This window comes from Camelus bactrianus, chromosome 27 (assembly GCF_048773025.1).
Source record: "Camelus bactrianus isolate YW-2024 breed Bactrian camel chromosome 27, ASM4877302v1, whole genome shotgun sequence".
NCBI lineage: Eukaryota > Metazoa > Chordata > Mammalia > Artiodactyla > Camelidae > Camelus > Camelus bactrianus.
This window is the reverse complement of record NC_133565.1, coordinates 30,091,270-30,345,955: the sequence shown is the minus strand read 5'-3', so window position 1 is coordinate 30,345,955 and position 254,686 is coordinate 30,091,270. Positions and strand designations below refer to the sequence as shown.

The 254,686-nt window shown below is 49.5% G+C and overlaps 2 protein-coding genes, 5 long non-coding RNA genes and 1 other non-coding gene across 14 annotated transcripts; 3 read left to right on the top strand and 5 right to left on the bottom strand.

Annotated features, from left to right (window-relative positions):
* Positions 1-13,288: 13,288 nt before the first annotated feature.
* CTSH (cathepsin H) lies at positions 13,289-31,916 on the bottom strand. 2 transcript variants are annotated; one of them, XM_010955177.3, is made up of 12 exons: positions 31,742-31,916; positions 28,327-28,358; positions 27,555-27,660; positions 26,183-26,253; positions 25,494-25,598; positions 22,986-23,072; positions 22,143-22,198; positions 20,407-20,488; positions 18,910-18,978; positions 16,282-16,388; positions 14,496-14,621; positions 13,289-13,701 (listed from the first exon to the last, which is right to left on the bottom strand). In XM_010955177.3, exons 1-12 carry the CDS (start codon positions 31,830-31,832, stop codon positions 13,626-13,628), a joined length of 1,008 nt encoding a protein of 335 aa, XP_010953479.2. In that variant the 5' UTR covers positions 31,833-31,916; the 3' UTR covers positions 13,289-13,625. The 2 variants fall into 2 exon arrangements, with proteins under 2 accessions (XP_010953479.2, XP_074210332.1); XM_074354231.1 differs by lacking the exons at positions 27,555-27,660; positions 28,327-28,358; positions 31,742-31,916 and adding an exon at positions 26,407-26,412.
* A 13,246-nt stretch (positions 31,917-45,162) lies between these two features.
* Positions 45,163-140,184, bottom strand: RASGRF1 (Ras protein specific guanine nucleotide releasing factor 1). 5 transcript variants are annotated; one of them, XM_010955176.3, is made up of 27 exons: positions 139,428-140,180; positions 121,224-121,330; positions 113,914-114,061; positions 106,134-106,226; positions 103,388-103,641; positions 95,495-95,574; positions 93,035-93,228; positions 92,527-92,636; positions 89,969-90,087; positions 88,449-88,609; positions 85,213-85,276; positions 83,102-83,238; positions 80,852-80,934; positions 76,565-76,813; positions 75,207-75,580; positions 73,108-73,233; positions 71,306-71,476; positions 70,649-70,755; positions 70,136-70,248; positions 67,980-68,040; positions 65,111-65,214; positions 63,603-63,687; positions 60,122-60,319; positions 56,147-56,226; positions 50,098-50,215; positions 48,382-48,450; positions 45,163-45,647 (listed from the first exon to the last, which is right to left on the bottom strand). In XM_010955176.3, exons 1-27 carry the CDS (start codon positions 139,701-139,703, stop codon positions 45,555-45,557), a joined length of 3,774 nt encoding a protein of 1,257 aa, XP_010953478.1. In that variant the 5' UTR covers positions 139,704-140,180; the 3' UTR covers positions 45,163-45,554. The 5 variants fall into 5 exon arrangements, 2 of the variants coding, with proteins under 2 accessions (XP_010953478.1, XP_074210044.1); XR_012502605.1 differs by lacking the exon at positions 45,163-45,647 and having other exon boundaries at positions 48,420-48,450; positions 50,098-54,730; positions 139,428-140,184; XR_012502606.1 differs by lacking the exon at positions 45,163-45,647 and having other exon boundaries at positions 48,420-48,450; positions 50,098-54,734; positions 139,428-140,183.
* On the top strand, positions 63,185-67,846 carry LOC105069137 (uncharacterized). Its single transcript, XR_012502608.1, has 4 exons — positions 63,185-63,342; positions 64,068-64,168; positions 65,663-65,743; positions 67,601-67,846. It is a non-coding gene; the product is annotated as an uncharacterized LOC105069137 (long non-coding RNA).
* On the bottom strand, positions 118,037-118,109 carry TRNAA-AGC (transfer RNA alanine (anticodon AGC)). Its single transcript has one exon. It is a non-coding gene; the product is annotated as a tRNA-Ala (tRNA).
* LOC141575211 (uncharacterized) lies at positions 138,601-189,664 on the top strand. Its single transcript, XR_012502609.1, has 3 exons — positions 138,601-138,954; positions 162,445-162,558; positions 183,922-189,664. It is a non-coding gene; the product is annotated as an uncharacterized LOC141575211 (long non-coding RNA).
* A 103-nt stretch (positions 189,665-189,767) lies between these two features.
* Positions 189,768-203,654, top strand: LOC123616889 (uncharacterized). The gene is made up of 2 exons (XR_006724908.2): positions 189,768-194,490; positions 196,105-203,654. It is a non-coding gene; the product is annotated as an uncharacterized LOC123616889 (long non-coding RNA).
* Positions 203,655-218,190: 14,536 nt separating this feature from the next.
* LOC123616900 (uncharacterized) lies at positions 218,191-222,748 on the bottom strand. Of its 2 annotated transcripts, none has more exons than XR_012502724.1 (6): positions 222,626-222,748; positions 222,392-222,489; positions 222,010-222,045; positions 221,652-221,749; positions 220,832-220,893; positions 218,191-218,372 (listed from the first exon to the last, which is right to left on the bottom strand). It is a non-coding gene; the product is annotated as an uncharacterized LOC123616900 (long non-coding RNA). The 2 variants fall into 2 exon arrangements; XR_012502723.1 differs by having other exon boundaries at positions 221,652-221,746.
* Positions 222,749-225,562: 2,814 nt separating this feature from the next.
* LOC105069135 (uncharacterized) lies at positions 225,563-248,446 on the bottom strand. The gene is made up of 3 exons (XR_006724948.2): positions 248,283-248,446; positions 243,210-243,273; positions 225,563-228,320 (listed from the first exon to the last, which is right to left on the bottom strand). It is a non-coding gene; the product is annotated as an uncharacterized LOC105069135 (long non-coding RNA).
* Positions 248,447-254,686: the final 6,240 nt, after the last annotated feature.

The following is a 254,686-nucleotide window of genomic DNA, read 5'->3' as shown; positions in this document are numbered from 1 at the left end:
AGATCTTCAATAAATTTTTTCTTTAAATTTCAAAGAGTAGCGTGCTTGTGTGGATACATTACACAATCTTTGTATATTGTGTATTCTTTCTTTTATTTAGACAGTGATTTTTCAGGTGAGTGTTTGTTTTCTTGTTTGACCTTTATGGAATGAGAAGCTTGGCTTCATTGTCTACTTTTAAATCCACAGCAGCTTTGGTAATTTGCTCTTGAGTTCTGGCTGAAAAAGTTAGAGGTTAACACTCTACTTTTCCTAGACTATTGTTATTTTTGAGCATTTAGGGAATTTTTACCTGTGTGACAGCTATCTTTCTGCCAGTAATTTTTTATTTTGAGCTATTTACCAGCATTACAATGCATAAAATTTGAGATTTTAATTCATTAAGCCCCTCCTTCCAATTTAAACATGCCTTGAGAATAGCATATTGGTAGGTTTGTCTGATGATACTAAAGAAAATAGTAATCTTCTTGGACATTAAGTCTATAAAGTATTTTTGAGTATTTTTTCACTTACTAGTAATTTTTGATGTGGCTTCAAAACGTCTTGTGCAGTAATAGAAGTAGCTGGAATTAAATATGATCAAGATAATCCTGAATTGATAATTGCAGGTAATCATTGTTTACCCCAAAATGAAATTGGGTTAGTATTTAAACCTTTTTAAAACTGAGGTACAACTGACATGACATTATATTAGTTTCAGGTAAAAAGGATTTAATATTTGTGTATACTGTGAAATGATTACAATAAGTGTAGTTAATACCCATTACCATTCATTGTTGAATTAAAAAAAAGTTTGTAAAACCTAGGTCTTTATTTCCAGATATTTGGAATTCCCAGTATTTATTAAACCACAGCCATGCTTGAGATGCTTGGACTAGTTAGTTAGCTACCTCAGGTGCTATGATGTAGAACTTTTAGTCTTAGTTTATTCTTTGAACTGAATCCATCTAAATTGAAGGAATGGACTCAAAGGACAGGAAGATGCGTTGCTGGTGATAAGGGTACATTTAAACTAATATTCTCTGGGGTTTTTGCATCCACCTCCTTTCCTTGTTACAATTACAGTTTAAATGTTCAGGACTATTTACATAGGTTGAAAGTTAGCTATTTTCAAATCGTTGGCAAAATGGCAAACTGTCATGCTGAAGTACTGTCTTAGCAGAACTTGATACACCTGTTTATGGAGAAATAGAGATTTGTGAAGTTGTAAGCCCTAATTGTGCTATTAGAGGTAGGATATACTTCTGAAATAGTTGGTTATTTAGCTTTAATGTGTCTATGGTATTTGTATCAGTGTACTGGCATGTTGTTTACATACTAGTCACTTTCATTTTTATTTTGTCTTAGTTGTGATAGTTTTAAGGTCTTGAAATGATTTCTCAAAATTAAGGTGCTTTTCTCCTGGTTTTCCACCTTGGCCCACCTTGTTTGGCCTTTGCTGAGCATGATTTTGTGCAGTCCTATAACTACTGTCTTATGGGCATTTGTTATTAATAGCTGCTACTATTTTTGTAGTGTATATTACAAAAAGGAAGTCGAGGTTACATAGGCTAAGTAACTTGTCCATGGTCACTTAGCTAAACACATCACACCACCCACCCCCATCTCCCATTCTCCAGCTGTGCAGACATGCATTCGATGACTGAGTCTTAGCAGTTACCAAGTATTTCCTGCCTTTTCTATCTGCCTCTTTTCCTCTGTCGTGGAGTCTGTATTTTAATAGCATTGTAGTCTTAATACCTGCTGGTGTTCCCTGCCCCCTACACATTTATTCTGCTGCTGCCACCAGTGTTTATTTAAAGCAGTCATGCTGCTCTTCTCCTTAAAACTAATAATTTCCTGTTTGATAATCTTTGAATTATGGAGGTGGTTAGATTAGGGTCCAAATTAGTAGTACCACTTCTGTCTTCACTTTTCCATGCTGTATTTCAGCCAGTTTTTTACCCTCTAGGCTTGTTTTCCATGCTGTTGACTGGGAAAAGTGGAGAAACTATCACAGTGTAGTTTTTAAAATGCTGTATTTTCAGGGATGTACATATTTTTTTTTAAATCTCTGGAGACTTGTTTCGGGGCAGTATAGTAGACTATATTTATGGATTATTCATCCCATTGAACCAACAGGTAAAGAAGAAAAGTGTACTGACTGGAATGATTGGTTCCAATTACCAAGAACAAATGTGGGTGCTGCTGTACAGTGGGGACAGGGAGGACCATGTCTGGAACCCAGGGGATTCCAACACCTCTTATTACTTCCATGTACCTAGGTAAAATGTAATAGAAAACTGCATTCAGAAGATCCTTCAAGTATGATTTTTGGGGCCACTTCATTTTGTAAATAAAAAAAAACAAGACAAACAACTGAGGTGCTGGCTGAAAGCAATGAAACATGTAATAGGAGGGAGAATTTTTAAAATACCAGCTATGGCCTTGTGAGCATTTTAGAAATAAGAGCTATAGCAACTATGTACATTTTCTTGTAGAATATTCATGTGGGACTGTTTGAATTAGAGGAGCAATTTAACACACTGTGCAGTGATCGGTATGATCATGCACTTTCTGTCTTACCTTTTGATTTGGAGAGCATGAGTGTCTTCTTTTGTATGAAAGGTAGTTGCATCTTGATCGGTAAAAGCATGCAGCGTTACTATTACGTGGTGGTTAAATATGTGTGGATGCTGGGCTTCCTAAGAGGAGGACCAGATTTGGTTTGAAACTTGGGTCTAAGCTCTTTATCAGGCTTTGAGACGCTGGAGTTGGGGCTCCCCCCCCCCCCCACGTTGGCTTATTTCTTGTTAGGTTCTGCCAGTAGTGGGCATTAGAAGACTGGAAAGCAAGAGTTGGGGGGAAAGGGTCTTTATCCATCCTGGTGACTTGGTGTTCTGTCCACTACCGGACAGCGTGTTGATTCCAGTCTCTTTAGGGGGTGGGGGGGAGTACTTTCAGATGTAGTCTCATTCTGCTGCCTCACAGGCACCTGCACCAGCCAGAAACAACATTTGATGCTTTCATTTTACCTCATTGCCCCTTATAACTTGCATAAATCATGTCTTTGGAATGAAACTGCCCAAGTTGAAAAGTACTTTCCTAGTTAATAGTTAAATCTATATTTTTCTCAGATGGACAAAGGGTTATCAAAAGGCAAGTAGCCATGGCTCATTCCCACCATGGAATGTTACTCAGCCATTAAAAGTTCTCTTACAAAGTTGGTAGAAGTTAACTTAATAAGAACTGAATAATGTATTTGAGTAAAAAACAGAATGAAGGAAAGTGCATAATATGATTCAGTGTCTTGCCGTTAGACTTTACCACCCACTCCCTCCTTGTTGACTCCTGACTTCTCCGTTACTGATGACTCTCGCACTTGGCCCACTGCATTCCTTTTCACTCATGCTTCTACCAGATTTCTTAGAGACTTCAGCATCCTCATGGAAGATCTGTTCAAAATCTTGGTCTTAGCTACGTACCTGCCAGTGGTCTTACATTAAAGCCTGTCCTCAGGCCCACTGCAGTGCACAACTTTGTGGCCACTGGTCACATGGACTACGTGTATGTGACTGGTGTCCCTGCTTGTGTGACAACACTACCCTTCCTAGTGTTACCTGCGCTTGACTTCAGCATGGGAACACATTGAGATTTTGCCTTCCTGTCAGGTAGCTCTGGAAATGGCAGCCCTCACCCCAGAAATGGTGGATTTCCTTCAAGTTCCAACTCCAGCAGTTCTGCTGGGCAGCTGGAGAGCGTGTCAGATGTGAGAGTGTAGGGTGTGGGAAGCAGAAGTCTGACACTTACAAGATACTTGGCGTTGGTTGTTAGTTATCCTCTGGACTGTTTATGCTGAGGCTAATCTATTTAGGTAACATTTCTATCCAAATGTAAAGGGTGAATTGCTAAAAAGGGAAGCAAAGTGATTGCAAAGAAGTCTTCAGGTCTATCTACAGTGGGGGTTGATTTATTCCAGGGTTTTTGGGCTAATTTGAGAAATTAGTTTGCTTATTCAGTTATTTCACAGATGTGTATTACACGTATACCATGTGCTGGGTGCTAGGCTAGGCACTGAATACAAAAACAGACGTGGTCCCTACCTAATGAAATCGGAGTAGAGTGGTGGAGACATTATTTAAAGACCACTCTGCAATCCCATGCCACCTCCCCTGCCAATAATCAGATTACAACTGTGAAGTTCTGGGAGAGCCTATAAGAAGGAATTTGTATTCCTTGGAGTTCAGGCAAGGCTTACTTGAGGTGATGTTCAAGTTGAGATCTGACACATGGAGAAGAGTTAGTCTGTCAGTGGTAACAGCCTATGCAAAGGCTCTGGGGCAGGAAGGAGCATGGGACATAAGGATTTGGAAGTCTAGTATGTGTGGAACCGAGAGGGTCAGGCTGGAGGCGGGAGAGGGCCTGGAACATGGTGGGGTGCCTTGGGAAACAATTGGAGAGTTCTCCACGAGAGGAGGGAGAGGAGTGGTGCTTGAGGAGAATTGGGTTTTGAGAAATGACTTCCTGTTGCAGGGTGGAGGGGTGGATGTGGAGGCCAGGCAGGTGGTTGTGCTCATCTATGCCTTAAGGAATGAAGGTCATTTGGCCCAAATTGTTGGCAGTGGAGATGGAGAGGAGAGGAGCATCCCATAAATGTTTAGGCAGTAATATCTGTCGGGGCTTGGAGATGTGGATATGGGGATGAAGGAGAGAGATGTCAGGACCACTTAAGGTCTGGAAATGGGATACAGAAAGGAGATCTGTCCTTTGAACCATGGTCCCATAGAGGGTTTAATGTGTGCCTCCCCGACCTCCCTCACCTTTGTTCTGTGCAAATTCTTGGAAGTTAAAAGGAATCTCACCTCTGCTTCTAGGAGCCCCCTGTGATACTCCTTTTTGTTACCCCCTGCAATCCATACTGTTTCAGTGATGAGATACCCAGGTAGTATTGGGAGTGGTTGTAAACCATGAAATCTACTGGCCAAAACCTGGGCTTTGAAGCTAGGGAGTTGAGCTCAGACCTGGCTCTGCCCTTCCCTGGCCGTGTGACTGTCACTTCACCTTCTGAGCCATAATCTCTTCCTCTGAAGATGAAATGAAGGCTGTCGGGAGGTTGGCACAACACATCAGACAGTTGTTACGTGCTGTTGGCAGATGATATTGTGATGAAATAGAACAGCCCTCCTTTTACACTGGTCGTTGACGGAATCAGCTCTGGAAGCTGCTTTCCTTCCTTTCAAGATATGGCAAGAAGCTGGCTCAGCAGGAGTGACTTAGCTCAAAGGAAGGACAGGCTAGGACTGGAGGCTGAATTCCGGAGGTTCCCGTTTGCTAACAAGGCCACCTTGTTGACGTGGAAGCACCATTGCCACACAGATGCCTCAGTGTTCCCAGCTCTACCCCAGATACATAGAGCATTATGGGGGCGGGTCCTCAGCACTCCTTGTGGTGGGTCAGGAGAGATTAGTGGGTTGGCACCTCTGCTAGTTCTAGGTTTTCTCCAAGTAGCTTGAGTAGGTTAGTGGTGTGTGTGAGTCCGGGACCCCTCTGCGTTATGCGAGCCTTCTAACTATTGTTTGCCCTGTAACCGCGTTTTCTTTTAACCATTGGAGACTTCATTCCAGGGCAATTGGGAGATTCTCACCTCTGCCCCCAGATTTCTCTGAATCATTTGAAAGTAAATAAAAATGTAACTGCATTTTTAAGTTTCAGTGCAATATCTTGTTTGAGAAAAATTAGACTAGAGGTTTCACTATATAATAGTTTATTGGAGGAGAGAGATGAAGAGGAGTTAACGGTATTTTCTGTCTGGAAATTTAAGGCACTGTTGCCTTTGAGAAAGATAGGCCAGGTTCAAACTGATGTAGGAGCCAAATGTTAAGCTAATTGGTTGAACTCAAGAAGGAAGGTTTTGAATGGCTTATGTGTAGTTAAGAGTAATGAGATCCTCCCTTCCTCATTTATTCCTCTGGCAAACCCTAAGAATATGTCACAGGGGATAAGAATACCTTTGTCCCTTTAGGGAGCTCACAGCTGAGGGACAGATAAATACACAGATAATTATATAGACTTAGAGCTTTTTTTTTTTTTCCAAACAGTAAAAAAAATAATGACTTTGAGAGGCTGCTTTCTCCAGGTTGCTGTCTTTATCCACAGAATAGTAATAGATGTTGCCAACTGATCAACACTCTTGGGCAGTTTTGGGAAGGAAAGTTGTGCCTCCCTTAGCCCCACTCCTATATGATGCAAGGTAACTTCTTTCTGATTTGTCTCATTTTCTTAAAATGGCAAGAAGGTCATTACTGGAGCTGGCTTTGGCCCTCTCTCAAACCCACGTGTCAAGCCTTAGCAGATCCTGAGTCCATTGTGTCCCCTGCCCCTGACTCCTGCTCTCCTGCATTTGCAGGGCAGGCTGAAATGCCCAGGGGTATAGTGGGGCAGGCAGGTGAACGTGGTGGGAAGCCCCCCTTGGCTGTGAGATCTAGCAATAAAGCAGGTAATGGATCTTTGTCCCCACAGCTCCTGTGCTTGCTTATTAGCTCAGCTCTTACAAAGGAGGGGGGTACAATTAACAGCCCCCAAACTCTAGTTACAAAAGGTGTGTGTGCTTTCTTGAACGCAAATCAAGTAACCCAGAAGTCTGTTGATTCTTCCTCATGCCCATTCTGAGTTAATTAGTGTTAGCCTCATGGTACAGGTCCTTCCAGACCTTTCCCTGTGGACAGATGGAAATGGCTGTTTCACGGGGGTCAAGGTAGAGGGGACAGAAATTCAACCCTACAGGGACCCAGAGGAGAAGGGGTCAGCAATTGCTGTACATTATGCAAACCTTCAACTGTCTTACTGTGTTGATAAGCCAATTGTGAGATTGCCACACAGTGGGGTGGAAAACTCAGCCCTGGTGTTGCCAGCCTGGGCTGGTCCCTGTACCTTTTGTGGGGAGGATCTGGTTGGGGAAAGCTGCAAAGAAAGTAAAATTGTCTTTATAAATACTGCTTATTTATATTGCGACATTTAGATAATTGAGAATAATTGAAAAACTAGGAATTGAAAATGAGGAAGAAGAAGTGAGATAAAAGTGGATGGTTTCAGAAGAACAAGTGGTTGTGCTTTGTGATGCAACCTTGAGAGAGACAGGAGGGCAGCTGAACCTGGGAGGATGACTCCTGCCCCCAGGGAAGGGCTGGTTGGGTGGGACACACGGGTGTTGAGTCTGAGAGTGATCAAGGTTAGACAAACCTCTCAGGTTGTGTGTGTAAGAAGGGGGCGGTTTGATGTGTCCTTGATCTGATGATGTTCTGTGGCATGAAGTTACCATGGGCAGAGCTGGATCTCTGATCTGAACTCATCGTCCTGTGGGCCTAGAAGCGGTGCTAGGTGCCCCCCCCCCCAATCCCACCTTGGTGAGCTTGTGCAGTAAAGGCAGCATGCTTTCCACCATGCTCATGGCATGGGTGATGGCTCTGTGCTTTTTATTCTGGGGCTAGATCATCCTGCCCTTCCTGGTCTCAGAGCTGAAGATACAAAGATGCCCCTATAGGCAGGTTGGTCTGGGACCTTGGAGGTTCCCGGTATGACCTCTGTCACCAATTTGGGACACTTTTATAGATAATGGCTCTGTGCTTTACATCCATAAGCAGAGAGCCTCATACCGTCCTTTTGATCACCCCTCCCCTGGTTGTCCAAGAATTCCCAGGGGTCAGGCTTCCTTCCCAAACCGGACTGGGACACCAGAAAATTAGATGTGGTGGCCGCAGGCATTGCTGGTATGAGTGAAGGTCTTCCCACAGACCATGGGCCTGCCCACTCTCTGGGGATGCCTGCACAGGGCTGTGGGGGCCACCCAGTCTGGTGCCCTAGATCTACTCTTGGCTGCCACATGTTCAGCCTTCCTTTCTCAGAGCAGGACATTTGCCTGGGCTCCTAAGTCCTCAGGGGCTTCCTTCAGCTGTCCCCATGAACCTTTAGATTCTGAATTTGGGTCTCCTCTGGGGTCTTGCCCTTCTTGCAGAGGAGGGTGTTTCCTTAAGGGTCTTTTCTGCCATGTGCCTGCTTCAGGACCATCCTAGACTACACCAATGACTGGCCCCAACTTCATCCTCTGTGTTCCTGTGCAAACTGGTCCACCCTGCTCTCTGGAGTCCAGAGAGAGGCAAGGCAGTCTTTGCTGAACCAAACACAGCAAACCAGGGGCCTTGTTTATCCCCTTTCTTCAGAACAACTTGCTGCTTTTATGTTCACATAACCATGGGAGGCTAGTCAAAGGATTTTCCCGTAATAATGAACATCTGTTCTCTGTCTCTAACTTAGACTCAAATTCTCTATCTCTCCATATTAGAATACTTACTTTAAAAAATATACCAAGGACTATAAAAAGAAAATAGTTACCCTTTAGATACCCCTTTGTATCAGCCAGGATCCCGGCAAGAGAAAGGGCCACTCAGTTGGGTAGTTTGAGGAGAGCGTAAGAAGGGACTTGTCTGCCGAGAAGGAGGGAGTCCCCAGTCGTGGACAGCACCCACCTAGCGCCATGGCCCACAGGGCAAGGCCAGGCCTACTAGGAGCATATTCTACTAGGAGTGAATTACTTTCAAAGGTTTTAAGAATCCCAAGGATTCAAAATCCTCTTTGGAGTGGCAGTAGAATTATCTGTGCCTCAGTTCCCTCATGTGTAAATGGGGGTCTTAATAGTATCAACCCTCAGGGATGCTGTGAGGAGTGAATGCTGTGTGTTAACCAGGTAAGTGCTTGCCACATAGAAAGTGCCTGTGGGGGAAAAAAAACTAAGAAAATGTCAGTGTGTGCCACTCCCTGATTTAACCAGTTGAGTCCCAAGAAGGAGGGGATTGCCTTCCCCTCTGTTGCAGGCCACAGACTAGCAAGTCCTTGGGCTCTCAAAGCTTCACAGGGCTGGAAGGAAAGGATTCCTTCAGTCTTACCACCTCGGCTCCCTTGGTGAGGGGCACAGGTGCGTCGGAGTGGGTGTGGGCATCCCTGCAGGGGCCTTGCCTGCAGCTCTGACTCCTCAGGAAGCAGCCCTGGTGGCTGTTTGAGAGTCAGTCCCTGACACAGCCTCCAGCTAAACTCAGGTGTTTACGTCATTTGCCTTTGAATGCTGTTTGGATGTTAAAAACAATTACTAAATGTTTATTCTGGGTGAAAAAACTTGACTGAATTAAGTGACTGCTGGTGGGAATCAGGTAAACCTTCCATTCAGCTTCACTTTTATACCAGCTTGGCATTTCTTGATGTTAGGAGAAAAACCTCAGGAGTTTTTGTTGTGGTGAAAAGTTAAGAAGTAAGCTGGCTTATTTGATTCGTTCACTCAATGAGTTTCTGTAATAAGATATTTATGTACTCATGAGAGTCAGTGTACTTACACACATTAACTTGTCAGTTGTAGAGAGAGAAAGGATTTGATTAAAAAAACAACTAATTTGGCCTCTTGGGGTTTTTTTGTGGAATTAACTGTAACTGTGATTGAAAGGTTTCCTGTGGAGGTTATGTTCTCCCTGGGTTGCTGCTGCGGTGCTTCCCAGCTGGGTTTTTATCCTGATGTCATTCTGCAGTTGGAAACACAATGGTCTGTGCTGTGGTTTAAATGTTTGTGATGCTCCAGAATTCTTATGTTGAGCCCTAATCCCTGATGTGCAGGTTAGGAGGCGGGAACTTTGGGAGTCCATAGGCTCCATTGTCCCATCAAAACATGCAAATTTGAAGAGAATGTTATTAAGAATTTAAGATGGTGACTGCAGAGGATTAAGCCCAAGCCTGGGGCCGTTCTGAGCGTGGGTCCCTGTATGATTGCCCCTGTTCACATACCCAAGGAGCCTGTTTCCCTGGGAATGTCCCAATTTTAGCACAAAAATGTCCCAAGTCCCAGGAATACCCTCAGTGCCAGGCCAGCGGGGATCGGGGGGTCACCCTACATTCAAACCAAGGCTGTTTCAACCTAGATTATCCTTCAGTCACCTTAGCTAGAATTTGACAAACCAGAAGGGAACTATTTTAAATTTTGCATGCATGTACATTTGTGACACTTAAAAACAATCTATTCTAAATCCTAATTCACATACACATATCTGAGTAGGGGAGAGGATTAACCTTTTCACGTTTTAGGGCTGTGAAAGTCTCTAGCCCTGCCCCAGCAGGATGCTCCTCTCCAGAGGTGGCCGGATTCAGAGGAGAGGGGATCACCTCCCACCCGGTCCTGTGGGAGTGGGTGCCCTGGATTATGTTTGCAGGTGACAAGCAGTTGTGCTAAAGAGAAGGCTCCTATGCTGATAAATCCAGCCCTTCTTGCAGGTGCCTGACGGGGTGAAGTAGGTGCTGCCCGGGACTCAGACAGATCCGGGTTCCTCTCCCAGGACCAGAACTTGTAACCATGGGCACGCCACGCTGTAGGCTTCCTCTGGAAATGGACTTACCTTGCCTCGTAGAAGCTTAGGGGAGGACTGAATGGGGTCATGTGACTGAAGCACCAGCCCAGAGCCTGGCCTACATACAGTAGTAGTAGGTGCTTAATAAGTACAAGCTGCTAATGTGCAGGTGGAACCTTCAAACAACAGCCACACAGGAGACCTGGCTGGGAGGTGGCTCCGGGCTGACTCCAGAAAAGGTGGGTAACAAGCTTGTGAGTGTGAATGCAGCTCCTAGACCTGACTTGCCCTTGCTGTGTGTCTTCCCTGCCTTGGGGGCAGGGCTGGGCAAGTGTTGGGGGCTTAATACACAATTGATTCTTGGACAAATGCGTGGAAGGTGACCCCCTCTTTTACTGAGTACTTTTCTAAGAGCCAGAAGTGGCACAGTCACATGAATTCCATATAAAACATCTCACCTTCATGGACACATTAGTCTTGGGAGGAGATGCCTAGTTCATTTAAAATAATGCTGATGGTGGCAGGAATGGGCCCTGATCTTCCAAAATTAATACGTCTTGACATTTTTAGGTCTTGAGCACACAGGCTTCTAAACATAGCCTGTGTCTATGTGTCTATGTCTAAACATTGCCTACTGCATTCAGGATGGTGTCAGTTGCAAATGATAGTTGCAGCTCAAACTGACTCAAATAAAAAAAGGGAATTCTTTGGCTCATGTAACTGAAAACTATGTGGAAAAGCATTGGACATGAAGGTGCTTCATGGTGCTTCAAAGCTTCAGGCATTGACCCAGCTGCTCAGTGTCCTCTGGAATATCCCATCTCTTGCCCCTGCTTTCCTCTCTTTTGCCTTCATTTTCATTTTTGGCATTTTCACATTTCAGCGCAGTGGCCAAACAGGAGGCCCCGGTAGCTCCAGGTTATGTCTCACTAACTTCCTCCAGGGCGAGGAGCTGTGTGTGTGTGTGTTGTTGTTTATTTGTTTTTTGTTTTTTTTTTGTTTGTTTGTTTTTTTTTGAGGTAAAAGCACCACACATCTGTTAACAGTTTTGGAGGTCAGAAGTGTCTCACTGAACTAAAATCAGTTGTCATCAGGCTGCATTCATTCTGGAGGCTCTAGGGGAGAATCTACTTCCATGCCCTTTTTAAAAATTGAAGTGTAATTGACCTGTAACACTTTGTTAGTTCCAGGTGCACAGCATATTGATTTGATATTTCTATACATTATAAAATGGTGACCAGAAGAGTCCTCTTTGATGGTTCCCACAAAATTCCACATTCATTACCATCTGACTGGCCCATCTTGGGCCATGTGCTCACCCCTGGACCAATCACTGGCTGGAGGGATCAAGCATTGTCATTGACAAAGCCTAGGTCACATGGCCTGGGGGAGCAGGGAGGGGTAGACCCTCTAGTAAAACCGTAAGTACTAACGGGAGAGGCATGGCTTCCCAAAGGAGAACAATGATGCTGTTACCCAAATAAGAGGAAACGGATGGTGGAGAGAGCTTACTAGACTGAAATTTTCTTTTTGGAATTTCTACAGATGTTTCCATCTGATTTAGGCAAACTTACAGGAGCCTGTCACTCTGGGTTTCCCAGATTCACTGGTGTGGCATTTGAAGTTGCCCCCTTCCTACCTCCCAGCCCCAACTCCCTGTCACATAGAGGCAGAGCTGTCCTGCACGGCTCTTTGCCCCTCCTGAGCTTTTGAACATGCTTTGCCCTTTACATGGAATGCCTTCGTTGTCCTTCCTTAAGCCTATTCCTCCCTCAAAACTCGGCTCAAAAATCTCATTTGTGAAGCTCCTTGGTTTCCTAGGGGCAGAGCCAGTGCCTAACTATATGGGTAGCATCCCATATAAATCCCTCAAAACATGCACTCCTGGACATTCTTTAAAAGATACAATTAACATACCATAAAATTCACCCGCTAAGAGTATACGACTCAGTGAACATCAGTATATTCACCCGGTTGTTCAAACATCACTATCTAATTCCAGAACGTTTTCAAGACCCCCAAAAGAAAGCCCAGACCCATAAGCAGTCATCCCCCATTCTCCCCTCCCCCAGCCGCTGGCTAACACCAGTCTGCTTTCTGTTTCTATGGATTTACCTGTTCTGCGCATTTTACAGAGATGGAATTAGACAGTATGTGGTCTTTTGTGTCTGGCTTGTGCAGATAATGTTTCCAAGGTTTATCCACATGGTAGCATGTCTCAGTACCTCGTTCCTGTTTATGTCTTAATAATAATCCTTTGTATGGACAGACCACATTTTATTCATCTGCTTGTCCAATCATGAATATGTGGCTATTTCCCCATTTTGGCAATTACGAACAATGCTGCTGTTAACAGTCATGTATGCGTTTCTGTGTGGACATATGTTTTCAACTCTCCTATGTGTGGAATTGCTGGGACATATGGTAATTCTATTTTTAACTTTTTGAGGAACTGCCAAACTTTTCCAAAGCAACTGCAACATTTTACATTCTCATCAGTAGTGGATGAGGGCTCTGATTTCTCTGCATCCTCACCAACACTTACTATCGTCCGTCTTTTTTTATCAGAGCCATTCTAGTGGCTCTGAAGTGGCATCTCAGTGTGATTTTGATTTGCAGTTCCCTAATGACTAATGATGCTGAGCATCTTTTCATGTGCTTATTGGCCATTTGTGTATCTTCTTTGGAGAAATGTTTATTCTCCATGTGGAGAACAGGCTTGCCCACCAATGTGGGTTTGAATTCTGGTGCCGTCAGAGCCTGGAACACTTCCTCCTCCCTACCCACTCAGGGACAGATAATCAAGATATCAAATTAAACCTGCTCTTCCTCCTGGGTCCCCCATCTGGTGGACAAGAACACCACCCAGGCCATCTTGAGCCCGGAGGCTGACTCAGGCCCTAGCACGCAGCACAGGCCTGACTCAGGGAGGTGCTCACAGATGTTTATTGAATAAAAACGGTCAATGGAGTGTCTTCCAGATGTGAAAAGCAGCCCTTTTGGGAAGAAAGAATATTCTCGGTCCACATGGGGTTGAGTCAAACACCATGCCTAAGGCACACGGCTGGGGCCACCTCTGCATCAGCAGGCGTGGGTGAGCTTGCTACTGGGTGGAACTCTTCTTCCTGGTTTTCTTCCGGTTTCCAGGCTCCACAGGGGTGAGGGGGCCCTGGGTGGGTCTCCCTCCACTTCCTCTAGGGCAGGGTTTTAGGGCCCAGGCTGCCCTTCCTCCCTTCCTCTGCCAACCAGTCGCCGTGACATCCTGGCTCACACCAGGGGGATGGGGTAGGAGGCGCAGGCGGCCAGGCCGCACATGTTCTTTCCGCGCTCAATGAGGAAGTACCTGGGCAGAGGGAGGGAGGTGAGGCCCAGCTGGTGGCTTCCTCACCCCTGTCTTTTCCCTCTGGATTTATTCATAAACAGCGTTGGGCTTATCTGAGACCCAGGAGATCTCTGACCTGACTTCGTGAATAACTTCTTCCCTCTCCTTGGCCACCAAATGACTTCTCTTCCTTATTCTGTCCGCACCTCACTGCTCCCAGAATTCTCCGAGGGCCCCTTCTTAGCCCTGCCTAGCCCTCATGTAGTTACAATCATCCCTGGGACCCCTGAGCTAACGGGTGAGGACACGGAGTCCGAGAGGGGAGACACAGACAAAGTCACATCAAGATATGTACCCGGGAGGGGGGGTAGCTCGGTGGCAGAGTGCACGCTTAGCATGCAGGGGGTCCTGGGTTCACTGCGGGGGTGGGAGGGAAGGCATGTACCCAGGCCTTCTAGAAGGAGGGGCTGTCAACCATCAGGGGTAAACTCATTGCCTTGATTTCTCAAAAATGGGCCCTTCCAGGTGCTGGCTTAGTCCCAGGGGGCTCTGCGCTGTGAGCTGTTTCCTTGCAGTGGTCACAGACCCTACTGAGCCAAAGGCACTCCTGTTCCCGACAGAATCGCTAAGATCTGGGGTCCAGGATGGGAGAGGGGTTACTAGAGGGGTCTTGGGGGTGGGAAGGTGGCATTCTCACGCTCCTCTCCCTCTGGCCTGGGGCGAGGGCTTGGCTGACCAGCTTCTCGAAACCATGTATTTGAGGTGTAGGGGACCTCCCCGAGGGCCCCCAGACCTGGGACGTGGAAGCTGCTTACCCATTCATTCCCCACCGGGTACCCCAAGAGTTTTTCACGATCCAATAGGGTGTCCCATTTTCTTCTCCGTACCCAACAGCCAGCACTGCATGGTTTACTTTATCTGGAGTTTTATGACAGAAAGGACTGGAAAACGAAAATAAAAAAGGCTTGAAAATATGGAAAGGGTAAAAGCGAAGACTCAATCACAGCCAACAAGTGATTTAGAGCAATGTTTCCCAAAGGGGGAACTCGGAGGCATTTAAGGTGGTGAATTAACTCTCATATAAGTCCCAGGGCAAGAGAAGTATTCCCTTCAGCCCCTTTGGTTCTGCTCACTCAAAGGAGAGGGTCTGAGCATGGTGCTGGCCCGGCTCCAGCAAGCAGAGCGGCCCTCCTGCCGCTCCCCCTGCGGGCAGCAGTGTCCAGTTAAGAGTTTCACAGAGCATCGCTTTGTTGCCGTCTTTCTATGATTAAGTTGTAAGGGGGTAGGGGTATGGTTCAGTGGCAGAGCGCATGCTTAGCATGCCCGAGGTCCTGGGTTCAGTCCCCAGTACCTCCATTTACCTTGTATTTAGAGCAAATATACAGGTTTCCCATTTAAGACCATGAACTAGTTCCCATGAGGAAATTCTGGGGAATTTCTGGAGGACAAACTGTAGTGGTCACATATTCATTCATCTGATGTGTAGCTGAGTTGTTGGGATGTGCCAGGCCTGAGGCAAGGTAGAAAATTCCGCTCCTGAATTTAGGAAGCTTCCTTTGGCAGACGACTTCTATACAGTGGACTGAGGGCTGTGACAGCCGGGAGGAGCCCAGCGGATGGGATGCAGTCCAGCGGGGCAGGGGTGGGGTGGGGTCAGGAAAGGCTTCCCTGAGAAGGCAGCAGACATGCCTAAAACTACAAACTCTTCAGTGGGGCTGGAGCGGGCACAGGAAAGAACAGGGCGGATGCAAGTGGTTCTGATGGAGATGAGCCTGGAGAAAGGAGGACCAGATTAGGAGGGTCTCCCCAGCCAGGCTAAGACACGGAGAATGTAGAAGGTGGTGTGGCAGGAAGGGTGTTCCAGGATGACTGGCTCGGAGCGGAGGATGGACCAGTGGTGGGGGCACAAGGGCAAGCCAGTATGGAGGCAACGGTGGGCAGAGACATGGGGAGGGAGTGAGAGCACATTTCTGAGCAGCGTTAGTGGGGCAGCGTCTGATGACAGGGAGGAAACACATAGGATCTGAGCTTTCCCTGGGCCGTGCAGCCGGACGTGGCAGGGAGGCCCTTGGCTCTACGGGTCTAACGCTTGGCAGAGACCAGGCTGCCAGACGGAGACTTGGAGATTCTTGGCAAACTGTTGTCCGTGGAGTTCAAGGAGTGTCTGAGGAGAAAGCCCTGGAGAACACCAGCATTTAGGAATGGGCAGACAAAGAGGAGGCCGCGACATAGACGCTGGGCAGCTGCCAGAAGCGGCTGAACTCACATTGCAAAATAGGCAAGAGGCGTGCGTGAGATGAACCCCGTGTTAGACGTGTCAGCAACTCGGGTTTTCTGGGAAACCCTGCGGTGAAGCCTTCAGCACAGGATCCTGGCATCTGACAGCAGCTACTTTCCCTTCCCTATTTCACATCTTCAAATTTTTGAACACAGATTTTCATAACCAGAGGCAGCTCCTCTGTTGAGGAAGAGTGAGCTCTGGGCTCCATGTGGCCTGGCTCTGACCTCCCGCTCCTCCTTGCCACACCGGAGGCCATGGGTCCTGAGCCTCATGGCTGAGGCCCCCGGCCCCTCCTGTGCAGACTGTCGGGCCCGGCTTACCTGGAGTAGATGCCCTTTCTGTACAACAGAAAGTCGTTAGTCACCTCAAAGGCAAAGCTCACGGGGTTGTGCAGGCCGACCGCCTCCACCATCGACGCCTCGTCATTCTGTGGACAGACGGAGGGGCTGACAGCTGGACACACAGGCTCTGCCACCTCCTGACCCTACTTACGAAGCGTGACCCTCTGCCCCAAGGTAGGGGACAGAGGCGCAGAGCAACGTTGATGTCCAGGAGGAAGCAGAGGGAAGAGAAGGCTGTTTTAGGCCAAAAAGCCGCCACCAAGGGGGAGCTGCCCCTCCTCACAGCAGAGCTGGGCCATAGATACTGGGGGCTGGTATGGGGACCCCGCCCTTTTGGCTCTGAATGGCCAGGAGCCTTTGGGATTCCAGGTCCTTTTGGCTAACAGGTCCCTCCTCCCAAGCCATGGCTGCCCTGTGACCTCCGTCGGTTTCACTGGGCTGGTCGTGGGCTCGTCTCTGTCCCCCTCCCTGCTCTGCTCCTAGAGAACCCCCACTCTGTGGGGTCAGGCCCAGGGTGCAGCATGGACCCATTCATTTGCACACTCACAACCATTCAGCGAGGTCCTTCCATGAGCCAGGGGCTCCAGAGGGTGCAGAGGTGATGTGACTCCAGCCCCCAGGATCCCCTGCACCCACAAAGCCAGTCTAAGGAGTTTTTGTGGCAGAACACAGGGTTTAGGAGGCTATGCGCATATGAGGCCCAGATGGTGGTGGAAACGAGAAGACCCAGCAAAGGGCTGTATGCATGACAAGGACGCATCCCCATCGGCTGGGGAAGGCAGGCAGGAGGAAGCCAGAGGCTTCCTGGAGGCTCCAGCTTGGAAGGGAGCTGCGGAGGCCAGGTGAGAGCAGCAGCTGGAATCACCTGGGGAGTTTTAAAAAAGCCCAGTGTCCAGGCTGCACCCCAGACAATGAGATCCGCGTCTCTGGGGTGGGTCCCAGGCAGCAGGAGTTTTTCAAGCATCTCTGCTGAGAACCCCTGGGTTAGCATGAGTGAGGAGGCCATTCCCCTGGCTGGCACCCTTTGGGAGTTGAAATGAGTGTGAGCTGAGGCCAGGACCCTGCTGATGGGAAGGACATGCTGGAGGGATCGAGGCACCCAGCCTTCCCTCAGTCCTCCCTCCCTGGAGGGGTGGGCAGAGATCCAGCTGCAAAAAGCGAACAGCTGGTAAGTAAATGGCTTCCTTCCTTGTGCTCAGAAAAGGCCTTGTGAGCGCAGACAGGTCAATGTAGAGGAGACAGGAAGGCCTGCCCACCAAGAGGGGAGCGTGTTGTCGGCCCGGCCACGGAGGGCTGGACCCAGTGCCAGCTGGCCCTTCAGGCCCTGCAGGTGTCTCAGACAAGGCTCGCCTGGGCACCGGGCAAAAGGCATACCTCTGAGCCCCTCTTTCATCTCTTAGTGGGATACAAATGGGCCAGAGTCGGTCAGCCCTCGGTGGGTGTGTCTAAGAGAAACTGGCTATTTTCTGCAGATAAATATATCACAGAAACATTCCAGTTATAGGTTGTAGGTTCTGGAATGACAGGATCTCGGTTCAAATCCAGGTTCCACTTATTAGCTCTGTGGCCTGGGGCAAGTTGCTTAACCACTCCAAACATGTCTCCTCATCTATAAAGGGAAGAGGATAATGACACTAATCTAGGCTTGTCTGCTGTCTAAAGGTGATAATCCGCGTTAAGTGGTTGGTACGGCACCTGGAACGCAGCATGCCAGAAACTTCCGCTGTTACTACCACTGCCGACTGCCTGGCACGTGCTTCAGTTAAATGGTAGCTACTGTCACACAGACATCACGTTGTGACTTACACATACACGTGGGGGCACGCAGCCTCAGCCTCACAATCTCAGCTACACACATCACACCTAACAGAGCCACAGACAGATTCTTTCACTCTTTAAACATATTCTCCCACACTCACAAACAGGCACACACTCGAGTCACAAGGGCTGTTCACACATCCAGCTCTCTCTTGGACAAACAGGATATGAGCATACTTCTCCATCCACTTGTGGTGAGGTGTGGCTGTGTAACTTGTTTTGGCTTTAAGAGCCAGTGCATCATTTACCACTGTCTCTCCCTCTGCCTGGGTACTGGAATGAAGCCAATGACACAGAGAATAGCCCTGCTTAAGCTGACGGACATGTCACAAGAGTGAGAGACAGACTCTGTTTTAGGCCATTCAGATTTTGGAGTTGTTACTGCGGCATAACCTGGCTTATCCTGACGGGGATGCACATTCGTACTCAGTGCATTCACAGTCAACATCACACAGACGTATGCTGACGTCACACGCATGCTCACATCCTCTCTGGCAGGATGGGGATTACTGCTTGCATTTTATAGGCAAGAAAACTGAAACACAAGAATGAAGACTTGTGAGGACTCAGGGCAGAACCACAGCATCTGACTGCCAGTATCCTGCTCTTTCCCTCCCATCCCCCACCTTGCTGCCATCATGGAGACTGAGATTCAATGGTAAAGTGATACACTGCCATGAAAGGCTGCCCTGCCATGCCCTGTCACCAACACTTGGTCATCTAACAGCAGTGGAGACCGGGCTTCCTTATCAGAACACACTCTCCATCCAGGAGAAGGACTGTACTCACCATTGTGATGTTGACTACATCCTTGACAAAAGCAATGGCCTTACTGGGCTGGAACTTGCAGTCATCATCCTGTTCAGGGCAGCAAAGGGCATGGAATGCAGGTTAGGGATGCTCGGCCCTGGGCTGAGACTTCAGGCCTCCCCTATGCAATTTGATAACATTTATAAATCAAAAGCTACAGTGCCAGGGGTGGTGGGTGGGGTCACTTAAGAGGGAATTAGAGGCATCCTTGTGCTCAAGGACCATAGTCTAGTGGGAGGAGATGGTCCTGTCTGGCTTTGGCAGAGGTGGGCTCGCGTGGCACTTGGTGGGAGCATGAGGAAGGGCCTAACCCAGTCCATGGAAGCTTGCTGAGAAATAGAGGCAAGTAAGAGCCTGCATGGAAGGCGAAGGGAGGGCTAGTCTCAGCCCAGGGAATTGCAGACAAGAGGCAGGCGCAGAGGTAGGTCACATGGAGGGAAGAGCAAGGCCTTCTGAGACAAGAGAGATGGTCAGGATGACGAGGGGCAGGACCTGACATTAGGAACCAGTGGGTGGTTTGGTGGGAGCACAAGTTTAATGATGGGGAGAGTAAAGTAACAGATTAGACTGGAAAGACAGATCCAGGTGGGGTGGGGGTGGGACGGGACTCAAAGGACAGGCCAAAGAGTCTGGACTTCCTCTTGCAGGCCCCGAGGAGCCTTTGAAGAGTTCTGAACAAGGCAGAGTGTGGTCAGAGCTGGGTCTGAGAGGCTACTCTGGTAGCCCCCAGGTGGAGGTGGCCCAAGGAGAGGCCACCTTCAGTGACCTAGGATGAAGGGACACCAAGGTCCGAGTAGGGGCAGGGACACAGGCTGAACCAAAGGATACGACATGAGAAAGTCTATGATGATGTCAGAAGGCTGACTGAAGCGAGGGTCTGGCAGGAGACCACCCCTAGAACAGACCACTGGTGACCAAGAGGTTTTAGGGAAGGTTGGTGCCTCTCATCGCTGAGTGGGGAAATATAGGAGAAGTCCCAGGTTTGGGGGAAAGATGAGGTGCTTAGCCGTGGACAGGCTGGGTTGAGGTGATGACAGGAGGGGCCCGTGCACGTTGGGGAAGCGCTGGGTGAAGTGGGTGTGGGTCCAGGAGTGTTGTCAGCACGAGGCTGACTGTGGACGAGCTACTGACGGATGGGAGGGAAGAAGCCAACAGATGGTGCTCTGGTGCACGCACAGCAGCAGGACGGGAGCCGGGGGAGCCAGAGCCATGCCCGCAAGGCGCGGGAGAGGTGGTGAGGAGAGTGACTGTGCGGCCACAGGGAGGGCGGTAAGAGGCCCCCGGGTTGGTGAGCGCCAGGCTCAGGTGAGCAGAGGAGGTGAAGGAGTGAGCCTGAAGAGACAGCTCTGAGAATTCAGGTGGGAGCCGGGAGCCCTCAAGAGGTGCGGGGAGAAGGGATGTTTTCCGAGGCCGGGATAAGAAGGAGACGGGGAGCATTGCAGACCAGGAAGCCGAGCCCAGGCTGCCCGGAGTTACCTTGCCCTTGTAGGGGTAGGTGTCTTCACCCATGATGCCCCTGTTGTACCGGATGTACTCGAAGGCCTGGCTGGGGAGACCCCTGCAAGAAGGACACGCAGCTGTGCCCACCTGGGACTGGCCACGACAGAGGTGGGGCCTGCCCGGCTCGGTGACAGGGAAGTCTCCGAGGGGCTAGCAATGCCACCGCATTTGCTTGGCCTCAGGACATAGCTCAGAAGAGGCTATTAAGGAGGGCCCAAGGTCCAGCCGCCCGAGCTTCTGCAGGACAGACCCCTTTAAGCCAGGCCCCTACTCTGTCAGGAGCGGGCACTCCCACAGGACAGCCGACAGTGTCTGCCCGGCTCACCGATATCGCCACCGCCGTGCCTGCGGGGCCCCGCCTGGGCAGGCGCCTGACAAACACCACTGTCTGACCCCTCATAACCCAGAGAGGTAGATGCTGTTCTTTCTTGAGTCTCAAAAAGGCTAAGCAGCTTGCCCAGGGCCACATCACTGTAGCCAGCATCTGGCTCCAAATGTGGATCTTTCCTACATCGCGTTGCCTGTAAACAGAACTCAACAGCTCCCTGCCACAGCTCCCCAGCAATGCCCTGTCCCGTCTCTGTTTCTCCTCCATAGCCTCTGTCACCATCCCATCCCTGGCACACCTGTTTATGGCCTGTCTGGCCCAGCTAGAACGTCAGCTGCCGGATCCCCTGTACCAAGATACATAGCAGGTGCTTGGTCAGATTTGCTGAATGGATGAAAAAAATGACCCCTTTGAAAATGGTGGGGCCCCAGAGCACCCTTTCAGACTCTTGCGATGGGTGGTGTTTGTAAATTGCAGAGAGGAAAGTGACCAAAAATGAGGTGAACGGTGAGGCTGAACATGACATGATGTGGGTCAGTAACTAGGCTGTGACTTCACCCAAGGTCTCGGCCCCGGGCCTGGAGCATGCTGTCTGCAGGAGGCCCCCGTGTTGGCTGCTGCCACAGCAGCAGGTGGAGCACGAGGCCTTCCCAGGACTCGGCCACAGGAGGAGCAAGGGCCCTGGGGCTGGGGGGATGGGCACAGGTAGGTGAGGGGAGGCAAGGCTGGGAGCGTGCCCTGGGGAGCACCAGGGGCCTGGCTTTATGGGTGTATGTGCTGGGAAAGCCGCCAATCCTGAGGAACGGTCTGAGAGCGTTGCATGTGGGGAGGAGACGAGGGCTACAGACATGCGGAAACTTGAGCAAATCCCTAACAGCCTGTTCTGAAAACGTGCCAGGAAAACAGGCCCAGCGAAGACGCAGCCTTTCTGCCTGAACACCGAACCACATCTACAAAGGTCCTTCGTGCAGCCGGCTGAGCTGGGGCGGCCAGAGCTTCAGAGAACTTGTAGAAAGGCCAAGCAGACATCTGTGTGTGGGTCCTGGTTTTGGAGGATGATGTGTTTTTCACTCTATTAATTCTTTTGGCTGCTCGCCCAGAGGCCCTGGTGTTTGATGAGGTCAACCATGCTGTAAGGTGAAATCCGGGTGACACCAGGGAAAGAGGACAGATTTTGGAACCAGGCAGGCCTGGGCTCAGATTACAACTCTGCCTGTTCTGGCTGAGAGGCCTTGGGCGTGTGAGGTGCCCTTCCCTCCCTAAGTGAGGCCGATTTTGCTAGCACTGAGGGCAGGGTCTGCGGCAGCGCCCAGCACATCCTGGAAGTGATCAGCGGGAGATGAGAAGGGGCTTCAGGCCCCACCCCCCCGGGTCGGGGACGTACCCTTGGCAGCCGTGATTGTTGAAGTTCTGGGCGCAGTCCACCAGCTGCTGTTCTGCCTGGAGGGAGGAACACACCCAGTGAGCTGAGAGCGGAGAGCATTCTTGGACGGGCGTGGGCGCCGGGCCTCCCCTGCTGACCCACGCCTGTGGTCCCGTTGGCTCTGGGTCAGGAGGACCAGGTCATAAGCTCCCCAAGGGCAGGGAGGGTCTCTGTGTGTGTGAGGTGCTAGCCCAGCTGGCGGCACACATCACAGAAAAGCGCACTGATGACCTGGCAGCCAAGAGGGCAGGTGAGGGCGTGGGGACCCGCGTGTCCGAGTGCTGCCCTGAAGGGCGCACATGCCTGTGGCTCAGGGGTCCCTGGTGGCGTGGGGGGGAGGGGACAGGCCTCCCCTCAACCAAGGCCCTCGTAGCCCTCGCCAGCCCTGCCCTCTCTCCTCTCCCTCTTCCCCACACAGGAGGCAGGGGCTGGGCAGTCACCCCTCACTCTGGCGGTCAGCAGTTGAACACATGTCCCGGCTCTTCCCTCCGTGAAGATGTCCAGCTTCGGAGAGGGCACAGGTCCCAGAGGGCTGCCTCCCAGGCAGGCTCTGCTCTCTGAAGGCCCCAGGTTGCCAAACTGAGGAGCACCCAGACCCAGCCAGGAAGGAGCCCTTGGGCCATTTACTCAGTAAGCCTCATTTCTTTCTAAGAAAAGTGTTCACTGAGATTTGCATACCAAACGTCCATGGGGCTGGGATACCTGAAGTCCAACTGAAGGCCAAAGCCAAAAAGAAGCCTGAAGGCCCAGGCTGTGACCCCTGCAGGAGGTGCTCCCCAACCCCGCCAGTGGCTGGTCGCTCACCAGAGAGAGCAGCTTCCCGGTGGCGATGGCGACGGCTGACTCCAGGGCGCCGGTGGTGGAGAAGGTCCAGCAGCTGCCGCAGCCGCCCTGCAGGTGGGGGTGGGGCGGGGGCGGGGCGTCAGAAAGCCACGCCCCACGGACCGGTCCCCTGAGAACCCGGGCGCCCCGTGACTTCAGTCTACAAAGCCCTGGTGCACGTGTGTCCGCTCTGGCCCTCGCAAGCCCTGTGAGCCGCAACCCTGCCCCCGTGCCACATACGAGGAGACCGAGGCTTGTCAAGGAGCCAAGAAGCAGCGCCCGCGCACTCCTAGGCCTGGCCCCGCCTCACGCGTCCCATCCTGTGGTCTCCTGGCGCTCCTTATGCTGGCTCCTCTTCCTCCCACGGTTTCCCAGCAGACGGACTCACCAAAGTCCTGTTCCTAGAACCTTCTCTCTCACCTTTCCACCTCCAATCTCATTCCACCCACAGTCCTGTTACACTAACAACTCCCCAAACCCTGCCTCGGCCCTGACCTCCACCCAGACCCACACATCCCGGCCCCCAGATGATCCCACCCGGACGCCCCAGACTCTGCCCGTCCTGCCCCCTCCATCCACCTAACCATCTTCGGCCACCGTCACTGCCGTCCCCGGCCTCCTGACTCGGGGCCTGGAGCCTGCCTGCCGGGGCACATCACAGCTCTGTCCCACACCGCCCATGTGACCTGGGCAAGGCGCTGCCCCTCGAGCCCTCAGTTTCTTCACTTGTAAAACAGGAACAGCCGTGCTTGCCTCACAGGGCTGCTGGGGGTAGATAAGGCCGCGCCTGTCAGGCAGTTACCCCACGGGCTCAGTAATGTCACCTGCTGCTGTCTATGCTTTTCTCTCAGCCTCCTCTGTCCTTGTCCACCCCTCACTGGCTCAGTGCTCCACATTCTACTTCTGCAACGGCTCCTAAGATTCCCTTCCCCACTGAGCCCTCGTCGCTTGTCTCCATGGAAGGAACCTTCACGCTGGGCTCCCCCCCGGAGTCTCTTCCTCTCGGATCCTCCCCTCAGCAGGGAGGGGAGGGCCTGGTCAGAGGTCTCCAGCTGGTCAAGGAGGTGGGTTGGCCACGGCTGAAGGAGGCAGAGCAGGGCCGAGCCACCAGCACTGGTGTTGAGTAGACACCTGGCTGGAAGTGCCCTCTGTCACCTGCTAGCCTTGTATCTTGAGCAAACCACCTTCCCTCAGAGTTTCCTCCTCTGTAAAGTGAGAAACCCTCAAGGCTGCTGAGCTAACGTTGGATCCCGCTGCTGGATCTGTAACCACACAGTGGCCACGGCGAGAGACCACACACACCTACGAGAGTAACCACCTTGTTCTGGCCGCTTCGCCCAGGGGGCTCCGTCCTGCCCGACCACCAGGAACAGTTCACATGAAGACCTGGAACATTCTTGGCAGGCCTCCCCTTCTCACTTGCCCAAAGCATTCAGGCTTCCACACATAATACTTGTTGCTCTGAACTGTCATCGGATTCTCAGATGGTCTAGAAACTGCCTTTGGGTCTTGGGGGAGAGGGCTGACTTCATTCTACCCCTCTGATCCCTGGGAAAGGAGACTAGTTTTGGCTTCTGGGTGCTGGTCTGTACATTGAGATCACTAGGCAGGCTCTGGGAACCCAGTGTGCCTGTCTAGACAGATCTTCAGCTGTGCCACATGGCTTTAAGGGGAAGGAGAAATTGTTTCTTGTGGAGATTGCAGTGGAAAGCCAAGTGCTTCCAGGAGGGAAACCTTCACCTCGTATTTCCTGGGATCGAGAGGTCACACTTTCTGAAGAAGGTCACTGCACTGTCACTTTCAGGGGACAGCAGAGGGTAGGTCCAGAGTCTCCAGAACAGAACTTGTACTGGGACCCCCGCCCCAGCCAGAGGCCCAGTCCTCAGCCCTGAGTGCTGGGAAGGCACCACCGCTGCTGTCCTAGGACACTATGCCCTGCAGGGGGCGCTATTCCCAAAGAGCGCTATTCCCAAGAGCCTGCAGGGGACGCTATTCCTTGAAAGGCCAGTCTCCTGCTCTCGGCCACAGCATGTCTGAAATGCTGGGTTTCATTGTGATCACTGACTACCGGCAGCTACCTTAAGGGAAGCAGCCGGCCAGGGAGGGGCTGGACCCTGGTGCCTTGCGGAGGGGATGAGTGGGCAGTAGGAATGGGGTCCTAGTGCCCAGTTTCTGAAGGGCTCAGAGAATGTCATGTTTTGGGTGATTCTACCGGAGAGACCGGGGGAACTTAGGACTGTGGGGTCAGGGATGAGAGTGAACAAGTAAACTTCAGCCTAGTAAAGAAGTACTTTTCCATCCTTCAGAGCAGTCCATAAAAACAATGACGACTTGGCCTTTCAGAGGAAGGCAGCTCGAGAGAGGATGAGTTAAAACCAGAGCTGGGGATATACTTGCTGTGGTTTTGGGATTCTTTGGGGTTTTCTTCCTGGTAAACTGTCTGAGAAAGTGGTTACTTTTTGGGAAAAGGATGGGGATTGTCATGAATACCTGATTTTTCACCGGTGAGACAAAATTTCCTTTTTTCCGCCAGTCCATAGAGGGTGGGTAGGGACCAGTACCTCGAAGGTAGTTCCCTTTGGTGGCTGAGCAATTCTGAAACAACAAATTAAAATTTTTTTCAGGGGAAAAAAAGAAAACCTTTTCTGATAGAAAAGTGCATAATTAAAATGGTATCACCAAGAGAGAATGAGAAAGAGTGTGCCTGTCAGAACCATCCCACCCCCATCTATTGGGGCCCAACGCTAAATGACAGGTGCCTTTTGGAGCTCGGCATGGAGGGGTTAGGACAAGGTAGCCAGAGTTAGCGAACGGAAATACAGTTCACCAGTTAAATTTGAGTTCCACATAAAAGATAAATAACTGTTGTGTATATCCTGTGCAATATTTAAGATATACTTATGGTAAAATATTGTTTGTTGTTTATCTGAAATTCACTTTTAACTGGGCATCTGTATTTTATCCAGCAACCCTAGGTTTGGGGTCTGCATTGTTGAGGCCATGAGCAGGGACTGAGGAACTGCTGGGAGCTGACCTCTCTGGATCCCCCCGAGAACCCGGGGCACCCCAGCTGCAGCCAGGGGTGGGGCTGAATCTGGCTGGAAGCAGAGCAAGTTATGAGCTTATTCCAAAGGTTTGAGCGAAAACATGCAGATTTGGTCACAATGAATAACACCCACCTGAGGCTCTGACCAAAGATACTTGCGTTTAAATTCAGCAAAGCTCATGTCTGAAAATTCGTTCAGCCCCACTGAAACAGAGAAGGGAGAACAATCAACAACAAGAACAACAACAAGAACAACAAAAAAACAGCAGAGGAGCAGAAAAAATATAAACAGAAAAAATAATGAAACCCTACGTTCACTGTCCCAGTTATAGTCCTGGCAACTTGGCTCCATTCAATTTTTAAATGTGATATACAGTTGAGCCTTGAACAACATGGGTTTGAACTGCGCAGGCCTACCTATATATGGATTTTTTTCAGTAGTGAATCCTACAGTGCTACCCTATCCCGGGTTGACTGGATCCTCGCCTGTGGAGCTCTGGATACGGAGGAGCCTTGGATGTGGAGGAACAGTGTCCACAAAGGAACCGTGTACATGAAGGGCTAACTATAGTTTATACTCGGATTTTCAACTGTGTAGAGGGTCACTGCCCCAACCCCCACGTTGTTCAAGGGTCAACTGTAATTCAGTATGCTAAGGTCAACCCTCACTGTGCTTTAGCATTCCCTGGGGGGCTTTTCAACAGTACATACATCTGGGCTGTACCCCACAGATGCAGTGGGTCTGGGATGGGGCCTGGGCACCCACTTTTTTGGAAACTCCATTTGTGAGTCTGATGGATGTCTGGGTAAAGAACCACCGCACCAGCACCAGGTGCCTTCCCACCTGCTACCTCCTTCAGTCTTCATAACGCCCCAGCGAGGGAAGCATTATCCTCTCCACTTTACAGCCAAGTACAACTTGAGAGATGTCAACTTCCCCATAATTCACACAGCTAACACTGGGCAGAAATGAGATTCGAACTCAGATTTCCTCCCACCTCATGCCTGTTGATCAGATTTCTATCTTAGCTGACACTGCCATCATTTCCAAGCCCTCAGTGTATGTGCGGTGTGTGTGTATTTCTACTGAAACTAACCGGAGCGAAGGCAGATGCCCTGAGAGGCTGCTCAGGAATCCAGAGTATGTCTCTAAAGAGGCAGGGCCCCCCACAGCAATCCAAGGGCTGAGCATCTGGGCTGGACCCTCAGATGGCAGGATCAGGGCAGCGGCTTCTGTACAGCCTCCTGTAAACTTCACAACCACCCAGAGGGGTACCAGCTCCATCCTAAAATTACAACCCCTTGAATCTCACAGAGAATAACAGCAAAGCCAGAACCTGAGGTCAGCCAGCCACAGCCTCAGAGCCTGGGTTTCTGCTCCTTCCACCCCAAGCCCCTAGTGGGCCCTTTAATCAGCGGATGCTACTAATTGATTTCTTTCCTGATCTGAGACTCTCCCTTCCCCCGCGGATGAGACATCTGCAGGAAAGGCAGCCCCACCGTACTTTTAAATGTGTGGTTCCCAGCATTGTGGGCATTTATCTTCCTCCAGTTGCTGACAAACACTTGCAGCCTGTGGTGGTACTCCTCTGAGCTGTATTCCTTTTGGTGCTGAAACAAAACACATCAGCGATAAGTCATGGAAACAGGGTGCAGCTCATCAGCGGGAGATGGCATTGTTTTCTAAGAGGAGGACTGGAGGTTTCCTTTCTGCCATGATCTTCTGGCCAAATCTGTGTTAGTAGGTGGGACACTGTCCTGGGTCTCTCTGATGAGAGTCAGGAAGTTACAAAGCAGACCGCCTGCCTCTGGGGACCTGTGGCCAGAATGAAGCCCATGCAGCTGTGGGAGAGTCAGCCAGCAGAACAAGAGGCCCCAGAGAAAGACCTGCCAAGTGCAGGTCGCACCTGGACAGCACAGCTGGTACTGGGTCAAGTTGATGGCAGATATCACCATTTCTCAAACACATGTGCACCACTGTCTTCCAACTGATTCTGCAGCCAGCACGCAACGTGATCTGAACATAAAATATGGAAGTAAATCTCAAGGCTTGAAAGGCTGTCAGCTGACTGACTTCATCACTGGAGACCACTGTTTGGAAGGGGTTCCTTCAGTTAACTGACTCTTCCCCAGCGCTTGACCAATTTCTCAGTCTGGAAAGACCCAGCAGAGTGAGGTTGGAAAATCCCTCTTCATTATCCAAACCTAGCAGTTTGGTCTGATAACAGAAAATTTACCGAAGTGAAAAACTTCAGAAAGAAGAAGTTGAACACTAACCTGCACCATCCATGACTTAAAATGAAACTTCTCTGCAAAAAGAAAAAAAAAAAAATTAGGCCTGGGTGTCTTGCAATAACCTCTGTAGTCAAGTAGGGCACATCAGAACTGATCTGCATTTTAGGAATCTAGGCTAAATTTAAATCACCAAAAATGGTGTTATCTAATGCAGAATGTAAGAAGTAACACAAACTCGTACTGCTTTTGTAGTCCAATTAATTTGGAAGAGCGATACGTCATTAATCTATGATATTAATGATCAGGATGGTGGTTATCCTTAGTGGGGATACAGAGGGGGCTTCTGGGGTGCTGGTAATGTTCTATGCCCTCATCTGGGTGCTGGTTTCATGAATGTGTTTAGATTCTGAAAATTCACTGAAATGCATAATTTAATTTGTCCACTTTTCTGTATTATGTGATAATTCAATAAGAAGTTAATTAAAAAACCCATATACCCCAAGGATCAGCAAAAATTTTTTTAAAGGGACAGATGGTAAATATCTTGGACTTCGCAGTCTCTACAGCCTGTCACAACTACTCAACTCTGTCCTCGTGTGTGAAAACGAATAGGTGTGACTGTTCCAATAAAACTTTATTTACAAAAACAGGCTGGCTAGTCACTTGTGGACTCCTGCTATATCTACCCGTATACATTCTTAAGTTATGTAAAAATTTAATTTCAAATTTAATAGCTGCAAAGGATGTATTCCAGCTTACTGTAAATAATAGCATTTTAAAATAAGATTGTTACATCATTCTTTTCAAGCTGGCCAACGAAATCCATATACCATCAAGATCTGATACCCACCATCAATAATCATGAACGAAGCTCTTCTATAAGAACTGGGTATTTTACATATTTTCTTCTTCTCCTTGAAACCCCATCTCCATCCCAGCCTCACAGAGTTTTATCCTAAGGGAGCATCTGTTTACACTTGATCGCTCTAACATCTTTTTATGCAACAACAAGAACAGAAAGTATAAATGTGAATTACTTTTACTTTCTGTAACCCATACACCTCTGAATATTAAAAAAAATTATTCGGGATTGAGTTATCATCATCAATTATTAACACTCCACCTGATTAAAACATTTCATATATATTACACCTTATGAACAGTAACTGTTAAAGTAAACCTCTGTAGGAGAAGCTTCTCTTAATGAGGTAAATTAAACCATACTAACAACCCCCTCCCTATGGATGGATATTACCTATTTTTTTGAATGGGTTAGCATTAATTCTGGTCTTTGTTTTCATAATAGGTCAAAGGGCTGAGAAATTCTGCTCCAATAAGCAGGATTGCTCATTGCTACTTGCTTCTGGGAACAGAAGGCAATTTTTAGAGTAATGTCACTCAATTCTTTGATCTCCTTCCTACACCCCAAATCACATGGTGCTCTATTACTCAACATTATTTCTAGAACCCCATCAACTGATACGTAGAAGTCCTTTCTCCTCTTGGAAGTAAAGGGTTTGGAAATTGATTCCCTGTCTGTGCCGATATCACTTGGAATTTTTTGTGTTCTCCCAAGGATCCATACCCTGAAATCTGAAGATCACTGCTGTACAGAATTTAGATCTCCCCTTGTGGGTCACAGATCTGCTCCAGAAACCAAGCAGTAGTCCTTTTCCCTGGGAAAGAAATGCACATCTCCCTAATACATGCCCTTTGTGGGGCTTCAGAGGATTGCAAATCCTGGTTAAGGCCCTGCTACAGCTGATGGCTTCAGAGGAAGACAGACCTCAACCTAGGACCAAAGTTTGAGGCAGATGGAGTTTAGGACAACTGACTAGTGTTTGCCTCTAGAGGTTTCAAAAGCAATAAGCAGGTGTGCAAACCCAGATTACTTTTCATTCGCTGAAGGTCAGCGGAGGAAAAAGCAAGAGATGATCTTGGGGCCGGGCCAGAAGGTGACCCCTGTGCCCCAACCTCAGAAAGACCCATTTCAATCCACTGTGACTTTTGAAAGAAAGCATACAGACCTTATGTAATACCCTGTCTGGGGGGTCATGTGAGAGTGAGCATCTAGAACATGGGTTAGCAAACTCTGGCCTGCTGCCTGTTTAGGAATGGCCCACCAGCTAAGAAAGTTCACACTTTTAAATGGTTGGGGGAAAAAATTATTTTGTAGCACCTGAAAATCATTTGAATTCAAATTTCAGTGTCTATAAATAAAGGTTTCCGGGAACACAACCCACTCACTCATTTACATGCTGCCTAAGGCTGCCTTCAATGCAGAACTAAGCAGCTGTTATAGACTGTGTGGCCCACAAAGCCTAAAATGCTCACTACCTGGTCCTTTATAGGCAAAGTTGGCCAAGCCCGGCTCTGGAGTTGAGACAGTTTCCAGCGCCAGCCCTCCTCCATGCAGGCCATGCAGCCGGGGTAAAGCACGGCCCCGGCTGGGGGGCAGCTGGGTTTAGGCTGGGACTGAGCTGGAGCTTGGCGCCCTCCCAGGGCAGTCTTGCAGACTGGGGGGCTTTCTTGCATAAATGGGTGGGGAGGGATAAGGCAAGATTCTGGCTGTAAAGATTTAGCCTCAGTGATCTTTGTCTAGCGCCCAGGCTGCTCTTTGGTTGCTCTTCTGGAGCCTCAGGGTGAGGTGGGGGCAGGTGGTTTTGTGAGGTCAGAGCCTGTGAGGGGTGGGCTGAGGGTGGGCAGCAGCAGCGAAGGAAGGAGGCTGCAAAGGAGAGCCTTCAGCCCGCGGAGGCGCCTGGGGCCCCAGCAGTTGAAGGCGGGGTTTAAAAGCAGCATGAAGTTGGACTACTCTCAGCTCACCTGGCCATAAAGAGCAGTCCTGGAACTTGACCTTACACCATGGGCCCTTTGAACATTATAGCCCCTGAAACAGCCATTGCTCTAAGCGCAGTCACTCCTCCAAACAGTCCGTCCAGCCCGTTCTTCAGACAGACTCTCAGGGCACCTCTGGGGATCCCTTAGGTGCCAAGTCTCTGGGATGCTGCTAGAAAAGGCTGAAAAGTCCCTGCTCTCTCTGGCAGGAGCAGATCAAAGTCCTTTAAGTCTCCAGATGAGGAGCGGAGGGCAGAAGGGGCCGCGGGCTCCTTTGGCATTCTAGGGTCTTCAGCTCCCTCCACCTCCTTGCCCCCGGGCAAGGGGGACCCTTGGCACCTAGACATTGGCTTTTCTGGTTACGAAAGACGTCTGCCCTCCAGACCTCCCCCTCCTCCCGGCCCCCTCCTTTCCTACAACGCAGGTCTCTCCTCCCAGATCCCGGATTCCAACACGCAGATCCCCTGAGCCTCGAGCCTGAGAAATGCCCTGCCCGGCTCCTCTGGAGCCCATGGTCCCCCCCACCCCCAGCCTAAGTACTCCCAAGCCTCCGACCTGCCAGGCCCCTTTCCAGGGGCGCCTCCCGCGGAGGCCAGTCGGTCTCCGAGCGCTCTCCCCTTACCTAAGGAGCTCACGGCCAGGTCGGCGGCGTCGCAGGCGCGGGGGCCCACGAGCCAGGCCCCGGCGCAGAGCAGCGGCAGGACAGCCCACATCGTGGCGATGGCAGCGACTTGGCCGGCGCACTGGCTCCGAGCGCCCGCGGGGGTGGCGGCCAAAAGCTGCCTCGGGAGGGCCGGGCGGGGCGGGGCGGGGCCGGGCCAGGCGGCAGGGGCGGAGCCAGGCGGTAGGGGCGGAGCCACGCGGCAGTAGGGGCGGGGCCAGGCGGCAGACATCCTTAGGCTCCGGCTCGCGGGAGAAGTCGCGCCTCCGACTATCCTTTTCTTTATCGCCTCATACCTCACCCCCTTCTCACCTCCCACCTCCCTCCCTCGCCACATCACTCCCCTTTCTCCTCCTCTGCAAGAACCGGCAAGCTGGATCGCCTGGTCTGTCGGGGTCCTCCATCTGTAGGAACTGGCAGGCACCATGGGCAGGGGTGCTGCCTGTCCCCACCATTAAAGCCCCCATCTCCCTGCCTGTTTACACCCCCAGAGCTCTCATCTCTCTACCTGTCGCCACTCCCAGAGTCTTTATCTCCCACTCTCATAAACCACATTCCCCTGGTTGTCACTTGTGCCTTGGAGTGAATTTAAACTGGACGAGGGAGACAGCTGTCTTTGTGAGTTTGGTTTTTTTTCTTCTCACAACAGGAATTTTAGTATTTCTGCTGAGAAAGTCATATTAGCAGCTCTAGGGCCACTTTCTCTATTTTACAAATCTGAAAAAAAAAAAAGAAGATGATGATTTATTAGAGTCTGGGTGTCAGATAAACAAGTAGAGCAATGAACATTTCAACTAAGGAAATGTGTACAGAGATTGCTTCAGGGGAGAGGAGACAGCGGCTGAGACCTGCTTGTTATTTATTTAAGTTTTTAAAAATTATTATTTTGGGGGAGAGGTAATTAGGTTTATTTACTCATTTGTTTTAGTGGAGGTACTGGGGATTGAACTCAGGACCTGTGCATGCATGCTAAGCACACACTCTACCACTGAGCTCTATCAACCCCTACTCCTGACTGACACCCACCTTTAACAACCTTTCAAGCACCCAGTGGGACCAAGTTCTTCACTTAAGCATCGTCCTGCCAAGTGGAAGTTTGTTGACCCCCCATTTTATAGATGGGGAAACTGAGGCTCCAAGAGTTGATGGTAACATTCCCAGAAAGCGTGCAGAGGGAGTCTGAATTCAGCTTTGACCTACTGCCGTTGCTCCTTCTGTTCTTTTGCAGCCCAAGGCGTTTTGGTGTAGTCAGAGCCTGTCAGGTCTGAGCTCTCTCATATCTCCCTCCCTCAGACAGGAGGAAACCTGATTCTCAGCCCAGGCTCTGCCTGTGAGGCCCCTGGGGGAGCAGATTCTTGCAGTTCTTTCCTGGAGTTGAGTAGTGGGTCTGGGTACAGCTCTGGAATCTGCATTTAAAGGGCCTCAGGGTGATTGCTCAGGACTGCAGTGTGGACACCGTGTCTGTGGGAAGATTAGCAGTGCCAGTAGACACTGTCTTTTCCAATAAAGCTGATCTTCATTTATGAATGGCCCTGTCTGGATGCCTGTTGGGTGTACTTTGAGACAAATGTCTCAGGAAAGACCCTGCATGGTTGCTATTTGGGAAGTGAAGTCCCTGGCTTTGGAATAAATGTGTCCAGCTTCTGCGATGTCCTATCCTTCAGGTATGCAGGGACCATGTCATTTTTCTGCCCATCCCTGCCACCTGGAGCGTGGCAGGACTTAAGGCCCTAATATTAGACCTCAAACCCCAAACTTGTTCTGATGCTGGGTCCCCAGTGACCCTTCTTTTTGGATCATTCCAAAGGGCCTGAGATGGGGTGATGCGATGTGAAGGTACTGACCTGGTCGGTTTCAAACTAATGTTTGGTTCTAGTCCTACCGTAGATGCACTGTGGGACCTAAGCCAGTGGTTTGCCCCCAGTGTGCCTCAGTTTTCTCATCTGTAAAATGGGAATAGGTGCCTTGCTTTCCAGGGTGATTCAATACAGTTACATAGTTTAGTTATAGGTAAAACACCTGGCCCCAAGCATGGCACTGTAATAGTGACTCACCCCAAGTAGGAGCTCTGTCTTGGGCTCTCTGTCCTTAGTTGCCTGCACTCACTTTCACGGTGAGTCCATCTGCCCCTCTAGCTCCAGTTGTGCATCACCTCTGTGAGGGTTTCTCTGTATTCCTGGACCTCTGTATTTCGAGAGAGGGGATGCTGAGGATTGGTGCTGGTAACAGAGCCTTACTGGACCAGGGGCTTTGGGCAGAATTCTAAAGGTTCCATCCCTGGTTATTCAAACATAATCTAGGTGCTGCTGGGAAGGGACTTTGCAGATGGAATTAAGGTTTCGAATCAGGTGAGTTTAAAGACTATCCTGGAATGTCTGAGGTGCCCTGATGTCATCATGGGCGTTCTTCAAAGCAGAAGAGGAAGTCAGGAGAGTCAGAGTGTAAAGGGAAAGCCCAGCTGGGCTAACAAGCTAGGTCACAAATCTAAGTGTAACAAGTGTCGGATTACTGATCTGAGTTCTGCTGGGCTAACTCGTAAATCTGAAGTTTAGTGTCAGTTTATTGGGCTAACGAGCTAAGTCACAAATCTAAGTGTGTTAAGTGTCGGTTTACTGATATAAGTTCTGCCGGGCTAACTCGTAAATCCAAGCTCAACGAGTGTCAGTAACGTGATCTGTTCCAAATTGATAAGCTCCAGTGTACTGATTCCTTGCTTTTTGTTGTTTGAACCTTATTGGCTAATAGCCCCATACTTGTAATTAACCCTATAAAACCTCATGTGCACGTCTTGGAGGTGCTCAGAGCTTCAGAGCAGAAGCCCCTCTGAGCCCGCCGGCGTAATAAATCTGAGTACTCCAACCCTCCGAGTGGTGCTTGTTTCTTGGCTGGCCTGTCGTTTCCGTAACAAGAGAGAGGAGGAAGCAGAGGGAGGTCAGAGAGCTTTGAACCATGAAAAGGACTCCACCCACCACTGCTGGCTTTGATGGGGGCCTTGAGCCAAGGAACATGAGTGGCCACTAGAAGCTGAGAACAACCTTAGCCCAGGGCCAGCAAGGAAACGGAGACCTCAGTCCCACAACTGCGTGGAGCCGAATTCTGCCAACCATCTGAATAAGCTTGGAAGCACGTTCACCCCCAGAGGCTCCTGAAAGGAAGGCAGCCTGGCTGAGCCCTTGCTTTCAGCAGCGTGAGACCTGGAGCAGAGGAACCAGCCAAGTCCACGTGGGCTTCTGACTTCCAGACCTGTGAGATAATAAATTTGTGTTATTTTAAGCTTCTAAGTTTGTGGTAATCTCATACCCAGCAACAGGAAACTAGTACATTGGGTGAAATGCCTAGGCTGATGGGTGCCTCTGGTGACAGAGGGCCAGGTGTGGTCTCAGGCTCTGGTGCCCAGTTTTTGCACGTCTGGAATCTGGGAGGCTAAGAGAGGAGAGCAGGTCTTATCCTCCACATTTGGCAGTCCACACCTCCTCCAGGGATGTGTTAGACTCAGTGCCATGCACTTTACATGAATAAACTTTCTTAATTCTATTCCCTCCACCCCTGCCCATGATATAAATGAGGTGACTGAGGGACTTAAGTAACTTGTCTAAGGCCACTCAACTAATAAATAAGAGAGCTGGGGTTTGAACCCCTGGCCAGCTGAGTCCAGAGTTTCCCACAAGTGGAGGCATCTGCTCTATGGGAGCAGGTGGATGAAAGTGAACATTGAGGCCAGCACACTTTTCTAACTCTCCCTGAGGCATCGGGGGGAGGGGGGTCAGGCATCCAACCAGCCACAGATCCTGGACCTCCCAGTCCATGCCTGGATACAGAATGCCTCCTGCTTACCGTTCTAGGAGTCTACTCTGCCTTCATTTATCCTTTTTCTTTAGGCCAAATCTGCTGGTCATCACTCCCTTCCTGCCAGAACTTTATCCCCTCCCCAGCTGTTACCTACAGGTTTAACTGGTTTTCCAGATCACCCGTCAGAGTCAACATCCTGGCAGGAAACCTGGGCCCCTCACCAGATTTATTTCTGCCCTCTACCTCTAGCATCTTATAATAATAATAAAAAAAAAAAAATAATAATAATTGCCATAACAATATAATAACTACCATTTACATAGATTTTGTTCTTTAATGCTCATGACAACCCTGTGAAGTTTCTTTGAAAATACCCACACCCACTTCCTAGATGAAGAAATTAGATTTGGAGAAGTTAAGGAGGTCTGTTTGTAAGTGATGGAGCTCTTCTCACATTCACATGCTCATTTTACAACGTAGGTAAGCAGAGGACTAGTTAAGTAGTTTGGGTGGATGATGGTCTGTAGGGACGCCTGTATGGATGAATGGATGGAAGGAGGGATGGATGGATATATGGGAAAATGGCTTTATGGCTGAATGACTAAACAGATGGTTGGTTGGAAAGAAGGAAGGATGAATGGATGGATGGATGGATGGATGGATGGATGGATGGATGGACGGATGGATGGATGGATGGATGGATGGATGGATGGATGGACGGATGGATGGATGGATGGATGCACGGGTAGTTGGATGGGTGGATGGGTAGAATGATGGATCGATGAATGTAGAGATGAGTGACCAGAGATCTTGAAGAGTGGGAAAGGTAATGAATGCAGGAGGTGTATAACTCTGCCTCAAAGGGCAACTTTGGTTGGATTGTAACATGAACTTGGACCTTTTGCTAGTTTCATTGTTGACGAGTAGACATCCTGCTTAGCCATCTCGGTTATTTCCCTTCTGTGGGTCAGAGAAGTCGGCCTGAATATGTCCTCCCAACTGCGTAAGAAGGCGTTGTTTGTCCTCAAGAAGTCAGGAACGTGGAAACCACCACCTCTTTGGTTAAGCTCTGAAGATGCTGGGCTCACAGCCAAGGAAGTGTGAAAGCTTGCAGAAAAGCCCAGAAGCTGTGTTTCATCATAGCCATGATTGGGGTGAATGCAACAGGGTTATATATGTGAATATGGGGTTAGTGCAATTGCTTTATTTATTAAAATGTGATATTTTTCATCACAGATTTTTTGCATTAATTTTTTATATTTTAAAATATTGCATTAAAATATTATTTATCTTGATTACTGGGTTTTTTGGCACTCCCTTAAATTTTGCACCTGAGGGGTATGTCCCACTTCTTTCACCATTGTCCTGACCCTGTGAAGGAGCACCAGTTTCTAGACTTTTCTGTACTCCCGTGCAGGGGGACCTTATCCCTGTTCAGTTGGCATCACTCTTGGGGAAGGCAGGAGCTCAGGGGCTGGAGTGTGTCTGCCCCTAGGGACGCATTCACTGACTTGTTGTTCACAAATTCTCACTGTCTGCACTTCTTTGTTGTCACTTAAGGCTTTCTATGATGTATCCCTCTTCTGCCTGCAGTCCTCACCACCACTGCACTCCTCATCAGTCCACAGGTGAGCTCCAGGTCCTGGGCGCAGCCCCACCTCCATTCCTTTCCTCCCACCTTGTTCTCTCTCCTCCACAGAAACTTCCTTTTCCTAAACTCTTGAATTAATAACCTGTACCACACACTGTTATACGTTATCCTGTACTATTTTGGAGAGCGTCCTGTAGAGCTGCTTGGTTTTCAGCCAGTTTGCACCCTGTGTGAGCAGGACATTCTTGACTTCCCTTCCTGGCAATGAGAAATGGGCCTGGACTGTTTCTGGGTCATGAGTCACTTGATCTGATTATGGGTAATAATTGCATGGTAAACAGACATTATTGCATGTAAGCACTGATAAGGGGCTGATGGAACAAAAATAGAATCAGGTTGGGCCAGAAGGGATTTCACCATCAGCACGATTTCACCAACCAGCCCTGTCATAGTACCTCTGGATGACTCCCTGGCCAGCCACTCAGGGACCCGGCAGATCCTCCCACCTGCCACCGGCCCCTCACTCCCTGGACTCACCAGGCCCCTGCTCGGCCATCACTCAGACTCTCCCTCAGCTGACACACCCCTGCCCCTTCTCTTCTTTCCACCAGAAACCTTGGGTTTCTATTCTTTCAAGGCCCAGTGTGGGACATTTCCTCTGAGAAGCATTCTCTGATCAGCCCCCTGCCACTCTTTCTCTTTTACTGTTTTTCTTTTCAATTGAAGTGAAATCTACATAGTATACGATTAATCATTTTAAAGCATACAATTCAGAGTTATCTCACTAATTGATTCAAATAATTTCTGATCATATCTGGAGTACTTTTTAATGAGAAGACTGTTATACTCAGTTTTCTCTTTTTTTTTTGAGGTGAAATTCACATAACATGAAATTACCATTTTAAAATGTACAATGATAACTTCAGCAGCATTTAGTGAATTCAGTGCTGTGCAACCACTACCTCTCTCTGTTCCAAAAAAAAAAAAGTTTATCATCTGGGAAAGAACACCCCACCCCCCATTAAGTAACCACCCCTCATTCTCTCCATCCCCAGTCCCCTGGCAACCATTAACCTGATGTCTGTGTCTACGAATTTGCCTGTTCTGAACACTTTATTATGAAAAGAATCATTTTGTGTCTGGCTTCTTTCACTTCGCATGATGTTTTCCAGAGTCACCCAAATTGTAGCATGTGTCAGTATTTCACATCTTTTAAAGGCTGAGTAGTATTCTGCTGTGTGTATATTACATTTTGTTTATCCATTTATCTGTTGACGGATGGTTGGGTGGCTTTCACCTTTTGGCTATTTTGAATAAGGCTGCTGTAAACATTCATGTGCAAGTTTCTGTGTAGACATATGTTTTTTTTCCTCTTGGGTAGATCACAGGAGTGGAATTAGTGGATTATATGGTGATTTTTTGTTTAACTTTTTGGGGAACTGCTGGACTGTTTTCCACGGTGGCTGCCCCATTTTACCATCCCTCCAGCAATGTGTGAAGATTCCTATTTCTCTTGCAGAGACTTGTTATTTTCCGTCTTGTTTTTGTCATTTTTTTTTTTAATTACCATCTTAGTGGGTGTGAAGTAGCAACTCATTGTGGTTTTGATTTGCATTTCCTTAATGACCAATATTGTTTAATATCTTTTCTTGTGCTTATTGGCCATTTGTATATCGTCTTTGGGGAAATATCTATTCAAGTTCTTTGCCCATTTTTAAATTGATTTGTTGTCCTTTTGCTGCTGAGTTGAATTCTTTATACAGTCTGGATACTATTATCAGACATATTATTTGCAAAAAGATTCTCTCCCGTTCTGTAGATTGTCTTTAACTTAAAAAAAAAAAATTATTTATTTATTTATTTATTTATTTTTAATTTTTTATTTATTTTTTATTGAAGTACTGATTTACAATGTTGTGTTAGTTTCTAGTGTACAAAGATTCAGTTATATATATATAAACTGAATGTATAAATATTCTTTTCCATTATGGCTCTTTAAGTCTTTTAACTTTCTTGAGGATGTTCTTTGATGCACACAAGTTTTTAATTTCGATGAAGTCCACTTTATTTTTACTTTTCACGTCCCTCCTCTGGCAGCCCCACTCTGAATCAGACCTGACAAGAGCATCTCTCATGGATCAGGTGTTCTGTGCTGGGAGCCACAGGAGACACCGGCTGAGTCAGACCACCCTGGCCCAGGTGGAATCTCAGTCTCATGGGAGGGAAGTGACGCAGGACTTTGACATGAGGTGGTGGGTGCACCGAGATGGAGACAGGTGAAGCCCTTGACTGGAGGAAATCAGGAAAGGCTTCTGGAGGGAAGGACATTTGAAGAAGGATGGTGTCAACTGAAATAAAAATTAAAATTAAAAATTGATGATGAGACCAACCGATGGTGTGGTCTCAGTGGTGTATGCAGTATTAGAGGGTGAAGTTGGAAAGGTGGGATGCGAACATATCCAGGGGCTGGAATGACATTTGCTTGGTCAAATCTAGTGCTTCTAAAATGGTCATGTGCACACAAATCACTTGGGGATGTTGTTAAAACACAGATTCTGATTGAGGAATTCTGGTCTGGGACCTGAGATCCCGAATTACTAACAGATTCCCAGGCAATGCCCATGTTGCTGATTCGGGATTCCCATTTTGAATAACAGAAATGTGGTCCATTTATTTAACGAACATTCACTGTAGAATGTCTCCATGTGCCAGGCTCTGTGCTAGGCGGTGATGGATGAGTGAGCCATGTTTTTGCCCTCTGCAGTTTACACTTTATTGGGGAAGACAGGAGTTAAGTAACAAATTATGCAACGAAGAGAAATAAGAGGCATGAGAATGTATGACAGGGATGTTGTCTTCAACTATTTCTCTGGGGAGGTGGTTGGTGTCTGAGTTGAGATCTGAAAGATGGGTAAGGAAGAAAGAGGAAATAGCATGTGCAAAGGCCCTGAGATGGAAAGAAATTTTGTTGGAAACAGTGTGGCTGGAGCCCAGGAGGTAGGCTGGGGAGAGATGGTGTGGGGCTTTGGGGGTCCTGTTGAAGGGTTTGAAATTTATCCTGAGAGCTATGGGTGCTCCTAGAGAACTGCAAGAAGAATGGTATGTATGATTAGATCTGTGTTTGAAAATGTCACTTTGGCTGTAACTGGAAAATGGGCCAGAGGAAGGATAAATGCCTAAGAGAGGATATAGGTAGCCTAGGTGTTTGAGATGGCACAAGTCCAGGCAAGGCACACTGGTGGCTTGGTCTCAAGTGGTTTTCAAAAGGACTTTGTGGGGTTGGAGCTACTTTCACAGCACTACTAAGACAGTATTTGCCTTTTTCACAGTAGAGTTTTCAAAGGCTACATGACAGTGGGCTACAGCAGAGGATTGGCTGCAGCAGCAAATAGAGGGATTTGATTGCTTCTATTCAGCCAGACATTAAAGAGACTGGCAAAAACATAAGGTGGTGCCACTTTTCTCATTAAATTATTTTTGTTTTTGAAAATTTAGTAATTTTTCATTAAAAATAGATCATTCATGTCAATACACAACACATTTGCTCTTGTTATTAAAAAAATTTTTCAACTGTGGTAAAATACACACAACATGAAATTCACCATCTTAACCATTTTGAAGTTTACGATTTAGGACTGTTAAGTAAATTACCATTGCTTTGCAACCATCACCACCATCTATCTCCAGAACTTTTGTTCTTGCCAAACTGAAACGCTGCACCCAGTAAGTAACAGCGCCTCATACACCCCTCCCTCCAGGCCCTGGCAGCCACCATTCTACTTTCTGTCTCTGTAAATTTGACTCCTCTAGGTGCCTCATATAACTGGAATCTCATAATATTTTGTTCCTCAAACTTCATCCATGTTGTAGTCTTTATCATAATTTCTTTCCCTTTTAAGGCTGATTAACATTCCATTGTAAGTATATGCCACGGCACTCAGACCGATTACAGCTTTTGATTATTGTGAATAATGCTGCTGTGAAAAATGAGTGTACACACTGCTGTATATAAAATAGATAAACAACAAGTACTTACTATATAGCGCAGGGAACTATATTCAATAACGTAATAACCTATAGTGGAAAAGAATCTGAAAAGAATTTTAAAACATGGGTGTACAATTACGTCTCTCAGACCCTGCTTTCAGTTCTTTTGGGCATATTCCCGGAAGTGAAATTGCTGGTGGTGGTATTTTTAAATGAATTAATACATAATTATTTTAAAACCTTCTTGAAGTTTCAGTTTCAAATAAAATAATCAGTAATGCAATTATGTCTACTGATATAAGCAACTTATTTTGGGGGGGGAGGGCCCTCACCTCAATAGTTTAGAGTGTGGAGGGGTCCTTTAGTTAAAAAAGTTGAGAACTGCTCCTCCAGGGTGGTGACAGAGGCAATGAAGATCTGTGGCCAGGCTGGAAGGGTAATTAGGAGGTTAACATTGACTGGTCATGTGACCCTTTGAAGTGGGAGGCAGGGGTGACCTCTGGGTTTCTGGCTGGCGCAGGTGGGAGGCCCAGGTGTGGCGGGGACGTTGATGAGGCCAGTTTGGTCCAGCTGAGTGAGGTGGCAGTAAGGCAGGTGGAGGCAGCTTCTAGACAGTTAGTTATGAGGAACCTGGAGGGAGGTGTGAAGCTGGAGTTAGAAACAGGAAGGTTATTGTTTCATGTTTCCTCTCTTCAGCTAGGTCACGAGCTCTTGGAGGTCAGGACGAGGCGGGGTGCTGAGGCATGCACGCCCGGGCGCTCGATAAACGCTTGGAGGGTGGGTGGGTCTGGGTGACACCTCCGTCCTCCTGAGACAACAATTCACACTTCTGCCCAGGCAGCCTGAGAGGTCCTGGCAAGACCATTGCTGGGAGGGAGACCATGATCATTAGATGTGAGGTGAGAGCAAAAAGCCGGTGAGGGGGCAGCCAGATGCCTAAGGGTGACACCATCTGCCACTGTGAAACCCACTTATGCCAAAGGACCTTCATGGACCAGGTGCAATCTTTCTCACATACTGACCTTTAAAAACCTCTTTCATGGAGTTGGGGCCAAGAGACACCCTCCAAAACCAACCACAGACAAGCAGAGGGCGTGACCAAGCTCCCCACCCCTCCCCACAAACCAGCCCATAGCCTGAGCCGTGCTACTTCCTTTCTCAAACTAGAGCCATCCTTCATCTCACTTGCAGAAGGGTCACCGAGCCTCGCCAAGCCACACTGGAGGGAGCCCGAAGCAAGAGGAAAAATCTGCCATACCGTCCTGTTGTTATCGAAAAATTTTGTTCATCATGGATTTTTTACATTATTTTTGACTTTTAAAATATTAAAAAAATTATTGCACTAGACTGTTATCTTTATTACTGAGTTTTTTGGCAGCCCCTTTTGTTTTACCCCTGAGGTGGGTATTCCTTTTGCTTCACCCTAATCCTGGCCCTGAAGAAAGCCTCAGAGAATCGCCCAGTGCCTCACACCAGCCCAGGCCAGGCGCGCCTGCACTCAGGTGTGTGCTGACCTCACGGCTTCTTTAACGATGACATCATGGTTTTGCATCATTCAAATTTCAGGTCAGATGTCCCAGCCGCGGGTGGCCTCAACACTGCCCTGCTTGACTGTGCCTGTGGTACTTGTCCCCCTGCCCTGGGTATTTAAAAAAATGTCCCTGCCTACCGCCCACCAGCACGTAAGCCTCGTGAGGGCAGGGACTTTGATCACACCACCCATTATTAAGTCCATGGTGTCTGAGACAACCTGAAACCAGGTGAGGGCTCTACTAAGAGTTCATGAAGGAACAACAGCTAATGGCCAGCAAGCCCCTGCCACACACTCATGACCTCACGTGCGGCAGCTGGGGGCAGCTCACTGAATCCCCCCGGCTGCCTGGACTGCCGTTCTGTGTCTGAAGGAAACAGAAAAGTGGTTACGGAGCCAGCCGGCTGCGGGTCCCAGGGACGTTCTGGAAACGGGCCTTGCCTCTCAGCAGGCCTTGTGCCCGTGACCCACCCTTCATGTGCGTGATTGTGAGGAAGGGTCCGGGGTGGACCCAGGGTCCCTTCTCCGGGGGAGGTGCTCAGACTCTTCGTCCACAGCACGTTTCTCTGTTCTCTTCTGGAGGCTCGAGGAGGTGGCCACGGCCGCGGCCCCATGCATGCTTCCAGCCTCACTGGCGCCGGCCCCGGGCTGCCCTCCTCTTTGGGAATCCTTTTCTCTGCGCTCCCTGTGGCTTGCTATTGCCATCCTACCTCCATCTCTTAACCCAGCAACTTGCACGCTCACACTAACGCTTCCCTGAGCGAGCGTGTGCTTTCATGCTTCTGGCTTTTTCTGGTCCTCTTGCCTGGCATGCCCTTGCCCACTTTTTCTTCTGGCAAATCGTCCTGACCTTTCCTGCAACCTCCTCACATCTTTGTGGAGTTTGTTCCAGTTCCCGCCCTACCACATGGCCCTGTCCTCCTTGGTGTCCCCGAGGCACTTCCTACACCATCCTGTGACAGTGTGGCTCAAATGGTCTGTCTCTCTAGCAACTTACAGATGGCTGCAAACTCTGCTCCTGTTCTCATTGAGAGGAGGAGCTTGATTCCCTTCCTCTTGTGACAGGCTGGCCTTGGTGATGCGCTAGACCAGTAGGCCACCGTGGCTGTGATGTGCTGGGACTTCGGAGGTCAGGTCAGAAGGAGTCTTGCAGCTTCTGCCTGAGTCTTTTGGAAGGCTGCTCTTCAGACCCAGCTGCCACACTGTGAGGAGCCCAAGCCACGTGGAGCGGCCACATGTGGGTGCTCCAGCGTACAGCGCCAGCGCAGCCCCCAGCTGACATCAACTTCCAGCCACGTGAGAGCGCCATCTTGGACACCCAGCCCAGTCGAGCCTTCAGATGACTCCAGACTCAACCGCTGTGTGACTAACTTCACAAGGGACCCCAAGCAAGAAGTGGGCCCGGTCAACTCACAGAATTGTGAGAAATTGTTTTCTGGCCATTAAGTTTTGGAGTGATTTGTCTGCAATAGAAAACTGCAACAATCTCCTTCATCAGACTATGAGGCCCCCAAGGCAGGGGCTGTGCCCCTTAACATTCCAGACCCCTGGTCTGAGCCCAGGGCCTGATAAGGACCAAGTGCTCACCAAACATTCCTCGAGTGAATGAATGAAACCCATCAAAACTCCAGCGTTCACCCTGAGATAGAATAGATTTATTAGCAAGAGGTAATCAGGAAACATATATTTTTACAAAAATGGAAATTTTTTTTCCCAAACAAGCTGTAAGTTGAAATATTGTAGGACTTGAAATAGAATTCTCATACCACTAGGTATTGCTTACAGCAAAAGTTGTCTGTTTGTTGGAGTGGAGCATGCCTGCCACTTCAGAGTTAACCTGTGTTCTCTATACTGTACAATGTAAAAAATAGATGGTAATATTCACAGAATAAGCACTACAGTACTATATTCCTGCTAGAAGGCGTTTAGACAGGACTACAGTATATGCAATAAAAACACTTGGTTATTGATTTCCTAAATCTACAATGTGGTACTATTGTCACAAGGCATACAGACTTGGAGCATCTCAATGTAAGCTTGTAGTGACCGTTAGGCGGCTCAAAGAGGAAAAGTGACATTTTTTGGTGTTCCCGACTTGCAGTGAGTGCTGGGCAGCGGTCGGCCGAAGTCGGCGCGACTTTGTGTTGTGATTCCGTTTTCCTCGGGAAGTTCCAGGGCCTCGTCCAGTGTGATGGAGACGGCTATTCATGCTACCTGGTGTTATTCCTAGAGCGAGGAGCGACGTGGGGCCTGAACGAGGTGGTGGCGTTGGTGTCGTGGGGCGTGGTTCTCAGCGGACAGGACTCCCTTCCCCCCAGGTCGCTGGGAGACGGGGGAGCTTTGAGACCTGTGGAGTTTGGCTGAAAAAGCTGCTTTGGAAATTGGCATCACCATCAGCGGGAAGATTTGTCGATGACTGGACTTCAGGGTAGAGTTCCCCCTCCCGCCTCCCCCCACCCCCCACCCAGTTAGAACAACTACATGGAACATGCCAGGAGGATGTTGGGTGGCCAACTCAACCCAGGGATCTGGGCTGGGGATGGACAGAAGCAGGACTGGTGCCTAAGATTCGTGTATGCGCGGGTTCTGTTTTCCCTTCTGAGAAGAGGGAGAGGCTGGGAAGGACAGACTAAGAGGACAGGTGTTGAAAAGAAACAGGCACTGCAGGAGACGAGGGGGGAGCGGGGTGGATGGGCCAAGTCTTAAACGGTGCAGAAATTCATATTCTGGTTCTACAGGAATCTAAGAACAAGAACGGATCTGTATTCTTGGAGAAGCACATACTAAAGAAGAAAATCCAGAGAAACCAAACGAGTATGTACAATATCGTGTAGCACGTGTCCACGGGGGCGGCTGGGTCTGGGCCGGCTGCAGCTTCAGGTGGGGAGTTTTGGTTCTATTCGGAGAGAAGACTCGTAGAGGCTTTCTTCATCCATTACAAAAGATTGGTCCAGTAAATATTGGGTTACCTGAGAAAAGGAAAAGAGAACAAGGAGTGCAGGGTTATGGGACCTCCGTGATACTCTGTGGATGCTGGGTGTCTCCTGGGAACCAGGCACTGTCATGGGGGTGGTGGTGGGGTTCAGGCTTGCACATGAGGCAAAAAATGCATTAAGCAGCATTTTGTCTTAGTATTATTTTTCTTAGTATTATTTTTTTTTAGTACTGTTTAATAGTAATTTAAAATCACATATGGTCAAAATGACTCTTGGCCACTTTTTCTTTGGTTGAATGCTAGATGAAGTTATCTGGGGCTCGTATTAAAAAATCCTCCATATCTATACACCTAAAACGTCAATTGTAGAATCTAGGTGATGGAGATGTGAGTGTTCACAATTCTTGCAACATTTCTGTATGTTGGAAAATGTACTTAAACACCAGGATTACATAGAACTGAGAGATGTTCACCCAGGAGAGAGTGGAAACTGAGGCCATGTGAGGAAAGAGCCTTCCCACCCTCCGACCTTTCTTTTTTTCCCTTTTTTTAATGAGGCTCACCCCAGGGCAAAGTCTTAGAGTGGAAAATCAGGAAGATTCCCCACATGGATTAAATCATTCTCCTTCCTTCTCCTTGCACACTTCACACTGCTCCCAAGTGTTTTGCTGGACTCCCAGGTGTTAAATGTGATGCAGTCAGAGCCCAAACCTCACCGGCAGCTTCCCCCTCCCCCCTTCAAAAAGACTCTTTCCAGTGTTCACTGATTTCTCAGTGGTTTGAAACTGAAGGTCTGTTTTTGTTTTCCCCCACAGAAACCCAGAGCAGAAGAAAGAAAAAAAATTGTATTTCTTATTACGTATTTGGGAATCTTCTGATAGATGCTTGAGAAAAATCAAGTCCTTGTTGCGTGTGTCTTTGCTAATTGACCCTCTGCTACAGTGCAGGACAGAACCAGCTGTCCGGGATGCTGACCATTAGTCACAGATGAAACGATGATTACATCTGGTTAATGGCTCCCACCCAGCACCTCCAGGAAGATGACTCAGATGCCACAGTCTAGATTAGCCCATACCCACTGACAAATGCGTGGCGATTTTACAGCCATGTGAAATAAATTCGTCTTTTATATCTAGCTAGTAGCTTCAAGTGAACAGCCCTTTCCAGAGCACAAAATCTCTACCCTCCCAAACTCTCTGGGGATCACCAGACTGGTTAGTTTCCTCCGTAATGAGCAACTTTTCCCCCCTAAAAAGTTTTGCTTTAGTGGGAGACTGGATGCAGATACCACCACTGCAAAGCTGTCAAGGAAAGGCGTCTGAAAGGCAGTAACACTTGTTTGTAGCAATACAGGGAGCAATACACATGGCAGCTCGAGGGAGAATTTAAGAAAAGGGCCAAGGCCTGATGCAGTGCCTGGCACACAGTAAGTGCTCAGTGAATACTTGCTGGGAACGTAAAGGAAGAGCAAGGAAAAGTGGCACAGTTGGCCAGCCCGCTGATTCTTCTTCTCTGCTGTGGTTATCGGCTACTAGACAGACTGTGAGTCCACAGAACATGGCAGGGAGCAGGGCAAATCTCTCACAAAGGAGCGCAGAAGGGAGACATAATACGAGCTTGATTTTTGGGTGAGCCTGAGGGTGTGTCTGGAGCTGGATATTTCTGTGAACAGAAAACGAGGAGGTTAAGAGGCTGAGTGGAAAGCAAATACATCTCTGGGCAGAGAAGAGTCACATAGGATTCAGAGCTGGAGTCTGGATTAGTGAATTTCAGTTATTTTTATCTGTAAATGGATCAAAATTTTTTAGGGAAATTGATCTTGAGGATCTTTTAAAAATGCAAGTTAATCTAGTTCTGGAGGCTCCTTTCAGGGCTTCCCATCATCCTGAGGACAAGGCTCCAGATCCTTCTAGATGCCCCCAGTCCTATCTGGTTCAGGCCAATCTGATGCTACATTGCAGCCACCGGGGGTGTCTGCCCTTCTCAGGCGGGCCCTCCCACCTCACGAAAGCCTGTGCCCTCACCCCAGCCAGGATAACTCCTGGGTCTTTGCCCCAGGCAAGCCCCTCTAGACTCCAGCAGGCGCAGGCCCCTGGATTCACAGTCTCACAGCACTCTCCCATTCCTGGGTGTACAAAGTGTTTTTGCCCCAGTCTTGCCTGTGGCAGCAAAAGACTGAAACAACCTAACTGTCCATCAGTATAGAGGACTGGCTAAATAAACGGATTTCTCTGCAGCTGTAAGGAAGAATGAGGATGCTTCTGCCTCAATACGAGAGGATCTCCGAGATACGTTATTAAGGGGAAAAGAATGATGCTGAGCAATGTGCTATATCATAGTAAAAAGAAGTTTGGTTGTGTTTCCATACACACTCAAAAATGGGTGTAACAGTTGGCTTTGGGAGGGGAACTTGGTGACCAGGGACTTTTCCGGGTGTGCCCTTTCTATCTGTGAATTTTGAAACTAGTGAGCCATTTCAAAAAGATGTGATTAACATTGTTTGTCCGGCCCCAGGGGAGATCAGACATGATTAGAAACCATCGCGTGGCAGGTAAAACTCAGGGGCTGTAAGGTCATCACAAGTCCAGTCCAAAGGAGGGGGACTCACTGCGGGTCAGGGGGCCGGGACCGGGCTTCCTGAAAGAGTGGGCCCAGGGAATTCAGGGAGGGAGAGTGGTTGGGTGCAGGGTTGGGGAGGGAGGGAGAAGGGTGGGGCAGCCAGGGCACTTGCGAAAAAGCAGAAGCGACTGAAAATGCTATCTGCTTACCTTTGCTTGGTGCTCTATTTTGTAGGCAGTTTGTTGGAACTGGCGAATCTCTCGGATAATATGGGATATCTGCGGGCAGGAAGGAGAGTTGAGAAGACAGTCTGCTCTCTTCGTACCAACCCCCAACTCTACAGAACAGAAGGGGCCTCAAACTGCCACATCTGTAGTTGGTCTCTTAAGAGCAGTTTTCTTTAAACGAGCAGTCTGCCTGCATGGCTGATACTTGTCAAGAGTCTATAAATCTATAGGTTATAAGTGATGACATAGAGTATTTGGCTTTCTCTGACTTATTTCACTAAGCATAATACCCTCTAGGTCCATCTACATTGCTGCAAATGGTAGAATTTCACTCTTTATTTATTGAAGTATAGTTGGTGTACAATATTATATGTTACAGTTGTATAACAGAGTGACTCTGTTGTACAATTTTTAAAGTTTATACTCCACTTACAGTTATTATAAAATATTGACTATATTCACCACGTTGTACAACGTATCTTTGTAGCTTACTTTATACATAATAGTTTGTACCTCTTAAAATTTCATTCTTTTTTATGGCTGAATAATATTCCATTGTGTGTATATGTGTGTGTGTGTGTGTGTGTGTATGTACATACATACACACCACAATCTTTTTATTCATTTGTATAATCTGTAAAAATATAGAATCACTATGTTGTACACCTGAAACTATTACAATATTGTAAATCAACTAGGCTTCAATAAAAAAAGATGCATAGTATGAACTGTAAAATGTATATTCAGTAAGATCAGAATTATAGATGATGAAGAAAGACTTGTTTTAAAGACTTGGGGATAATACAATAAAAGAAAATTACCAATCATTTTCTCTGAGTAATGAAAAGAAATGAGTGATTTTGTTGCTAAAAAAAAAATCTATAGGTTAATTACACTATGTGATTGAGAGAAAAATAAATAATTTGATCCATGATGCCTCATGGTGCCTCAAACAGTCCCCCTCGACTCCAGCAACAGCTAGAGGCCTGTGCCCCTTTCTCCGTGCCCACTGTGTGCAAGGCCTCATGAAGGGGCCCCCGTCCTGTCACCAGGAAAGTGCTGCCAACTCGCCTGTGACAGAGACCCTGCCAATTAAATAAAACCTTAGGAGGAAGTCTTTGACCCAGAACAAATCCAAGTGGAGGCTCTGATTGGAGGGAGGGTGGCTAGAAACCAGGCTCCCAGCTGGAGTGGGACCTCCCCTCCCAGGTCCTAGATTTCTCTGGGGAAACTGGAAACCTACTTGCTCAGGAGATGCTGCAGAAGTGCTATCGCTTCGCCTGCATAAAGCACGTGCTCATAGGAACTATAAGGGATGCGGTATGGATAAAGGCACAGGGGGCAGAGTCAGGCAGATGCGGGCCCCAGACTCGGCTCTGCCCTTTACTTAGGGGTGACCTTGGGCTGGTCACTGATTACTCCAAGCCTCAGCCTGCTCACCTGTAAGGCGGAGAACAGTAAGGGCACGTGTGGGCATCAAAGGAGGAAATGCAGGCAGACCTGGCTGGGGGCCTGCCAGATGCTAACTGCTCACTAGAGGGAGTGACTCCTCTTGCTGGAGAAGCCTGGCTCAGGCTCCCCGATGTGTGTGCCCTATGGGGGGCAGCAGGGAGCCTGGCGGGCAGAGCTCGGGTGGGCCTGGGGCTGGCGCCTGGGTTTTGCTGCCCTCCCCGCCTTCCCCCGCTGTGGGAAACGTACCATTCTCATCTTGGAGAAGTTGACCAGGCCGTCTTCCGTGTAGTTGGGCGTCCCCTCTTCGATGAAGGCCAGGTCAGTGAGGTACATCCCCAAGTAAGGGACACAGGGTGGGTCACAACTTTGAAGCAAATGGCATTAACAGAAGTTTTTCACTTAAAAACACGAGTCTCTACCAAGAACAGAACACCCTGCATGCACCTCTTGCTTTGCTGGAGAAAAGGGATTTCTATTCGCCAAGAATAACAGTAGCTCTCGGGCCTCCAGCTGAGTATGAGGGTCAGTCCTCTGGTGTTTGGGGGACATGGTGACTGCTGGGGCCTGGGGCTTCTCAATCAGTTGTCTCCTCCCACCCTGAGCCAGAAGGCCCACCTCTACCTCCTTGTTCTCCCTCCCAGATGGTGTCCTGGGCTCCGCCCCCCGCCCCCTCCCAGCCCGTCTTTCCTGTCTCACCACTGAAACTCTCCATCCCAGTCCCACCCTAGAATCACCTCCTTGGGCGGGCTTTGCAGCCCCCACCCCCATTCTTGCCAGTCACCACCAGCCACCCTACCCAGCCCCCTAGTCTCTTCCTCTCCCTGAGGCTTCTCCTCTGCCTCACTAGGATCTCTGCCCACCCGGGCACTGGACCGCCGGTGCGGGAAACCCTTGCCCACGGGATCACCATCCTGGAAGTGGCTTCTGGGCATGGGGTTGGATGATGGCTCCCATGATTGGTGACTCTTGGGAGATGGGACCCAGGAGTGATGGGCCAGGCCCCTCTGATGTGTAGCTCTGAAGCCGAGGCTTCTGTTACTATGCCATCACAATTTGTTTTGGTGCCTCTGGCTGGGGTGCGAGGTGACTCTGTGATGGGCCCAGGGTCACTACACTCTGGCAGAACTCCATATAGCTCCCTCAGGGGACTCCTCACACAGTGCTCTGCAGCCTCCACTCAGCTCAGCACACAGGTGCGGGTGAGCTTGTGCACGCATTACAGGTGACCCTCATTTCTAGCCCATCTCACCTTCGTCTCCTTGTGGCACTCCTGCCACTCCAGAGTGGGGTGAGCCAGGGAGGACGGCAGAGCAAGGACAGGAACCTGGCCTCTGCCTGCTTGCTGTGTGACTCTGAGTCAGTTCTTGCCCTGTCTGGTCCTCAGGTTCCGCTCATACAACAGAACTGATGCTGGCTAAGACAATTTTAAGTGACCTGAGACTTAATTTTAGGTGATGCCCAGACACTATTTAAATAATTGACTCATATGAGAAGAAGCATCCGCTTTTCACTTTCCCCCCTAGCGCTCAAGGAGAGGGCTCATTTGGTGACAGTGTGGCTTTGATACTTTCTAACACCTGCCATTCTCCTCCCCTATTTTTTCCTTTTTGAACAAATAGTAACAGGTTTCACTCAGGATCAGAATGCAGGCAAAAATCAAGAGTAGGACAGAATTTAATAACATTGTTTTGTCTTTGGGGTATTTATGGCGCGTACACTGGTTTCCCATTTGCTGTCCTGAAAGTTTTCCTTATTTAAGTTTATCTTGAGGAATTAGTGAGTTAATTTAAAGGATACCATTGCATAAATGCAAATACAGCTGACACATGGGTGTGGCAGTCTTGAAGGAGGCAGATCCTTAAAACTTGGGGAACAGTGGACAGGAAAAATGGTTTTTGAACTGTAGGGCTTGACTCTTTCACGAGTGTTGAAATCAATTTAGTGGGTGCTGACCAGATTTTTTTAAAAATTAAAAAAAAAAAGAATAGAAAATATCTGAGTTCATCGAATGGACTAAAGGTCTATGTTGCTTTGTGAAGTTTTTGTTCCTTTTACGCATGTGTGCATTTGTACACCTGGTCACATCATCAAATGTTTTTTCACTGTGAGTTGTGAAAAAAAGCAAGAATCGTACTGGTCACAGGCAGACCTCCTTAGGTCCTTCCGACCATTATAGTCCATGATTGTTCCATGCCTGGCTTTTCATTTCCTTTCCGTCAAACTCCAAGTCTGAAGCACAGGCTCGTGAATCTGATGGGGAAAGAGTTCAAGGGTCTGAGAAGCCACCCTGGACCTGGACGGCTCAGGCCGCCGCTGGGTTCTGGCCGGCAGGTTCTGGGAGGTGCCCCGCTACCCCTGCCTGTGATGGTAACCAGGTAGCCTGGAGCTCCCAGAGGACCTCTGATCTCAGATGGAGAAGGGGAGGCCAAGTGACTGCTTGCTGACTGTGAATGACTGAAGGGTGCAGGGTGTTTCTGAAGGCCTCACAGGGTCTCTGACCACCGAGACCAGTGGAAAAAATCGGGGTCCTTGGGTCACTGAGGTGGATTTCCCTGAGGTATTGATTGGGGTGCATGATCCGTTTATAGAAAGACGATGGCAGCTAATTTGGTCACTTGCAAGTGGCACCACCCGTCCCAGCACCAAACTCTGTCCCTGTTTACTACCTCCACAGTGAGGGCCCCTGAAGGAGGGGCCCGGGAACAGCACACTTAATTCAGTCATGCACACACACAACCAACCAAATCCAGTGTAGGTACATATACGGGGCTGTCTGAGTGGCCAGTGGGGGGCTGGTGGAGACAGGTGTGGGGTAGAGAGGGCTGGTGGACGGCCCAAAAAGGGCAGCACTGCGTGGGGACAGACTCAAACTGAGCATCTGAGTGAAAAGGGAAGCTAAGGGCTTTGTGTGGGTGAGACACCCAGCATCTGGCTAGCTCTCAACTTTCCACGTGGGCATTGGCCCCTCTCGGGTGGGATCCAGCCCTGTCCTGGATCAGGGTCTGGCCAACAAAGCTGATATGGGGGAGGCTTCCTCTTTTGGCAGAGCCCTCACCTGGCTGTACCTAATGCTTCAGGGAGCAGAGAGAAAAGTGCCCCACCCCCAATCTAAAAGCCACTGTTGGTTTCCTGGGCAGTGTCTAAGGTGGCACACCAATGTCTGGTGACACCTGGCATCTGGATCTTGTCTGTGGTTGTTTGGGACCCCCAGACTTCATGTTTCTCTCTACCAAGAAATTCCTCATGACGTCAAGGGGGGTAACAGGAATCAAATGGTACCAGTGACTGAATGCAAGATGCAGTGGCCTGACTGGCTCTCTACCCAACCCCAGGAAAAGGGCGGTGATAAGCTAGGGGTCACCTCTTCCCTCTCTCCCCTCACCAGCTGAGCTGTGTGGCTTAGAATCCCTGGGGTCAGGACCCACAGTTCTGGCATGTGGTGCAGGAAAATCAAGCACTTAGATTTTGAAAAAAAAAAAAAAAAAAAAAAAAAAAAAAGTAGGTCTGGAGTTGGGTGGGGCTCAGATCCAATCTTGCTTTTTGCCACCTGGACATTAACTGCTCTGCTGCCTCATTAGCAGGAGTCTGGGCTTTGCTCTGTGGCCACAGGCCTAAAATAAAGATGGAGACAGAGAGCCCCTGGCACTCTAGAACTGCGGGACTCTGGATCCATCATATCCATGTAGATAGATGGACGGTCACCCTGTCTGGAGGGCGTATGGGGATGGCCTGCTGGTCAGCCAGCAGACGTGTTCCTCCATCCTCAACTCAGGGGGACAGAGGGGAAGGAATGTAAAGCAGCCAACAATGAAAGCCCATCCCCTGTGGTCCTTCCACCGGCTTCCTATTCAGGATAAAGACAGAGGTGCAGGTGAGCAAGTGTGCCGCGTTAAGACTGGACGAGTTGGCAAAACTGGAGATGGCCCCCAAAGAGCCAGTGACCAAATTTTACTGCTAAATTTAGTTCTCAGCCAAATGTTGTCACCTGGAGCTGTGGGAAGCTTCTGGTCACTGGGCGGCTAAAGGAAGAGGACAGTCTCATGGGTTTCAGGAGGGTAAGGTCTGGGGAATGAAGGGAGAGCTGTCCCTCTAGGGGCACCCGGGCAGGGGACTGAAGGGGCGCACACAGCAAGCATTGTGGGTGGACTGGGGATATTTAAGAGAGCGGCTGGGGTTTGGGATGTAGGATTTGGGGGGTCAGTCTTGGCTGTAAAGATAATAAGACCATTTGCTAGCACAGGTGCTGGCACAAGGCTGAATGTTTTAAAGACAGGATGCTGGGGACAATGGAATGGGTGTGAGGACCCATGCGGTGGGGCCCATCATGGGCTCCCTGTCTGCGTGGGTCACCAGCTGTGCCCCCAGGCAGCCACCTCACTCCCTCTGATCCTGTCCCCTGCCTGGTTAGACGGCCATCCAATCTTCCAACAACAGAGCTCTATGTGTAAACCTTAGTGCTTCCTGAGAAAGGGCGCAGAAGCGTTTGCCCCAGTCTGCCCCTCCTCTGCCTGGCTTCTCCATAAGGCAAGAACTTGGTCTGCATAAAGGTCTTAGCACCCAGAATGCCCGAAGGCCACCTCTGCCCCGTGTGGCAGGGAGCAGAGGCGTCTGGAAGAGGCACTTACATAGGCCACGGGTAACCTGAAAGAGGGAAGACAGTCAGGATGGGGACTCAGACAGAATGGGGGACCACGGAGGCGGCGGCGGCGGCGGTGGACGAGGAAGCCATGTGAAGGAGGCAGATGGAGCGGCGCCCCGGGGGTGGACGGACAGGCTGGTGAATGCACGGAGGGGCAGCTCCCCACAAGCACAGTCCACAGGGGCTCCTGGGAGCCCAGGCGGAGGAGAGACGGCCGGACAGCACAGATGGGTGGGACATCTGTCTGAGGACACAAATAAAGTGGAGATGGTCAAGGCAATGGCACACGGAGCTGGCAAGGGACAGACCAAGTACGGCAGGGAGAAAACGAGAAAGGCAGACGAGGCTGGTGGGGCGGGTGTGTGGTGTGGCAGAGTCACCATCAAGGCTGCAGGTGCTGACTGGCCCCATCCCCGGGCTGTGGGGGGTCGTGGGCTCTGGGGGGCCTTGTTTTGGCAGTGAGCACCTGAGCCCTTGGAGACGGGGGCGGGGGGGAGGTGTTCCTGGGCTCTGTAGGGACCCCCCGAGGGGGTCTCCCAGGGTCTCTCTGAGGTCCAGCGAGCAGCCACTCAGAGAGAGAGAGAGGGCGAGGGCCAGCCCCAGGGGGCATGTGTTCAGGGGAACACAGTGGCAGAGACCAGGGTGGACACCTTAAGTGCACACCTAACGAGAGTGACAGCAAACCCACGTTGAGTGTGTGGCCACGGTGTGTGCCGACGGCCCAGTCGCTGCTGCCCTGGGACAGCTGGCCTGGACCCTCACGGGAGGCAGCCTCGGGCAGACCATAGAGCCCTGGCCTTGGAGGCCAGCCTGGGCTGAGGCCAGGCTCTGTGACCATGGCCACAAGTCCGTGGACCAGCCACTTGCTCCTCAGTTTCCTTGTCTGGAGAAACATTATGGGAGACTCTGTCTTACAATGGTGGTTCTCAGAGGGGGCGAATTTGCCTCCCAGAGAATATTTGGCAGTGGCTGGAGATATTCCTGATTGTAGTAATTTGGGGCGGGGACACTGGCATCTGGTGCGTAGAGGCCAGGGACGTTGCTAAACATCCTTCAATGCACAGGACAGCCCCCAACAACAAAGAATTACCCCAGTCTAAATGACAAGAGGGCAGAGGTCGAGAAGCCCACCTCACAGGCAATGTTGGTGGGCTGGCACGCACTGCCACAAACTTTGCAAACTGTAAGGTGTAAACTATCAGTAAAACTATTTCCTTGATTCCAAGATGCCATTGTCTGTAAAAATGCACTCTTGTTCTGATGAGTAATTAACCAGTACAAAAAGGAAACACCATTCCATGACATAAACACATTGACTTTAAGATATATCTTGATGTCAGAAATGTTAAAATAGAAAAAAACAATGTGCATTTTAGAATCAAGGAATCTGGCACCACTATGAATATCATCACAGCTTCTCATGACTGTTTTGGTTCCTCTCCTGGGAAATGCCCACACCCTGGAATTTCTTTGGTAAATGGTGGAAGACAAAGCTGACCCGCCCTGGGGGTCTGGGGCTTGTAGGGGTAGGTCTTAGGGGTAGACAGATGGACAGACAGACAGACCTCCTGCTCCAGCCAGGTGTGGCACGTGAATGCCTCTGCAATGCAGTTCTATAATTTAAAAAATAACGGTGACAAAACGACACACACTTACTTTTTCAGAGCTTCTCTCAGATTCTTAAATCTGCCCTCTGATGACACAAGCTTTTGGAGCTTATCAATCAAAGCTTTTGTCTAGAAGGAATTAGAAGCATTTACTAGCACGCAGTACAGGTCGTGGCCCACAGCTCTGGCCCACATTCTAGGTCTTTGCTTTGCCTTGAGATGGGGCAGGTGGATTCGGGGACTTCCTGGGTCTGGGGACTTGGCCCTGAACTCCTGAGAAGTTAGACATGGGTCTCTGTTTTGCGTGCCCATGCTCATGCACGCATCTTTCAGAAACATGGGAGTGGGGCCAAGAGGGTCCAAGTGTCGAGATCCTGAGACCTGGGTGTTTGGGAAGGACCTGGTGGGTAACTCCAAGGAGCTGGACTCGGAACAGGGCACGGTCGGTATTTCATTATCGTCATCTTTCTCATGACCTGTACCCAAAGGATGTGACCATCTTCTCACACTTCCACTTTTATATATCATGAACACCACCGAAATTGAAGAATAATCAAGAAAAAAAGTTGGCAAATCATCAAAGGAAAGACCTTGATGGAGAAGAGAAAACCCCATGGCAAAGGGCCCCCATCTGCTGAATGACCAAGCCAGGCCCTGCCCACACATTAGGCTGGAGCAACCCCGGCGGCTGGAGTTTGTCTTAAGGGACCAGGTGTGTGCGCGGAGTGTGCCCTGGGGCGAGCCTGGCTCTGCATGGCCTGGGGAAACCCCTTCCCCTCTGAGGTCCTCGGCGCCCTCGTGTATAAAACGGTGAGATGACTAGTGACCTCCTTTCCAGCTCCAGTCCTCAAAATCCAGAGTGTGGTAGAGAAACTGGGCTGGAGACCAAGCTGTACACTGTGTGGCAAGAGGGGCCAGCCAGTCTGGAGGGGACACTGGCCACAGAGGCCAAGCACACCTCTAATCTTTGGGTCTGGTTTTTATCTGAGAAATCTGGCCACAGAAATGACAATCTAAGTCTTCGTTCTGATGGGAGAAGGGATCAGTATGTGCTCTTCAAGGGGAGAGAGAGGCAGGGCCTACTGTTCAGTTTGGTCCCGACCAATGAGGAGAAGTGTTGTCGCCTGGTCTGGACTGACCCTGCTCGAAGAAAAAGCTATTCTGGATCTGGTGAAAGAGACACATGCCAGGATGGGACAAGCCACACCGAGGCAGTGATTCTGCTGTCACCTGAGATGACTGCTCTCAGACTCCCAGCAAAGCCCAGTTTTCACGTCTGGAAAATGGGAGGGTAGGTCCAGGTGTTCCTTAAAGGCAACACTCGTTCAGATACTCCTGACCTGTGGGTGACAGAGGGGCTAGACGGCCACATGGCTGCAGGTGAAGTATCACCAGGCTTAGAAGCCACAAAAATGTACAGAGGATGTTCTGATGTGTGGGGTTTTTTGGATAAACTTGGGACCAATCTGTGGCTCCGAGCTGGGCACACTTTGCTTCCTTCCATACCTGTGTGCTTACCTAAGGTATGTGCCTGCTCCGTCTCAGAAGAAGCTCTGTGCCTTACGAGGCCACTGGATTTTCCCAGCTGCTGCTTAGAAAGTGCATTCTGACCTGGAGCAGCTCAAGTATCTTCTGGCCAAGCCAGGAGTGTCCAGCCTTTGAGGCTCACTGGGATACCAGGCCCCTGGGGTCTTGGGCATCTTTGCTGGAGTATGGACACCAGTGGGCAGAAATACGGGGGGCACTTAGAATATGTCACTGAAACCAGAGGCTAAGCAAGGAGCCTACAAAGTAGTGTCACGAAGAAAGATGATTATATGTGGCCCCTTAAACACCATCCCTTCCTGTTCATCAAACAGAAGACTTCTGGATGGCCACGGCTGTTCCCTCCAAGACCAGAAAGTACTGTAGTCAAAGAGAGGCTTATGTCGCCACTAAAATCCAACCATCCCAGGGAGAGGAAACACATAAAAGTACGTTAGTCATCTACATCACCCTATGAAGGAGCATCATCTGATTCTTCCTTGATGGAAAGTTTTATCTTCAGAGAGGGTGGGAAGAGAGGCTGGAAGAAGAAAGGGAAGAGATCAGAAGCCCCAGACTAATTCTGACTGCTTGACTCTTGCCAAGGGCCAGACTGCACTTGGACACAGGCTTTTCTGCTTTGGGCCCACACATTTAAGAGAATGATTAAAAAAAGAGCTGTGGATGCTACATTTCAGATCCTTTAAGAAATGTGGCCATTTTGGCCCTGGCATACCTGCCCAGGGAGAGTAAACCATCCCTGGGTGGTGTTGGCCAGGCCCCAGCCATGGCCACCCAGCGGCTCTTGGAGCCAGGCGCTACACAGACATACAGCTACGGCACAAGCTGAAGGGCTGGGAGAAGCCAGCAGGGTCCAGTCTGCCACAGACGGTGCAGGCCTGGATGTGTCTGCAGAGGTATCTGCAGTTCTTGAACCAGGCTGGCTGGCCCGAGGTCTTGAATGACATCCCAGAAGGCATGCCAGATCATAACCTTGACCTCTAACTACCCTCGATTTGCAGTCTCCTAAGAGAATGGAAGGAAGAGTTCAGAGTGGTCAAGGCGGCTCCCTCCCACCTCCACGATAACGGTGATGCTGGAGAATGAGGCCAAGAAACTCCCAGACTCCCAAAGCGGTGGAAAAATGGAGTCTGGTCTGAAGGCCTCTGGAAAAGATGACATCATTCTGATGGAACAGGGCAGGAGAAGAAACATGTTGACTTGGAACGGGTCCCTCAGACTCTGCCAATAGCCCTGTCTGAACCTCGACAGGCCAATCAGCCTACGTGACTTGGAGGTTCTGCCTCAGCCTTGCACAAACCCTGACTTTAGGAATTCACGACTTCTGGCCACGCGTGTGCTTCCAGCCTCTGTTCTTTCCAGGAGCCCACTAGCGAGAGTGGCATCTTCCAGTTTTTGTCCTGACCCTGGTATCGCTGTGTGCTAAGAAGCCAGAGGCCCAGTCTCACTGGCTGGCAGGGGTATCTCTGTGGCACTCTGCAGTCCTGGGGGAATCTGGAGCTGGACTGACTGGATGGAGGTGGAAGGGCAGCACAGATGCCCCACGGCTATCCTGGGTTTGGCTGCTTATCTAAGTAGGAGGGTTTTATAGACCTGCCTGCCTAGGGGTAGAATCATGACATGCCATTGGCATGACGAGAGTGGTGAGGAGCAGGTCACAAAGAGAACTACAAGAGGACACAGTATCCAAATTCAGAGTGGTCCAGATGAGACAGGCCCCTTGGAGACACTGGGCCCCACACAGCCCACCCAGCTGTAGGACCACAGACACTATAACCAAGTGATTGGTGCCTCTGGAGGCTTACCCTGTTGCCTGGTGGTGCCTGTCTAGCTTCCTGCACACAGGCAGGCTGGTGTTTGGCATCCATCAAGTGCACCCAGGAAGTGGCCCAAGTGTCCCATTGTGCCCTCCTTTCAAAAGAGCTGCTGCCTCGTGACCCCAGTGCAAGGAGCTTTACTCCTGAGGAAGAATCCACCTTATGGTTTTTCAGACTCATGTTCTGAGTGAATAAAGATCAAGCCCACATTTAGGAGCGCCAGCTCTCTGATGGGTAAGAGGGACACATTAACTCTCTGGTGGCCAGAAGGGCGGGTGCAATCAGAGTCCTGGCGTGGGAGGGACCTGCAAGATTATCTGTCTCAGCAACCTGCAGACCTGGACTGGGATCCCCAAGAAGCCACCACTCTTTAGTCCCAACTCAAGAAGAAGAGTGTTGGGACTAATTATCACTGTCTCACATTTCCCACCTTGGGGTATTGATTATTCAAGTGGGAATTAAAGTCCCATGGGTCCCAGTGCCACATCTGTGGGTCTGATATCTGGTTCCAGGTGAAATAGAAGAAGAGGTTCTCTGTTTCACCTGGCGGTCTTGGCCCTCACCCTGTCCTTCATCCACCCATGCGTGGTGGCCCTCTGGTCTCCCTGCCCCAACCCCAGCCCAGCCCCAGGCAGGCCATGGGGCCAGCTTCTTGCCCACACCTGCTTAGAGACTTTGAGCCACGTCTTTTTCAGTCGGAAGATTGCACTCCGATTCATGGATGAGGTGATCTCCAGAACAGCATTGTAGTTGTGTAAGCAGCGGCATATGTCAGCCACAGCCACCCACTTCTCAATGGCGCTCACCCTTGCATTGATGTCTTCATTGCGAATGATTTCGGAAGCAATCAAGTTACTGATCTTTAAGCCCATGCAATAAGACAAGAAAAAAGTAAGAGGAATAAGTATTGTAAAGATGATAAATCACCATTATTTTCAGATGAGATGATTGCCTATTCGAAAATCTCCAAAAGAATAAATTGGAAAGCTACTAGAACAACCAACAGAACTCATTAGGGAAGATGGTTAAAGACTCAACATAAAAAAATAAAAAGTCTTTTTATATATTAGCAATACCAATTAAAAAAATACAACAAAAAAGGTATTTTCAAAGTACCAGTGGGAATCTGTAAATTATGTGGGAACTTTAATAAGAACTATGTAGGCTGCTACATGAAAAATCAAATTGCCAAAGGTTATAAAAGGTTTGATTAATAAAGAAAAAGATTAGATTCCCAAATGGGAATGTAAATATATCATTTTCCAAAACTAACACACAAGTTTAATACAATCCAATAAAACATGTAATGGGAGTTGAGAACTTGACAAAGTGATTCTAGTTTATCTGGAAGAAGAAATAGTTAAGAAGAGCCAAGCTCTGAGGGACTCTCCCACCACACAACTAGAGCTTGGACAGGACACACATCTGGGGGCATCCCTGATCTCACATATAAAGTAGGAGAGATCTCCAAGGTCCCCTCTTCCCCTGCCTGTACAGCAAACAATCACATACACACCAACAAACTAAATGTGCGCTGGACTTGGAGCAGCCAGGGGATGAAAACTGGGGTCCAAACATCAGGGAGCTAGAACTGCAAGGAATTGAGGCAGCAGGAAATACTGGACCTCCCTGTACATTCCTTTGCAATTTCCTGTGAATCTATAATTATTTAAAAATAAAAAGTACAAAAAAAGACTACTTGTTATTGAAAAATAAAGGTGATAAAAGGACATTCACAGATGAATATAAATTGTAGGGCTTTACCACCAAGAAATATTCTTCTTTAGAAAAATTTCTTAAGGATGTACATAAAGAAGAATGAATTGTGAAAGTATTCAAGAATGGAAAGCTACTGAAGAGAATCAGGAAGATGTGATGACACAACATATTACACATATTATAACCCTTAATTAAACTGAAGTACTACTTTTTTTCCATAAAGAAAACACTGAATTCCAGACAGTTTTACATAAAAGTTATACAAATTTTAAAAAGGAATTTAAAAAAAGGACACAAATTAACTTATCTACAAAACAGAAACAGACTCACAGAGAAGAAACTCATGGTTACCAGGGTGTAAGGGGGGTGGGGAGGGGTAAATTGGGAATTTGAAAATTGCACCTCTTGGAGAGTGATGGAAATGTTAGCTATCTTGATTGTGGTGGTGGTTTAATTGGTGTATGTATCTATCAAAATTCATCAAATTGTACATTTGAAATATGTGTAGTTTACTGTACAGGAACCACACAACAATATAGTTGTTTTAAAGAAGGAATAGATTAGTCAAACCTTCCAGAGAATAAAGAAAAAAGGAACACCTGTCAATTTATTCTATGAAGACAGCTAAATCTTGATACCAAAACCAGATAGAGACAATACAAGAAGGGAAAATTACACACCCATTTGTTTAATATAACATGACTATTTTAGATTTGTCCCTGGAATGCAAGGATGGTTGCATATTAGAGAAAAATCTATAACTGCCCTTCATCACATCAACATTAAGGGAGAAAAACCATATGACCATCTCAATGGATGCAGAAAAAAATTTGACAAAATGCAATATTCATTTATGGTAAAAACACATTATTAGCAAGCAAGGAATAAGAAAAAGAATTTCTTTAACTTGATAAAGAAACTGACATTATCCCAGATGGGGAATATTAGAAGCATTCTCTTTAAAACCAAGAACAAGATTCACTATCACCATTTCCTCTCAACACTGTCCTAGAGGGCGGGGTCTAGAGGCTCCCAGGGTGCATGGGTAGGCATCCAAAGGTGAGAAGTTCCTTAAATTTTGCCCACTGAGCACCTTGCTCACCCCCCTAGTTCTAGCCTTGATACTGGAGGTCCTACCCAGTACCATCCAGTAAGACAAAAAATTTAAAGGCAGCAAGATTGGGAAAGAGCAAAAACAAAAACAAAAACAAGCAAAACTGTATCAGGGAGATATTAAGAAACAATTTCAGGCCATGATTATCACCATCACAGAGGCACACATTTTGTGTATCTGAAAAAAAAAAGTTGGATTTTAACAGAGATGGCCAAATGCCAGGTAGTGACGAGGGCAGCCCTCTGGAGGTGGATGGCATGGGTTCAAAGCAGGCTCTCCTGCTGATTATTGGGGATGAAATCTAACCTCTTTGAGCCTCAGTTTCTTCATCCGTAACAGAGAATAAAATAAAAATGACAGTAACAAGATTAAACAAGACGATGCTTATGAAACCCTTGGCATGGTGCCTGGCATGTGGTCAATATTCAATAATTGCCCACTTCATTTTCTCGCCTTTTACTTACTTGAATCCTGGCACACAGTGGGGCGGGGCGTGCGGGGGGAGGGGGGAAGGCTTTTTGCTGCCTGGTGCTGTGGCTGGGGTTGTGGGTAAGGTGTGGTCAGACACAGGCCTGGTGCATGTTTCCTGGGGCCTCACCTGCCCCCATCACTTACTCTCTCCTGCTACACATGCGGCTCTCCATCCTGTGGCTGTGTTCACTCCGGGGCTCCTCCCCTGAGCGTCAATACCTGGCCCCTTCTTGTTTCCTCCGGGCTGCCGAGGACCCTCCCAGGATGAGGGATGTTTGCCAGGGGGCCAGTCCCTTGCTGTGGTTGGTATGTTGTGGCCTTAACCTGGCAGTCAGGACAAATGGAGTCATGTGCTCCCACTTCCAGCCATCAAAGGCTCTTGGGTTGAAGATTAAATACAGAGGAATGAAAATACTGAGTGGAATTGACCTCAGGGCCATCACGAGGCTGGGAGTGGACTTGCCCGGTGGCTGCAGGGGATGGAGCTTGGGCAAGTGTGGGGAAGTTGCTGGGAGAGATTTTTTTTTCCCTCACAGCTGGGCTGTGCGGCAGAGACAGGCCATGAGCCAGCAGACACTGGTAAGGAGACCTCCGGCATCTGTCCTTCAGAGTCTTGGTTTCTTTATATCTAAAACGTGGTAACAGCCCCCGTCTTTTAGGGTTAGTGTGAGCTTTAAATGAGATTTTTATGCATATAACTCACGGGGCTGGAGAGGACCCAGGTGGCCTGGTTCTGGCCAGGTGTACAGCCTGTTCTCCACCCAGCCTCTTGAGGGTCCCGCCAAAGAGAAACCTGCAGGAAAGGGCCCTGCCTTCCCCTCCCCAACCCCTGTACTCACATCATTGAAATGCTTAGTGGTTTTCATGATATAAGGGGTCCTTTCATTCTTCTCCAGTTTCATCCAGCCTTGTCCGAAGAACTCCCTGTAAGGGAGAAACCCAGGGTGAGTGAGGTTAGGTTTGCTGTGCTGATTTCTTTGCTTTCTTTCCTTTCTCAAGTTGTCTTTTCTAGGGGAGTAACTTTCTGCAGAGCCCTTGAGAAGGAGGGGCCCTGGGGTCAAGTCCAGCTTGGTCTTGTACCAGCCAGGTGGCTTTGGGGAAGCCCTCGATATCTCAGGGCCTCAGTTTCCTCATCTGTGAAGTGGGAATGACAACAATACTTTCCTCACAGCTTATTGCAAAGCTGAACTGAGAGAGGGTATGGGGAGTCACATCCTATACTGTGAAGTGCGGTGGGCTCATCGGGTCTGGTTTGGGATCCTGTTCCTGATAGGGAGAACTCACATTTTAAAGTCACTTTGCAGATGCTGGTCTGTAGAATGGGGAGGACAAAAGGCCACAAAAAGGGGCCAGAGCGATGGATAAAGCAGCCTGCAAGCCAAGCCAGTGGCGGCTTCTGGTCATGGTGAGCTCACGGGAAGCCACAGACTGTCCAGGCCTCCGGGGACTGTACAAGTGACCTGGAAAGAGTTCCCTGGGCTGGAGGGAGCAGATCACGAATAACTACTGTCTCGACATCCAGGAGATGTGGTAGCTTCCTAAAATGCTGCAGCTCTCCACCTGGGGGGGCAGCACCTGGGTCGGTGGGGCCTCTGTGCGTACTGGGGGGGCCACCTTTCTGGAAAGCACAGATGCGAAGTCCTACAGTGATTCATAGCCTCAGATTCGGTGATTCAAACTTTGGGAAACTATTCTAGGACAGTTGTCAGAAATTCAGAGACATATTTAGTTACGAGGAGGTTTATCCCAGCTTTAAATATAAAAGTGAAAACTGGAAAGAACCCCAGGACTTAGGGCGCTGTCAGGGAACGCTGTGCACTTATTAAAAATGGGGTTTACAGATACTATTTTGGTATATTGTTAGATGCAGAAGGAGCAGTACAGAATTATGTTGGTAGTACAGTTACAAGCGACATCTGGAGGGGGACTGACTGCAGGTCAGAGCAGGTAGCAGCCAGGCCTGTGGGCTTCTTCAAATTCGAGAGCTGCCCCGAGCCCTGCTCCTGCACGAGCCCTCACAGACACACACTCACGCATGTGTGCACATTTGTTCACATGTACATGTGTGCACATCCGTGAGCGCATACTCCTTTTCTAGACCTCCAGAAAAGGACTGCTGAGCTAGAGAGGCTTGTGTAGCTGCTGGGCAAGGAGGAAAGGGGACAGGGATCCTCTGCATCCCTGCTGGCATGCGCGTTTTTGTTTCAGGCTGTGGGGAATCACTCCATGCAGCTTCTCTGGAAGCATGTGCTTCAGGGGTGGGGAGGCAGCCAAAGGCGGCACCTGAGGAGGGAGGAGGGAGGAGGGAGGAGGGAGGAGGATCCATCTGGCACCCACAGCCACTCACTCATAAGGGATCTTCTTGAAGACGAGGTGGTCCAGCAGGGTCAGCTGCTCGGCAATCTCCAGGGCGGAGTGGTTTTCAAAGGGCTCAGCCTTCACGCCTTCAGCCTGAGGGGAGCAAGGTCCCGTTGAGGCCCATGAGGACGCCTCCTGGCTCTCTGGCCACTTCTCGAGGGAAACTCCCCCTGGATTCTGGTGAATGTTTGGGTGGGACCTGCCTCCCCGGGGAGGCCCTCCTGGCAGATGGACGAGTGAGATGAGGACAGGGAACAGAGGGGGCCGGGAGCCGCTGCAGCTGTGCCCCGTGTGTGCAGGCCTGTGCTGTGCTCCGGGATCGCCGTCTGGTCATCACTGCCCCTGGTGCAGGGACGAGACAACAGAGGCTTCCAGAGGCTTCCAGAGGTTACTGACTAGCCCAAGGCACTCAGCCGGAAACAGGCCAGCTGGGACCGGAGCCCAGGCCGCCTGACTCCAGGCTGTGGTTTGTCACTCCCTTCGGGGTTTGTCTGGGTCCACAACTGGCTCCCTAAAATTTCCTTTTAAACTTCATTCACAGATGCGGACCCACAGATGTGATTACCTCCTGGGACAGTCCTCCTGTTCTGTGCCTGGAAGACAGCTGCCTGCCTTCGTCCAGGTACTGTGTCCCTGTCCCCCAGGGCCACCATGGGCACCACCTTTAAAGGTGACCACCACCTGAGCCCTGTGACCGGGGGAATCTTCAGGAAGCACTGACGAGGGGACCGAAGTCCCCATGGCAGAGATAAGAGGAGGCCTGTGTCCTTGGACACAAAGGCCTCATGGAAAGTCCGCTGGATCTGGGAGGGCATGGAGAAAAGGGGGGAGGGGGACAATGTGCTCTCTTGAGAGGAGAGTCAGGAACAGGAATCCCCCGGCTCTCCGCCTAGGGGCCCCCTGGGCTGCAGGGAGAGGGGGCCGCTACCCTGCCCTGGTGTCCTGGCGAGCTGGCTCAGCCCCTGAAAGCCGCACTGATTGGAAGGAAAGTGGGGGCCACCCCACACCCAGGGAACAAGCCATCCCTCCTGGAGGGTGTCTCTCCTGCCTGCTTTCTCAGCAAAAATCACTGAGGTCTGCACTGCCAGGTCCCTGCTAGACAGCGGGGACAGAAAGACCAGAAAATACAGTCCTGGCTTCAGGGAGCTCCTGTCATGGGACAGGAGCAGGGTAGAGCACAGACAGGCAGAGGAAAGAGCTCCTAGTCCCGTGTGTGTGTGTGTGTGTGTGTGTGTGTGTGTGTGTGTGTGTGTATGTGTGTGCCTGTGTGGTGTGTGTGCCTGTGATGTCTGTATATGTGGTGTGTGTGTGGTGGGGGTCCATGTGCTCCCCAAGCAGAGTCACCCCGGGCCAAGAAGGGTCTGTGCAGAGGCTCAGATGCAGAAGCCCAGGGGTGGGGAACACGGTGCTACTGGGGAGCCCTCAGGAAGGCAACTGGGACATGGGGACGAGAGCTGGGATGCCGTGTTATAGGGTAAGGACCCTCATGGGAAGGAGCCCCCAGCCTCTGAGGCAGGTAGGGCATGTGGGCAGCTCAGCCTACTCCTGAAGACCCAGGATGGCCAAGCTGTCAGGACCAAGGGCCCTGGCCCGGTCTGGGGAGAGGTCTGGGAGCTGAGGGAGGGGTGAGGACCGCCCAGGGCCCTGAGGGGCCAAGAGACCTGGCCAGGAGAAGGTGCGCTGGGCAAGGACGAGCAGGCAGCTCCCCTGCCCCTGGGTGTGGCCTGGGACAGGGGCTGACCCTGGAAGCAGAGGCCAAAACAGACCATCCTGTCACAGGGCGTGGGAAAGCCCTCACAGCTAGAAGCCCTCTGCTCTTGCGTGAGGGCCCTGGGGCCTCCTCCAAACTGGGTGTGCCCTGCGCAGGCTTTCCGGGCTCCGGAACCCAGGTCAGGGCCCAGGGGCAGCTCAGTGGTGCTTTGTTCTGGAAGAGCCACAGGCTACTCATGAAGGAACAAGGGGCCCTCGTGTTCTTGAGGGGCAAACATTCTGGGGCCCTGTTGGGAAACAAGAGCACGAGCAGCCGCGCCCCTGACCGTCCCGGCCTGGGGGCACCGCCCTGCAGTGCTGCGCCCGGGGGCAGGGGCCAGCTGCTCCCTGGGAGGCCCCGCCCACCCCCAGGGAGAACCAGCGCCAGGGGCCCAGAGGGGAAAGCGGAGGGGAGCAGTGGGCTCAGGGCCCAGAGTCCTAAGTCCTCACGCTGGCTGCTTGGAACAGACTGGGGGTCACTCAGTCAGTCTAAGTGAGCCCGCCTGGGGCCGAGGGGCCCGCTCAGTCTCCATCTGTGCGGAGGTCAAAGAGGAAGAAAATGGACGTGGCAGGGTTATGGGCTGAATCTGCCCACCAAAACATGCCGAAGTCCTCAGTCCTGGTACCTGTGACTGGGAACTTATTTGGAAATAGGGTCTTTGTGGACATACTCAGGTAAGATGAGGTCATTGAAGTGGGCCCAAATCCAAACGACTGGTGTCTTTACAAGAAGGGGACGCTCGCTTGGACATGGGGAAGAGGATGCAGAGACACACAAGGAGAAGACGACCATGTGACAGCGGAGGCAGAGACTGGAGATTCACTGCCACCGACTGAGAAATGCCCGGGGCTGCCAGACACTGGAAGAGGCACGGACTGAGCCTCTCCTAAGGCTTTCGGACGGAGCGTGGCCCCACTGACACCTAAATTCCAGACTCCTGGCCTCCAGGACTAGAACAAAACTCTGTTGTTTTAATTTGTCTCGGGTACTTTGTTACAACAGCCCAGCAAACCACCACGGGGGTCACTGTGCTCCCCTGGGGGTCATGGGGTGGGGAGGCCGGGGGAGACAGGCTTGGCCGGTGAGCAAGAGGGCAGGCCCGCCTCACCATCTGCGTGATCTCCTCCAGCGTGATCTGGTTGTCACCCGGGTCGTCCTGGGTCAGAGTCCTAGGGGATGAGAAGGCGCAATGAGCCCCACGCAGCCCATCCCCACACCTCACCTCAGGGGCAGCCCCCTCTCCATCCCCTCATGCCAGCCCCCCTGCCCTTCTGTCTTTGCTCTGCCATTTCCTTTGCCAGGAGCCTCCTCTCCCCTTTCTGGTCACTGATTCTTCTTGATGGGCTGCCCTCGGGATTCAGCTCCCTGACCCTCTTGGCTGGGTGAGGTCCCCTTCTAGGGGTCCCTCAGCCCCCAGGCTTCTAGTGGCCTCAGCCCCAGTCTCCCCATGTTGGAATGGCTGCGTATGCGCCCGACCCCTGCTAGACTGGCCGGGGGCCCCTGAGGGCAGGGTGATGTCTGATTTGTCCCTGTTGTTCTGGTACCCATCCCAGGGCTGCGCATACGGCCGGTGATCCTCCACGCCTGTGGGATGATGGGATGTAGCTCCAGGCCTGGAGGACCAGAGAGGGTGGAGATACTGGGAAGCTTTCTAGACGGGAGGGACAGAGGACAGTGAGGGGCAGCAGCATCGTGGCCCAAGGCCCAGAGGTGGGATTGTGTTGAGAGGTGGCTGAGTAGAGTGGTCCTGAGCAGTGGTGGGGAATGAGGGTGGATCCTCAGAGTCAGGCCAAGGAGCTTCACCCTGGCTGTGACAGCAACCGTGAAATCTGGGGATGGGCCTGGGAGCCAAGCTGAAGGTAGGGGCACAGTCAGGAGCCCGCTGGACCTGGGTTGAGCCACTGGGACTCTCCCTCCGAGGAAGCGATGGCTCAGAGAAATCGCACCGGCATTTCCACAGCTGAGCTTGGCGGGTGGTGGCGGTGTCCACCATCCAAACCGGGGCGGCCCAACTCCACAGCCTGCTTTTTCCCCTGCACCCAGCAGCACCCAGAACAAGTCCCCTGACTGAGGGTGGCTTTGATCAATAAAGTCTTGGGGACCCAGCACAGCCCTGCAGGCCTCCCAGGGAGATGAGGGGATGGGAGGAGCCAGTGGCTGACTGTGCGTGCGTGCGTGCTTGCATCTCAGGCTTGGGTACTGAAGTAAGGGAGGCCTTGAGGAGCTCCTAGGATGCTGAGCCCGAGGGAATGATGGGGCCTGCAGCATGGGCCTTGGGAAAGCAAAGCGGATCATCTGGCTGGAGGAAGGCTGGAGACTTTGGGTTGTAGGCAGGAAAGTCTGGGTCAGAGGCCATGGCTGGGGCACACAGAGGGGCAGCTGGAGTTGGCCAAGAAATGAGGAGGAGAGGCCTGAGCCTGAGCTCTTGCGCCTGGGCAGGGCTGGGAGGGCAGCCTGAGCCAGCAGAATGAGAGCAGCGGGTAGACGGCAGGCCTGTGCCCGACGCCCCCGAGAGCTGCAGAAACACCAGCGTGATCTCACTGTGGCCTCATCACAGTCCTTGATGTGGGTGTTGTTCACCCATTTTACAGAGGAGAAAAATGAGGTTCAGAGACGGGGCTTGCCCAAGGTCACAGTGAGTCGCTGGCTGAGCCAGCAGGGCTTGGACACGAGGCTGCCTGACCCCTGACTCCAGCAGGAGAGGCAGTCTGGGCAGGAGGAAAAAGTACAGGTTTGGGGATGACTGAACTCAGTGCAACAGACATTCCCTGAACACTTAGACACAGGCGCTAGTCCGTGCTGTCCAGCAGAACCCTCTACAGCGACAGGAATGTTCTTTATCTATGCTGCCCGACATGGGGCCACCAGCCACCTATAGCTAGTGTGACTGAGGAACTGAATTTTAAATTTTCTTTAATTTTAATTAAGGTTTAACAGCCACATGTCGCTAGTGGCTACCACACAGGCCGGCATGGGCTGGACAGGTGTGAGCAGCTGTGGGCACAGATGGAGAAGCAGGCAGCCTTCTTGTCTCAAAGGAGCTCAAGGACTGATGGGGGCAGGAGAAGGGAGGACACCTGGACCACCCACTCCAGAGCCTGGCTGCAGAGGGGGTGCCCGGCCCCCAGGAAGCCCAGGGCTATGAGGTCCTCCAGGCCCACGTGCCTGAGGCAGTGCTTTGGCCTAGGAGGGCCCTCCCCACCTCCTTGCCTCTGGAGGCAGAAGGCAGGGTCCCTATCCCAGCAGGCCGTCCTCGGCCCTCACCTGATGATGTTGGCTGCTGCCTTCCGTTCCTGGGTCAGGAGCTCTGGGTCGTGCATGACCTCCTCCAGGAAGCTGATCACCTTGCATTTGAGCTCATTGTTGGTCTCGAAGTCCTGCGGGGAAGATGGGAGGGTGGTTCTGGCTACTGTATTCCAGCTGCCCTGCAGTGGTCCTGGCCCGGCCAGAGGAGGCGGTGGCAGGTTGTGCCTCTGCCCACGGCGGGCCGCCTGCCTCATTTCCCTCTTCACTGGCTGCGTGGCAGGCCGCCAGGGAGCCTACAGACCCGGAGGTAAAAGGCACTGGGCAAGGACCATCCTTTGACAGCTGCACCCCTGGCCCAGGCTCTGGGAGGAACCCCTGCTGTAGACAGAGGCCCCTTGTTCCTGCCTTGAATGTTCTTGATCCCCTCCTAGGGGATCTGAGCAGGTTCTCTGAGAATATCAGGGCGGCAGTTTCCTGGGGTCCGTGGTCCCCTCAGGTCCGCAGAAGCCCGCCCGGGGGGCTCCCACCCACCTGAGAGTGCTTGGAGACCCAGTGGCGGAGCACGTTCAGGACGCGGTTGGTGGCTGCTCTGCGAATCACAAACTCCTTGTCTCCGTTCCTCTGGTCGGGGGGAAACCCTGGCGGCACACGCAGCAGATGGGAGAGAGGGAATGTGAGGATAAGACACAGAGCCTGGCTCTAAACTGGATTCAAACCCCAGTGCTGGGTAAGCGGGGCTGCTCCGCATGGCTGCTGGTGGGAGGGCCGTGGGCAGGGGATGAGAAAAGATTCGATAGCCAGTCCAGGTCCTGACCAGTAAGCCTGGATGTCACAACTTCCCAGTGGACACAGTCCACACATGCCCACTTCTACTGGACCTCTGGATCTTTCAAAGGGTGCTGGAGGATTCTGGCAGCCTCTCCAGACAGGGCCATGCGGGATCAGAGCTCTCTGGGGCCCCCGCTGCAGGACCAATGCCGTGGAAGTGGGTGGTGGCGTGGGGGCCGAGGCTCCTGTGGGCCGTGGGCTTTACTCTGAACAGAGGTCTGCCAAGCAGCAGAGGTGGGGTGGGGAGGAAGGGGGCTCAGCGCTGGCCAAGCCTGGAGCAGGAAGCACTCAGCACTCGAAGGGCGACAGGTCCCCGGGGCCACGGCTGTCATCACTGGCCGTGAGCGGAGCCCACCGTACCTGTGCTGGCCAGGGACATCCTCCGGTACTTCTCCTTGTTTGGGGTGCCCTCGTTGGCGCCCGCGGTTGCTATGGCAAAGGCGGAGGCCGCTGACAGGGCACTGCGGTTGCTGTCCAGCTCACGGCAGGAGGTCATGACGACTCCATTATTGTAGGAAAAGAGCGGGAACTCTGGGGGGAGCATGGACCACCCCTCAGCCTTTCCTGGTCCAGCCCTCGGCTGTCAGGAACCCTGGGGTCCTGACAGGCTGTGCTCACTGCACTCAGGGCCTGTCAGGTGGCGGTGGTGGGGTCTGTTCCCCTGCTGAAGTCCCCGGGAAGGGGCAGGCCCATGCCACCTGACCCCACCGACTGGGGGTGTCTTCGGTAGGGAAAGCCCCTGCCTCCCCCTGCTTCTCCCACTGAGATGAGACGGTCCCGCCACCCTCTGCTTTTGGGGAACCACCACTTCCTTCCCTCTGTAGTTTCAAATCCTTCACCTCTTCAGCCCAGCTTGGCACAGGCCTGCTTGAGGACAGTGTCATAAGTTTTCTTACCCTTTCAGTCTGTTTGGAAATGAACACATGACCTGTATAGTGTGTGACATCGATGACTCATACGGAAGGGCTCCCTGGCACAGCGGGGTGGAGAGAGCCCTGCACTCCAAGCCCTCACCCCTTACTAGCTGCGTGGACTTGGGTGAATTACTTATCCTCTCTGAGCCTGAGTCATCTCTGGATAATAGGGATGTTAACACCTACTTCAAAAGGTGAACATAAAGATTAAAAGAGGTAACATGGATGGAAGTACGTAGTAGAGAGTGAAAAGCTATATATATACAACGGAATATTGATGCTATTAACAATAATAATTGTTATTTTTCAGCAGTCATGGTAGTAGAATCTGATTCCAAAAACCTTTAGCTTCATCTTGTAAGTCTCTGCAGAGCAATCCATACTCAGGACAAAATAACAGTGCTTTTGCTGTGAGCAGCAAATGATTTATTTTAAAACCTCAAAGCTTATTTCTGGAATTTGGCTCTGTCTCCATGAATCTGCTTTAGGGTATCTGAGAAGCTGTGGCAGGCCTGCGGTGTCCGAGCAGTTTCTCTCTGCAGGTGGGTGACCCTGTGACTTATTGGGTCTCCTGGGAGGGCCTGGGTAGTCAGGGAGCTCGGGGTTCAGGCTGTACCTCGTATGTGGGAGCAGGGGCGGGAGGGGCTCCCGTGAGCTCGCGCCTCACCCCTGGTATCTCAGAGCCCCGCGGTGTGCTTTGTGGGAACCAGGGACCCAGATGGCTCCTTGAGGACCTTCCAGAATCATGAGTCTGAGACTAGGGTGGGCATCGCCACAACCTCTCGGGGAGACTTCTCCCTTGTATGAAAATCAGGAATGACCCGGCCCCTCTGTGCGGTGTCAGATGGCTCAAGGGCGGGGCACAGAGCTTGACACGCAGCAGCAGCTCAGGAAACACCTTCTGAGTCTGATCTTCCATGCATGAGCCCACATGCTGGGCCCTCCTGCCTGTATGGGGTGGGCTATGCAGTCTTGCCTGAAGTTGGGGGTTGGGGTGGGGTGGGGTGGGGTGGGGTGGGGAAGTGGCTCTGCTGAGCTGAAGAGCAGGACCAGCCAGGGTAGCGGCCCCAGAATCACCCCCAGGGTTACGAAGGGCAGTTAAGTTCCTGCATGTAGGAAGGAGTCACTCGTAACACAGAAGGGCTGACACACACTCGACCTTCCTCGGGCTGACCCGCTGCCCTCTCCCCGCCTGGATCTCACACATCCTCTGGACTCTATCTGTAGTTTCGGACTGGCGAATTGTACCTGAGGAATTTTTGCTTTTGACAGATTTTGGTGTCGTCGGAGACTTGGTGGGGGATGTCTCGGCATCACCCTCGTCACTCTGGTTTTGATCATTATCTGACTCTTCCCTCATGGAGACTTCTGAGCCTGGGAGAAAAAGAGGAAATAATTTTGCATGTCTCAAACAGTCATTGATTTTTAAATTCAGGCCTATAATTTAACGAAGCCAAACAGAGTAAGTTTGGGAAATACCGGCTGAAGAAAGTTTAACAGCTGTATTTGCCATGGGCCGCATCAGACCTTCCACGTGCTAACGGGCCTTGTGCACCTCCAAGGGGCCTTTTGCTCTCCCAGGGCTCCTCAGACTTCATGGGCACAGCTGGGGATCTTGTTAGGATGCAGATTCTGATTCAATAGTCTGGAGCCTGCATTTCTAACAAGCTTCCAAGTGATGTCCACGTGGCTGGTCCATGAACCACACTTTGAGTAGCAGGGTACCACCTGACTCCCTGCTTTTTTGGTGTGTGTGTGAAACATCTTAGGGTGACCATCTACCCCGGCCTGCCCAGGGAAGTCCTGCTTTATCCCTGTTGTCCCTGCGCCTGGTCACTATGAAAAGCATCCTGGTTTGGGCAGTCCCCCTAATCTTGGGAGACTCATGGTTTACACACTTTGGGGAAAGCTGATGAATTACATTAAAAGTCCAGCTCTGGCGTGGTGAGATCTTGGTCAAAAACTCTTCACCTCTCTGGTCCTCAGTTTCCCCAATTAGAAAGTAAGTGGAGTGACACTTGACCTCTTTGAGAACCCAAAGAAAGCTACAGGTCTTCTGTTTAGAAGCGAATGCACACACACAAGCACAATGCGGTGCACAGGCAGGCAGGCTCAGGGTCCGCTGGACCGCAGGTCGAGAAGCCCAGTATGAGATGACCTCTCAGGACCGTCTTGCACTACGTGTCAGGACGTGACAGGCCTGGGTTCACTGCAGCTTCATGTCAGATGGAATTCTGTGCCCTTGTCTGCTGCCCTGCCGGGGTGTCTGCGCTGCTGCGGGATGGCATGTGGGTCTCTGGTAGGCTGTTACCTTGGTTCCTGACTTGGAGCTGTGCACGTGACCTGCTTACTGTATGTGCCACAGTCAGTGTCACTTGGTATTAGAGCCTCCTGGGGGCTTTACCCCTCCTCGGCTGTGCCTTCTGCTGGGGTGGGTCCCTCTGTCTTCCCTCTTCCCAACTCAGAGGAGAGAAATCCCGACTATCTTCATTGTTTTTACAAAGGCTGCCTCCTCCTCAAAGCCCAGGGCTTCCGACCAGCCCAGGGCTGTGCACATGTTTGTGTGTGTGCGTGGGCACACATGAACACGTGTGCTAACCGAGACAATGCTGGTGGTACCCAGGATGTAGGTTGACCTAATGTAAGACGTAGCCAGACAATCCTCCAAATAAACGTCATTCCAGAATGGTCAGGGCTCTGAGAGCATCATCTCCAGCTGCCAACCCACGCTCAGGGCTCCAGGGATGCTGAGCTCCACGCTGTTCCCTGAACACGCAACACTTTTCCTTGCTCCTCAGTCTTGCCCACTCCTTTCCCTCTGTCTATGAGGTTTTCCCATCCTCCTGGTGAGAATCTAGATCTAATCGGTCCTCCAGGAAGTCTTCTGACTCTCCTGACGGCTTCCCCACACCATCCTCGGTGCCCCTGGAGCACCCCTGAACACACATATCAGGTGCCCATGTTTCCATGTCTGGTCCTGCTCCTCAGCCACCCTGTGAATTCTGGGGGCAGGACTTAAGCCTAATGACCTCTTCTTTCCTCGGCCTTGACTGGGGCCTGGCCCAGGACATGTCACTACAGAGATGGACAAATACATGGCTGCAGCAGGAAGCTGTCGTCAGGCCAGCGGGAAGCTGGTGACGGGAGTGACACTCATCCTTCCCAGCGATTTGTTGGCCCCTTTGCAGCTGGGCTCCCACGTACGGCTGCTTGGCCCCCTGCCCAGGCTCTGCACATCTGGCCGGGACCCCCAGCCTCCCCTCCTGCCCCGTGGGAGCCTGACGGGGCTGGGCTGGCCTCAGTGGGCCGGTGAGTGGGGGTGCGGCTGGGCCCTCAGATCCACTCACTCTGCTTGCTGAGAGCTGAGGGCTCTTCAGGTTTCTCAGGGGCCGTATCGGCCTCATCCGGAATCTTGCTGGCAAAGGTGCTGGACACATAGAGCTTGCTGGTGTCCAGTGTGGCCTTGCTGAAGGGCGACATGGCCGAGTACATGCTGGTGTAGCCGTTGGAGTTGCAGCTGAGGGCGGCCAGGTCCAGGGCCTTGCCACCCGTGATGATGGGGATGTTCAGGGAGAGCTTCCGCCGGCGGCTGGGCGACGACGTCTTGGTGATGGACAGGGGAGGTGGTGAGGAGAACTTGCGGGTGGCGCGGGGGGACTTGGGGGGGTCGCCGTACAGGAGCTTGTTGTTCTGGCCACTGGCGAACAAGAGCTCCAGTGACCTGCGGGGAGGACAGGGGACGAAAACAAATGGTCAGCGTAGGCCTGACTGCCTGCCCAGGGGCACCCCCGTCTCTGGTGGGTGGGTTTGAGAGGCGGCCAGGCCAAAAGGATCACGTGGCTAAATGGCCTGAGGCCAGGAGTCCATAGACCCGAGTGTCCTGCTTTGGGAGGAGGGCACGGGCTTTGGTGGCACGGTGCATCTGCCTGATGCTTCCTCCTCTGCTTCCCTCTGGTCCAAAGCAGCCGCTGACCTGAGACACTGTGGGTCCTCCTGACCTGCAGGGTTCTGAGAAACGCCTCTCTGAACCCCCCACGGGCCCGTGTCACCCAGACGCAGCAGGGGTGGCCGCCAGTGGTCTCCATGAGCCCAGGGCCCTGGGTTCAAGTCCTCACTGCCAGGGGCCCGGGAGCAAGGGTCTTGGCCTTTCTGGGTCCCAGCTGGCCCATCACAGGGCTGAACTGCCACGATATAGATGGAAAAGATGGCCTTGACGCCAAGGCTAAGGTGGCCTGCCCTCCGTGTGCTGAACCACCCCAAGTGTGTCAGAAGGATGTGGTCTAAACAGAGAAGGGACAGGATTCTCTCTCTCTCCTTCCACCCTCCCTCCCTTTATTCCTCCTTTTCTTTCTCATTCTTTCTTAAATGGGGAAGGTGGGGAGGGGTGGGAGGCTTCCAGGAGGGGGCTAATAGGTGAGAACAGGGAGGACAGAGCAATATAATGCACCCCTACCCCCAACTCTACGCCACCCCAGGAGCCCGGGGGAGGTGGAGAAGGCTGGGACTGAGCAGGGGCATCAGATCAGGCAGGTCAGACCTCCCCACCTCTTTGCAGGAGGCGGGCTTGGTTCCTCTGTAGGGTGCCCCACATCCCCCCACCCAGTGCAGGGCACAGCCTCTCCCCAGCCACTCCCAATGTCGAGCTCAGTTTCCCTCCCAGGCCTGGAAGGTCTGTGGGTCCGCCTGGGAGGGGGAGGCCATCCACCTGGCGGGGATGGCGCTGATGGGCTTCCTGTAGATGGTGATGAGCTTGTCCAGGACCACGACGGCGGTGGTGAAGACGCGGTAGGAGTGCAGGAAGGTGTTGAGGAAGTCGATGCTCAGGAACCGCAGGTCCGTCAGCCTCTCCAGCAGCCGCTCCACGCTGGCGTACCGGATCTGCAGCACTTTGCAGGAGTTCATGGTTTTGCTGAAGCGAATGTCTACGTCATCACAATATAAGGAGGCATCGGACCTGGGGAAGGAGGAAGGACCAAGAGGAGACTTGGGTCTGAAGTTTCCAAGTCCACGGCCATCTCCCCGACCAGGCTGTGAGCTCCCTGAAGGCTGGACCATGGCCCAAGCAGCACGGTCTCCTCAGTGTGCCAACAGCCAAGGACAGAGGGACTGCTGAAGGACTGGGTGGCTTAGGATGGGAACAAGGAAAGCTCTGGGAGACTGACATTGAGGAAGAATGGGCTGCGTCTTCTTTTTCTCAACAATATCCTAAAAACCTGACATTATAAAACTACAAATACTGGATGAAACATAACAAATTAAAAAATTATGTGTTACTCAGTTCACAAGATATAAAGGAAATCTGTTCACACAAAAACATGGGCACAAATGTTCACGAGGGCAATGTTCATAATTGCCAAAAAGTAGAAACAACCCAAATTTCCATCAACCAATGAAAGGATAAACCAAATGTGGCCTAGCCACATGATGGAATATTATTCAGCCACAAAAAGGAACGAAGCACTGACACTTGCTACAACACGGGGGAATCTTGAGAACATGCTCAGTGAGAAAAGCCAGTCACAAAAATCCACATATCATATGATCTCATTTATATGAAATGTCCAGAATAGCCAAATCTGTAGGCACAGAAAGTTGATTGGTGGTTGCTAGGAGATGGGGGAGCGGGAACTGGAACTGCCTGCTAATATGTATGGGGTTTCTTTTTGGGGTGATGGAATTATTCTGGAATTGGACAGTGGTGATGTTGTACAATATAGTGAATACATTAAAATCCAGTGACTTGTACACTTTAAAATGGTGAGTTTCATGAATTATATCTCAATAAAAAAATAAGTAGAGACAAAAAGATGCAAAGGAAATTCCCAGGGGCCAAAAATGAAGAGAAATTTGGAAACAAGCTGATGCTGTAGCTGCCTTTAGGGCATCTGCTGCCCTTGAAAACCAAGTGCCTCAGGTTTCAATAGAGAAGGAGATGAGGCCTGGGCCTGTGGGTGGAGGGGTTTGGAGTGAGACCCGCATGTAAAGCTGGGAGCCTTGAAGGGCTACAGGCTCAGTGAAAGGTGGCCCAGGAAAATCTAGTTTGCATGTTTTCTGTATTAGCCCAGCCTCTGGGGGGTGGGTTGGGCGGGGGTAGAAAGCTCCCTTGAGAATGTCTTATTTGCCCTCCCAGTGGTTTTGGAATACAAATTCATACTACCTTTGTGGTCTGGGAAGCCCAAACAGAGCATATAAAAGTGTGGTCACAGGATGTAATGCTCCTGAGGCAACTGGTGGAAACAAATGCAAAACCTTTCTGGAAGGGCATCTGTCAACCAGGTTCTAAAAGACATTCATAGACAGACCCCTGCTGAAAATGAGCTTGCAATCCCAAACTAAAAACCACACGAGCAAGTGTCAGCAGATACAATAAATAGCTTAATTAAATTTCCAAGGGTCTAATTTCTTTTCTAAGTCTAAAAATCCCAAAATTTTTGTAACTAGCTGCCTCGCCTGCCAGCAATCTGCTGACAGCTTCCCTCCCTTAGCTATGAAGAGCTATAAAGAATGAAGCTGGCTTTGTGATGGTCAGTCATTGTGAACCTCTGGCCCCTGTGCCAAGGTTGGGTGGATTTCTTAGAAGTCTATTCAACCTTCTTAGCCTTTGTAGGGAGAGGTCATCCTCTCTTTGACCTCACCTTGGCTTCCTATTAAAGCACTGAGGAGCGAGGATGGTATAGCTCAGTGGTAGTGTGTGTGCTTAGCATGCACAAGGTCCTGGGTTCAATCCCCAGTGTCTCCATTAAAAAAAAAAAAATTTAATTGCCTCCTATCCCCTATTACCCCCCAAAAAAACCCTTAAAAATTGAAAAATAAAAAGCATTGGGGTCCATCTTCAGCCTGTAGTATATCAGCTGGACTAAAAGTGACACTGTTGGGCAGGTGTCCTGGATTGGATCTATCAAAGTCCTTCACCTCTAGCCAGAGTGATTTCTGCATGGGGTAGGAGTCTGATCCAAGCCGGAGCAATCTGAATCTTTCCCTGAGACCTTCCAAATTGGATCTGGGAGCAGCAAGTCCCGTTCCTCTCAGGCTGCCAACACATGAGGACAGGTGTCTGGTGCAGTCAATGAGACTGTAGTGGGCTGAGGACCTGAGGACTGAGCTGGGTCTAGACACCCACAGGTCTGTTTTCCTTCAGCTGTCTGTGAGCTTGACGCCCACAGCCTCTGCTGGGTGTAATGGGAACCAGTTGCCCTGAAGAATGTTGCAACCCACAGCGCCCTCTGGTGGTTAAACCACAGGACACATGTCTCATTGTCTCAGGGGGATTCTATCATGACTCCATAAGCAGCTGTAGTTTTTCACTTTCTGAACACTGTGAATCTTTGTAATCATGTTTCCCTTTTTGTTTTGACTGCTGAGAGGCTTGGAATCAAGTCTATTGCTGACTTCCTGCAAGTGCACAGCAAGTGCAGTTAACCTCATTCGGGCTTCATTTTATTTTTCCTTCCTTATTTTTTGTTTGTCCGTATTCCTTACACATGGATGACTGTACGTTATCTAGTTGTTTTTATATGTATTTAGCAGGCAGCCTTAAATCTGTTTTGTCTTCTGGTGGGATATGATTAGAAGATGATATAAATGAATAAATACATGACATTACTGAAAGGATAAGCTTGGGAACCTTACCATCATGAGCTCACAGGGAAAAAAAAATCTAATTCAGTATCAATTCAGCCCATAATGCTTGTCATGGCAGGAATAGGTTTAGCATCTCTGGTGATGTGGGAAGAACACAAGGCTTGGAATCAGAATACACAGGTTCAGATGATACCTGTAATACTTGTTTCTTGTGTGCCCTTACACAGGTACTTATTCTCCCGGACTCAGTTTCCTCATCTGTAAAATGGAAATAACAAGACCTACCTCAAAAGATTTTTGTTAAGAACTTAATAGACTAAATGACCTAAGGGACCTGTAATATTGTCTGGCATTCAGTAGACAGTAAATAAATGTGGACTCTGCAGTCACTGGCTTTTTAGAGGGTGCCTACCGCCTAGGAGTGCAGGAAGTGCTCAGAAGAGGTGAGCAGACTGGATATAGCCTTTCACACTGTCCTTAAAGGTTTTTCTTTGGAAACATACCTAGGATTTGAAATATTAATGGATAAATAACCCTTATCGACCACCTCCAATGAGCAGGGCAGTGGGGATTTCTTTTCAGGATGAGAAAAATAGAGAAAAAGCACAGGGCCTACAAGGACAGTGCAGTTTGACAAACGTCCAACCTGAAGAAACAGGAAATGATTCCTTCCAAGGCGGCTATGCTGCAAGACACATCTGGTTTGTGTTTTCACCAAGATTCAGGGAGATATATGTTGCACCTACAGAACTGCAGGAAGCCACCAAGAAGAGGGAATAATCTGAGATCAGAAAGATTTCCTGTGCTCTGGGCAGCACAATGCGCCGGGGGTCGGGGAGCTGGGTCTTGGCCTGAGCCAGGCGGGCAGAGCAGGCTGGGAATTCAGAGGTCTGGATGGAGGCCAGAGAGCCAGCAGGCCACCCGGTGGGCCCCCTGAGGGGGTCAGGCGAGCAGACACTGGAGGAGAAAGCATGCTGGTGCAGGCCAGGAGGCTGCCCTGCCTGCACGGTCAGACAGCTGTGTTCAGTAGGATGCCACCGTCCCCCCACAAGTCCCTTGTCCCTGGGGTTGCTCAAACGAACACGGTGGCACTGGGGCCTGCGTTTTGGAAGTGTTCTCATTTTGTAATTAGGAAAAGAAATAAAGCTATTAAACAAAAAAGAGTGTATAAATCGTCTTACCTGATGTTCTATTTTAATCAGCCTAATACAAAAATCCACATTTTCAAGACAAACAAGAAAAACTAAGCCAAAGCCATCATCCAAATAGACATTAACTCAAAACAAACAAGCAAACAAACACCTAAAACACCTGGAAAGACGAAACCCAGCATCTTCGAAGCCCCTTGCTGGCTCCAGGTGGCCCGCGGTCTCTGGAGCTCGGCCTGGGCAGGGCCACTCAGGGCACTTACTTGATCATCTGCGGCACCGTGACCTTGGAGTTCTCCTCGAACGCGTTCATCATGAGCCCATTGCACCGGATGTTATCCACACACTGGAATCAGAGAGGACCCCAGGGTCAGAGCCTCAGCCTCCACTCTGGGACCTGAGTGTGGGGTTCACGTGCCCTGGTGCGACACAGGGTCCTCAACCTCCAGGGCATCGTCGAGGCAAAGGCAAGGTCAACGCGAAGCATCCCTTGGACTTCAGTCGGAAGCCCCCAGTTCAGTGACCTTTTGAGTATTAACTTGACCTCCCTGGGCCTTAGCTTTCCTACCTGCAAAATGGGGGATAATGGTTCCTACCTCCTTGGGTTGTTTGCAAAATGGAAGCGTCTGACCCTGGCCACCCTGTGGCTGACCTCTGAGATCCAGTGCCAAGGTCAAGATCAGACCCACAGTGCTCTGGGATGTCTCCCCGGGGAGGCCGGCTCAGCAGGGCCTCCGTGCCCCCTGCGCGCGGGTGCTGTCCTGCACCCTGTCCTCTGCCCACCACAGGGCCAACACTCTGAAGCTGCGGCTGGTTTTCCATATAAACTCCCACCCCCGGGGAGGTAAGGCTGCCGGCACTGGGGGAAACAGACAATTGTATGGTATATTCAGCCTCTGAAAAACCACAAAATCCAAATTTTTCTTTGAATAAAAAGTACACCTCCTCCAATAATAAAAGATACAAAGACACACTTCTTCCTCCTCATTGCCCGCCACCCCAAGCCACCACATTGCACCATGAGAGGGTTTATCCTAGGCCTGGGGGTAGGGGCGCATCCCAGGAACTTCTGGTTTTGAGGATGTATGTGTTGGGGGAGGGGTCCAAGTCCCTAGAAGGTGAGAGCAAAGAGGCTGGTGCAGTGGGTGCTCCCAGGCCCAGTCCTGGTCCCAGCCAGGCCCCCTACTGTTTGGGGGCCTCCAGAGGAAGCTTTCCTCAGTTGCCCTTCCCAGCTCCTTCTTTCCAGCCCCGCACTCTGAGACTTTCTTTAGCTCTGATTCTGCCAGCAACCCTGAAACGTAGGGCACCTGGCCCCAGAACAGAGCTTCCTGGGGGCATCAGAGGGCCTGGGGGCCCTGACACCCATTGGCATCAGCCATGTAGCCCTCAATGGGGCAGAGGCCCCAGGGACACTCTCCAGGCCAGTGGCCCTGAGCCTTTGATGGCTTGCTGAGGACAGGAAAGGGCCACGCTCGAGGTTTCCAGTTTTCCGGTTTCCCCGGGACACGCTAGCTGTGTGAAGACGTGGGAAGACTCAGCAGGAGCAGACAGGCACCCGCTACACGCCCTCCCCATCCCGCCATCCTCTGCTGGGGCTGTGAGGGAGGCAGGCAGGGCAGAGGCAGTGGTGCATGGGCAGTCAGGGCAGCGCAGACGTGAGGCATAAAAACGAGGGGCAGGGAGTGAGTGATGGGAGTCCCCCTTAAATGCAGAGGAGACTCTGCCCCCAGTTCTCCATAAATACAGCTCCCAGGCCCCCTGCTCAGAAAGAGGGCCATCTCCTGCCTCGCTGCCCCCTTCCTCCGTCAGCTGCTACCCTAATACAGCCACCTGCTCTGCAGAGCGCAGACCTCAGGCAGGCAGCCCTAGAGGAGTTTCTCTGCTGTTGGGACAGGGCTGCGCGGACTCAAGGCCCTTGCGGGGCCCAGGGAGAGGCCTGTACTCGGGCCGGAAGCCCGGCGCTGCCGACAGCCTCTTTGCAGACTCAGATCTCTGCCTGATCCTGCAGGGAGGGGCCCACAGCCCCCTGGGTCTGTTCTCCGGTCCCCGGGGAATCTGTGCTTCCTGTGCAGGCAAAGAGGGAGGGTGAAACCTAGGCTTTGCGAGGCCTTGGCTCTCTCTCCTGGCTCTGCTACATCCAACATCCTTGGGTCATGGTGCTCAGACTTTCCCGTGGTACCAGTGACCTGGGGTGAGTGCTAAAATGCAGGTTCCCAGGCACCACCTCAGAGACTTGGATCTAGTGTGTCTGCAGGGCTGGAGGGGAGAGCCCTGGAATGTGGAGCTTAAAAAAATCACCCTGGAGATGATCCAGATGCACGGGCTTCCCAGACCACTCTGCAGGTGGCCCAGGGGCCTCTGAGAACTGGGCAAGTAGCGGGGCTCAGCCTCGGCTGGGGCTGCCCCTGGAGACACCACGTCTCCCCATCAGAGCCCTACAGCTGCCCCCGGACCCCCAGCCAGCTTAGGTGTGAAGGAACCACTTGCTTTCAGGAACAGGTGATGCTGCTCACCTGGCTGATGTCACTGGTCCACGCCGCCTTCTCCTGTCTGGATGAGGCCACGAGGATGACCGTGAAGGGTGGGGAATCCTTTGGCTCCACCCCGATCTTAAAATCCAAGTGGTCTATGTCTTGGCCGGATCCTTTGGCTTCCAGTTGCAAAACACGGAGTTGGCAGAATGAGTGTGGGCCTTTTTTGAGTCGGAAAACATTTGAACGGTACTCTGCCTTACCCATCGGCGAAGGCACTGCATCGGTAAGGCACCAGGGCACTTGCTGGTTTCAGAACATTTTTTTAAGGTGAGGAACCCCACTTCACAGACGGAAAGACTAAGCCCTGGGGTGCAGAGCGGCTTCCAGCCACACAGGGGCAGCTCTGAGTCGGAGCCAGAAGAGCCTCTGGGAATCATGGGTCGACCCTCTGCCCTCATCGCGCCAATGGGGAGCTGAGGTCCCCAGGGAGGACTTTTGTAAGATGCCCAGAGGAGCAGCTGCTAAGCCAAGCCTTGCAGCAGGGCCCTCCTGCCCCCACAAAGTGATCCCGGGGCCAAAAGGAGAACTTCAGATCTTGAGCTTTTATGGACGGGGCTGGACATTTAGCTCAGTCGAGGGCTCCCCCAAGCCAAAGTAAATCCTAGGTATTTTTGTTACTGCTCTTAATCTGAACTGTTCCTTGAACTCTTGGAAGCTGTTTGTTTGGAAAGACTGAGGTCACAGCTCAGGGATTCCTTTCGATGCAGCCGCGTTAACTGGGAGTACACTGAATGGGATGGAATGTTGTGGCTGGTCTGCCACAGCCCTGGACTCTGCTTGCTGGCAACGTGACCATGGGGTGGTGCCCTTCCTGCTCTGGGCCCCAGACGTCCTCCTGTACGAGCAGAGTGGGATGTAATGGCTCTGAGGTCCCCACCCCTTCTGGTGTTGACACTCGAGAATTGTAGGATTCCTTGCTGGGCACAGGAGAGCCTGCTCCACGTGGTGACTTGGGGATGGGATGGTGCTGGCCCCTCTGAGAAGTGGGGTGTCTGGGTGTTGAGTGGGGGACGTGTAGGGTCCTGCCTCCACTTCCCTTGGCCTTGCAGGGAAAAGAACTTTGGGGCCTGACGACTCCACTTGAGTCTGGACCAGCTGTGGCCAAGATGGAAGGAGGTGGCGCTGGTAAGAGCCCCAGGTAAACTGCTGCACATTTATTCTAGCCTTGAGGGGCCACCTGGAGTGAAGAGTGCAGAGCTCAGCTGGTGCTGGGGCTGACCAGGGTGCATGCGTACAAGTGCATGTGTGCGTGTGCGTGCGTGTGTGTGTGTCCATCAAGTGTGTGTATGGGCTAGGCTCTTGGCCCCTAGCAAACCGCAAGCCTGACACCAAGGCATGCTGGGACTGGGATCTGAGGTCCTTCAGACACAGCCCTGCCCTGAGGAGCCCCAGTCCGGGGAAGGGCAAAGATGCAGGGTTCAGCTTGTGTATCCCCATGGGCAGCATCCAGAGCCATGGCTGGGGGCCAGTGAATGAGGGAGACATGGGACAACTTTGGTCCAATCAAGAGACAGCAGTGACCCCACCCCTTAACCCAAAATAATGACCTCGTTCCCCAATTCTGATTCTGAGAAATCCCATGGAACGCCCCCACCCCGAGGCTTTCCAAATGCCTGGGCGCTGCCCTCTCCGCATTTCCCTGTCTGACCCCTCTGGTGTGTTGAGGCCCCACTCTCATGCTCCTTTCTCCCTGAAACCTTGCCTCCCATCCTGGCCACTCCAGTCCCACTGTGGGGGATGGTTCCCCTGCACTCCCCCTGGCAGGGGCACATGTGTCCCTGCACACTCCATTCTTTTCTACTGGAGGACAGAGATGGGCTGGTGCCCCCTGGTCTCTTCCTTGAGGCCCCCAAACTGAATGGCACTAACAAGTCCAGGGACCCAAGAAGCTTTGAAGGAACCAGGAGGGGTGGGGGAGGCTATCACCTACTGGGCCAGGGAGCTCCTTCTCTAAGGACCTGGCCCCTCTGGGTTCAGGACCACCCTTCAGCATCCTCCCTTCCTCCCAAGAAAAAACCAATGCCTGGGCCCAACCCTCTGGGGTTAGTGTGTGTGTAGCACACAGGCTTGCATGTGACTGTCACACTCACCTTCCTCCTCCGTGCTTTCTGGGTCCTCCAATAAGGTGCAGTCAATGAGGGATATGACTCCATTCTGAAAAAGAGCAGGGGCCGCCTTGAATCAAAGTGGGAGATGTGCTAGTTTTGGTGTCCTGGAATATCAGGATGGGAAGGGACTTTAAAAGTGAGCACGTATGTGTGCATTATATGCTGAGTGGGCATTTTGGTTTTTAAATTAAAGAACTTTATTTTCATATAAGAAGCCCAATGAAGCGGCTCCAATAGGATTGGCTCAGAGACACCTTCCCCAAATGCGGGTCAAGGTCGGGCTGGGGGCGGAGGAGCCAGAACCTGGCTCGTGTGGCCTCTTCTTGACCTACCACAGCTCCGAGACAGCACCTCGTAGCCCTAAATCTGCAGAAGTTGGAAAGCCCTCGTATATATCACTAGGGAAACGGACCTGTCTCAGGTATGGTTATTCTGATTTTATAGGTGAAGAAATGGAATCACAGAGTTAAATATCTTGTCCACGGCCATCTGGCTGGTTAGTGGTAGAGTCTGGAGAGAGCCTCACCAGCCTGATCCCAGCTGAAAGTCAGTTGCTGGGTTTCAATTACTAAGAATATCTGGAAATCTGCCCACCTCCTTGGGTGTGCGAGCATCTCTCGGGTGTGAGATCCCTTGATGCTGTAGTGAGAAATCAGAGCAACCACACTGTGCTGGTTATAAAGCACATCCACAAATTCTTTGACACCCTTTCCGTCAGAAGATGAAGGCCACTTCCGTCCTCTTGAGTGTGTGCTGGACTCAGTGACTTGCTTCTTATTTAGAGAATAAAGCAGAAGTGATGGGGTGTGGCTTTGGGATCTGCAGCCTCCTACTTGCTTTCTTGTTGTCTCTTGGACCACTTGTTTTAGGGGAAGCCGACTGCTGTGTCACGAGGAGAGGGCTACGGATGAGGGACTGAGGCCCCCGCCAATAGCCATGTGAGGGGACCATGCTGGAAAAGGATCCCCAGCCCCAGTTGAGCCTGCAGATGATTGCAGCCCCAGCCGCCACCTTGACTGCAGCCTCAAAGGAGACCCCGAGCTACCCACATCCACCCAGCTAAGTTGTCCTGATCTCCTGACTCACAGAAACCATGAGACAACAAATGTTTGTTTTAAGCCACTCTATTTGGGGATAATTTGTTACACAGCAACAGATAAATAATAGAATAACTGATGGTAACAAAGATCTGGCCATGCAGCTAATCTATATACGAAAACGTCTGCAGGGCAGGCAGCCACCTGGGAGACAGAGGGGGATGGGAGAGGCATCAGAGCGGCCCCAATCTTGGGTTCTGCTTCTTGTTTGGCTCCTTGGTGGCCGCAGGGGAGCCCCCAGGTCTTGGTGGGCCTTAACTTGCACAGTGATGTTACTGGGCTTGATAATCTCGAAAGCCCCATCTAGCTCTAACCATCTGTTGCTTTAAGTTCAAAAAAATTCTTACGTTAGTTTTAGATCTGGCGGAGTGGTAGCATGCCCCTTTCAGGAGGACTTGAGGCATTCATTCTGTTTCCAATTGCGGTATTTAATGAGAAGTGGTTCGAATTTTAGCTTATGGTTTAAGAACAGACGCTGGAGCCAGACTCCCTGGGTTCAAAGCCCCACTCTGCCCCTGCTGGCTCCTTCCAGAAGTCTCTGTCCCCTCATCTATACAAAGGGGAAAGGAATAGTACCTGCCTCGGTGGGCTGTTCTAGGAGTTAAATATACATGAAGCATTTGGGTTAGTGCCTGGCGCCCAGTATCACTCTGCAAAGCTTGCTATTGTTACTATTACAAGTTCACACTCTACAACTAAGAGTGACAATGACTGTTATCTATTGAGCACTTACCAGGTACCAAGCCCGGAGCCATGGGCTTTGCACCCACTCCCTCACTTAATCCTCACAGTACTCCTGAGAAGTAGGTACTTTTCTCTCCCATTTTGCAGGTAAAGTAAACTGAGGCTCATGAAGTCACCCACTGGTGAGTCTCAGTGCTAGAATTTGAGCAGCACTTGGGTTCCGTGTTCTTTACCAGTGTGCAAAGAGACTTTAAAAACTCAAACAAATGAACAACTCCCCAAACCAAAATACCGTAAAACTAACAAACATAAAAACACATGCTTTCAGACCAGGAAGCGACCTTAAAGTCTCCAGTTCAACCTGCCCCTACTGACCCCCCACCTGCTGGGGGGATCTGTCCCCCTAGCCTGGACAGAGATCTTCCCAGCAGAACCTCCAGAGCTAATAAATAATGACGGCTTTCCTTGATACATGATTTGGTGGAAACTGGAGTATCAGTGTTTGTAAATGAATTCCCCCTTGTGCAGCCAACCGACTAATCTGTCGACACGTTAACATCAGCAGTATATTCCAGGAGCCAGGGCTTGATCTGTGAGCTCTGCAGGTTAGGGCCAGGCATCCAGGGTCTGGAAGGATGATTTCCCTGATGCCCTGGCTTCATTAAGGGCACCTTCTGGCCCTTTTCAGGCTCCAGAGTGTTCAGATTTGAAATCTGCCAAAGCGAGCTTCCACGGGGATGGACACAGGGCTGGGGAGACTAGAGCCGCTCGAGACCGGGGGGGCCTCCTCCCTGGAGCAGGTGTACGGCCACCTGCCTGCCTCCGTGCACGCCTTGGGTGAGGCCCCTCGTCCCTGTTTTGCAGATGAGGAAGTGAGGTGTAGACAGGGGCGGGGAAGATTTCAGGGTCACACACGTGTAAGAGACAGAGGTGGGACGGGTCCTGAGCTGACAGCAGCGAGACAGGCCATGTGCCATGCTGGGGGCAGCAGATTCTGTCCGGGGTGTGGGCTCTTGTGCTGGACAAGTGAGTGCCTGAGGGGGTGTCAGGAGGGGCTCGGTCTGAGCTCCTTTTGACTGGAAAAGAGAGGCTCAGGCTGCTGCCCTGTCCTCCGCCACGTGCCACCATTCCCCAGCTGCCCCTCATACACCTGCACACGGGCCTTTTAAGGGCTCCTCTGGCCCCCTTGGCTCCTCTGGCCCAGCACCCAGCTGTGGGGGTGCCTTCGGGGGTCTTCAAACTCACTTTCCCACTTCCTGTAATATCTCCAGTAGAAAACCAGTCACTGGCCTTCTCATTCCAAGCCACCACTCTCATGTCTCTGACACGCTTGCCCACCATCTGGGCCCAAGGTCGGGGCAGTCAGGACCCCGAGATCAGGGCAGAGCCTGCTGGGAGCCCATGGACTGCCAGCCCCGCAGCTCCCACTGCCCTTACCTTGGTCAGGTGGAGCTTCCCACCGGAGCCTCTGGTGCAGATGATCAGATGCTTAGAAAACAGGAAGCACTGTCGCTCGCCCTCTTTCTTTAGGGACAGAGACCCCAGGCGTCCCCTGGTGATCTTGCCCTTTTCGGACATGGGCACCTGGATGAGGGATCCTGTGGATGGAGGAGAGAGACCCTGAGCCCATATTCCAGCAAGACCCTTCGCCTCTGACCCAGCCTTGAGGATGCATGTGGGGACGCAATGCCAGCGGCCGTGGCAGTGGGACAAGGCTACCAGAGTTCTTGGTAGCAAACACGTACCATGGATGCTCCCTCCAGCCCCTCCTCAGGGCCAGATGGTGGGGGTTGTGTGGGGGATGATCAGAAAAACTCCATGCAGCACCCTTTGACCTAGCCAGGGCCAGGGCCTTGGAAAGCAAAGGAACCCTTTGGTGAGAATGCAGGGCTGGACTGGAGTTGGGGGTGGCAGGAGGCTAAACACATGTGGAGCTGGCCGCCAGGTCCAGCCCAGCCCCTCAGGTTGGGAGGAACTGCTTCGGCCCAGGGCGATGGAGCAGACTCCTGGTCTGTGGGGACACTGCCCATCCCAGGGGAGGTCATTCTTGGGGCCACCTCCAGCTTGGGCCCAGCACAGCTCAGGGGGAGCTGGGAGACAGATTAGGTTGGCTCTGGGCTCAGCAGGTCCCCGGGTGGGCCTGGGGGAAGGACACAGGGACCACACATAGGGGCTCAGAACAAACTCCAAGTTGAGGGCAGCTGGGGCCAGTGGCAGCTGCACAGGCCAGCGGGAGGTGCTGGCAAGCTTTTCATCTGGTCAGAGAATCCTAGGACTAGATGGAAGGAAAGCGACAGGTCCATCCTGTGGTGGAGTCACCTCTGGGGCACACTAGCAGAAGCTGAAGTTTCCCAGGGGACACGGAGCCTGAACCAAGCGGCCTTAAAGGCATCACGGCTCTAACACCCAGGGCTGCAGAGAGTCTCTTCTGGCCCCTCTCAACAGGGCTGTGCCTCTCAACACTGTCCCCAAGGTCAGTGAGGCCCAAGGGTGAGGGAACCCTACCCATGAGAACCACTGTGATCATGGCCTCCCCCGAGAGGCAAAGGATGCTGAGCAAAGGACAGAGGGACTGGCCCACCTGGGACGCTGAAAATGCTTGTGATTCACGGGGCCATTCGGAATCTGTCCCCATCTTCCCCTCTCTACTCTTTCTCCAAAAGGACATGCCAGTGTTTACTATGACATACAATAGACAAACCCAGGCCATCTGGGGAGAACTATGTTTACATCTGGGGAGAAGGAAACTGTGAAAACCAATAATATCTGCATCTATATGTATAGATACCGACATCTCCCTGTAGCTGTCGCTTTCCCCCGGCAGTCCCGGAATACTCTGCAGTCACGCTGGCAGGTTTTGGCACACAGCAGCCAAACCAACTGGTGGTGTCCCCGAGTGCCACCTGCCTCCCGCTGCTGGGCCCACCTGGCGGGGTGGCAGGGTGCGGAGGCCATACCTTGCCTCACAAAGGTCTGGCTGGTGTCCAGGAGGATCTCGCAGCCTTCGATGATCATGCGCTCGATGGCCAGGTTCTTTCGGATGTTCTCTGTCTCGCTTACCTCATCATGCATTATCCTGTGGGGACAAGCAATGACCATCAGGGACCGGCTGCCCCCGCCTCCCAGGGAGGAGGGAATGCCGGTCTCTGGCTAGACCTAGGAGGAAAGCCTGGGGTCCAGGATTCGCAGGTGGAGCCCGTTGTCGTAAAGCGGGAGACAGCTCGCATCTACTGAGTGCCTGCAGGGTGTGTGCACGTTATGGGGAGGAGGGTGGGTGTCTCATTTTGTCCTCTGACAGCTCAAGGAGGAAACAGAGGTTAACCGCTAGGAAGCAGGTCTGTCTGAGTTAAAGTCTGAACCTCGTGGATCAGAGATAGCAGAGGTGGGAGGAAGATGGGTGTACAGGAGGCATCCTTTGTTCCCCACCCTGCCCCTCATCCCATTGCTGGCCTTATTTCCATCCATAGAACAAACCAAGTTCATTCCTGCCTCAAGGCGATTTGTCCTTGCTGTTTCTTCCCCCTGAAAACTCTTTATATGGTTGTTTCCTTAATCGTCAGGCTCTGGACTGGCTTATTTCTGAAGCACCTGGCAATCCAGCTGGCTCAGCGAAAGACTGACTTCGGCTTACTTCTATTGGCTCTGGCACACAGCTCGCCCTTAAGAACACAGACAACTCTTCTTTCTGGTCTCCTGACTGCTGCAATGCCCCTCCTCACCAGGAGGTGGCAGTACTGAACTGCTTTTAAACAATTGCCCTGGTGGGAAAAGGTAGACGTGAGCTGCCAACTTTGCTAAAAGCCATGGAGTCTTAGGACCGTAGTGAGTAGTTTTTTTGTTTTTTGTTTTTTTTTTGGAGGGGGTCTGAGAAAAGTACCCCACCTACTCTAAGAAAAGCACAAAACCTCCTATTTGTTTGCCGATGCCTGAAATTCTATGATTAAGACCAATAAGAGGGCTGATTAATATGTATGCAGCTTACAGAGTTCTCGCATAGACATTATCCAATTTAAGCCCCACAACAATGGGCGATGGCACTGGTGGAGCTGGAGCTGAGATTAGTGCAATCAGCATGACGTGGGACAAACTACTCAGCCCCTCCCAGCCTTAGTTTCCCCATCTGCAGTTTGTTGGGGTGAGGATGGAAAATAACGTATTTCGCGGGCTGACCCTCCTCCTGGCACATGACAGGTGCTTGAATAAAGGGTGATGATCTTTGTTGCCATTATCATGGCTGCAAAAATGTTATTGTAAAAAAGGTGGCACACTGTAATTTGTTAATTTTTTCTGGTTAACAGACTGGGGCATTGAGATGGTGTCTCTCTGCCTTAGGGGCCCTGGTCCCCTCCTCCCTGCCCCTCAGCAATGCTCTTCTCAGGATCCCAGGCCTTAGCCTCCTTCTAGAAACAACATGGGACAGGGAGGCACCTTTTGGGGTATATGCAGCTGTGGATAGAGACTCCACTTTTGGAATTAGCCAAAGTCAATCAGAAGCATCTCTCTTGATGAGGGTGGGGATTTAGCTAATGTCTGGATTTGCTAAAAAAGAAGGGGGTGAATCCAAAGTGGCAAAACTAGTTTTGGTATTAGACATGTGTCAGCTGTAGCTGCTCAGGGTAAGTGGCAGCCCCAGGCTGGGGTGGGGGGGCATGCTGTACATGCAGCTGAAGGGCCTCGGGGGCTCTGGGAAGGCATGGGTTTCTAGGGCCTGAGACTCCTGGGGGAACCGAAAGTGATGACCTGGGTTATCAATGAGCCCAGGAGTTCAGGAGGAAAAACAGGACCAAGGCCAGAGGCAGGAGAGAGCCAGCCCTGAGGGCGCAGTGTTTCTCAGCACAGCCAGGGAGGGGTGGGTTATCTGACGCTTCCTGCTGTGGCTGGAGCTTTCCACAGGCCCCCAGGGAGGGTGCCAGGGGGAAGAAAGGGCTGTTGTCACACGGTGGGAAAACCCTCCTCTGTGCTGCTAGGGCTGGGTTCAGGGCCAGGTGCAGGTGCTTAGAGCAGGCGGCACACCCAGGACCCTGGGGGAAAGGGGATTGGGGTCTTAGGCCAAATTCCTTGGCACCATATGCCACCTGCACCCCCGCCTGCACTGGTACAGGGCATCCCGCAGGGACGAGGAGCTCGCTGCCTCACGGGGGCCCCAAATCTTCTCCTTGGAGAAGACTGCAGGATCTGGCTTCCTGGGGCACGTGAGGACTGCGGTCCACATCCCACAGTGGTTTTGTTAGCCTGCAGCCACACCCCGATTACTCCCTCTCCCTAATCCTCTGCTCTGGGAACTGTGCCCTGATCTGGTCCAGCCTGGTCCTCTTTCTGCCCAGCTGGGAGCCGTGGCCTCACTCGTTGCCCCTCGCTGGACCTGGGAAGCCGTTTAGGGCTCTGGGCTGGTTGGCAGGGCCCCGCACAGGGCTGGGGGCTGGACCCCACGCATGGCAGGCCTGGCGGACTCCGGGCGGGGGCACTGTCAGCCCGCGCCTGCCCATGGGAGGGGGTGCCCCGCGGCCGGGCTCACCTGGACAGCTCCTCCAGTTTGGACTTGGCGTAGTCCAGGCTGTTGCGCTCCACGTGCTCGTGAGGGGTGTGGGCCAGGAGCTCGTGAAGTGTCAGGATGTACCTGGGGATCTGGGGAGGGGCAGGGGACAGGGACAGAGGAAGGGGCAGGGAAGGTCAGAGGGACAGACAGAAACAGGGAGAGAAAGACAGGCTCTTCCAGGGTCTTGTCTGGGACAAGAGCCCAGAGCTTGAGGTTCTGCCCCAGCAGGAGGCAGGACTTGGGTGTGGACTCAGGACCAGGAGCTGCCCCTTCACCTTCCCGTGCGGCCCATGTCAGCTGGCCTTCCACCAGCCAGGGGCAGGGGTTGGTCCTAACCCCATTCTCCAGGCAGCCCAGAGGCCATGGCCTTTGTCACCGTGGCATCCCTGCAGGCCTGGCTCCCCGCCAGCCTCGGCCCTCCCTGCCCAGCCCCCCAGCAGCCCCCCAGCCCTGGGCATGTGCCCTGGCAGGCGGGGCTGGGCGCCACCTGGAACATGGGGTAGGTGAGGAAGGTCTCCAGCGTCCTCTCCTCGCAGTCAGGCTTGGCCTCATAGTGCTTCAGCAGCTTGTCGAAGTCGCGGTTCTGCTTGCAGTGGGCCAGGATCTGCAGGCTGTACTGGTGGTTGCGCACGAACTCCTGGTAGATGTTGAGCATGGGCAGCAGGATGTCGAACAGGTCAGCTGGAAGGAGGGCGGGGCTCAGCCGGGGGCTGGGGCATCCCCAGGGAGACAGACGCCCCGTTGGCCCTGGACTCACCCAGCACTACCCAGGAGGCCAGGGCCAGGATCAAAGTCCCGCCCAGAGAAACCCCTGCCTTTGGAGACGACTCTGGCACCACTACCTCCCCTGGGCCAGACAGGTGGCCCCAGACATCGGGACCACATCAGAATCACAGATTTTGGAGATGGGAGCCCTCTATAGTCTGACACCTGTGTATTGGAGGGTCAGAGAGAGGAGGTGTAGTGAGTGCTGTGGTATGGCCCCCTGGAAACCCTTCAGGACCCAGGAGACTTGTTCCCAGCTGCCACCAGTGCTGGTGGCTCTCAGCTGGATCCTCCCCTGCCGGGAACTCTCTCAGCTGAAGAAAATTGCTTTGCACAAGCTGGACCCAATGGCAGGTCCAAGTGAGGTGTAAAGGCCAGCCTCTGCCTTGATTTGGGACATCCCTGAAGGGCCACCTCAGTTCCAGAGCTTTCCATGGGGTTGGCTGAGGCCTCTGTTGTAACCGCATCGCAGACGACTCCCCTCTGCTCTGGCTCTGCCACGCTGTCATCCTGAAGGCTCCCCAGGAGGCCTCTCTCCCAGAGTGCCCCATCTGTGACAGTGACCCATCTGAGGTCACAAGGTGAGTCAGTAGCTGGGCCAGAACCAGGCCTCCCACCTCCCCCATTCCAGGGCTTTCCACCACATGACATGCCCTCCTGAGTCTCTGTCCTTTCACCTTGTCCATTCCTTCGTCCATCCGCCCCTGTTCTTCCTGACCGCCCCAGCTCTGCAGCCCCTGGCTCAGGGAGCTGGATCCCCTGCTGGTCCGTCCGTCTCAGCCTCCTGGGTATCTAATATCCTGCCCTTCCAGCTCTTGAAAGCCTAAATCTGCCTTCCAACACTTGCAGGGACGGAGTCGAACCACTGAAACCCCTGCTTACAAACCCCATCAAAAAAGAAAGACAAGCCTTCCTCGTAACAAACTCTAAGTGGGAGCTCTTACACGGGGTATTCAGCTGCCCAGTGGGCAGCATCTTCAGCTCTGTGGTCACAGGAAGTGTAGACCTTGTCCTTCTAAGGCTGCTTCTTATTGTGGTCTTGGGGAAAATGGGGGTCTTTGACTTGAGAAAAACAAAAATAGTGCCCACTCCCCTGGAAGCCTCCTGGCCTGCTGGCAGGAGAGCCTCTGCTGCCTCCAGTTGTCCCTTCACTTCCCGGAGCCTGTTCCCTTGACTCCATAGCGGAGGTGATGCCAACACTCACCTTTCCCTGCTGACTGGAGTGGAAGGAAGATGACACCTGGTGTGGAGGGGCGAGATGCAGGCGGCACTCCCGTACACCACTCACGGTAGTGAGGGCTTGGAGAGCAATGTGACAACGCGTACACACCTGTTGTTCCACTAATTCTACTTTTTGACTACCTGCCTCAGGGAAACACTCTCCAATATGGAGAAAACTTCATAAGCAGAGATGACTATTTCTTTTCTTTTTTTTCTAAATTTATTTTTAATGGAGGTACTGGGACTGAACCAAGGGCCTCATGCATGCTAGTCATGCACTCTACCACTGAGCTATACCCTCCCCTCCAGAGATGATTACTTCTAACAGTAAAAAGGTAAAATAACTTTAAGAGCCAACAAAGGGAGATGGTTGCATAGAGGGTGGCAGGTTCACAGGGCACTGGAGCATTATACGGCCATGAAAAAGCATGCCTTCAGCATGAGAAAACACTTATGCAATAATGTTAAGCAAAAAAAAAAAAAACAAAAAACAAAAACCCACAGTGAGATTCAAATTCTATATTCAGTATGTTTGCAATTATGTAAAATGGGAAAAAAATCCCCCAAGATGTACACATAGGAAAAAATAGGGAGGCAACAGACCCAAGTGTTTACAGTAGTTATCTTTGGGAAGCAGAACTATGGTTGATATTTTTAAACGTTTTCTACTTTTCTGGATTCTCAAAGTTTCTCAAGTGGGTACATATATATTATTTTTAAAAGGGAAAAGCAGATAGGACACTAAAAATATATCACTTCCTCCTAGAAATGTAGCTTTGGCCAACTTGTCTTTCCTCTTCTGCTCCTTCAGCGGGATTCTATGGGTCTCTAAGGGGCCACTCTGTTACACTCTGGAAGGTCAGAAGTGCCACCGGCCAGGAGGGGTGGCCCCCGCCCAGGGACTTCTTGGTGGGGGCGGGAGCAGGAAAAGCTGGGGACCTCTGCCAGGGCTGCTACTCACCCAAGACTAGGGTGGGCCAGCTGGAGATGCGGGCCTTCAGGCCTTGGTAAAAGATCTGGTGCAAAAACATGATGGTCTCACTGAAAGAGAAAGCACAGGGTGAGCTCTGGCCAGGAGTTCCTGCCCCCCAGGGTGCCCCGTCCCCCAGGTCCAGCAGAGCAGAGGGGCCCCAGGGGAGAGGCAGGGGCTGTCACTGCCCGTGGGACCACAGTGGCTCAGGGGAGACCTTACGTGAAAGCCCCATCAGCGGGACGGACAGTGTGGTTTGCGGGGCCCAGCGCAAAGCACACCCGTGGGGCCCCTTGTGAAGCAATGGCTAAGAACGTTGGGATGGCGACTGCAGAGCGTTCCGTCAAGCACGGGCAGTGGAGGGGCACTTTCTGTCTGCCAGCCTCCCTTGTCCCCTCAAGTCCCCACCGGCTGGGGATATCCCTGAGGGATCTTGGAGGAACCCAGGGCTCTGGAGAGCATGGAGGAAAACCCACTGATGATGTGGGAAGAGCTAGGGCTTGAGACCCACACAGAGCAGGGCTTGAACCTGCCTCTTGCCCCTCCCGAGCTGTGTGATCTTAAGCAAGAAGTCTAACGTCTCTGGCACACGGGTTCTTCTGTATAAAATGTGGAGGTGAAATGAGGTAACTCTTGAAAGTACGGATGCATAGCAGATGCTCAGAAAATGCTAGCTTTCCACCATCCCTTTTTGGGGGAAAAGTTAGAAAAGTGAAAAAAAGAAAAGAAAGAAATCCCAGGATCTCTGGAGGGCCTGCTTTGTCACCACCTAAGATGCTCCAGGGAACACGCGTTCTCATCGGGCCTCTGGGCTCTCCCCGGGCAGCCACATGTGCCTTGGCTCCCCTCCTGGCACCCCCTTCCCTGCCCTCTGCTCCCCAAGCCGCTGGCCCCAGAGCACAGCCCAAGAGAGAGGCCGCTTCTGCTCCTTCCCGTGGTGCCCCCCACCCCGCCCCTCCCTCCCCGCTGTCCCTCCCCTGCTCCTGTGCAGCACCACAGCTCCTGCTCCTTGGATACCCAGGGGTCTCCCCAGCCTGTCTGGACTTGTCTTGAACCAGACAGGGGAAGCCAAAAGGACTCTGTTGTGCACCTCCTTCACGGAAAGGAAAACTGAGTCCAGAGAGCAAGAAGGGGCCCCCAGAGTCAGGGCTCTGAGCCTGCCTTCTTCTCTCCCTGCACTGTTCTCTATCTTTCCCTGCCACATCACAGCCCCTGCCTTGGGTACAATCTGCGCGGTGTGCTCTCTGCTCCCTCCCTCTGCGCTTTCTCAGCTCTTTGAGTGGCTGTTTGAGCTCCTGGTGTTTTCCACCCTGGGGCTGTGTCACTGGCTGTTGTCCCCTCTCCCAGGGGTTTGGGCCCCACCCTGGGGTCTCCCTTTCTCAGGACGAGAGCAGGGCATGGAAGGCACTGGGTGGGCACAGAGACGCCCCTGAGCTTCACAGCCCAGGAGGCCTGTGGGGGGCAGGGCCTGGGGTCTCATGTACACGGTGGGCCTGAGAGGCACGAGACTCTGTGACTCCAGGGGGGTTTGAAATGCCCTGTGCACCCCCACTCTGCAGAGAAAACAGGCTGAGTTGGGAGGGAGAGGGCATGAGAGAGAAAAGAGGGAGAGGCCGCAAGGAGAAAGGGGGGACGGAGTGAGAGGTCGGGGAGAGAACACAGCAACTCCGGGCTGAAAAGCGAAGTCTGTGACTCTGTCGTAGCCACAGGATGCGCAGGAGGGAAGGAAAACGTCTACCGGCAGAAGCAACAGGCAGCCAAGTAGAGGCAGGGTTCTGAGTCCTCACTCCTGAGTGGGTCCTACCCGTCACCCCCCTGAAGTTCCAGGAAAAGTGGCCCCTCCACGTGTGGTGACACACTGATTTGGGGACTAGGGCCCCCACCTGATGACTGAAGTCATTTTCAGTTTTCAGGCAACAAGTCTGCTGCAGATTGACCCTTGACAAGGCTGGTTCCTGTCTGTCTGTCTGTCTGTGGTCCCTGAACTAGTTACTAGGTAGATAAACATGTACTGTACTGATTTTAAGAATTTTAGTATTCCACATGTGAAGACCCTTCAGAAAGTTCAAGAGACCAGTCCAGGGCACGTGAGAGCACACAGAGGGGGGAACGTGGGCCCTGAGTGGGGGGAGGGTGGAGGTAAGAGGACTTCCAGGGACTCCTGGGGAGCCCTGAGAGCCGCCACAGCAAGACGCAGGGCCCCATTCCCAGGCAGCTCCAGCAGACGACGGCAGGACGAACCTTCTTAGATTCCGACTGCACAGACTTGTAGAGTAGCATATTAGGAACGTCATAAACTGGGACTACAAAAATGTAGCTGATGAAGCCTCCATGTTTAAAGCACTATAAACTGTGAGGATGTCACCTGTAACCCTACTACCCAGAGCCTGCCATCGTTACCCATCTAACAAGAAAACATGGTCTCACTTTGATTCCATTGGCTTTAAGAGATCGTTGTTAGTGGGGCTGGTTGGACATTTTCCCTACCTATTGGCCATCTGAGTTTCTTCTTTTGGGAATTGCCAAGTCATGCCCGTTTACTACTTTCTCCTTTATTAATTTTAAATAACTATACATTAAGCATATCCTCTAACACGTACACTGTGGATATTTTTGCTTAGCTATTTGCCACTGATTTTGCATTTGGTGGGTTTTAAAAATTCTTTTTTCATTCTTTTTTTTGGGGGGGGTGTAGGTAATTAGGTTTATTGATTGACTGACTTGAGGGACTGGGGATTGAACCCAGGACCTCGTGCATGCTAAGCACACGCTCTACCGCTGAGCTACGCCCTCCTCCCTAGGCTGCCTTTCATTGTTACTAAATTCTCATGCACGCTTACGTCTGTTTCTGGACTTTCTATTTTACACTGATGATCTATTAGCCTATTCTGGCAACAGTCTCAGGCTGTTTTCATTACTTTAAATACATTTGTAAACTTTATAATATATTTTAATTAATATAGGAAATGTTTCTTTCATTGTTCTTTTTTCAGAATATTATTATCCATTTACACATATTTATTCCTTCAGTTGAACTTTAAAATCACTTTGCTACACTGCAAAGTGATTGGGATTATATTAAGCATATAGTGTATTTTGGGTGAAAATGATTTTTATGACATGGAATCTTGCCATCCAGAATGCTGGCCCAGTTTCTGTTTCTTATACAGTCTGCAAGCTTAGAAGGATTTTTATATTTTTTAAATGGTTGAAAAAAATCAAAAGACTATTCCATGATATGTGAAAATTATATGAAATTCACATTTTAGTGTCCATAAGTAAAGATTTACTGGAACCCAGCCACACTCATTTATTTATGGATTGTCTAAGACTACTTAGTTTTGACAGAGACCCTCTGGCCCACAAGGTCAAAAATGTTTACTATCTAGCCCTTGACAGAAAAAATTTGCTGATCCCTAGTCTGTATGAATGGTGTCCCGAAACTGTGCAGTGCACAGCCAGTGCAACTGTATTCTGTGGCCCTGACCCTCCCAGAGCACATTTATAGTCCTGGGGGAGACCTGGACACAAAAGAAAATATTTAAGTGTGATGAATGCTACGTAAGGGGCAGCAAAGGGGCCCTGGGAGCATTCAACCAAAGAACATAAACCAACCATGACAAGGAGCATTGGGGTGGCCAGGGATATGACAGCCAAGGAAAGACACGAAGGAAGAGTAGGAGATAGCTGTCGGAAAGCAAGTGGAAAGGACAGCAGGTGGGAAGAATGTTCTAGGGAGAGGAAGTGACCTGTCTGCTTGGAAAGTGCTCATTTTGCCTGGTTCGCTCCCTGAGCCCAGAAAGGCGTGTGACTTGCCCGAGGCCAGTCCTAGGTAGACAGGACTCAGCCAGCAAAGGGCAGAACCAGGCATCTCCACTCCTCTGCCCTTTGCGTGTTACTCCTCATGGGTTCAGGCGCCCGTCTCTCCTCTCCAGCCCGTGCAGACGTGACGAATTGATGGCAGCATGCTCCCCTAATGAGCCCCATCATCCTTCTCAACCCAGGACTCCAGGCAGCCATTGCCAATCAATCAGAGCAGGCATCAAGATATAAACCATCTGCCACCCAGGCAGGATGCCTCTCATCATGGGGCAACGCCTGTGGTTCCCAGCACATGTCCCTGGGCATGGTTTTTATTAAAGGGAAATCATCCAAGCCCATACGCTCACTGTCTTGGGTAAACAGAACCTGCTACAGATGTGTTAGCTCAAAGATCTTTCTTCCCCCTATTCGAGAAGCACACAATTAACCCCCCTCTTTGGTTCTGCAACACCCTTGATGAATCTGTTAACCTGGAGAGAGGTCTCTCTCTTCTCAAGGACTTCTCTGTAATGAGTGCCAGCAAATGAAATCACCAAATTAGCATCAGGTTTCCAATGTGGCTGTACACGTCAGCCTAAAAGCAAATCCAAGGGAAAGCTATGTGTGGAAATGCAGTCTAATGAGGGAGCTGGCGGCCTCTGCACTTGGCTTGTGATACATACAGAACTCTGTGCCATGGTCTGAAGTGGGGAGACCTGGGAGGTTCAAGTCCTGGATCCTGCCTCCAGAGCACTTACACAGTAAGAGGGGAGGCTGGGCTCACACACGAGGCAAAGTTCTCTCATGGTGCAGGAGTGAGAGGGAGTGTGTGCTGAGACTTTTGCTGTAATGAGCCACACTCTGGAAGTAGGGATGGGGTTAGGAGGATGCAGGGTGGGTCAATGGAGAATATTCCAGCCCATTATTTAACAGAGCAGCAGGGGGAAGCACAGGTCTTATCATAAAACAGAACTGGCTCAAAAATCCATCCCACTTGAACCCCTGAGCACACCCTGTCACCTCTCTGAGCTCTGGTGCCAGCCTCATGGGGCGTCTCTGAGGATCATAAATCACGTGGGCCAAACACTTACAGAGAGCCCAGCACAAAGCAGGCCCCGCAAAGCACCTTCTCAATGTGGTGAGTGCAGTCCATAACGTTTAATCATGCAAAGTGCTGTGTGGGGTTTCTGCAGGTTATTGAAAAAATAAGTTCAGCTAATCTTTGTGTGCACGAAAAGCATAGAGGCTAAGACATTGAAGCTTCTACTGTCTCATGTACCCAATGGGTCATATAGTGAGGTGTGAATGATCATCAGGCAGTCATTTTCTAGTTCTTCTGACCCTTCCCTGGGCCCCAGGGAAAGGAAAGGGCTGTGGCCCACTCCCAATTGGGAACACGGACCAGAGTAGGGGAGAGAAGTTAACCACATCAGATTTGCATGCATTAATATGATCATCGGTTCTTCTTACTTAATACAGTAAGAAAATATAGCAAAAGACATCTGACTGATTTATGATGTTGAACCAGCCTTGCATTCCTAGGATAAACTCCACTTGGTCATGAAAATTACCCCTTTTATATACTTCTGGATTCAATTTGATAATATTTGGCATCTATGATCATGAAAGATATTAGTCTGTAGTCTTCTTCTTCAAAATGTCTTTTTCTGGTTTTGGTATTAGAGTAATGCTGGTTTTGCAGAGTGCACTGGGAAGTGTTCATTCTCTCTGTGTTAGATTTGAATTCAGCTTCTCCCAGGGTGCATCACTGTGAAGCTTTTTGGTTGTAATGATGTCTAACTCTTCTGAGCACATGGGATGTGCTGGGCTCTGTGCTAGATTCTCTAATATCCGCAAGAGGCAAGCATACTCCCTGCTCAGTATTTCCAGTGACTGCTAGAGTCCGTATTCTAGAGGCCTTATGGATTGATCAGGCTGCCGCTGCCGTTTTGACCAGGATCAACGAGACTGCTAAGATAGGCAACAGACAACCTTGGGCCCATCGCAGAGAAGGAGAATCAGGCCCTTGCAGGGGCCCAGAAGGAACCAGGAGGGGAGGGGACTTTCTTCCCTTCCTTCCTTTGATTCTCAGTTGAAGGCATCTGATCTGACCCATGCAGTTGTTAAAAGATAAAAATATAAAATCACATTGTGATTTTCTTCAAACAACTTTTGAACACATTCTGTGAGTTCAGTGTGAATATTCTAAACCAAAGATTCCAGGCTAAAAGAATTCCAGAAAAGATCAGTGCAGTAGAACAAAATTAGTCAAAGATTAAAAACACAAAAGGACCCTTTCATCTCTTAGTGGTTATGATAAATGGTCACCAAAAGTTTGCAGTTGTGGCCTGCAACGCAACAAAAGCACAAACAACAAAGAAAAAACTCTTAACAATGCTTCCCAAAGTATTTCTCAAGAGGCCGTGGCCAAGCCTCCAACACAGGCAGTCCCCTGATGTGTGTGAAGCCTCCCGTTTCAGTGTGGTCCAGGACTCGCAGGAGCAGCAGCACCTGCAAACTTGTTAGAAATGCAGTCCCTGGGCTCAACCCCAGACCTACAGATTGAGAAACTTGGGGTGGGACCTCGCACTCATGTTTGAGAATCTGTGAATCTAGCTGAGCTGTCCAGGGTTTACCCAGGAAGAAACAAGTTCTTCACACTTTGCAGCCAAATGCCAGGTCACTGGGTTTTAAAAGACCCAATTGTAGTTTCTGGAGTAAATCTTATCTGATTTCACAAAATGATAATATCAATTTTCTTTGTTTTAGTAAAAGAATAAAAACATTTATTTCATGCTTAAAAATAGTGTTCAATATTTGTAGTAAAAAGCCAACCCTTTACGGCTCAGTGATTCAGAATTTCTAGAAGGTCTGAGAGGCCAAAAGCTGTTCCCTTCCTCCTGCCTGCTCACCCCCCACCGTGTCCCCGCACTCTGTTGCCTCATCCATACCCACGGTATCAGCCTTGGCCCTCTCCCAGTGACTTTCAGCCTCTCCAGCTCAACCTCTGGGCATCAGACCCAGGTATGACCCACACCCAATGCGTCTCCCATCTCCTCCCGGTGTCCCACAGGTCCCTAAACTCACCACAGCACGCTGGCAGGTAGAGGGAAAGAACAGGGCACGGGGAAAGTGGCCCTGGGTCCCAAACACCCCTGCAGGGGGCCTGGATGAGGGCTGCTTGGAATTAGTGAAATGACTGAACAATGAATATTTTAAGAGAAAAGCAGTTGAACCAATGACCTGGGGCACAGAGGGATTTACTTTAATTCTTAGGTGAGAATCATTGGTAAATAATGCTCTGTTGGTATGTTTTCACGTTTGTTGTTTTTACCTAGTTCACTCAGTTTTACTGCCTACCAAAAAGCTCATTTAAACCATTTCCTAAGAATATCCTCTTAAAAAGAGGTTGACAGCAGAAGGGTGGTCGTCAGCCCAGCCTTCTGAGGTACCACAAACCCCATATTAATGCCCAAGGTCACGATTTGTTCATAAGGTATGTGGGTCGTGTGGGGTACAGCAGAACTCTAAGGAGACTAAGACTTTGGACCTAACCTCTAGATCATTATGACGGCATCAAGGTAGAAGAATGGAACATAGCTGGTTTTTTCTAGCTTGATTTATAACTCTTAAATATTTAAACCAGGGTTTGTCAACCCTGGCACTATTGACACTTTGGGCAGAATAGTTATTTGCTGTGGGGGACTGTCCTCTGCACCGTAGGAGGTTTAGTGGCATGTCTGGCCTCTACCCACTAGATGCCAGTGGCAAACCCTCCCCACAACCCTCACCAAGTTTTGACAATCAAAACTGCCTCCAATCACTGCCCCAGTTGAACCACTAGTTTAGACACATACTACGTGGGCCTCCATCTGTACTCCTGCCCGTAACTGTCGGGGCCCTTGCTTCTAGCCACGGGACCTCGAGCAGCTTCCTTCCTTTTCTGGGCCTCAGTTTCCTCAACTGCATTTGGTGGGAACTAGATGAGGGCTGGTGTCAAAGCTGGGCTCAGTGCCGGCCAGCCTCCCTCTCCCCGCCTTGGCGAAGCACCCCAAGGCGGGGCCAACCTTCGGGGGTGCGCACCTGTTCAGGAAGATGCTGCTGACATCGTCATGTGTGATAGGGGGCTTCTTGGAGCTGGCGGCCATCCGCAGCGGGCGCAGGAAGTTGTTGACGAGGATGTGCAGCTGCTGCACGTACTCGGCCTCGGCCTCCAGCATGCTGAACACCACCTGGTTCCGCTTCCGCATGCTGTCGGCGTGGGGCGAGCGGATGTAGTCCTGGATGATGGTCTTCCACTTGCGCCGGCACAGCCAGCCCCGCAGGAAGCTCTGCACCTGGGGACCAGCGCGAGAGTCTCCCATTAGTCGCGGCTTTTGTTCTTTCAGGCCGTGAGCGCCCCACAGGCAGGGACCAGGGCTTTGTCATTCTCCACGCTGGGTGTGTAGGGAAAAGAGCTCAAAGATTGGGCCTGATGTTGCTGCCTGCAAGGGCCCTTTGAGCCAACCTTCCAACTGTGCAACGGGGCTAATGAAATGATGGCCGGACTCAAACTGTGGTCCACCAACTGGCAGCATCGGCACCTCCTGCGAGCTTGTTAAAAATGCAAATCCCCGGCCCAAACCCCTGTATTTAGACCAGACCCCTCAGGTTGCCTTGGAAGGAGCATTCTCTGAAGGAGGAAAAGTGTGGCCCCGAGTCCCCATCATGGGAGGTGGCTTGAGGACAGAGGATTGCTGGGCTGTGCTGGGCACGGCTCACATCTCATCTTGTCTAATGACTGGTCTGAAAGCCCAGAAGTTTCAATTAAAGCTCGCCTGGAAAGAGGGCGATTATCAAATTGAAGAGAACATGGCAAATTAGTTAATTTGCTTGGGCCTCATCGGCGCCTGCCTGGAGCCTCTCCCCTGCCTCTGCGGGGAGGTGCACTGGACACCTGACTCACCCGTCTTGGAGTTGGGCTGCTTGGCGTGGCCTCGTTTTGGCAAGAAATTGGGAAGGGCCTTGATTCACAGACACAGAATTGTTCTAGGATTCGCATGTTCCCAATCAAGGCGCCACCGAGCTTGGGTTCCTCCTGGGTTCCTGCTGCTGAGCTGTGTGCGAGCTCAGGGGCTGCACACAGGCCACCAGGAGCAAGGGTGCTGGGCGGTGCAGGGGTGGGGGGCCTGGGGATGCAGGGGCCACGGGCCAAGCACTCATCAGAATATTATCAGCTGGAAAGGGCACTGGCCATGAACAGCAGGTGCAGCCTGCTGAGTGCGGACCCGTCGGCCAGGGACCTTTGTCACAGGAAGGAGAGGCCTGGCCTCAGCCCTTACACTTCTCTTTGAAGGTAGGAAGCCTTGCTCTGAGGCCCCAGGAGGGTGAAAATAAAAGAACAGAGGTGGATTTCAGTAGGTACTTAACAAAATGTCCCAAACAAAATGGCTTTTGAACCTGGGCCAGGAAGCCAGTGGAGCCATAGTAGAGAAGGAAGGGCCTGGGCAGGACTTGGTTCAGACCTGGGAGGCACTGGTGGCAAATCCTGATGCCCATGGGGGCCTGGCAGGTCCTATAGATCATGAAGCTGGCGGGGTGGGCCCTAATAGGGCAGCACCTGGCCTGGGGCCAACAGTCATTGCGTGTAGGAGATGGGCCCAAGGCTGCAGGACCTTCTGCTTTCCAGGAGATGGTGTGTCCTACTGACTGAGGATGTGGGCTCTGGAGCTTGGTGGCCAGGGTTTAAATGTCTGCAAATACTTGGCTGTGTGACCTGGGCAAGTCACTTTGCCTTTCTGTGCCTCAGCTCCTGAATGTGGGAAATGCAGGTAATAATAAAACCTCAGAGGGCTTCTAGTTAGGAACGAATTCATCTGCACAGAGCTCTGAGAACAGTGTCTGGCACATAGAAAGTGAATAATGAATGTTAGCTATTTCTATTTTTGAGAAACCAGAAATACAGATTTTCATGTGAAATGTTTAGATTTTAAAGCACTGGTAAAAAATTAAAAAGGGAAAAAAAAAAAAGCCACCGTGTGGGCTAAAAACCCCAAACATGCTGGTAGGCTGAACTCGGCCTGTGGGATGCCAGTTCGCAGTTTCTGGTCTGGATGGCACTGGGGTCCTTTTACACCCTCAACTAGTAGGATTTTCCATTTCACTTGTTTTCCTTAGGGTGAATCAGGCTCTCCTGCTTCACGTCTAGCAAGCTGCAAGCACAGACCATACTCTTCCCCTCCACACCCCTCTCCACGAGGTGGCCTGTGGTGCTGGTCCGTCCTCCGGCTGCTGGGCAAATCTCCGATACATCCCGAGATGCCTGCCCCTCCTGGACTCTATAATAGAGTCAGACCAGTGGGGCCAACTATGGGGCCTTACAGAGACTGGTTCTCAAGCTGAAGTCTGCTGGGAATGAAAGAGGGCAGCTGTGAGAGGAAGTGTTTGCACGACAGTGGCTGGGGGGTGGGCAGGCATACAAGGTCGTGACAGTGGAGAAAGTGGCCTGGGGTCGTATTGAGGCTGTTGTGAGGAAAGCTCTCAACTTCGAATCTCACAGCCTGGGTTCCTGCCCTGGTTCCACCCACTCTTTCTTCTCTCAGAGCCTCAGTTTTCTTATCTATAAAATGGGGCTGCACCACCTTACCTCACAGGGACAACCAGAAGAAATGGCTTGACCAGGTGTAGGTCAGGGGTAAGGGGCTGTTGGTTCTGCCTTTGGACCAGAGGTGAGGGTGGCAGGCTCTGGGAGAAGTGGGACAGTAGGTGACACTGCAGACCCTGGGCTGTGCCAGGAGGCTCTCTAAAGAGGGCTGGGGCAGCTGTGGCAGCCCTGAGGTATGGTGCAGACCTTCTTAATTTTCTTAATATCGCTGTCTTCGTCGTTGGGGGTGATGGTCTGGGTGGACTGGATGCGCTCATTGTCCTTGAGCAGGGATGTGATCTGCAACAGAAACACAGGTCAGGTGCCCAGAGGGGCATGGCTGGTGGAGGCCCCACCCCTCTGGCTACCGGTGGGCGAGGCGTGCTGAGTGAGTGCCTCGTCTGGTCTCCCTGAGTGCCGGTGGTACTGCAGCTCATGTCCCTTGCTCTGAGTGAGGTCATGAGCCAGAGGTCTCTGAGTGAGCACTGGACTGGCAGCCTGTCCACCTGGGTCCAGGGCAGCTGGGCTCCAACTCCGAGTGACCCTGGGTGAGATCTCTCTGCTCTCTGGGTTGCAAGAACCTCATTTGTAATCTGGGATTCTTTTCCCTACTCCTTAAACCCTCAGTCCCTTTATTTTTGAATTTTTATTGTTGTATATGTGAAATTTACCATTTTAACCAGTTTAAGTGAAAGTTCAGCAGCATTAAGTACATTCACACTGTTGTGCAACCATCACCACCATCCATCTCCAGGACAATCTTATCGTCCCAAACTGAAACTCTGCCCCTGTTAAACAATAACTCCCCATTTCCCCTCCCCCCATCATTCTACATTCTGTCTCAGGGAATTGGATTTCTCTAGGCACCTCATCTGAGTGGAATCTCACAGTATTCGTCTTCCTGTGTCTGGTTTCTCTCATCAGCTTGATGTCCTCCAGGTTCATCCCTGTCACAGCACGTGCAGAATTTCCTTCCTTTTAGAGGCTGAGTAACATCCATTGTATGTACAGACCCTATTTTGTTATCCATTCATCCATTGATGGACATTTAGGGAGTCCCTTTATTTTTTCAAACAAAACCAACCTGGATCCCTAGCATGACCTCAGATGAAAGCATGGCTGGCTTCACTGTCCCCTCCCTCTTTGGAGCACAACCTGGAAACTGTGGCCTAGAAAAATGGAACAGCCCTTGAAACGAACGTTTGAGATGATCTGAGAATCTTCATTTGCCAGATTTGGGGATCAGAGAGGTCAGCCCAGCAGCAAGGTCAAAACCAAGGGAGTGGCGCCTAGGAGAAGGGGCACCTTAAGCAGCACCGCGGCCGGGGCTGCTGGCACTCTTCAGGTGGACAGGCCAGTGGTGCATCCTCCCGGGCAGGGCTCCTTGCTGCCACTCGAGCGTCTGAGAGTCTCTGCTGGGTGTCCTCCACCGGGGCTCCCACCGCGCTGCCGATCTTCCAGAGAAAGTGCTGGTGTCACCTATTCACTCCTCCATCTCAGCGGTGAGCTCAGCGAGGTAAGGACGGCGCTGTTTCCTTCATTAATATGCTCCTGGTACCTAGTGTGGGGCTGGGCACTTAACACATATTTGTTGGCTACATAAATAAGTAAATTAAAAAAAGAATCAGAGAACAGCAGCGACAAAAACCTCAACCACCAGAAACCACTGCAGTCACCAAGCCCCACGTGTCTAAAGATAGCAGCTCAGGGGAATCCACAAACACCGCCACAAAGCCGGCGCTGCTCCTCTTCAGAGCACGTGGCTTTGTCCCCTCAAGGCCACTTGCTGAACCGCAGGATGAATGGGCTCTCACAATTGAGCGAATGGAGCACTTTGAAAGCAAAATGGAACCGTTACCGGCTCTCTACTCGCGGGTTGCTAAAATTACCCTGGCCTGTGCTTGCAGAGCAGCTGAGAAATAGTCAGTGCTGACACGGGCTTTTCTTTTTTCTCTCCTCCACTCCGTTTCTTTCAATTCTCTGAGAACACCTGCACATTGAAATAAAGGCTGATTCTTCGATCTGCTCTCTAAAGGGCTAAGAGACACACTCACACTCATGCACACACGCACAGGCAGGCTCTTGGAGAGCTCAGAGATGCAGGGGTGCCCAGGCAACACCCACCTCTGGCTTGGTATCATCACCTCCTTGCCAGTCTGCTTTCTTTGCCAGTTTTGGGATCTGCACACGGAACCCTTCTTTCTTTAGGATGCCGGGGAGTGAGTGTGTGTGTAGTCTATAGCTAAAGCTGATGGCACTTGCCTCAGAGAGAGGCATTCCAGGACATCTACTCAGCAGGGACCAGGGCAAAAAATAGATGCAATGAGGTCAGGCGCTATGCTACATGCACAGGCCACACCGACAGCCTTGGAGTCTTTGTTTCAGGATCAAGCCAGGTGGGCAAAGCTCTGGAGACTCGTGAGCCTGGGGGCGCTGCAGAAGTCTTGGGCTACGGCCCATCCCCGCCAGGAGCCAGTGGCAGGTGAGCTCATGGAGGCAGCCTCTCTCCAACCCTGGCAGGTCTCTTCTGGAGATGGATTTGCTTTGGACCCTGCTTTGCTTGGTTGGTGTCTGAATCGTGCTCAGCTGACCTCATCAATGAAGGCCGAGCAGGGTTGGGACCCTGACTCATGCCCCAGCCTGCTGGCTAGAGCCCAGCTCTGCCTGTCCGACCTGGCTCAATGCCAAGTGTCTCTGCTGGCCCCTGCCCGCTCGCCACCCATGGTCTAGCCTTCTTGACCATCATAGGAAAACTCTGTTAGCCACGCCCCTTTGAGGCACTGAGCATCAGCTTCTGCCCCATCCTACTTCCTTCTCTGGAGATAATGTCTTTAATCCAGGATGCATTTAGTCAGGGCAGTAATTGATGATGGAATCAATCCAGGCCTTTTTCTTTTTGTTAGCCTCCAAGGTTTTACTAAAGATCTCTGTATTTCTTGCTTTTAAAACAGCTGCCACACAACTCAGTTCTCTCTCCTTCCTTCTTGACACCTTCTGGCATCTTCCAAGCCCCACGGATGCCCATCTCAGTCTCCCTTTAGGCCAACACTACCAGTGTGTCCTGACGGGGTCTTTGTGTTGGGCATTGGTGAGACACAGCCAAAGGTGGGTAAGTCGAATCCCTTCCCTGGAGGAGCTTCCAGCTTAAGAAGGGGGTCAGACACCCACAGAGGTAACTTTTAATCTGATAAGGCAAAACCAGAAGACAGGTGTGCACCTACTGCAAAGGTAGTGTCTCACCATGAAAGTGGCAAGGGCTATGCAGAAGGGGTTTTGAAGGACAAATAAGAGCCCAACAAGAGGGCTGTGGGATAGAGGGAATTTGAGCAGAGGGAATGGTGTGAACAAAGGCACAGGTATGACAGGGTGTTATGTGCCAGGGTGGCAGTGGTGAGGATGGCAGGAGGAGGGATGGGAAGGAGGACTCAAGGCATGGAGGGTGCACCATGAGAGGGCAGCTGGGGAGGGGCTGCAAGGTTAGGGGTCACGGCCACCCTTTCTTACTTCTCCCAGAGCAGTCCCCTCATTGACCTATTGGATATATTGGGGTACCATGTCAAAGGTTGTAAAATGGATTCCATGGCTAAATTCTCATTTTTAAACCCTGAACTAAAGATCTCCTCAGTTTCTTCCAGACTCAGCCTTCCAGGAGTCTGAGTGTTTCCAAGCCAGTAAAATATTATGACTGTATCTCAATTCCTATTCTGCACCTTTAGGGCCTGCCTTTGCTCTCCAAATTTACCTGCAATCGTAAATAGGAGAAAAATCACTGTTAAAACAATGAAATGGTGCCAAACTGAGCATTCTAGAGGCAGGGAGGGTTCTTCTCAGCTGTGGACATGCCTTTTGTTTTAGGGGGTCCTTAGCGCTTTTTGGTTATGAAAGATGAGGCCTGACAGAGCTGTTTAGATGCAGGAGAAGAGACAGACGTGGAGAGTTATGCTTTGTGAAGTTTTGTGCAGACTTTTGTTTGGGTGTGCTCTCCTGTCCCCTCCAGGGAGAGGTGGCGAGGGATGGGGGCTATAGGGTTGGAGAGTACATAGGGGAAGCAGAGACAGGGCTGACTCCTGGATGTGTGACCCGTGCAGAGCCCTGGGCTTAGAAGGGCCCAATGCTGATCAAAGGCTCTGCTGTTGTGGCTTTGAACTTCCTAAGGGCCCTGCGTTTTCACTGTGCCCCAGGCCCTGCAAATTCTGTAGCTGGTCCTGAAAAAAGATGCAGACAATAATATATTGGTAAATCCTTACTGACCCAGCTCTCTGCAAGGAAAACTGACTGGTAGCACTTGTCAGTTTCTACGGTGTGAGCGTTCCTACCTCAGCCCATTTTAAGCTACTTTCAAAGGTTGAATAACTAGCTGGTGAAATTCTTGAACGTTTAACAGCTGGCTCTTGCATGGTGATATGAGCCGGTTCCAGCATCCCTGGATGCAGGGTGAGGGTCTTGGTTGATGAACAGATTATAAGTGACACCCCCACCGACCAAATGGCCAGAGGGAGGGGGAGGAGAGGAGGTCAAACCCTCACAGCAGAAAGGCTGAACAACATGACGGCAGGGGTGTCTTCCATTCATTTTTAAGCTGTTTTCTGTTTCAGTAACGGAACCCCCTCTCTCTTATATCCAAAACTTTTGGAAAGTCTGTTACACACGGCAGCCAGTATCATGAGGTTTGAGAACTGAAGGAGGAGCCGCGGTTGGGTAGTCACGGGGGCTTTCTTGGATACCCTGGTTCTCCTCCTCAGACACGGCAGGATGGTATCTCTCAATCCCCTGAAGTCAGGTGTGGTCACGTGACTTGCTTTGCTCAAAGAAATGTGGGCAGTGGTGTCACATCACTTCCCACGTTCCTGTCCCCTGCCACAAGACTGGTGAATTTCCTGATGATGGGAGCCCCGTCAGCCCGTGTTCCTGACTCAGAGTGAGAAGGTTGTGGGGCAGAACCCACCATGGACACCATGGTAGTGTGAGTGAGAAAGCAACCTTGGTTGTTTCCAGTCACTAAGATTCGGGGGGTGTTTGTTACTGCAGCATCATCTAGCTCATCCTGACATGGTGGGACCGCCCGGGGGGGCAAAGAGCAGTAACGACAGTGTAAAGACAGCTGCTGTGGCAAGTGAGGCAGTAAGTCAGGAGAGCAGAATTTAAAAGCAAAATTTAAAAGAGGTGGCCAGGAGAATGTAAGGCCCCTGAGGATCCTTGGGAATAAGTGGGAAGGGAGCTTGAGGAATTTTATTTGGCTCTCAGAGGAAAGGTGGACCGTGAGAGCTTGGGGCCCTCCAGGCAACAGTCATTCCCTAGCAGGCACCCTTCTATCAGGCCTGGCCCCTCAGAGAGGGGGAGTAAGTTGTGGGGCAGGCACAGGCCAAGGATCTGGGGCCTACAGATCCAAGTTTGAGCCTGGACTCCAGTGCTGGAGGTGACCTTGGAACAACCTTGAATAAGTCCCTCCTTCTATGGATTTCGGTGTCTTCTGATCTTTCCCAGCTCAGACATTCTAAGACCTCTGCCTTTGTCACTGGCGTCACTCAGCACTTCCTTGGCTTCTCAGTGCCTGCCTGCCTGATGGCCTACTTCCTGGGAAACAGACTCTGTTTCCACCTGTCTAGAGCCCAAGGAGAGCAAAGAGGTTGCCTCTGCCCTGCAGGATGTGTGTGCATGTGTGTGTGTGTGCGTGTTTGTGTGTGTGTGTGTGTGAGAGAGAAAGAGACGGGGTGAGGGGGCTACAGCCAGAAAGCTTTACCAAGCTGGTCTTTCTTTCAAACTCTTTTAAAAAAAACTTCTGCCCTGGAGGTTGATGCACTCGATTGGAAGCATTGCTCCAAATTCCCACCAAATGGGCCTCTGCTGCCACTCTGACACACACACATGCACACAATCACTCACAACTGACCTGCTTTCTGCACCCCGGCACCAAACGGGGCTCTGCCCTTTGCACCCACACCTTCACTGGCCTACAAACCCCAAACCCTTTTTAGCCATATGCAACATGAACGTTTGGCTATAAAATGACTTCCTTCCTGCTGGGGTTCACCCTGCAAGCTCTACTGTTGCACCGCTCACACTTGACCACAGTCAGACCCTAAGGGTAGAGACTTCTGCCTCTAGTGTCTACCACATAGGCCGCATCCGTTCATTCACCAAGCCCTCACTGAGCACCTACTGTGTGCTAAGCAAAGGGGAGTGACAGATAAGGACTCACTCGGCCCTCAAGGAGTTCCTGCCAGGCTGGTGGGGGACAGACACGCGTGGAGCTGGCTCTGCTGAGGCACCCTGAGTGTGGACAAGTGTGGGAGCAGGGGGCAGGGAGCACGCTCCCAGCCAGGCCAGGAGTGCCCAGGAGGAGGCATTTGAGCTTGGGAGGGTTTCACCAGGCAGGGAAGTGTGGAGGTGATGAGGGCTTTCCAAACAGGAAACCAGCATGTGCAAAGGCCAAGGGGTGCACAGCTCACTGCTATGGAGCCCCAAGTGACTGGAGGGGAGAAGACTGGGGAAGAGGAGACAGTGGTCAGATGATCGAGGCATTTAGTGAATGAGTGGGTGAATGAATGAATGACTCCTGGACACCCTTGATCACAAAGCTAATAACTGGGTGTTGAGGCCAGACCTCTTCCCTGGTCCCTGACGGGCTCAGCTTGGAGTCAAGGATGTTTGTTGTGCTAGAATAGATCCCAGAATGAACCAGGCGGTTTAGAGCTGGGACAAGCCCCATCCTGGGAACAGTGAGGGAATAGGCTACGAGCGGCGTGGAGAGACTGGCAGGTGGACAGACAAACCTGGGCTCCAGTCCTGGCTCTGACGCCTCCAGCTGTGTGATCTTGACTTGAGCTCTCTGAGCCTGGTTCCTTTCGGGATGGTTGCGGCGACTGACTAAGGAAGCATGTCTGAAGGTGCCCGGTGTGAGGCTGGGGAAAGTGCACTGAATCTGAAATTTTTGATCCATCTGAAGTTCCAAGTTGACGTTACTATTAGTTCAGAGCTTTGCAGCTGCACGACAAGGTGGAATTGGCAACTTTGGATCTTTGAGCATTCCAGGCAGAGCTGGCTTCATGGGTGTGATGGGGCCCTGTGTTCATAAGGCCAGGTGCTCGGGGCTTCAAGCTTAGCAGTCTCCATCTTGAAATTCTTAAGAATCTTCTCTCTGAATCTGTGTTTTGTAAGTGGTGGCTGATGGGACAGTGGGGCATGCCCCAGGAGCCTGGAGCCTCAGTTCATGCGTGTTCCTGTCTCCCTGGGATAAGTGCTCAGGTGACTGCTTCCCTCACCCCAGCAACACAGGCCCCAAACCTCTGCAAACGTCTGATGGCAATGGGTCAAATCAGCCCGGCAGTGTCTCACTGCCCCCCTTTGCCCTCTGCAGGGACCTAGGTGTAGGTACAGAGAGGGTGGGTCTCGTGTGCACCTGTGTTGTCTCCGGGCAGGGCGAGGAGACAGCTGTCTGGGCTGGCAGTCCTTGGAGCATTAGGTGGGTGACTCAGCAGGGGCCCACCCGAATCTAGGTACTGAGTGCATCATCATGGTGCAGAGGTTAGGGGAGTTGGAGGTTGAAGCTGGGGGTGGCCTGTCTGCTATGAGGGGGCAGTGGGCAGTGGGAAGAGGAGACTGACTTCCCCCACACTGGCTGGGGCTTTGCATTGTCACCTTGCACTGGGCCCTGCAAATTCTGTAGCTGACCCCGACTGCAGGAATCTGTGTTTTCATATTCCCCTCCTCAGCTCAGAGTCACAGACCTTATGTGATATGGCCAGACGGTTCTGATCCCACTGTTGTGTGGCAGAGGTGGGCTTTGAACCCAGATCTGACCAAAGGACATTCCCACTCTGCCAGCATCGCTGATTTTAAGTTTGGAGGCTGGCACAGCTGTGGCTGGGAGCTGGTCCCTCCTGCCCATCCTGTGCCACCCTGACCCTGGGGAGCCTGAGGTTTGAGACGCTGGGTCTGGGGCCTGGGCCCCCAGCTGGCCACCCCTGTGCCCCTGGCCCACAGTCACCTCTGCCTTGAGCCGCTCAATCTCGATCTCCCCATCCTCAATCTGCTGCCGTAGCTGCTTGGCCACTGTCTTCTCGGTCTCCACGATCTGCAGCAGGTGCAAGTACTTCTGCATCAGAGCTTCGTGCTCCGTGGCCAGGGTCCGGTAGCTGCGGACAGATGGGCACGGCAGATTAGACACTGACTCCTTGTCCTCTACACATCCAAGCAGGAGTGGGGCTCACCTACTGGCTGCCCTTAAGAGAAGGTCCTGACTCCCAGACACAGTGCCCGAGGCCTTGACCTGGCTGCTGTGCTGGCGTTGATTGCTCTGGCCCCTTCCCCAGCTCTGGGCTCACACTCTGACCTCTGGTTCCTCCACTGGTTCTCTGCTCACCTCGCCCCACACCTCACCCCTCTGGGCCTTTGCACAGATAGATCTTCTGTCTGTAACAGGCCTCCTCCCTCCTTCTCTCTCTGGGCTAGCTCCATCCTCCTTCCCAGAGCGGGTCCCAGTTGAAATGTCATCTCCACGAAGCTTTCCCTGCCCTCTCCCCCAGACCGTGTAGGGTGTTCCTGCAGTACACTGGGCTGCTATTACCACAGCACTGGCCAGATGATTGGTTGTTTTCAGTTATTTCTGTTCCCTGAGGAGAGCCTGCATTCTCTGAGGGCATGCCTGTGCTGCTTAGCCCTGTCTCCCCAGGGCCTAGCACAGTGTCTGAGACTAGAAGATGCTCAGCGAACATCTGTTCCCTGGATGCAAGTGAGTGGATGGATGACATACAGAGGAGGGTCAGGTACCTAGATTCCACCATCTGAAGAACCTGCACAGTATACCTGGGTTCCAAATCGTGCACCACAGGCTGTTAGCGCTGTAAGATTAAGAAGAGAGGCTAGCAACAAGGACCTGTAATCAGGGAAGACTTCCTGGAGGAAGATCCCCCCTCTCCCACCAGAATTGGAACCTAGGCCTTCTGACTCCAAACCCAGCATTCTGGGCATGTGCCTATTCAAGAGTAGCCTTGGGTGGAAGGCCTGTGTTGGGGATAATTGGCAATGGGGCTGGATGTTTAGGTGGGGCCAGATCAGATAGCACCCCAAAGGGTCAGAGGAGTGAAGAAGTGGCCCCAGCATTTGTGTAAACGACCATGTCTCAGATTTGCAGAGCATCGCAACTAGGGGGAGGGTGGGAAGGTGGGACTTGGAAGATTAGCAGGGCAGGTGGGGAGCATCACGTGCCCACTTCTCCCTGACACCCACAGCACCAGCACTTGAAGGTGTCAAAGTGGGGAGAAATCTGATTCCATAAAGCGGGTCCAGTCTCAGAGGGCAGAGAGGCTCTGAAAGGGAACCCCAACATTCTATGGGGAAGGTGCCCATCTGGGTAGCGCACGGGGCAGGAGACTTGAAAGGCAGGCACAGACTGGGAGGGAAGGTTTAGCGGTCTCTGGGAGTGTCTGCAACGAGGTCTGTGGTCCAGGTCTCCAGTCCTCCCTCTCGGACCCAATCTGCCTGGGCTCAGCCCCAGCTCCCACATCCACCAGCTGAGGGACCTTGGACTGTCCCTCTGCCTCTCTGTTGGTCCCCAAGGTCCTTCCTGCCCTTTGCGCCTCCACCCTTGGCCACCTGGCGTTAGTCCCCAGCACCCAGAGGAACTGGGTCCCTCTCTGGGGTCACCAGCTCTATCTTTCATTTGCCAGACTGAGAGGACATTTTGCAGTCTGACATCTACTGACAGGACCTTCCGGGTACCCTGGATGTGGCTAGTCTGTGGGGTGCCGGGTGAAGGACACTGGCTTTTGTCACAGACTCAGGAGCTGTGTCACACAAGGTCCTGAAGTTCCCTCCTGGCAACAAAGAACAATAACAGTTTCCGTACAACCCCCCAGGTTTGCAGTCAGGACCCCAGGAGGCCGAGGGCGGGAAACAGCTTTGCTATTGCAAGGAAGGGGCTGGGTAGCGAGGTGGGGGGCAGTGGAGACTACATACAGCCTGGTCCCTGGTGGGGTCAGAGAAGGAGGCCACCCCAGCTGTGCCCTGAAGGTGGGAGGGAACAGAGGGGCAGAGCTGGCAGCAGCCCAGCAGGGAGCAAAGGATGGGCAAGGTCCCAGGGGACAAAACCCCATCCACAGATCAGAGCTACCGTCTTGCTCCCCAACCTGCTTCTAAAAATAACAGGCTCTAAGAGAGAATTCTTTGGTTTGTAATACTACTTGATTAAAATGAGGATTTTGTGCTTCTCTTATTAAAATGAATTTAAACTAGAATATCAGGTTTTAAAATTTTCCGAATTTCCCAAGAGGCTGAATTGTCTTTACTTGCAAAGGAAATTCAGCTGAGAGCATGAAGGAAGCCTTTTTCACATCCCCACACCTCTCTCCACTCCAGGGGTGCGAAAATCCAGGGCCTTCATTAGTTTGCTGAGTGACGGCGCTCTGAAGCCTGGTGCTTCAGAACCGGGAGTCAGTTTTATCTGCAGGACGATTTGATCCAGCTCTGCCTCCCTTTCTTCCCTTCACCCTCCCGCTCTTCCTCCCTCCCTTCCCTACTCCTTCCCCTGCTCCCCCCTCTTCTCCTTCCCCTCCTCCCTCTCATCAATCAGGATTTAATGAGCACCTCCTTGTGCAGCCCCGTCTTTATAGACTCACAGACTCTTGGAGCTGGAAGGAAACTCAGGAATCAAGAAAGGCCAATGGTCTCATTCTATAAATGGAAACTCAGGCCTCAAACAACAGTCAGTGAGCATCAAAGCTGGAGCTGGAATGGGGCGCAAGTCCCTGAAGACGCAGGTCTTCACTCTCCCGCGCGGCCGGCTAGCTGGGCGCACAGTCCTCACTGAGATGCAGACCGTAAGTCACACTCCGTGTTACATTCTGTACACTGCCTGCTGTATATACACATACCACAGAGGCATCCCGTAGTACTAGAATATTATGCATACAGTGGGAGAGCACATGGCGTCCCTACCCCTATTCATACACGACAGTGCTTATTCTTGTCTACAGAATGTATCTACTATGTGTATGTAAATAAAAACTAAATTAGGCACATGCAAGAATACCCACTACTCATTCTCACCGTGGAAGAGAGCCAGTCTGTCCCCTGACACACACACGCACGTACACTCGCGATGTATGCGATGATCTGAGGTTAAAGAACGCTCGTAGTCTATCGTCCCCTCTTTGGTCACACAGCCAGCTTCCCAGGGAAGAATCTGTGGCTTATGTGGGCCCAGGAGCTGCCTAACAAGCCCAGTGTAAGCCAGACTGGCTGGTGGTGACTATTCTAGGGGAGGTGGCTCTGTTTCCCTTACCAGTGACCATTGCTGTGACCCCCGCCCCAGTCTGAGGCCAAAAGGGGGATGTTCCTCTGAGGCCACTGGGTTGACTCAGACCCCAGGGCTTGACCAGGGAAGACAAACCATCAGCATGTACAACTGGCCCTTCCCCCTGGCTTCCAAAAGGATGGGAGAAGCTTTCGTTCAAAGACAGGTGGTGCCATTTGGCCCAATGGCTCCTCTTTTGGGGAGGGCAGGTTTCTGGTTTGTTGGGAGTCACAGAGCCCAAAGCTGGGAGCCAAGATCTGGGGCACCCCAATTTCCACTCAGGAGCCACCCTCTGTGTGCCACTGAATCTCACTGGCTTCATCTGTCAAGTGGGGCTGAAGGGACCCACTCACTGGGCTGTCATCAGGAGCAAACAACACACTGTGTGAGAGCTTCCAGGCCCTAGCGGACGGCGCGGTGGACAGAGGTCCCCACAGATGCAAACACTCGCTGTCAGGCTGCTGGAGGCCCGCGTGGGCTTGGCAGCACTTCTGTCAACTAAGTGATTCACAATTTATTGGCTACTTGGAACCAACCTCTAATTTAGTGAGTTACTTACGGAATTATTGTCCTCTCTGTGACAGAATTCTAAGATAGTTCCAAGATTTCCTGCCTTGGTTTGCAGGCCCTGCATAATATAAATGTGGTAAGTTTTTACTCCTGTTACTAGGTTATGCTGAATGGCTTAGCTGATAGGCAGATTAGCTAGGTGGGCTGGACCTAATCATATGAACCTTTTAAAATTTTGTTTATTTCTTTGGGGAGAAGGGGAGGTAATCAGATTTATTTACTTATTTATTTATTTAATTTATTTTAATGGAAGTACTGGGGATTGAACCCAGGACCTCGTGCATGCTAAGCACGCGCTCTACCACTGAGCTATACCCTCCCCCTTTCACATGAGCCTTTTAAAATGGGGAGTTTTCTCTGGCTGGCCACCGAAGAGGAGGTTGGAGAGTTGCGGCTGGAGAAAAATTTGAAGAAACCAGGCTTCAGGATGGAGGGCGCCACACAGCAAGGAATGCAAGTGACCTCGCGGAGCTGAGAGCCATCCCTGGTTGACAGCCAGCAGGGAAACAGGGACTGCAGCCCTACAAGGAACTGAATCTTGCCAACAATAGGAATGAGCCTGGAAGCAGAGACTTCTCCAGAACCTCGAGGTTAAGAGGCCAGTCTGGCTGATTCCTTGATTTCAGCCTGTGAGACCCTAAGCAGAGATTGCACCCGAGCCCAGACTCCTGACCCGGGGAGCTGTGGGATGGCAAATGGGTGTTCTTTTAAGCTGCTTCGTTTGTGATCATTTGTCGTGGAGCAATAGAGAGCTACAACATTCTCTCTCACTGATATAATTCATTTTTAAAATTTGAGGTTTAATGCTCATATGATGGAAAGCACAGACCTCAAATGCACAGTTTGGCTGGTTTTGATAAATGCCTACACCCTAACCGAGATAAAGGTAAAGTCCCCTCGTGCCCCTTCGCAGTCTATCCCCACCCCCGAAGCAGCTACTGTTTGGATTTCTATCACCCCAGTTTAGTTTCGCCTGGTTCAGAGTCTCATGTAACAGGAATCAGACAGCGTGTCCTATTTCGTGTTGGGCTCTTACTCAGCATATCAACGATAAAATCCATCTGTTTTGTTACACGTATTTGTCATGAATTCCTTTTTATTGCTGAGTGGTATCCCATCGCACAGAGGCATCAAGGTTCCTTTCTGCATCTGCCTGCTGATGGACACCTTGGCTATTTCTAGCTTCCTATGGTGTATCAAGCTGCTAAGGACATCCGCATGCAAGACTTTGGTTGATGGTTTTCATTTCTCTTAGATAAATACTGAGAAGTGGAACTGCTGGGTCATAGAGTAGGTATACTCTGTATGTTGAACTTTTTAAGGAAGTGCCTAACAATTTTCCGAAGTGGCTGAACCACTTCGTGCTCCCACCGGCGTGGTGTGAGTTGTGGTTACTTGGCCCCATCTCTACTATTTGGTGCTGTCAGTCCTTTTTAATTCAGCCCTTCTGGATTCTACAGGTAGTAGTATCTCATTGTCTCCAGAAAATTTTTGTATGAATTGATTTTCTAAATCAATATAGTCCTGGTTATCAAGAATGTGTAGCAAATTAGAATTCTATAATGTTGCAACACTTAACAAAGCCCCGTCGCAGACATAATTTCATTTGGTTCTCAAAACAACCCTGCTACTGGCTCTGGTTTAGTGCTGGGGAGCCTGAGGTCCAGCTCTTCTCCCTAAATCTGGGTTCTTCCACTCGATTCCATTCTCCACAATGCCAGCAAATTCCACTCCAAGTCGTACCTCTGATCATGTTACTCCCCTGGTGTAAAACCTTCAGTGGCTCCCTACTCTTCACAGAGGAAAGGTCAAACATCTCAGCTGGGTATTCAAGACCTTTCTGATCTGGTTCCAGCCCAATGTCCAACCTCATCTACCTTCTGACATCCAAACTTGTCTCTTCATTTTTCTTGGAATTCTCTTTCCTGTATCACTGCCTTTATTTAAGGCCTTTGGGGGGCTGGAGGAGGGACTGAAGTGCTCCTGTCTAAACCCGTTAGATATGAGCCCTCAAGACCCCTTCTCAGATCAAATGTCACCCCATTTCCAGCTTCCCCAGATTCCTCTACTTCCCTGAAGACGAAAGTATGTCTCTCTCCTTGTACGTCACACAGCCTTCACACGCCAGAGCTTTTTGTACATCTGTCTAATGTTTTCCAGACTAGGCTGGGGAATACCTGTGTTGCATCCATCCCTGTTTGCCCTGCACCTCACTCAGAGCCTGACTCTATTGGTTCAATGTGAGAACTTGGTTCCACAGCTGGACTGGACACTCCTTAAGGACAGGGATGGACACAGCCTGACCTTAGGGCCAAAGTCAGTCCTATAGCCATAATAAAGGGTGTCTGGTCAGCTAGCTTGACCCTAGGCTCAAGCAAGGGCCCTATCCATCCATCCATCTATCCATCCATCCATCTATCCATCCATCCATCATCACCGTGATGGATCCATCATCCATCCATTCCTCCAACCATATATGGTTTTAACACTCATCTATTTATCATTCATTTACCCTCTATTCATCTATTGTTCATCTTCCTTATATAAACTCAACACTACATAAACCCAACACCCAACCGTGCATCCATCCTTCATCCATTCATTCATCCTTGCGTTCTTCCAATCCACATTAGTTTATCGGGCCCTGGGGACGCAAAGAATCCCACTTGTTTCCTGCCCCCAGGAGCCTACATTTTACAGAAAGGTAGACACAGAAACGTAATACTATCCAGTCAGAAAGATCCACTGCTCAGAGGGGTGAGTCTGGGTGTCCCTGCACCCTGACAGTACTCAGCTCTGCCAGGGGATCGTTAGCTGGTGCCACACCCCAACCCACAAACCCATCGTTTCCCCAAGACCCAGAACGACTCAGTCCAGCTTGGAAGCCTCCATTTTCTCTGCAGCATATACTTTCCTCTTAGGTTTCTCCCCACCCAGCCCAGCGAGTCCCTCTAGAGAGGGGCACACAGTGCTGGGAATGAGAGGAAGAGCGGATCTGCAGTCCCTGAGCATCCAAGCTCAGAGAGGGTTAGAGAATTTCCATCTATAGATGAGAAAACCAAGGCCCAGGGAAAAGACAGAACTAGTTCATGTCCTGCAAATCAGTGGCTGCATCTGGGTTAGAACTGTGATGGTCTTAGACGCTTGTGGCCATAAGACCCTGTAATCCAACCAAATAGTACTCAGATCCCCTGGTGTGAAAAAAGGAGCTTGTCGGGTTGAAGCAGGGGGGAAGCTGCAATGCTGCTACTCATGACACTTGGCTCCCTGTGCACCCTGGGGAGGCATGTCCCAGAGCCCCGGGGTCTAAGGTGGACCTGCCAGGACGCCCTTCTTACAGCTTTCCTTCTCCTTTCCTGGGACTTGGTTTTGCTCAGGACAGGGCTCTTGGATTCAATCTCTCCCGCCTGGACTGTGGGGTGGGTGAGACGTACCTGGCATGAGCGATGGCTGCCACCCACTCATCACAATCCTTGGCGTCCTCCGTCCTCAGCTCCAAGGCTTTCTGGTTCTCATGGCTGAAGTTGACCGTGAAATAATGCTGCACCAAGAAGAGACATCTCCGATTACCAGCGTGTCCATAGAACCGGCAGTGTCTCCTGCTATCAGTCTGGCTGTTTTGCAAAGCGCCTCGTTGCCACATCAGCTAGGCATGGATTCATTCCTTGTGATCATCGGAATGCCATTCTATTTAGTAGTTTCAAACTCTCAATTAAGGCAGGCTTTGTACGATGTAACAAAACCTATGCTTAGGCTATTGTAAGAAGGAAGCAAAACACACAAAGCCCTATTTGCCAACAAATTGCAAAAAAGCCAGTTTTAAAGCATCAGGTATGCTGGGAAAAAGGTAGAGAAAACACACCAAGAGAACATCCCTTTGGGGACCGGGCACCAATTCAGTGCAGGATGCATTTAATTCACTCCATAAAAATGTTCTACACGTTTTTCTAGATCCTGGTGTTCGAGCAATGAACAGACAGACATGGGCCCTAGCAGAGCCCCCTGGAAGCCAGCTCTGTGTGTAGATGACTGATGTAGAGCCGGGGCAAACTTGGGGCCTGCTCCCCAAGCTCCTGGGGCAGCAGAGGAGCCCACAGCAGACACACATCTGTAACATTGTTCTTTGAATTAATACACCTAAAGCTCTGAGAACAAAGCCTGAAACATGGTAAGCACATATGTTGCCTATAATTAATGCAGTACAATGATCATTACTGTCATGGAGGTAAGAAAAAAGTGCCCAGAGAAAGCCACCCACAGATTCAGCCCGGGGAAAGCAGGAGGCCTTCCCAGAGGATAGGGCATTGGCTGATTCAGGTCTTATTGCAGTTGACAGAAGTACGTGGGGAGCAACATGGACATCTAGAGTGCACAGCGTGGTCAGGGGGTGGCGGGGCAAGCCATGGAAATAGGGATGTCAGAGACGAGGCTGGGCAGGTGGGCAGGGCCTGAGCCGAGGGATGAGGTGGGAGGAGAGCCAGAAGGACAACCCTCGGTTTCTGGCTTGAGCAACTAGGTGGGTGGAGGTGCTATAGACTGGGGAGGCACTGGCAGGATAAAGGGCAGGTGTCAGTGGGTGAATGAAGGCAGGGAAGTGGACATGCAGACTGTGGGTGTCTGAAGGCCGTGTCGCTCCAGGCTGCAGACAAGGGTCGGGGGTCCCAGTCTAGGGTGGAGAGGGAAGCCAGGAGAGGGCTCAGTCAGAGACAGGGTGCACTAGCAAAGTGCTGGGGCCCCACCTTCAGAGGCCTCTGGGGTCTGGTCCTGGTGAAGCCAGGAGGAGAGAGGCAGGTGGTGAGGTGCAAAGAAGGACCCCCAAGCCTGCCTATTCAGAAGAGGCACCGCAGGTCACAGTGCAGTGCCGTGTCGGAGAGGGTGCCGCCCCTTCCCTCCATTCCTTGGTGCCCAGGCCGCAGGGAGGAGCAGCACAAGGCACATAAACTTATTTTTAGCTTCTGCTGACATTACTGTCTTTCTGTTAATTGTCACTTTTGGTGGCAGCCAGTGTGTGTGTGTGTGTGTGTGTGTGTGTGTGTTTGCAGAGTCAATGTCTCTCACTTGTTTCCTAGGAAACAGATAACTGGGCTGCAGAGTGAAGTGTCAGCTGCAGCCTCAAATAACTGAATTGGGAAGGTTCTGGGGGGCACTCGTCCCCCTTGAGAAGGGAGCAGGTGAAAAACGGAGCTGCAGGTGCCTCCCCAGCGCTCTCCCCATCTCTCGAGAGATGGTGAGCACACAAATGCTTCTTCCCCATGATCTCATTCATTCCCACATTCCCCAAGTGGAACAGGTGTTATTCTCTGTTCACAGCAGATGAACTTGAGCTGCAGAGAACTCAAGCCACTTGCCCAAGGCCACACAGCTGGAAAGCAGAGGAGCCAGGATAACTGGGCACCTGCTGTCCACTCGGGCTCTGGGCTTGGCACTTGGGATGTGAAGATGGAAAAGGCAAGGTCCCTTCCTGAAGGAGTCTGTGGACAGGTGAGACTAGAGGTTGTAACTCAGGAACAAGGCACCCTCAGTACACGCAGACTCAGTGGGGTTGCTGGGTCCCCGAGAGCCCTGAGGGGGATGTCCCAGAGCTGGATGGGCCCACTGGTGGCACCAGGCTGAGTTCCCAGGGTAGGAGTGGTCTCCTTCCCCGCTGGGCTGCCAGGGGACCCAGAGCTGCCAGCCCCGGGGAGGAGCCGGGGTTGGGGGAGGCCCCTGAACCTGTCCCCTCAGAGCCACATGGAGTGATGGGCTTGGCTGAGGCCCCTCCCTCAGCCAAGCGGCCCTGGTTCACAGAGAAGGAAAAGGCCATGTGCAACCCTTGTGTACTGTAGTCTCTCTGCAATCTCAAGCCAGCTGGAAAGCTAACCTCCAGCCTGGGCCTGAACCTGGCCTTCAGAGACCTCTGGCTTTTGACAGGTGCTGGCCCTCAGCTCCTCAGACCAGACCCAGGGCTCCTGGAGGCTGCAGAAAGGTTGTTGCAGGCTTCCAGAGGCTCCTTCTCCACCCACTCCCATCAACTCCACAGTGAGATGCTAGTCCATCCATCTGTCCCTTCCACTGCTATGGGGCATGGCTTCTGTCCCCGTCACCGCCGTTCTAGGTCAGGCCCTGTGACCTTTCTCCTGGGCTCTTGCCAGAGTCTCCTATAAGTGTCCTGCATCTCTTGTCCTTGGAGACAGCACCTAGACCCTGAATAACCCACGGGCTGGAGGTTCAGGTGAAGTGGTCCGTCGGTTGGAGGGATGGGCACAGGGCTGAAGCAGCAGGCAGGACCCAGAAGATCTCATCTCACTGCATCTTATACTAAGCAGGCCATGGATGCCTGCCTGGAGTGGCGGAGGGGCGGATCTGGGGAACGTGCAGAGGGTTTTCAGGGCAAAGGCCAAAGGGCATGCAGTGCTGGCGGCTGGGGGAGCCTTAGCCGTAGGTGAAGGGGAAACTGGAGGACCCAAGCGTGATGCCAGCTTCTCAGCACACGTTATCACCTCGCTGGAAACACAGCTACTCCGGGAGTTAAGTGTCTTACCCCCATTTAACCGGAGAAGCGGAGGCAAGTACCATGGTTTGCCCAAGGTCACCAGCCAGGAAACGGCACAGCTGGGCCAGGCCTCAGGGCTGCTCTTGGCCCAGCTGTACTTCCGCTGCCCTGGACGGCCCAGGGTGGAGTAGAAGTGCCCCACCTGACTGGAGAGCAGCGTGTTCCCTCTGTGCTTGTAAACCTTCCCCCTGACAGCTGCTTTACACAACCACGTTGCCCAACTGACTAGTAGAAAGTGTTCGCTGAGGGGAAGTAAACTTCCACCCAGCAATTCTGAGTCATCACAGATCCTGACTTCGGGCAGCCGAGTGAATGAGACTATGCTCTACGTGGGAATCTGGGAATCGGGAGATGAGGGAAGGGAGCTGCCCACAGAGGGAGAGACAGAGATAGAGGGGGAGGGAGGGACAGACAGAAGGTGAAGCGCACAGAGACACAGAGAGGAAGCACAATGCACGGGGGAAGAACAAAACCCACACACACAGAGGGAAAGGGTGCGTTCCGGACTCCAGGAAGATGCTACGGAAGAGGGAAGCTGGAGAATTGAAGGAGACTGAACGAAAATGTCAGATTCTCAAATCTGCATGCAGAAAAGTCCAACAAACAACCAGTGATGTGGGAAGGGAAGGCGCCTGTGATCTTGGGAGGCCTTACTGTGTGCCTGGCACTGTGCACACGCTGTCCTGGGCTCCCGTGGGAGCCTAGCCACCTGAGAGGTAGGCGACACGACCACTTCACAGCGGGGGCTGAGGTTGGAGGTGTGAGGTGGCCGGTCCATGGGCCGAGCCAGGAGTGGAGTCCAGGTGGACAGCGGCTCAGATTAGTCCAGGGCTCGACCACCATCCCCCATTGTTCTCGTCACAGTGATGGACAAGTGAGCGCCCAGAGTTGAGTGGGGGCAAGTGGCTTCCTTGGAGGGATCCCTGGAGATGGGGTCTGATCTGGTGCCAGTTATCAGTTGACCCAGAGTATGACTTGGGGCAAGTAAATCTCATCCTCCTTGTGGTCCTCAGTCTCCCCATCTGTGAAATGGGCAGTTAGTTAGATAAGCTGAGCCCTAACTTCTTTGAGTTCCATGCTATCTCTCTATCTCTATTTACATAGTCATATACATTATCCATCTGTCTGTCTGTCTGTCTACCTACCTATCTGTTGAGAGGGAGGAGGGAAGGCCAGAAAGGGGGCAGGAAGACAGACAGCATGAGTGAGAGAGAGAGTGTGTGTTCTGAGACCTTCCCTGGAGTTCTGGATAGGCCTTGGGTGGTTTCCAGTCCACCCCCAACCTCAACCCTCCGGAGGCTCTGGGTGTGGCTCTGGCCTGGCCCTCTTCTCTGTCAGGTTCAGGTGTGCAGCCTTGCAGTGGTCAGAGAGCCTGGTGTGGGACTGCGCCCCAGGGGACACAACACGCTGGATCTCAGGCTGGCTCAGGCTGGGGGAGGGGACGGTTTGTGGGCATCCCTCCCTCCCTCAGAGGATTGCCTTCTCCCCAAGGCCTCTCCTTCCATGGAGCCTCCCAGGCCTGGATGACCTGTGGGCCTTGGACTGCTCAAGGCCAGTGCTGGGATGGCTTCATTTGGGGAACCCAGAGCCCATGTAGAGCCTGGTACCAAATGAGTACCAACAAATGGCTGAAGGAGGAAAGAATGAACAGACACACGAATGTTACATCCTCCGCAAATCTCTGATGTCTCCATAAGGCGCCCAGGAATCTGTGGTCCTCATTCTCCTGCTCTTGTTAATATCAATGGTAATACGGCACCGACCCTCCTGAGCACTTGCCTCGCGTTGGCCACACTGCCAGGTGTGGCTGCATCTCTCCCAGGCACAAGCCTGAGTGGGGAAGGCGCTTTGTTAGTGGGGCTCTGAGGCTGCGAAGTTTTTCATCACCAATATAAGCTCATCCCCAAAAGCAGAGCCCTGGGGGTGGACACTGGGTGATACCATTTTCTCTGTGTCAGCCTATTTGCCACCTTTATCCTGCTTCCTGGCCAGTGTGGAGGGGTTGGGCAAACTTCTCCAGGCAAGCAGGTTCTGCTGCAGCAGGAAGATCAGGAGAAAAGGAGTTTTGGGGATGGTGTGAAAATAGCAAAGGTTATGAATGCCCAGGGATTTTGAAAGTGAGGGAAGGCAAGGATTTAGGGGGAACAGGAGACAGAAGAGGGACTTCTCATCGCCTCCTATTGGGTCGCTGCGATGAGACCAGGACCACACCTTGGGCATGCCCGGAAAGATGCCCAACCAACCAGAACTACATCTAAGCTTCTCAGAGTCTGGAGGACTCACACAGAACAGTATGCAGGGCTCAGCATGACCATGGGACAGGACCTGAGCCACATCTGCCACAACACTGTGATATGGATCTTCTGCAGAACAGCAACACTGGTCTGGAATCAGCCCTGGGGACACCCTAGAACTCTCCCATCCATATAGAGCTACATCCATGGCCTCCTCGGGGCACTGATGGGATCAGGACTCACACTAAATGTGATCAAGGATGTAGGATGAATTTGGAAACAAACCTGGGGTCTCCTCCAGGAATCCATGTTTCAATACTGAATCCTGACAGGCCCAACTGGAGTTGCTGGAACAGATCCAGAAAGGCAACAAAAGCAGAAACCACCAGTTGACCTTCCCTGACTTTGTGAGAGAAGCCAGACTTGGTGAACTACTCCTGGAGCCTCACCAAGGCTGGGCTGGGCCCGGGACTCCACGTGGGAGAGACCCAGGAGAGACCTGGAGCTTCCCTAGACCTGAAGCAACAGGTGGATACCTTGACTTGAGGCTTCCCCGGGAGTCCCAAGGTGGATCCAGAAACACACTGAGCATCAAAGCCAGACCACTATAACGACCCAGAACTACTCCAGGGGCCTTACGAGGTTCAGGGCAGAACCTGGGGCTTCACCCGGGCTGCCGGGTATCTCTGCCAGTGGGTCTTGACCGTGGCTGTACATTGGGCTCTGGTGTAACTAGTCTGGATGAGGCCTGTGCATCCCTTGGTGACACTAATGTGCAGTCCAGGTGGGGAACCACTCACTGCTCTAGACCTACACCTAGGGCCTCAGTGGGTTAAGAGGGATTGATCCAGAAATTACGTCTGTGACCACAAAGCTCCTAGGAAGGGATTCAGGTATCACACCTGGGGTTGTGCCAAGACCAGCATCGCGTCTGGGTTCTTGTCTTGGCTGGAGGAAATGTTCTAGAAGCACATCTGTGGCTTCACCTGGGCTGGAGGTGAACTGGGGCTTCACCAGGGCTGAGATCCTGGGCTCCAGCTCATGCCTGGCCCCAAGAAGCCCTCCCTCCCTCCCGTATGACCTGACCACTGGCTGCCCTGGCTGCCCCATGCCTGTCTGGGGCTGGAACTAGTTCCCCTTCTGCCTCAGAGATGAGCCTTTGCTTCTGAAATCCCCAGTGCCTGTATCATCGCAAACTTGTACCACTTAGGACAGCTAAAGCTGGCCCGAGCCTCTAGAAGTTAGGGAGGTGGGTTTGGAGCCCTGCCCGCTTAGCCTTTCCCTTCCCCTCCTGCCTGTCCCAACTGGGCTGCGACACCTCCACCGAACGTGGAGCATCGGGAAACCACTGACAGGCACGGTGACCAACCATCCCATTTCGCCCAGAACTGAGGAGTTTCCCCGGACACGGGACTTTCAGTGCTAAAACCAAGACAGTCCTGAGCAAACTGGGACGGTTGGTCACCCTACAAAACATGGAGAGATGCAAGTCCCAACGGCCGGGTCAGGGTCTGGCTGTGCTGCCCAGAGCCAAGGGCCTCCGGGCAGCCCCTGCAGCTCCCCCTGGCCAATGTGCACGACACTAACACGTGCCCTGGCCAACCACACACAAGGGGTCTCAATCCTGAAAAATACAGTTCTCTCGCCCTCGAACCCTCTACCTGAATGATTTCTCATTCATGAATTCAAACCCATGTTTTTCAGTCCCCACTACAACCCAGACACTGTCCCCCTCCTGTCAATCAAGGACAAACACGGATGCTGGCAGTGCTGGGCTTCCCGAAAGGCACGGGCACTCCTTACCATCGGGTCTCAGCGTATCTCTTTCCTGCTCTTTCTGGACTGTCAGATGAGTGGCGCATGTCCCCCTGGTCCCCTATCCTTCCCCATCAAAGTCATCATCAACTTGTAATGACTTTTTGCTTGTCTTTCCTGGTACAGCAGGGAGACCCAGTCTGGGCCACACATTACAGATACCTGGGAACTCAAAAAAACACAGATGCTCGAGCCCCTCCTCAGACCAATTAAAGCAGAATGTGGGAGCCGGGGAACAGGGGGAGGACAGGCTTTGGGTGCTGGTAGTTTTCAAGTCCCCCAGCTGGTTCCAGTGTCCACCCAGTGCTGGGGACCCTGAAAGGGAGCAAGTCTGCAGTGGAAGCACTTCTCCCCACGCCCACCCCCCGATGTTCTCCTAGAGACCACGGTCCTGGAGCCACTGCCGGGAGCAGCCACAGAGTCACCCACCCAGGAGTTCCCAATTATTTGAAGCAGTGACACAGAGAGGCCAGATTAGTGAGCTGTGTGTGTTGAGCTCTAAGTGTAAGTAAAAAGACAAGGAAGCAGGAGTGTCTGAGAGAGAGGAGTTGAGAGACCACGTAACTAGAGTGGGGACGGGCGAGGGGAGGGCAGAGAGCGATGGTTCCTGGTCCAGGCCGTGGAGACTCAGACACATGTTTTCTCCTTGGGGTCCATTAATTACCACTGTAATTATTCCAAGGGTCCTTCTCTTTGTGTAAGCTGCTTTGAACGGGCTCCTGTTCCTTTCAAACAAATGACTCCTGACCAGAATATCCCCAGAGCCTGGCGCTGTGCCCCAGACTGGGCACTGAGTTGCCTTCATTTGCTGAACGGGTGAATGAATACATTCGTCACCACGGCCCAGGAGCCCGGCTTATTAATTAATTGATTAATAGCAAAAGCCACAAAGCAGGTGGCAATGAGTTTGCTTCTCAGGCCTGGGCGGGTGAGCTGGCTGGAAGGGTGTGGGCACTGGCTTGTCATGAACAAGAACTATGTCCCTTCAGGGAGAGTGGGGGGCCTACCCACGCCACGAAGGCACTGAGCAGTCCTGCAGTGAAGGAGCCTCTTCCAGAGCCTATCCTGCCACAGAACGCTTTTGTTTTCATTTTTTGTTACATCTACCAACATTCCATAAAACCAGAGGTCTGAGGGCTTTGGGACCTGGGGTTGTGGCACACACCAGGCTTTGGAGTCACAAGATCTGGGTTTACATTTATTATTTAACCTTAGTGTCTTCAACATGTCTCTTCACTTCTTTGGGGATGTTTTCTCTTTCACAAAAAGGAGAGGATATTATCCACCTCACAGGGTTGTTTAAAGTAGATAATGTTATGAAAGCTCCTGGTTCATTAAAGTGCTCAACAACGGTTTTTATTTAAACCAACGGAATCATTTGCAAAGGCCAAGTGATGGGTCTAATCAACCTATCAGTGACCATTTACTAGGACACACACACACACATGCACGTGCATTCACAGGTGTGTGCACAAATAGGGTCCCTCTAAAACTCATGTCTGTCAGAATCTGTGAATAAGACTATTTGAAAATAGGGTCATTACAGCTATAATCAAGGTAAGGTGAAGTCACACTGGATTGATAAGAAGAGGCTCAGCCCCTTCAAATAAATAAATAAGTAAATAAAAGACAAACCAACCCCTATGCATGTACACGCCCACAAGAGCCATGGGAGAGGCTCAGAAACTGAAGAGCCATAGCTGTGCTAAGATCAAAGGATTATTACAAATCAGCAATTCGGGCCATTCTTTGCATCACCTTCGGCTCCTACTTCTTTTTCATTCCTGATGTTCAACTGGTTGCCAAGTTCTTCGCTCTGGATAGCTCTGGAGTCTGTGCCATCCCCTGTCCTCACTGTCGTGCCTGCTTCCAGGCTTCATTATCTCCCACTCAGGCCATTAAACTGCCCACTCTGGTCTCCCTGCCCTTGGTCTTGTGCCCTCTGATTCATCCTGCTTGACCAGAATCCAGACCCACCGTCCTGCCTGGGCCTCTGCTCATTGCCTCCTCCAAGAGGGCGAGGTGGGCAGGGTGGGTCGGTCCTTTCTGGATTGGTGTGGGAACACCAGCAGGGCTAAGAGAGGCCAACACTTCTGTTAAGCAGGGCCACTGGGGCCACGCTGTACCTACTGAAGCCCCTCTGTGTGCCAGGCACGAGGTGGTCCAGCTGGGGGGGGGGAGGGAGCAGCACTGATGAGCTGCACTGTGCTACAGAAGTGGTGAGAGAGGTCAGAACACACTCCCGGGGTGGCCTGGCCTGGGCAGAACACGACCTCTCCTGCAAGAGCCAGAGAGCAGAGTGGCCTCCCTGGGATCTCAGTGGTGAGAGGTAGAAAAGGACCCCAGGTGACGGGGAGGAGAACTGGGTTGTGGGGGTCAGCAGCGGGAAGAAGCACTGGCACTGTACACTTCTTTGCAACTTTTGAATGTTGAACCATGGGAATATATTACCAATTTTAAAGTTTTAAAATAAAAGGTGGGGGCTATCTGAGAGTGCCTGACTGACCATCCACTCTCCAGGTTCTTCAAGCTGTACCCTGTACTGTCTGGTCTCCAGGGCACTTCTTTTTGGGACCCCAGCGTTGCAGCCTCTTGAAGAGCGATGTTCCCTGAGCAAGCTTAGCCTGCCCTGAGAGCCAATGGGAGCCGCTGATGGGGTGGGCCTCTGTTTCTGCAGTGATTGTGCCCTCGAAGTTATCATCACTTCCCCACTGGTCCCCCTCATGCAAACCTCTGGGACACAAGTGCTCCTGCCTGATGGACTGCACCATGTCTTTCAGGAGGCAATGGGTGTCCCATAACTTGTTTCCCTTTTTGTCCAGGCTACCAGGAAGCTCTCAGATGTAATTACTTGCCTCCTCTCCTCATCTGTGCCCACATGGTATGGGCTCTCCTTCTGGAACATCAGCCCCCACCAGCCTGTTGATCTGATTAGAGCGGAGGGGAGCCCAGGTGACAACCAGTGTGGCCAGAGGGCGGGGAAGGCCCATTGAGAGAGAAAGAGGGTAGAGGGCGGCAGTGGCCTCCGGGCGAGGTGAGTGGGCACGCTGGGAATGCCGCATGACTGACTAGGTTCTTCCAAACTATTTCACTGACTTCTTGAGTTTGGCTGAGAGCCTAAAAGGCATTTAAACAAAATTGGTTACACTTCACGCAGACAGCCTGACAGAGGAAGAGTCAATCTACATTAGGTTTGCCTGAATTTCTAGATGGAGTTTTGGAATACCGGCTAAGGTTGCTAAAAATTCATTTATTCATTCACTCTTCTAAAATTAATTTTATTTTAAGGTCTGAGTTGGATTTTCCAATTTGAAGAACAAATCAAAATTCAACTAGGAAGTCTCTTTTTGAAAATAATTCTCTCTTTTTTTCTGGAGAAAGAAGCTGCATTAGCCTGCTGGATTAGTAAAATCTGGTCTTTAAGTGTAAACTGCTGGATTTGTCTATTGGCCTAGATGTCCACTGACCTTAGCAACCTAGAACTAGGAGGCCTGACATTTATTAGCAGAGAGAACTCAGGGCCCAGCACAAAACAGACACTCAGGTATTTGTTGAGAGATGAGCTCTGTCTACCTGAGCCTCATCTACCAAATGAGGATTACATCTCCCTTATGCAGAACCACAGCAAGTGCAGGCTTACTTTGGTGGTTACATGAAATGCTAAGCATGAGGAGGATTTTGTAATCTATCGGCTGAAAAGGTGCTCTGTCTGAGTGGTGGCTGCATGAGAACGTATGGAGACAGCACTTGGAGCTTTCAGGGGATGAGAATGTGACACTCCCTGCCACCGCCCTCCGAGCCCAGGGGGTGGGAAGCCGCAGAGGCTGTAGGGGGCAGTGCTGGGCATGCGTGAGCTAGGGATGGTTTTTGTGGTACAGCACTAGCACAGGCTGGGATGGGAGTCGGGGGGGGGGGGGACCTTCCGTGCTCTCGGCACTCCTCGAATTCAGGCCTTTGTTCCTGCTCAGTTCTACAGCCTCCTCTGACCTGGTCTCCTGCCTCCACGTGAGTCTTCCTCCTGTCTCTTCTCCCCCTGCGGTGATCTTCTGCCACAGAGATCACAGCAGCCCCTCTCTGGCGTAGAGCCCTGTGCTGGCTCCCCACTGTGCTCTGTAATGTGCACACAGGCTTCAGGAGCCAGCCCTGCCTCCCCTGCACCCTACATCTCCCGTCCTACTTGTCCCTTTTTAGTGGAGCCTCCCTGATGCCCGCAGGCTGGGGGAAGACGCTCCTCTAAGTGTGAGCACGGCTTGCTCAGCATGGTCTCTGCCTCCTGTCATTAACCCATCATGACGGTCCTTTGCCTTTCTCCTTAGCTACTGTGTGTGTGTGTGTGTGCGCGTGTGTGATGATCAGGTGTGCATTTTGGAAAGCGGTCTGGCTGCAGAGAGGCGCATGGAAGGGGGTACACAGCAGATGCAGGGAGACAGTGGATGGCATTAGTGCTGTTCTCCCAGCATTTCTGGAGCCCTGCTTTCAGGCACATGGTGAGTCTGCACTTCCCTGTTGACTTGCAACTGAAGCCATGTGACTTGCCTCGTCACGCTGAACTGTGGCCAGAGTGGGGTCACGTAGGGGAAAGCTTTAAGAGCCAGGGAGAGCTCCTCCCCTCGGCTGAGGTGGCTGTGGAGGGAGGTGTCAGGACAAATCTCTATCAGGCTGGGTCCCCGAGGGATCACAATGAGCACTGCCTCCTGCCAACCGCAAGGGACATAAAGCATGAGCGTGAAATCAACATTCATTGTGTGAATGGAGATCTGGGGGCTGGGTGTCACTGCAGCATGATGCTGCCCACCCTGACCAGTACACCGCTGACGAGGCTCCCACCTAAGTCCAGATGAGAGATGACGGTGGCCTGGACCAGAGCAGTGGGGGAACAGAGGGACACAGGTGGAGAGCGAGGCTTAGGAGGTAAAATCGACAGGGCTGGGTGATGGTGTGGAACCAGGCATGAAGGAAGCCCCCGCGGCCTTTTTTCCTCTTTTAGGGGCATGCCTGCTCAGATGTTTTCAGAAACTCACGGGTTCTTTAAGATTTTCCATCCTATCTTTATATCCAGAGTCAGGGCTCCGTGTTGACTTGCTTCAAACTTGCCAGAGACCCAGGTGATCTGGGTCACTGCTTCATCAAAGAAGAGCCTTGTCATAGGGTGAAGCCATAACAGCTACAATACATTGGTCAGACCTGCCGTGCCGCGCTGGGGCTTTACAAACAGCACACAGCACAGCACTCAGACAGGGTGCAAGGAGGGCTACGTGGTGGTCTCCATCTCACAGTCGGGGAAACGGAAGCTCAGAGAGGCTGAAGACCTTCCCAAGCTAGGAGGGAGCAGAGCCAGGATCCAAAGCCAGTTTGTGTGGCTTGAAACTCGCGGCTTTTCCCTAATGCCGCCTCCCTGCCAGAGGGGGAGTACCTCCTCAGTGAATGAGCTGGGAGTCTATGTGTTTGCGGGGCTGCGAGCTCCTCTCTGAGCAGAGGGCGGGCCAGCGGGGGTGTCCAAGGCTCCCAGCTGCTCCCTGCACGACAGTCGCCCTCACAGAGGTGTTTGGGCGTTGGCAGTGTTCTGGGCCCCTCTCAAGTGCACGCGTCACCAACGCTCCTGCATAAACATCAGGGGGCTGAGTCCTGTTCTTGGCTGCATGCACACGGGCACTGGCTCCGGGCGCCCACAGATTCCAGGGAAACTGGACGGTGGGGTGTGGATGCCTGCCTTGGTGAGTTTCCTTTAGACTCCTGGGATTTGAGGTACAAGGTTCCCACCCAAGCAGACACAAAAGCTGCTTCACACAAGTCACCAGAGAGACAGTGGCATACTTTTGCTTGCTGTTAATTCTCTCTCTTTTTCTACCATTTATCTTGGCAGAGGATGGTAAGTCCAAACAGTCCCCCAGCGCAAGTCTTTATGCTGTGCTTGTGGTTGGAGAGCTCAGGTTTTGGAGTTAGGCACGCTGGGGCTCAAGTGCTGGCCTTGCCGTGTACGTTCTCTGTATCCTTGAACAAGTTACTTACTATCTCTGAGCCTCAGTTTTGTCATCTCAAAAATGGATTGCCAGTGATAACCTCACAGGGCTGTTGGGATGATTAAGGAAGGTATTTTATGTAAAACATGCAGTCTGGGACATAGTTAAGTGCTTGATACGTGGTATTCACTGTTATTCAGTATTTTTGGTCCAGGGTTTTGAAGCATTCTGCTATAAGATTATATACACCTAAATCTGCATTTGTAGCATGGCAGGGCTGAAGGGCTTTTAGCCGTGACTTTTGGTGGTCAAATTTTTAAAGCGTTAATAAAGACAAAATTGTACATGGAACTCTGATCTATCAAGCAGTTAACAGTGAGACTGCTCTGATTGATGTGTGTAGGGGGGTAGCCCCCAGTGGTGGCCACCAAAGGGCCCCCACAGATGCCCTGGGGCTTCTCAGAGTGGCAGGAAAACCGCAGACGAGGGGACCTTCATGACTTGTCCACAGTTTGCGGGTGTGAGAAGGTTCAAACCACACTTGTGCCCTGGAGAACTGCCCCCATCCCCCGGTGCTGTCCTCCCTCTTCTGACAGGAGAGAGTCAATACCTGCTTGGCAGTGTCGGGAAACAGATCCGAGTGTGGCCACGCCAGCAAGTTTACCTGCACCCCTCTGGCTGCACTTGGGGAAGAGAAAGCAAAGGCTGACAAGCCAAGCCAGGGTGCAGACGCGCCTAACGCAGGGAAGTCCCAGAGGGACCGCGTGAGGCTCTGCCTGCTGGCACTGTCCTAGGCCTGCTGGGCCCCTGGAGGCTGAGTCATTTCACTGCAGGGCTCTGGGCCACAAGGCGGCCACCTGCAGGGCCTCTGAACTCGCCCTTTCAATCAGCCTGTCCCCTTCCACACTCACCCCCACTTGCCTCTGGGGCTTCATTCGCCTATGTGAGCAGCACCCTCAGCATGCCTGGGGAGAGGCCAGCGCCCCTTCTACCTCAGGCATCTCAGACCTGACCTCCTCAAGAGGGGGCTCACCGTTGGCCACGGCCCCCACGCCCGCCCCTCCCCCAGCTTTCCTCTCTTAGCTGCTGGGATTGCATACACCCAGGATTAAGGCAGATGCGTGGATGCAGGTTTCACTCCGTCCAATTAGACAGCAGGTCCTGCTCGTCCTCCACCTGAGTATCTCTTGATAAAGTCTCTACAGTAAAGACCTCGTTCCTTCATCTTTTCAGGGCTGCCACATCTATCACCAGACTATTAGTGACAACAGCACCCTGACTGATCTCCTGCCTCTGTTGGCCTCCTGCTCTCCCAGTGTGTACGTTCTAGGGGGAGGGAGACCCTTCACAAACCACCAGCCAAATACATCAAGTAATTTCAGCCTGTGATAAGCAACGTGGATGAAGGAGAGAGTGCTGCGATGGGGTACCTGGGGCTACTCTATGTCCCACAGTGAGGCGGCGGGTGTCAAGGAGAACTTTTAGGCTAAGACCAGCAGGAGGAGGAGAAGTTGGTTATGAAAGGCTAGGGGTGGGGTGGGGGGTCATTCCAGGCACAGGAGCGGCTGCTGCAGAGACTTTGAGGTGGGTATAGGGTGCAGGGTGAGGAAGGAGGCGAATGGGAAGGTGGGGCAGGATTAGCCGGAAAGACAGTGGCTGGAGTCTGCTGGGTCCTCCAGGTCATGCTTGAGAATTTGTATTTTTCCCTGAAGGCACTGGGAGCCACTGATACTTTCAGTGGCTTAGTACAGGATCTGGTTTGCTCTTTTGGAGCTCACTCTGGAGGCTTGCTGAGCCGAGGGGGACCGGGAGTGGGGTGAGGTGGGATCGTGTTAGTGCGTTCAGTACATCAAGCCTGACCCTGAGCTCCTGAACCGGGCACATGGTGATTACAGTGGGAGTGGATCTAAGGAGAGCTCCCCACTCCACTGTGAGCACTTTGAAGACAAGGACTAAGTTTTATTTTTCTCTGTATCCACAGGACTTAGCACAGGCCTGGCACTGACAGCCAATATGTTTACTGCATGAGCAAGCGGCAGTGAGATTTTAGTGCAGGCTTGTGTATGTACAGTCTGCTCCCGACCTTAGTCCCACTGTCACCAAGCCGAGGGGACAGTGACCTGGTACTTCCTTGTCCCAATTTAGGTGTAATGCCCGAGCCTCTTCAACCTTATTTCAACACTAGAAATATTTGGAGGCTGGGGTGGGGAGATGGGCACCCCACACAGTGAACCCTGGGGCCCCATGTCTGCCAGGCTGGGCCTGGTCTGGAACCATGGGGCAAGCTCAGCGGTCTGAGTCACTGGCACCAGGGGTATGCCGACAGCGTGCCAGGGCTCTGTGTCCGAGGGATGTTGCTTTTAGAGTGAGCTTATTCCCCTACAATCAGGTCCCCTACATTCTGATTGGCCGAGAGGCTGAATGTACTACAGCAACAGGAGGGCAGGCTTTGTGGTGAAGACAGCGCAGCTGCAGACAAAGAGCAGAGACCAGAGACTGGTTCCGCCTCTGCCTTGCTGGCTGGTGCTGATGAGACGGTTTCCTCATCTATAAACCAGGCATACTCACGGCCTCAGGGCCATTGTTAATATGTATCCAGCAGGCCAACCAGAAATGTGTCCTGTGAATGAGGACCAGGACAGGGACTTTGTCTTGTCTCCAGAGAAAGGCATCGACTGGGTGGACAACAGATACTACAGGGACCCCTCCACCCCCCAGCTTCTGGAGCCCCTGCCCACACCAGAGCTGAGGGTCTGGCTGGAGGGATCTGTCTGTATCCCTTCTGTTCTACAGGATTTAGGAAGAGCCTGGGGTCTACACTGTGACCTCTCCTCATCAAGGGGTGAGGCGAGTGCTGGGGTTGGTTTGGTCAAGTCCCCCATTGAGATGCTGGGGCTGGGAACAGGGGGACTCCATGGCAGAGCAGTGCAAGAAACACCAACGGTCAACCTCCAGGGAAGCTGAATCCAAATTCTAAGTCCAGGCCTTTGGGCCTTTGGTGTATGGGCTGCACGGTCAGAGAAGAGGTCAGGACTGAGCGAGCAGAGCCCAAGCCAATGTACGTGGGGTGCTTGCAACTGCTGGTGGGCATGGGAGCATGGCTGTGCCTGTCTGACTTCAGGAGGCCTTGGGTCCCAGGCCAGGGTTCCAGGACCTCGAGGGTGCACCAGATGCAGTCAGATCACTGCAGCAGCAGCCAGAGGAAAGCACATCATGTTGGGATGGGCCTGGCACTTGGTGCCTGGGCTCCCAGAGCACCCTTTGTATCCTGCTGTTAGAGCATCTTCACAGTGTGAGGTGCCATATTTATCTGTGTTAATCTTCCCTTGGAGCCGGGGACTGTAACGTTCAGCTTCTTAGGCCTATGACACAGCACAGGGACCAGACTGGTGCACAGTCAGTCTTCAGGACATGAAACATGGAATTAACATAGGATACACCATCTTCCTCCAGCCCTCCCTCCCTGCCTGCCCAGGAGCTCAGCTCTGTGCTCTGGTGTAAGGGGCCAAGGATGGGCTCCAGCTGGGGCTGTGGGCCACTGGTAGTACAGGTGGGCTTTGGTCTGCAAGGATTGGTGCTTTTCTGGAAGGCTGGCAAAGGGCAGCTTATCCAGGGCTGAGAGAGTGTCTCTGGACCAGCCCATGTCTGGCTCTCCCAGGTGAGTCCCCCAGACTGCATCTGTGCCTTTAGCTTAAGGAGCTGCCTGCTCTTTGCTCTACTTTGCCATCTGGGAGCCTCGACCTACCATGTGGTTTGTCATCCCTAGAGACCCACCGTCAATTATTTCTGCCCACATTTCCCAGGCCCCAGAAATCATCTCCTGATACCAATGGGCTGAAGGCAGGAAAGGAAGAGACGTGCTGAGGGGACTAAGCTCAGATCTCTGTCTTGACCGTTAGGAGGAGGGACTTCAAGGATGCTTTTATGTCAGCCAATTCAATCACCACCAGTCTGCATGCAATCCAATGGCTTTTAAGACCTCACTTATCTTCTCAGAATCTTAAGGCGGCCTCAACTCCTGGCATGATATTGGGCAAGTAAATTTCTCTCTCTTGGCCTCAGTGTCCTCATCTAAGCTGTAAGACCAGCTGGTTGGGTCACCATAGATCGCAGGTCCCTCCCAGCGGTTACATTTCAGCATCCACTGTCTTTGATTACCTTCCCAGAGGCAAGGGGACGGACTAGATGCCTTTGGAAAGTGCATCAAGCTTAAAAATTGCTCTCTCGCTGTCTGGTGCTCCCACTCAGCGGCCGCAGGTGCTACTCCCTCCCTCCACGCCAAAGGCGCACCCCCACCCCACCCAGGCTCCCCGGGAGATCCGGGCCTGGCCCTTTAGCCTGGCAGCTCCGGAAACGCTTGGGGCAGCGCTACAGCCGCGACTGCGGCGGTGGCGGAGGCGCAGGGGGCGGGGGAGTGAAGCGCCCACTTGTCCCGCGGCCTCCGCAGCGGCCTTGGCCCTGATCCCGGCTCGTCAGAAGGTCCTTAGAACCCCTCGGCTCGTTGCTCGGGCTCGGGGTCGGCTGGTAGTTCACCACCGGTCGACAGCACAGAAGCGACCCCTGTGGCCTCGCAAGCCCCCAACTTGGCAGAGCTAGCGCAGGCGCCTCTTCGCTCCCGGACGCGGTAAGGCAGGGGCCCGCGGCGCTCCGACGCCGCCGTCTCGCCCTTCACTAAGCGCCAGGAATTCCACCTCCCGGGTCCGGGGCTCTCCGGGGCTGAGGGGTGGGAGCGTAGGTGGGGAGCACCATTTCTGGGGGGATGTGAGTCTACATTCATTGTTTCTGTCTGGACCGCCGAAGCCGGGTCTCTCGGCGCCTCAGCTCCCTCCGCATCTCGGCGTCTCGGCCCCTCCGTGCCCGCCTCCCGCCGAGCTCGCCGGGTGAAGGGCGGCCGCAGCCCACAGCCGCTCCCTGCCCGCAGTGCCTGCCCCCTCTGGCCACCGCGGGGTCGCCGCCCGCATGGGCCAACCCTCCCCTCTCGCCGAGAGCGCCGAGAGTGGAGGGACTAAAGTTCGGGCGCCTCCGGCCGGCGGAAGGCCCTGAGCCCCGGGGGCCGCGGCCCGTACGCTGAGGGGTCAGACGCGGCGCTGGCCTCACCTGTTTCTCCAGCGGCTCCTTGGCCGAGAGCGTAGGCTTGGGGGAGGGCGCGCGGTCGCAGACGCAGCCCTCCAGCAGGTAGAGCCCCGAGGGCCGCGAGCTCGAGTCGCTCTCGAAGTAGAAGAGCAGGTTCTGCAGCAGCGCGAACCACTTGGTTTGCCATTTTGTGTTGTCCGAACTCCGCTTGCTCAGGTAGCCTTTGCGCGTGCCGTCCTTGCGCGCCAGTAGTCCCAGGGACGCGACGTGGCCATCGTTCAGCCGGATCCCCTTCTGCATGGTGCTCCGAGGCCAGCTAGACTCCACGCGCTTACATCTCCGCGCGGCACCCGGCAGCCCCTGTCCGTGCGCGCTGCGCGCTACCTCTCTCTGGCGCTCGTTCGCTCTCTCGCTCCTTCTCGCTCTCGCCTCCCCCTCAAATCTCTACACTCCGGGATCTGGCGCCGAGCCGCGGCTTCTGGAATCCAGATGTATCATGCCCCGCCAGAACCAATTCTCCGCTCCGCAGAGCCTCCGGGCCCGGGAGATGCGGCCCGACCCTCCCCCGGCGCCGGGCAAACTGTGGGGCTGGCGAGCTGCGCGCTGGCGAGGGGCAGGCGGAGTCATGTGACGCCGATCCCTCGAAGAGCCCGTTTCAGCAGCGCGGACAGGGACACACGCACGCAGCCCGCCGAGGCGCAGAGCCGCGCGCAGGCTGCACCTTGGCGCCTCCTCCCCCTCCCAGGACACTCACGCACACGCACAAACACAAATCCTGACCTACCTCCCATGATCTCCCCTTCTCCCTTTTGGGCGTTAAAAAGCAAATCAGATCAATTTTCGTTTAACCCAGTGGAACCCCGGAGGCTCTCCATCCCTAGAGTTTGCGTCTTTGCGCCCCGCCGCGGCGCACTGTAGACCTGGGTTAAGTCCCATTTGTCATTTTCTCCTCCAAAGGCTTCCTCCACGTACTTTATTTTTCTAATCCGAGTTAGATGGAAGAAGGTAGATGGCTAAATAGATCTGAAAGAGCTTTCAGCCCTAATATTTGCGTAATCGGCTGGGTCACATTCATTTTAGCATCCAGCCTCACTTCTGGTGGCTTCCCCAGCGACCTGAGGACAATACAGGCGGAGATGGGGGGAGCGTTTATTTTATTTTATTTTATTTTATTTTATTTTATTTTATTTTATTTTATTTTATTTTATTTTATTTTATTTTAAAGTGTTGCCATAATTACGGGCGCCACCCCCTGCGCCCTGAGGTCTGACTGGCGAGCCGCGGCTGGGAGTTTTCTGCAAATACCGCCCCCCCCCCCAAGCCTGAAGGCGGGCTTCAAACGCAGGCGCCGGGGACCATGGGAGCCTTCAAATAGCTGCGCTGGCGCAATGATACCTTAATGATAGATTTTCCGTTCTTATTTTTAGCTCCCATTCGCCTACACAGTTACACGGCATTTATCCGAGAACGTCACAGCGCCCGCCTGCTGCACCGGGAGGGCGCGCGGGCCGCCGGGCGAGCTGGGGCGCTGGAGCGGGGAGCGCGCACCGCCGTCTGCCGCAGAGGGCAACGGCCGCGCTCGGGCCCGGAGCGGCGCCCAGCCCGTCCTGGCCTGTTTGCGGCGGGGATGGGCGGCCGCGCAGCCATCCAGAGGGAGGAAAGGAGGAAGGACACCATTTTTCAGCACAGAACCTGTGGACACAATCCCCCCGCCTCCCCCGCCCCCGGTCTGGAGCAAGGGAAGGGCCTGGGAATCAGGTGGCCCTGGGTAGGCCCAGGGAAATCCAGAGAGAGACACCCGGCTGTGGAGGAGTCGGAGCTGCCTGGATCCTGGGCACCATGGAGCAGGCCTGCCTTTTTTTAGGTGGGGACCATTCCGAGGGAGGGACTGCCCGTGTTAACCTTACTCTTCCCTCTCAGTTCCCACGCTCTGGGCACGGGAACTCTCTAAGGACCTGGTGAGGCTTTTTCTTCACGGATAATGAAAGCAAAGAAGGGAGACGGCTACACCTCTTCATTTAGTCTGGATTTTCCCGAAAGAGGTCCTCTAATTCTCTTTTGCCCTCTTTATCGAAGCAGAGTTTTCAGAAGTGGGGTTCTCAATCCAGGCTCTCTTCTAAACTATTCTATTAGGAAGCCTGATACAGAGGCCAAGAAAACTTCTGGGAAGGGGCACTATTCTAAATGCTTCTGATCAACTAAGTCATTTAATCCTTACATAACTGTGGAGTAGTGTCCACCCTCCACCCCCATCAGCTCCATTATACCAAAGGGGGAAACTGAGGCATGGAAGGGTTGAGTGACTTGTTCAAAGTCACTCAGCTGGAAAGTGGCAGAGGTGGGGTTTGAAATGGGTAGTCTGTCCCCACTGGCTATGTAGAGCTGAGTGGCTGGTCCTTGGGTTGCAGGGGGCTTGGCTTTTATCGTAAGTGGGGGAAGGATCTCTCAAGTGGGCCAGAGCCAAGACTGGGCCTGCTTGGAGGCCGCTGTGACAGAGAGACTTATGGTACAGGAATTGGGAACCTGGACTGCACATTGGAATCATCTGGGGACATTTAACAATTACCTGGGGACACAGAAGACCACGGGCAGGTTACACTTTCATGGGTGATTTTAATGTGCCACAAAGTTGGAGAACCGCTAACATATAGCAGAATCAGTGATGCAGTCATTGCTTGTGAATAGCCTGGGACTGTGTTAAAATGCAGGTTCTCATTCTGGTGCTGAGCCCAAGATGGAGAATGTGCATTTTTAACAAGCTCTCAGATGAAGTGACACTGCTGGTCTGCAGACCACACTTTGGAGGATTTAGGGCACTCTGGAGGTGGGAGGGATGGGGTTCATTAGTTAGTTCACTCATTCAATCACATACACCTCATCCCACCAGTGTTCGTTGAGCCACTAGTCTGTGCCAGGACTTCGGCCAGTCCACTGGGGACATAGTGATAAACAAAACACAGCCCCTGCCTCTTGGAGCTTAGACCAGCCTAAGGGTTCCGTCTCTATAGGGCCCTTAGTGTGACAGAAGGAAAACCATCTTCCCCTGACTCTGGGGAAGAGGTTCTGGCAACAGATGTAAATTGGGAAAAGAACTGAATCCACTTCAGTGGGCCTTAACCCTGGTGCACTTAGAAGGATTTTTAAAATCTCTGTGCTCGGGCTGAACCCCAGGCTGGTTAAATCAGAACATCTGAGGGTAGGATGTGGGCATCAGTGCTTTTAAAGCTCCCCATGTGATTCCAACGCACAGCCAAGGCTGAGAATCACTGATCTGAAGCTTGGGTGAAGACAGTCCCCTCTCAACCTCCTCCCTCACTGGGGAGGCTGATGTCACCCTCTTGGTGGTTTTGGAGTTCCTGGTGGGAACAGGTGGGTCAGGGCCATGCTGGAAAGTTGAGCTTGGCTCAAAGTATCTGCATCAGAGAGAGGAGGTGACAGCAGCCCAGGCATTTTGAGTACATCCATCTGAGCTGTGTACATACTGCTTTCTCTCCAGTCTCTGTAGGGAGAAACCTGAGCATAGCCTGTACGTGGGCCTTCTGGTCATCCCCCTGGTCCCCAGCCAGAGTTTAGGGTCCTTGCAAAGCACTCAAGGGAGTTGGATAAGGAGATATCATTTACCAGGCTGGCTCCAGCTTGGGCTGGGGAGAGGGTTCCAGGGAGCAGGGAGGCATGCCTTGTCATAGCTGGCAGAGGTGGGCTCATCGAGCCATCACATGTGCTGTCTACCAGGCCTGGGACCGACTCTTTCCCAGAGGTGGAGGAGATGTCCACAGGAGCATCACAAGTGCATCTGGGCTTTGCCTTGTTTCATTCCATCCTCTCAATAAGGCTTCTGGACAAGGGTTAATTACCCCATTCCACAGATGGAGAAACTGAGGGGGAGAATGGAAGCAACATGCCCGAAGGGTCTTATAGGGAGGAGCTGTGATGGGGTGTCCTGACTACTCACTCACCCAGAGCTCATCCCAGAGCTCCCACTTTCCGGCTCTCTGGGCTGAGGTCTTGGCAGAAGAGAGGTAACAAGAAGGAGGATTAAGGAGTGTTTCGGTGGATTTGATCTCTGCATTTAGAAATGGCTAGCTAATGACAAGACCCTCACCCAGTCCAAAATCCTGTGAAGTCTTCATGGGGAATTTTTGTTGAACTTTGGACTGGAGCTTAGCTTGGGCATTTGTTGAGATGCGGTTGTGTGAGTCTGACCTGCCTTTAGGCCCTGAGAAGAGAGGATCTCTGGTATATGTGTGTGTGTTATGTGTGTCTGCTGTGTGTGTGTGTCTGAGTGTGGGAAGATGTATGTGTGATGTGTGTGTAACATTTAGAGACCCTTTGGTCTTTTGGCAACATATTCCAAAAGAAAAACATAGGTTTCACATCCCTTTAAAAAATGAAGAATTAAGTATGTGGAGTCAGAGCATTTTTGGAAATGGAGGCATTGCTGGTCGGGGTTCACTACTCCAACTTTGGGCTCCATTGGTTAGCTTTGCCTAGCGGACCCACATGCAGACGTCAGGGGTTCACATCTTCTTTCTAGCCAATGAAAATAGCCACATTATATCATCAGATTGTAAGTGTAATGCAGGCTTTTTGTAAAATATTAAGGCAGTATACAAAATAAAGAGATAACTCCTCCATTAATTTTTTGTTTTTCAATTTATGTTCCTGACTCTTTGCTAATGTATTTATCAAAATGAGCCTCTGTAACATACACGATTTTATAATCTCTCTCTCACTTTTTCTTTACTTAAAAGTGTACGGAGACATCTTTTCATATTACTACAAATTTAATTAACAGATTCCTTATGATTGGGCATTTAGATTGTTTTCAATTGATGGTTTTTGAAATAATGTTGCAGTTAATATCTTCGTATATACATTTCCCTCTCTTAGGCTAAATTCCTGAAGGTGGCATTTCTAGGTTAAAAGAATGTGTGTTTGAAACATTGGTAACTATTAATAGATTTCCAAAAAGAGCTTTTATTCTTTACATAGCTGTCCATAGGGATGAGACCATCCGTTTCTTTATCCACTTGTCAATCTTGGATATCGATATTATCAATCTCAAATATTTACCTTTTTTGAAAGAACAAAAATGGTACCCCTTTCTTGTATTAGTTTTCTTTTTTCTTTTATTGCTTGTGAAGTTAGACATTATTAACTGTTTATAATTATTCACATCCCTTCTTTTGTGAATTTCTTGTTAATATAAATATTTTTAGACATGTTTATGTTTTCTATGTAGATTTACCATAGTGCTTTATTTGAAGAATATTAACCATCAACTATAATACTTGTTGCAAATAACTTCCACAGTTTGTTGCTTGTTCAGTCCTATATATCTATATTTACACATTGTTTACATCTTTATATGGATTATAAGAAATTTTAAAATTTAGACGTAGACAAGATATTTTTTCTTTCTTTTTGTCTTTTGATATGTTTATTAGCATTTTTTTTCTTTTTCTAGGACTTTCTCCTTTGCTCATTTTCCTACTGGCTCATAAGAGATTTTCTCTTTCTTCTTTTTTTCTTCTTTCTTTTTCTTTATGGTTTCTAATTTTAGATCCCCTGTCCCCTTGTGCCAGTTCCTTCAAGATTGAAACATATTTGCCCATATTTTTCTTCTTCATTTTTATAATTTTATTTTTTTCCATTCATAATTTTAATTCATTTGGAGTTTATTTTTAAGAAGGAGATTGGGAACTGGCTTATGATTGATTTTTCCCAAATGGCTGGTAAGTTATCCTAACGCTACTTGATGGAATAATCCAAACTCTACCACGGATAAGTAACATCTTTGTCACATACAGAATTCTTGCCTATACTTGGGACTATTTCCAGATGGTACTTTTTGTCCCACTGTTCTGTCTGTTCTTATACCAGGGACATGTGATTTTGTTTCTTACTGCTTTACCATCCATTTTGAAATCTGGCCATAGAGAAGCACCCTCCTCACTTTTCTTTTTCACAGGGTTCCTAAATATTCTTTTGTATTTATTCTTCAAGATTAATTCACTACTTGTTTTGTCAAGTTCCAGAAAAGTCTCTCTGAGATTTTGACTGGAAAGACATTGAAAATATTTATGCATTTAAGAAGAATGAATACATTTACCATGTTTTGTCTTCTTATGCAAGAAAACAGTACATCACTCCAATTCTTTGTCCTTTAAAATCTTCGGGTAGAATTTTATATGTTTCTTTGTATGTACATGTCTTGCACATTTCTTGTTTATTTGTGGGTATTTTATGTTTTGTGGTTGCAAATGAAAACATGATCTTTTCCTTCCTATTTAAAAAAAACTGAACATTGCTGATATATAAGAAAGCTATTACTACTTATATATTTATTTTGTAAGCTGCTACTGTCCTGAATTCTTCTTGTTTCTAAAATTTAACTGATCTCTTTGGGTTTGCCAGTCAGACAACTGGAATACATTTTCCAATATTTAGGCATTCTCGTATTTCTTAGATAAACCCCACTTAGCCATGGTGGATTTTTACATTATCACTGGTTTATTTAGTTTATCTCTTCTGAGTCAATCTTGGTGATTTAAATTTCCAAGATCATTTATTCACATTTTCCAGTTTATTACATAGATCTGAACCAAACATTTTCTTACAATTTTTTCTAATTTTCTCTGTCTGTGTTACTTCTCCCTTTTAGGTGCTGATTTTGTGTTTTTATGTTGTCTATTTTTTCTTGTAAGGGTTTTAACTATATTATTATTAAGACTTTAAATTTATTTGTTAATTCTATTCTTTAGCTAGCTCATTAATATACACCTATATCTTTATTAAATTTCTTCTCCCACTTGCTTTAAATTTGTTTTGTTATTTTGCCCCAACTTCTCGAATGCTTAATTTATTTATTTTTATTATTTCTTGATTGATAGGTGTTTAAGACTATGCCTTTTCTTCTCTTTCCTTTTTTTTTTCATTTTACACCTTTTAAAAAAAAGTGCAGACTTTTTTCTGGATCCACTAGGATTGCTGTATTAATCTCTGATTATCATTATATTAAAAATTCTGAAGTTTATTCCTTTTTTAGGTGGATAGTTATCAAAGTTTGATTGAATACTTTCTGAATTTCCGAGTAGATTTTTTGCTTGCTCTGACTTATTCCTGGTTCTGTTACATTGTGCTTAGAGAACATGGCCAGTATTATTTCTACATTTTGAAATTTCTCACTGTTTTAATTGTGCCCTGTTCATGGTCAATTTTATGACAGTTCCCTGGTCTCTGGGAAAGAAGGCACATACCCTGATCACAGGGTATGAAGTTTGACAAATATCTAGCAGCTTAATTTAATAAATTGTATTTTTCAGGAACAAATCTCTCAGTTTGATCTCTGTTCAGGGCAGCTGGCAGCTGTGCACAGAAGCTGCATGTTTGTATGACTGCGAGCACCAGGGCCGGGAAAAGCCAGTATTCCCCTCTCACACAGTGCAGTGCCCCGTGGCTCAGGGACTTGCTAAAATCCAGAGCTCAGTAGCAGACCAGGAAGCAAACAAAAAGGGCCTCTGAGTAGCCGTAAGGAAAACCGCAGTGTCCACGTGCTCCAGGGCTCTGATTTTACCAGAGGAGGCGCCTCGGCCCTCCGTTGCCTCTGCATGTACGCTGCACACTGCCTCCTAGTGAACCTGGCTGTTAGGCTTCTTAGTCCGTCAAGAATTAACAGCAAAACATTCACAGATGTGGGAGCCGAGCACATGGTTGACCGTATGTTAAGGAAAGTAGATCTCAGTCCCCCAGGGGCACAGAGCCTGGAGTACAGCAGTCCGACCACCAGCATAACGAGTCTGTGCTGGGCCACCCCACCACTTGCCACTTCACACCTGCTCTCCACTCTTCCCCGGCCTGCTCTGTGCCCTGGGAGGGTGGTATCAGTCTCTGGTCTCAGTCGCATCAAGGGCTTCTGGTCGGGTTTGGCCCACGAGAAAGGTTCTCCTGGAGGGAGGGAGGTGGGTGTAGCATCCCTGCTCTCAGGGGCGCTCTCCACGCAGCCCTGCCTCTAGGGCCCAGTGACTCCCTCCCCTTACCCCTCAGGACTTGGGGTGGTACCTACTTCAGGACTGAGCTATCTCTGGTGGTTTTCCTCCTCCCAGCCCAAACCTTTGGAAATCGTCCTTTTATTACACTGGTCTCTCAGATTTTCCAATCTGAATATTCTCTCTGTTTCCTGCTGGACCCTAACTGATTCTGAGCTGATAGGAAGCACAAGAATAATTCAGTCCAACCTCCTCATCTTCTGATTGAGAAAGTGACGTGGTCAAGGTCACAGAGAAAGTCCACGGCTGTCAAGAACCAGAATCTAGGTCTCTGGGATCTTTGTTTGCCATTCTTAATCTTTCCTTTGGATCAAACTTTGTGACATAGAGCAGGCTGGGATTGACTTAGAAACATGGAGGAATGTGAACAATAAGTCAAAGATTTACCACCCCGTTTATTGGAATCAGGCCCAGTTAATCTGATCTTTTGAATCATTTTAGGGGAGTGGGAGGGGAGTAGGCATATGTGCTCTGCTTCTCATTTTGATTCAATTTTCTTTTAATATTCTTTTCTTTAATCTGTATTTTCTACTTTTTGTAATAAAAAAGTTACTATAGTAAAGAAATAAGATGGGGACATACAGAGACATTTGAGAAATGCTTTCAGTCAAAAACTTCCGGTGCTTAAAAGAGTAGGCGAATCTTCAGCTATTTATAGAGTTTGTCTCTCCATATGGTACAGTTCTAGAGAGTTCTGGAGGGTTCTGGAAGAGAGATTTTACTGAATTATTAGATGAGAAATAGTTGTTCTAAGGTCCCATGTTGATTTTGGGGGGTAGCTTTGTTGTAGAGTCCAAAATAGGAGAGGATTTTAAGAAATGAAATTCAGAGGGATTTAAAAACCAATCTTTAATCATTAGGCTTTTTTCAGTATTTTAAGTAAAAGAAAGAAAAACCAGTGAGAGAATTTCTTTTTTTTAAATAGCTGTATGTTTTATTTATTATTATTATTATTATTTTATTTTATTTTAGTTGGGGGAGGTAACTAGGTTTATTTATTTTTAGAGGGGATACTGGGGATTGAACCCAGGACCTCATGCATGCTAAGCAAGCGCTCTACCGCTTGAGCTATATACCCTCCCACCTCCAAGGGAATTTCTTACTATATTCGAGGTGACCAAAGTGGATAATCAGTAACTTTTCTAGTGTGTCCTCACCCTTCTGAACCATACACTTTGTGCAATTCCTGGAACACGTGGGGAGGGAGGAGGAGCCTTTTCTCATGGCCTAAAGACATTGAAAATGAATCCGCAGGTCAGCTTCAGGGTCTGAGTTGCTGTAGACTGAACTCCGTAACAAGTGAATCCAGAAGCTTTGGGCTCAAATGCAGTAGACGTTTGTTTCTGTCTCATCTAATAGTCCAGGGTGGCCTTAGTACCAGGGGTGGGAACAGGATGGCTTTGCCTTCTGTCTTTGCTGTGTGTGGCTCAAACTGGAGCTGTCACATGTTGAAGCTGCAGGCTTCCTTGGAGATCCCTCTCCCTGCCAACCATGCTCGACAGATAAAGACATGGAGGTTCAGGAAGGGAGAGTGATTGGTTGGAACGGCCCACATGCCAGTGTGTGGCAGGTCAGGCCCAAACACAGCAACTTCAAGGTGTCCACGGAGCTTCTGCGTCAGGTGCTGATGGCTGCCCCATTGTCCCCCTTCTCCACATTCGGTGGAGTCACGACACATTGTGGTGGTGGTGGGGGAGTGCTTCTGATCCCCGGGATGAGATTTCAGCGCCTCAGAGTGGATGCTTTGTCTGCCCTTTGATGACAGATACGACAGAGGTGTGTGAAGGGCCATGCTATGTAAGAGCCTTAGGGCAGAACCCACAGCAGTGTCAAAACAAAATCTGAGCTTTGGGTCCATTTGTCTTTTCTCTGGGGTCACTGGTTGCCAGCTGCTATCTGTCAGGGAAGAGGGTTGAATCTGCTAGGGGATTTTTCTTAGCTGTGGTGGGTTGATATTTGCCTGAGACCTGGAATCTCTCTGTCTTTAACCAGCTACTGAATCAGTCACAGGTCCACGCAGAAGATACGAGGCTTCTGCTCCAGACTCTTCAGACCCTTCAAATCTTATTGATGTTTCTTGGTATGAATTCTGGTGCATGGCCTCCTGCATGGATTCCAGCAATTCTGAGCACTGAGTTAAGAAAAGGTGGGCAGAGGGGAGCTTTGTGTCCCTCGAGGAACCAACACTTTCCTCCAAGCTTTGTGGACCCCTAGGACTCAACTCCAGAATGGCACTGGGTTCTTGTTATGTCCAGAACATAAGGGTCTTCCCACCACTGTTTCTTGCCTTCAGCCCAAGGGATGACCCTTCCCTCTTCCAACCCATCCCCTGGCTCCCCTAAGTGGGTCAAGGCTTCTGACATCTGAAAATTGAGCTCCCTAGGTTTCTTTATTGATCATTCCACAATAGGCAAGTGGTAAAGGCAAATATGCTTTCAAATGAGTGCTTTTTTGGTATCCATTATTATTAAAATGTGATTTTTCTCCTTAGCCTGCTAATATGATAGATTATTGATATGAAAGCTTGTTAATATGGTTGATTGACTTTCAAATATTGAACATACCCTGCATCAGTAGAAGAAACTCTTTTTGGTCCTGGCATGCAATTCTTTTTATATATTGCTTAATTTTAGCTGTTAATATTTTCTTAAGAATTTTTGCATCTATATTCATGAAGATCTGTAGTTTTTATTTTTTGAACTGTATTTATCTGATTTTGGTACAAGGGTAATTTTGGTCTTATGAAATGAGTTGGAAAGTGTTCTATCTTCTATTTTCTGGAAGTGCAGAACTGGTGTTAGTTCTTATTTGAACAATTCAGCATAGTACTGGAAGTCCTAGATAGTGCAAAGGCAAGAAAAGGAAATAAAAGGCATACAAATCAGAAAGGAAAAAATAAAACAGAACCTACCTGCTGGTGACATGATGGGTTTACACAGAATATCCCAAGGAATCTACAAAGAAAAAAAAATCCTAGAACTAGTAAGTCAGGTCATCAAGGTCACGGGACACAAGATCAACATACAAAAATCAACTAGTTCTATAAAATGCCAGTAAATACATGTCAACCCAATTAAAAATACAGTGTCATTTACAGTTGCTCAAAAAAGAGAAATGCTTAGTGTATTAGTCTGAAGAACCAAGGAAAGCCAGCGGTGTAATTCACACAGAATTCAAAGGCCTGAGAACCAGAGGAGTCAAAGGTGTTAGACGCCATCCGAGTCTGAAGGCCTGACAACCAGGAGCACCAGTGTCCAAGGGCAGGAGAAGATTGATGTCCCACTAGAAAATGGACAGAAGCCATGAAGAGACAGTTCACAGAAGAGGGCACAGGGATGGCAAATAATCACATAAAAAGATGTTTAAAGTCACTAGTCATTAAGCAAATGCAAATTAAAACCCTAATGAGTCTATCACTACACATCCATTAGAACAGCTAAAATAAAAAATAGTAACAATGTCAAATGCTGGCAAGGATGTGGAGAAACTGGATCTTTCATGCATTGCTGGTGGGAATGTGAAATGGTACAGCCACTCTGGAAAAGAGTTTGGCAGTTTTTTCTTTTTTTATTGAGGTATAGTTTAGTTTCTGATGTACAGCACAGTGATTCAGTCATGCATGTATATATACATATTCTTTTTCATTGTAGGTTATTACAAGATACTATGTTCGACCTTGCTGTTTATCTATTTTATATCTGTTAAGCCCAGACTCCTAAATTATCCCTTCCTCTTTGGTAACCATAAATTTGTTTTCTATGTCTGTGAATTTCTTTCTGTTTTGTAAACAAGTTCACTTGTATCATGTTTTTTAGATTCCACGTATAAATAGTACCATTTTACGGTATTTTTTCTTTCTCTTTCTGGCTTTCTTCACTTAGTATGATAATCTCCATGTCCATCCATGTTGCTGCACATGGCATTATTTCAGTCTTTTTTATGGCTGAGTAGTATTCCATTGTGTGTGTGTGTGTGTGTGTGTGTGTGTGTGTGTGTGTGTGTGTGTGTGTGTGTGTGTGTGCGCGCGCGCGTGCATACACATATCGCAACTTCTTTATCCAGTCATCTGTTGATGGACATTTAGATTGCTTCCATGTCTTGGCTATTGTAAATAGTGCTGCTATGAACACTGGGGTGCATGTATCTTTTAGAATTAAAGTTTTCTCCAGATACATGCCCAGGAGTGGGATTGCTGAATCATGTGGTACGTCTTTTTTCAGTTTTTTAAGGAATCTCCGTATTGTTTTTCGTAGTGGCTGCACCAAATTACATTCCCACCAACAATGTAGGAGGGTTCCCTTTCTCCACACCCTCTCCAGCATTTATTGTTTATGGACTTTTTAATAATTGATGTGAGGTAATACCTCATTGTAGTTTTGATTTGCATTTCTTTGATAATTAGCAATAAGGAACATCTTTTCATGTGCCTATTGGCCATCTGTATGTCTTCGTTGGAGAAATGTCTATTTAGGTCTTCTGCTCATTTTTTGCCTGGGTTTTGTTGTTGTTGTGGTTATTGAGTTGTGTGAGCTGTCTGTGTATTCTGAAAGTTAAGCCCTTGTCAGGAGCATCATTTGCAAATATTTTCTCCCAGTCTGTAGGTTGTCTTTTCGTTTTGTTTATGGTTTCCTTTGCTTTGCAAAAGCTTGTAAGTGTAATTAGGTCCCATTTGTTTATTTTTGCTTTTATTTCTATGCCTTAGTAGACTGACCTAGGAAAACATTGCTGTGATTTATGTTGGACAATGTTTTGCCTATGTTCTCTTCTAGGAGATTTATGGTGTCCTGTCTTATCTTTACGTCTTTAAGACTTTTTGAGTTTATTTTTGTGTATGGTGTGAGGGAGCGTTCTAACTTCATTGATTTACATGCGGCTGTTTAGCTTTCCCAACACCCCTTGGCGAAGAAACTTTTTCTCTGTTGTATGTTCTTTCTTCCTTTGTCAAAGATCAGTTGACCGTAGGTGTGTGGGGTTTTGCTGTTTCTTACAAAACTATACATGTGTTTAACATACAACTCAGAAACCACACTCCTGGGCATTTATCCCAGAGAAATGAAAACTTGTGTCCACATAAAACTGTACAGAAATGCCTATAGCAGTTTTATTGCAGAAGCCTCAAACAGGAAACAACCAGAATGTCTTTCAATAGGTGAATGACTAGCTGTGATACATTCATACCATGGAGTACTATTCAGAATAAAAAGCAATAAACTATTGATACAAGCAACAATCTGAATGACCTTGAATGGTGCTACGCTGAATGAAAAAAGCCAGTCTCAAAAGTCACACACTATATGATTTCATTATGTAACACTCTCAGAGGAACAAAGCTACAGAGATGGGAAACAGACTAGTGTTTGCCAGGGTTTGTGAATAAGAGATAGCAGGAGAGAGATCTTTGTGGTCGTGAAATAGTTCTGTATCTTGATTGTTGTGGCTACACAAACCTACACATGTGTGTACACATATTGTACTAATGTCAATTTCCTGGTTTTGATATTGTAAGATAGTTATTCAAGATGTAACCATTGGTGGAAACTGGGTGAAGAATATACAAGACCTCTTTATATTTTTGCAACTTCTTGAGTGAGTCTACAATTATTTCAAAATAAAAAATTTAAAATAATTATGTATAAGACAAAACTGTCTCTGATCCATGATAAGTGTTTCTAAATCTATAGTTTATGCTTTTAGGGGCATTGACTTAAAAATTGATTAACGTTTTATTTTATAAATTCAAATTTATAACATTTTCTTCTTACAGATTACAGATACAGAGCGATTAAATTGCTGCTCTCCAGTGAGTTAAAATTTGTTGTGTAACATACTAAAAATTGCACAATACTTTGTAATTATAGGTTTTTCAAAGCTGTTATTTATGTTTAGTGATATAGTGAATGTACATAGTATAAAAAGCTAGCAGTGTCCCCACTCCCCATGTCCTTCGTTCCATTCCCCAAAGGCAGCTGCCCTCAAATCCTCTGACTTCTTTCCCCTACATTTACCATGCCTCTAAATGATATGTTTATACAGATATTGTATCATTTATCAATTATAGATATTGGTTCACATTTTGTTGTGGTAGATGTGGGCTTAACTCTTCCACAACCCTCCCATTGTTGGACCTGGAGTTAATAATTGCCTTGGTTTTCATTTCCCTGCTTTTCTCCCTACCGGTGGCTACAGAGTTTCTCATATGCTCTCTCTCCTGGCTACTCTTTAGGACAACTGTATACATTTCCCTGGGTCTTGTCTTTTTGCTCTTCTGGATTGAATTCCCTGATTTCTGGATCCTGTATGTTTTTCTTATGTATGTATTTATGTATTTATTGTTTTTTGCCGGGGGGAGGTAACTGGGTGTATTTATTTATTTAAATGAAGGGACTGGGGATTGAACCCAGGACCTCATGCATGCTAAGCACACACTCTACCACTGAGCTATATATACCCTCCCACCCTCGTTCTTGTTTTACATTTGCTACTAAAGTAAAAGATGTGTAAGAGATACAACATTTGAAGTACTGACTCTCTCAAAGGGTCTTTCATCTGCTGTCCCTCGATTGATAATTTGTCTGGGAATAGACTTTTAGGTTGAAAATGTTTTTCTCACAAAATTTTGAAAGCAGTGCTCCACTGTTTTCCAGCAACATGGTGTTGAGAATTCTGAAGTCATTCTGGTTCTGCCTTTGTTTGTCATCTGCTTTTTGGCTTTTTGCAAAGCTCGTAGGGTCTTCTTTTATCGCTGGTATTCTGAAATTCCACAAGAATGTAATAGTGCACAGGCTTTTGAAATTCAAAAAGTCTTTCTCAAACTAACATCTTTGCAATGAGTTCCAAAGGTCTATTTTGTAAACTTAAAAGCTGAGCATTTACTCTTTCTTTCTGCTTTTTTTTCTGCACACTCATTCCCTGAGGTTAGTGATGCAAGGACTGAATGGGGGAAAGGCTAGGATGTAGAAGGAAGTACCAAGGGGGAAAAATGGGAGGGATCCTGGGTGTCAGGACTCCGTTACAAACCACTGTGAATTGCCGGTGAAAGGCTCATGAGTGAGAGCAGGGGAAGAGATCTTGAAGAGAATTGAAATCCAAAGAATCCTAGATAAGCCCTGGAGGAGAAACCAGGCAATTTCAAAAACTGTGCATTCTTGCCTCAGTGCCTTTGCTTGAGCTCTTCCCTGACTAGAACTGTGTTTGGCTGCCAGCAGTAGAGAATTCACTCCAGTGGTCTAAATATATAAGGGTTTATTACCTCATGTAAAGGAAGTCTGGAAGTAGGTGGTTCAGGGTGTTTATGGTGATTCGCAGTCATGAGGAATGAAATGCTTTCTATCTTTCTGCGCCAACTTTATTAGCATGTTGCTTTCATCTTCAAGATCACAATATGGCTGCTGGCACTCTGGTCATCACATTCAAGTTCCAAGCAAGAAGAAAAGTAGGAAGAAGCAAAGGGGCCTTCACTGACTGTCTGACCCCCTTTTAAGGGGGCCTGACCCTGAAAATACATCTAAGCAACCTCCACTTACATCTTACAAGGCCATCGTGCCAGGGGGGGCTGGAAATACATTCTTTTAGCTGGCGATATTGCAATCAAAAGCAGGTTTCCATTACCAGGGAAGAAGATGAGAAGAGATACTGGCAAGGGGACTAGCAGTCTCTGTCGACCATGTTCTTCCCTCTTAAATCACTCTCTGGTGACTGAGCTCCTCCTGAAAATACAGGTGAGGGGGCACCTCCGTCTCCCTGATATCCCAGGTAGAACTACAACTGTCCATCTCCATAATGCACTCAGAGGCCCCCTCTGTGTTTACATCATTTTTATTTTTGTCCGAAAAATGCTTGTCTCCTCTTCCCAAACCCCCACGTACACCCTCCTACCTGCCTATATGTTCAGATTCAGCCTTAGAGGCCCAGCCAGTGGAAACTTCCTCCAGAATTCCTTCCCTGATTTCACTGCTCTGGCCAAAAGTCCCTCTTCTCCTCCTCTGATTTCCATAGCACTTTGTGCAGCCATAGTAGGATAAGGGATTAGGGTGACCAACTGTTCCTGTTTGCCCAAGACTGGGCTTCACAGGACACAGGGCTTTTCAGTTTTAATACCAGTCCTGGGCAAACTGTGCTGGTTTGTGTGGGATTGAGGGGTTTATCAAGATGCTGGGCTACCAGGTCTAAAATTGGGAAAGTTCTGTCACCGTGTAGGGGATAGAACACTGAATGTGGCACACAGAAGATAGGGATGAGAATACTGGTTCTGCACAGATGGACCATATAGTCTTGGACCTTTCTGACCCTCACTGTCCAAGTCTGTGAAATGGGACCTTAATCGGCTTAGTAAGGTCCTGAGGAGGGTGAAAGGAGATCTTGTACGTGAAAGCTCTTTGCCAATGTGGTAATATACAAATGTGTGACAGTCTTCTCTACTATGTTGGTACCCTTCTTGTGGTCCACACCACATTCCATTGGGGGTATTTGAATTCTTGTTTCATTTTGCCTCCTAGGCTGAGAAATGTGAAGGCATAAGGCCCCGTAAGTCTGAAGGACTCAGCCATTTCTTTGTTGCACTATGAATTTGCATCCTCACGGTCATGTGCAAGAACCATCCCAGTAGTTTATTTTTGTAAGTCAAATTAAATATGGCTATGAGCTCCCAGTCACCATGGTTGAATCGTTGCCTGTAGTACTCCATCCTTAGGGTGAGCAAGGATGGTTTAAACCATCTAGAAACTTCAGCAAAGCTTGTGTTCTTCCATCCCATATGGTCACTGCTGGAACCTTAAGTTCAAGTCCAAATGGTTCATTCTAAGGAAGGGTGGCTCCTCTTCCTCCAAGCCAAGCCAGCCTCTGAGATCTTTTGCAACAGCTCACAAGGTCTTAGAGCTTGGGTTTCAGTCCCTGGCACCCATGGGCCACCCTGTAAAAGGTGCTGCATGGAGGTGGATGCAGGTTGCCATGTCACTGGTGAGCAGTAGCTGGCTTGTGAGAGCCAACTGTTTTCACCTCTCTTCCCAACTTCCTATTCAGTGACATGAAATTGGTAGCCTGAAATCAGCCATGGTGGAAATATTTACACCACAGAAATCGGCCAACGCTATAAATCAGGATGCATCACTGCCCTGAAGGCAGGTAGTTAGCTTCACCAGCATAGCACCGCCCCTCCCACCACGTCTCTGCTCCCTGTCTCTGGGAAACCTCGGTCTTTCGGTGGGTTGAGCCACTTCCTGCCCATCCCCTGTCCATGCAAGACAAGCCAGCTCTGTGAGCCCAGAGCCTAGACTTTAGACGTTCGAAGCCTCTCTTCGTTCCCCCGGGGCAGACCTCATGGAAAGCCCCGCTGGCTCTCTTGAGGAGAAAGAGGAGATTCCTCTCATTTTGTTTTCTGCAACTTTCTCTTTCAGATGACTCTGCAGTATCATAAAGCACAACAAATCTGCTCGTTTTTGAAATCCTGCCATATTTAAAGTCCTCCCCTCAGCGCCTGGCACTGTGCTCTGATCTCAGTCGAGTGACTGGATAGTGGGTGGAAGGAAGTTCAGCGTTCACCACTCACAGTCAGCTGGGCAGTGCTCTTGACCCCCGCCCCCGCCCCCCACAGTGCACCCCCTGCCCGGAGCCTCGGTCCCCCTGGCTGCAGCTCTGCCCTGACCTCTTGGCTTCTTTAGCTCTTTATGTAACCAAGTACTAAATGTTCTGTCTGGGAGGCTGGCTCCAAGGAATTTCTCATTTTCAGATATTTATGCCTTAAACCGAAGACCAAATACTGCTGGTTCCTGTCTCCTGTCTCTTCACGGCATCATTAGTAGTTTTCAGGAGATGCAGTCTGTTAAGTGAATCTGCCAGCTTGTCACTGGCGAGTTCTAAGGTACCAGTGACACTTGAAGAAATGCCCAGAATAACTTCAGCCAGCCAGCAATGCTTACCCAGGGAGACAGAAGCTCACACACATGAATTTATGGAGAACAGTGGGGATCTCGTCTATAAAACCCCAGTAATAGCTTGTATCCTTCTCCAAGGAGATAAGAAAACTATCGTTGCTTCCAACCACCTTACCTTCTTAGCCCTCCTGTCAGGAGGATTAGAAGCAGAAGTTAGTGCTTTCATGTGGCAGGTGGGTACCCTGAGACGGAGGACAATTACCAAAACTTAAAGAAAATCAAGTAGCATATAGGTGAGAGTTACTTAAGTGGATATTCACAAAGGTGAAATTGGGGAGAGTGAATCATTTATTCATCCATTCATTTATTCAAAAAGCTTTAATGAGCCCCTAAGTGCCAGCATGGAGACTGATACAAAGATTAATGAAACAGAACTCCCACTCTCAAAGAGTCTTAATTCTGGTAGAAGAAGCAGACACTTAAGCAAATAATTTCAGTGTTATTATGTGCAGGGCCGCCATGTACAGTTGTTCAGGTGCTTCACTGCACGAAAGTGCTCAGCTGAAGGGGCAAGTAGGACCTGAAATCTAGCCCTTGGTCTGCTTGCTAAGCCTTTGCCCTGATGAGGAGCTGGGTCTGCCTGAAGAAGGGGAACTTTTTTCTAGTGGTGAAAAACCTATGTAGGTGAGCCCTGGTCTGACTGCAGGACCTTACCGCACATTTTTATAGCATTATCTTCTGTAAACCATTCCAGATGCTAATCCCAAATGGATGTCCTGATAATCAACAGCAGCCACCTGATCTGGGTTCTAGACTTCACTCTGTCAGTCAGACCCTGTGCTGCTTCCCCTCTCAGGGCCTCAGTCCCCCGTCTGCAGTGTAGGAGTGGGCAAGATGGGTCTAAAGACCCTTCTCACATTAACAGCCTAGGTGAGGACCATTTCTCACAGAACACCTGATAGATGATGGTTCCTGCCTTTACACCTGGGTGCTGGATATAGGCAGAGAGAAATGCCAGTAAAGATGGGATATCCTAAAGGGGGACCTCAGGTAACACGAGTCTGGGGCTCTAATCAGGAACAGAAGGGCTGCCTGAGCCCAGTGCCCAAAGGGCTGAGTAGCTCATGCCCCCGTGCTGGAGGCCCTTCTGGTGGCAGGGCGATTGGAAGTGCAGGCCAGGTGGAAGACTTGAGCGGTGGTGGCTGGCACACAGAGATCAGCAGGGGGCCTGGGACAGACTCCAGTTTGTGGATTCCAGACTCTTCCTGATTTTTTTCAGCAGAGCCAAGGCCAGACTACAGAGTAGATATCAAAGCAGGGACTGTGTCAGCACGGACCCGGGGGCAGGACCCAGGGGCCCTGGAGACACTTGGCACTGCCTTCCCCGAGTCTGTTTAAGAACAATGGGTCTCAAAGAGGTTGGGTACCAGCTGCGCCTGCCAGGACCCTCGGAGGCCAAGGACAGGTGGCAGGGGTGGGAACTGCCCATGACAGAGGTGGAGAGAGTGTGGTATTGTGGGCCGAGCTTGGGGTGGGGACAGCTAGACACCTGAGCTCAAACCCCAGTCCCCGCTCTCTGCAGTTGAGTGATTTTGGAAAACTTATTAACCTTCTCTGGAGCTTCAGTTTCCTCATCCATAAAACGGACACGACAATTTTGGCTTTGCAAAGTGGTTGCGAGCATTTGCAGTATTACAGGTGGAGGCCTAGCACAGGGCCTGGCTCAGAGTGGATTTTTCTTAAACAACAGCTTCTATTAATCTGAGCAAAATATGCTGCAGTGCAGTTCAGGCATGACTAGCGAACAGCTCTCTGCATGGCAAGAGAGGACGGCCCACCTGTCCCTCAGTTGATTAAAATGCCTCCTTCTGCCACACATCTGGGTGAAGGGACATGACGTCTAGCTTCTGTGACTCCTTCCTTTACTAGAAAGAATTCTAAGTGAGCCCATCACCAAGTTTGTCTTCTAAAGACAGTGACAAGCTGTATCCAGGGTAGCTGGAGATGGGGTTTCTATTTTGGTTGCCGACAGTATCAGATAGATACGTGCAGCATGCTGTCAAACTGGATTGAGACAGAGGATGGGAGATTTGAGCTTAGGCAGGAATCTCATACCTTTGTGAGGGGCATGTTGAAAACACCGGTGCACACCAGCGTGTCCATGGGGTGATGAAACCGACAAGCTCTGGGACTTTCAGAAAGAGAGTGCCGTTAATGACAAGAGAGAACACATGGCTGTCACAGTGATAGGAACTGGTGGGAGGAATTAAGCACAGCCCTATAGACTGTACCTTGTGAAAAGCCTCTCCCACTTGATTTTCCTAACAACCCTGGTTGGGGGAGAAGTTGCCCCCACTCTATAGACAGAGAAACTGAGGCTCAGAGAGAATGGTAATAGACAAGCCAGGGTCTTGCAAACTGCAAGCTGTCGGGGATCAAAGCTAATGATACCTGTCTGGATTTTCCCCCTCTTTTTTGTTTCTATTTGTTTTGTTTTCTATTTATTGACCCAGTATGGGCACATTAAACTTGAGTGTGCTGACTTCTTTTGAAGACTGCACAGCCTTCCCTGCCCTGCCCAGATGGTTTGAGATGCCTCATTATACTCTCAGAGGCCTCTGTTTTTCTTGGACAGCCTACACCACTGGTGGAATTGCTTAATCCTTTATGGATTGATGGGTTGAATGCCTTCCTCACTGAACTTTAAGCTTTCTGAGAGCAGATCATGTCTCTCTGATTTACCTCAGTGCTTAGAATGATGCCTGGCACGTAGTGGTTGCTGAGCAAATGATGATAGCTTCCCCTTGGAGGAGGAATGGAATTTGGTCCAGAGGAGATGGGTGGCAGCCACGCCAGATGGAGAAGCGAGCCTGGGCGAGAGAAAGGTCCAGGCTGAGCATTCACTGTTTCCATATCCTCTCAGCGTGGAAAGCACAGGGCCTTACACATAGCAGGTGCTGTATAATCATAGATGGAGGGAAAGAAGGAAGGGAGGGAGGGAGGGAGGAAGGAGAGTCATAAGCAAATTCTGTTCAAGGTTCTCTGTTCCAGTTAGTCCACCAGAGCCTGAGCTCCCTGGGGACCAGGGCTGCCCCCCCTTACCTTTGTGTCCTCTTCTCTTACCCGGTGCCAGGCACAGGTCAAGGGCTGGAGAAAGTTTGGAGCAGTGTGCCTGAAGCAGAGAAAGCGCAGTGAAGCGGGTTTACAAGTGTGGCTAGAGAGAAATGCTGGGTCTTGTAATGCCCTGCAGGGGGCGCTGGAATGCAGCATCAGCAGCCATCACCTGTTTTGGGTGGAGGGAGCCCCATGAATGGCTTAGACTAACCACTCCAGCTGGTGGTATGGCAGAAGGGTGGGTTACCCAGCCACAGAGGACAGTGAACTGACTTCCAGACCTTGAGATGGGGTGGATGTGTGCAAGATTGAGCAGCGACCCCTCCAGTGGATGCTGGGAGGGGCATCCTCCAGGAGAGCCCTGATAGCATTGGAGGAGAAGCTCGCGCTCTAGGATGGTACCAAAGGGCGCACGAGGAAAGGCTTCCTCTGCTGGCCTCAAGTGTTACGTTAGCTGCTGGCAGAGTGAGGTCCCGGCTGTGCTGGAGGCTTGATGACTCAGCAGTCTGGGCATGGACTGCTGGGGTGCGGCTCAGGCCTGGGCTGTAGGAGTGGGGCTGTGAGGGCGCGGGAAACTACACAGCCTGTTTCAAACACTCAGCCCACACACCACACGCGCACCCATACACGCACACAGCCTTGCCATCTACAGTCGTCAGCTCCTCGGACGGCCCGACACAGCTCTTTGACCAAGCAATGAAGGAAAGGCCCTGGTTCTTATTCAGAGAAATATGGAGGAGTTATCTGTATCTTACTGTGCTTTTGACATCACCTGGACATCGCAGAAGCCCCCAGTGCCCGCCCCCTGGAATAGCTGGGGATTGGCCAGCCCCTCCTTCTCCATGCTGGTCTCTCCAGCAGGGTGGCAGGGCTTTTTACATGATGGCTGGCTTCCAAGGGGGAAAGAGGGTAGACGCTACAAGCTGTTTAAGGTCCGGACTATTCAGACCTTTAAGGTCCTAGCCACCTGAGCTAGTTTGAAAACCAACACATGACACCTCTGTGTCCTAAATATCACTTTTTCCCCCCTGTGGGTCAAAGCAAGGCAGAAGGCAAACCCAGAAGCAAGGAGAGGAGAAACAGACTCCATCTCTTGATGGGAAGAACGGCTTGTGCACACAGGGATGAGAAGGACTTTTGGTGGCTGACTTGGAAAACAAAAGCTCTACAAACATAATTGGTGAGCAGGAGGACCAGGGCTCCCGCCTATGCCTGCCTAATGCCAAATCCACACACCCACATCACTAATCAGATCATGGACTTTTCCAGCTGGGAATGACTCTTGAGATCATGCAGTGGGCCACACCCATTCTGGGTTTCCTCAGAAGCAGGACCTGAGGCCCCATTTGAGTCTAAGTGGCTCATTTGGGAGGAAGCCCTGATAGAGGAGTGGAGAAGACAGAGGGATGGGAACCGTCGTGGTAACTAGAGCTCAGTCTTACCGGGGGCTTCTGGGAGGTGGTGTGGAACTCCCCTAAGGGGCTGGGAAGCTGGGGTATTCATCCTCCCATTTCCTGCCCCGGCGCCTACATCTCATCCCAGACTCATGTAACTGGTGCTAGAAATCCTTTCGGGGCTTGTTCAGGACACCTTCATTCACTCCCAGTTCTGGAGGCTTCTGATTGTCACGGCCCCCAGGCTGGGGAGGCTGTACTGCTGGTTACCCTGGAGCCACATGCCGCAACTCGGCTGAGTTCTGTAGCAGCTGATGAAATTTTAGACTTTTCCAAGGGCAGCAAGTGGTTCCCTCTGCTTAGGTCCCTGGGCTCTCCCTGCCTCTCCCAACCTGAGAGTGTCTTCTGGGTGTGAGAGCTGAAATTAGAACTTGTGGTAGACTGTTACTTCGGTGGCCGCCCACGAACCATGCGTCCCAGTGTGCATACCCTGGTACGGTCCCCTCCCACATTGACTCTGAGCTTGGTTATGTGACTTGCATTAGCCAACGGGACATTAGCGAATGTGAGGCAAACAGAGGCTTGCTAAGTAAGTGCTTTTCTTCTTGCAACCCAGCTGCAGGGCTGTCAGGAAGTCCAAGCCATCCTGCTGGAGGGAGAGATCATGTGAAGAAAACAACACAGAGAGAGAGACACGAGCCACGTGGAGGAGCCCTGGGCCACTGGACAGGTGAGTGAGGCCTTTTTAGACCTTCCAGCTCAGCCCAGGCAGCAGCTGAATGCAGGGGCAGTACATGAGCAGAAGAACCACTCATCTGTGCTCTGCCTGAATTCCTGACCCTCAGATCTCAAGCAAACAGAAATGGTTCTTGTTTTAAGCCACTCACTTTTGGGTGGTTACGCAGCGGTAGGTAAGTGGACTAGCACTTCAGGCCTTGCCCGCCCACATGCTCCTGAAATTTACTGACACTCTGTCCCCTTCCTCTGTAAGTCAAAGATCCTTCACAATCAGTTCGAGGAAGAGGGGAATTAGGGCAACGAACACGGCCTCTCTGTTTCTGGGCTTGATAGGAGTGGCAGGGAGCTAAGCGCCTCCCCTCTGGAAGGGCATTCCCCTGCTGAAAGGCCTCAGGACCTTCAGGCAGCATGTCTGATGGTGCTGCCCTGCAGCGCTGCCCACAAATGCCACCAGATGTCTCAGCAAGAGGTGTGGTGCATTCCCCGTCTTGCCCTGGGACCTCTCACCTGAGAGCGAGAAATGGGAGGCCCAACTTCGTAGGCCTGGCGTCGGCAGGCCACCAAGAGCCCTGAGTCATAGGCCAGCTCGAGATCCCTCTCCATCCTGTCTGAGCTGGAAGGCCTACTTCATCAGGAGGCTCAGTTGGACCCAGGTGCTGCTCGCAGTCTTGTCTAGGCTGCTTAGAACCAGCTCAGAAAAGACAGATGCAGCCGAAATCCCAGGGCCACCTCCCAATAGAAGCAGAAAATAGTATTAGAGACTAATCATCCTGTAGGATTTCTCAGTGAGTTCCATGGCTATTTGTGTGCAAAAATCGTCACCAAATGGAAATGTCATGTCTGAGCGATGGGTTTTGCATCCAGTGGTGAAGGCATACCCAAACTATAGGGAAAAAAAGCAACTTAATTCCCATAAAAGTGAGCAGAATCACTAATGAAAATCTCTCCTCATCCAAATTAAGATCATCAACTAAATAAATCCCCCAAGCTGATGAAAGTACCCAGTTCAAATTTTATTAATAAAACCTAATCTGTTTTCTCAATTTTGTGGATTAAATTCCCCAGTTGTGTTATTTATTCCCACCACCTTTTCTTCCTGAATCACAAAATAAATGTCAATTTCAAAAGTTAGATGGTGAATATTCATCTCTCTCCCTAGAATATTCTGGGTGGGAGGCTTTTTTTCCCTGATTTAGAAGGGGAAAAAAAAACACACACTTTAAATATGAAGCACACATAGAAGAAAAAGAAATGGAAAAATTATTATAAAATAGTCTTTTTGCTTTTATTCCCTTTTTATCCCCGTTCCCGACTCCTGTTTACCCTCTTCCCCACAGGAGACCGAGCTAACGTGTTTAACACGTATTGCTTTGCATGCATGCATTCTTGTACATGCGCACTGTGGTTTCGTAGGCATGTATTTTTAATTGTCGTTATTGGTGTTATGTTATAAATCCCATTGTTTCTAGCGTATTTTCACTCAGCTCTATCTATGGAGCTAAATGAACAACGCATCCTTTGTAACTGCTGTAGGACGTTCCATGACGTGCAAACCTCACGTGTCACCTGTTAATTCTGCCCGGGATGGACACTTAGATGGCCTCCAACCAGCGGCAACTTTAAACAACACTGTAATAAACATCCTTGTTCATGTCCCCCTCACAGACTTGGTAAAACACATGTTCATGCATTTTATTTACAAATCACAGTGTGTTGTCCACATGCCTTTAAATTAGGTGCAAAAAAGAATCCAGTAACACACAGATTTAGAAAGCTGAATTTAGATTTCTTAAATTCTCTCTTTATTTTCATAATGAAAATGTTCAAAAAGCTGTTAACATTGTGACTCTGAAAACATTAAGAATCACTTTAGAAACAAATTATTTCCTAATCAGTAATACCCTGTGAAGAAAAAAAAACACATTAAAAAATCAAATCTGTTGTATTCATTTAAAATGAACACACACTCACAGTAAAATTGCCCAAGGTTTGTACAACGAGCCCATTTTTCCAGTCGAGCAGTATTGCAATTCACTGGAGGGGCCACTAAATCACTGAGCAAATGGATCAGATGGGCCCTCATTTGCCAGCACATGGTCTCTGTTCCCGCACAGCCTGCTTCTGCGACAACAGCATTCTTGTTCTCTTTTCAATTTTAACTCCTACTTGAAAGGGAAAAAGTCAAGTACATGTATAGACACAGCACAGCTCTCAACCTGCACTCCTTCCCTGTGGGAAGTTACAGCTCTTACACTGTGAATACCTCTTACCTGTCAAAATGTCCAACCGATTCAAAAGATGGATTTTTCAATGTACTCTTCCATTCTTGTCCAGGCCTGACATCCTTGGTCCATATTCCCATTCGGATCTGGCAGCTCTCCAGTTAGTGGCAGTTTGCAGCCCAAGCTGGAGACCCTCTGGCTTGTGTGTTTGTGGACGTTCCCTCGTGACCTCTGGATGGGCGGTTTTTTACCCTTAAGTTTAGCGGCTCTCTGTTTCTTCTGGGACCTAGCTTCAACTCTCTCAAAGGAGTCCATTGGGGCAATGGACTTGCATATCTGGAATCCTTCTCTCCAAATGAATCCTTCTCCAGCTCGCATTTGACATGTAGCCCTTGTGACTCCTGCAGTTACAGACTTAGGCAAAAATCGGTGTTTGGAGATTCCTGAGCCCTCCGTAATTGCTAGGAGAGTGAATAATCTGAGTTGTGGTCTGGTCAGCGCTTCTCCCTGTCAGTGTGTGCATGAAGACCCTCACTCTATCAAAGGGCAGTTCACCTGAGGGCTGGCTGACCCCCTGCCACAACAGGACCATCTCCTTTTTGGACTGAGGCAAGCAGTTATGTGGCTTAGATCACAATTTCTTAGGCCTTAACCTCATGTCCTTCCCATTAATCCTGGAACCTTGAAACCTCTCTTTCTTTCCTCCAACTCTGATACTTCAGAATAGCTCCCCCCAATTCCTATCAAAGCCTCTTTTAAACAGATGTACAAGAACAGCCAGGAAAATGGTTAATGAAGAAGGAAGCTTTCCCGACCTGGCACTAAAGTGCGTTAAGCTATGACAGCCGAAACAGTTTAGTGCTGGCACACGGATGGATAGATGAGTGGAACGGAAGAGAAAATCTCAATACAGACCAAGAACCTGGGAGAACTTAGCCTACGGGGATGACAGCATCTCAAACCAGTGATGAAAGATTGGGTGGTACAGTACACAGTGTGAGGAGTACTGATTAATCATCTTTTGGGGAAAAAAAGTTTAGATCCTTACCTCACACCAGAGGATGAAACATCTGAATGTTAGAAAAAGAAAGAGGGTAAGAGAAAGAAGTCATCAGTAGGTTACAGAAAATACAACCTCAGAATAAGGAAAGCTTTGTTTTTATTTTTTCTTTTTAATTTTTAAATTATAGTTGGTTTGCAATGTTGTATTAGTTTCAGCAAAGTGATTCATATATACATAAATCTCCTTTTTTAGATTCTTTTCCATTATAGGTTATTGCAAGATACTGAATATGGTTCACTGTGCTATACAGTAGGGCCTTGTAGTTTCATGGCGTTTCTAAGCCTGGTGATAATGGTGAGTGGGGAGTTTCAGCAACCAGAAATCCCACAAGGGCAAGGCAGCTAAGGGCTCAGACCCTTCGGTGAAGAGCTGGATTTCCCCAGCAGATGGGCAACACGGATCTGCATGCTGGCTGAAGGTGAGGGGAATCTAGAATGAGTGGCAGAGGAGGAAGGGGAGGAGGGTTATTGATTATGGCATCGTGACCAGTATTATATCTTGAAAGAGACTGTGGTTGGCCACCACCTGGCAGGGGTCTCTGTGTGGAACTGACTTTGCTGGAGGACTTGGGTGGAACTGAGTGGGCCAAGGGGCAGCCTGTAGGCAGCATCCATTGTGTATCACTCCATATCCCCTTAGCCTCGCCTCTTACTCCTCCCTCCCTGTGGTGGTCAGTTCCACACAGGCTTGACTAGTTTCCTGAAGGTACAGCCTGAAGACTCCTTTCCTGTGACCTGTGCCTTGTGCTTCTTGCTTCCTGCCTCAGGCATGGGAAACCCAAGGATCCTGCTCAGAACTCATACATGGGCAACCTGGATGATCAAGGCAAGTTGGCTCTAATGACCGGTGGGGGACAGAGCCAGTGGGTACATGCTGCTTTTATCTCTGGGAAAGATGGCTCTGGTTGCATTTCATTGGCTTCTCAGAAGGCTACATGGGATTGAGCACTGTTGCCCACAAAGGTGACCAGCTTGGTGACACATCCTTGGATTAGCTCTCCCTTCTTCCCTGTTTTACTTCCCCTGTCCTTCACTTCTGCTTCTTGGGATTAATTCCAAAGTGGACTATCTTCATGCGAGCTTTGGGGGAATCCAGGCCGAGATACTTGAGGTCCCATGCATTTAAGGAATTATGCTTCCATTATAAGTCACTTCTGTGTTCCTTCCTTTTATTTATACGAATCTGATTGATGAACTATTACAACATCAAAATTCAGTACCTTCCCAAACTCCTCCCCAGACCTCAGGTAAGGTGCTGCTCTCTGCTTTGCAGCAACATCATTGCTTATCCTGACTTTCATCTGCCCATGGGTGTTCTCAGTACCATTACATACAGTGGTAATCCTCCAGCCAGGGAAAAGAGTGCTGGTTTATCGTTGGCAGATAATTCTGTGGGACTTTGACATTTCTGCCTGTCTTGCAGACAGACCCTCTTTGTTCCAGGCTGGGGTTTTTTCCCCCCTAATGATGTATACATAGTGAAGAGCCTTGGGAGACAGAGACAGGGCTTCCCTCTGGAGCAAAGGACCAGCATGTTTACTGCCAGTTGAAAAAGATTTGGGTTCCCTAAGTTCAGGGTTCCTTTCCTCAACTGCAAGCATCACTTGGTATTTGTTGTCACCTAGACCCCCCCCCCTTTTTAATCATCCTTTGGAACCAAAAAAACCCCAAAAACAAACAAAAAGCCTACCGTTTCTCTGGCTATTGCTATTACTATAAGTCCCAAAGTCCTTTGTCTCTGACCCAGGAGACTTGTGTCTTCTGCCAACATCCATGAAACTGTGACAGGCTAACTGGGTAGCTTGAAAGTAGGATAAAATCTTAGACAGTTCTTCACAGCTCTTGATACGTGCAGTTTCAGTCTTTACTGAGACCCTCAGTCCCCCTGGTAGAAGTCCCACTGTGTTCTTCCCTCAGCCTTCTGTTGTTGCAAGAATTAGTTCAGTGATCATTCAGCTATTCTTTATTGAGGACCTTCTGTGCACCCAGCACTAATCTAAGGCCTGTGAGTGAAAAATATTGCCAGCCATATCAGTAAACAAAGGATGCTGTGGCCATCAAGTCATCAGCTGCTGCCATCATGCCTCTGACAGTGAGCGGAGGGAACTCAGGATGGAGACAAGCAGGCAGCCAGGCCTCCGCAGCCACCCCCAACGGTGCCCCCTGAGGAAACTCAGGGTGGGAAAGGACAGGACACTGGCCCTAGATAGCTAAGGTTCAGATCAAAGGAATGATTTCAGTGAGCCCAGGCCTTTGCATCTTCCCACACACAGAAAAGTGCTAAATTCCTTACCTTGAGATATCTGGTTTTCTTTAATTAACAGTAATCTTTTGATGTTTTGAATACCTGGTCTTCATTGCAAAAACTCATATATCCTGACTTCTACCTTGCCACTTTGGAACAGCCTCTTAGACCGATCTGAGATGCTGAGTCCTAGGCTCAAGTCCTCAGAAAGTCCACAGAACAAAACACAATTCTCAGCTTTTAGGTTGTGCGTTTTATTTCAGTCAACAGCGAGCAACAAAACGAAACAGACAAAATCCTTACCCCCTTGTGACTTACACGCTAGTGAAACACTCTCTGTGCCATCAGCTTTCTCCCTCTGTTTTGCCCATTTCTCTCTTTAGATAACGTGAACCTAAATTCACCACCGATACTGATTCTATTCTTGCTTCTAACTTTGAGTCCAGCCACCTCCTCCTCCAGTCAAAAAAGATTTCTTCTCTAAATTTCCTCTCCCTTGAATATGCCAGCTTCTCCTGGTTTGAGACCAAGAGCCTCAGTTCTGTTCCTCACTTGGCCACCAGCTCTGTGACCTCAGGCGCAGTGATGCGTCTCCTGCTGAGTCACTGGAAGGATTGGAGGAGACCACGTGTGTAAAATCACTAAATTTCTGTGCAGCACACAGTGAGCCCTCAGTACTCTCCCCATTCCCACCCTAGTCCAGTCCTCAGTAAGGACTGGTTGGAAAAATGGAACCCAAGCCCTTCTAATTTTCAAGGTTTCTCTGATTTCTGACTCCCGGCAGCTCAGACCTCATGTTGTGTCTGCCCTACTTTTACACCCTGATTTCCATGCAGTCCACTCAGCCTCTTCCTGCCCATAATATGGTGCAAAAACTAACAACTCCACACACAGAACATGGCTTCCTGCACCGAGCAGCCGCTCCAGACAATTCATCACCAAGTGGATTAGAATAACACTAACTTTTGCTGCCATAGCAACTGCTGCTGGTTGGGCAATGGCTGACTTTTGAAGCTACTTAAAAATGCGCAAACCATTTTGCATAAAGTGACTTTACATCACCAAGAGTTGTGGCTTTCCTCTCCCCTCCAGATTCTTCTTTAAGAAATTAAAAATTTCCCCTCTTAGAAGCATTTCATAATTACGTTTAAAAGAACCATTAAAAACAAAGTTTGCCAGTGGTTTCCTCATGCACTTGTAAAGGCAAATAAAAATTGAAAAGAAGAGGCTTCATCCTCCCTGCTGAAAACAAGACGAGACGTCCCCCTTTCCCTTACTTAGTGTATTTATTTTAGAAACCTTGTAATTGTAAGCTGTGCCTCTGTCTCTTCGAAATGTATGCAAATCTTTTAAAAAGGCTAAATAAGCCTCTTGCCAGCTTTATGACCCAGGAATGTCTTTCTCAAGGACCTGGGAACCGTCTCTTTGAAATGTCATCCTTGAGGAAGATGGTGCCCCTATTTCTCTGTTTCTCTGGGAGGGCAGAAGCTCCAAGTTGCAAAGCCACCTCCTGTCGTAAAGATGTGAGAAGTTTATTTTTCCTTTGCATAAAGCCGGATAGCTAACACAGGTGCTTACCCCAGCTCCCAGGTGGACTGAAGCTGAGCAACGTGTGGCCAGCGGTGCTGGCCAGTCTTTTTACGTGAGGGCTAGTCATCTTTGTCCTGGGGCCATGTATGTCATCGGTTGTATTACTCGGCTTCATAAGGACAAGATTCCTTTCTGTCTTTGCCATCTCTTAGGGATTGCCTGAGAGGTGCATCACATTCTGGTTTAATGCTTACTCAATAATAAGATTGTTTTCTTTCTTTTCTACCTTTGTAGAGAGGTTTGCTGGGTTGGGAGGAGATTTGCTTTTAATTATATTTCCCCAACGCCCACCAGAACCAAACATTTTCAAACAGCACCCATGGAGGATACCCTTATGAGGTTTTGTTAAAAGCTCCGGAGGAAGGGAATTCTAGAAAGAGAAGAGAACTGTATCCAGCTTTCCCTTCATTTACTTTGCCCCCAGGAGTGAGGCTTCCATTTAGAATTAGCCCTGGAAGTGGTCCTCTGACACCAGCCTTGGGAGATGCTGGAGTTCTGGACCAGATAATAGTGGAGGATCTTTCCCTTTGCCTTTTCAGAAAAGCAAAGAATCAGCTGGTGTTTTGGACTCAACCTAGACTGTGGATGCTAATTCTGGAACACATCCTGCGAGTTAGGGAACATCTAGGCATCTGTCACAGCTCCAGGGGACACCAGTCACAGTGTCGTCTGTGTGGATGACACCCCTGGAATCATGCAGGGCCAGCCCGCATCTCTGTGTATCGTAACTGAGTCCCTTAAAGAGTTTATTTCAGAAAACCTGTGTTCAGTTACCTATAACCACCTACTGCCCCCTGCCCGAGAATGATCGGGGATTAAGTCCAGATAGAATTATTTCTACTTCTTCATGTCTGTTGTGGACACAGAGCTGGCTGTGGAGGGTAGAAACAGCCCTGGGTCAATGGCATTCTTTACTAGCTGGGTGACCATGAGTAAGTTATTTTAAACTTTATGTGCCCTCGTCTCTTCTCTGCAAATGATGGCAACACGGACATCACCGGGTCGCCTACCGTCACCTGTGTGTTTCTGGAAGATGTGGACTCAGTGTGACTGTCTCCTTGTCACTCAAACCTCACCTTTTCAGAGAGGCCTTCCCTGACTGTGCAAGATGAAGAAGCCCCTAGCCATTTGCTGTCCAATTGCCCTATTTTAATTCATCTCATAGTTTTTATCACCAGCTGACATCTTTCTTTTCTTCTTTCCTTCCTTCCTTCCTTTTCTTAAGCTCTCCCTCTTGGAATACAAGATCTTTAAGAGCGGCAATCTCATCTGCCTGCCTGCTCCTGAACTCCCAGCATGCAGCAGTGCTTGGCACATAGTAGGCCCTCAGCAGGGGAGGCTGGCACACTTGTTTGGTTGTTTCCTTGCTTAGCATTTAGCACATTTTCTCAAAGCTTTGAAACAGACGTTTGTATTTCCAAGCTCAGCTTCCTGCCTGGCCTCCAGGCCCCTCACATATTTCAGATGGAGTCTTTTCACACTGAGCTGTCAGTCCATTCTGACTGTTATAAACATTGAATAGAATTACCTTAAATCTTTGGGAAAAAAATCTGATCTAACATGGTCTCATATTTCAAGTTTCCCAAGTTTCCTGCTTTTCAAATGTGTCCTGGTGGGAGCATCTTTTCTCAAGCTTTGAGAAACATGATAACCTGTGACATTATGGAACCAGGAACTCAAGCCAATGAGGCCTTTACCCAGGGAATGTATTGAGAACTGAGCTGCCCCGAGCTGTTGGCATTTAGACAAGTGGCAGAGAAGGGATGACCCAGATTCCAGGGGCAGGGTTATGCCACCAGGGTGATGTCAGACCCTGGTCCAGACCCCAGGTCACAGGCCTGCCCATGGACTGGAGAGAACAGAGTTGAAATGTTTTGAACATAAAGGATTGCATTCCAAATGCATCCCCAAGCAGGAGAAGTAAGTTGCCAGAAGCTCACATTAGGAAGCATAAGAACTTCAAAAAGCTTTAATCCTGTGGAGGAATTTTAAACACTCACATTTCTTCTGAGAAATGACTTGTCTTTCAAAACCATATGGTGGGAGCACACTCAATGTATAATAAAACCCTTGGTTTTGGTAATTATGATGAAGCTGTTGCAGTGTTAAATGATGCCACCTGACGGATTGTGAACACGCAAGTGCCACAATCAGCAATAGCTGGGAATTTATTATTTTTAACAACCTCTGAAGGCTCAAGAGAGAATGAGTGCCAACGGTTGCTCTTGGCCAGCTTATGGCTTGGAGGAGAAAGAGGGAATGAGGAGGAGGGCGAGGAGGAGGAGGAATAGGATAAAGAGAAGAAAATAATATGCAGAGGGGGCAGAAGAGAATCTATTTTTTTCTTTTGATAAAAGTCATTATGCTGTCAACAGAAGCTACTTTAAGTAGAGATTTTGATTTTTAATGGAACAGAGACAATCTGCGTGAAGAGACGGTCATCTGTTAAGAGTGTCACCTACTGGTATAATCTCCTTTTGGAGCTGTGGGTGCCAACACCAAGCTCATGGGAGCAGAGGAGGGGCAGGGGGAGGACCATGATGGAGGAAGTTGGTTTCAGTGGGTGAACATCTTTGTTTACAGGAAGTGATCCCCCATTTCCCACTCCCCCCAGACTGCACACATACGACCATGAGTCTGTCCTTCAGGGGAAAAACAAATACACCAGAGGGCTCTCCCTAAAGAAACTGAGTGGCCCTGAGACAAGAACATCTCATCTGTTACGTAGGAGTCACCCTTGGAGTTCACCAACTAGTTCCGTGCGTGTTACCCTAAGCTAACAAGGCCACTGGAGTGCACAGAACTCTCTCTCAGCTTTCTTATTCTTGCATTTTTGCACATGAAGGAAAAACAAGGACCATGAAACATTTGAAGAAATCCTGCAGCATGAAAGAAAGAGATCCAATGAACAGGAAAAAATGACCCTGAAAAAAATAGATTAATTTAGAGCAACAAAGGGGAACTTAAAACAAAACCACACCTTGAATTAGTATCCACAGAGACTCTAGGAGATATATTCATTAACCAAGAACAGGATGCTGTGAAAATGTAATAGTGAGGGGAAAAGAAAGCACTTAGAAATTAACAATGATGGCAAAAAAAAAAAAAAAAAAGAAAAGAAATAAACAAATTAAGAATGACTTTGCCAAAAGAAAGTCCAAAAGAAGAGATGGAAGATAAATATGAAGAAATACTTTAAAAAGACAAATAAAAGGAAAAGATGAGAGAATCAATTGAGGAGGGTGAACATCTGATTAAGGAATTCTGGAAAGCTAGAACTGGGAAAACAGAGGGAAGGGAAATAACACAAAATAACACAGGATTATTTTCCTGAGCGGAAGGCACAGATATTTTGAGTAGGAGGGCACACTGAGTGGTAAGAACAAGGAAAGAGGACCACTACCCAGCCATACTGTTGTGACCTATCAGGCCGCCGAGGAGAGCTTAAAAGGCTCCAGAAATAACTGGTTATCTCAACAAGAGCAAGAATTAGATTAGCAGTGACTTTCTCGTCTGTGGCACTGGATTCTGGACAGTGGAACAATGCCTTCCAAAATTTGAGAGAAAATTATTATTATTTAAAAATTTTTAAAGTGTATTCATCCATTTAAAAATAATAAACCTATTATATATTAACATAAATGACATTTTAATGAAAAATAACATTTTTGGAAATCTTTTTATTGTCTGGCTTAGTAGAAGATGGCTGGAGTCTCATATCTGCTTCTGTATTCAGTCTTGTGATTTCTTGTCTTGGTTAAGGGGAAAAAATCTAACCTAGAATTCTATACCCAGCCAAACTGAAATTAGAAGGTAGGACGAAGATGTTTTCAGAGTTGTGGGTATAGCTCAGTGGCAGAGTGCATGCTTAGCATGCACGAAGTCCTAGGTTCAAATCTCAGAACCTCCATTTAAAAACCAGGGATGTTTTCAGACAGTTGAGGACCCTGAAATGTTACCTCCTACATCCACTTTTGGGGGGGAGCTATTTGAGGATGGGTTTCAGCAAAACCAAAGAGTAAATAAAGGAAAGCAAAGACCTGGGAGCCAGGAAACTGAGGAATCAACGCAGAAAATCAGTGCAGAGAAAGCCAGAAGGATGCTGTGCAGAGAGCTCTGTGAAAGAGGTCCTTGGGGGACAGGGGACTTGACAGAATAGGTGATACTATGGAGGATCTGGGGAAAAAATGGAGATACTGATGATAGAAAATAGAGCTTAATATAAACTGATAAACTTCAGGAGAAGCAAACAGCTGTGAAAGAGTGAGTAGCAATCCTTACTCAGCAGCGAACCACTGTCCCAGGAACGCAAGAATGCAAACACTGCTGATTGAATTTTCGCATTTAGTTGCATCCGGTAGACAAAGCAAAGACAACTCAATTTTTGTTACAGAACAGAATGCTCCCTGCTATCGATGTTAAAATGCAAGGTGAAAGTACAACTGGCAGAAATAGAAATATAGAGGGAGGGGACAACAGCTGAAAGGAAGCAAGGGTTACTGGGCTTGTAAAGAGGAAAGGACTCGATGGAACAGGAAGTACAGTGTTTGTTGCTCACATTTACAAAAGTAACCTGAAGAGGAGCTCCAGCTAGTGCTAGGACTCCATTAGGATGTTGGAGAAAGGCGGAGGAAAAGGAGAGGTTTTAGACAGCCACGTCCTCATCTAATACGGCAGAAACCTCAACCATGCAACAAATTAATAAATTGAGAAATAGAGGTGAAAACCTATTATATTGTGATATGTGATAAGTGTAAATGCCAGATCAGCTAAAAAAAATGGAGGCAGGAAGGGGAAAGGCAAGTGATTGCTGCTTTTATTTTTTATTTTTAGTTTTTTTAATGGAAATACAATCAGTTTACAATGTTGTGTCAATTTCTGGTGTACAGCATAATGTTTCAGCCATACACATACACATATATATTCCTTTTCTTATTTTTTTTGCTGCTTTTATTAACTGTGTATTTTAAAACTAATCTAAAGATGAAAGAAAAATAAATAGATTTGTGTGGTCCAGGCCACCAATATACATGATCAAATCGACTTAGTTCATCCTTGTCTTGTGTTTGTGAAACTGAGGTAGGGGGAGGTAGGAATTAGAATCTGGTCTGTTCTCTTTCAACCTACATATCAAATTTGGATCAGAATGCTCCAGAAGAGCCTTCAGGGATCATGGTATGCAAATGAAGACCCACTCTTTTTTCAAATAACATCGTTCTTTCGTATTGAATCCTATCTCTGTAGGAGGATTGACAAATGTTCTCTATTATCAACCATAACTTAATCTACTTCCAGTGGAGGGCTGTGGAGGTGCTGATAGTCAGGGGTGAGTTGGGATAGGAGACAATGTTCCTCTTACTGCAGCTTCTGTGGTGACCATGATGCCCAATGAGAGGCTCTGAGAAAAGTATTGACCTGTCACGTGCCACATCTTGGTGAATGCATTGGAAGATCAGTCCAGATGCTAAAGAAAAGCCAGTTCATGAAATCAAGCACTGGAATCAAAACTGAGATTTAACTGCAATTCCTGATATTCAGAAGAGGGAAAAAGGCGCAAAAGAAGCAGCCTTTAAGGGACCCCATCCAACCAAGAGAGGGAGATCCTAAGTCAGGTGACCGACTGCATTAAGAATAAACAGCCTGGTACACCAGATGCAAACAGGGGGCCTGAACACCAAGAAAGTCTCCAATTCTCTGCCTGGAAGAGATGTCTTGTTATCAACTTGTGAAGAGCAGAGGCTCCTTCTTGTTCATCACGGAGTTCGTTAAACAGTCATTTATTTACAGTCAACTTAATAAGATTTGGAGGAAGAAGGGAGAAGGAGATTTCTTGGTCTCAATTGCATTTACCCGTGAGATAGTCTGTAGGATTCTGAGATTTGATCTCTGTAACTCCCAACGGTACAGAATGTTGGCAGTTATCTGATTAAATTTCCAGATGCGAATTTCTTGGCTAAAAATGTAGTTTGGTGATCGCAGTGAGCACTGTCCACATTTTATGGATGCTTATAACCTTTTGAGCCGTATTGCTAGAGTCAGAGAATTTCTAGCCTCACACGAGTCCCATCTTCTTCCCTAACGAGAAACTTTGACAACTTATTTCGCCAGTTTGCTTGGTGTCTGACACAGACACATAACCTCCTACCTACTAATCAGACTCATGCACTTGAGGCTCTAATTTGAAAGAGATGATGGCACAGGAGAGGCTCTGGGTGGAATCCATTTTGCCGACGCAGGTGCTACTGAGGCACCTGGCTTTCAGAGGCGGGGTTACTGCAAGGTGGAGTGTCCACAGTGGGACAGTGGAGGTGGCAGCAGTCAGGGAGCGTTCATCAACGGGACAGCTTTTTGTGGTGTGGTTTTGGTCATTAATCTAGGCATCTGAGACCCCAGGCTCAGCTTTCCCAGCAGTTTGGAGAGCAATGCACTCTCCTCTGATGAACTCCTTTGCTGCTTGATCAGCTGCACGCAGTCTCTGTCGCTTGCAGCCAGGAATCCTGATCAATATGGATGTCTGTACTGATCAAGAGAACCAGAGCAAGACTGCTCTGTCAAATGGGAGTATGTCCATCCAACAGAAGCATGGCTGATTTATGTACTTAGCAACTTATTTGTTTTGTACGGACACCAATATATGATTAGGGTGGGCAGGGAAACTAGTCTCTCATAGACGTGAATGAAGTTTGAACTCCACTTTTTTTTTAACATTTTTAAATTGATTTATAATCATTTTACAATGTTGTGTCTAATTCCAGTGTAGAGCACAATTTTTCCGTTATACATGAACATATGTATATTCATTGTCACATTTTTTTCTCTGTGCGTTACCATAAGATCTTGTATATATTTCCCTGTGCTCTACAGTATAATCTTGTTTATCTATTCTACAATTTTGAAATCCCAGTCTATCTCTTCCCACCCCCCGCCCCCTTGGCAACCACAAGTTTGTATTCTATGTTTGTGAGTTTATTTCTGTTTTGTATTTATGCTTTGTTTGTTTGTTTGTTTTTAGATTCCACATATGAGTGATCTCATATGGTATTTTTCTTTCTCTTTCTGGCTTACTTCACTTAGAATGACATTCTCCAGGAGCATCCATGTTGCTGCAAATGGCATTGTGTTGTCAGTTTTTATGGCTGAGTAGTATTCCATTGTATAAATATACCACATCTTCTTTATCCAGTCATCTGTTGATGGACATTCAGGCTGTTTCCATGTCTTAGCTGTTGTAAATAGTGCTGCTATGAACACTGGGGTGCAGGTGTCATCCTGAAGTAGGGTTCCTTCTGGACTACACTTTTAGAGACGGTGTCCCAAAGTTTAACACGTTGACATTTTATTTGGCGTACACAGTGCTCACTAACTCTGAATTATGATGGCAGGAATGGCTGACAATACAATTATGATTGTGCCTCTCAGTCATCTTATATTGTACAAAAAGTTGATCTTTAGTCCTCATTGAACTTCTGGAGAGTGGGTGGGTTTTCTGCTTGCATATGATTATGCAGGAACCAGGGTTTGGATAGCTTAGAAAATGTTTTCATTGTGTTCTTTTCAAGTGTACTTAAATCAAGTTGTTCTTTAAAAATTTCAGAAGAAATTCAGATTCAACATGCGAATGCACCGAAAGTCTATTTACCAAACGTCAGCTCAGTCCACATTTTCAGAAGGACTATTTTTAAGTGACAGAAATGACAATAGAGAGGTTCAGATTCTAAGACCATAGCTGGCAGGATTTCTATGGTGGGAATTCCAGTTCAAAGGAGCCACCGGAAAACAATTTTTTTTTTTCTGGCAGAAAATCAGAATTTTAGAGGAAGTTTGTGTGATCTAATACCGCCCCCCCCCGTCAAAGTGGGTCTATGATTGCTCAGACCCAAAGGACCCCTCAGTCATTCAACTGGAAATAGGCTTCTACGGAAATATATCCTTCAGAAGGAAAGTCCTTCCCCAACCCCCTGATGTCACGGAGAATAATGGACAAGGAGAGTTTTCTCAGTGTGCGCAATTTGGGGCATCCGTAGTGACAGACCAGGAATCTCCCCCTGTGGCCAGACAGTGGAGCCCCCGTGAGCCTGTGTAGAGCATGTGCTTTGCACTATTGATTGGAGTTTGGGCTTCTTGTTTTCCCCTTTTCCTATTTCTCAACAGGTGTGTGTGTGTGTGCGCATGCGCACGCATTTAATCATAGGTTGTGTGAACATTAGGAGCCACATCCAGATCTGACTGAGAGAAATGCACAAAGAGTTTATATATATTTGATGTATGTAGGTTAGTTGCATTGTGTTAGATGGGCATTTAACATTTATAGGCATGGGAAGAAATGTGTGTATATGTGTACACGTGTGTGCACACGTGCTGGGTACTCAAGGGGTGGAATGTAGGGGACTGTCTGCTTGAGTTTCTGACTATTCAGTGCCGTTTTTCACATCCTTTCTCTGATCAAAGTAACCCACTTTTTCTTTGGAAAACTCTCTCTTCCTCAAACTCCTTTGTTTTGATGGAGTTGTTAATCCATCAGAATATGATAATAATAGTGACTGATACTATTTTGGCTCCAGAATTAGGGCACATGACCCAGGCCTGTGCAGTCAAGAGTAACCATACTCTGGACCAGAGAGATTGTCTCAAAGATGAACATTTGACCCAAATTGGGCTACCAGGGCCCTAGCTGAGATTTTTTCAGCTAATGGAGAAGACTGTCTCTTTTCCACTAGGCTTGGGTGATGTGAGCCTGCAGCTGCCAGTGGCCGAATAGCCTGCCATGTGGAGAGAGCGTGACTCACCCAGATGACAGCTAGTATTTGTTGAGTACTTACTATGTACCAGGTGCTGTTCTAAGTTCTTTATCTCATGTAATCCATGCAGCAACTCTGCAAGATAGGTTTTATCATGTCCTGATTTTGGGAATGAGGAGATGGGGACATAGAGGCCATGGTAACATATCCCTTATGTTCTTGTGGAACAAGGACTCATAGGCAGGAAGTCTGACTTTGTGGCTTGAGGCTCTACTTGCTATGCTGCGTTGCTGAGACCAGCAGAGAAAAGCCAAACAGAGAGAAGGAAAGCTGGGAGGGGAAGAGGGCAAAAGAGCCCTGAGAGTTTGGTTTGAGGGAGCCAATAAAGAGAACCAAAAGATGGAGGGAACTGAAGCACTAATTCCAGCTGTGCTGGAGCCAGCTGTGCGCCAGGACTTCACAGGTGCTGAGCTCATGTTTTCTGTTTAGGGCTTTAAATGAGTCTGAGTTGGGTTTTTGTCACTTGTAACTGGAGACGTTTGAACCCGAACAACTATATATTATATTCTATAGCCTTGGTGACCAGTAGAAAGAAATGTCCTGCATCTGGGATGTCCAATACAGTAGCCACTCACCACATGTGAGTATTGGATCGTTAAAATGTGCCTAATGCTCTGGGCAACTGAATTTTTAGTTTTATCTCATTTTAATGAATTAAAAATCAGATAGCTAGCAGGTACTGTGTGGGATAGCATCGATCTGGAGGGAACAGCTAAAGCTGTTCTCAGAGTCCTACATTACTAAAGGTGAAGGGGTGAAAATTAGTTAATTATTACAACGCAAGAAGTTGGGAAAATAATAAAAAACCAAATGTAAGGAAAAGAAATGAAAGATTTATAAAAATCAAAACAAATTACTGGTTCAGAAAATAAAACACTAGACCTTAAATCCAAGAGCTAGGTAAATTGAAATAAAAATATACACATGATGGAACTGGTGAATCACCAGCTAACCTACACAAGCCAGAAAGGGAGAGAGCACAAATATGCAGAATTAGAAATGGGAATGGAAGCATAATCATAGATATAGAGGAAATTAAATACATTTTACGAAAAGGCTTTACTTAACTTTATGCAAATAAATATGAAAAAACTGAATTACTTTCTAGGAAAGTGTAGATTTCCAAAGTTGATTGTATTATAGATAGAACTGAAATCAACCAATGGATTGTCGAGGGATGAAGTGAGAAATTTACCAAAGAGCTACCCCCTCCCCAGTCTGCCCGGCTGAGACAGTTAAACAGCCACAGAACATTCTAGCCAAAGAAATTTGATCATTCCCCATTGCTGGGCATTCATGACTTGACCAGTCTTTTTCAAACAAAGTTTGAGTTCTCCAAAACTTGAAGGAAAAGGGGATCCCCAGACTCCTTAAATTGTATTAGAGGACTACAAAAGAAACGTTACACATTTTGTTTTAAACCAGCACGATATGGATTTCAAATCTAAAGAAGCATAAAAAAGAATAATAGCCATGAACTTCACTTATGAAGAGCAATACAAAATCCTAATGAAATAGTAGCAAATGGAAGCAATTAAAAGAAAGACATTTCCTTTAATAGCACATTAAAAGAGAGACAGAACCATAACCAAGGGGGACTCACTCTGGGAGTTAAAGATGATTCAATGTTAGGCAATGTTTTCTTGTACTTCATTTATGATCATTCTTGATTAAAAAAAAAAAAGGCTTAATGAAGTAGGAATTGAGGAAACTCTTAACAACATAGATATTTCCTTAATAAAACAAAAATATCTCTCAAGCCAAAAGCCAGCATTATCCTTTTTAAAATAATTAAATTTTTTTTTTGTTTTTGGGTAGGAGGGGAGGTAATTAGGTTTATTTATTGTTACTGCTTTTTTAATGGAGGTGCTGGGGATTGAACCCAGGACCCTGTGCATGCTAAGCACACACTCTACCACTGAGCTGTACCCTCCCCCTGCCCAAAAGCCAACATTATTCTTAAAGATGGAAACCCATTAATACAATTAAAGTCAGAAACAGGATAAGGATGCCCATTCTTATCATTGTTATCTGATAGTTTTTCTAGAATATTAACCAATAAGAAAAGAAATATGAGCATAAAAGTTGTGAAGGAAGAGACAAAATTGTTGTTGTTTCCAAATGCTATGATCATGTAACTGGAAAACCCAAAGAATCTAGTAGAAATAGTAAGAGAATTCAGTGACGCTGCTGGTTCCCAAATCAATATACAAAAATTGATAACTGCCCTAAATAAAATAATACTTTACTAGTTAAGATAATGGCATAGAAACATGTGAAAAGAGGCACAGTCCCATTCCTATTTAATGAAATCAAATGAAGGTGACTTTTTTTCACTTAGATTGATAAGGTTAAAAATGGATAGTATTTAAAAGTGTGGGGACAGCGAAAGAGAGTGTGACAATGAATATATATATGTTCATGTATAACTGAAAAATTGTGCTCTACACTGGAATTTGACACAACATTGTAAAATGACTATAACTCAATTAAAAAAAAGTGTGGGGAAATAGACATTCTTACAAAATGTTGATGAGAGTGTAAAATTGGTGCAACTTCTTTGGCAGGCAGTTCAATATTATCTAGCATCATAAAAATATATACACCCTTTGACCCAACTATTCCACATCTAGGAATTTATCCACCAGATAACTTTTGTACACACATATGAACAAATGCATGTATACAAGGGTTATTTTTTTAAATTGAAGTATAGTTGGTTTACAATGTCGTGTTAATTTCCAGTGTACAGCAGAGGGATTCATGATGTACAGATACACATATTCCTTTTCATAGTCTTTTTCATTATAGGCTATTACAAGCTATTGAATATAGTTCCCTGTGCTGTACATTAAGGACCTTGTTGTTTATTTTATAAATAGTAGTTTGTATCTGCAAATCCCAGATTCCCAGTTTTTCCCTCCCCCATGGTAACTGTAAGTTTGTTTTCAATGTCTGTGAGTCTGGTTCTGTTTACAAAGGTGTTTACTGTAGCATGGTTTGAGATGGCAATAGACTCGTAAGGTCAGAAATGTCCAGCAAAGGAGCAATGATTAAACATTATATTTGGAATAGAATAATACTATATGTTTTACAGAATAAAAGTAGATCTGCATGTGCAGATGTGGAACAATCTCCAGTATTTATTTTATGAGAAAAAAAAACCCATGAGAGATTGAGCAATGCCCATAGTATGCTCCCATTTGTGCCAAGAAAAAAAAATATATATTAACAGTAATTTGTGGAAAGATAAAATAAAATACGTAAAACCCAATTAACAGTTGACTAGAAGCTCAGACATAAAGGAAGATTCGCTCTTTCATAACGTTTCAACATTGTACCAAGGGTATGTATCACTTTTCAATTAAGATGGCCAGTATACACGTGTGAGTGAATCCGATATTCATCCGTTCTTCTGTTTGTTTGTTCATATAGCATGCATTGAGCCTCCTGCTCCTTCCCCTCCCCACTTCTGTATCAGGCACCATGCTAGACCTGGAGGACACAGCAGGGAACAAGACATGCAAGTTCTGGTTCCCTCCTTTCTAAAGGGCTTTGCTACTCCAAGTGTGGTCTGTGGACTGGGGGCATTGGCATCTGTTGGGAACACGTTAGAAATGCAGCATCTTGGACCTCATCCCAGACCTGACTTTGAGTCAGACTCGGCATTTTAACAAAGTCCCCAGGAGATTCTTAATATGGTTGGAAAGCCCTGTTCTAGGGATCATTCCCCCAGCACTGCATCCTTGCTTGTTCAGGTACGGTTTCTGGACAAGAGGAGGGAGGGAGTGGTTACAGCTAGCTGGGAGCACGCTGACCGCCCAGACAGGAGTGCGGGGGGAAGGAGGTTAAATACTCACAGTCCAAATTGCACTCTAACTTTACATTAATTTTTGTCCTGCCTTTTCTCTCAGGAGTTAACAACGAAATAGCTTTGCTGTGCTGTTGCTATGGTAACAGGGTCTAATAGCGCTTTTACTTTTCCCGATTCCAGGAGCCTCCCGACTAGTCTCTCTGCCTCCAACCAAGCCTGTTTTCTACTAATCAAAGTTGGAATCAAACACATGGCAACAGGGACAATCACAGTCCCCGTGTGATGCAGCAGGTGCACCCACTGCCGAACTTTGCATTAACTTAGGGCTGCTCAGGGCTATGCTGAGCTGGTTCCTGAATTCAGAGCAGAGTCGCCCCTTCCCACACAGAGAGAAAATTAGCTTCTTGGCCAATCATGTATTTTTCATTTTTAAATTTCTATAGTATTTTTTTTGCTGTATATAGTAAAAAAAAAATTAGAAAATGCAAATGAGTGAAAAATACACAATCTCTCCAAGTTCAGACATGTGTCTCCTTTTTAGCAATGGTGCATTATGCCATTGTTGGGTAGAATGAGATGGGGCATGTGAGGCACTTGGTGCTCAGCCCGGCACACAGTGAGACTACAGATCATGGGCGTTTTCATCCTTTCTTCCCCCAGGTGAGAAGGCAGGTCCTGGGCACACACCTCCCCTTGCAGTTCTAATGCCTTCCATTCATCTCTAGCATCACAGCCTTCCTGAACTGCTTTGAGAGGTATCTCTGCTGTAGACACAAACTCACGATTGTCCTTGTCCAAAGGAGAAGCAAACACCAGGCAACTCATAAAAGGATCACTGACCCTTTAGACTAGGTCACACCTCAATTCTTAATAGGCCTTCTCTGTAGCAGCCTCTCTTTTCTTGTTTGTTTTGAAATAAAGACCTAGAGAGTTTGGGGACAAGGATGCCACGTAGACCAGTGCCCTGACCTTTAGCAAGGCTTACCCGTTTCTTGGATGTGGTAACTGTGGTCCAAAGAAGTTACATGAGGTCATACACCAAAGGGAAGGCAGAGGGGCATTAGCTTTTCTGGTTCTTTCATCACATTAGAAACGTTCTCATGTTTCATCCGGTTATAACATTTGCAGTAAAGTGTACACATCTTATGTGTGCAGCTCGATGAAGCTTCACATATGTAACCACCGCCTACACAAGACATAGTACCCCAGTAGGCTCCCTCATGCTCCCTCCCGACCGACACCCTACCAGAGATAACCACTCTCACCCCAGATCACTTTTACCTACCACTTGTGGTTCTGAAGCTCAGAGGAGCAGGTTTTGCCACCACCATCTTACACCCTAGCAGTTTGTGACCCATATTAAGTGGCAACAATAACGTCTAATATATATTGATTGCTTCCTCCGTGCTGGGCGCTGGGCATATGAACCTTTCCTTTAATGCTCATGACTATGAGGCAAACACAGTTACCACCTGACATCTGTCAACTATCTATCTATCTATCTATCTATCTATCTATCTATCTATCTATCTATCTATCTATCTATGTTACAGGGGTTTGAACTTCGCAGTGTGGGGGCTGATGGATCAGTCTCTGTAAGGCTGTTTATTTGCATCTGTTGCAGGACCAGCTGGATCCCACAAGCACGACTGGATCCAGGTGACCAACTGTCCTGTTTTTCTGGGACTAAGATGGGTTCCCAAGAGGTGAGATTTTCACTTTTTTACAATTGAGAAAGCCTCAGGCAAGCCAGGAAGCGGTGGTCAACCTAGCTGGAAGCCATGAGGGTGGATTGAAAGCTGTGTCTTGCTGCCTCCAACCTTGATGGTATGGGTGTCCCAGAGAAGAAGCCGACACCCTCTTCTGCAGCTGGACATGCAGACCTGGCCTCAAAGCTGAAGATGCTGAAGGGGGCCCAGGGGACAGTGGAACACTTGCAGGCCCCACACCAAAGAGGTGAGCCAGCAGATAAGCAAGCAATCAACAACCTATATGAACTACACAGTGCCTGCCAACCTCATGCTCACCCTCCAAAGCTCTCGCTGGAACGTCTCCTGTGGCCCACCCTAACCAGAAACACACAGGGAAGAGAATTCTGGGAAATGTAGTTCAGTCTAGCCAAGTTGACACATTGCAGAGCTCGCCCCCCTTTTACAGATGGGAAAGCTGAGGCTCAAGGAGGCTATTTAACATACCTAGGCCTACAGGGGCAAACAAATGTCACTCTGACGATGTGGCTCTGGAGCCTCATCCTAACCCAGGCTCTGTCTTGCAGGCCGTGGGAGGTTAGCAGTGGCAACAGCTGGGCAAAGTTCCAGCTGCAGATCCAGTGGCTGGGGTTCAGGGGAGGTCCCTGTGCACAGAGGCATGTGGTGTGGAGAGGAGCCCTTAAAAGCGGGGGTCTGGTATGGTGCTGACTCAGCTGTATGTTAGGCAATTTAGTTAACGTCTGCAAGCCTCAGTTTTCCAATATGCAAAATGGGTTTATCATAGTACCTACCCCACAGGGTTTTGTGAAGATTAAGGGAGGTGATCCGAGGACTCAAAGAGGTCAGTTATAATCTGTGATTCAAGAGCTGTGCACACACGCAGCGCTTGCCCTTGGAGGAAAAGCTTTTAGGGCTGGATGGTGGGGAAGGAGTCATCATTGCCCAGCCCCGGGCCTCTCCGAAGCCCCAGAGTACTGAGATGCAGCGGGGTGGAGGACCACCTATATAGGGCCAGTGGGGTCTAGGCGCAGCTCAGGCCCTGGGTGGGGGCAGTAAGGGACTGCAGGGCCAGGTGGTGACAGCGCTAATGGAGATCACTGGTCAGGCCTCGGAAACTGAGAGCCCCTCGAAGGCTTTACCTGCCCCCAGCCCCCTCTCCTAGCAGGACCCCAGCCTTTCAGAGGAGGGTCTTGAAGGCACTGTCCCTGCCTGGCAGCCCTGGGTGAGTCGGCACTGGAGTCCTGGGCTTCAGGACAGCCCGGGCGGAGCGGGAGAAATGGAGTAGCAGCCTCCCTGCCCACTGTGCCACGGGCAGCAGGGGCCAATTCACCAGTTCCCATTGTTTGGTGCTAAATTTAGACTCCAGCTTCTTAGTGAGCTCAGTTTTTGTTTAGTCAAAGGAGAAATCCAGGGCCGATGAAACTCACCTGCCTGTCACTGCCAGGCTGGCAAGTGCCACCGCCCATGGGGGAGGCACAGGACGCTGACAGTGTTCTGGTCTGTGCCCCTCTACCCGGGCCACTCCCCAGCCACTTTCTCTCTGTCCCCAGGCCAGGGCTGTTGACCACCACAGGTCCCTGACCCTGGCCGTGGGACCAGAGGGCCTGCCACTGCACTCTGCCTTGGCCCTACTGACTGACAGTGTTCTCTGGGGCAGGGTCAACATCCAGCTTTTCATCCAGAAGCTTCCGCTGTCTTCTCAGTTTAACACCTGGAGGATTGGATTCCTCACTGGGGCTATTAGGCCCCCGGGCCCTAGTCTACTGGCTTCAGGGATCAGTTTTTCCCTGAGGCCAGCTCAGAGCATTGACTCAGTGGAAATCAGGTCAGGAATTTATTTATTGAGTGCCTACTATTTTCCAGGCTCTGTGCGAGGTCTGTGAATGCAGGAGCTGCCAATTCAGAGCAGTGTCTGAAAACTAGGAGTTGCCACCCATTAGTGGATTATGAAATCGATTTAGTGGATTATAACTACCATTGAATAAAATGAAATTAAAGGGAAAAGATCAGAGGGTCCTGGAAGTAGAAAGGGCAGATATTGTTTCCCAAAACTTCCATATGCGTAGGTGAGTACTAGATTGTAACATAAAGCGTGTTTCTTACCAAGGGCCAGAGTCTAGAAGAGTTTAGGAAACCCTGGCTCAGAGGGAGTGGAATTCTGATACAGTGTAATTGCAGTTGTGGGAAGAGAGGAGTCCTGGACTTGAAACCCGGATCCACCCCCAGCTGCGCGAGCCTGGTCTAGGCAATCATGTTTTTTAGGAGGGATGTTAACTAAAGCTAGAGCTGATGCTTGCCCAGGGCTTAGCACAGTGCGTGGCACCATGTTAGGTACTCAGTAGGTGGTAGAAGCTATTTACAGCGTGACAAGTGCTGAGAGAGTTCTGGAGAGGAGGGAGGGACCAGCTCCTGGAGGGCTGATAGAGGCTTCACAGGACAGCTGACAACTGAACTGACCTGAGAAGGTGGATGAGAGAATGGAAGGACAGTGGAGGCGAAGGACAGCCTAGAGGGGGAGTGACATGTCTCAAGGTCTTTTCTGGGAGCAACAAGTATTGTTGGGCTGGCTGGAGTGTAGAGTCTGAGCTGGGGTGTGACAGGAGGTGAGCCTGTGGTGATGCAGGGCCCTTTCAGGGCAAAGGTCCTCACGTCACACATTTGGGAGTTTGAGCACAAGGAAGAGATATGAACAGATTTGCCTTGAGGTTTAGCTCCTCATTCTGTGATTCCTTCCCCTATGATTAATTTTTTAAAAAAAATCTCTCCTCTGGAATCTTAGAGTGGCCTCAAGCCAAGAGGCAGCAACAAGCCAGGGCACCCAGTCACACAGCTACAAAGAAATGAATTCTGTTAATGACCAGAATGAACTTGGAATTGGGTTCTTCCCCAGTCAGGCGTCCAGATGAGAATGGAGCCCAGTCAACACCTTGACTGCAGCCTTGTGAGAACATGAGCAGAGGACCCAGCTCGGTCTTGCCTGGACTCCTGACCCATGGAAATATGAGGTGAAAAATATATGCTGTTTTTAAGCTAAGTTGATGATCATTTGCTTTGCAGCACAGAAGACTAGCAGGATATTTAGTCCTAACACTCCACCCCAGGATATGCTAATTAAAGTTTTCATCGTTTCCATGTACCTTTTCATTTCAGTTTTGTTTTATATCCAATTTATTAATGGATAATAAGTTAACATGGTAAATTTTAAAACTGTGAAAAGTTTATAGTAAAAAGTCATCTCTTGCTTCCCTGTTCCCGGTTTCTCTGTCTCCTTACCCAGGGACAACTTGTGTTACCAGTTTCTCGTTTATCCTTTGAGGGAAGTTCTACACACTTATGTGCAAATACCACTACATATATATTTTTATTTTGTATTAATGGCACTTCGCTATACACACTGTTTTGCACCTTGTTTGTCAGTTAATGTATCTTGGGGATGATTCTGTATCAGTACAATCGAAGTTCTTTCCTTTTGACGTGCATGTATCATCATTCAATAGCCAGTCTGCAATTGATGGGCTTCTAAGAAGTGTTCCATTTTTTGTTCTTACAAGCAATATTGCAACATGACTTTGTACACTGGGCACAAGTGTATTTCTGCAGGAGAAACTTCTAGAAGTGGAATTTTCGGGTGAAAGGGTATATATCTTTACACAAGTGATAGATATTGCCTCCCTTCCAGAGAATTCACAATTCATCCTCCTGCCAACAATTATGAGAATCCCTGTTTCTCTTACCCTCACCAAGACAATGTCAATCATTTTCCTTCTTAACAAACCATCTGTCTGGCTTATAACATGCATTTAATTTGAGGTTAAGTATATTTTCATAGGTTGAAGAAACATTTGTGTTTTCTTTTCTGAAATCTGTTTGTTCATATCCTTTGTCCACTTTCTTATTTGTTTGCAGATCTTTTTTTTTTAAATCTCAGATTAATTTGTAGAACTCTTTATCCATCAGGATAATTAGCTCTTTGTCTATAATATGAATTGCAGATACTGTATTGTTCCTAGATTGCATTTTGATTTTGTTTGTGGTGGTTTTTGCAAAGTCTACTGCTACAAAGTCCAATTTATTAGACTGTGCCTCCCCTGCTTTCTCCCCTTCCTTCCTTCCTTCCTTCCTTCCTTCCTTCCTTCCTTCCTTCCTTCCTTCCTGGCTTCTGGGTTTGTTATACTTAGAAAGTCCTTCCCTACTCTGAGATAATGACAAAAATTCCCTGTTATTATGCTTCAGAAATGTCAGGTTAATATGGTACAAGGAAGTCAGTTTCTTTGAAATTGACCAATAAAAGGACCTCTGGTATGAGTGACAGAGAAAAGAGAAATTTCGACTTTTGAAGCCAGAACAAGGAGGCAGGTGCAGTCTGGGCAAAGACTGAATCGTGCCCTCAGCGATCTAGGAGATTCCAGCCCACATTAACCTGATGCCCCCAGTTCACATGCCCAGATTTCGTCCCAGTTCCAGCCTCTGTCACCCGGAGGATCTGAGACTCATGATGCCAACAAGGGCCAGCGTCTTCATCTGTAAAATGAGAATGCCACTATCTGTCCCACCTTGCCTGCCTTGCTGGGTTGCTGTGAGGAACAAGTGAGACCAAGGAGCATAAAAGACCTTGAAAACTGTCCAGTCCTATATGCATGCACACCGCCCTTCTCAGTTACCTGGGATCAGAACGTTCAGCCCAGTCAATTCCAGTGGCTGCACCATCCTCAAAAGCATCCTGGCTGGAAAACTCCAAGCCATCTCCCCTTTTCCCACATTCTCCACATCCAAGCAGTTGCCAAGACTCATTGATTTTAATGCTAACTTTTCCCTTGCATGTGTCTTCTCTCTTCTGCTTTCCCTATCCCTGCCATCATTCTGCATTTGTCCTTTCTTGGCTCAACTATGGCAGTAATGTCCTCAGTGTCTGCCTGTCTCTGGTCCTTTTCTTCTCCCAGTCTTCTGCTCCTAGACCCGAGCCCTGGCTTGTCCTTGGAGAGCGACTGGCCTCACGTGATTGTAGCCAGTTAAATACGAAATAGAGGCAGACCACGTGGTTGCTTCCCCAGCAGCCCACCCCCTTCTTCCCTGCTTACAGACCCCAGTTTAGTGCAGTTGCAGGTGAATAGGGCCCTGTTCTAGTCCTAAGAGCCTGACACCTCACTGTTTTAAACCAATCACGGTGATGAGGATACCATGCCCCCTTGCTGGTGATTGGCTCAGGAATAGGGGCGGCACAAAATTCTGGCCAATGAGATGTGACGGGAAGACTGCCAGGGGAATTCTGGGAAAGACTTCCTTGCTCTGCAAAGGGGAGAAGTAAGAAGTCCTGCTCTGCGGCTGCTTCTTGCTCTTGGTCTTCCTGTGATGCCTGGAGCTGTGCCAGACATTTTCAGACCATGACGGGAGATGAGCCACCTCAAGCTGTTGATGGCAGGAAGGAAAACGGGAAAGAACCTGGGCGCATCATAATGTGGAACTGCTGAACTGAATCACACCTGCAGTTGCCCTCCCTCTGGGCTTCTTGTATGAGACAGTCAATGTGTAGAAGGTTCTGTGTTGGATTTCTCTGACTTGTAGCCATAAGCAGTCTCACTGCTGAAAACACCGTGATGACATCTACTGATATAACAGGTGGCCTGGCTGGGCCACAGCTGCCGCGTGGACACTGCTGGCACCGAGGGTACCTTGTTCTCCAAGGTTCTGTTTGCTGGTGTCAGTGTGGGTGGGGCTTGTTGGCTTAGAGGGGAGGGAGGGTTGGGGTACAAGCAGTGGTGGTAGAGAGGGAGAAATGAGGAGAATGGGAGCATAATGATTGTCCTCTTCCTTCTCTCCCCTCATCCCACCCTCGGTCTGCTCTAGGAAATCAGCTGTGAGCCTTGTTGGAGAGAGTTTTGGGCCAGGAGCTGGAAGTCATGTTCATGAAAGACGTTGGGAGACCCTGAGCCCAAGCTGTTTCAGGGTTGAGCAGGCAGGGAAAAGTGGCAGCAGGGGGAGTGTTAGGAAGCTCCACAATAGTCCAGGTGGAGATCGGAAGGAGGCCTGGCCCAGGACAGTGGCTGGTGGTGGGTAGTGGGGTGGGCTAGCTCCCCCTGTGGGAAGGGAGGCAGAGACACGTGCCCACTGAGGGCCTCAGTGGGGAGAGTGATCACAGAGCCTGGAGCCCGGCCTGGCAAGCTGGGAGTGATGGATCCGGACGTGCTCTGTGGCTCCTTGAGTTGTCACAGTGCTGGGGCCAGAGCAGGTCATGGGGGATGTCACATGAGCCAGGGGACGGGGGGGGGGCAGGACAGAGCCTGACACCCTCTCTCAGTTTGGAGGTGGACCTGGGAACAAGTAACAGGTCTGGGAGGTGGCCCTCAGATCTAAGGCAAGTCAGGAGTTCCTGGCAGAAGCTAGGCTGGTGGAGGCAGTGGTGGGCGGAATCTTTAGAAAGCATCTTGCTTGGATTTTGAACCCACCAGGGCTTGATGGTAGGGGACTTCTGGTACCTCTTGCATTCACAGCTGTGCCTGCCACCAGGAGAAGGCAGCCTTGTGGTTTTGTGCACACACCCAGGGGCCTGGGCATCTAGCAGGGAAAGGCCCCAGATCTGCAGCCTGGAGTTGCTTCCTAACCGCCACCTGGAATTTCCTGAGGTGACACAAGGCCTTTCCATGTTGGCTTCCTCCTTCCTCACTCCAACCGGCGTGTTCAGATGCAGCGGGAGTCTGGCCCTGGTGTTGGTGACAGGTGAGTACCTGCAGCTGGATTCTGTTGCCATAGCAACAAAGTAGGGAAAACTGCCCCAGAGCTCGGGGGCTGATTGGGCCACAGGGCCAGCCTGCTTTCCTCTGTCAGCACGTCTTCTGGGACACTGTTGAGTGAAAGTGTCCAGGATGAGACAGGAATTTTCTGACAGGCAGTTTAAGTGGGTGGGATATGAGAGGTTTGACCCCAAAGTTGTGTTCCCTTTTCCCTTCTTCATATATACCTGCCACGGCCAGGCACAATATGCAGTTTCCTGTCTCCTTGTCAACTAGCAGCAGCCACCAGAAAGAGAACCCACTTCCTGTTGACAGCCAGAGTTGCAGAGAATAAAGTGTGTTTGTTTTGGAGCATTATTCAGAGCGGTCTGAAAGATTTACTGATGCTCCGTCACATGACCTATCACTGGGCTTGGGATGTCTTAGTCATCTCAGGCTACCATAACAAAATCCCACAGACTGGGTGGCTTAAAAAAATAAATGTTTATTTCTCTGGGAGGCTGGGAAGTCCAAGATCAAGGTGCTGGCTGATTCAGTTTCTCGTGAGGACTCTATTTCTGGCTTGCAGAGGGCCACCTCCTTGTCGTGTGCGCTCATGGCCTTTTCTTGGAGTGTGTGGGGAGAGAGCGGGCAAGCTCTCTGGGTTCTCTCCTTATTAGGGTACCAGTCCCATCACGAGGGTCCTACCCTCTTGACCTCATCTAACCCTAATTACCTCCCAAAGACTATCTCTCTAAATACTATCACATTCAGGGTTGGAGCTTCAACACAGGAATATTGGGTGAATATAAACATTCAGTCCATCATGTGGGGTCACACAAATTGAAAGTAGCCCTTCAGTATCTATCAGGAAACATTTATTTTTTCATTCATTCGTTCATCTATTCATTCATTCAAGAATTTTTTTGAATGCGAGACACTGTTCAGTGTCCCAGAGATGTAGCAGTGAACAAAACAAACAAAAAATCCCTTGCCATGAAACTTACCTTGTAGTGGCAAGAGATGGGAAAGTGAATAAGTAAGCAAGTAATTATAGAACCAGTGGGTCACAAGTGCAGTCAAAAAAGCATAGAGCAGGGGGAGAATGATGGGGATGCTGGAGGGGGGTTTGCTCTTCTTAGCGATCAGGATGGCCTGCTGGACAGGGGCATTGGAACAGGTTTGGTGACAGCTGTGAGAGTGAGTCTTGCAGATTTTCTACCACAGAGAGCGTAAATGGCCCAGGGCCACAGTTGCTAAGCTTTGAAATCTGTTACTGCCTTTATGTCAAGGTTATGTTTTCCACCGCTGCTCCCTGCCGATGACTGACTGACCTCTCCTGGGAGACCGGGACCCCTTGTCAGCAAACCTTTGACTCAGGGATTTTGCCAAAACATCCTGAGACTACACTGAACTCTAGGACCCCTCCATTCTGCCTTCTCTCTTCTCTCCTTCCCTTGGGGTCGGACTTGTGTCACCATCAGATCACAACCCCAGTCTTTCCCTGCTCCATTCTTATTTCCCATCATAAAGACATTTCCGTCAATAAAAGCCTGGCATAATTAACCCCATCTCAGCCTCTGCTTCCTAGAGGACCAGGAGTAACACAGATTTGAAGGAAGTTAGAGAGGAAGCCCTATGATTGCCGAGGGGAAAGTGTTCCAGGCTGAAGGAATGGAAGCTGCAGAGGCCCTGAGGCAAGAGCAGGGCTGACTTGTGTTAGATCTGGGCTTTGGTTTTACCGCAGGTACATACTCCATGATAACAAGGTAGCCGGTTACCGCTTCATGGTGCTGGCAGGAGACACAGGACTCCTGGGTCTAAGACAAAGGACTTTAGTTCTCATGGACCAGTAACACGTTCCATTGGTAGAAACCAGTCAACAGGACAGTCCAGATTCAAGGGGAGGGAGGAGGGACTCTGCCTCCTGCTGGGAGGAGCTGCAAAGTCAGGTTGCCAGGAGGCCTGGGTAAGGGAAGGAGAGTAATTGCAGCCAGTTTTGCAAAAAACTTCCTCCACGAAGACAGGAATTGGGATACTCAGGAGATTGAGGACACAGAGAAAATTCCCCAAATGATCAACCCAACCCCCCTGGGAGTCTTAAGTCTTTAACCTTTCCTGCATCTGACTCAGGCCTGACCATCCACCCTGCCAAGGGCCAGCTGCTGCCACCCTGTGGGGCTCGGAGGGAACAGAGCCACCACCTTCCCTGCTGGCCGGGGAAGCTGAAATCGGTCACGTGAGCCCCCGTTTTTTCACACTCTGTTAGGGCGATGGCGGGAGCGGGGAGGGGTGAGGACAGCCCGTGAGTAATGTGCTCTGCCTGCTCTCACCTCCACCGTAACCACTCTCCGCTCACCACCGGCACTTGCCCGGCCGCGGGGGTGCGGCTTGCCACCGCATTAGGAAAGCAATTTGTTCATGCAGAATGTGCCGCTGTTGGAAGTTCCTCTCTCATCATTAACTAATTTGCTGCGCTTTGTCGCAGCCCTTGCTATCTATAACCATGGTAACAATGCAAAGAGCTGTACATGCGTTTATTTTGGACCCTCGAAGCCCAAGCATAGTCTACTTCTGGCTCTTGGCTTCGGAGGGGCTGGGTGGGTCTGGAGGGGTGGGGCTGGAGTCCGGGTCCCGCCCTCAGTCCTGTGCCAGTCACTGCGTGGCCTCAAGCATGAGCTCCTCCTCTGGGGCCTCAGTTTCCCTAACTATGAGATGTGGGGGTTGGGGTCAGTGGTCTCTGCGGACTCTTCCAGGGGTGTCCTGTGTGTCTTCAGGATCTAGAGGGGAGTTCCCTGGCCCACCCGGCAGGCTGTGAGCTGGCTGCGAACGTGGGGATGTAAGCAGTGACTGCTGCAGCTGACGGTCCCCTCTTCCTGCTAATTTGGTGTCCTCACTATATAATTATACTGTGAAATTCCCTGACTGAAGATTTTTTTTTAAAATATCCTTCCCTAACTCCCACCACTCATTGCCCAGATTCGTGAATGGGGAAAGTGGGTGTTTGCAGCTTTTGGCAGAGAACGAGGGATGTTATGCAATCTGCCCTTCTCCGTTTCCCTGGCACCACCCCCACGCTGGGATTCAGGAAGGAGGAGGAGGGCTTTTCAGAATGGGAGGTGTGGATTTTGACCTCTCTGGGCCTCAGTTTTCTCATCTGTCAAGTGGGGGGAAAAGTATCTTCCTTATGGGGTGATATGAAAAGACAGCACACTGTGCCTTCTGACCACAGGGAGTAGGATGGGAATGTGGGCTTTCTCCTGCTCATGTGATCTTAGGCTGGTACCATCACTCCTCAGTTTTCCTATCTCTAAATGGGGTCAATCATAAGTATCTGACAAGGAGGTTGTGGGGGTTAAAACAAACCCCCCAAATCCCTGGTGTTGGGTGGGTGCTCAGCCGCTGGTTTTTATTGTGACTGTCAGCAAAGGTGTGGTGTCCTGTTACGCCCTGTAGGGTCCTTGTAGATCGGGTGTGTCTTCCTGCTGGCTGTGGGTGGGGTCACCAGTCCCAGAAGACGTGGCCAGAGCTGGCAACTAATGGAGCTGTCAGCCCGATTCAGAGCACTCCTTGGAGCTCCCCAGAGGCAGGTGCCGATGCCACATCGATGAGCCACGTTCCCCTGATGCGCTCCTGACATTTCCTGCCTGCCTTCCCTGGCCTGCCTGCCCGGGTCAGCGGTCACACTGAGTCACAGCCGCTCCCTGCAGGCTCTGGCCGCCCACTGCCCCGGGGCGTGGGGCGGGAGGAAGCTGGACCGAGTCAGTGCACTGGTAGGTGGGTGGCTCTTTATATTTATATTCTAAAACTTCATAATTTTTCTTGTTTAACATGTGTATTGTTATTATTCTAAGAGAAAGAAGACACTTGGAATACTTTGACCATTACTGATCTACTAAACATGTCAACACGTGTTTGTTTAAACACAGATGAAGGTCTGGAAGGAACCACCAGGAGTTTGAATTGTTACCTCTGGGGCAGCGACGGGGTTGGGGAGGTGGGAGGCTGGTGGAGTGGTGGTGGGGGGTGGGCTGAGGCATTCCCTTCTTCATAGACCCGCAGAAAGTAGTGGGATTAGCAAACTTGGTTTGAGTGAGTGCTCTTCTGTAGGTTTTATGTTTAAAAATTAAGAAGCAAAAAACAAGATGAGTTGCTTTGGAACTGGAAATGAATTTTCAAAATTTAAAAAGAGAGGATGTTGGAAAGCCTTTTCAGGAGGACGTACCCCTCCATCACCTTTGATCGTTTCAACTGGGCTGATCTCCAGAACAACGCCCCATGCTTTCTGGGGGTGAATGTTTCTCATGACTCTTCTCGTTTCGCAAGTGAGACGGTGCAGCCTCTGTGCTGGGACCTTTGTGCGCAGCCTCGAGCTTGCCCTGTCTCAGTTCTGCGAGGTGGGTCTTTCTTCTGCCTTCCCACGTGGAGGGAAGGAAGGTTCAGAATGTGGCTCTCTGCAGCCCTGCCTCCTTTCAAGGGCCAGGCTGAACGCAGGCTTAAGTCCTTGCCATGTGCGCAGCCTCTTTGGGGAAAGATTCTCTGCAGTGCAGACCCCTGGGCTGGCCACCCCGGTCCCCACTCCAGAGAAAATGTGAGGAGTGGTGTGCTTCCTGTTTCAGGGGACTATCTCTCCTTGGACCTGAGGGAGGTCTAGCCAGTGTTGACTTGTTTCAGGGGGAGCTGCAGAGAGAGGGACCATGCCTCTCGCCACTTCCCTGGATTCTCGGTGTTCCCTCAGGTTAACATCAGCACATCTGCCCTTTCACCTGACGTTAGCAGTTTTTAAAAGCAGAGACCGAAAGCCTGCCTTCTGGTTGTGTGCACTGCCAGGATATGGGACCAGAGAAGGACAGACAGCCATGGGCTCTCCTCGGTGGCAGAGCATGTGTGGATATGCTGACTTGCTTCGGTGGAGTCTCAGTGAAGTTTTTGAATCCTAGCTCTACACTAATTGGCTCTGTGATTTGGAGGAAGTTACCATACCTATCTGAGCCCAGTTCCCTCATCTATAAAAGAGCAATTCAAAGTACCCCTCAGAACTGAAAGAGGACTCCGTTTCATGAGATCCAGGATGTAGGGTGCCCGGTGTAATGAATGTTAGTAATAATGGTCAGAAGACCACGAACAGTACAACAGGGAAGTGTTCTGTGCCAGGCAGTGAGGGCAAAGCCTCTGCCTGTGTGTGAGGGAAAGAGCACATTCCCCAGCCCACGTTATTACAGGAAAGGGGGCCGGGTATCGTGGAATCTGACTCAAACTCGGCCACTTGCCTGCTGGGTGACTTTGGGTGGGTTCCTTGCCCTCTCTGGGCCCCAAAGCTGAACATCTTTATGGAAGGTGCCCATATCTGTGGTGTTTCCCATCCCTGCTGACCATTCTCTCCTTGTGCAGGAGCCATGGTGTCCAGGAGAAGGAGGGAGCAGCCGCCGCCTCTGTCCCCCTGGGTCCTAGAGGAAGCTGCCTGTGCACTGCAGCCTGCTGCATTTCCAAGCCAACCTGGCACGAGGCCCCTTGGCGCACTGCCCTGGCTCTGGCTGCCCCAGACTTGAGTCCTTCCTGGATCACACTGACCTCAGAGCCCCAGGCCCCAGGCCCCATGTGGACCTGCTCAAAGGCCTGAGGTTCGGCTCTCAGATGCCCCATTTCAGTTTGGATCCATCACTCTGCCTGGTTCTTCTGGGATGTTACACCCTGCTCTGGACACCCCCGCACCCCACCCCCTTCTGCCAGCCAGCTGACCCGCGGCTCCCAAGGAAGTGGCAGCAGTCTCTTCTGGAGTGTGCAGCCGTGGCTGTGCTTCCTCTGGCACTGTGCTGGGCTGGCAGATGACCCCTCTTCCCTGGGATCACAGCTCCCTTTCCAAAGATCGGTCCTTCCTCGGCCTCTGGCAGTGGGTTGCTATGAGCCTTGCACGCCTTTCCTCCAAGCCCTGCCCCGACCCCGGGCCCACAGTGCTCCACAGGGCGGAGGCCACCCCAGGCCACCTTTGTCCCTTCATGCTCCTCCCTTCAGCTCTTCAGGACTGGGGGCCACCAGCCAGGCCCAGCTCCGGTCCCAGGAATGCACTTCAAACTGCCAGCGCCCCCAGCAGCTGCAGCCCTAGGTCAGCCAGCCAACTAGGGCACTGGCAGGAAGGTAGGGGTGGCATGGAGACCACGTTTCCTCCCACTGCCTGAGCCCCTGAGCCCCGATGGCAACACCCAGCCCAGAGCCCGTGAGCAGCAGGGCTGGTCTCAAGGTGAGACCAGTGAGAAGCACGTGGAAATGCCCCCCCAACCCCACTCCTTCCCCCAAAGCTGTGTGTGAGCAGGTGCCAAATCCCAAGGCGGGGCAGCACAGGGCGGGGCAGGAGCTGAAGTCCGCAGGGAGCTGCCGCTGAGAACAGTCTCACCTCAGCAGCCGTGGAGACGGGATGAGGTCTCCTGAGCCCCTGCCCAGGGCTCTCCCACACCTTACGGCACTGACTGCTCTGAAGTGGCCAATAGCTGCCTCTGTCTGGTGGATCTTCATCAGGTCCACCTCAGGTGTGGCTTCTGGGAGATTTAAATTCTCCGAGCTGCCCCAGTGCCCAGCCTTGGGCTGTTTCCTCTACACCGTGCTGAGCTGGCAGGTGACCGTGCTGGGACGCACCTCTGCATGGGTCAGGTGCCCCTTCTCTGAACTACAGCCTGGCCCCAGAGCTGGCAATAGACATAAAGGAAGAAATGCAATGAGCCGGGTAATAGTGGAAATTAATAGTGGTAATTAATTGCTAAGAGCATGCAGAGACCATGGCAACGATGGTTGGATGACAGAGGCACAAACCTTATTTCCTTTCAGGGCTGCGCTCCAAAAGGCTCCGTTTCTTTGTAAACAGCTTACACTAGCTTTGTGGAGGGCCCAAGTGCCCTGGGTCTGAGCCCCCTCCTTGAGTAGAAAAACTCGGGTCAGCCTTGAGTCAGTGCCCCATCTACCATGCTCTCCCTCGCTCTGTCATCCTGGGCAATTCACTGTTCATCTCTGAGCCTTTTTCTGTCCTAAAGTGGGGAGAACAAACCCAATTGACAAGAGCTTTTGAAGAGTCCACAGGTGACCTAACGTGAGAGGAAGATGGACTGGAGCCAGCCTACCTGAGTTCATTTCTGGCACCATCATTTACTAGCTGTGTGACCTTGGGTCAAGTCATCAACCACTCTGAGCCTCAGTGGTCACATCTGTAAAACGGGGGTGATAATAACAGTACCCATACCAAAGGTTGTTATGAGGACTAAATGAGATAATAAATATAAAATGCTAAGCACGTACAGCTTAACTGCACTTCCAGTTTACTATATACCTGTAACAGCACTCTATTGTGAAATGTTTACAGGGTCTCAGCTCTGTCCATAATAAACCTTTTAAATTATTATTAATAACCGCGACATTCATTGAGTGCTTACCATGTGCCGGGTGCTGTGCTAACTCCTTTAAGTGTATTAATTCACTTAACAACCTGTAGAAGTAGGTACTATAATTAGTACCTGTTTTACAGACGAGGACACTGAGGTTTAGAGCTTGGTGACGGAGTGAAGCAAAACTTTGAGAAGTTATCCGGAAAACTAACCAAGGCAGGTAGCCCATGTGGTTAAGCCCAGTCACCCCGGCATGAATTGCTCCCTGCATGTTCTGACATGAGTAGTGGCTGCCTGAGGTGTCCTGTCCTGTCTGGGTGGACAAAGGCTCAGCGTCCCCACCTGGCTCTGCTGCAGGGCTCAGTCCTTCCCAGCGCAGGAACGCTCCCATCCAAACCTGCTCCTTTCCCTCAGCCCGTAAGTTGCTTAATGATACATCACCCTGACCTCTCCCAGACTTTGGGTGCCATCCTAAACGGGGCTGATAAGAGCATTCCGGGCAGAGGGAACAGAGTGAACAAGGGCACGAGGCAGGACGTGGCATTGAATTCTTAGGAAAATGCAAGTGACTGCCCATGACTGAATTGTTTGGGGCTGCACAGGGGGTGTGTTGGGGAGCCCTGGAGGTGAGGGGAGAGGAGGTCAGCAGGGTCTGGAGACGCAATTCCCATCCTTGTATGCATGAGGGATTAACCCCAGGAGCTTTAAAAATGCCAAGGCCTGGGCGCCACCCCAGATGTACTGACTGACTGGATCATGGGATTTTTCAAAGCTTCCCAGTTGATTCTAATACCAGGTTCACACCGGATGATCTATGCAAGGAAGTGTAAGCCTTGTTAAGTAGGCAGACTTACACTGTTCAGTAAATGAATCAACTTCAAGTAAAATTAAAAAATTCAGTTCCTCAGTCCCACTGGGCACATGGGACTAGTGGCCGCCACATTGGTCAGCTCAGACACAGAGCATCCCTGGTCCCATCATCTCAGAAGGTTCTGGTGGACAGGGCTGGTTTCATCTCTTACTTTGTCTGGTTGGAATGAGAACCCACTCAAGGATTTTAAGAGCGAGAGCAACACGGCCAGGTATTTGCTTTAGAGAGAAGATTTAGGGGCAGTCTAGAAAGTGGATTCAACGGATTCGATGCTGGCAAGGCTGACCAACCTCGGAGGGAATAATCAGGGGAGTGTCTTGATGGTCTAGGTGGAAGGGGAAGCATTGACCTAGAGCCCCATCAGAGCTGGAGAGGTCGGGCTGGATTTGAGAAGGGCGAGAAGAACATGCTGTATAAAGCATACAGGGCTGCCTGGCCGGCAGGTGAGGAAGGAGGGGAGGTTTAGGTGGTGCTCATGTAGTCAGTTGCCTGGAGGTGCCTCTCAGTGGTTCCCAACCAGGACAATTTTGCACCCCCCCCCCGGGGATATTTAGTCATATCTGGAGACATTTTTGATATGGAGTCTGGGGGATGCTGCTGGCTTCTCATGTGGAGGCCAGGGATGAAGCAGAGGCTGCCAAACATCCCACAATCCACAGGACAGACACATGGTCTCAGTGCACACGGCTGAAGTGTTTTATCACCAGCCCTTTACTTTTAATGTGGGTAATTACTCACTGTGTGACCCCAGTGGTTTCTAGCAGGGTTGGCAGAGAACCAGACGTCAGGATATTTTGGTAGATGGACACTGCAGAATGTCCTGAACCGGCCCTGTGGCCTGAAAGGTGAGGGCACTGGTGGGAGTGGGTAGGGGGTGGGAAGGACGCGTCCCCAGGCTTGACAGTGGCCCTCCGAGGGCGGGTGATGCCGGTTGCCTCTGACACCAGTCCCGAGGCGGGGGTCCCGTGACAACTGATAGGACAGTCTAGACGGTGTTGGGCCCAGCCATTGTCGGCCCGGAAGATGACTCATGGATCTGGGCCTTGTTAACCTGTTTACAGTGAGTCATTGGAGCCCCTGTGGGCCTCGGTTCCCTCAACTGTAAACTAGGAATGATGGTAATCGCCCTGCTGCCTCACAGGGATGTGAGGTCTGAATCCAAGAGCCAACGGTGGCGAAAGGGTCGGGTGGACCATAAAGCACCCGCCCAGGTAACACGGCGTTGCTCCGTGCAGTGAGCAGTTTCCCTGCTTGTTGGCTGAGCCATTGCCCTCGGGAACAACACTGCCCAAGTAGGGACCTTCTGGTGCCTAAAGAGAGGGAGAGTGGAATCATCTGCAATGGTGTTGGACCCAAACACTTCTCTGATTCTGCTGACTTATCTCCCAAGTCCTCCTCCTATACTTCCCACCTTGGACATTTGACAGAAAAAAAAAAAAATGCCCATAGTTACAAAGGAAAGAAATGATGAGGGAAGAAACAACACCCAGGAATGGAAGTATATGTAACATGGGGCCACCTGACCCAGCTGTGATCTCACCTCCATAGGTGGGAACACAGACCTTTTGTCATCTGACCTGGGTCTATCTCATGGGCCTCCTGTCTCCTTCGCTGCCCTGGTGAGTGGGGGCTTGGGTAGCTTTCTGCCCAATTCAGGCAGCAGGCTTCTGGGAGTCCATGTCTGCCAGGGGTTGACTGGTGTCGAGAAGAGCAAGGCTGGGGACGGCCAAGAGGGCGGGAGGGAAAGAAGAGCTGAGCATGTGCGGAGGGGTGGAGAGATGCCCCCAGGGGGCCGGGCAGTGACTGGACCACAGGTAGAAGCCTGGGGATTGGGGATACTTTCGGAGTGCCTGCATTTCAGCTGCCTTCCACTTCTAGAGTTCCTCCTGAAAGACAGGGAGTCCAAAATAATTCCATCCCTGAGAATACCTGGCTCATTTTCTCTCTTAAAGTGAGATCATTTGAGCCTCAGTTTCCTCATCTGTAAAATGGGGAGCTAATCCTCACCCAAAGTGCTGAATGTGGGGAGAAGTAGATTGAACAGCAGGTGTGAGGCGCTGAGCAAGCACAGACACAATCCCCGGGGGAAAGCAGGCGCTCCGTTAACACGTTGCTGATGCCGCTGGACAAGCCCGGGCCTGCTGTCAGGAGACCTGCCTGCTTTGAGCCCTAGCTCCGCCCCTGCTGGCTGGGTGCCTCCCCAGAACTTCTCCGGGTCATCAGGGGGCCTCATGCCTTTTAAGGGTTTGAAGCCACACAGATTCTTGTGGAATTCCTGGGCCATAGGTACCCTCAGTGCCCACCGAGGCCAAGGGTTTCAAACTGTTTTTAGCCACAGAAGCCTTTGTTCAAATGCAAATTTGTGTAGAAGCCCATTATATAAAAACAGGTAAAACAGGGCTGGTCTGGTGGCCGCACAAGGTGAGGGGCTCAGAGGTCTATGTCCTGCTCACTTAGTCTGGAGGTCTGGGGGTCCCGTTTCCCACGGAACTTCCGTGAAACCCTAGGCTCCATTGTGGAAACTGATTTTAGTCTAAATGCCTTTTGGGGTTGGAAGGGGGAGACTGCCTGTCATAGAGGAGGAAGGAATTGCTCAAGATAACTCAAGACGTCTTTTGCTTTCCCTTGGCCTCAGCTTTCCCATCTGTAATCAGGAGGGGTAGGTAGTTGGATCACCTCTAATTTTCCAAGGTGTTTTAGTCTGTAACTCCAGTCTAACACATGGCACAAGCGCCACCTAGTGGTGAGAAACGGCTCTGGCAGCTGGAGAGGCGCCCAACAATTTCCCCAGGTGCAGGAGGCAAAGATGAGGCTGTATTCAGGTAACTCCACCTTTTGGCCAGGGCGACACCTCCTGGATACACGTATTAAGAGGCATGGTGAGAAATATGCCACCTGGTTCTGCCACTATACCCTGTGTGACCTTGGCCCCGTCCCTTCCCCTCTCTGGATCTCAACTCCCCCATCTACAACCTAAGGGGGTTGACTGAAGTTCTTACTGTAGGGTTTATGGATCTGTGGAGGGGATCTTGTGAAATCTCTGAAATTTTAAGAAAATTTTGTATGTTTAAGCAGTTATGTGTGGGTGAGAATCTAGATCTTTAATTGCTTTCTTAAGGGGTTCTTTGGAGCCCCTGGTCTGGGTGAACTCTAACGGCACCCAGGGCGCAGGAATTCTGGGAACTTCTCCTTTGGAATGTGCACATGCATTCAGACAACTTGGATGATTCACATTTGGCAAACGCATCCAGTTTACCAGTTTATGTGGAGAAATCCTAAGGAAGCCAAAGAAAGATGAAAAGCAAAAGCCCCCCCAGTAAGTGCCAGCAACCAAGGAAATGTGGCTCAGTCCCCAGCGGCCTGAGGTTGGGACTCTGCAAACCTCTGCCAGCTAAGGGTGCTGTCTGGGCTTTCCCGCCCTCGATGGGACCGCCGTGGTCCCTGGGCAACTTCAAAGGTGGGGCTTGACAACTGGCAGAACTAGAGGACTGTAGTCCTCATGATCTAGCCCCTTCTAGGGCCCGGTGATGGGCTCTTGTCTCAGGCTTCACTCGACTCTCCTCCCCCCCAGGGCCCGTTGCTTTCAGAACTACTCCCCATTAGGTGTCTCACTCTGGTTCCTTCTGCAAAGTGTGAAGTGGGAGATGGAGAAGGAGGAGAAGGGGGAAGAGATTAACTGCTGAGTGTCTGCTCTGTGGCAGGCACTGTGCTAAATATTTTACTGTAATTAGTTCATCTGATCTCACAACGGCCTGGAAGGTAGGATATTCCTGCTATATCGCTGCAGACTTTGAGGATCAGAAATATTAAGTGACTTGTCCCAAACCATAAAGCCAGCAGATGGGCTGGGGTCTTAATCACGTGTTGCAGTCAGCACATGCTGGGCTTTTAGGACTGAAGGTGGCTCAGGCCTCACTGAGAGCTGGGTGCTGTTGCGGCTGCCGAGCACTGAGATTTAGGCACTGGCCTGGCTCCCACGCCGGCCTTCCTGCCAACCTATTAGCCTAAAATTGCCCACTGACTCTGCTTGGATTTCTCATTTCCTGGGGTGGTGATGGTGACCGAGGATCTGACCCAAACACTCCCCAGACCACACCTCACTCTGCTCCATTCCTGGGTTTGACAGTCCACCCATGCAGAAGCCCACACCTCGTCTCTGCTCCCTCCAGGGCCTTCAGACCGCCCCTCCCCATGAAAGGCCACAGCTGCCTGAGAGCGGGCGGTGGCCCACACCAGACACCTGCCCTCTCTATGCTCCTGGCCCACGGGCAGTGACGGCCACTGCCACTCACCCAGCTCAGTCTCCCAAGCCGGTAAGTGGTGGAGCTGGGGTTCAACCCCACGTGGACTCAGTTCAGAGCCTCTGCCCTTGACCACAAGGCTATGCTGCTGTCAGGTCTGGTCTCACGGGTCCTCACTTCATCACCCAACTTGTTCAGCACTGGGTCAGCCCCATGGCATTTGCACATTAGGTAAACTTGCCTTCCACGTCTTCCTCCAAGGCACGGTTGCAGTCTGGTTGGTGGCTCTGACCACCTTCCAGGTTGAATTGGCTTCCAACCCACCTGGAAAGATAACTGCACTTCTCTCCAACGTGTTCATAAGGTTGTCACATTATGTGCCTCCCTGCTATCTGGATGAAAAGTATCTTTAGCAAGTTTCAAACGAATCTATTAAACCTATTAAACAGAGGAAAAGAACTGCGTCTGTAACACTTTCCTTCCAGTAAGATCCTTTCCTTTCTGCCTTTTCTTTCTTGGAATTTTCTGCTGGCTTCCAATTCACTTCCTTCACACATATCCCTCTGTTAATGACTCTTTGGCTGTCAGAGTTTTATTTTATTTTATTAAAAAAATTTTTTAATGGAGGCGCTGGGGATTGAAGCCAGGACCTCGCCAATGCTAAGCATGCACTCTACCACTGAGCTATGCCACCCTTTAAAAAATTTTAATTAAAAAATTTGGGGGGGGGGCAGGATGGGGAGAGGTAATTAGATTTATTTATTTATTTATTTATTTATTTAATGGAGGTACTGGGGATTGAACCCAGGACATCATGCATGCTAAGCATGCGCTCTACCACTGAGCTATGCCCTCCCCCTACTTTTTTAAAATGGAGGGGTTTTTTTTTTGTCTTTTTTTAATGGAGTGTCACCATTTTAGAATCTCAGTTTCCACTTGCTCTAACCATCTCAATCTGGGTGCAGTATGGTGAGGTCAGTTGCAGAGCAAAAGAAACCAGAAAGAGGTTTATAGCTTTATTAGTTTAGACTCACAGTTCCCTGGGGAGAATGCTGCACGCCAAGTAGGGCCCCTCAAGGGAAGCACAGGGTGGGTCACGAGGCGGAGGGAGAGAGGGAGCTGTGGGCAAGTGCCTTTACTGTGGTTTCCTTGGACAGGAGTGGGCCAGGCAGGGTGAGCAAGCTTGGCATTGGCTCTGCCTGAAAGTGACGCCCCCGCGAAGTTCACGTTCACGGTGACCGTTAGAGCACGGGGGTTGGGACCATCTAGTCTCCAGATGTTTTGGGATGAGCCAGGGTTTACTTGGGGGCAGCTTGTGGCCATTTTGTGGATGTTAAAGATCAATTTACAGGAATTAGAAATCTGGTTAACACACCACTCTGCCCCAGGACCGTGCTGAGACAAAGCCCACATCTTGTGGTCTTGCTTTCGAGTCGTTTGGACCTTGGCTCTGTACCATGATCAAGAGAAGGAACGGCCATCAGCTGGGATGGCGAATTTCACTGAATCTGTGCGGGTTCTCTGCCAGGCCCGGGGGCCGGGGACGGAGGCCCCTTCCTTTGAGGTGTGAGCTCCCCTCACACCTCATGGTAAGGCTTTGAGCTGCTTGTCTGATGAGAAGGACCAGCCATGGTCACCTAACAGTTCTTGGCAACACACATGTTGGTGAACCAGGAGGGGAGATGGAACCCTGATTCCTGACCCCAGTCTCTTGATCGCACAGGTACGGACTAATAGTCTCCAAGTGCACCGGAGTCCCCTTGAAGGCAGCGAGAGGAGGTGCCCATGTGTTTGACTGACAAGGCAGGTGAGCTGCATTTCAGATCACTGTTTAAAGGCACGGGGAGGGTGCCGTCATATGCTTCATGCGGATACCGTGTTCTGCAGGGAGAGGCAGCTTCGAAGCTGCTGCTGAGAATGGGCAGTGATCATACAAAGCAGCAGTGGGCTAAACCAGTGCTTTTGACGTTAGTTAGCTCTTCCTTCCAACAGACAACAGGGGCCGGACCAGGAGGAGCCCGGCAAATACAGTCTAATTAAAAGGAGGGAGTCGTGGGTTCTTGGGCAGGTGGAGAAGAAGGTGAAGCTGCCAATCTTTCTCCATCTTTCCCACCCTGAGCCCAGGGCGGGAAGCAAGGGGTGTGACGTTCCAGTGCCCAGCTGGAAGGGCCCTTAGCGACCCCCCGTGCTGGAGTCTTCCTGCTCTCTGCCAGCGGAGGGCTAGCGTCCCCGGAGCAGACTCCTTGTAGCCTGAAGACCAGATAGATATTAGACGTCAGAGAAGACCAGATACCGGATATCAGAGAAACACAGCCTGAGAAGGCTCTGGCTCTAGGAAGAGAATTAAAGTAAATTTTCAAACCAAGGTTGAGTTAACTCGGTGTGGCAACCCCGGAAGTTAGTCCCATTTGACTCCCACAGTAACTAGGTGTCTCCATCCCCTTATATTTTTTGTTCAGATAACTCTCTGTTTACATTTCTTTTTGTGAATAGAAACATATACTATGTAAGTTTAATGACAATTTTATCGTTCTTGGAGAAAAACCAAATTTGAGCATGCTTTGCCCCTACTTGGGGTCGGCATACTTTTTCTGCAAAGGGCCAGATGGCAAATATTTTAGCTTTCGGGGGCCGTAGTCTCCATTGCAACCATGAATGCCGCCTTTGCAGTGTGGAAGATGCCATCACAGTGGGTCTGCTGCATCTAGTGGGCTCCGCCGTGTTCTTGGAATAAAAGCACATGTCGGGTGGCTGTTACCAGCCTGGGCTGCTGTGATGAGGAGGCCAAGGCCTCAGGCAGACTTGGTGGCAAAAGCTGCTGGGATTGATTAGTGATGTCTGCCACTGGCCCAGGAAGAGAGGGTGGGTAGCAGGTGCAGGCCAGGTATTTGCAGATCTGCGGGGCAGCCCTGAGTGGGTGAACAGAGGCTTTGGGGCTGTGGACAGTGAGTCTCTAGAGACAGAGGCAGCCCTGTGAGAGGGTAGAAAGTGCACTTCCTGTTTGGACATACCATTGGATCTTCCACATCCGATGAACATACATGTGGCATCCATGGGGCTGGGAGTTGTGCAGGGAATCCTGACCCTGGTGAGAGGTGCATCAGGGCAGCGGTGTGTGGGCTCTTGTTTGGAGTTAGTTTGTGGGCTCAGAGTCTGCTAGCTGCCCTGGCGGGGTGGGAGGCAGCCCAGTCATTGTGACACTCATAGCTGGATGGAACCTCTACCCCTGGGTCTGCACACTTGTCCTTTGCTGCAAGAACGGGCTTGCCTTTGTTTCCTGGTTGGCTCTCTGGGAACTGGGTCTGCCCTGAGCTTGGCTGGACTCTGGCTCCTCGTCCAGCTTTTATTGGCCTGAGCTCCCCAGCTGCCAGCAAGAGGTCCACTTTATTCCAGATGGTTTCGCCCACCCGAGCCGCCACACTCCTCACCACCCACTTCTGACCTGGCAGTTCCACATGCTCCCACCACTGGCCGAGCATCATTGCTGCCCGGGAATTCCACAGCCGCCCCTGGACCAGAGCCCCTTGAGGGTCAGGGCTCCACAGGCCTCTTCGACACTGTGATTTTGATGCTCAGCAGTCTGTCCCGGGGCCAGCCCCGCAGCTCCTGAGTCCTCCCAACCCTGGTCCTTCTGGGCGAGATGTCACTTTTACTGGGAGAACATAATGGCCCACACGACCATGGCTTTGGGCTCTCGTCTGCCAGAGTTACAGGCTTCAGCTTTCCTTTAGAACTTCCTTCCCTATTTTGTTCCTCTCTGGAAATGCCCAGGGGTGGTGGTTTGAGCCTTGGCTTCTGTCGTTTCCTGCTGGCCCCGTCTCTTTCTGTGGGCTTCTGTACCCACTGATCCCTGTCAGGTCACAGAGGCTGCCACCATGCGGGCCTGGGGTGGGGAGCAGGAGAGGAGACATATTTATTATGAAAAGGACCCCAATTTTCCAAGTGGTGCAGAAACCCGTCTGTATATTCTGATGAGACTTTATGAAACATTGGGATAAAGTTACACTTACAAAGAATTGTGATTTTATAGGACGTTTTCCTGGCCATCTCTCAGCCTGCCCCGGGCAGTGGAACCCACCTACTGCTGCTGTGAGAGGGTCGTGAGCCTGCCTGTGCTCCCTGGAATCCAGCCTCCTGGACTGAGATCCAGTCCCAGACTGATGACAGCAGTAATGCTCACTCCCTGTGTCAGAAACCCAACCTCCAGTCTCATTGTCTCTCGTGACCCCAATTGGCAGGTGACATCAGAGCACAGTGGCGCAGAATCAGCACGCTCCCAAATACCGAGAGGGTCTTCGTTCTGAAAAGTTTTCCATGCAGAGCACTGGCTGAACACCCCAGGCTGAATTTCCCCACACCAGGCCCTACTTGCCTTTTTACAGAGGTGCCTTGAACATGGGCAAAGATGGTGCTTTGCCCTGGATCTCACCTCTGAATGCTTGTTACCAAATCTCCACTGAAGCCCACACACAGCTTCTCAAGACTCAGCGACTGTGTGCAAGCTTGGGGCAGCATAAATCCAAGTGAAGACCAGGCTCGTGGGGCAAAGTCTGCAGCGCAGGAGCTGACCCGACCATGACCACACGCAGTCCTGTCTTAGAGGATGCTCAGCTTCTTAACTGAAAGCAGTGGTTTTCAGCTGGGCTGCACAGCACACTCTGCAGGTTTGTTCCTGGGGAACTCTGAAAACTATGCTGCCTGAACCACAGTCGGAGCAATAAAGTCAGAAGCTCTTGGAGGGTAGCCTGGGACCTGGCATTGTTTCCAGGGCTCCCGGGTGATATAATGTGTGGCCTGAGCTGGGAGCCACTGCTTTGAAATGCTGACTCTGAGGTGACTGGTCTTATTAGTCAGGAGAGCTGGGTTATCTTACAGTAACTAATTAATCCCGGTATCTTTGTGGCTTATCATGACAAAGGTCGGTTTTTCAACCACACTGCGTGTCCAGTAAGGGTTAGTGGGAGGCTCTGCCCTATGCAAGGAGCGAGCTAATGGAAGCATCCTTATCTCGTGAGGATCCGTTTCCTTGGTTGCTATGGCAGGGAAGACGGCTGGAAGGTTACTTCTATGTTTTGGGCTGGAGGTAGCACATGTCACTTCCTCTTGAAGCCCATTGGCTAGAGCTGGTCACAAGGCCTCACCCAGCAGCCAGGAACCTGGGGGAGGGGCCAGCGAGCTGGGGGAGCGTTTGACGAGAGCAGCTTATTGGTGGTTTTTCTTTTTCACAGCCCACTCCCCAACACTGACTTGGTTCTTGCTTTACTGAAGGATCATTCTGGAAGTGTTGCCAGACAGAAGTAAACAGGCAGCCCTAAAACAGTGGTCAAGTTCAAATCTCCATCACGTCGGGGTAGAGACCTGCATGCCATCTGGGGAATCGTTCACAGGTCCCACTGAAGCTGAACAGAAAATAGTATTTTTACTCTGGTCCCTCATGTGTACAGTCAAGAATTTCAGGACTTTCCACAAATCAATCATCTCTTGCAGCTGCAGGACACTGTTTAAGTCCTGCAGCTTTGCAGGGGATATTGACACTTCGTAGGACCAATTCCCTCTGCCCGCTTTTCTAGTTCAGAGTTATCTTTTTTTTCCCCCCATGCATTTATTGTTTCAGAAAAATTTTAAATAAAAAGCTGTCATACAGAGAATATAGACTTGTGGTTACCAGAGGGGTGGAGGGTGGGAAGGGATAGACTGGGATTTCAAAATTGCAGAATAGACTACACTGTATAGCACAGGGAAATATACACAAAATGTTATGATAACTCACAGAGAAAAAAATGTGACAATGAGTGTGTATATGTCCATGAATAACTGAAAAATTGTGCTGAACACCGGAATTTGACACAACATTGTAAAATGATTATAAATCAATAAAAATGTTAAAAAAAAAAGCTGTCATAAAATTTGGTTGTGATTTTTATGGACTGGACATCTTTATAATGTTATCTCTGCCTCAGGAGAATGCTGTATAATTCTAATTATTAAGGCCTTCTTTTCTGTTTCTCAGTGAATGTTAGCAATTTTTCTTACAGATCTTACATATTTCTTACTGAGTTTATTTTCAAATATACATACATGTACATGCAAATATACATACATATATATATTTTAAATGTGTAGAGGCTATTTTTCCCATCCTATTTTCTAGCAGTATTTCTCTACCAGGGTTAGTGTTGGTGGTGTTTTGGGGTAGATATTTTATCATAATAGGAAAGTATTCTAATCTCAGTTCACAGAGCATTTTTTTGTTGTTATTGTTAGCTGTAGGTATTGGATTTTATAAACTACTTATGGGTCATTTGTTGATATGATTATATGTTTTTTTTTTCTTTTTTGTCCTGTTGATGTGATAGTAATAATTTTTTTTTTCTAGCATTATACTTAACGCCTGAGGAATAAAAGCAGAGCTCTTTGGCTTTGCATCTGAGATCCTTTAAAGGCTGGCTCTAAATGGACATTTCCAGTCTTATATTCCAGCGCCTCTCCAGCCTTACTCCTGATGGGCATCTCCCCAAACACACGAAACCTTCCTGCTGTTCACTTTGTCTGACGCACAGTACCCTTATCTTCCAAATGGGGGCCTCCCCCCAAACAATCTCCAGAGCCAAGGTGACCAGGTGTCACAATTTGCCGGGGACAGCCCTGATTCACAACAGCTGCCCCCGGATTCGCCCCTCTCACATGTGTCCTCTGCTGGACAAGGAATTACACGGTCACCGGCTCCTTAGATAAGTTGTCCCTGCTTCCAACACCCCCTTCTCCCGCAAGAGCTGCACTTCTGCCCTCTGCGCTCCCCCTCTTCCTGTGCAGAGTTTCACTGTGGTGTTTAGTGCACTTGCCCACCACCCAGAAGCACTCAGTACATTAGCCAAGGTTGTCAGTTGAATGAATGAGTGAATGTCATGACCTCACTTTTTTTTTTTTTTAATTAAAAGAAGCTCTCCTTGTTGAGCAAGCCCCTCCCTTCTCACAGGCTGTGCCCTCTGAGGCTTTTCTGATGGGCAGCACTGGCCACGCTGCTTGGCCAGGGAGCGAGAGCAGCCACCTGCCCTCAGAGCAGTGGAGGCGGGGCCCTGGAAGGGGCTCCTGCACAAAGCCCGCTGCTTCAGGGCCACTGGGAAATGCAGACTGTGGGCTCAGGACCTGTCCAAAAAAGGAGGAAGGAGGAAGGGAGAGGAGAGGGTATGGAAGACAGGAGGAAGGAACAGAGGAAGAGAAAGGAGGAAAGGGAGGAATGGAGGGGAGGAAGGAGAGAAAAAGAGGCAAGTGGCAGACTGGGAGAAAAGGGGGTCTGGAGGGAGACATAGAGGAGGAGGAAGAGGAGCAGTGGGCGCCCCTCCTGTTGCTCTCACACTGCTATTTTGGGGGATGCTAATTTCTTGACTATTCAGGGAACCTTTGCAGGCATATTCACCTGTCTCGAATGTCGTGGGCCTCACCAGCCTGTGATTGCAGAATAAGGTCACATTCCTCTTAACTACTCAAATTAAAATAGGACAAAGCTTCACTGCCTTTGGTGTTAGAAAAAACTCCCCTGAAGGAGTCCCACGGCCCTCGTCCTGCGGGTTTCCAGGGTGCAGAGGGCCGTGTTGTCGAGGTAGGGACATTTTAATCCATTCTGCAGTTTTCACTTTAAAATATCTTGTTTGTAGAAATCATATAATAAAAATGAAAATACAGTGTCTTTAATATAGTTGAGGACATCCTGAGAAGACAGCAAGGAAAAAGAAAAAGACACTGTTTTAATAAAATATGTTGTTTTTAAAGCTATTTGAAGCCTCGCTGAGAAGGCTCGCAAGCCGGATCGCACTTCCCGCACCGGGGTTGTGTGCGTACACGCGCCGGGTATTACGTGCGGCTGATTTACATCCCGCCTTCACGGTGCATAATTTAGACACCTTTGCTGAGATGCAGATAGGTTCACAGCTCTAAGAACAGCTCTTATGCTCTGCAGGAGAAGCCTGCCCCTCTGTGAAATTCTGGTATGTCCTCAACCGTCAGGGCCAGGACAAAGCAGGGAGGATGGGGGCGGGGGGGGGGGGGGGGACACTGCTAAGCAGAGAACGCCTGAATTACAGGCCTGCACTCACTTGAACTAGCATTTCGCTGCCTTTTAGAAGCATAAGCCTGTGTCCCCATGTCAGTCCTTCTTATTCGATCTTCTGGCCACCCCAGCAGCCACACTATTTTGTGCAGTGTATTATGGAAAATATATAAGCATTTGAATAAGACTTTTTTGAGCTCCAGATTCTCTTCTTAAGGATTGGACTGCTCAGCTGGAGGCTGAGAATCTCTGTTCTCTGCCAATAAGCCCTGGATCTCCCTGACCAAGACCAAGAAGAGGCCTGAAGATGTGGTTATTATCTGAATGATTGCCGTTAGGGCAAACCTCCTCTGGGCCTAAACTGTGTCAACAATTGCTTCTAGAATTGACTTCTCTTGGCCATATAGACACGTGGGCTTTGAAAGGGCTGGGCACTTCATCTTTTAAGGTTTTGCAAGGTTCACGGGAGAGAGTTGAAACGTTAGAACTTGTTTTTCTTTGGCTGTGAACTTAGCCAGTGACCTTGGGAGGGACTTGCCACTTGGTTAAACCTTTTCACAGCAATATGTCGTAGAGGATTCAGCCCTGAACTTGAGAGTCAAGAGGCTGGAGTCTTCATTCCAGCTCTCTCGTTAACCTGGTGTGCGCCTTCGGGCAACTGGCTTCTCTTCTGATGTCTTCCGATGCCCCAACCCCTACAGACATCACAGTTCTAAGATTTGATGATGAGTGACTGTCATCCCCGAGTGTCTTAGCTTGTTTTAGAATTTCTTCCATCTTTCTCCTGCTGGTTCCAGGTAGAAATGAGGTTCTTGAGCATAGAGAAGAAACACGTATTGCATTCTTGGCCAAAGGGGTTTAAAATGGCAGGGAGGTGGTCTCGGCTGGACCTTCCAAAAGCACACTCTTAGGCAAAGACTTGAGTACAAGTGGTTTATTTAGGAGGCAGAGCAGGGAAGTGATAACAGGGAAGAGAAGCAGACCAGGACAGCGCGTGCGAACGAGCGGCTGCCCTGGGTAACCGGGGCTCAGTCCTGCTGGAGACCTCTGGGAGAACAGATGGCAGAGTTGTGTACTTAACGGTATTTTTCCCCCAGAGGTGTTAACTCCCCAGCATGTCCAGCTTGCCCCTGGCATAAGCCAAGAAAAATCCCTGGGATAGAGCACTGCAGATGTTTGCAGCCACGGCCATGTACAGGAATGGGGGAGCCAAGAGGACTGGGTGGGGCTCTGACGGCATCTGCCAACGCTAATGCTGCACGGAACATTTTCCTAATTTCCTTGGCTCTTCATTGTATTCGAATACGTAAGAAATATATCTTGCGAGAGAGTCCATATGTACTTATGCAAGTTTTGGGTGTTCTGATGTTCTGTTTTGTTTGGAGAGACAGAGACTGCATTGAATTAGAAGGAAATGTCTCATTCAGCAAGAGGCTGGAGACGTGGGATTGGTACATGTGGGTCTGATTATGCTGAGATCACATGATGTTGGATGAACTTATGGAATGTGGGAGGAGTCTGTAGAGAGAACAGTGACTGAGATCGTATGAGGAAGAAGTTCAAGGGTGGAAATAGGACACGCACGGAATTTAGATACCCAAGAGCCTGTCCACTTCTCCAGCCTCTTCCACCCTCCCTCCGAGATCCAGCTCAGATGCTCCGTGTACTCGCCTCCACTTGGATACAGATAGTTCCCTTCCCTGGCTCTGAGTTTTATTCCACCTTAAGCTTACAACCTGGGTTTGCTGGAACCATTCCAAGATCAATTTTTGCCTTGTCTTTTTTTTTTTTTTTTAATTTTGGGTTTTTGTTGTTGTTGTTGTTTTGGAGGGGGAAGGTAATTAGGTTTATTTATTTTCTCATTTAATTATTTTAACGGAGGTACTGGAGGTTGAACCCAGGACCTTGTGCATGCTAAGCACGCACACTACCACTGAGCTATACCCTCCCTCCTTGTCTTTTCTTATATACTTTAGCCCCGAGTTAGGACAAAATTGTAACCAGATCCCAAGTTTGGTTTGGGAATTTTGGCCCCATTTCCAGGCCCTTATTTATCTCTTCGACCACATTGAGTGTGATGGTCTTGCGTGCCCACTTCCCCCGCAGCCTGGGAGCTCTGGTTCAGCTATGTCCCAGGGCTCCAGCTCAGAGCCCAGCACACAGCTGGTGCTCAGACAGCGCTTCCTAGACCAGCGTCCAGACTGCCACGTGGGCTCCAGAGACAGCAGATGCTGCCTGTGACCCTCAGAACCGAGCAGTATTCAGGGAGGGAAGTAGCTGGTTCCACCTTCAAACTTTGAGCCTTCCCCGGCTCCCAGGGCGGGGTCTGCACCATCTCCGCAGGCCAGGCCTGGTGGCTGTTTGTTACGCTTCGTAACATGTTAAATGCAGGCGCTGAGCCCTGTTCTGGGAGTAGCTCACCTGTTGCCACTGGCTGTTCTCTGACGACTGAGTTGAACAAGCCTGTAGGCAGGTGAGCAGAGCCTGGGGCATGTTTCAGCTCAAAGGGGCCAAAGCAAACACTGGGCGTCTCAACCGAGCACATTCCTGAGCTCATTAAACCGGGCGAAGTGAGCCCAACCGGATGGAGACTGGGAAGGAGACAGGTTGTAGCCCTGAACACAACTGGGCAGGGCAGCCTGCTCCGGGAGGGGCTCGGTGCTCAGCGTTTTCCTTCCCTCCACCTGTCTTGAGTCTGTCCCCCCAGCAGCCTGTTATACCCCAACCGTGGGGCGAGTACGTCTGTCCAGGTTTGCAGGGGAGAGGTTGGCTGGTTGAGGGTCGCCATTGGCGCTGCCCATAAGGAACTTACTAACGGGCGGGCAGACAGGCTGTGGCGGAGCCAGCCAGCCGGCAGGAAAGGATTATATGAGATGGAAATTGAATGTGACAGACCGTCCGGCCGGAGACCTGGAAGGGTGGGGATTTCATAACCACGAGAGTCAACCAAAGCCAAAGGAGTCACAGAAAGCACCAGGTGGGATCCTCAGGGGAACTTTTTGGACAGAATGCCCATGAAAGACAGGCAGGGTGTGGTGCAGCATCTCAGCAATTATTCTGCTCCACCTTCAACCTGCCTCCTTGACCATGAGTTTCCAGGCTAATGAATGGTAAATTGCATTAAGAGGCGTGCACGACTTGGAATGTTTGTGAGACATGTTGAAGGTGATGCCCATTCACTTGTTTGTGCTCTTAGCAAGACAGGGTTAATGTTGGAGAAATTGGATGGAGAGAGAAATATCTGGGATTTAATGCTGATGAGCTGTGAAGCCTTGGGCAAGTTGCTTAACCTCTCTGAATCTGTTTTTTAATTCTATAAACAGAAGATGGTGATGCTTTGAGTAGCATTAGTTCCTGAGAAAATTCATTGTATTAGAAGTGGAGAAACTTAAGTCAAATATGTCTATACCAGTATATTTTACAGCATATTTACTTAGGGCCTCAGTGATACATTCATAAGTGGTTTTAGAATGCATTTTGGTAAAAAGCCAGAAAAACAAAGCAAAAGGAGGAAAGGAAGGCTGGAGAGGGTTTCAATTCTGGGGTCACGGAGGGAGTGAGCCAAAGGGGCAAACTGTGTTTGACAACATGGGACAGAGGGTCAGGTGTGATGACACTGGGCAGGCAGCACCCCCAGGCTCCCTAGCTGGGGGGGGGATCTCCTCTTGTTGACACATTTTAGTAATAGAAGCCATGTGCTAATGAAGTATGTCTTGACTGAGGCAGAGCAGTACATTGTCTTATGACTCAGCCGGGAAAGATGGATTGGAGTGAGTTTGAGTGGAGCGGACAAGATCGGTGAAGGCGTGGGTGGAAAATTAAAGGTCTGTACTGTGCTTGCAGCCCATGGATGTCCTGCACACGGCACATCCCTGGGGTCTCTCCTTCTGGCATAGTCGTGACCACTGTAAGTAACCCACTGGTTGACCTGTCACTGCCTCCCCTTCTCCACTTGGTGGCTTTGCTATCTGGAAGGGACCTTGGAATGGAGTTCACTCTCCAGGAGAGTTTTATGAGTTAATATTCTGTGGCCTTGATAGCTTTCCGTGACCCTTGCTGCCCCCGGGAAGGCGTGGGCCCACCCCCAAATAAACACTGCTCGAGGTTGTTGAGAAGGTTAAATGAAATATTAGATAAAGATAAGCTGAACCCAGCTTCTGACCTCTGGTTGTTCTCCAAACATAAGTACCATTGCTTGCATTATTTAGTTATTTAAAGAATGTATTAAGTTTAAAATGAAATGGAAGGGCCCCATCCCGACCGCCACTGCATGAATTCAAGCTCTCACCGCCTCTCAGCCGCCCTGAGCAGCAGCTGCCCGGTTGGTTCCTCTGCGGCCCTTCTCTTTCCAGACCTTTTGCCCTTATTAGCTCGAGTCAGATGTGACTTTCCTCACAACTCCAGAGCTTCCTGTTGCCTGCCAGGTAAGATGCAAACCCATTACCCTGAAGTTCAAGGTGCCGTGATTGGCCCTGATCTTATACCTGCAGCTTCATTTGACACCATGACCTCACTCGGGCTCTTTGCTGTTCGCCAGCTGGGCTCCTGCCTCACACCTTCATACCTTCATACGCTGTTCTCTTCATCTTCAATCCCTTCCCTCTGCTCCTAGGCAGAGCCAGATGTCACTTACTGCAGTCTCCCCCAGACAGGGTGAACGGCCCCCTTCAGCAAGTGGGCCAGTATCAGCTCCGAGCTTCTCACTTCCTTGAGTGCAGACACTGAATTCACCCCTCTGTCCCCAGTGTCTCGAGCAGTCCCTGGCAATAAATGGTCTCATCAATGCCTGTTGGATGAATCGAATTATAGTGAAAAAGTTCCATGCAAATGAATCCAATGGAAAGGTTAGAAGAAATATACACTTCAATCTATCTTATTTAAACACCCAAATGGGAATATCATTTGGACCAGGAAAGCGAGACGAGAGGATAGGGGTCTTTGAAACTTAGCTCTTTCTACCTGTCCACGTGTTAGCCTGTAGACTGGGCATGGGTGAGAGCAAGGAGATATCTTTTTAGACACTCTCCCGGCTTGAACATTCCAGAGTACCTTCCTGGTTTCCAGGCTCCTGTGAATGTTTACAGAGACTGAGGCACATGTTGTGAAGACAAGGGTGATGGGATCCTTCAAATGGGGCAACTGCTTTCACGGAAAAATAAACGAGCCATTGCATTATCTCTTCTGTCACAATTTGGGTCTTTGAGGGGTGCTGACTGGGCCCTGCAGTTCTAGCCGTTGGTCATTTACCAGTTTCCTCCTCCCGTTGCTCAGGACTCCTATCACTTCTCTGAAAACACCTGCTTTGTGATCTGCATCAGATACCTGATCTGATCTAGCATCAAAGACCAGAGAGCTGCATCCTTGGGATTTTGGCGGAGTTTCAACCTGGGCTCTGGTTTCCCATGTGTAAAACAAGGGGGTTGGACCAAAGAGAAACACATGTATTGTCACCATACGGCCCAGCTTCCCCCAGTGACTGACCTTAAAGACCCTGGAGTGATTTCAGACCATCTCAGGTCAGGGTCTTCCTTCTTTCCACACACCTGGACTCCTTGAACACAAAAGCTCTCATCAACTCGAGTTCTGGGACTGGCTTCATTATTCCACTGCCCAGAGTCCCTGATTTGTTTGTTTTTCCTTCACCCTCAAGAGTCAGAAGTCTGGGGCTGTATAATCATTTGGTCCTGAGTAAGGACCTGGTTTCCAAAGCTCTGTGGGTCCTTAGTCGGTGCCTTCCTTACAGGATGCAGATGGAGCAGGACTTCGTCTCCGGGACGCGACTGGCCCGACCCTGGAGAAGCCATCCAAGAGGTCCAAGGAATGCACCTTGTGGAACATCAGTTGAAATAGTGGCCACCTGGTGGGCATCTCCTGGGTCAAGTCCACTGTCAGTGATTATATTATCTCATCAATGACCTCAGCTACATTTCTGTTGAATTCTCTGTGCTTAGGGCTTATAGCTCACCTCACTTAAACTCCACTACGACCCTACGGGGTAGGATTGTTGGGATGGTCACAGCTGCTCTGCAGATGTAGAAAGTGAAGCTCTGGGAGGCTGAGTGACTTCACAGAGCCAGTAACTGACAAAATCAGGATTTAAATCCAAGCCAATTAAGTACAAAGGCCATGCTCTTACCCTTATACTGTGTATCTATTTTAATCTTCAGAACAACCCTTTGAGGTAGCTATTCTAATCCCCACATTTGCAAAAAAGGAAGCTAAGATTTAGATAGTTTAAGAGACCTGCTGTAGGCCATGTAACCAGGAAGCACCTGTCGTGGGATCTGAACTTAGGTATAAGCATAAGCACTTTCCATCTCTTTTCTCATTTAATTCTCACAGCAATCCTGGGAGGTAGGGGGTCCTATCTGTTTCATAGATCAGGTACCAAGGCTCAGAGATTCTTTGTTTGCTCGAGGTCATACAGTCAGGAAGTGGGCGGCAGGCAGATGGGACCCAAAGCTGATGGTCTTCACACAATGCGATACTCTATAGAAAACCATTCCTGGACACTGGTGGTTATTCTTGGTTTCATCTTGATGTGGAGAAACATCTTAAGGCCTCCACAACTGAAGCCATGTCAGTAGTGTTTGGTTTCCAGGGACTGTGTGCGTGGATCAGGGTGGAAGGCCAGCCAACAAGAGGGGAGAATCCGACACAATGGGGCAGGGAGCTTGGATGCCGGAGAATTCACCATTAGACCCAGACTCCACCCTAGCCTGAGCCCATCAAGGCCACACAGTTCTGTGGACACATCCAGCTCGAGCAGATTTGCAGCTGATGGGTCCTGGCCTGGGGCCAGCACCTCTGGAGGACCAATCCTGGCAGGAGGAGGAGACTCAGAGTAGGGACTTTATGAATGGCATGTGGGTGTGGGCTTAGACGAAGAGCCCGGGAGGAGGAGAACGTGCCGGGGCCCCCTGCCTCAGACCTGCAGGAGCTGCTGGGTAAAGCCTTTGCTAACTTTGGTTTATTTATTAATTTTGACATTTCAATTCATTTACAATTTTGATTGGTTTTTCAGAAAAAAATGCGAAGAGTCCACTACTTTCCATAGCTATCCAGGGTTGCATGTCTCAATTTCTGTCTGCAGAAACAGGAAAGCCTCGCCAAATGTCGAAAGGAGAGACCTGGGGAGAGGCCAGAGCAAAGCAGAAGGTCATGGAGGGGCTTTGGGAGCGAGGGGAGGAGTCGCAGAGATCAAGTGGACGTTTCAACCTGGAAATCAAATGTCAGCTTTCCTATTGTTCCGATAAGTTTCATCAGAACGTCTTGGCCGGCCAGTCACATCCCCTTATCACTTTTCCAGCCAGCTTTGTGACTCTAAGTGTTGGACGGAGAACTGATAAGGGTAGGTGATTGTCACTCACAGCCTCTGGAAGCCCCGAGGGTCCCCTGCGTGTCAGGGAGAACTAGTGCTCCTGCTCTGGGTGCCCGCGGACAGCAGAGGGTCCGAGAAGAGGGAGGACCGTGTGGGCGTTGGGGGCCCTGGGCAGTGTTCCCCGCCAGGGGATGCTGGGGCAGCCCTGGGGTTTGTGCTCAGTGAGGTCTTTGCTTTGCTTATTCAAAACGTGCTCTCTGCAACTGCGTTTAGGGTCTCCCCAATGAGAACAGCGGTTGAGTGGTGGAGGTGCTTATTCCTGGGGCTTCCTCATAATAGTTGGCAGGTGAATAAAGAGGCTAAAAGGCTTTGGAATTTTAGGCAATCTTACTGTAAAAAAAAAAAAAAAAAAAAAAAAAAAGTGAGAGCAGGGATTTCCATCTGATTCGAGTGAAAGTCCCATCCCAGAACGTTTCCTCAGCAAATGACAAATTCTAACTAAACTCAATTTATAAGGACCATATGTTCAGACAGAACGTTTCATGGCATGGGCTAAACGCATATTCTTTCTGTTGTATTAAAGATGGTTATTTACGATGTTGTTGGTTCAGAATGATCCTTTAAACTCGTAACTGCTTATACTAGAGCAAACTCAATACGTTTCTGTTGAATTGGCGAATGACTGTAACCGAGTGACACACAAGCAAGTCTAACTACACCTACGCATAAAGACAAAACCGCGGATTAATAGTCTCATAACTACAAATGCTTCTGTTTCCTGGAATGTGAGTGCAGAGTAACAGGCAGTGGATTGCATCTCAGCTGAACAGGTACATTTTTTTTTTTAGATATGATTAAAGGTTATGATTTTCCTTGAAGAGTAAATAGACTTTGAAAGTTAAATTAAGATGCTATGTTAAAACAGTGGCTCTCAAACTTAGCTGCATCTTGGAATCATCTGGGAGTTTTGAATGATCCTGGTGTGCAGCCAATTACATCAGAATCTCTGACATACGGTTTGGACGTGAATAGAATGTGAATCAAGGCCCTTAGTGTTCACGCGGGGTCTCCTCGCTCTAATGCAGTGGTGTACAGCCTTTGGTGTCAGACATCAATGCCTGGGTCCCACCCCCAGAGATTCTGATTTAATCGGTCCAGGCATTGCACTGTAGCTGTGCCCAGGTGACCCCAGTGTCCAGCTGTAAGCTGGGGGTCCGATGGTGCTTCTAGCCTTGGCTGAGTCCTCGACTCCTGTTATGACCTAGGTAAGTCTTTAACCTTCATTATGCCTCAGTTTCCTTTTAGGCGTAATAGAACCCAGGGGGCAATGTTGGAGTGAATGTCCCCTCCCAGCCCTTCCTGCTTTAAGTGGCAGAGGCCCCCTCTTCTTTCACCGGAGATGACTCAGCACCTGGACTCAGCTCTGAGTCCAAGAGTGCAGACAGTGGCTCTGGAGGCCGAGGGGTGGATGGGCAGAGGCTGCTGGAGGAGCAGAGAGCACAGCCTGGACACTCAGCACCTCCTTTGGACAGAAAGAGGCCAGTTAGCCACAGACCCCACCCTCCACCAAGTGAAGGGGCCAAGTGCAAAGGGGGCTGAGAACTCTGCATCCTCCCGTGCGGCATGTGATGCCGGGAGTTCCTGGTGATCACCTGGCAAGATGCTCTTGAGTGCAGGACCACAACACAAACAGAGCTTACATCTTTGAGGTCAATTCTCCAAAGGTTTTGGGTTGTTTCCACAGTTTCTCATAACTCTGTCTTTGCACTGTATAAGTGTTTCCAAGCTTTTTTTTTTTTTTTTTTTTGGACTGGTCCAAAGATATAACATGTGGAAAGAGAAAAATACCTTGTAATTAGCCTTTGGATTATAAGAATATGAATGATTAAAAGTATAGCTCACATTTCTTTAGGGCTTACTGGGAACACCTCTGTGCAGAGCCCTTTACTTTTAAGTTTTAATAACTTTAAAATTTACTTTTGAATTGCATCATTTAATTGCCATACCCACAGTCTGAGCTAGGTGCTACTATTATCATCTCCAGTTTACAGTTGGGAATACGGGGGTCCAAAGAGGCTAAAGACCACGCCCCAGGTCACATAGTATGTGGCAGAGTCAGAATTGGAACCCAGGACTGTCGGACCCTGAAGGCAGTGTGTGTAACCACTGCACTGTACTACTCAGAGCAACCTTGAGTGTAAGGCAGAGTTGGACCTCAATTTACAGATGCGGTGACAGGCAAGAGAGGGCATAGACCTTTTCACTTACGTAACATCAGCTGATCCCTCCAAAGAGTCCTTAGGGTCACACACGTGTTGCAGATGAAGACACTGCAATGCAGAACAGGTCACCGGCGGGAGGACACAGAGCTGATAAGCGGAAGGGTGGGGACCAAGCCCACCTCTTTTGGACCCACATCCACGGTCCTTCTTCCACTCATACTGCAGAGGTTGGCAGGGCATGGGGGGCTTTGTCCACCCTACTCCCCCTGGAATCCCAAGCACCTGGCATGTAGGATACCTGGCATATGGTGGGCTCACCATAAATGTTTGCTGAACAAAAGCCCCCCAGACCTGCCGTGCACAGAGGCAGCGTCAACCTACACCGCTCCCACCCTCCACCGAATGCAGCCTTTAGAGACACAAGCTTGTGCGTCACGTCCCCAGGAAGAGGAGCAGAGGGGCCTTTGGTGGATGTGTCCCACCTTCAGACCTACTCCTCTGAAAGTATTCGCCTTCTGCCCTCAGACCCCAAGCCAGGGACAGCAGGATAGTGAGCTCCTGGCAAGTGTCAAAGGCAACGCCCGTCAGAAGGTAGTCGGGGCTCTGGGGGTGACGTGGGAAATTTGTCTGGTTTAAACCCACATACTGACACAAGCGGTCCAGTGTCTCACCCAGCCTTAGTTTCCCCATTTGCACAGGGCCCTTTCTGTCACTGCATAGCTTCTCCCCAGGCCTGGGCTCATCTCCTGGGGTCAGGGAGAGGCCTCTGCCCTCCGCTGTCTACAGAGACCCAGCGGGGCACGCGGGCCCCCCTTCCCCTCTCTGCTCCAGGCTGCTGCCTGATTGCCCATGAAAGGGAGGCTTACCGCTGGCTGGAAAGCCCTGAGGCAGCGGATTTTGGTGTGCGTAAGCGATGCCAAGGGCATTAAGGGGAATGCAGTCTCGTCTGGTGCGCACAAAGCTGCTGGGGTTAGATTCAAAAGGAGGAGGAAGCCTGGGCTTTCTCAGGGCCCAGGCACGCAGCCCCAAAATTAAATCCCCGCGAAAGAATGTCTTCATCTTTATGGATGCAGGAAGAGTCCCATGTTTCATAAAAGGAACGTGGGACAGCAAAGCCCGTTTCAGGAAATTCCCTTCATCCTGGATGGGGCTCTAAACAGTTCAGATCCCAGCCCCCGCCTGCCTCCACCCCTCCCCCCATGGGCAGCCTCTAGGTGAACTTGCCTGATTTGAATTCGGGTGAAGGAGCCCCTCCCATTGCTGTCATCACGGATATTCAAGGCCAGGAGAGCACGGAGCAGAAAGCAACATGTGTTATTTACCACTGCGACACTGCTTGCATGTATTTTGCTGTATTCGGTTTCTAACTACTTTACAGATGAGGAAACCAAAACTCACAGAGGTCTCTGTCCCAGATCACACAGCTAGTGACAGGCACAGCCAGGCCTCCAGTTAACTATGTCCCTGCCAGGAAGCCTTCCCTGCACCCTGGACCATGTACTTCATCCGCTACAACACGCACCTCCCTGCAGTGTAAGTCAGGTGTTCATTTGTCTGCCAGAAACAGAAAAAAGTGGGCTTCTGGAGGGCAGGACCTCCAACTTACCTCCCCATATTCAGCTTTTAGCACCACGGGGCAGGCTAACAGTTAACGGCACTGAAGGCATTCCGTGCTCTTTCTGCGGCCCCAACAGGCCAGGGGATCTGATGACCAGAAAAATCATCACAATGACAACAGCCAACATTGACATCTTGCTTACCAGCATTTTGGTACCAGAGGCATGCTTGATTTGATTCTTGCAACAACCCAAAGCCCCCCCTCCCCGCACCCCATCATCACCTTCATCAAGTGGCCAGAAGGCCGACGCTCAGGTAAAGCTACAAGGCTTGTTCGGGCTCCTTGGTGAAAAAGGTCGAGCAAACCTCCAACCCAACCCTTCTGATTCCAGACCCCACGTGATCATGTACAATTCTTTATTTTTATCTAATCAGTAAACAAATACTCATACCTCTCTTGCTCTGTGCCAGGCAGCGTTCTAACCTGAGCTGCAAACATTAACTTATTTAATCTTTTAAAAACGACACAGTGAGGGATGTACTGTTAGTATCATCTCCACTTTACTTCTGAGGAAACTGAGGCAGAGAGACATTCAGGAACTTGACTTAAGCCACGTAGCTGGTAAAAGCCAGGCTGGGATTTTTCCAGAAATTCTGTGCTCTCACCAATTGGCTACACTGCCAATTTGGGACTATTACAAAAAGTGATGTAATATATTTCTTTGGTCATCAGTCCTTAGATATTACTGCTTTTATTCTCAAATAAGTTTCTTCACACACATAACCTCCCCCTGGGGGCTGCTTGGGCTTCCTCACAGTACGGAGTCTGAGAGCCAAGAAGCAGTGTATGAAAAGTGCCGGGAAGAACGCGCTTCACTTCCTGTGACCAGCTTTGGAAGTCACACGACATGGCTCCCATCACAGTCACAAATCCACACTTTAGAGGAGGAAGAGAGACCCCATTTCATTATAGAAGGAATGTCAAAGTCACAGAGTAAGAAGACCATGGGGGAGGGAAGACAGCGCTGCAGTCATCCTTGGAAAAGACAATCTGCCACAGATTAACTTTGGCAGCCAAGTTTTACAACTTTTCTAGCGCCTGACCTTTGATATATATTTTTTTCCAGTTAAAAGAGCTTTGAGTTGTTAAAATCCAAGCCTATGCCAGAATTTCATACTTTTAACAAGGATTTTAAAGAATGTTAGCACTTCTGAGTTCGGATGGGCAGCCCTCTAGCCAAGTGCCTTCCAACATTCTTCCATGGCACGCATAGTAACATTTGCCTTGTACACGGGGGTTAACTGAGGGGACTTGGGGCCACCTACGGGGCTAGGTGAAAAAAGTCATTTTATTTTCTTTAGCATGTATAATTAAGATGTGTAAAATAACATAAAATATTAGAGAAAACACTAAATATTTATAAAACTTATAAATAAAATATTTTCTTAGCGAAAAATTTGAATTTGCATCTATTTTTTTTAATAATCAGGTTTTAGATCTGAAATGACCATGTGAAACTTCTGATCAAGATTTTTAAATTCTAAACACCAACTAGAAATTTTCCCATCCAAGTAAACTGATAAAAAAATCAAGAACAACAGCAATGAAAACATTTAGAACAATGGTCACCATTTGAAATCATGTTTAAGTAATCTAACAGTCTTTTCTTTTATTTCTCTGACACTTGCGATGCTGATTTTTTTGCGGGGGTTAATATGAATGGATTTTAAGTCAAACTTCTCTATATTAAATTTTTGAAAACCATCAATGAAATTCTATTTTGCAAAAGTATACACATCGTTAGAGCAGTCACCTGTAAATACCAGGGTGTCACAGATGAACAGAGGTTCAGGATGCCTGCCCCTGACTCCCACCATTCAGCCATATCTTGTCTGTGAAGGGCTGGCCATGCTCAGCAGTGGCAGTGCAACAGATGCCCAGGTAAGAGGACATCTCTTGGCAGCACCCAGGGCTTGCAGCCTGGGGAGACTTCTCTGGGACTCCAGCCCTGCCAGCCTTGCCTTTCCAACATCCTGCGGGCTGCAAAAGTCCCAGCACACTGGTTGGGAAGCACTGCCTCCATTCAATGCATCAATTATCTCCCCAACAGGTACTTGACACAGAGTTGCTGGAAGGGTGTTTGAGTCCTGGCTTAAAGCTCCCTGCTGGGGACACAGGAGGTGCAAAGTCAAGGTCTCTCCCTCCGGGAGCAGAAAAGTGGAATGACTCCCGATCGAACCCCTTATGTCCCTAATTCAGAAAGCCCTGCTCAACCTGTTCTTGCAAATAGCCAGACACTAAGCAGCGGTGCAGTCTAGCAACTGGGCACTAGAGGGTGGACACTTGAAGCTCTGTTTCTGTGATGATCGTGGAGGGCACAGTTCGCTTTAGTCAGGCATTCATTAGATTTATCATACTGCAGGCCACAGTCATTTCATAGCACAGACATCTCCTATTAGCTGAGGCCTCAGTCTCGGGCCTGGGTGCCTTTGTATAATGGGAACATGATAGGGAAAAATGATGCTCATTTTCCAGTGGGTTCATTCATGCTTTCATGCATCCATCCATCCATCCATCCATTCTGTCGTCCCATTACTTATCCGGTCATTCCTTCAAGAAGCACTCCCTAGCAGCTACTATGGACTGGGTCTTCATTGGGTGCTAAGGAGAGAGAAATGACTCAGAGTTCTACTTGTTTGAGACTCTCAGCCTGGGGACAGAGAGGGTGTCATAAGCTGCCAATGACCACACAGCCCTAGGACTGTGAGCTCAGAGGAGGGCACAGGCCACAGGCTGTGGCTGGACCAAAGTCATCATGATGTGGATGTCCCCCTACTTCCAGACCTTTCCCCACAGGTTCTACACAGGGGGACCAGGCACTGGGTTGCACAGGAAGTGGTCAGCAGCCTTTCTGGAATGAACTGCCACAAGGAGAACACCACCTTACTCTGCAGGCACCCCGCCCCTCTTCCTCCTTCCTCATGGGGAACCGACTCAAATCCCACCCCAGCCTGGCATTCCTGTCCCACCCCAGTGTGACTCCAGCTGGCGTTGGCAGCAGAACCTCTCCTGGCTCTGCCACGCAGCCTCATCCCTGGCCACATCTGTGGTCCCTGAGCAGGTGCCTCACTCTCCTGCCTCCAGATGTCAGAAAGCTTCTGAGCCAACCAGTTTTTCTTAGCATAACTGGTCTATTGAGCAGTGGCAGTTCGTCGGGTTATGAACATGAAGTAAGTCGTTCTGTTTTTCTGGTGACTGCCCTGGCTGTGTTACAATGAAGGCCTTTCCCTCTGGGTAGCAGCTTCCAGAGTGATGGCTCAGCCTACTTCCAGAAAGTTCAGGCACTTGAAATTAGGAAGAACGCAGCTCTGTTCATTTTAAAATGTTGCTCTCACATCTATTTAAAGCTCTTCTCTCTTCCCCCGGAGCAGGTGAGACTGGAGCAGTAGGGTTTAGGATAAGGGCTGGAGGCTGGGTTGGGGTGAGGGGCAGGGTGAGGTCTGCCCTCACTGGTCCCCGCCTCCACCATCCTGCGCTGGATGTGGGAGGAGAGAAGAGAAGGCAGAGGCTTTCTTCACATCTCCTGGTGGTTGTCCCTCTGCCTGGCCGGCACCCCCAGGCCACCAGCTACAACTAGGCGGGATTCATTTTCCGCCATCTTGGTGGCCAGAAGGGATGGCCCTGGCCTGTCTTCCCAGCTGTGGCTCCCATTACACCCTCTCCCTCCAGACAGTCCCTCCCAGCCTGGGTCACACGGGTGGCTGGAGTCTGGAAACCAAGCAGGTGTCTAACAAGGGAACCAAATCTAGTCTTTTCATCTTGAAAACAGCCCCCAAATTTGCACACTCCCTGGGGCCCTCCCTCCTTTTCCTTGAGGAGACACCTCATTTCCTACTCCCACAGGAAAGAGGAGGACAGAACTTTCTCTTCACAAATGCAGTGTTTCTGCAACAGCTCCGTTCCTCATCACCTGCCTTCCCTTCTGTCCCAGGGGCCGGCGTGCTAAGAGTCTGGGTCTCCAGACGGGCATCTCTAAGCCAGCCCTGCTGCCGGGGACAGGCCCAGCGCGGGGGGTTCTCTGGACTTCAGATGTGTGGGGTTACCACCTCTTGTTTGCTCCGTGGGCTTCAGTGGTTCTTTCAGAGCAATACGAAAAGTCTGGCTCAGCAACACTGGGACGCTGGCCTGGATCCTCAGGGGTCATTTGTAAAGGAGCGAGGAAGCCATCCCGGCCTTCGGAGTCCGGGCACGGTGCCGCTTCTCCAAGCCCGCCATCCCTCTGAGGCTCAGATCCGCAGCTCAGCCACCGCAGCGGCACAGGGGCAGCTGGGACAGGGTGTGTGCGCAGTGCTGGGCTAGGCGTGCGGGGGGCACTGCATGCTGGTAATTTGGCCCCTTTCATACGCTAGTCCTAAGGCAATTCGGTTCAAAAACAATTTAGGGAAGGGGCTACATTCAAATGTGGGAGGAGCAGAGAAGAAAGAGGGGCTGGGGGTGCAGCCTCATCTCTCTTTCATCCCCAGGCTTCACACCTGCACATGCCCCGCGAGCAAAATACAGCCCCGCAGCTGAGGACCCCTGTCCTCGGAGAGCAACCTACTGCTATTTGCCATTCCCAGGGCCTTGGGGGGCTGGGGGACAATTCTGCTGCTCTCTACAAGGTGACAAGTCACCCCCTCCCGACTCTCATGAGGACCACGTGTGCATTCGGAAGGCTTCTGTCCACTGGATACCTTGGCCTTTTGACTTGTTTGAGTGCTGGGAGGGGAGGGTCTCTCTGTGTGACCTCAGGGCCCCTGTTTTCCGTCTAGAGACTACGCTGTGGGGCTGGGGGTTCCCAGAGACGTGCAGCGAGGCTCTGGAACTCTGGCCTTGTCTTGGTTTCCCTGCCCTCAACTACAGCCCCCGTGGCTGGGTCCTGGTGCCTGCCTTAGACCTTGGCCCTGTCCCCTGGGGGCCCCGCCACTCACCTACAGAACCAGCTGTGCCTGTGGCCTGACTTCCCTCATCTGCGCCCTCGTCCCCAGCCACTCTGCTTAGGGCTACTCGGATGCCTCTAGGACGAGGCTTAGAGGACCTTCTACCCCTTCCACTCGTCGTAGGCTCCATGTCCAAGCCCGACTCATTGTGCCAGCAGGAGCTGTGTCCTCTGGAGAAGTGGGTCCTTCCAACCCCCAGGACCTGTTCTCTGGTCCTGTAGCAGGTCTGTTTTGCTGCAGAAGCCAATCATAGGGCCAGGGACCCGCATAGATTTCGGGTGAGCTGTGCCGGAGTTTTGGCTTTGGCTCAAGGCTATTTTGAACCTGTCCACCAGCATGGCCTGCATTTCCCGGTCCTTCCATGTCGCAGGATGGTCCTTTCACCACTCCGCTCGAGCTCACATTCTCCATGACATCCTACACAGCACCTCTTACCACAGAATGTTCTGCAGATCCCTTTCTGGTTTGCGTTCTCCTGGCAGGTAGTGATGTTGGGCACCTTTTCATATATCTGCTGGTCATTTGTATGTCCTTTTTGGAGAAATGTCTATTTGAGTCTTTGCCCATTTTTTAATTGGCACATTTATTTATTTATTTATTTTGCTATAGAGATGTAGGAGTTTCTTATATTCATGCTTTATTGCTGTATATTCATGTACTTTATTGCTGCCTACTTGTTGCATCTTTTCTGCCCCTGAAGGAAGTGAGAGGAGGAGGTGATGGCTAAGTCCCACGGCCAAGCGGCCAGGGAAGGGGCTCTGGCTCCTTCCCGTCAAAGTCCAGGGTGGCACGAGCAAACCCATCCATCTGGTGGGCAGGCTGAGAAGCAGAGACGACGGTCTCAGGGTGAGGCAGGCGGGGCGAGGCTGTTCTGTTCCTGGGGCTGCAGCTGACATCACCGCACCTATGCTCAGAGGCAGTGAGTTTTGTATTTCTAGAGGCAGGTGCACTCTCCCCTGTGCCGAGATGCTGGAAGCTCTGCGGGAAGAGGGCAGCGGCTGTGGAGGAGGGATGACAGAGAAACTGTGATGACACCTTCAGTTCCTTGAAAATAAATGCCTATGTAAGAGGGATGTGTGAAATTCTCAGAGGAACATATGGCTGGAGGGTGGGCATCAGGGTTGGGGGTGCGAGGCCAGAATTTGCATACGTGGCCGTTGGTGCCGAGAGTTTTCAGGGATGCTGGGGTGGTTTCCTTCTCCATACTGGAAAAGGGAACACTCCATCCAGCCTGGTGGCGCTGTACACGCCTGAAGTGCTACCATCTAGGAAGTCTTTTGCCATAAGGCTAACATCTCAGAATGGGCAAAACCTGATACCAGTAAGGACTTCCATGGTGTCATGGACTTAACCAGAACTTTTTCTGAGGACAGGTTTTGGGGAAAGGAGCAGAAAGGAAAGAACATCACATCTCAAACTAAACCTGCTAACCACTCACTCAGCTCTTGCCCAAGTGAGCAGCATCTCCCCTAGGCTTTCTCACGTCAGTAAATGGTACCTCCACTGACTTTGCTGATCAGATGAAACATGGCCATCACTCTCTTCTTCCATTTCTTCTTAGCCACCCATCTCTAGTCAGTCACCATGTTCTACTTATTCTGTTTCTATATCTCTTAAACTGTTCACTTCTCCCAGTACCCAAGGTTAGTACTTCTGGGTTAGGTAATGTCTTACCTAGAGAGAGTACAGCCTCCTGGCTGGGCTCCCCCTCCAGCCGTGACCTCTCCCCTTCCTGTCCTGTGTTGCAGATACAGACACGCCTGCCACTGGCTCCCCTTTGCCCCAGGACAAAGTCCAGTTTCCTTAGTATGCCAGTCAAGGACCTTCATGTTCTCAGCCCTGTCCCACCACAGCCCCATCTTTTGCCTCCCACTGTCTTCCCTTCACTGCTCTAGACAGAGACTCTGGTCCTGTTGCTGACGAGAGGTCTAGCCATCGGCATTCTGCTACTCCTTCCAGGTCATTCTAATGTGCAGCCATAGTTAGGAGCTGTTGCTCTAGCCAAATCAAACTATGTGCAGTCCCCTGAAGACATCACACAATTTTTCACATCTGGGCTTTTGAGCATAACAACTGCTCTGTTTGAAATACTCATCGCTTCTTTTATCAAACCCAAACAACCCAAAACCTAACAGGAATCCCAATTATAGCTCACTGTTCACCGAGCCACTCCTACTCTCTCGTCTGCCAGGAGCTCCACGCTGGCTTCATAGCACCCTCTGCTTACTCTAGGGTATTGCAACGGCTTTATTTCTCCTTGTCCTCCACTGCTCCATAGTCCTCTGAGGGCAGAAGTTGTGCCCTGTTCAGCATTTAAGAGCCGCGCCCAGCACAGTGTCTGGCACACACAAAGGACTTAACTTACACGTGTGGAATGTATAATTGGAAAAGAAATGAGGTTAACCTAGCATCGCTTGTTTTTAATGAACTCCTGCTAGGTTCTAGTAATCACCTAATAGTGGCTAGAAGCCATTAATCCCACAGACATATTTGGAATCTTACCTGAGACTGGTGCCATATTCACTGGCCATACTATGTGGCATCCACCTGTCTTTTTTTGAAAGATGGGACCGCCACTTAGCAGCAGGATGGCTTTGGGCAAGTTACTTAGCTCTCTTTCTGTGTGATAATAATACCTACTTTATAGTGTTTTGGGGAGGATTTAAATAAGATAATGCATGTAAATCCTTTAGTTGTATGCCTGGCCCATAGGAGCTCCCCCTTCAATGTTCCCTGTCATTGTTATTATGGTTAATATTGTTGATCACTGATAGCAGTTCAGTGATCTCACCTGCAAAGTTTTTTTCAATTCCATTCAAAAGTTACTGAGCTCGCTCTCATGGTCGGGGGCTGCAACAGGCACTGTCCCAGGTACAGAAGAGTGCGGGGAGAGCTTCTTGTTCCCTGAGACTGCAGCCCAGGGCAGGAGCAGCCATACGTGTCAACACCTTGACTTTCGGGCGGATGGTGGTAAATGTTCCAGAACAAAGGAATAAGCAGAGGGCTCGGAGAAGAATCCTTGGCCCCACTCTGGGTGGAGCTGAGAGGCTGCAGGGTCCAGGGTCTGGGTCCCAAGACGTGCATCGTCTTGGGAGTGGCAAAATTTCTGTGTCTCACTGATCGAGCTGACGTACAGCCAAGCTGCAGCTCGCCAATTTGGCTGGGTTATTTTTGGAATGTTGCTGTAATAGTTTTGCCTCTGTGAGTGCAGGGAAAGCTTAACAAATGTCTTTCCTAACCTGCAGTATGCCTCCTGAGGTACCCAGAGACACTAATTGGATGCCAAGAGCTGGCTTTCCTGCTGAAGGAAATGTCAGGTTCTAATAATATTCCACGATTAGGCCACATAATTTCCTGCCTGGACGGTTCTAGCAGCCTCATCACTGGTCTTCCTGCTTTAAATACTTTCCTTCATGGCCTCTGCTCAACAGCGCAACTTTGGAATTGCCATTTCTCTACTCAGAAGACTTCAGTGATTCCCTAAGATACGAGTCTAGGAACTAAGGGGTGGAGGAAGAGAGGCCTGCCGACATCACCCTCGATGACCCACATGGGGAATGTCTGCATCCTCTTCCTACAACTTTGGACTCTGTGGGTTTAGAGGGCTTGACTCTCTGGCAGGAAAGGGAGGCATGATTCCATCAAAGGCTATAACATGAGTTCCATTAAATTTCAAATTAGGACCACTGCCTGCTCCCTTTGGGCTCTTTATGCTAATGGGGAAAAAAGGAATCATCATCTTGGCAATGATAATTGACTCTCACCATCAAACGAAAATAGGGCTCCTGCCATCCAAAGGGGGCAAAGATGTATATGTTTGGCACCAAAGTGATCCACAAGAGCATCTCTTATTTCTCCCCTGCCCAGATTTGGTGGTAAATGGTCAGGTGTTGCAGCGACAGCCTGAGAAGGGCCTAATGACCAGGGGCTTAAACTGCAGGGTAACCCACAAAAGGAAACCACCTAGATCAGAAGAGGTGCTTCCTCAGAGTGGGAGGATCTCAGAGGGGTAGCAGAGGAAGGAGCTGCTGAGTACCAGCCTCAGTGGCAAAGCCATAGTTCACTTCATTACTTTCTCTTTGTAGATTTTCCCTAGGGAAAGAGGTCCACCAGAATCCTGAAGGAGCATCTCTCAGCACTTATACAAAGCAAGTGATCTGAGTGGCACAGGGGGTGGACTGTAGTGGACTCTGTCGTTCGCCATCCAGATTTCTGCTATGCTCAGGGCTGAAGCACTTATGTCCCAGCTGCAAGGAATGCTGAGTGCTGACAGTTTTCACTGAGCCCCTCTTCCTGGTGATTGTCCTTGGCTAAAGAGAGCCGCCTCACCCAAAGGGACGCCGCTTCCTGGGGCAGCTTGCGTCGGGTGACTGGGTAAAGTGAGCATGCAAAGATCTGATCCCCTTGCCCCAGTTTGGGAAAACTCCTGAGGGCCATCTGAGTGCAGAAGTTCCTGTGGGACTGGCTGAGGCCTTGTGTTGAGGCATCACAGTCCAACTTCTCCTTTTGCCCATTCATACTTCTGTTACTTGTTGACCTCAAGTATACATCCCAATGAACTTCCTGTATGCAAATATCTGTCAAATTTGCCTCCTGGGGAGCCTGACTTACAAGAGCCCCTTCCTTTATCCTACTGCTTAGAACTCTGTTATGATGGATGGGGCTCCATCCTGTGCCATGAGGATGAGGGCCATGCTCTAAGTTTGCTGGAGTAGAAATTAAGCAAAGCCTGGGTCCTCAGTGACTGTGGAGGGACCATACTGGCCACAAATGGCTTATATCTGAGCTTCTATCCTTTTAAAGTCACTGATGTTTTGGGTCTTTGTTACATGCAACTGAGCATTAATGCTAAATACACAAAAGCTTTTTGCAAGCTGCAAGCTACCAGATGCATTTAAGGGAAGCTGGCAGGGTCGGGACTAGGGAACGGCCCCCGCTGGTCCTCTCTGGGGTGAGTGTTGGGCCTCCTTCCAGACGGATGCTCCTGGCTGTCAGGAGACCTGCAGGCTCTTTCCCATTCGTGTTGCAAGAACATTTACGTTCAGTTTCTCTCACTCTCCCCACCCACACCTTTAAAAACCTCTTCTTTGGAACAGCAGACTTTGCCTCCCACTCCAGACAGGTTTCTGTGTGCTAATCTTAATTTGGGAATAATCACTACAAATTGGATTTCTATTCAGCACCTCCTACACCTCTCTATTAACTCCAGTACGTTAACAAATACCAAAATATTCATGTAAAAATATTTCTCCTTTTAGAGAACATTGTTCCTTGTTCCGTGTTCCTCTGTTTAATGCCATCTGATCAGAGTTGACTATAGATTTAATTATAATTTTACTGAAACCTGACATCTCTCCATAAGACATGCAGGGAAAAGACTCAGATCGGGGACTGAGAGACGAGACAGCTGTGAAAGATGGCAGAGGACAGCTGTGAAAGATGGCAGAGTAACCTCCTTCTCCACAAACTTAATAAGAAACCAGAAAGAAAAGACACACTGGCAGAGAATAAAGTGGTCATGTTCCAATAAGTGAAAGGATTGCCACCTCTGACCGCAAATTTGCAAGGCGTCATCAGAGACAGAAGTTTCTAGAGTTCAGAGCAGGGGCTTTCTCCACTGCTGAGAAGCAGCATGTCTGCCACACATCTCACTCTGAAACTTCTATTTTGAGGGAACAGATGGGGATAGGTGGGTGGGAAGCCCAGGAGAAAGGTACGGAACGTCCATCCCTTCTAGATCAGTGATTCTAAACGGGAAAGAGTTTGTCCTCCAGCAGACGCTTGCCAACGTCTAGAGACATTGTTGGTTGTCGTAACCAGGGGTGGGGATGGGGGACGCCACTGATACTTAGTGCATAGGAGCCAGGGATGCTGTCAAACATCCCGCGATGCACGGGACCCTCCCCGTGGCAAGAAGCCATCCAGCCCCAAATGTCAACAGTGCCGAGGCTGAAACCCTGCTCTAGATGTAGGAGTTCTTTCCCTCCTTCCACGGATAAACCGTGTTCACCGGGAGTCAAGGGACTATTTTGCTTTCCTCTGACCATATTCTCTGTGTTTAACTGGTTACTTGGATAGTGTACATCAACGCAGTGAAAACCCATCCCACCCACCAAGCACGAGGCCAGTTTTGCAGATGAAGTTCGGATACAAAGAGAACACAGTACCTAAATCATGCAGAAGAGAGCCAAGAATTAGATCAAACTATATGAGAGACTGTAATGCATGAAGAGGAAGCAGTATGGAAGGGAAAGTGTACTTCATAAATCATGTTGGAATACTGAAGATTGAATGTGGAAAAGGAATTAGATTCATACCTTATCCTACTCACTAAAATGGAAGTTAAATATTTAAAAATAAACCATAGAGGAAAAAGTAGCATCGTCAGAAGCCACCACTTACCATACTTCTTTGGAAGCATGGGGAGGGGAAGGAAATAGCATTGGCTGAGTGCCTACTGTATGCCTTACACGTATTAACGTATCCTGTTAGGACCCACAGCGACCCCGTGAGACAAGTATGACCCTTGGCTTTCAGATAAAGAAACCGAAGCATAGAGAAGTCCAGGTACTTTCCCAAAGTCAAAGGGGGAGCAATCAGAAGCACCTCACTCTGTCTGACCCCACGCCCTCTGCTGCCCAGCCACTGCCCACCAGTCCAGGGTGCCGGGGAGGCGGGGCTGCCCGATTCAGTGCCACTGCAGTCCTAGACAGGCCTGGAGGGGTAGGAAGTGAAACAAATTAGAACCAAGGCTGGGGACAAGGGAGCTGCCTAGTGGTACAGAGCTGATGAGTGTGGCCAGGAGGAGAGGGGCAGTACGGGGACCCCAGGGGCCATCTATCTGGAGTTGGGAAGACGCATGAGGGGCTGATAATTTGTGGTCCATCCCTACTCATTCCTTCTACCAGACATACCTTAAGTCCCCTTTCTAGGGGCCTGGAGAAGCCATGTGGTATCAGAAAAGAGAGGTGCATGGATTGGGAGGGGGTGTCAAGAAAACGTGGGTTTAATTGTGCTTCTGTCACTTTCTAGGTGTATGGCCTTGACCCAGTAACCTAACCCCTCTGAGCCTGAGTTTCCTGATTCGTGCATCAGGGTAACAATGCCCACCTCACAGGATTCATGTGGAGAGTGAATGACAAGGCAGGTAAAGGGTTAAGCATAATAAATGGTGCAGGTAGGAGCCCGATGAACACTTACTGAATAAGTGAATATATATACGTGTGCTCAATGTGTGCATTTATTCATCAGCTGTGTGTTACACACTCTTTTTTTTTTAAATGGATGCACTGGGGACGGAGCCCAGGACCTCGTGCATGCTAAGCATGCGCTCTACCACTGAGCTATTACCTCCACCCCCCATTCATTAGCTCTGAAGAAAACATAAAGCCCAGGGAAAGGAAGTTTATCTAGTTAGTTCTGCTAGGAAGACAAGAATTTCACATTTTTCATCAGTTGTAGTTAAAACATCCTATTTTGGGAAACTGGGTCAAGCCACATCACCGAGCATTAATTATAAGTTGTGGTTCTAGCAGCCTGTGGGAAGATGAGAAAATGGTCCAGCACCTGCACTCCCACAGCAACAAACGTGCCTCTGATGACACTTTCATAAGCGCCACCCCTTCCCATTGCACACATCTTGGCGGCTTACAAAGAACTGCTAACACCCATGGTTACAGAAACCTGCCTTCAAGGAAGGTCATGTTATCCCATTTTGTGGATGAGGAAATTAAGGCTCCAGGAGGTGGAGGAATCTGCCAGCAGTGGCTGGTGGCAGAGACGGAGCTGGAATCCTGGGATGTGCGTGAGCTGATCATTGCTATAGCCTATGCTTGGTTACCTTGTTACAGGCTTAAGGGATGATGCCATAGAGGGTCCTGCCTGCTTCCATCTGCCTCTGTGTCCTCTGAGGACCTCACGTGGAGGCCTGAGGCTCCCATCTGTACATTGCACCCCATCCCCATTCCAGAGCCAGTTTGGAGCTCAGGAATTATGCATCCCCTAGTCCATCATATCATTGTGTCCCAAGATCTGGCAGCACAGCCCAGGTGCTGGAATCCACTCTGGAGCTGCAGAGATCTGACCAGAGAACCTGGGTCAAGTCCAGCCCAGGGTTAGGGGTGATAGCATTTACCTGGAGTGACAGGATGTTACACAGGTAAGGAAGCTGCTATTTATACGTGACAGGTTCACGTTATCAATAATGCCCACAGCATCTTGTGATACTATTACTATGTTCTCATTGTACCGATGATGGAACAGTACCTTGGAGAGTGACACCTTACACAGCATCTCAAAGTTGGTAGTTGTCTAAGATTCCAACCCAGCTCTGTTTACTACGGTCCCATGCCTTTCTCATCGAGGCCTCTGTGACAAGTTGCACTCTGATATCCTCTATGAGTCACAGCCCTTGATTATGACTGCCACTGGGAAGGTAGGAGTTAAGCGTAATGCACTATTTGGATCCAATAACTGAATTTTACTCAACTCTTGGGTGCCTATATAGAGCTTGTGCAGATGGAACAGAGCCTCCCTGCTGCATCCCACACACGTGTAGGATGGTAGGACCAACAGGCAGAACTAGACTGGAGTCTGGAGCACCAGTAGCCACAAAGGCTTCGGTGGGGACCCCACATGGCACCCAGCACCTGCTACCTTCAGAGATAGGGAGCTATGGTCTCCTTGCTCCCAGAAAGCTTTCCCAGCCTGCTTCTTACTCCTCTTCCCTGGGGCAAAGGGGAGAGTCTGGTACGATTCATGAGACTGGAGAAAAGGCCTGAGATTGTGCCTACCAGGCTCTCCCCAGTGTTCTCCCCTTTGACCCTCCTGCATGTGAGCACCTGTTTTCCTCCTGGTCCTGCCACCCCCACACCATGCTGTTCTGCCTTGGGTAGGATGTTTGAGGAAATTCAGCCTAAATCAGAGGAAAGTATTGAGAAACCAGATTGTGGCTGCAGAGTCAAGGTGCTTTTCCCAGCTCTAGATCTGGCTCTTTGATGACTCTTTTGTCATGTTGCTGGGGACCCACGGGGGAAAGGGGCTGGATTGATTTTTGTCTCTGTGGTTAGTGATAACTAACACGTCCAGGGGAGTCTGGCGGCCCCGATTCAACCTCCATCCACGTGTCCATCTCATCTCCCAAGTGCTCTGACCCACTTGGTCTGCACTCTTACTACACCCGGAAAACCCCTGCTCAAGGCCTGCATCTGCAGCTTCCTCCCTGCTGGCAATGCCGAGACCGAATAATACAGTCTGGAAGGAGCTGCAGAGGCCACCTTGCTCAGCCCCCCTGCTGGGGAAGGGGCCATCTGAACTTGGCTTTCATGCCTTGCTTTTGGGAGCAGCCTCTCCCGTAACTTGGCATTTCTGCTTCTTCTCAAAATGTTTTTTTCAAAGACAACGAGAAATCTGCCTCCCTGCTACTTGTCTGGTACAGGCACCCATTCCAGGCGGCCCTCCCTGGGCACTCGAACCCTCTGACCCCTCGTGCCTTAGGAATTAGATGCTGCTTCACTGTTCAGTGGGCATGAAACAGGCAGTGCCAGGTTCCTTCTCCCTGGACACCTTAGAACACATGGTTCTAAGCTCCCTGAGGCTGGGACAGTGCTCCAGGCATCTCTCTCTGCCCCTTGTGCCTGGCACAGAGGAGGTGCCCAGGAAACCTGTTAATTATCTGGGCCCAGCAGGCATTTCAGATGGGAGTGCAGGGTAGGCTGTGTGCACGGTCTTGTTCATTCATCACCCAGGGTGTCTTCCCAGCCTTCGACTTGCTCACCGCGTAAAGGTGGAAACTGGCATGCATACAGAAAATCATAACACTGTGTGGCCTCGGCTAGGAAGGAGCCATGTCGGAGATGCTGAGGGAGTGTGGGAGGGAGCAGTCAGCAGACCAGCACTGGGATGAGCTGAGCTCAGAAGGATGAGCAGGAACAGCCAGTGGGTGTGGAGCAGGCAGGGCAAGCAGCAGGAAGTGGGGCTGGAGAGCTCTGGCTTCCCACTCCCCATGGCCTTTTACTAAAACATCAGGCAGACAGCTGCAAAGGTACATGGACAGTTCTGAATAAAGATCATCATATGCCTGTGATGTTGCTTATAAGTACGTGTGTTCCACACTTAGGATGACCAGCTTGTCCTGGTTCGCCAAGGCCTTTCCTGATTTTAGCACTGACAGTCCTACTTCCCAGGAAACTCCTCACTCTTGGCAAACCCTAGCTCTCAAGGCTGGAAGGGTGGCCTGAATGATTATATTCTATAAACCCTTTCATTATCTTCTGACTGGTACAGTTACAGTGCGTTATAATGCTTTTGTGACAAAGGCATTAATGAGTTAGTTGCAGATATTTGGAATATACTGCCATTTTTGAAATTCTGTATGGGGATTCCTTTATATTTTCAACATGCTGAGCCCCTCAGCCTTCAAGGGGCTCTGGTGCTGGTGGAGGACGTGAAAAACACAGAGGTGAGAGACATTTGGGGACTGCGAGGAGTGAGAATGTCGAAGCCATAGGGGATGTGCCTTTGGGCAGGAAGGGTTGTGGAGGTGAGACTGGAGGGGTGGGCAGTGGTCACAGGGCTTTGGGGACCAGGCTGAGGATTCAATCTTGTCACCCTGGGAGCCTCGAAAGCTGTCACCCAGAGGAGTGTCATGGTTGGATCAGAAAGTTTGCACAGGTGGAGTTCGCACAAATTGGGTGGGAGTTGCAAAGGCCAAGATCAGAGGCGGACGAGCATTCTGGGAGCTGCTGTCATTATGCAGGTGAGTGTCATAGAGATGTGGAGAGGGGGACTATTTAGCAGGAGAAATGGACAGGACTCAGGGCTCTGAGTGTGAATGTGAGGCAGCAGGAACTGACTCACTGTGGGCTCTGGATACAATGATGACCACAAGGCAGGGATTTAAGGAGGATGCTGGGTTTGGCTTTGGAAGTGTTGTTTGGGCCCTGGGACATCCCCTTTGTAGAGGGATGTAAATGTCTGAAACTTAGGAGAGAAACATGGGCTGCGGATAAATACCTGGCTATTATTCACCTTCCAAGTCCAAGGTGATTGAGTTGGGTGAGTTACTGATGTTGAAACTGAGTCCCTCTAAAACCAAGTTCCCCTGCCAGGTTTATGATTAATCTCTCTATCCAAAATTTTATTCCCTTTCTTGTCCCCTCTGACCTCAGTCCTGTGCTAACTGAACATGAATCAACGAGGGTCAGATGACTAAAATTCCTGTTGTCGATAATGTCGTTAATGTACCAAAATTGCTGTTATAGGTATCATCCTTAATGTACAAACTCAGGCTGTTTCTCCAGGGCAAGAGGAACTAACAGACTCCCAGCCATGGACCACCTAGCCAGAGAGTCATAAACCAGAGACATCCTGACTCCTGAATCTACAGTGAAGCAATGTCCCAGATGATGATTAATCCCAGCTTCTTTGTTCTTTCCTTTTAAAAACCTCTCACTCAAAGACCAAGTGGGAGTGGATCTGAGGCTTGTCTCCCACTCCCTTGCTTGGTGCCCTGTAATAAACGCTGTACTTGCCTTCACCACAGCCTGGTATCAGCAAGTTGGCTTTGCTGTCCTTTGGGTGAGTGGACCCCATTTTGGTTCAGTAACAATGGAGGATGAAAGTGAAAAGGCAAGAGGCTCCAGCCCAGTGCTGAGATAGGGCCTGACTCTCCACATCCTAGAGGAAGGACTGAGGGTGGTCAGCTCAACCAGGACAGCAGACTTTTCTGGTTGTCTTCAATGTGCATGACTGTGCTCATGCACAGTCGGATCCTTGGGAACCATCTGGAAAGTCTATCCTTTCTGGTGTGATCCAGTTCTACATATAATATGCATTCACTTCTCAGGACTGTGAGTAGTCAGGAGCTAATGTATGCACTGGGCTCATTATGCAAAGAACCTGTCCTGTGGCACAGACAGTGCTCACTGATCCTTTGCTCCTGCCTCTCCTCTGCTAGGATTCTGGAATTGTCTGCAGCTGCCAACACACAGCCCTTGTCTTCTTCCTCTAGGTATCTGAAAGCCTGTATGTGCGCATCTCTTGAAAACAATGAACTTAATTGCCAGATTTGTCTTAAAACAATTCTGGCTATAAGAATGCTCAACTTAAGTCAATTTCTATTTCTCAATAAGAAAAGCTAGGAAAGAGAAAGCATTGTGCTGGGGACTCAGGAGATGGACGCTGCAGGACTTAAGGACAAGTCTCTTTCTGAATTTCTATAAAATGAGGGTGTTGAGCTGGACGAGCTGTCTAGACCCATCCCAGACATGCTGGGTATATGATTCTAGCCAACATGAACGGATCAGGGCATACTAGTGCATGAGTCAGGAAGATTAAAATATGGCTCAAAACAAGGAGTTAAAATGGTAATTTTCAAGATTTTATGTATTTGTTCAATAAATATGTATGGAATACCCAGTACAGATCAGGCACTGTCCTAGCTGCCGGTGAAGAATCATGCTCCAAGCGTCCTGTAAGTAAGAGTCTAGAGGGGGGGCGCCACTGAGGCAGTAGCTGCACAGTGTGAGGGAGACGGAGGCAGGGAGGTCGGAAAGGGAGCTGTTCCAGTGGTCCCGGCTCCCTCACCTAGCTGACAACTTTCCCTAAGGATGTGCCTGCTCCACCTCTACCTCCATAAGACAACCTGCTGAGTCGCCCAGAGGATGTGGTGCACCTCACTTTGGAAGGAGCACTCGTCCTGGGAGGGGATGTGCTCATCCTTCCCAGCGGCGGGGCGAGCTTTCCCAGTGTCAGTGCACATTGACGCCTCAACTTGTGCCTGAACTATTTTTAACCAGCTGTCGCCATGGCAGCGTGAGAACCACTGGGAAAGATGTGGCCTTTCTGACAGCATTCAAGATGCTGGCTGCCCTCTCATCTCGCTTAATCCCCTGCGTGCCAGAGCCGAGATAATCTATATCAAATCCCTGCCTTCTGCTGGCAGAGCTTGAGCCCAGCCACCTCTCTGTGCTTTCTCATCTGCAAAGTAGGGACTTAAATAAAAAGAAAACAAAAACAAACAAAACACCTCCCTTCGTGGGTCTGCGGTGGAACTCCAATTAGGTTGTTAATGCTTGAAAGCCCTCTGCATGGCCCATGTTCATTTCTGCAGCCCACGTCTTAATGGCAACAGCAACCCCGCTTCTGCCCTTCACCTCTGCTTTATGGGCTGATGCCCGTTAGCCTTCTACGAGTGTCTGTGAAGTCTGGAAACATAGGCAGTGCACTCCAAAATTTCTAGCTAAAACCAGAAAATGGCCACGTAGGCAATGGCTGGGGCGTGGAGTGGCGTCTGAACATGGCCTCTCTCCCACGTGGTTACAAACAGAACTGCAGCAGATGGGATGTGGCTGGGATGCCTGCAGCCAGGGAGAGGTTAGCACCTGTCTTGGCAGGAAGTGATGTCTTTCTGGAGAAAAGCTGCCACTGAGGGGCAGGAGTGGTTCCTGGGGGCACAAGCCTAGGACGGAGCGGCCGCCTGCATGGTGTCGTGGAGAGCCAGATGGCCTGGAAGCCTGAGCTCAGGGTCCTGAGCCCTGCTGAGGGGCCCTGGGGAGGCTTCGGATCTGGTCTTGGTTCTGAAAAGAGCCTGAGAAGCATGGTCCCCATCGAGGGTAGGAGCACATCCGGAGGGAGCACATCTTGATTTCTCCTCCGGGGGGCCCTGGGGAAAACTGGAGCGACCTTCTAATTGGAGAGGCCAAGACCCTGTGTCAGGGTGCCCTCAGGCCATAGCAGATTTGCTTAAGACAGGCGGCAGCAATCCCCAGGGAAAATGATCCAGACCTTTGCTGGTGCTAGGCAGTAGTTGGAACATTCAGGAAGCCAAGGAGACATCCTGTGGGCTCTGTCTGTGCTGCTGAGAGACTGACTCATCCATTCACCCTTTGTCCTCCCTCCCCATCCCCCAAGGTTATCCATAAAGGCTGGACTTGAGCAACAGGGGTCTGATCTATGCCGTCATCCTAGTCTCCTCTCCAGGCTTGTTTTAAAAAATAACTTCTATTTTTTCTCATAACACAAGTAACTGACCCTTTGTAGGAGACTTAGAAATGTAGAAAAGCACAAAGAAAAAGAACCAGGTATAATCCAATCACTCAGAGATAACGGATCTTCATATTATGGTATCTGGTCTTTGCTGCATGAATATGTAATAGTATGCATGCACATACATACATCTATTTATAGAAATGAATATTTATGCAATGTGTAATTGTTTTTAGAAAAAAAAGGTGTCAAAGGTGGTTGAGAGCTCAGACTCTGGAGTCAGGCTGCCTGGGTTCTAATCCTGGCTGTGTTCCATGCTGGCTGCGTCGTCTTGACTGTAACTTCTCTGTGCTTTAGTTTCTTTATCTGTAAACTGCCAAATCGGTTGATGAAAATAGTATCTCATTATTGCCTGAATGTGAAGTTCTCTCTTGGTCACTCATGTTTCTTGGAATGTGTTTCCCCAGCCCCTGTCCTTTGGGAGGTATGCCCCACGCTTTCCTGGCGTGCGAGGGTGCTGTGTATCCCTGCCATTCCCCAGCTTGGGGCTCTGGGCCCCAGCCAGTCTGCCTCCTTAGCCTCTGATTATTCACCATCTTTGCTGTCTCTCTGGCTTCTCCCTCTGTGTTGGTTCCTTTCCACCAATCAATACAATCAATTAAAGGGTTGATTTCAAAACATGCTCAAGTCTCTCCCGTTTTAAACAAATAAGCAAAAACTCTTGCTGAATGCTGTGACCTCCTTCCCTTGGCAACCCAACTCCCTAAGAGTTGTCTAGACCCCTCATCTAAGTTCCTCATCCCCCTTTCTCAACCTCAGTCTGGTTGCTGTCCCATCTCCCACCCAGACTGCTTGGGACCAGCTTACCAATGTCCTCCTCGTTGCCAGATCCACTAGGCACTTCCGTCTTTCTTCTCACTGGGCCTCACCAGTGCATTTGGCACTATCACCTGCTCCCTCTTTCCCTTGTCTTCCTGGACCACACACTCCTGCTTCCTGTCTCCCTCCCTTCTCCTCCCCTCTGCTCATTCCTTACCGGTCCCCTTCGTACATTTCTCTCCTTGAATGTGCTTTTTCTCAGCCTTCCCTGCTTTTTCCTTCTGCTCTCTGAGACCCTGACTGAACTCACCCCCACCCGTATCTTCACTACTTTGTAGATGTGGACAATTCCCAAATCTCTCTCTCTTAATTCAGACGGCTTTCCTGAGCTGCTGACCCACATAGCCAACTGGACTCCTCCATTAAGACACCCCCTAGAGCCATAAAATCGATGAGTCTCAGATAAAATGAAACACCTTCCCTACAGGTGCAGCCCTCGCCTTTGGTCTCTATCTTTGGAAAGGGTCAGACTCATATCCCTATTAAAGTGTCAGTGACTCATTTCAAAAGAAATCAAAGCAGTGTTACATTAATGGATGAATTTTTGGAAGAAGAAGATGGAAGTGGGGCAGGGGCATCTAATGTCGCTAAAATCACGACGCTGCTGTGCTTTGTATTCTGGTCCTGTAAGAGGCAGACCCTGATGCTTGACAGACAATCAACACTTATCATTACTAAATGAAAGGAGGCTCATGGGACCAAGAGCAATCACTTTTCAGGAAGTGCTTTAGCCGGAAGGGCTCTCAAAGATCATCTGGTCCAACTGCAGCCCAGAGAGGAGTCTGTGGTCCTCAGCACACATCTAGCAATGCAGAGAAGCACCCTCAGACCTCTCCACATCCCCGTGTGGTTTCTCCGAGGGCCACTAGGCAGGGCCAGCAAACTTACCCCTGCAATGAGCTGAGAGTCTTGGGCGCAGGTAAAAGCTTTTGACCAGACACGGGTTTCCTTCCCCCTCCCTGTCCTCGGGCACCCCTGGAAAGGTGTGGGAGCTCCACATTGCTCGCAGAGGATTTTCTTACCTCTGGCTGGAGTCCCAGGCCCTGAAGTCACAGGAAGGCATGTGCAGAAGTAGGTATTGACATCCTAGGGAGGGAAATGCTCTCTTTAAAAAAAAAAATTACTTATTATAGAAAAATTGAAGCATACTAGGACAAGAGACAACGGTCCAACAGTACCAGATGAATCCCCGCGCATCCAGTACCCAACTTCAGCTCAGTCCTGTCACAGATACGTTTCCCTCCCCCAGTGCTCTTTGTTTGTTTGGCTGGTTTGGTTTGGTTCTAGATCATTTTAAAGCAGGGTTTCTCAAATTTTTTTGGTCTCAGGACCCCCTGGCACTTTCAGAAAATATTGGGGACCACCAAAGGCTTTTGTTTATGTGAGTTAGCTATTGAAACAGAGAAACTTTAAAATATTTACTTACGAATTCATTTAAAATTCATAACATACTTATTACATGTTAACATGTAACGCTTTAACATGACATACTTTTTAATGAAAAGTAACTATTTTCAAAAAAAATAAAACCTAGCAAGAAGAGTGGCATTGTTTTACATTTTTACAAATCTCTTCACGGTCTGGTTAGTAGGGGACAGCTGGACTGGAGTGTTGGTAGAAGGTGGCTGAGTTCTGTGTGTGCTTCTGCATTCAGTGGATTAGAATTTGTTGTTCGGTTGAAATACAAGAAGAAAATCTGACCTTGCACTGATACGTAGTTGGAAACGAAAGGCATATTTCAATAGTCTTTTCAGATATTTGTGGATATTCTTCTTTGATACTATAGTGAAGCCTAATAAATCCTGATTTCTTAAATTTTAGTTGCACTGTGGAATCTGAAATTATCTCAATGAGCTTTTTGTAATCTGTTACATTAAAATCCATTGTCCTCTCTTGCACTTTGAGTGGATTTTTTTAACACTCATAGATGATTTTGTTCCATCAGGTCTTAGTTATTTGGAAAATGTTGGTTGACTAAGTTATGTAGACTTTTCCAAATGTTTAATGACATATTTCATTACACAGTATCAAAAAATTGCATTTGTTAATACCATCACCAATTTCATCAGATTGTCTTTATATTGACAAGTTGGCAGATACAGGTTTTCTTATATTCTAATTTTCACTCAGAAGTTCAAATTTTGTGATTGGCAACAAAATTTGTCCATTATTTCACTTAATGATACTTGACTTCATTCATCTTTGGGAAAACGTCTGCTGAATACCCAATAGAGTTAAGTCTGTATTGACTGTAATTCGCGTGTTATTCTTTCAAGTAAACATCATGCCCTATGAAAAAGCAGCTAGTTTAGCTCAGAACTCAGATAATACCACAAGGCCGATTCCTTGAGATAACTGTCATCCTCTGAGATGCTGCAGAAGTGCTTTATGGGTCCTTTTCATCTTGTCACATGGAATATTAAAAAGATGTATTCTGGTGGGGGAGGTGGGAATAGCTCAGTGGTAGAGCACATGCTTAGCATACATGAGGGTCTGGGTTCAATCCTCAGTACCTCTATTAAAAATTTTTAAAAAAATTAAACAAAGAAACAATTAAAAAAAAGATGTATTCTAAAAGGTCAAGATTGATCAGAATTAACAGTTTTTATTGCTTTATACAGTATGTTCCTAAGTGAAATAGGCTTTTAAGAGACTCGTGACTATGTGGCAGTCAAGAACGCAGTGACTAGGCCAGTTTGGTGCCACTGCCTTGATACGGGCTGAAGCACCAGCAGTTTCAGCCACCACTGTTTTTGCACCATCACTGTAAATGCCAAAGCAGCGAAAAAAGATAAATAACATCTCAATATTGGTTTTTATTATTATAAACAGTTTCATTTTTATTCGTTTATTTACTTTTATTTTGGTAGGGGGAAGGTAAATGAGGCTTATTTTTAGAGGAGGTACTGGGGATCGAACCCAGTGCGTGCTAAGCATGCGCTCTACCACTTGAGCTATACCCTCCCCCTCTTAATATTGTTTTAAAAACAGTTTTGATTCTGCACGCTCCTGAGTGAGTCTCAGGAATCCCCCTCAAGGGTTTATGGGCCTCACTTGGAGAACTGCAGTTTTTAAGCCAATTCCAGACATCCTAACATTTACCTGTAAATAATTAATATGTATCCCTTTTAAAATCTATGTAACAAACATAGACTTAGAAAAATAACCTCAACACTAATATCACATGTAAAACAATTACTCATATTTCTTAACATTGTCTAATATCCAGCCTGTGCCCAAATTTCCCCTAATGTCTCAAAATTTTTTGACAGTTGCTTTGAATCAGCATCCACATCACGTCCACATGTTGCAATTTTGGCTATGTCTCTAAAAAAAATCTTATTTTAGTGTCCCTTTCTCCCTCCATTTTTTTCCTTTCCACTTTGTTGTTGTTGAAGTACTGGGATCATCTGTGTTATACAATTTCCAGCTTTCTGGTTTTGGCTGCTAGCATGCTTGTGTCATCATTTAACATGGTGTTTGGTCTCCCATATTTCCTGTAAATACCTTAGATCTAGAGCAGGGTTTCTCAACCCTATACCATTGATATCTGGGACCAGATAGTTGGTTCTTTGTTGCGGGGAGCTGTCCCGTGCATGGCGGGATGTTTAGCCGCACCCCTGGCCTCCACACACTGGGTGCAGTTAGCATCCCCACGCACCAGGCTGTGACAGCCAAAAATGTCTCCAGACGTGTCAAATGTTTCTCGGAGGGCAAATCACCCCAGGGTGAGAACCACTGATCTAGAGGCTCTGGTGGCTTGATTAGACTCTGATTCAGTTTTTGTATCGGCAAGAATAAGTCATCAGTGGCTCAGACTATTATTGCATCTTATCAGGAGGCACACGGTCTCTGATTGCTCCACTTTTAGTGATGATGTTAAGATTGATCCATGAGTTCAGGGGTTGTCAATCTAATTCATCAACTTTAAAGCTCCCCAACAACCCTTCTAAAAGTGTTAGCATCTATTGGTGGTTGCAGCTTTGATCCATTATTTCATTAGAGATTGCAAAGCAGTGATTTTTTTTCCAGTTCAACCATTTGCATCTTTTTTTATTGGCTGGGATACTTTTCCAAAGAAGAATTTTCCCCAATTAACTATTTGGTTACCCTGAAATGCTGTCCATACAGAATAAAGTAAGATGGGTCTGATTTTTTTCTTTTTATTTACTAATTTTCAGAAAAATGGGTTGGTGCCTGTGGAATAATAATAGTACTACTACTACTACTACTACTACTACTACTACTACTACTACTACTACTACTAATAATAATAATAATTTGCTCTTTATCCCAGGTTCCTGAGTGACAGGAGTGTCCTTTGCTCATAATGATCTCTTCCAATCACACTGGAGTTTATACTAATGAGGTGACTTAGGGTGGGGCCCCTACATGGCCTCAGGATAGGGCTTGTCTCCAGAAACACCCAGTGATGAGAAGGGGGAACTTTCAGCCCTGCCCACCAACCTGGGCTGGTGACTGAGCTCTAAAAAACTTTCCAACAGTGAGGCTCAGAGAGCTTCTGGGTTGGTGAGCACACGGAAGTGCTGGGAGGGCGTGGAAGCTCTGCTTCCCTTCCTCATCTCTTGCCTGTGCCCCCCTGCCACGTGGCCGTTCCTGAGTTGAATTCTTTGTAATAAATGTCAAGAAAGTGTGTTCCCCAGTTTGGGGAGTTGTTCTCGCGAATGATCAAATCTGAGGAGAGAGTTCTGGGAACCCTCCATTTTCAGCTGACTGGTCAGAGGTACAGGTGGCCCCCGACTTGCAACTGGCACCTGAAGTGGGGGCCTTCTTGCAAGACTGACCCATATTTTATTCAACTTCCGTATTTTCATGAATATGATCTGTTATCTCAGGGTCATTTTAACTAGGAATGCTCTCTTTTCTAATGTGTCATTTCATTCATTTATTGATTTGTTCCTTTATCCATGCCATACCATAAGGAGGTAACATCCCAAATATCCTGGGATACTGCTTGTTAAAAAGTTAATTCCTGGGCCCTGCACAGGGTACACAGAGTCAGAATATTTGGGCACAGTGATGGGTGGGCATTTTCAATCAGCTGCCCAGGTTATCCCTGCATACCCCAAAGTTTGAATGTCACTTTTCTAGGGTGCTGGTTCTCACCCAGGAACTTGTTGGAAATGCAGGTTCTCAGGCCTCATCCATGCCGCCTACATCAGGAGCTCTGAGGGTGGGCCTGGCACTCTGTATTTTGACAAGCCTCCATGTGATTCTGATGTTTGCTCAAGTGTGAGAGCACTGGGTTAAGGGCAAGAGTCCTCCACCGAGGCTGCACATTAAGAGAACTCTCAAGGATCTTTTAAAATTCCCGCTGCTCAGGCCCCCGCTCCCAGGGCTCCTGGGTGAGGTGGTCTGAGGTGGGGTCTGAGCAGTGGTAAGCTCCTCGGGAGACTTCAATGTGCAGCCAGCGACAGAATGGCTGGTCCAGGACAGTGTTTCTCAGGGGTGATCTGCATCCCGTGGGATGCTTGGCAAAACCTGGAGACATTGTTTTGTTGTAAATGGGGGGTTGCTACTGGCATCTAGTGGGGAGAGATCAAGGAGGCTGCTAAACATCCTACAATGCGCAGGACAGCCCCCCAACACCCGGGGCTAAGATGTCAACAGGGCCGAGGTTGAGACATCCTGGTCTAGGAGAACAGTCATACCCAAGAATCCCATCTAGACTTAGCCAAAAAACAACAACAACAACAACAACAAAAAGATATATATCTGCAGAGTATTTGTTCATTTTCAGAAACAAAAGACATTCCGTAGCTTAATTATCCCTACCCCTACCTTCACGACAGCAAATCCAGATATGCTTATATGCTCTAACATTCATAAAAGGCATCTCCAATACACATGCAGATGCTTGCAGAAAGACGTGTGTACATGCCTGTCCACATGCACGCTGACACTCATATTTACTAAACTACACACACGCAGTCACACAGCCTATGGTAACTCACAGGCATTAAAGTGCACACACACACTCACACACTGACAACCCCACTCATTAGTGGCAAGGGTGTCCTAGGGCCACCCAGAATTCTCATGCCCTCCTCATCCCCATTCTCCCTTTGCCTTACCTGAATGGCCTGGGTGTTGACACGGTGGAGATGCCACAGGCCAAGGTCATGGCTGCACGTCCTTGAGGTGCTAACCAATCAGACGGGGTAGAAGGAGACCCTGTACTGGGCATGGTGTCGGGTGCAGCACGAGGGAACAGTGAGAAGGCACCCACGGTCCCAGGCACTCCAGGAACCTGAGAGGGATGAGGGCAGGGAGACAAAAGGAGTCAGACTGATGCCCAGAGAGCTCTGGGAGGAGAGAGGGAGAAAGGGTGGGCAAGGGCGTGGGTGGATTTGTGCCAAGGTGCTTGATGGAGCGCACTGCCATCGCTGTCTGCTTTGGTTGTCTCCTCAGCCCCTACCCAGATGCAGGTGGAAATAGTTGCTAAGGGCCCGCTCGATGTTTCTTTAGACACTTCCACACATGTCTTAAAAGACTGCAGGGGAAAGCATGTGGGTTTTTGAATCCCAGGTCTGCCACTTGCTGGCTGTGTGATCATGGGCATGTTGTCTGGGATCCTTGGGTCTCTTAGGTGAAAGGTGAGGATAACAATACCTACTTCAAATGGTTTCATAAAGATTAAATTGCATGACATGCACACATTTCTTATATAATGCCTGGCATAGGGCAAGCCCTTAAGAGTACCAGATCCTTTCCCTTACCCTCCATCTATTCCAGCCACTTTGGACTAATTCATATATGTCTATCTCCTAGAATACAAGCCTCCCCATGCCTTGTTGAATTGGAAAACATTTCCAGAAATATGGTAGCTGAGTTAAAGGATACGACCATTTTAATGCCCTTTCAGATTATTGTCAATTGCTTTTCAAATACTACTTCTGGATATTTTTTCCAATGGCTGTCTCTCAAAGACATGAACAAAACTTTATGTATGAAGGTGTGCATGTCAGTGCTATTTATAAACAACCTAATTATACAACAGAAGGATAAGAACTGACTTAATCCTGTTAGGAATAAGGCAGCGTGTAGTCAAAGAAGCAATTAACAGCCAAGCCACTTGTGAATGATGCTACTTCTTGATAGATTATTGATCAGCCGTTGAAAAACAAATACTAAATAGTAAAATTAAAAGCTCCACCTGACCAAATGAAAAGAGAAAACTTGAAACTGATTCTCAACAATGATTACAATGTTTTAATACACATGCATTCGAATACAACGTTAGATAACACTTTAAAGTGAAGCTTGGCAAACTTTTTCTGTAAAGGGCCAGACAGTAAATATTTTAGGCTTTGCAGGACAGATGGTGTCTGTCACAACTACTTAATTCTGCCGCTGTAGTGTGAAAGCAGCTATCAACAGTATGTGAATGAATGAGTGTGGCTCATGAGCGTGTTCTAATAAAACTTTATTTAAAAAACAGGTTGCAGGCTGGGTTTGGCCCAGGGGCCAGTTTGCCAGCCTCTGCCTTCAAGTGAAAAGAATTCTGTTGTGAATATATGAGAATATTTTTCTTTCTAGATTTCCTTTTATAACCTTACCATATGATCATCTTTTAAAAATTTAAGAAAAAGATGGACATATAATGTTAAGATAGGCAAAAGTACTGACTTGATGACTCACAGATGGAATACCAGAGGTGTCATAAGCACACAAAGAATAAAATATTCACCACTTATGAAATATGAAATGGAACTTTCAAAAAGCTTAAAATACCTAGCGCTTACAGAAGTGTAGTGAGAAAGGCATGCTATTTATTACAGTACCAGTGGGAAGGTAAATTGGCAACACTTTTCTACTCAGAAAATTAATAAGACTCCTGTGTCGTTCAATCGTTCAAAGTCAGAAAACTTCAGAAACTATAAGTAATGAGGGGTGATCACTCCAACCAAATATGAAAATAAAATGTAGAGTTGGAGTCATGAAATTAATGTGGAACATAAGAGACAGACAGAACGACAGAGAAGGAGAAAAGGTTCAGAAATACACCCCAAGGCAAGTGGAAATGTATTATATCTTACAGGTGGCATTTCTAACCAGGGAGAAAAATATATTTATTGTTTAATAAGCAGTGTTGGGACAACTGGAAAGCCATTTGGGAAAAAAACTGGGTTCCTACCTCACCTCTTCCTCTGAATTAGTTCTATATCAGATTTAAATGAAAAAAAAAGTACCCTTAAAAATCGAGTTTTCTTTTAAAGAATAAACTCAGAGGAAGGAAGGCCTTTTGAAGTATGACACAGAAGCCATAAATGATATGACTATGGAATAATATTTTTCTTAAAAAATTTTTTGTCTTACTCAATCAGGTACAAACATCACTTTGACAACACACTGTGTTGGGGAGGGTGCAGGAAAACACGTTCTCGTACATACTGCTGTACTGAAACCTGGCAATATCTAGCCGAATGAAAATGCACATACTTTCTGATAGCAGTAATTTCACTCCTAAATATTTACTGTATAAATATAAGTGCACATTTAAATGAAATAGATACAAGGTCACTATATATTTCAATGTTGCTTGTAATAGCAAAAGATTGGAAACAAAAAAATTCAATGTCTGCCAACAGGAGACTTGTTAAAAATAATGTTGCATATGTTACATATATTCATACAAGGGAAAACTCTGAAAATTATGCAACTGTATGAAGAATGGCAATGCTCTTTCCTTATTGGTATGGAAATATTGCAATATATTTGTTAAGTGAAAAAGGCACAGTGGAAAATGGTGTCCGTACCATGCTAAAATGTTATGAGGTAGAAAAAATGTGTACATATAAATGTGTGGGTGGTTTCTGGAAGGATATATGAAAAACCTGTAAAAGAGGACATATCTGGAGACGAGAGACAGGTGGCTAGGTGGAGGAAAGGGAAATAAATTTAATTTTCATTCTATACCCTTCTATAATTTCTTTGAATTTAAAATAAAGCAATGCTTACTTAATTAAAAATTTTGTTATTTATTTTTTAAAAAAATTTTGGGAGGATAATTAGGTTATTTATTTATTTATTTATTTTAATGGAGGTACTGGGGATTGAACCCAGGACCTCATGAATGCTAAGCACATGCTCTACCACTGAGCTATACCCTCCTCTCCCCACCACCCCACACTACCTATTTAAAATTTAGATTTTCTAATAATATTTAATGATCTGGGGAAAGATTGTTCTCAGCAGCATCTTCCATTTTTCCACTTGAATGGATAAGAACAATCTAAAATTTAATGTGTCCAAATCTGCCCTCTAGACTCCGCCCAGAATCCGCTCCATCTGCCACTTGCCTCACATCACTTAATGGTGACTCTATTCCTGTAGTTGTTCATGTTGAAAATTGTGGAGTTATCACTGGCTTCTCTGTCTCACATCCTACACCCAACTCTGGCCACACTTGCGTTCTTGCTCTTCCTGGAAAATCCCAAGCTACATCCAGTTCCTGCGCCGTTGTACTGGCTGTGTGGTCCCTCCTGGGGGAATCCTCCCACAACCAGCATATGCTTCACCCCTCTTCTCACCCAGGTCTGTGTCCATAAATCACCTCACTGAGAAGAAAGCAGCCCTCCAGCCAGCACTCCTGACCCACTTTTGCTTTGCTTAGAAAAAATTACAGGGTTTCCATGACCTTTTATCACAATATAGAATTTACTTCCTTTTATATTTATTGTCTTTTATCACTTGACTAAGCTTCATGGGGGCATTAATTTTTGTCTATGTTGTTCATTGATGTTTCTCTAGTGACAATATAAGCCCACAAAAACTGTTTGCTGAATGAATGACTAAATGAATTACTATAATAAAAAGTTTACAGAGCACAATATAAAAGTGCACTTATAATATAACTAGAGTTTTTATAAAAATGTATTTAAAATGTTTAAAGTTTTTTTTTAAAAGATATTACATTATGGGCATTTGGATATCTTGCAATATTTTTTCTTCCTGTTGCCCATGGAAGAATATTCTGTCATTGATGGTTTGGCTTCTTCTCCTCCCCCATCTTCTGGGGGAAGGAATGTATGTGCTAGCTCAGATTCTTCCAGGGAGAACTGGGGAAATGGGTAGAAAGAAAAGATGAACTGCAAGAAGTGAAATAAGTTTAATTAACTTAATATTGGGAATGGAAGCAGAGTCCCCCAGAGGAAGAAGAGAAACTTGAAAAAGGCAAGTGAAGGGCTAAGGAACTTTGCGGACACCGCAGGGGGTGGGAGGTGACAAGAGGATGGAATTCGGCCAGAAAATTCTAAGAATTGTTTCTATAGAATATAAATAGATTCCCTTTGATTTTCTTTAAGAATCTGCAGTGAAGATCTCAATTGTGTTTGATTACTTGCCAGGACTGGACCACATGGATTCCTGCCCTTTTTAGTGGGTAAGAAATATGTGGCAATATTACAAATGGTTTGTTTAGGGTGGTGGCTTTGTGTTATTTTAATTTTTTCTTTATATTTGTCTGTTCTTTTCATATTTTTCCATTATAAATAGATTGCTTTTGTAATAAAGAACATGCTTTAAAATTTTTCTTTACCCTCCATCCCTTAAAGAGTCTCAGTGTAGCAGTCAGTAGCTTGCCGGAGGCACCTGTCTTTTGCCTGCCTATTTTAGGCAGCCTCCAGGGCCAGGAAAGGGACCCTGCCTTGCAGCAGCCAAGGTCTTCCCCTGACCATTGCTCAGACCCTCTTGGCTCTGACTCTCACACGACTCTCTCTCTGGCTGGCTCTGTTCTGGGCTTGCCTCAGCTTCCCAGGACCCTCAGCTATTGGCTGCTTTGCATGGGGCCCCTTGTCTTAGCGCTAGCCCTTTGGACCAGAAACTATAGCTGATCTACCTTCATCTCTCCTTAAAATGGGGGTTTGGTTAATAGCTGTACCTGTCTGACTCAGGTACATGAAATCTCTTAAAAAAAATTTTTTTTTATTTTATAAAACTCCATCATGATGCTCAGTGGGGGCTACTCTTCTAGATCATAGGAGAGGGGGCTTTGGGCTGCCACCTCAAGTCACCAGTTGTTCTGGTTTGCCGAGGACTGAGTGTTCTTGGGACATCAGCCTCTTCAGTGCTAAAACTGTGAAAGTCCCTGGCAAATCAGGATGAGTTGGTCACTGCTGTCATCACAGGCACCATCAGCCTTGATCACCGCTGTCTTAGTCAACTTCTGAGTTTAGCCGTGAGAAGGACCCTCTTCCCTCTGGTACAAGTATGCTCTCGTTACAACAGATGAACAAGATGCCCATTTCTCTCCTCACTTATGGAAGGAGTCAGATTAAAATGCAGGAACTCTCCTACACATTTGCTGATCTAAAGGGAGTGACAGAAGTGTCAGAGCAGGACAAGGGGCTCCATGCCTGCCCACGCCACCAGCAGAGAAACACAGCCAAAGAAAATGTGGCAGAGGGGCTCTGAAGGGTCTTCTGCTCAGATGCCGTTCCTGGTACAAGCCACACAGGGCTCCCCTGGGGTCTGCAAATAAGATCTGTATCTCTACAAACAGGTCAGCTCAAGGCACCCAGTCCCTGGAAATTTGCATATCATGAATCTCCTTTGAGATGAGAAGGGTTTTTAGACAAAATTATTTTAAAAACACAAGGCTCTCACAGGACCCAAAAGCACAAGCTCACAGCTTCTAACTAGGTTAGCTAAACAAGGACACTCCTCGGAGGAAACTGCTGGCAGGGACTCTATTTTAGGCATTTCAGAGGAACACTGGTGATCATGACTTACACTGGATAGAGTGGCTATTTAGAGACATTTATTTTTGCCGAAATATTTGCTGAGTATTTTTATAAAGTATTTCAAATCTGAAAAGATAAAAACAATTTCCGTAGGAGCCTTTAGAAGAGGGTCGGAAAGAAGACGGTGATCATAACATGGTACATTTGCGTTGTGACGATACTGATACTTTTCAGACCAACCCTTTACAGTGAAGCCGTGAAGAACCAGAGCACAGACGACAGCATAAATTTGGCATAAAACAAATCTTGTGAACTTGTGGCCTCTGCTGGTTTCCCCAAGGCCAAAAGGACAGGATAATACTAAAGAAGTTCCGAGGGGGCAACAACTCTTTCCATTGGGAACAAATGGGCGTTTGGGAATTGTGAATGTATTCAGGTCTTGGGATTCAATTTTTAGGCAGCTTGCCAGGGACGGGTTCCAGCCACTCAGACCACTGTCACTGTGCCCCTTCCAGGTGTGGTCACCTTCGCCCCTGCTTCTTAGAAGGAGCTGGTCTCAGCAGCTTCAGGCATCTACAGGGCCATTCCGGTTAGGGAGTCTTGGAGGAGATGTGGTGCATCTGAGAGCCTTATCCCTGGTTCCACATTAAAATCATCTGGAGGCCTTTTTCACTCCCGCCTCTTTGGAGATGGCCTGTGCTCTGTCTATGGAGTGTGTACCTACTTTTACTTTAACCTGAGCACCCAATTCCCTCACCTCTTTCCTTGCCTTTCTCTTGCCTTACACTCTATGC

Bases quoted from the DNA above. Each gene is read 5' to 3' on its own strand.
- RASGRF1 (XM_010955176.3), bottom strand. From the start codon at position 139,703: ATGCAGAAGGGGATCCGGCTGAACGATGGCCACGTCGCGTCCCTGGGA. The intron at 114,062-121,223 runs GTACGTCTCACC...ATCTGTCCGCAG, and splicing joins GCAGCCATCGCTCATGCCAG to CTACCGGACCCTGGCCACGG. The intron at 48,451-50,097 runs GTACGTTTCCCA...TCCTGCCCGCAG, and splicing joins ACTTCTCCAAGATGAGAATG to ATATCCCATATTATCCGAGA.
- CTSH (XM_010955177.3), bottom strand. From the start codon at position 31,832: ATGTGGGCTGTCCTGCCGCTGCTCTGCGCCGGGGCCTGGCTCGTGGGC. The intron at 26,254-27,554 runs GTACGGTGGGGC...TCTCTGTTTCAG, and splicing joins TGGGAACCACACATTTAAAA to TGGGGCTGAACGAATTTTCA. The intron at 23,073-25,493 runs GTATTCATGACA...CCCCACCTGCAG, and splicing joins TCTCACCGGTGAAAAATCAG to GGCGGCTGCGGCAGCTGCTG.